Source organism: Tasmannia lanceolata, unplaced genomic scaffold (assembly GCF_043159265.1).
Source record: "Tasmannia lanceolata isolate RefF3 unplaced genomic scaffold, GAP_Taslan_0.1 ptg000037l, whole genome shotgun sequence".
NCBI classification, from domain to species: domain Eukaryota; kingdom Viridiplantae; phylum Streptophyta; class Magnoliopsida; order Canellales; family Winteraceae; genus Tasmannia; species Tasmannia lanceolata.
The window spans coordinates 12,572,346-12,860,703 of record NW_027518714.1 but is presented as its reverse complement, the minus strand read 5'-3'; the positions used below and the strand labels follow the sequence as shown (position 1 = coordinate 12,860,703).

The 288,358-nt window shown below is 39.7% G+C and overlaps 12 protein-coding genes, 1 long non-coding RNA gene, 2 other non-coding genes and 1 pseudogene across 25 annotated transcripts; 7 read left to right on the top strand and 9 right to left on the bottom strand.

Annotated features, from left to right (window-relative positions):
• Positions 1-22,588: 22,588 nt before the first annotated feature.
• On the bottom strand, positions 22,589-26,657 carry LOC143862726 (polyphenol oxidase, chloroplastic-like). The gene is made up of 2 exons (XM_077373808.1): positions 26,049-26,657; positions 22,589-23,994 (listed from the first exon to the last, which is right to left on the bottom strand). Exons 1-2 carry the CDS (start codon positions 26,604-26,606, stop codon positions 22,780-22,782), a joined length of 1,773 nt encoding a protein of 590 aa, XP_077229923.1. The 5' UTR covers positions 26,607-26,657; the 3' UTR covers positions 22,589-22,779.
• A 36,986-nt stretch (positions 26,658-63,643) lies between these two features.
• LOC143862613 (polyphenol oxidase, chloroplastic-like) lies at positions 63,644-67,968 on the bottom strand. The gene is made up of 2 exons (XM_077373675.1): positions 67,381-67,968; positions 63,644-64,997 (listed from the first exon to the last, which is right to left on the bottom strand). The coding sequence occupies exons 1-2, from the start codon at positions 67,924-67,926 to the stop codon at positions 63,804-63,806; spliced, it is 1,740 nt and encodes a 579-aa protein (XP_077229790.1). The 5' UTR covers positions 67,927-67,968; the 3' UTR covers positions 63,644-63,803.
• Positions 67,969-100,844: 32,876 nt separating this feature from the next.
• Positions 100,845-101,472, bottom strand: YCF37 (homolog of Synechocystis YCF37). The gene has a single exon (XM_077371697.1). It carries the CDS (start codon positions 101,420-101,422, stop codon positions 100,949-100,951), a length of 474 nt encoding a protein of 157 aa, XP_077227812.1. The 5' UTR covers positions 101,423-101,472; the 3' UTR covers positions 100,845-100,948.
• Positions 101,473-103,891: 2,419 nt separating this feature from the next.
• LOC143861065 (putative F-box protein At4g22180) lies at positions 103,892-110,553 on the top strand. Of its 2 annotated transcripts, none has more exons than XM_077371952.1 (3): positions 103,892-104,008; positions 108,974-109,032; positions 109,139-110,553. In XM_077371952.1, the coding sequence occupies exon 3, from the start codon at positions 109,205-109,207 to the stop codon at positions 110,231-110,233; it is 1,029 nt and encodes a 342-aa protein (XP_077228067.1). In that variant the 5' UTR covers positions 103,892-104,008; positions 108,974-109,032; positions 109,139-109,204; the 3' UTR covers positions 110,234-110,553. The 2 variants fall into 2 exon arrangements, with proteins under 2 accessions (XP_077228067.1, XP_077228068.1); XM_077371953.1 differs by lacking the exon at positions 103,892-104,008 and adding an exon at positions 104,500-104,519.
• A 4,253-nt stretch (positions 110,554-114,806) lies between these two features.
• On the top strand, positions 114,807-128,508 carry LOC143860817 (F-box protein At2g17036-like). 4 transcript variants are annotated; one of them, XM_077371646.1, is made up of 3 exons: positions 114,807-114,893; positions 127,001-127,059; positions 127,150-128,508. In XM_077371646.1, exon 3 carries the CDS (start codon positions 127,219-127,221, stop codon positions 128,260-128,262), a length of 1,044 nt encoding a protein of 347 aa, XP_077227761.1. In that variant the 5' UTR covers positions 114,807-114,893; positions 127,001-127,059; positions 127,150-127,218; the 3' UTR covers positions 128,263-128,508. The 4 variants fall into 4 exon arrangements, with proteins under 4 accessions (XP_077227761.1, XP_077227759.1, XP_077227760.1 ...); XM_077371644.1 differs by having other exon boundaries at positions 114,844-114,893; positions 127,001-127,093; XM_077371645.1 differs by lacking the exon at positions 114,807-114,893 and adding an exon at positions 120,955-121,193.
• A 3,628-nt stretch (positions 128,509-132,136) lies between these two features.
• On the bottom strand, positions 132,137-137,735 carry LOC143862320 (uncharacterized). Its single transcript, XM_077373343.1, has 10 exons — positions 137,121-137,735; positions 136,967-137,026; positions 136,807-136,854; positions 135,525-135,657; positions 135,305-135,381; positions 133,069-133,164; positions 132,902-132,972; positions 132,719-132,809; positions 132,556-132,618; positions 132,137-132,391 (listed from the first exon to the last, which is right to left on the bottom strand). The coding sequence occupies exons 1-10, from the start codon at positions 137,334-137,336 to the stop codon at positions 132,329-132,331; spliced, it is 918 nt and encodes a 305-aa protein (XP_077229458.1). The 5' UTR covers positions 137,337-137,735; the 3' UTR covers positions 132,137-132,328.
• On the bottom strand, positions 137,563-137,759 carry LOC143862886 (U2 spliceosomal RNA). The gene has a single exon (XR_013240584.1). It is a non-coding gene; the product is annotated as a U2 spliceosomal RNA (small nuclear RNA).
• Positions 137,760-140,600: 2,841 nt separating this feature from the next.
• Positions 140,601-172,590, top strand: LOC143862647 (P-loop containing nucleoside triphosphate hydrolases superfamily protein). Of its 2 annotated transcripts, none has more exons than XM_077373718.1 (16): positions 140,601-141,261; positions 141,436-141,708; positions 142,198-142,418; positions 142,503-142,697; positions 144,317-144,493; positions 146,249-146,637; positions 148,454-148,634; positions 152,470-152,592; positions 152,681-152,797; positions 153,974-154,078; positions 157,013-157,153; positions 157,479-157,544; positions 159,462-159,620; positions 163,741-163,822; positions 163,918-163,983; positions 166,805-167,029. In XM_077373718.1, exons 1-15 carry the CDS (start codon positions 141,108-141,110, stop codon positions 163,971-163,973), a joined length of 2,439 nt encoding a protein of 812 aa, XP_077229833.1. In that variant the 5' UTR covers positions 140,601-141,107; the 3' UTR covers positions 163,974-163,983; positions 166,805-167,029. The 2 variants fall into 2 exon arrangements, with proteins under 2 accessions (XP_077229833.1, XP_077229832.1); XM_077373717.1 differs by lacking the exon at positions 166,805-167,029 and adding an exon at positions 172,158-172,590 and having other exon boundaries at positions 140,602-141,261.
• Positions 172,591-178,393: 5,803 nt separating this feature from the next.
• On the top strand, positions 178,394-186,985 carry HOT5 (GroES-like zinc-binding dehydrogenase family protein). Its single transcript, XM_077371135.1, has 10 exons — positions 178,394-178,509; positions 178,690-178,754; positions 178,838-178,974; positions 179,084-179,130; positions 179,897-180,222; positions 184,404-184,486; positions 184,605-184,680; positions 186,002-186,159; positions 186,244-186,405; positions 186,683-186,985. The coding sequence occupies exons 2-10, from the start codon at positions 178,721-178,723 to the stop codon at positions 186,797-186,799; spliced, it is 1,140 nt and encodes a 379-aa protein (XP_077227250.1). The 5' UTR covers positions 178,394-178,509; positions 178,690-178,720; the 3' UTR covers positions 186,800-186,985.
• A 4,983-nt stretch (positions 186,986-191,968) lies between these two features.
• On the bottom strand, positions 191,969-195,081 carry LOC143861922 (ammonium transporter 1 member 1-like). Of its 4 annotated transcripts, none has more exons than XR_013240073.1 (3): positions 193,222-195,081; positions 192,848-192,923; positions 191,969-192,093 (listed from the first exon to the last, which is right to left on the bottom strand). XR_013240073.1 is itself a non-coding variant. In XM_077372893.1 (2 exons), the coding sequence occupies exons 1-2, from the start codon at positions 194,749-194,751 to the stop codon at positions 192,906-192,908; spliced, it is 1,548 nt and encodes a 515-aa protein (XP_077229008.1). In that variant the 5' UTR covers positions 194,752-195,080; the 3' UTR covers positions 192,588-192,905. The 4 variants fall into 4 exon arrangements, 1 of the variants encoding a protein (XP_077229008.1); XR_013240074.1 differs by having other exon boundaries at positions 192,848-192,917; XR_013240072.1 differs by having other exon boundaries at positions 192,806-192,923; positions 193,222-195,080.
• A 9,072-nt stretch (positions 195,082-204,153) lies between these two features.
• On the bottom strand, positions 204,154-209,246 carry LOC143862468 (uncharacterized). The gene is made up of 3 exons (XR_013240323.1): positions 209,127-209,246; positions 204,575-204,669; positions 204,154-204,447 (listed from the first exon to the last, which is right to left on the bottom strand). It is a non-coding gene; the product is annotated as an uncharacterized LOC143862468 (long non-coding RNA).
• LOC143862467 (2-(3-amino-3-carboxypropyl)histidine synthase subunit 1 pseudogene) lies at positions 205,474-207,584 on the bottom strand (annotated as a pseudogene).
• A 102-nt stretch (positions 209,247-209,348) lies between the features above and the next one.
• TRNAF-GAA (transfer RNA phenylalanine (anticodon GAA)) lies at positions 209,349-209,421 on the top strand. Its single transcript has one exon. It is a non-coding gene; the product is annotated as a tRNA-Phe (tRNA).
• A 4,235-nt stretch (positions 209,422-213,656) lies between these two features.
• Positions 213,657-226,222, top strand: LOC143860597 (phosphate transporter PHO1-like). The gene is made up of 15 exons (XM_077371319.1): positions 213,657-213,962; positions 214,609-214,671; positions 214,758-214,959; positions 219,548-219,854; positions 220,037-220,085; positions 220,514-220,585; positions 220,903-221,029; positions 221,294-221,414; positions 222,106-222,355; positions 223,512-223,616; positions 223,743-223,787; positions 223,978-224,130; positions 224,733-225,011; positions 225,098-225,234; positions 225,934-226,222. The coding sequence occupies exons 1-15, from the start codon at positions 213,756-213,758 to the stop codon at positions 226,019-226,021; spliced, it is 2,205 nt and encodes a 734-aa protein (XP_077227434.1). The 5' UTR covers positions 213,657-213,755; the 3' UTR covers positions 226,022-226,222.
• Positions 226,223-229,260: 3,038 nt separating this feature from the next.
• LOC143862725 (uncharacterized) lies at positions 229,261-261,370 on the top strand. 3 transcript variants are annotated; one of them, XM_077373806.1, is made up of 17 exons: positions 229,261-229,612; positions 233,018-233,062; positions 233,854-233,983; positions 234,917-235,072; positions 236,177-236,293; positions 236,389-236,473; positions 238,179-238,287; positions 238,402-238,469; positions 238,601-238,726; positions 239,007-240,106; positions 244,997-245,200; positions 245,316-245,376; positions 250,744-250,857; positions 253,585-253,698; positions 253,775-253,864; positions 257,757-257,831; positions 261,147-261,370. In XM_077373806.1, exons 3-16 carry the CDS (start codon positions 233,868-233,870, stop codon positions 257,781-257,783), a joined length of 2,487 nt encoding a protein of 828 aa, XP_077229921.1. In that variant the 5' UTR covers positions 229,261-229,612; positions 233,018-233,062; positions 233,854-233,867; the 3' UTR covers positions 257,784-257,831; positions 261,147-261,370. The 3 variants fall into 3 exon arrangements, with proteins under 3 accessions (XP_077229921.1, XP_077229922.1, XP_077229920.1); XM_077373807.1 differs by having other exon boundaries at positions 233,018-233,072; XM_077373805.1 differs by lacking the exon at positions 233,018-233,062.
• A 3,751-nt stretch (positions 261,371-265,121) lies between these two features.
• On the bottom strand, positions 265,122-266,092 carry LOC143861186 (uncharacterized). The gene is made up of 2 exons (XM_077372120.1): positions 265,739-266,092; positions 265,122-265,647 (listed from the first exon to the last, which is right to left on the bottom strand). The coding sequence occupies exons 1-2, from the start codon at positions 265,861-265,863 to the stop codon at positions 265,425-265,427; spliced, it is 348 nt and encodes a 115-aa protein (XP_077228235.1). The 5' UTR covers positions 265,864-266,092; the 3' UTR covers positions 265,122-265,424.
• Positions 266,093-288,358: the final 22,266 nt, after the last annotated feature.

Below are 288,358 nucleotides of genomic sequence, written 5' to 3'. Positions count from 1 at the left end.
GTGAATCAGCTCGTCTGGGACGGAGCTGATTCGCGCGCTCGTCAAAAATCCGCGCGCCTCATCAAGTGAGGGTGCGGATATCAACCTGTTTGTTTTGATATATATTAAAAAAAAACCAAAAAAATAGAGTGAGATATATTCATTTTTTTTTCGTTTTAAAACAGAGGAAAGAGAGAGAGAGAGAGAGAGAGAGAGAGAGAGAGAGAAGAATTTGGGTTTTTCATTCTCCGTTCGTCTTCTCCGATCTAGCTCCGGCGAGCCTTCGGCCGAGCTCCGATCCCCTTCATCTCTTTCTCGTCGATCAATCGAGCCATCAACCTCGCTCCCCGGAGCTTCGGCCAGCAAAGAAATTTCAGATCTGAGATCTGAGATCTCGGATTTGAGAGAGAGAAGGAGAGTAGACTCATTTTTCTCACGGAAACTTAGAGAGAGAGAGAGAGAGAGCTCGCCGGCTTTCGCTTTCTCCGGCAATCTATGCCGGAATCCGGCAATTAGGTTTTTCTTTGATCGATTTCTTTGTTCTTTTTTTTTTCTATTCTTACTTTTAATCTCAAAATTTGATTTCAAAAGCTTTTTAAACCATAAAACCCTAATCCTCTGGATTTCTTTCTCCGATCAAAATCCGATCAATTTTCCGACGGGATCTTGTTTTCATTCTTTCAGTTTTTTTCTTCCCTTTGCTCTTATCCCTAGCCTTGAACCCTAGCTCCTTCTCAAACCCTTAGATCTGTGGCTTATAGCTGAGATTTGTTTGTGAGAGAGAGAGAGAAGGAAATTTCCAGATCTATTCCTCCGATCATCCTCTCCGGTCGAATAATCGGAGCTCCGGTCACTTTACTATGAATACCAGATTTCGCCAGATCTGGTGATCTTGAATCTGATTAGACAGATCTCCGGTGTATTTCTCCTCTTGCGATCATCTCCGACAAATCTTTTCGTCTGCAATTTTGGTGACAAATTCCAGCAGGTATGCAATTAATTTTTTTTATTTTTCATTGATCAACTTTTTAAGTTTCATTGATTGATGTCCTAAGTTGTGTTTATCTCCGAATGAATGAAATTAAGTAAGGAAGGAGATTAAAGGAGTAATTTCTTTTATTTGATCCGGAAATTTAGAAGGTTATTATAATCCGTGCATTTTCTGTGTATGACAAAATTTATGTGAAATTGTTTTAGCGGATATTGTTTATTCTTGTCTTATATTTAACTTGTTTTAAAATCTGAGGAAAAGAACAGGTATTAGAAATGATGAAAGACTTGAATGATAATTTCAGCTGTATAAGATGAGAAAGGAGGAATAGTCTAGGATTTTACTTGATTATCACTTGAGTTTCTTCTTGATTAGCTGTGTGAATAGATTCAAAGATTATTAGCCTAAAGCCTGACTAGAGATGTGAGGTTCTCAATTTTGGCAGTTAATTATTTTTCTTGAACCTATGTTTCAAATTATTCAAATTCTTCATGGTTGGGCAAGATCTGTGATATTCGTGATTGTCAATATCTTATCTCTGTGTGGTCCAAATGTAACTGGTTAATGCATGTTTGGCTCTTACTGTCATATGGCATAAAGGTTTTTTTTTAAATGCATGATTAGGTATTTTATCTTTTGAGAATCAAGGCATTACCACAGGTAAGAATCAGCTGTCTATTTTTAAAAGTTTGGTTTTCAATAGAGTTAAGGTTATATGCTTTGTAATTGTGATTTTTGTGGGGTAAAAGGTACATAACTGCTGTCTATCATTGCATGGATGCTGCCCTGCAATGAGTAGTTGCTGTCTCACAGGTTATATACTTTGCAATAGTCATTTTAGCTTGTTTAAATAATTTATAGTTGCTGCCCTGCAATGATTAGTTGTTGTCTCACAGGCTATATACCCTGTGGTAGTCATTCTAGCTTGTTGAAATATTATATGGCTGCTGCCCTGTAATGAATAGTTGTTGCCTCGCAGGTTATATATTCTGTAGTAGTCATTTTGGCTTGGCGAAATAATATATGGTTGCTGTCCATCAATGCATAATTACTGTCCTACAAGTTATAGGCTTTGAAATTGTAATTTAGTTAAGTTTGCATGATATGAAATATTGTCTTTGGGTAGAACTCATTCTTTTGAGTGCTCTGAATATATGAAGCAATTGCCGAGTCTTTTGGATGCCTTCAAGTGTTGGTTCTTTATTCATCCGGGCGATGAAGGCGATAGCCCAAGCCCATCTTTAGAGGACTCGCTCAATCCAAGTAGCGCTCCCCTCTTTTGTTTAGTAGTCCTACCCAACCTTTTGGATTTCTTTAAACCATTTTTTTTTTAAAAAAAAAGAACCCTTCTCTGGGCAATGATGGCGATAGTCGGAGCTTCCCCTTTAGAGAGACAATTTAGGTCTCTATAGAGCTAACCCAGCTTCTTAGGACTTGCTTAGTCCAAGTAGTGTTCCCCTTTCTATTTAGTAGACTTTCCGAGTCTTTTGGACACCTTTAGATAGATCTTTTCCTTCATTTAGAAGACCATTGTGGTCTCATTAGTGAGGTCCTTCACTTAAGGGCAATGATAAGGTTACTTGGAGCCTGTCTTTGTGTTTTGTGGCTCACAGTGTTTTCGCACTTGAATCTACATAAGTTGATACTCTTGTTAAGCACTAAAATTTTTACAAATTGGGAATATTATTGAATATATTGAAGATTTAGCACTTCTCTTATATTAAGCATTTGAGTTAGGTTTTGAAGACGGTAATAAATGGATTATTCAGGTGAGACTATCTTGAGGCTTATGATATTTATTTCTCTTTTATTTAAATAAATTGTTTTAAGAAAGAAGGAGATCAGATGACTACTCTATTCGATATTATCGACATGAGTACTGTCTGATTTCAAGGCGGGATTAGAAATATTATCATGTGTATTATGATATCAGATGATTACTTTAGCATCATCTGATTTCATCCCCATATTAGGGTGGTGTTTGTGTTTGGGCATAGAAGTGTTTGATATTGTTTTTGCTTTATTAGGCTATCCAGCGGCTGGTCTGGACTAATTAATGTTTATCATTTTATGATTGCTACAGGTTGTGCACTCTTTCGTTATAGATCATATTTTGCTGATATTTGATTTGTTTTTATAATAATTGATTGAAAATTTGAGATTATCTGGTATCCTTTTTCCTCTCTCTTTGGATAGACTAGCGCAGTCTTCTAGACTTCTTTAGATACTAGAACCTGTACTAGGAGGCATATTCTGTCTCATTAGGAAGTCCTCCTTTGGAGGCAAGCCTCATTTTTAGCTTAACCTCAAGGAGGTTGCTTTGATTTTGATAAATGGTGTACCTATAGGAGGCATGCCTTGCCTCATTTAGAGAGCCTTTGAATCATTCGTTTGTGTGGTGATGTTATCGGGAGAGTCTTTGACTCATTTGATCTTTATTGATGTTATTAGGGAGTCATCTGTCTTGGCTTTGTAAGTAATTAGCCTTTAGAAGGCCTGCTTGGCCTCATTTGTAGAATCCTCTCTGAGGTTGCACTCGATTTGTTCCTCTGTTAATTAGAGACCAATTTGGTCAATTAGTTGTCTTAGCCTTGCTTACCCCTTGCAAGGGCAATGATAAGGTTACTTGGAGCCCATCTTTGTGTGTGTTTAGGAGACCCGCCCGGTCTCATTCTCTCGCTAGTTCTCCTCTTTGTGCTTCGTTTGGTTTTAGAAGAACACCCTACTCGGCTTGGCTTCATACCCCTACCCTTATGGGTATTGGGTTGCACATTTGTTGCACCCTAGGGCTAGGTAGCTGTCCGGCCCGGCTGGGTGTTTTACCTCTGCCTAATGTGCAAATTCTTGTTCCTTTTCTTTTAGAGAGTCTTTGACTCATCTATCCTTTAGTTGGTGTTAGTGGAGTCTTTGACTCGTGTTTCCTTTTCTTTTAGAGAGTCTTTGACTCATCTATCCTTTAGTTGGTATTAGTGGAGTCTTTGACTCGTGTTTCCATTTCTTTTAGAGAGTCCTTGACTCATTTATCCTTTTAGTAGGTATTGTTAGAGTCTTTGACTCATATTCCTTTTCTTTCAGAGAGTCTTTGACTCACTCGTCCTTTAGATAGCAGTATTAGAGAGTCTTTGACTCATTTCCCCTTTTTTCTATAGTTGTTTTTAGGAGCTTCTCCTTAGTGTTGTCGTTACTCTTGTTTGTTGGAGACTTGCCCAGTCTCATTGGAGCTTTACCTTCTGGGTTTTAGATCCTTTTGTCATCTTTGATAGTTAGCTTGCTTGGTTTAGGGGTTTCCCCTGTTTGCCTTAGGGTTTAGCCCTAGGGTTTTGCTTTGTGTGTTCCCTTAGGTCTTTGACCAAAAGGGTGAAATCATAAATTAAAAATCTAAAAACATCAGAAATTTGAAATCCAAAAACATTTGAAAAACTTTAAAACCCAAAAACATTAGAAATTTGAAACTCAAAAATATTGGAAAAACTTTAAAAACATCAAAAACATTAAAAAATATCAAAAATCTAAAGTGTTGAATGTTTTAGAGGTAGCAATTAGGAGAGTTCGTTTCGAACTACGTTGGCTTGATCCTCTTCCGAGGTACGTAGTGCAGCTTGGGATTTACATCCCAAGTCCAGCCAAACTTTTTTGTAAATAAATGTTTTAAACCTTCTTCAAAAACCTTTAAAATCTTGTTTTCAAAAGATCTTCCTCTAGAGTTAGGAGTTTCTCCTAGATAGAGAGTTTTAGAGTTAGGGTTTTTCTTTTGATAGGTTGTTTGATTGTTTGTTTGCTGTGTGCTTGTTTTAGAGTTAGGGGTCTGTCCTAGAGTTATAGGAGCGCCTCCATCCGGTCAGTCGGCGATCCACATCGCCGAGTGATGACTAGAGTAGGATACGCTAGTCCACCTTTGGTTTTCCTTAGGAAATACAGCCTAGTTACACATAGGTTGTAGGAATCACCTGCATTAGCCTAGGGCTAATCTGCATTTAGTTATGGCATATAGGGTGTCCTAAAATCCATAATTCACTGGAATTTAAATAATCGTATAATAAACTTTAATAATTGGTCCGGTCTTTTAGATCGAGTCTAGGATAGAGGGCTAGGTGTCTTAGGCATCCTAGCTTAGAATAGGCGCGAAGAACTACGTTGCCTTGATTCTCGTGGAGGCGGAGATACGTAGGCTTCTTTGGATGAATACCAGATCATCCGAGGACTCGGGCTAATGTTTTAGAGTCTTAGGATTTATTGTGTTGTTATTACATATTTTGATGTGTTTTCTTACTTTCTCGTACTGATCCTATACTTTTAGCTATAGCTTGCATGTGTTTGCACATCAGAACTTAGACACCCATTAGGCATGTCACTCATAACCTAGCTATGCTTAGGTGACACATTCTTTCATTTTATTTTATATGTGTTTATTATTTTTATCCTCAGGAAATGCATGCTTAGGTAGACGACTCCTGAGGATTGTTCCCATTTCACTTGATTTTTACCCAAACTTCTTTGGAGTTAATAATAAATGGCATAAGAGACCAAATGCTTGCACTCGGACGAATTGGGGGTGCTCTCAGACCTTCCCCATTCGTAACCAGGCACGAACCCATATATATTTCTGGTTATCCATTGCACAGAGGATTTGATTTTAGGGTTCCATGGTATATCCATGGATGGCGACTCTGAGTTTATTTTAGGTATGTCTCGGTTTCGAACCTCGGTTCCGGATCAAGACATATCTCTTTGTTTTTACATCGCCACTCGTGCTATGCTATGAGGGTGGCATCCGTTTCGAGAGTTCCCTGGTAGAGCTCTCCACACACGTGGATGATCCAGAGGGTGCTAGGGACCCGTTCCCTCGCCGCCTATCTCATATCGGGGTCCACAGGCCCACTGCAAAGCCAACACCTGTCCCTGCTAGGTATGACACATGGACCAATCAGGGACTTCCACCTGCCCCTCCTAGGTATGAGACCTGGTCCATACAGGGGCCACCACCTGTCCTGGACAGGTGGCTCAGAACCACTATAAATAGCCTTCACTTGTGCTAAGGTGAGGGATCTGAAAATCAAAACCCTAAGCTTTTGCTCTGACATTGCTCTGCACTCCTGCTCATACTGACTTGAGTGTCGAAGCGCCCGTTCGGAGCACCACTCCGGGTTGGTCCTCTGACCCTTTGTCTTCTTGTCTGTGCCCTTGTGCAGCGCAGGACTACACTAGCCCTTCGGCCGTGGCGTGTCAGATCAGCCCTTCCGGCCCTACCATAACCTGTTACCAATTTTAGACCTAACATCTCCCAACCCTCGAAAGCACGAAATTCACAAGAGCAAAGCCTCACACAAAGCTTTATCTAAATTAATTCGTGTGTCTATGACTTGTTTCATTTTTTGAAATCAAATATTATTTTAGGGTAACATTCTGTCAAGGCTTGCCAGATTTTACCTCCAATAGACTTACATATAAATTAGCTATTCAGTTCTATGTTGCTCGAGATTTTATTCATTGCAAAACCCATATTTCATATCAGTTCAGCACTAATAAAGTGTAGACTGTTTTGGTGCCAAGTGCAGATTATCCACTTGCTTTCTTGACTATAATCATCAGATTTAAACCTTCACTTGTAATAAGTCTTTATATCCAAATTACCTCATTTGGCTTATATCTTTAACAGTTTAACCATAGACTTGTCTGAAGTTTATCACTGATCTCATACTTCACAAATTCTAGAGCATTTACTTTGCATCACTAGAATCATACACTATTAAGACCTCATAATTGTTACATAAGTAGTCTCTACTCTCTGTTGTTTCACTATTACTTTAGATTGCTTCAATATTTAGTCACCTGTTGAACTTAGGACACTAAGGTCTTTGAAAATATCTTACATAACTAATGTCCAACATATGCGAATTCTGCTAAAATTTGTACTGATTCTCTATCCCCAAGTTGGATATTCAGATCTCATAAAGAACAATTTTACGGTCTATAGTCATACTTGCCAAAGCCTTGTGACAGTTTACAGTACAAGCATTGATATATAAAAAACAAAAATAAAAATCCTCGCTGCCGGTCACTAATCTCACCACTGCTCATTTTAACTGCAAAACGCCGCAACTAAACTTGATAATTGCTAGGACAGCCCAAAGGGATCCCTCCATTGCCGCACGTCGACCTTGCATCTCGCCATTCAAACGAAGCTTGCCAGAACAGGTTGGTACGCCTTTATCTTGTAATCTTCATTAAGTGACCCAAACTTTAAAGCCCCAACTCCTAAGAGATTAAATTTAATCTAAATCCAACCATTAGCTCCAATCCAAACCGTTAGAACCCTCTTTGACTGGACTCCAATTTAAACTTTAAACTTTCAAAACTGTAAGTTTTCATATACAAAAGCAACATCTTAAAAAGTGTGCTGCTGTTGGATCAAATATCAAGGGTGGTACCGTTTTGACGGTACTTGACGGTCAGGCACCATATAAAAACTCTTTGAATTCCTGCGATAACTCCAGATTCGTCCCCGATTTTACCAAAACTACTAGGGACCATAACTCTCTCGTTTTAGCTCTGATTCACTCGTGTTAGGATCCGTTTGATTCGTATAGACGAGATGAATCCATCTAATCTAATTTCACACTCGAATCGACATATAATTATTGTAAAAATAATCTAAACTTTTAGGTTTAACCTTTCAAGATAAACTTTTCTAAAAACCAAAACGATCCGATCTTGGGCTCGTTAGGGATTCCATAACAAAACGAATCCTAAGGAACCCTAGATCAGTCCTAAGGCCATCTTAAACGAAATCAAACATTCACTCTCATCTTTTTAAGGTTACAGAATTCTTGTTTTAGGGTTTCTAATAACATAAATCTATAAATAGCTTCACTCTCTAATTCTAAAACTTTGTTATCTTCTTTTTCCAAACGAAAATCTTCTCTTAGGGCTGTAGAAAACGTGTTTAGGGTTTTAATTAACTCCCAAGAGATGTATTTACAGGCTTTCTTGGAGAAGCCCTAATTAAATAAAACACAAGAGGGACAAAAACGCCCCTCCCCCAAAGGGAAAAATGAATTTTAGTTTTTTTTTTTTTTTGTTATTTTTTTTTTGGAGGGTGGGGGTGGGTATTTACAGATATATTCTTTGTGCCATTAAAAATGCACTTCGGTGAAATGGTCCAATGAGTGCACCAGTATACAGTTAGAGCTCTTATATTTTATATCCCCACTGCCAACATTTTATATAAATTATAAGATAATACTAAATGTTAGAAAATAAGTCTATCTCCTCCATCGCCCTTTTTTTGGTCTGGAAAACACTTATTTCCTTTTTTATTACACATGCACGGATATTCCTTTTGATTGTTTCTAACAAAGACATTTTATCTGTGTTTCGAGTAATCTGGGCCAAGAAATGGATGTATTTAACCGAAGTTTTCTTGACTGTAATAGTTATGAAAATTTCCATAATTGCCCATTAAAAAAATAAATTTTTTCCATAATATGAAATTCTCTGCAAGGAAGCTAAAAAGTTACAATTCATTCGCCTCAATGCTTGTCTATGTGACAATGAATGAGGGCTTTACTCCGAAAGGAGATGATATGTACTAAACCGGACTTGGATATAAGTTTTAACCACAGCATTTGTATACATGATGATATAGAGATTATCATCAATAATTTTAGCATTAGTCACATCTCTATTGTTTTCGCCGTCTTAGAAAAATCGAATATCGAAGGTGGCTGGTAGGGGTGGACATGGTTCGGTTCGGTTCTGGGGTAGACCTAGAACAGAACCATAATCAATCGGTTCCCAGAATTTGGAACCAGAACCGAACCACTTATTTTTGGAACCGAACCCGAACCGAACCTGAACGGTTCAGTTCGGTTCGGTTCACGCAACCTTTATTTTATAAAAAAAAATTTCCATTTATTGGATGAATGAATGGAATGCACGTAGGGGTGAAGCCAGGAATTTACACTTGGGGGGGGGGGGGGGGTGGGGTGGGGGGGCAGACTAATTTAGACTGCATTTTGGGGGGCCGCTTATCATTACTGGCGTTCATGAATGCCGGTATATCACTTTCTGCTTTTAGCGGCGTCCAGGAATGCAGGTAAAAACCTTTTTTATTTTGTTCTACTTATAAAAGGAACTTTGCAAGTCATTGGGGGGGGGGGGGCATGGGCCCCTCACGCTATATGTGGCTCCGCCCTTGAATGCATGGGCTCATTTATCATACTGTGGAGATAATTTCTTTCCCATTTATTTGAGGAAGCATGTTTCTATTTCTATGAAGGTGCTTAAGGGTTTGACATATCTTCATCAAGCATAAGTAAACCATTCTCACGGAACCGTTATGGGGAGGAGGGTGATTTTATCCGTTAGGGGTGTCATCACTCTCGGTTCTAGGTTCCAAGAACCCAAACCCAGAACCGAACCAACTGCAATCGGTTCCCAAACATCTGAACCGGAACCGAACCATTTAAATTTGGAACCGAACCAAATAGATCGGTTCGGTTCTTCGGGTTGAACCGGAACCATGTCCACCCCTAGTGGCTGGTGCTTGTCATTGCGATATTTGTCATAGATTTCCAGTCGGTTAACGTACATGATAGGAATGCTCATTCCGGCCCGCGTATCCCAATCCCAAAAAGCGAGAGCGAAAGTTTCATCTTTCATTAATTTTCCAAGGATCCGTTCATAGAAGTACAAGTACGAGCGATGCCAGAGAAAGAAGAGCCATGAGAAGTGGACCTGAATCTCGTCCGAGGATCGAACCTGCGATTTGGAAAAAAAAAAGAAGGTACACCAACTTAGAAAATGTTAATAAAAATAGGGAAATGATATCAGCACAACCATGCTTTAATAATTTCCCTAACTCAGCTCGTCTTTTCCTTTCAATCTTTGACCGCTCTTTAAATAATAAAAGACGAGATATTAAATGATGCCCGACCATCAAAATGTAAAGGGCCGAAGGAGACAAAACCTGCTGCCTTGGTTTTTTAACCAAGGAAAAGTAAAAAACGGTGCTTTCCTTTGGATTAAAAATCAAGGGAGAGGGGGGTTCGTCTCTCTCCGCCCTTTATTTTGTCGGGCATCATATAATTTCTCATAAAAGACAAGATGGGTTTTTGGAATTGTTAAAGAATGGTTCTGCTGATATCATTTCCCTAGAAATATGAAATAATCCAAATTAATTAGTTGAATGTTGATAGATCAATTTTATTTAATGGTAAAAACTAGGCTACAGATATTGTCAGTTGTCACTACCATGTTTTGATAGCGGGGGGGGGGGGGGGGGGGGGGGGGGGCAGACTAATTTAGACTGCATTTTGGGGGGCCGCTTATCATTACTGGCGTTCATGAATGCCGGTATATCACTTTCTGCTTTTAGCGGCGTCCAGGAATGCAGGTAAAAACCTTTTTTATTTTGTTCTACTTATAAAAGGAACTTTGCAAGTCATTGGGGGGGGGGGGGGGGGGGCATGGGCCCCTCACGCTATATGTGGCTCCGCCCTTGAATGCATGGGCTCATTTATCATACTGTGGAGATAATTTCTTTCCCATTTATTTGAGGAAGCATGTTTCTATTTCTATGAAGGTGCTTAAGGGTTTGACATATCTTCATCAAGCATAAGTAAACCATTCTCACGGAACCGTTATGGGGAGGAGGGTGATTTTATCCGTTAGGGGTGTCATCACTCTCGGTTCTAGGTTCCAAGAACCCAAACCCAGAACCGAACCAACTGCAATCGGTTCCCAAACATCTGAACCGGAACCGAACCATTTAAATTTGGAACCGAACCAAATAGATCGGTTCGGTTCTTCGGGTTGAACCGGAACCATGTCCACCCCTAGTGGCTGGTGCTTGTCATTGCGATATTTGTCATAGATTTCCAGTCGGTTAACGTACATGATAGGAATGCTCATTCCGGCCCGCGTATCCCAATCCCAAAAAGCGAGAGCGAAAGTTTCATCTTTCATTAATTTTCCAAGGATCCGTTCATAGAAGTACAAGTACGAGCGATGCCAGAAAAAGAAGAGCCATGAGAAGTGGACCTGAATCTCGTCCGAGGATCGAACCTGCGATTTGGAAAAAAAAGAAGAAGGTACACCAACTTAGAAAATGTTAATAAAAATAGGGAAATGATATCAGCACAACCATGCTTTAATAATTTCCCTAACTCAGCTCGTCTTTTCCTTTCAATCTTTGACCGCTCTTTAAATAATAAAAGACGAGATATTAAATGATGCCCGACCATCAAAATGTAAAGGGCCGAAGGAGACAAAACCTGCTGCCTTGGTTTTTTAACCAAGCAAAAGTAAAAAACGGTGCTTTCCTTTGGATTAAAAATCAAGGGAGAGGGGGGTTCGTCTCTCTCCGCCCTTTATTTTGTCGGGCATCATATAATTTCTCATAAAAGACAAGATGGGTTTTTGGAATTGTTAAAGAATGGTTCTGCTGATATCATTTCCCTAGAAATATGAAATAATCCAAATTAATTAGTTGAATGTTGATAGATCAATTTTATTTAATGGTAAAAACTAGGCTACAGATATTGTCAGTTGTCACTACCATGTTTTGATAGCGGGCCAAACTATCACCTTGTATTTTATTTATTTTTAATCTGCTGCTGGGAGCTTTTTGGGAACTGTAATAGCTTTTGACAGCTCGTTAAACAATAAAAAAAAGTGAGTGAGTTTGGCCCATTATCGAAACATGGTAGTGCCAATATCAGTAGCCAAAAATTATTATCTTAGAACATAAGTAAATTAGAATATATTTGTAATTGAAAAGTGAGGGATGGGCCTATATTGAAAAATGTGATGCCAGATCCTGATCTAATGATGACAAATGGCAAGTGGTAAAATTGTATAAACACAGGGGCAGTAGGCGCAATGAATTATGCGGGTCTGAGGGTCGAGCATCTTCGTGCAGCCACGGCCGAGCCAAGGGTCGCACCATATAGACCACCCAGCAACCCTAGGAGCACATCTCTTCTGTCTAGATTAATAAGTGATTTCTCTGGCTTTAAAGACTTAGTGAGGGGTTAGTTCAAGGGCTCGCCATCTCTTCTACTGCGAATGCAAGAGGGATGATAGGTGGTGGAGGGTGGAGGGCTCTTTGAATGGGCGAGAAGATAGATGGGTTGGTGGTGGTGGTGGAGATTAGAGTAGAGAGAGGCACTGTGGCGTTGAGAGGCATCTTGGGAAAGTTTGGGGATATGTGTAGCCGAATATATAGAGAGGGAATGGGAAGGAGGAGGGGTTGATTTTGAACGTTAGTGGTCATATTGAATGAATGATAGATGTGCTTTTATTGCATAATTTATCATGGGACGTAGAAATTATAATATTTTAACATGGTTTTAAATTAGTATTATTTGTCGGCCTCCCCTTTCATATCTACTAGTAAAATGAAAAAAACTAATGATTCATCATGGACACTGTGAAGGACAGGGAAAGACTTCACATCTTAAACACAATGTCAAGAGTTTAAATACTTTTTATGAGAAACAGATCTGATCATTGAAGAAGAGAGTTTAGATATCATTATCCTTCAGTTTATTACAAAATAGAATTACATTGAAATAGAATATTATATCCTAAACTGATGAAGTTTTACTGGTTTATTTGGACACTAGTGGGACCAACCGTGCGATGCACGGGTTGGAAAATTATTTTCATTTGAAAAGAAATGCCAAGAAATTAAGTTGATAGAGTTAAAGATGATAGCAAATGCATGTTCCTCTATCCCCCTATCTAGCTGATTTTCTTTCTTTCCTAGTGCACCTGAGCGACAATCTGATGCTGCGGCTAGCTATGGCTTGGGCTGGGGTACAAGACGATTTGCATGGAAAAAAGATCTGTAGTTAGAAACAGAGGAAAAGATACGAGAGGAGGAGAGGGAGAGGGAGGGGGGAGAGAAAGAGCGGGAGTCATATTATGACCGGAGGTGTGATTGAAAGAGATAGTGAGAGAGCCTTGGAATTAGGGGTGCACCTCGGGTCAGGTTGGATCGGGTTGAGGCCAACCCTAACCCAACCCGCCTCTAAATCTCTCAACCCTAACCCAACCAATCTAACCCGAAATTGGGTTCTGGTTCACCTTGGGCCAAACGGAAAAAATACAATAACCTAAAGAAAATCAAATAAAAATAGAGGACGGAGGTCCGGTTCGGGCCGGGTTGCCAAGTCCTCAACCCTAACCCAACCCAAAATTAAATCAGGTTGGCTCTTCCCAACACTAAGCCAACCCAACCCGAGGAAATGGCAACTCAACCAGAGCAAAACTCGGGTTGAACCTGTCATGTTCGGGTTGAGCCCGACCCAAGTTACACCCCTACTTAGAATAAATGGGAAAGCCCTTATGGGAGTTTACGATTAAATGGGGAGATAAAAGCATCCCAAAATCTTGTAATTCATAGGGTCCACCGTAGTGGCTGGAAGTGTTCATCAAGTGGGCCCCTAAAATTTAGCATGGTGTGAATAAATGGGAAAGTCTTATGGGAGTTTACTAAATCTTGAAAAAACATATAGCCCACACTTAGTTACGTTCGAGAGAGGGAATGGGAAGGAGGAGTGTAGACACCCCATTTTGACCGGACCCTAATTCCCCAAAATTGAACCAAAATCCCCAAAATCGAATAAAGCTCCTGAAATATGAGTCCTGAAAAATCCGAAAAATTCCCTGTTATGAAGCTTATTGAGCATTGTTGTAGTTCAAGAAACTCCAGAATCCTGTTTGTACTCTGGAAGAAGAAGCCCCGGTTTTCGTACTCATTTTCTTTTAAATTGCAAAAATTCAAAGTACCCTGAGCTGTGATGGTAGCATCCTACTACTCGAATCCTCGAGTACAGTGAGAATTAGGCAAGTAATGGCAGATGAGTTGGTGTCAATATCAAAGCTTGGGTGTGTTATGGTTATTTTCTAAGACGAAAAGAAAAGGATGATAAACTGTGGAAATTGAAAGGTGGTGCATTATCGGAGCAAGAGAGTGTCGGCATGAAATATTCAAGAGGGGGGGGGGTGAATTGATTTTAACACTAAATTAGCCCTTTTGAAAATTACCTATAAACCCTAATTGGAATTTTTCTTCACTTAATTAAATATTTGGTTAGTGCAAATATAATTGAAAGCAAAATGAAATGCCAAACCAAAAACAATAATGAAAGTGCAAGACAAGAAAGAACACACCGATGTATAGTGGTTCGGGCAAAGCCCTACTCCACTCTTCTTAAGATCGTCCTTAAGGATTTCCACTATTGGAGACCTCCACGATGCCCGGCTCCGAGGCGGTTACACTTCCAAGGGACATTAAATGAGGATGCCCTTATACCTTTACAAAGACTCTCCTTCTCCGCCGAGTTCTAAGCGGTTGCTCTCTAGGGAATTAAAAAAGGAATGCCCTAGCCACCTATACAAGAAGTGAAGATTGAATAGCTTGGCTTCTTCTTGAAAGCTTGATGCTCTTTGTAGATCCTTGATTGCTCTTCAATGATGGTAGTTGCAAGTGAAAGCTCTAAGTATCCCAACTCAAGAAATTTGCAAGTGCAAGGCAAGTTTGGGAAGAAAACAAAATATCAAGCACAAATAGATTGCAAGTTTTCTTTGATGCTCAAGTATGTTTTCAAAATGATCAAGAGGGAGGAAAAAATCCTCTAGATGTTGTATTTATAATCTCTCAAGAGAATATGACCGTTTGGGGGTGGAAATATCAAATTTCACAAATTAATTCAAATCCCAACGGCTATATTCTTACTTGTCGCGAGGTTCTCGGAGTTCCGAGAACCATTCTCGGAATTCCGAGAAAACGGCCAGAAGAACAAAATATTCTACTGGACCATTTCTCGGAGTTCCGAGAAAATGGCCAGAAGCTACTGGACCATTTCTCGGAGTTCCAAGAGAACTCTTGGAGTTCCGAGAAGCCTAAAAATCTGTATATTTTGAGATTTTATTTCTTGTTTGATTTTTGGCTTTTGGAACTCAACTCCTATGATAATTATGGAATGTTTATGAGGGTCCCAATATGTTGGTCCACCACATAATCATTCACTAAACCGTTGAAGTTCTTTAAGTGTTGTGTGAAAACAATTTTGAAAAACATTTTGAAAACGTTTTGCCTTGACTTGAAAATCTAAAGATAAGGGATGTACAATGATACCTATGCAACCTTCAATTCCTCTTTAGCTTTGGTCTTCAATTGATCTTCCATTTTTGTATGCTTGCTTGAGTGATGATGTGAGCTCCACTTAGCTCCTTTGACTCTTGTTGGGTACATCTTCAAGCATGACCATGTTGTGTGTTGATTTCTTTAATGATCAATCATATCTTAAACACAACACTTCAAAGCAAATTGATTAGTATTAAAAAACACAATCAATTATGTTTAGAATCATCAAAACAAGATTGGAGAGTAGACCCTTGGGCTTACACGGCATCAATCTATAAATCAATTAGAGAAGAAAAGATAGTTAGGTTAGTGCCTTCATTAAATAGCGGTGTGCGGATATCAGCCTTTATTTTGCATCAAGAGTGAGAAAAAGGCAAAATGAGTGTGTCAATATCAAAGCATGGTGGATACCCCTTTTGAAAAGAGATGGAAAGGGATCGGTTGCAAGTAGAAAAAGGGGTAGTACATGTTGCAGAGACATGTTTTCAGGTTGCAGACGATGGTGGGAAGGTGACAGTACCTGCGTTGGGGAGGATGGATCGAGATCTCTCTTCAAGGTTGACTAGGTGAGTCAACGGGTTAGCAGCTACACATGTGCATTGGCCGTGTTGATCGAATCGGGAGGAGTCAGAACCAAGGTGATTCGAGGGTGTGTGTAGCTGGTACTTTAGAAGGCCAGTGGTGGTTTGTGGCGATAGCGGACCGGTGGCGACATTAACGAAAAATCTTCAGATGGCTGGGAAATAAGCTGAAGGTGGAGATTGTTGGGAAAGTTGCCTTATTTCCCATCATGGTCGGTGGGAAGGCAAAAGTCAAAAATGGCAAGTGGATGTAGTTGAATGCAAAGGCCAAAAATAGAAATAAGCCAAAGTAATGATTCGTCATGGACACTGTGAAGGACGGAAAGACAGCACATTTTAATTACTTTTTATGTGAAACAGATCCTGATCATTGAATAAGAGAGTTAAGATATCATTATCCTTCAGTTTATTACAAAATAGAATTGCATTGAAATAGAATATAATATGCTAAATTGATGAAGTTTTACTGGTTTATTTGGAATGGCTTATTTTTCCATATACATCGTTTAAACACTATGAATATTGTGGAAATGATTTTGGGGGCTCAACCTATTTACATTGTGGCCCATCAGATGGATGGTTTGGATCATCCTATGGTGTAGTTCGTACAGTTCATTTTGAAAAATACCTTGATTGGCCGAGTAAAAAAGACCTTTTCCAAAATCATCTCTATATCGGAATATATATGGAAGTGCACGTATTCTTTTAAAAACAAATTGGGGTCCACCTTGTTCCAATTTGAACAAATATATAAACCATTCAATTGGTAAGTTCCAACGTAAATACGCCGTACGATGAAAATCATCTCCATTTGATGATCTTAACTCTTCAATCCATAGAGATTTCTATATGAAGTAGTTTATCTATAGATCAAAGGGTTAGGATCATCAGAGCTGATTTTGGGGCCTAGTAACATTAAGCCCAATTGTAGGCCCCACCCATATTTTTCAAAATGAAGTGTACGGCCCACACCATAGGATGATCCAAGCTGTCCATTGATGGGCCACTATGTGAATAAGTTGTGCCTCCGAAATCATTTCCAAGGATGATCGCAACCCTCCGATCTATAGAGGTTTCCATAATATGCAGTTTCTCTTTAGATCGGAGGGCAAGGATCACCTTATGGAAATGATTTTTTAGGACATAACCTATTTATGATCGAGCCCATCAAATGGACAGTTTAGATCATCCTATGGTGTGGGCCGTATAGTTCATTTTGAAAAACATGGGTGGGCCCTACAAGGATTTATTATGAATATTTGGAGAAGTAAAGTGTACTGCCCTTTACAAACAGAAGTTTTTATTATGTGATTAGAGAGTATTTGGAGAAGTTATTTCATTTATGGGTGATATTATTTTTTTCCCTCTCTGGATTGAGAGACATCGTCTTCTCTTGAATATGCCATGGTTGACTTTGGTTCTTCTAATCTCTGTGTTGTTTGGGCTTCCACGATGACACAGCAGCTGAACGGCCTAGATCTTGCACTTATAAAAATGATATTTTCCTAGAAAAATGCTTCATAGAAAATAAGATTCTAGGGTCCCAACATGCCCTAGGCAGTAGTACCAGCCAAGTAAACAAAAAAATGTACTACCTTGTACGACATTGTACTAATAAGAAGATGTTCGTAACCTTACCTTATTTATATATTTCTCACCCATTAGTGACTTCTTCATGAGCCGAAAATTGCCCTCCAAGTCCATCTTGCCTATCTCTTCCAAAGGTATTGTACTGGGAAACAAACTCATCGCTACATTTTCCCCAACCTAAGACAATGTTGCCTGACTGAGAGTGCATCCACAAAGCTTCCAAAATTTTCATTATCACATTGATATAAACATCAAACTTCACAAATACATACCTCCTACAAACTCTTCCACTTTTTCCTCTTTACACACTTTCTATTTCACTTCCATACACCTAGAATTCGTACCCTCCCTAATATTAGCTCTAATGATGGAGATTAGTGTTCACACTCGGACTAACCTGTCTGCCTTTTTAAAGCTCCCGAGCCATGGAAGACCGACGGCATCTGTGTAAGTATACCATAACTGGAGGAGGAATAGGTAACCTTCAATTTATCTAGCCATGACTAACCTGTCTGCCCAACTATAGCCGGTTTATTAATGGCACCCTTCACCATACCACTCCTCTTATAAATATCAATGAGAATGAGGCTCAAAATAGATTTGTTTGAAAAACTTAATTTTGTACAAGTATCTTGCTATATTTTAGAGTTGAATGTTACGTCGTATGAGTTGATTGATTTCTCTATTGTGACATTGGGTAATTTTGCTATAAACCGGATGAGTTAGATTTTCAATAATATCCTTCCACAAAAGGTACAGTTAGAGTGATTCCATTACAAATGGGTTGGGGCGATTCCCTATTACATCTCTCCTATTATCGTGGTCTTGGAAAGAAAATGTAGCAAAAGAAGCAAGGAGCTATAGAAAGAGAGAAGACGTGGACTTCAAAAAGATGAGCTGGTCTTTTTAATCTGTAGGGAAATACACCATACCTCTATGGGTGTTAATTTCTCGGTCGGGATATAGTTTTTACCTACAGATTGTACTCTGTAGAGAAAGCCTGGCATCATACAATAAAATAGAAAAGACATCCACTTAAAACCTAGGAAACAAATGATTAGCCATCGAGGATTCCACACCTATACACTCCGTTCTACTCGTTTAAAAAGTATTGAATGGAATATTAAATCATAGAATAAATAACAACAGAAAGGGAGTTCTCGGGTGCAATCGGGATAGCCGACTCCAACGAGGCAAAAATGAGAGCGGCGCATCGAGGAGTTAGGTCGTTGATGGATCACAACATTCGCAATAAGGTGATTGTGGAAGGTGATTCCTTAAACGTGGTTAGATAGTTGAAGGGATGCAGCCCACTGTTTAAAAACTCTTGACTCGACAAGGAACTCGCTCGAGTCAACTCCTTTTTGCCATAATAAAAAAATTCGGGTTCAGGTCGTGATTAATCATTTGATATTTAAGTACGTCTATGTACTTAAATAAGGTCATCCATTCTGGAGTTTTGATAGAATGATTCCTCTACCAATGTAGTCAACCCCATTTGTTAGAACAACTTCCATTGAGTCTCTGCACCTATCCTTCTTTGGATTCTCGCTTTCTAAACCGTTGTTTTCAGAAAACGAGATTTGGCTGCCGTGTTCTGAGTTGCACCACATCCGCATTTCACATTTTGCCCTAAAAAGTCAATAAACTCCTTTGACTTTCCTGAGTTATGACTGCATCAACCGCATCCGCGCCGAGTCGCCGAGAATTTTTCTTAGCCGCCTTCCGCTTCACATCCGCATTTTTAAACAGTGGGATGCGTGCCTCATCCTTGGAGATTTGCAAGATGGGTTGACGAGATCTCGGATTGGGTTGAGGAATCGTCAATCTCATCTCATGATGTGAGAAGATCATCCAATATCGAGGCCGATCGGCTAGCAAGGGAGGGTGCATCTAGGGTGGAGTTGGAATTTTTTGACTTCCTTCCGTTTAATGTGCTTGGGATTTTGTTGTTTCTTGTCTATTATTCTCTTATTCCAGTTTTTGTATTGATCTTTTGGATAATTTGGGTATTCTCGGTCTTTCTCTCTTCGTTAATTTGATTCATTGCTATTCAGAAGAAAAAAAAAAAGATAGAAAATCTGGGAATTAGTAATTTCTTTGCTTATTGTTCATAGGTTTTCACAAAGTCAGTGGGGAGATGATCTTGCAGTAAGCACCCCGCCCCCCCCCCCCCCCCCTCTCTCATAACGCGAACAGTTGGCAACTTTAATGCTTTTTGACGTCAAATCACGTTAAAATGGGGGGGGGGGCGAATGCGTACGGCAAGGGGGTGAAAAAATTTTAGGACCCAAAAACAAAAGATAATCATTAAAAGGCCACCTACTAAAATAGAAGAAAAAAGCTTTCTTGTCCACATCTCTAATTTCTATTGATCCATTATGATTTCTCTTTTCACATTTCACTTAGCATTTTATTATTACTTGTCCCCTCTGCTTTTGCTTCAACTTTTCAAGATATTTCTCTCCTTTGTTATCACAAGTAGTGAAAATTGTTGTTGTTCCTTGGGTTCTTGACAGTACCATTTGCATCATCATTTTCATTCGGATCTTGCTCATATCATCATGACCGAAGTAATTGCGGACATCTCTTTGAGTGATTTGTAGAAAGTGTGCTTTCTTTTCATTCCTGTTAGGCCTAAAATCGGTAACAGATATGGCAGTGACGTAAGAACTGAGCTGGAGGACCCGAGGAGCAGAAGTGAAGGAGATAAGGAGTTGAGTCCTGCACAAGGAGCAAACGAGGTCAGAAGACCAACCCGGAGTGTTACTCCGGACAGGCCCTTCGACACTCAAGTCAGTATGAGCAGGAGTGCAGAGCTAGTTTTTAAGAGTGGTGGGTGAGAGGTTATTACCCTTGTTTATGAGCTTTAGAAGCCCTTTTATAGAGGGAAACATGGGGTAGTTGGGGAGTTATTGCCCCAGGACAGGTGTCGGCCAGCTATAGGTTCGAATTCACCTACTCTGCGGTAATTACCAAACTACCCCTGCTGACGCGGGGTCTGCGGTGGGCCATCCTCGGACCACGTGTCGACAGCTAATAGGCTGCTGTTTTTATACCCCATCAATTGCCCCCAGTTCTCCAAGTCATTGTGGTGATTTGGGGAAGTGTGGTGAGTTACATCTCTGTTCGGTGGGAGTCTGTCCGGGCTGGGAATCAGTCCGGAAATTCTATTTGTTCGGGCTGGGAATCAGTCCGGAAATTTCGTCTGTCCGGCCTGGGAATCAGTCCGGAAATTTGTCAGTCCGGCCTAGGAATCAGTCCGGAAGCTTCGTTAGTCCGGCCTGTGAGTCAGTCCGGAATTTTGTCTGTCCGGCTTGGGCCAGACTGGTTTTTGTCGCGTAGCGAGAGGCGTCATATCCAGTCCGGCTTGGGTCGTACTGGGTTTTGTCGTGTAGCGAGACGCGTCATATCCAGTCCGGCTTGGGCCGGACTGGTTTTTGTCGTATAGCGAGACGCGTCATATCCAGTCTGGCTTGGGCCGAACTGGTTTTTGTCGTGTAGCGAGACGTGTCATATCCAGTCCAGCTTGAGCCGGACTGGGTTTTGTTGTGTAGCGAGACACGTCATATCCAGTCCGGCTTGGGCCGGACTGGTTTTTGTCGTGTAGCGAGACGCGTCATATCCAGTCCGGCCCAAGCCGGACTGGTTTTTGTCGTATAGTGAGACACGTCATATCCAGTCCGGCTTGGGCCGGACTGGGTTTTGTCGGGCACAATCGCTTTAAGAGCTATCCCTCACCCGTGCTCTTCCTGGGCTCGATGCTTTCGTGCAGAGCGGGACCGCGATCTCCGGCGGCGGTGAGGTTCTGTGTGGGCGTGTCGGGCTCTGGAGTGTTGAACTTGTCTCGTGGAGTGGTGAGTCCGGTCTTCATGGTGGCGTGCTGACTCTCCTCTGCGAGCGCGCGACCTTTCCTGTACAGGTCGTGGAGCTTCTGAAGGGTGTTGGGGAGGCGCTTGGAGTAGTTGTTGGTACTGACCGACGAGAGCCGTCATCTGCTGAAAAAGAGCTTGCACTTGACCCAGAGTGGGTGCGAGATCGAGGTGTCCTGAATGAGCTGGGCTCAACTCGGCTGTGGCAGAAGGAGCAACCACCTGTGAGGTGATTCGCTCACTCCGGGTCCTACAGGGTGGCACGGCTCGAGTAGTCCATGCGGTTGGTATCCGAGCGTTCGTACGTCCTGCCATTTTGTTTATATGGGATCTGAACAGCTTTTAGTTCATGGTCCCACGGATGACGCCAATCTGTTAGGCCTAAAATCGGTAACAGATATGGCAGTGACGTAAAAACTGAGCTGAAGGACCCGAGGAGCAGAAGTGAAGGAGATAAGGAGTTGAGTCCTGCATAAGGAGCAAACGAGGTCAGAAGACCAACCCGGAGTGTTACTCCGGACAGGCCCTTCGACACTCAAGTCAGTATGAGCAGGAGTGCAAAGCTAGTTTTTAAGAGTGGTGGGTGAGAGGTTATTACCCATGTTTATGAGCTTTGGAAGCCCTTTTATAGAGGGAAACTCGTGGTAGTTGGGGAGTTATTGCCCCAGGACAGGTGTCGGCCAACTATAGGTTCGAATTCACCTACTCTGCGGTAATTACCAAACTACCCTGCTGACGCAGGGTCTGCGGTGGGCCATCCTCGGGCCACGTGTCGACAGCTAATAGGCTGTTGTTTTTATACCCCATCAATTTCTAACCAATGTATATATACAAGAAATTAGTCCCATATTTCATGGAATTTTTAGTTACAATGGATACGAGTAAACTGTTGGGCAAACTTTGAGTCCTTATCAAGATACGCATCCTCATCCCCTCCCCACAGGGAATATCTAATCCCCGTCCCGCCCCGCAGCCTACGGGGACAAAATCCCCGCCATATCCCCGGTTCGGGATTCCCTCGTTTTAGACTTTTAATTTACTCTTAGAGCCCAATCGATTAGAAATTAGAATCACGAGGGAAGATTTAGAATTTAAATTTTAAATTAGTTGTTTTTTATAATGCAAGGACAGCAATGTACAAGTATTGAACCGGGGCGGGGCGGGCAGGGAGGAGGTAAAATCATCCCCGTCCCGGCCGGCCCCTTCCCTGCTACGGGGAATTTTTTTTGTCCCCGTTCCCCCTAAATCAGGGAATCCCCGCCCCGTGCGGAGCGGGGTGGAGCTGATCCCTGTTTTTCCGGGTTAAATTGCCAGCCCTAAATGCATCTCATGGGTAATTGAGAGAGAGAGAGAGACGCATTGCGTAATCTATTACAAATTTAAGAGATAAAGAAAGACGCATTGCATATTCCATTACAAATGTAGGCATAAACCAACCTAACAGGTGGTTTCTCTTATTCATAGGGAAACAGAAAACAGCAACTATTCAAATACAGACTGTTAACTAAAGACACATCACACACACGTCTTTCCCTTATTCATCAGGGGGGTGCAAAGGCAATATCTCCCACCTAATATTAGCCTACTCATACTCTCTAACACGTGGTTTCTTCATACACCAATCTCGATCTTAATCCCTTTAATAGTTATCTTTTCCCCCTTTCCCGCTTTGGGAACTATAATCACCTCTACATCATCATCTCCCTCGGCTCCAAGATCTTCCAAAGCTTCATTCAATGGCAATCTAAGCAGTGTGTTCACTTTCATGTTTTTCATAACATTAGAATGGGGAAGATGCACCGAGCTCCCAATAAAGTTACTAGATGCTGGCCCACCAAATTTCTCACCCTCAACATTGATGTAAACATCAAATTTCACAAACTCATCCCTACTAAGCTCAAGATTCACAACCAAAATCTCTTCCTCATTCTCTTTTTCCACCTTACTCCTAGACTTCTTAGGCCTCTTAACAGTGGCCCTAATGATGGAGCCCAGTTGGCGTGGGTTGCTCCCAAACTCGCCCGCCTTCTTCTTCGAGGTTTCCGCTAACGCTTTCTTGGTTGGGAGCATACTAGTAGTAGTAGCAGTAGTAGTGGTGGTAGGCTTAGTCTTCCATAGGATTTCAACCTCTTGGTAACCATACCTCAATTTCGAAGGATCGAGTGCATCAGAGACCTTCACTTGAACCAATTCAGCATTCTCATCATAGAACAAAAATGATGCATCTAAGTAATCAGTATCGGTGAAATCTTTTCGATTCTTCCCTGGTAAGGTCTTCCATATTGTCCAAAGCCGATCCACGTTACCGTGATGAGCGAAGAAAACCGGGTCACGGGCAGCAGAGTAGAGGATCCCCATGTCTTGTCCATTAGGTGAATTTGGATCTCCAGTCCATTTGTGTACTATATTATGCGGAACATTTTCAACTGAACCAGCTCCCGGTTCCGCTGTACTCCCGGCACTATATGCTGCACCAAAAAAGAGGGAAGGTGTTGCCTTTTGTACAACTTGTTTATACATGGTAGCGTAATTACTATGAATAAGTTCTTGATCAGTTGAATAACTCGTGGTGCTTGAACCAAGATCGATTATCGTAGGTGGCTGGTGACTGGCATCACGAAGACTGTTGTAGAGTGCAGACGTCTTGTCAACGAACATGTGAGGAATGGTCATTCCTTGGGCTGAATCCCAATTCCAGAAAGGGAGAGCGAAAGTTTCATCGTCGATTAATTTTGCAAGGATCCGTTCATAGAAGTACAAGTACCAGCGATGCCAAGGAAAGAAGAGCCATGAGGCGTGGACCTGGAGCTCGACTGTGTATCCGTCCTGTGATTCCAAAAACAAGATGGTTACACCAACTTAGAAAATGTTAATGGAAATGGGGAAATGTTACCAGTACAACCATATTTTGATATTTACACAAACCTAGCTGTCTTTACTTCTTTAATTGGCTCGTGAGAGCTTTTTTGGAAACATAATAACCTTTTGATAGCTCTTTAATTACAAAAACACAAACTGGGTTAGCAAAAATATCAGACTATGGTTGTACTGATATCATTTCGAAATAATGTAATAATCCAAGTTAGTTGAATCTTCATGAGGGATGCTGGCTGCACTATTGGATCCACGCCATCCTAAGTGCATTTATAATGGCACCGTAACCGTATAAGCAAATGACGTGGACCCAATAGTGCAGCCCTTGTGGAAGGTTTCTACAAGGGCTCTTGTGAGTTTAGCATCCCTCAATCTTCATAGATCGATTTTATTTTATTTTTAGTAAAAATTAGAACATGGATATTGTCACTACAGTGTTTTGATAACGGGAATTGTAATAGCTTTTGACAGCTGGTTAAACAATAAAATACAAGGTGAGTTCGGCCCATTATCAAAACATGGTAGTGCCAACATCAGTCGCCAAGAATTGTTGTTTTAGAAAAAAGTTAGAAATTATAATATAGCAGTGATTGAAAACTGAATCATCGGCCTACTGAAAAATCTGGTACTAGATATTGATATACTGATGACAAATGGCAAGTCTTATTATTGTCATATCTATTCCTCAAATCTACTTTAAGATTTTCAATATCGTAAAGAAAACTGATATACGCAGTACTATATTTTGATAATGGCACTACTAATTTTGTCTTACACTTATTTAAGGGAAATGATATATTCGCCCCCTTTTCTTCGAGGCCCACCTCATTGTAGTGTAAAATGAGTGACATAAACATGGTTTCAAACCAAAAAAAAAAAAAAACGTGGTTTCAAATTTCTAACAAAATCAAATAAAATAATATTTTATCTCGTACAAATTTTCGAACGAAATTGCCGAAATTTGGGTAATTTTGGCTGAAACTTTGGGAAAATATTAAATAAAAAATAAAGTCCATATTTTTTGGAGATTTTCCTTAAATTTCGAACTGAAATTTCAAGGAAAACAAAATTTCGACCGAAATTTCAAAGTTTCGGTCTAAATTTTGTAACGTTTCGAGTTTACCCAATTTCGGTTTTGGGGTATGGTTGACCGAAACCGAAAATCTCAACTTAACGAAATCAAATAAAATAATATTTTAACTCGTACAAAATTTCGAACGAAATTACCGAAATTTCGGTAAAGTATTAAATAAAGAATAAAATGCAATTTTTTTTGGAGATTTTCTCGGTCGAAATTTTGTAACATTTCGAGTTTACCCAATTTCGGTTCAGGGTTGACCGAAATCCGAAATTTTGGTCGAAATTTAAAAACCTTGGTCATAAATACACTAGAGGGGTGGCCCAAGGAAGAAAAGGGTGAAGTATAGACTTCCTTTTGTTAATTACTTTGTTTTTTTTACAGCTATTAGTTATTTTTTTGTTAATTAGTCATTTCTCCTCCTAATGACTATACGAGGCCTTGAATTTGACTAGTCGCGTATAAATAATTTCGGATTTGCTAGCGTCCACCACATGAGGCATTTCACGGATGGGCTGTTGCATGTGAGAGCAGCCACCTTGTGAATGAAGACAAAGTATGCTGAAAAGTGAGCCTAGTGTGGCTGCTCTCACAGTCTTGGAAATGCCTTCTGCCCTAGCAAATCCCACATAATTTTATGGATTTGCTAGGGAATTTCGCAGAGATGCCTTTCAATGGCTGACTTTTGCATGAGAGAGCAGAATAAGATAAAAAAATATGCTGAAAAGTGGAAAAATCAGCCCGAAATTGCCTAGCAAACAAATCCCATAATTTTAACATGGTCGACCAAAGAAAGCAGGCATTATTGGCTTTTGGGATGAGATGTGATTAGATGGTTAGCATAAATTATGGGCAATAAGAGAGTCAAAGCAAGGCTTTGAGATGAATCAAAAGTAGGACACACTAAAATTCCTTTTTTTAATAAAACCTGAGTATAAGCACCATCGCAGTAGGCACAATGAACGTTGGCTTGTTGCGTGAAATTTCGTGGGTCTGAATCTGGGAGCTGCTTCATGAGGCTCACGGCCTTGTTATATTTCTCCACATACTCCATATCCTTAGTAACAAGGTGTGCCGCCTTTCGTTGACGCATCGTGGAAGACGAAGATGGGAACACGAATTGCTTGATTTTGTCAGTGTTGGGAGGGCAACAGTAGGTGGGAGGGCCATCATCAGTTGCAGTCTTGCAGGTGGTGAAGTCCGGCGGTGTGATCGGTGCAGCCTCGGCTCGGCCGAGGGTCGCACCATACAGACCTCCCAACCCTAAGAGAACATCTCTTCTGTCTAGATTATTAAGAGATTTGTCTGGCTTTGAAGACTTTGTAATGGGTTTGTTGACTTTGTTTGAGGGTTCGTCTCTCCCACTACGAATGCAAGAGGGAAGGTAGGTGGTGGATTGTGGAGGGTTTTTTGAGAGGGAGAGGGGGTTTATCTTTGTGGAGAAGACAGAGGGATATGTGGAGGAGATTATAGTAGAGAGAGGCATTGTGGCGTTTCTTTTTATCTTTTGAATGTTTAGGGTATTTGAAGCCGTATAAATAGAGGAAGAGTGTTGTAAATATCAAGCCTGTTTGTAAAAAATGTGGTGGGTATAACTCGAAAGGAGGCGGGAGACAGAGCAACTGGGGTGGGGGTGTTGCACGTGTTTAATGCAAGTCTGTAGTGGGAGAAAAACAGGGGATTTAGGGCTCATTTGGATGCGGAGAAGATTTTGATTTGGATTTCTCACATTTGTAGTCCGTTTCTGTGTTGTAATTTGGATCGGGATCAAATCCTTTGATTTCCAAATTAGCTAGTGACAGTGAAAAAAATCATACTTTAAATCAGATTTCCAAATATGCTGTGGAAATAAATAATTAGAAATCCACATATCTGGCAGTTTCCTTCACCCTCTTTGCTCCTCAACCTTTATCCTCCGGTAAGAAGTAGCCCCTTTCCCTCTCTGTCTCTCTCAACATAAGCTGCCGGATCTATTCATTTTGTATTCAAAACTCAATTTCAAATCCAAATACAAAATATGACGTATCCAAACGGGCCCTTAGGGTTTTTAGCAATTAGTTGTTAACCGTACAAAAGATTAAATAACACCAACTCTAACAGCTAAAGCTTTTGGAGTAAATTTGTTGCTTCACATTGCATCAGAGCAAAGGTCACAGGTTTAAAACTCCTTGATATTAAAAATTCACAACTAATGGGCAACCCAAAAGTGGGTCACATGTGCCTTGTCTAGTAGACCAACCCTAAAAAAAGGGGGCCACACATGAGGGGGCGTGTTATAGTAGATCAGATTAAATATCACATGTGCCACGTGTAGGCCAACCATAAAAAGGGGGGCCACACGTGAGGGGGCGTGTTAAAGTATAACAAATTAAATAACACCAACTCTAACATCTTAAGCTTTTGGAGTAATTGGTTGTTTTCACATTAGTGGTGGTGGTTTTAATGTGGAAAAGGGATTTGTAATGGGCATGAATTCCCAATCAACAAATGCAATTGCATGTGGAGGTCGGTTTCCCTCGAGGAAAACCGAAGAACAATAAGGGGATTTGTAAGCTAAGCTACTTGGCTCAAGATCATATCCTTGATAGGCTAGATTCATCTACACATCACACACAATCACTAGATCGAGTATGCCCTAGTGGACGTTAAGCTAATCTGAGGACATTAAGCTAATTTTCCTATATTTAATTGTTTGGCGATAGAAATCCTTGGATAAGCTGTTCCTAGAATTGGTTATGCTGCTTGGGTAAGTTTATAAATCTTGAATCAACTCCGGGCACTCTACTCGGCTACTCATGTGGTATGCCCTAGTGGACATTAAGTTAATCTGAGGATAAATTAAGGGCGATGATATTTTCACCCCCACTGCGGTACGCATTCGCCCCAATTTTAATGTGAATTGACGTCAAAAAGGGTTAAAGTTGCCCACTGTTCACGTTAAGAGGGCGAATGCCTACGTACTGCAGAGGGGTGAAAATATCATCTCCCTAAATTAAACCTGGTCTTGTTTTACACATAAAGCACAACCTCAGTGTGCACGTTCTTTTCACCCTGTCATAACCAATTCAGTGCGGGTTGCACTCGGGCTGTACTCCGGAATACTGATGGGCCAGTAATTTTGTCTGTAACTCTTGACACATCTGTTGAAGTATCTTCCCGTATTACAAGTTAAAAACAGCTCTCCTTAATAATAAACGTCACTATGAGCACATTTTCCCATTATCTCTAGTCCTTTCCCTGTCATTCTTAATTGGCAAATGATACGAACAAAAGAGAATTGAACCACACATCCAAAAGTCCTGGTCCATCCATCACCGGGGTAGCTCGGATCGGAATATCGGATCCAGCTACACCTTAGTTAAAATCCGTCCAAATCCCCAATCGGTGACCAACGAAGTTAGGACAAAGGGTTATGTTAGGCCTAAAATCGGTAACAGGTTATGGTAGGGCTGGGTGGTCCGAACTAACGAGCCACGACTGAGGGGCTGGTTGAGTCCTGCGCTGCACAAGAGTACAGACAAGAAAGAAAAGGGTCAGAGGACCAACCCGGAGTGATACTCCGGACGGGCGCTTCGACACTCAAGTCAGTATGAGCAGGAGTGCAGAGCAAATGTCAGAGCAAAAAGCTTAGAGTTTTGGTTCTCAGTTTTTCAGGACCCTCACCTTAGCACAAGTGAAGGCTATTTAAAGTGATTCTGAGCCACCTGTCTAGGACAGGTGGTAGTTCTGAGCCAGGTGGTGGCCTCTGTATGGACCAGGTTTCATACCTAAGGAGGGCAGGTGGAGGTCCCTGATTGGTCCAGGTGCCACACCTAGGGGAGACAGGTGTTGGCCTTCCAACGGTCCTTGTGAGGGCCACGTGCCAGAAGCTAATTGGATGCTGAGTTCGGACCCCTCAGTGCTGAGTCCGGATTCCCTCAGTGGTGAGTCTGGATTCCCTCAGTGCTGAATCCGGACCCTATCAGTTGCCCCCTGGTTCTTCAAGCCATGAAAGTGGCTAGAAGAAGCAAAGAGAAGGTAAAGACAGCGTCGGGCCGGCCTTAAGACCTCCAGGCAGCTTAGGCCGGGCTCAGACTCAGCTAGGAGAAATAGTGGCCGGACAGGAGACTCCGGGCGCCCTGGCCTGGCCTTGGCGTTTGGCCTGAAGGAGTACGGCCGGGCAGAAGGCATTCGGCTATCCAGCACGGCTAAATTTTTGACCAGAGGTCTGGGCGGCCAGGCTTCCTGGACGTCCTTGGTTCAGGAGGTTATGTGGTCCTGTTCGGCTAAGGCAGTGGACGGCCAGCCGGGCAGGTTTTTGCTGGTAAAGCTTTTTGTCGCCTAGCGCTTTTGTCGTCTAGCGAACGCGCCATATCCTGTCCGGACAGCCGGACAGGTCTTTTGTCGTCTAGCGCTTTTGTCGTCTAGCGAACGCGCCATATCCTGTCCGGACAGCCGGACAGGTCTTTTGTCGTCTAGCGCTTTTGTCGTCTAGCGAACGCGCCATATCCTGTCCGGACAGCCGGACAGGTCTTTTGTCGTCTGAATTATCCTGTCCGGACAGCCGGACAGGTCTTTTGTCGTCTAGCGCTTTTGTCGTCTAGCGAACGCGCCATATCCTGTCCGGACAGCCGGACAGGTCTTTTGTCGTCTAGCGCTTTTGTCGTCTAGCGAACGCGCCATATCCTGTCCGGACAGCCGGACAGGTCTTTTGTCGTCTAGCGCTTTTGTCGTCTAGCGAACGCGCCATATCCTGTCCGGACAGCCGGACAGGTCTTTTGTCGTCTGAATTATCCTGTCCGGACAGCCGGACAGGTCTTTTGTCGTCTAGCGCTTTTGTCGTCTAGCGAACGCGCCATATCCTGTCCGGACAGCCGGACAGGTCTTTTGTCGTCTAGCGTTTTTGTCGTCTAGCGAACGCGCCTGTCCGGACAGGTCTTTTGTCGTCTAGCGTTTTTGTCGTCTAGCGAACGCGCCATATCCTGTCCGGACAGCCGGACAGGTCTTTTGTCGTCTAGCGCTTTTGTCGTCTAGCGAACGCGCCATATCCTGTCCGGACAGCCGGACAGGTCTTTTGTCGTCTAGCGCTTTTGTCGTCTAGCGAACGCGCCATATCCTGTCCGGACAGCCGGACAGGTCTTTTGTCATCTGAATGCACCATATCCTGTCCGGACAGCCGGACAGGTCTTTTGTCCTCTGAATGCACCATATCCTGTCCGGACAGCCGGACAGGTCTTTTGTCCTCTAGCGCTTTGGGACCTGTGCCTTGTATTTAATGCAGGCGGCGCATTTAATGCGGACGGCGCATTTAATGCGAACGGCGCATTTAATGCGGAAGGCGACGTGGCGCACTCCGGCTGGCGGAAATGGGCGGGATTTTTCCCGCTCTTCCCAGCCTCTCTATAAATACTGAAGTTTACTCTTCATTTCTTACTTTTCATCTTTTACTCTCCTCCTCTTCTGTTCGGCTACTCAAGTTTTCTGCCCGCTTCGGATCAGTGAGCCCGGAGGTCCTCGTCCAACACTTCAGTTCGGTAATCTTTTTTAGCTTTTAGCTTTTCTTTTCTTCCTTTTTTATGTCTAGCACTAGTTCGGAGACGGACTCCAGTTCAAAGGAGTCCGGTTCGACCAGCACCACCACGGGGTCCGGGGCGTCGGAGAGGGCGGTTCCGGCCTCACCTATAGTGGAGGCCGGTGTTGAGGGCGAAGAGCTAGTGATCATAATAGACGAGGAGAGCGGTGAGGAAATGAGTGTGGACTTAGACACAATCCCGGCCTGTGGGGACGGATCGGACCGGGTAGAAACCAGCGACGATGATTAGGACGTCGAAGCGGCAGTTCCTCAATCGTCGCGTATGCCAGTCGAGGTGATAGCGGAGGCACAGATGGAAGCCAACCCTCAGTATAACATCGGGGCCCTATACGAGGTGAACCATCTGTGGCCGAACAGGCTTCAGATCGTCAGGGACAAATACTGTATTCCTAGCCGGTACATTCTGAGGGCGGCTGTCGAAGGGGATCGGGCCAGCAACGATAGCGCAGACCTCTGCGTATATGAAGAGGCCTTACGGGCCGGGCTTAGGCTCCCCTTCCACCCCTTTTTTGCGGACGCACTGAATTATTACGGGCTGGCAGTTACTCAGGTCGTCCCAAACTCTTGGAGAACGCTGATCGGCTTCTTGTACCTTCTTGAAGTCCGGCTCCGTAGGAACCCCACCGTGCCCGTCTTCAGGATGTGTGCGCACCTGAAGAGGCATAAGGACGGCGGCTGGATCTACATTAGCCAGAGGCCTGAAATGAAAATGATCACTGGGATACCTTCTTCCATTCACACATGGAAGAACATGTTCTTCTATGTAAAGGACACTGTGCCGGGCTCGCACTGGCCGTTCTCATTACAATGGAGAACGCCGGACACTCGCCGCCTTAGTAAGAAACCAGCCCTCGAGGACTATGACCATATGACCTTCGCTCTGATCAAAGAAGAACTCAAGCGAGGTCCAATACACTGCTCAGAGTTCGAAGAAGAGGCCGAGCTGGTCGCACTCGGGGTCAGTCGTGCGACGCCGGCACGTACGTAGATCTTTTAGGATAACATTTTGTTTTTCTGAAGTGTTCTTCAATTTTCATATTTCTGACTGCGCTCCGTTCTCTTTTGCAGAAATGGTGAAGCAGATGTCCCTTTTGGACAGAATCAAGCAGACCTCGAGCGCGTCCCCGGCGCAGGAGCAGCCCCAAACAAAGGGCAAGAAGAGGAAGGTGCCGGAGTCGACTCCGCCGATGGTCGCACTGGCTAAGCCTCTGAAAAGCAGCCGGGCGACGCATAAGCTTGCCCTCTCGAGCCGGGCAGATACCACGGGTCAGAGCTCCAAGTCCGGAGCGGCGACAGGGCCAAAACACGGCGGGGCAGTACTGGGTATTCCGGCCGCCGCATCAGTTGGAGGCGACAACGTCTTCCGCCCGAACTGGGCCGTGCAGAAAACGGACACCGGCCTGGGGGATACCCGGGTGGCCACAGAGTTGATGTACAAGGGCGTCCTCCCACGCGACCGGTTAGAAGTCGAAAAAGAGGTGCCGGAGACCTGCGAAGCGGCAATCAGCTCCGCCCTCTATCAACTCCAGGTCTACTCAAGGGATATGGCCAAGAAGCGATATCTCTTCTCTGAGACGATCACAAGGATCGAGTCCGAAAAGGCCCAGCTCCAGAAGGAGAACGGCGAGCTCAATGAAGCCGTCCAGATCAAAGAGGCCGAACTTAACAGCTTACAGGACGAACTGTAGAGGGTCAAAAACCAGGCCGTGCAGGATCTCCTAAGTTCGGCAGAGAGGGCCGGAAGGAAGGAGAAGGCGGCCGTGGGGAAGGCCGTGAAGGAAACTGAGGAGAGGAAGGAGGCCCAGCACTTCGACTTAGGCCTCCAGGCTTACAGGGCGGGTTTCCTTCTCTGCTCCGAGCAGGTGAAGAGACTTCACCCCGGCATCTCCCTGGACGGGCTAACCGTCCCGTATGCACCTCCGGAGGAGGAAGATGAGGAGGAAGACGAACCGGACTCCTCCCGGCCTGTTGAGGTAGATGCGGAGGTGACTGTGGCCGCCGTCTCCTCTGCGGAGGGCGGCGAACTTACAGCCCTCACTCCCACAGAGATCGTCACCGAGGTGGTGGCAGACGAGGAGGCCTGAGCAGCAGCCTTCTTTCTTTTTGGTGATACGTTTTTTTGCACAGTTTGTAATGCCCATTCTTTGTAAGCCAGCTCGGCGAAGAGAGCAATTTTGTAATACGAATACTGAATACAAATACATTTTTGTTCAACTGTCTGTACAGCATTCTTATTTTTTGTACGCATTACTCAAACACTTAGGAAATATTTGAGGGTGGTTTCCACTGCGGGCGTCCTGACTGGAACTGATCTCCAAGCCACTAGGATGAGCCAGAGTGCACCACTGCTGCTCGTCCTAAGTCTGCGAGAACCGAGCTGGAAGCTTGGTACTCAAACACTTAGGAAATATTTGAGGGTGGTTTCCACTGCGGGCGTCCTGGCTGGAACTGATCTCCAAGCCACTAGGATGAGCCGGAGTGCACCACTGCTGTTATATGCTGATGTCTACATAAGTTACTCAAAGAGGGACACTTGTTCGGGAAACTTATTTTATTCATTCCAGAACTTGGATGATTACAGCAGTTCTTTACAAGCCTATGAAGGCAAACAAAATTACTGATAGTAGATCCGAAGATTTCTAGAATTCCAGGCGTGTGGTAGCATCTGTTCGTCGAGGGACTCTAACCGATAGCTTCCTGGGCGGATGGCTTCTTTGATTCGGTATGGTCCTTCCCAAGTCGGAGAGAGCTTGCCCACGCTTCTTGGCTGGGAAACGGAGGCTTTCCTCAGGACTAGGTGGCCGGCACGGAATTCTCTTGGTCGGATCTTGACGTCGTGATATCTGGATACTTTCTGCTTATAGGCCGCCGACCTGATCTGAGATTCCTCACGGACTTCTTCAAGCAAGTCAAGGTTGGCACGGAGTCCGTCCCCGTTAAGCTGCTCACTGAAATGGACGATCCTTGGGGAGGGGACGCCGATGTCAACCGGGATCACTGCTTCTGTTCCAAAGGAGAGATTGAAAGGTGACTCGCCTGTGGCCGTACGCGGAGTAGTCCGATACGCCCAGAGCACATGATACAGTTCGTCTGCCCAACGCCCGGCCTTGCCATCCAGTCTCTTCTTTATCCCCTGCAAGAGGGTCCTGTTCGTCACCTCTGTTTGCCCATTCGTCTGAGGATGTGCCACAGATGTGAATCTCTGCTCTATGTGCAGGTCAGAACAAAACTTTCGGAAGTTTCTCGAGTCGAACTGCTTGCCATTGTCCGTTATGAGGACCCGGGGGATTCCGAACCTGCACACCACCGATTTCCAGAAGAAGTTCTGTACATTCTGCTCTGTGATCTTGGCCAGAGGCTCTGCTTCTACCCATTTGGTGAAATAATCAATAGCGACAACGACGAACTCCCGGCCTCCCGAGGCCGGCGGAAAGGGGCCCAGAATATCCATTCCCCATACTGCGAAGGGAAGAGGACTGATGATCGGGGCCATCGGAACGGGTGGCTGGTGGACAGTCGGAGAGAACTTCTGGCACTTCTCACACTTTTTCACAAGGCTCAGCGCGTCCTTCCTCAATGTAGGCCAGTACAGACCTCTCAGGAGGATTTTAATGGCGAGGGCCTTGCCCCCGAGGTGCTCTCCGCAGATTCCTTCATGGGTTTCCTGCAGGGCTAACAAGGCATCACTGGGGAGAAGACACTTCAAATACGGGAGGGTATACGACCTCTTATATAAAGTCTCGCCATCCAGTGAAAACCTTGCTGCCCTCTGCGTGACCTTACGGGCCTCCTTTCTCTCTCCAGGGAGCTCTCCGCTGCGTAGATACCTGATTATCTCATCCATCCAGCACGGCTCATCGTCAATCTGCATCACCACGACGGACTGGGCATCGATACTGGACCTCTTCAGAAACTCCATGCGAATTTCTCTGAGGGCGGTGTAACCTGAGGCTGCAAGCTTTGATAGCACATCTGCCTTTACATTCTCTGCTCGGGGGATTCTGACGACCTCAAAGCTCTTGAAATGAACGGCCAGACTGCGAACCCTTCCCAAGTACTTGATCATCCGCTCTTCACGGGCTTCATATACTCCCTGGATCTGACAGACGACCAGCTGTGAATCGCAGTACGCCTTTAGCCTCTGAGCGCGGGTCTGCACAGCGAGATTCATCCCGGCTATGAGCGCTTCATATTCTGCTTCATTGTTGGACGCACGGAAACCGAACCTCAGGGCATAGTTCAGGACGAAGTCCTCTGGTCCAGTGAGAACTAGTCCTGCACCACACCCTGTCTTGTTCGATGACCCGTCCACATAAACTTCCCAGAGCGGCTCTTCATCAAAAACTGGGTGCGCGATGACGGACTCAGTCCCGGGGGGCGGTGATGCTCTGGAAACGACTCGAGACTCCGGTACAGCCAGCTCTGCTTCTGGAGATGGAACTGCTACCAGCCCGGGGTCTGGATCCGGAACTGTGCACTCGGCTATGAAGTCAGCGAGAATCTGAGCTTTGATCGCCGGCCTGGGTAGATACTTGATATCAAACTCACTGAGCTCCACGGCCCACTTGACAAGTCGGCCCGAAGTGTCTGGCCGGTGGAGGATCTGTCTGAGAGGCTGCCCTGTCAAGACCTTGATTGTGTGCGCCTGAAAGTACGGCCTTAGCTTCCGGGCCGCCATAATGAGGGCGCACACGAGCTTCTCTACTCGCTGATATCTGGTCTCTGCATCGTGGAGGACCTTGCTAACATAGTAGATCGGCTTTTGCTGGTTAGACTCTTCTTTGATCAGTACTGCTGCAACTGCCAAGGGTCCCGCTGAGAGGTACAGAATCAGCTCTTCTCCTGGCTCCGGCATGGACAACAAGGGAGGGGAGGATAAGTACTGCTTCAACTCATCGAACGCTGCTTGACATTCCGGAGTCCAGGGCGCGGTTTTTATACCTTTGATCGCATTGAAGAACGGGAGGCATCTCTCGGCGGATTTTGAAATAAACCGCCCCAGGGCTGCCACCAGCCCGGTCAGCCGCTGTACTTCTCTGATAGTGTTGGGAGGAGTCAGCTCCATTACTGCCTTGATCTTCTCCGGATTCGCCTCTATTCCTCTCTGGCTTACCATGAAGCCCAGGAATTTGCCTGCTCCGACGCCAAACGTACATTTGGTCGGATTAAGCTTCATGTTGTGTTCCCTCAAGACTTGGAAGGCCTCTTCGAGGTCGGAGACGTGGTTGGAAGCACTTCTGCTCTTCACTAGCATATCATCAACGTAGACCTCCATGTTCCGACCGATCTGATTTCTGAACAGCTTGTTGACGAGACGCTGGTAAGTGGCTCCTGCATTCTTCAGTCCGAAAGGCATCACCCGATAGCAATAAGTCCTCTGGTCGGTAACGAATGATGTCTTCGGGATGTCTGACTCGTACATTCTGATTTGATTGTATCCTGAGAAAGCATCCATGAAACTGAGCAGCTCGTGACCTGCTGTGGCGTCAATGAGCTGGTCTATTTTTGGGAGTGGGTAGCTGTCCTTTGGGCAGGCCTTGTTCAGGTCTGTGAAGTCTATACAGGTCCTCCACTTCCCGTTGGACTTTTTCACCATTACCACATTCGCGAGCCAGTCCGGATACTGGATCTCACGGATGAAATCGGCCTTCAAAAGCCTCTCCACCTCTTCTCTGATGGCTCTCCGCCTTTCTGGTGCAAAGTGTCTCCGCTTCTGCTTCACGGGCTTGCATGTCTGATCGACACCGAGTTCGTGGGTGCTAATCGACGGGTCAATGCCGGGCATGTCTGAAGGAGTCCAGGCAAAGACATCTGCATTGGCTCTGAGGAACTGAGCGAGATTCTGCTGCGCGGCCTCTGGCAGGGCAGAGCCGATCTGGACAACCCTCTGTTCGTCATCGATGTTCAATTGAATAGAGATGAGGTCCTCTGCGGGCTCGTTGATTGTGACCTGTGCTTCGTCTCTGAGATCGTACAGCTCGATTGGAAGAGACTCAGACGCATTCTTCCCTCTCAGTGCTGCCGCATAGCATTGTCTTGATTGGGGTTGATCCCCTCTGACTTCACCTACGCCTCCTGGCGTAATGAACTTCATCTTCTGATGATAAGCGGAGGGAATAGCTCGGAGGAGGTTCTGGCCGGGGCGTCCTAGAATGGCATTATAGGCCGACTTGGCCTTAACCACCAGGAAGGTCACCATTGCGAAGGACTGGCGGGGCGGCTCCCCGATAAGAACTGGAAGCTCAATCTGCCCTTCGACCTTGACAACTTCTCCCGAGAACCCGAACAGATCTGAGTTGGCCGGCTTCAGACGGTCAGCTCCGATCATCATCTGTTCGAAGGCGTGATAGTAGAGGATGTCGGCGGAGCTCCCGTTGTCAACCAGGATCTTCTTCATTTCCCAGTTCGCCACTAGCATTGTGACGACCAGGGCATCATCGTGCGGGAGGATCAGACCGTCAAGATCTGCCTCCGAAAAGGATATCTCATTTTCTGGCTCGGCCCTCTTGCTGCAGGCATGGACGGCGTTGATCTGCCGGGCATAGGTCCTGCGGGCCGATGAAGAGGTCCCTCCCGCGGTCGGCCCTCCTGAAATGGTACCAATAACACCATGAGGTTGAAGTTGAGGTTGAGGTACCTGAGGAGGGAGAACGGCCGGGGCAGGAGCCTGGATGCGGTCGCCCAGGGGTTGGGCGTCTCGAGGACTTCTGTCTCTGGGCCTCGGGTTGTCCTGGCGCTCCCTTCTGTTGTCATTATTTTTTAAGTACCTCCCAAGGTACCCTCTGCTTATCAGCTGCTCGATCTCCTCCTTGAGATGAATGCAGGCGTTGGTGTCGTGGCCGTGGCTCTTATGGAACCGGCAATACCTGGACATATCTTGCGTGCCCGCCTCTGGTGTCTGCTTCTTCGGCCATCGGATGAAGTCTTCTTTCCGAATGGCTGCCAAAATTTGAGCCCTGGAAGCGGTGAGCGGCGTGTAGCGCTCCCTCGTCGGGGGGCTCCTCTCCTTCCGAGGCCGGGGGGAGCTCCTTTCCTTCCGGGACGGACTGCTCTCCTTCCTCTGGGGCCTGTCATCCCTACGCTGCTTGGCGGGGTTCTTCTCCTCTGGTCTTCTCTTGCTGACGGAATACAGGGCAGCGAGAGTTTCCTCGACGGAAATGTACTCTTCCGCCCCGGTCATCAGATCTGCCAAGGACTGCGGATTGCGTCGAGCGACTGCCCTTCTGAAGTCGGTGGACTGGGCTCCGGCCAGAAGAGCATTCGTTGCCACGGAGGGGTCCAGGTTGGGTACCTGCAGGGCCTCCCTGTTGAACCGGCCAACGAACGCCTTTAAGGCCTCACCGTCTTCCTGCCTCAGGGCCATCAGTGAAGCCGTTGTCTTTCGAGGCCTTCTGCTGCTCATGAAATGTCGGGCCAGGTCGTCCCCGAAGTCGTCGAAATTGTCCACAGACTTGGGCTTCAGCCGTGAGTACCAGTCTCTCGCGGCTCCAGTTAATGTGGTGGGGAGTGCCCTGCAAAGGAACCCGTCCGACGCCCCGTGGAGAAGCATCGTGGTCCTGAAGGTCTGCAGATGATCCACGGGATCGGTGGTCCCATCATACTGCGGGATCTGCGGCATCTTGAAGCCCAAGGGGACTGCCGCACCGAGTACCCTGTCTGTGAAAGGGGGATTGCTACTGAAGATCCTTGAAGCAGGGCGGCCATGATCTCTAGCCAGCTCCTCGATTCTATTATCGATCTTCTGGATTCTCAGTAACATCGGATCATCCCTCTTTTCGGCCAGACGGGCAGGTCTACTCCTTACGGGTGATGGGCTCCTTGCGGATCCGGACTGGCTGAGGGGACTCCTTCGCCGGTGCCGCGATCCCTCTCCGTGCGTAGGGTCTCTCTTGCTACCACGTTTCTGCACGGAGGGGGATCGTGACCGGTGATGCTGACGAGGCTCAGGGCGCATGTTCCTGTCCCGCGAGCGGTGGTCTATTCTTGTGGAGTGACGAGTTTGGTCCCGGGGTGGAGACGCGCGTTCTCTGCGGGAGCTTTCTCCCCTCTGAACGGGTCGAGAAACCTCGACAGGGTATTGCTGGAGTGCGGGGGCCGCGTTCCTGAACTGCGCAACTACAGCAGTCATTTCCTGAAAAAGGGCCCGCATCTCCCTTGGGGTCGGGGTAGGGTCTGAACGGTCCGAGTGGGGCGAAGTTCGCTCCACGGCCGCCCCGACCTCCACCTGTGAGGCCAGCCGCTCACTTCGTCCTTCACGGGGGGCCGTAGCCCGGGTAGCCCGAGAAGTCGGAGGTGCTCGCTTGCCGGTCTGTCCTACCATTTTTATCTGGGTGAGATTTCGAACAGCTTTTTGTTGCGTAGTCCCACGGATGGCGCCAAATCTGTTAGGCCTAAAATCGGTAACAGGTTATGGTAGGGCTGGGTGGTCCGAACTAACGAGCCACGACTGAGGGGCTGGTTGAGTCCTGCGCTGCACAAGAGTACAGACAAGAAAGAAAAGGGTCAGAGGACCAACCCGGAGTGATACTCCGGACGGGCGCTTCGACACTCAAGTCAGTATGAGCAGGAGTGCAGAGCAAATGTCAGAGCAAAAAGCTTAGAGTTTTGGTTCTCAGTTTTTCAGGACCCTCACCTTAGCACAAGTGAAGGCTATTTATAGTGATTCTGAGCCACCTGTCTAGGACAGGTGGTAGTTCTGAGCCAGGTGGTGGCCTCTGTATGGACCAGGTTTCATACCTAAGGAGGGCAGGTGGAGGTCCCTGATTGGTCCAGGTGCCACACCTAGGGGAGACAGGTGTTGGCCTTCCAACGGTCCTTGTGAGGGCCACGTGCCAGAAGCTAATTGGATGCTGAGTTCGGACCCCTCAGTGCTGAGTCCGGATTCCCTCAGTGCTAAGTCCGGACCCTATCAGGTTAGATCAACTGGCCAAGGGTTATTCCCGGCTATCTTCATAGCACATGGTCGTATTTTTTAACATTAAAAGAGAGAGAGAGAGAGAGAGAGAGAGTGCAGTTTTTATACGGTGGCCGACCGTCCAAACATAAAGGGCAGACCGACCGTCCAAACATAAAGGGCAGACAGAGAAAAACTCTCCCCCTTGATTTTTGATCCAAGTCAAACTCCATTTTTTACTTTTAACTTAATAAAAAATCTCTCTCCGCCCTTTATATGTAATGGGCGTCCACCGTATAATTTCTTGAGTCTTAGAGGAAAAGCTGAAAATGAAATTGTATTTCTCTTTTGAATTTGTAGGAATTATAATAGTTACGAAAAAAATATTCCTCATCAATAGACCTAAATGAACAAAATACAAAATGTATTGTTATGCATTAGCACACCCAATACGGGTTTTTGAATGTTAAGAAAATATTCCTCAATGCATTTTGTGGCAATATTTGGTTCATGATCCGAAATATTTTATGACCTTAGGGTATGAATCCTACGTTTACTAGGAAGAACACGATCTTCCAGTATGACGAAAAATAATGTACAAGGATTACAATTGATTAAACCTAAACCCCACAAAACCCGCAACCCTTTCCTTGCCCTCTCAACCAAGATCGTACAGAAGAGAAATTCGAGGAAGAACCCAAAGAGAAAAAAACCCAAGAAAAAGAAAACCAAGAGAAAACCCCAAGAAAAACCTTTCTTCTTCTTCTCTCTTTCTATTTCTTTTAATCCCAAAAGCCCTATAGCTGCACCAATTTGCTGAGTCTAAGCATGCCTAAAGAACGGAAAGCTAAACAATGAATAATAAGAGCTAAAATCAAAATGTGAGACAACAGACTTAAATATTCTAAAGTTAGAATCTTAGGTTTACCACAGAGAAGCACAAACGGAGTATAATACAATTAAACTTGGAGGCAATTAAGTTTCTAAACCCATGATGAAAGGTTAGATTTTAACACAGTCACAATCTAGTAGAAGTCAAGGAAATCACACACTAGTCATATGCCAAATAAAAACACTTCGAGGTCATAGGCTTAATTCACATTCACAGGATACCACAGAACCCCGTGGTTCAAAAAGACGCGCTAGCGGTCAGCACCGTCACAATCTCTTGTCAACAGGGCCAACGTATTAACCACCATGGCAGAATCCACAATAATGACCAAAGCATCCACAAGAAGTGTCCACAATACACAGTGAATAAAATATTCGAAACCATGCTAAATCCAAATCAAATCACAAGATGGGCTAATCATAAGATTTCACATGAATCAGATTCTAACACAAGGTCATAAGTCTAAATGCTGAGGAAAACATTTGAGGTCAAACCAATACGATATTACTTACCACAATCAGAGAAACAATACTTTTTAAACTCCGAATCTTCAATTATCTATTATCCAATCCCCAAAGTTAGAATTTCATCTTAGTGGATATAATTGCTAATCTTAGAAGCAAAAAAGGCGTACCGTTCAAGGTATTCAAAACGGCCTAAGAATCACAGCGGGGTAAAATTAGGTTTGGTCGTTAGACCCCCCATTCGATTGACTAAATCCAAAAATAAAAATCCAGTATCGTGAGGTCGATCGACCGAATAGGGCTTTGGTAGACCGAAGCCCTATTCGGTCGACCGAACACAGAAACGAGAGTTTTTCTCCCATGGGTGATTTCTCATCCGATTTTTCTACAACTTCAAGTGCTTCTAGAATCTTTGTTTCTCGTACGGAATCAAGTGAGGTTGGGCTCGTTGGAAAGCTAGTGGTAAAAAGATTCCGAAGGACTCAACGAACTTGCCGGAATATAATGAAACAAAGGAAAAATATCTTCTTTAACAACCCTAATCTTTGTGAAATCAAAATAATTAGTTAGTTTACAACAGAGGCCAAAATCTGAATATACTTCTTACCTTAAATCATTGTCTCCGATGTTTTGGACGATCTCCGACGGCTCTGGGGTTTTGCCTGCAGTTTCTCCTCTTGAGTATAGGTTTTTCTTTGGAGAAAATTAATCAATATTATTATTTATAATTAGAGTTAAGATCCCTAATCCATATTTCTAATTCATTGACAAAAATACCCTTTCTAAAATAAATTATACAATTGGGTAATTTCATAAACCAAATCCCAGATTGACACCCTCCTACCCTTCTCCTTACATTCTGCACCCATGCAAGATATAATGAACCCTTGGGAGATGATAAATTCGCACCCATGTAGGGATTATTCGTAGAATGTAAGGGGGAGTGAAAATATCATCGCCCATGGGTACCGTCTACTCTATATGACTCGCAGCGTCATTTATGACTCCTTTCCTAAGTCAGTGATTGTTATTAAGGAGTAGTTCCTTCATTCTATTTTATCCTATTCAATTAGAATATTTCATGTTATTCATTGAACCATTGGCTCGCTCCCTCTTTTTTCAAGAATTCATGAGTGCACCCAAGCCCCCAAAAAATTATAAATAAATAAAATAAAGAATACTACATCTACACGTGCGCAAGAAGGCAATGAAGAGGTGTCAATCGTCAGGAGACTCAGGACTAGGGGTGTAAATGGATGTTTGAAAATTTGATTACTGCCCGCATCCGAATCCGTTTAAAATGAATATTATCTGTATCCGTTTCAAGTGGATATTATCCGAATCCGTTTATGAGATATCCGGCTCTTAGTGGATGCCCATAAAAAAAAAGATATCCGGCTCTTAGCGGATGCAAATCTGGTAAATGATATATCCGATCCATTTGACATCCGAATCCGAGAACTACATCATTTTTATTTATTATTAATAATATTTATTTTTAGTAATGACACACTATCTTTTGTTTCTGAAAGAAAAGTGAATTTTCTTTTTAGAAAAAACAAAACAAAACAAAAAGTGTTTTGGGTGGGGAATGGAGTAATCTCTAGTTTTAAGGGCATTCTTAGAGTTTGACATAGCTTCTTTATAAAGCAACAAATGTGGGTTATAGGAAGAAAGCGACAAATTGATGATAGTTATTGAAAGAACATAGCGTAGCTTCTAGAGAATTCTAAAGTAAAAATGTCATCTAGGTCATTGATGGTAAATTGACGGCTCGGATCAATTTTTCAACTTAGGGTTATATAAAAACCCAAAATGCAACTAAAAGAGGGAACTTATTGCCAGGAGAAGCAAGAGAGAGAGAGAGAGAGAGGAGAAAGGAGGAGGCCGAGACACCATCTCCGGCATTCCTTGGTGCCCCCAACCCCCACCAAAATCCACCGCCGCCCTTCTCCACCTTCTCATGGCCACCTCCACCACCGCCAGTCACCTCAATCTCTAACCCAATCCCCATCTCAATCCCCATTTCTCTTCATCTTCCACCATCAGCACTCCCACTTCCCCTGATCAAAATAGCCCAAACCCATTCCATCATATATACACAAAAAAAAAATTCCAAAGACCACTACCAACACCATCCATCCGCACCGTCTCTCTCTCTCTCTCTCTCTCTCTCTCTCTCTCTCTCTCTCTCTCTCTCTGCCTTTGTTTTAAAAGGAAGAAAATGATCTCAAATATTTTAGGGTTTAAGAGTTAATTTTGAAAAGAGAAGGCAGAGGTCTGGTTTTAGGGTTTGAAAATCCATTCGATGAGTAAGAAGGAGAAGAAAGATAAAGTGCTGCAGTAAAATGTTCACATTTACCGGATAAACGGATACGGATAATATCCGAATTCGAATTCGGTAATAGATATTAAATATATGTCGAATTCGGATAGTGTATGTTGTAATCGAATTCGGATTTAGCCATATCCGCTTCTCATTCGATCCGTTTAAACCCCTACTCAGGACTAATTATTTTTTCAATAAAATGACCAAAACGCCCCCATTCAAGGGCTAAAATTTCAAAAACTATCATAGATGGCCGGATGAAGTCAAGGCAGAGATCAGAGTCTCTCCATCAATGCAGCGAAAAGTTGTCCACCAACTACCAGACATGGATCCACTTTCACTTCATCAGGAAATTGACAAACAAGAGAGGGTGGAACACCTGAGCCAGGGGTGGAAATATCATATCTCTGGGACGATCTTGATACAGAGTGGTTGGTTTTATTCAAAGGATAAATTTTCCTGCCTGTCACTCATTACATTAATGCATAAAAGTCCAGTTATACGAAAACAGCCTCTTGCGAGGAACAGATAAAAGGAATGGCCAATCCACTGTGGAGTCTATTCAAGAAAAGGAAAGGCCAAACAATGGATAGTACACGCGATAGATCCGGGGACTTTGATGCCTACCTTATTCAAGTAATGGACAAAGACTTGAAAGCTACAACTACCCATTGCACGAGTAGTTAATAGTCAGCAAAAACATGATTCCGCGAAAAGAAGGGACGGTAAAAATTCGAGTTTAATAGGGTACTGGTTAAAAAAAAGGTTAGTAAAAAAAACTGAAATACAGAAAACTGAGTAGTTAATAGTCATTGCACGAGTAATTAATAGTTAGCAAACCACTCTATTTCGTTGTCCCTTTTCTGGATGGGCCATGGATCAAAATCCATTCCTAATGGACGAATCTGACCGTCCAACTTGGCGCCAATTGGAATTGATTTTGCTTAATGGCCCATTTGGTTTGTATCATTAAGCTAATGGCCGCTACTTTTTCTTTACCTGCTCATATATTTCCACGTAAAATTTTTTACCCAGAATTTATTTAGGAAGAACGAGTTATAAGAGGATGGCATAGAAGCTTGTCTCTAACCCAAGATGCAAGAAGAGGAAAAATAAAATCCATTTACCCATTTTACAAAGAAACAAACAACGTTTATTTCTTTGAAAAAAAATATGCGCATAAGAAATTTTAAGGATGAGATTTATCCCATAAGTGTTCTTACATGAAGATTGCACGTATTTTCTTACGAGCAGGGAAAAGTACAATAGGGGATTGAGATGGGGATTGGGTACAATATTTTCAACCCTCACGTTTTCCCTGGGGTGGGGCTATCATTTCCCTAATTTTATATTGAGAATTGCTAGCGTCCATCGCGAAAAGGGTTTTCGCGGCCGGTCTATCGCACATCAGACCAGCCACCTCATTAATGAAGACAACAGCTTTTGTCTCCATTCACGAGCTCGCTGGTCTGAGGTGCAACAGACCAGCCGCGAAAAGCCTTTTGCAATGGACGTTAATAAATTCTTTGCTCTTATAAAGCCAATCAATTCCTTTTAGTGTTGCTATTACATCGTTAATGAACTATTTGGTGAGTATAATAGGAATGAAATTGAAATTGAAATTTTTTGGCTGATAACAAATCTACTTTATATCTCTGGTATCTTCCCTCCCCTAACCCTTGCCCTAACTTTGTATAGCATAAATAGGACTTGGAGGAACACTCTGATAGACGGTCCAATTCAAAGTTATCGTAACCCATACTTAGGAAGTAGAATCCTATTGTACAAGAATACCTTTCATACTTTTCTTCATTTATGCTATTCATAAGGAATATTTTGGTAACATTTAACTAAGAATCCTACACAAAAAGACAAATAAAATTTCATTTTCAGCTTCTGTCTCGGTGATTATTCTCGTCCAATTAAAAATAGATCATCACACAGATTTATGAAGTAGAATCCAAAAGTAATGTTAAAAGGATCAAGAGGGATCTGAATGGATTTTAACCAAGATATAGGTGGAACCAATCCGAAATGTCCTTATCATCTATGTATGTACCATCTGCCATTAAGGAGTGATGGAGAAGGAAAGCACATGAAAAATTTGCTCAGAAATGTCATGTTTATCCTTGTGGACAACTGTTATTATACGGAAAGAAACATCACCACATGTATACTGATCAACTCTTTAAATAATGTCGGCCACATATGGTGTTGCCAGGTGCAAGTACCATGGTTTTAAATTTCGACGAAATTTCGGATTTCGGTGGGGGGACTGAAACCGAAATTTTCCGAAATTTCATTTTTCGCCGTTTACCAAATTTCGGACCGAAATTTCGATTAAATGAAAGTATTTATTTTAAAAAAAAAGTCTTACAAAATTTCGGATGTCGCCAAAATTTATGTTTTCGGTGGGGTCCGAAACGGTTACCGAAACTGAAATTTTAAACCATGGGTGCAACCCACTCCGAATTGATTAAGAGTGACGATAAAACGTGTTCACTGGGGCTGTGCTTGTGGGGATAGCAAACCCTTGTTTATTCTATCCTCAGATAAGCTTTATGTCCCCTAGGATTAGGGTTGGGTCAAGGTTGACCCTCCTTGTCTTGAGGTTGAGATTAACTAGGGTTAGGGTTAGGAGTGGGATTGAGGTTATATTACATCGGGTTAAGGCCAACCCGACCTGACACCGCCCTAGTTGCACCCGTCGATGTCCCCCACCAACGGAAGTCCACATGACCTCTTTATTGATTAAGATCCCCAAAAATTGCAAAAACCAAATGATCCTTAACCATCTGATTATTCTTTTTCAAGTTAACGGTAGTTCGAGCCCAAGCCGAGCTTTTGAGCTTAACGAGGAGCAAATCACATATCACATGGCATAGTGAGAGGTAGTTTTGTTATTTTAAGAAAAGAAAAAAGAAACTAAGATAAAGGCAAGTAGTTATCGGGTATATTGCATTATCATCGCACTTCAGATCAGTTATTCAACCCTCACGTTTTCCGTTGGGGGCTATCATTTCCCTAATTTTATATTGAGAATTGCTAGCGTCCATTGCGAAAAGGGTTTTCGCGGAGGGTTTTCCTTAGGGGGCTGTCATTTTCCTAATTTTATATTGAGAATTGCTAGCGTCCATCACGAAAAGGGTTTTCACGGTTGGTCTATCGCACATCAGACCAGCCACCTCATTAATGAAGACAACAGCTTTTGTCTCCATTCACGAGCTGGCTGGTCGCCGCTAAAAGCCTTTTGCAATGGACCTTAGCAGATCCCTTTTATTTTTGTTAATGAACATATTTATTTTTAAAATCCACTACCAATAAATTATTTGCTCTTATAAAGCCAATCAATTCCTTTTAGTGTTGCTATTACTTCGTTAATGAACTATTTGGCAATAGGAATGGATTTTAACCAAGATATAGGTGGATCCGATCCGAAATGCCCTTATCATGATATCATCTATGTGTGGACCAAAACTTTTGGCTGTGTAGTCTAAATTTCTTGCGTTTGTACCATCTGCCATTAAGGAGTGATAGAGAAAGGAAAGCAAATGAAAATTTTGCTCAGAAATGTCACGTTTATCAAGGACAACTGTTATTATACGGAAAGACACTTCACCTCATGCATACTGATCAACTCTTTAAATAATTTCGGCCACATATGGTGTTGCCAGGGGCAAGTACCATGGTTTTAAATTTCCACGAAATTTCGGATTTCAGGGGCAAGTACCATGGTTTTAAATTTCCACGAAATTTCGGATTTCAGGGGCAAGTACCATGGTTTTAAATTTCCACGAAATTTCGGATTTCGATGGGGACCGAAACCGAAATTTTCCGAAATTTCATTTTTCGCCATTTACCAAATTTCGGAACCAAAATTTCAGTAATTTCGGTCAGAAATTTCAATTAAATGGCATCATTTTTTTTTTTTAAAGTGTTACAAAATTTCGGCTAAAATTTTGGAATTTCGGTCTTAAATTTCGAACCAAATTACCAAATTTCGGACCAAAATTTCAGATTTCGCCGAAATTTCGGTTTTCGGTGGGGTCCGAAATGGTTACCGAAGCTGAAATTTTAAACCATGGGTGCAACCCACTCCAAATTTATTAAGAGTGACGATAAAACGTGTTGACTGGGCTGTGCTTGTGGGGATAGCAAACCCTTGTTTATTCTATCCTCATATAAGCTTTATGTCCCCTACGGTATACTATGAGTAGAGTACCAACTAGGGCTGCAACTTGGGTCGGGCGGGTCAGGTTTTGAAGAACCCAACCTTACCCGAGAAATATCTTGGGTTATCTCAGGTCGGGTCGGGTTTTTTTCCGGAAAACCCACGATTCCCAAACCTGGCCTTACCCATGATAAATCTCGGGTCGGGTCCGGTTTTTTTACATTGACACAATTTATTAAGGAAAAATCGTGTTTCAGAAGGCAACTCAACTAATAGAAGTAGAAAAACTCAAGCATGGAAAACTCTTTAGTGCATTAACTAATGAATAGTCCAAAGAGAATAAATTGATGCATTACCAGATGAAAATGATTATACTCATATGAGATAAACAACAAACTATTTAGCGCATTAACTATTTAGTTGAAACTTGAAACCCTAAAGCTAAAGGGGGGAAACAAACAAAAGATGGAAAGAGCCCCTTGTGATTACGTGCGTGCGTGAGTTTTACTTTTAAGTTTTCACTTTTAAAGTAACAAAGTTTTAGAGAGAAAAAATGCATACTATAACTTAAGTAACTCAGGTCGGATCGGGTCGGGCCCCTTCAAACCCGGCTCGACCCGAGATTTATGCGGGCTTTTGGATCGTAGACCCTGCTCGACCCGAAACTTGAGAAACAAGAACCCAACCCAAGCTATTTTCGGGTCGGGTTGATGCGGGTCAGGTAAAACCCAACCCAAGTTGCAGCCCTAGTACCAACTACCAAGGGTTGATTCAAGATAAAATTACCGATGATGAATAGATAATTCCATCAACAACTTATCCAAGGTTTTCTATCCCTATGAAGCCATGAAGTCATTGAATCTTTGCATCAGCTACTTATGTTGTGTATCTCTGTTAATCGGTTATACACGTGACAGGAACCTAACGTTCTACAATAGATGACCTATCAAATCAATAGTCCGATCAAACAGCTAAAAAATAGCAAACATAGGAAAATTATTTCCTTTTGATGACTTTTTTCAAAAAAAAAAATATATATATATATATGGAGCTGATATTTCCGCTCCCCTTTTAGACTGATCCGCTCCAAGTTACTTTTTCACCCTAGCAAATGACAAGAACACCCTTGTGACATGTTCTGTTATCTTCACATGCAAAATTTGCCCCTCATTGCCAAAGCAACGCTTTTATACCCGAGATTATACATAATAAGCACTTCCCTCAATAGGTATTTGGTTAATCTAAGCCGTTCATTTGTTGGTCCCACCGAAGGTTAGGATCATCATATGGAAACGATTTTTGGAGCATAACCTATTTAGGCTATGGCCCATCTAATTGACGGTTTGGATCATCCTATGGTGTGGGCCATACCATTCTTTTAATAAAGTGAGAGTGCCCTCGTAAGAAAACAGTAGTGTTGATAACATTTCCTTCTTTTTTCTTATATGAATTTGCTAGCAAACTTCTCCTATGCCACTTCTCGGAATGTGAACATCCTTGGTGCAAAGATGCGCACATGACTAGCAAAAGCAAAAAAAAGAAAAAAAAGTAATCATTACACAAAAAAAGTTAAATATCTGTAGTTATAAAGTTTTAAATGAAAAATTACCAACAAAAGGTAGAAAGTTATGACAATTACGAAAAAAATAAAAACAAAAGGTAGAAAGTTATGACAATTACGGAAAAAATTAATTTCTCACAAGAATTACAATCCCTATTTTTCTCAAAAAAATTAATTTCGCACTGCCCTCAATACGTTTCTGTGGCTTTTGACGTTGACCATCTGCTTAAAGCAATCAGGAGCAAATTTGGCATGTGAAGATAACAGAACATGCCACAAGGGTGTTCTTGTCATTTGCTAGGATGAAAAAGAAACTTGGAGCGGATTAGTCTAAAAGGGGAGCGGAAATATCAGCTCCCTATATATATCTTATAATCCAAATGCCATGTTTGTTTTTAAGGTAAATGACATCAGCAATGCAATGTTTTAAACATTAAAAGACAAGAAGCTTCCGCGGAACTATCAAAACATTGAAGTGCTAATAATATTGGGCGAGTGATATTCCCCCCCCCCCCCCCGCCCCTATCGATAACTTTTATGCTTTTGGAGTTAACCGTTGCTTCTCCACCCCTTCATAAAAGTTAACAAAAACTGTTAGGGGGGGGGGGAATATCACTGCCCATATTATTTCCCTTTTTTGAATTTTGAGAACCGATTGTGAGTCCAAAACTAATCATTGAGCCCAAAAGTAAATGGAAAGGAAAAATTGCCGATGGGGACACAAAAAAGCTGGAATTGCCAATGTGGAACACAATTTTGAAAATTTGTTAAAGAGGGTTTATAACCCCCTTTTGAGAGTTTGACAACCCCATATAGAGGGTTGATAACCCCTTTCAGAGACTTGGTAACCCCCATTTCGTCCCTCTCTGAAAAATATTCAAAATTATGTCACTCTTTGGCAATTCTCGTATTTTGGTGTCCCCCATTAGCAATTTTTCCATTAGGGCCCGTTTCGATGTCAAGAAGATTTTGATTTGGATTTCTCACATTTGCAGCCCTTTTGTGTTGTGATTTGGATCCATATCAAATTCTTTGATTTCCAAATCGGCGACTGACAATTAAAAATATCAGATTTTCAAATATGCTATTGAAATAAGTAATTGGAAATCCATAGATCTGGCAGTTTCCTCCACCCTCCTTTTTCCTCAACCTCTCGCCTCCACTAGGAAGTAACCCCTTCCCTCTTTGACTCCATCAACATGAGTTGGCGGATCTATTCATTTTGTATTCCAAATTCAAATACAATATATGAAGCATCCAAACAGGCCCTTATGCACCGTTTGGTTGCTCGAGATGGCTCGGAAAGTAGTGGAATGTGAAGTCAAACGTGAGGAGACAAGCATTTTAATTTGTCTGGAATTACCACGGAGAATAGTGAAGTAGTGTTTGGCCACACAGCATATCCTCATAAAGTAGGAGGAAAAGTAGGGGTGTCATTACTGTCAGAATATGTGTTATCCAATGGTTGGATTGGGATAAGATCTCACGGTTGGATCATCTTGGAGGTAGATTGGGTAAGTTAGCTAAATGAGGCACGTGGATAAATTAGGCATGTAGATTAGAAGAGGCAACCAAAATAGATTAGGAAAGTAGATTTGATTAGGATTATTTTCTTCTATACTTATCTTGATCTCCCTTCTATGTTTATCATTTGAGTGTTCTATAAAAACACTCCTTGTGCTTAATGTTAATCATCCATGATTAGTGAAAATCTCCAAAATTCTTCATGGTATCAGAGCGGGTCAATCCAACCTCGGCCTGATAAAACACTCGTCTTTTCCGCCGGGCCTCAAACAATCTGCACTCCCGCTGCAATTTTAACTCTGTCTCTATGCCTACCTTTCTCTCAGACCCACCCACAAACAGTTTGTGTGCGTCTCACACCCATCTACTCTATTTCCTCCGGCACTAGACTTGTCCTCTTCCGTCTCCTCCTTTCCCACCTTTTATGATGGATGTAAAAAGGGTGTGTGGAATCTGAGAGACACCACCAAAAAAAAAAAAAAAAACTAGCAGGTTGTATGTCATTAAAGTCTGCAATTAAAGAGAGGATAAGTCTACCAACAGTTGGCTCAAGTCTCCACCTTCACAACAATTATCATCAACATTACTTGCAGCTTCTTTCTTTTTCTGTTCAAGAGCCTCTTTCACCTTTATATGCTCCTTAGGTGTCTGCGAATAACCCAAAGTGAAATTCCGATCTGATATCTTGTTTGATTCTTGCTTCATGGAGGAGAAATTTGATGGGTTTGGAGATTAATAACCCATATGTTCGATCCAACCATTTTCTTTGTTTCTGGAAAGTACCCAATATTTAGTATTGGTCATGACACCCCTTGCTTCTACTTTTTTTTGTCAACGTGTCTTCCCATGCCTTTTTTTTTAACCCCATTGTTTTCTTGAAAGCCCGTCTCATCTCACAACCCCATATTTGATATATGCACTGTTTTTTCACGTATTGTCCCAATATTTGCCATCAATGTTTTTGTCGCGCCTCTCAATTTCTTAATTTCTCTCTTCTTTTCTAAATCTTAAGATCTCATTTAATGTATTTCAGTTTAGGTACTTTATTTAGGTGCGTGCATGGAATATTATCTCCTTTTAGTTGAGGTGCTACATTTCTTTTGAAGTGCGTGCCTGAAAGAGAGTTTTTCATACCGTGAGAATCGGTAAAACCGACCCATGTTGTCTTGCCCATCAAGGCCTTTTCTTGCCTATTCCGGCATTGGTCCATAGTGACCCAATTCTTGCCCATTCCGGCTTTGGTCCTTAGTGACCCATTTCTACTCGTCCATCAAGGCTTGAGTATCATCTAGTCCCATCGAGGCTATGATCTATTGGCTTTTAAGCCCTCTTCGTGACACATCAACAAGCGGCATCTTCTTCGGCAACCATCATTAATGATCATTGGCAGCAACATCAGTCTTCATTAAAGGATCTTCGTCATCGACTTTTGAAAGTGTATATCAAATCGGTTGATTTTGATTACATTTGTATTTTGGGGAATTCTATTGTATTGGGAATTTTTTTTTTTATTGTTGTCAAACGTATATCGATTTTCAATCCATATACGTTTGAGGGGGCATGTTAGAATATGTGTTATCCAATGGTTGGATTGGGATAAGATCTCACCGTTGGATCATCTTGGAGGTAGATTGGGTAAGTTAGCTAAATGAGGCACGTGGATAAATTAGGCATGTAGATTAGAAGAGGCAACCAAGATAGATTAGGAAAGTAGATTTGATTAGGATTATTTTCTTCTACACTTATCTTGATCTCCCTTCTATGTTTATCATTTGAGTATTCTATAAAAATACTCCTTGTGCTTAATGTAAATCATCCAAGATTAGTGAAAATCTTCAAAATTCTTCAATTACAAATATAAGGATAGAGGAAAGAGACAGAAAGATAGAGAGCAACATTCCCTAGAAAATTTGACCAAAATATTTTAGTCTTCGAAGGATTTGCTTTTAGAGGAGATAAGGAATTCACATCATCACACAAGTCATTATTACATGGGAGAAATCCAAGTGAGTCCAGTTCTATTTTGGCAACCAAACATGGAATGGCATGTCAAATCCAAAGCAAATTCTGACCGCTGCTGAGCTTTTGTGCAACCAAACGAAGGAATTTAAAAAACCTGGGTAGGGGCGCGTAGAGCTGTTTTTTTCTTTCCTTCTTTCCTTAGCTTTTCTGAAACTCGAAGATTAATCCATAGTCCGCACAGCCAAAGATCCCGCGATCTCGCAGGCCAAGGATGAAACTGCAAACTGTGTTTCTCTTGTCACTGTGAGAGAGAGAGAGAGAGAGAGAGAGAGAGAGAGAGGTTTCCGGTCCTCTCTCCTTATCTGAATCAAAATTATCAATGAGTTTGTTTCAGTAGCAGAGGCTTTTAGCCAATCAAAAACGAAAAAAAAAAAAAAAATGATTGATTAGGTAGAGAGACTTTGAAGTCTAAGCAGTGTTACATACCTATATTATCTTTTCATGTTTTGATATTGATGATCCTACATTCCCAGTTCATCCTTTACCCCAAATTCAGTATCAGAAGAGCATTTGAAGCGTAGTGTTGTTATCTTCAATAATTACTAGCTTTCGCGTACTGATAATGGTGCATGCATTGATGCACACAAGGTGATAGACAAAATGGCTGGACCCAAATTCAAAATCATGGAATGCCATGAGAGTGTTGTCTGAATCACCATTACAGAGAAGCTCTTTCGCTATATCGGTAGGGCCTTCGACCCGACGACTATGGACTCTCTGCTCAACTCAAATCCTGTGCTTTTGGATCGGTCATTGAATTGGAGAGAGAGCTTTACATGGTCTGTGGTTGAGGAAGGCTTTGGATCGGACTGAGGTGTTAGCAAAGTGCTGATGAACATATATGCCAAAGGTCCATCTCTTGTAGCCACCCGAACTTGGGGTCGGTTTTGATAGCCGTTCTGATCTGTTTGATGATTTAGAGTGATTGGCTCGTGGATACTATGATCCGGCAATATCTTTGATCGGTCACATCTGACGCTCAATCCGATGGTCTGACAGTTAATCTGAGGGTCCAAATTGATTTCATCATGAATTTGAAGCTATCGAATTGGCTATTGATCTGCACGATCCGATCAATCCTATCATGGATCTAACTCTAAAGCCATGTACTGTCATTTGTAGCCCCTAATAAAATATGGTGGGTTAGGCCATAGAACAAACATTACACGGTCACTTTCTCATCTAGAACTTTGAATGTTGAGTATGTTGGGCTTCGATTTTAGATGAATATTGTACACTCCCGTTTGTCACTGCCATTTTTTTGGAGTCAAAGTTGCATTTTGTTTATCAAATGGGCCTACCTGTCTTGGCCAGATTAGGATTTCGAAGAGTTGGGAGCAATTTAATGCCTAATTGTAAATTGTGCCGGGTTTGAATGGGGCTGCTGTTGGATCAAATATCAAGGTTGCTACTTCTGTTGTACCTCCTACATTGGACCTTAAACTCGGGACCGAATAGTCTCTCCTAAGCTTCATTTATTTAGTTGCGCCATCATAAGTACTCTTTTCACACCGTGCAGGCTTCAAATCGTTTGATTTCTCACATTTAATTGAGATGATTTTCAATAAGGAGATGATAAATTCGAACCCCCTGTAAGGTGAATTGACGTCAAAAAGCGTCACACTTTAACGCTTTTTTGACGTCAATTCAAGCTGCAATGGTGTGAATCATCTCACAGGGGGTGGGAATTTATCATCTCCCACAACAGGTAAAACACAAACCTCGTTTTTTTTTGCGATTAGGGTCAGATTTTATCTCCAAGAAAAAAACACACAAACCTCGTGTTGTAATGCAACAGTTGTCCGATTTAATTTCTATGCAAATGTTACTCAAGTTTCGTTCTTTCATACCACTTATTGCTATTAGGGTTCGGGTTTTAATTATTTTTGCAGATTTTCTCTCCTTATGCTCTCTCTCTCTCTCAATCTTTCACACCATTTGTTTCAATTAGGGCAGATTTTATTTCCGTTTTCCTTCAATTGAAACTCTATCCACCATATTGTTTTTAAACAAATTTTACTGATATCTGAAATCTGCATTTTCTTCCGTCTACAACAGAGTAATTTGTTTTGATCCACGACCAGATGAAGAAGAATAAATAGCTGGTACGCATTTTTTTCTTTTTAAATTTCACCCCAATTCCACCCAACCCACACCATAAGCCCATCCACATCGTTACACTTTTCTAATATTGGACTATTTTGCTTCCACATGGAACCCTCCAACAATCTCCCCCTCCACGTGACAATCTCGCCCCTCCACGCAGCAGGAACGTGGGAACTACAAGATCTTCACCGAGGGATTTTTCCGTCCTCGGAGTCATACCGGAGTTACCGAGATCGCTTTTGAGGGTGAGTTCTACACAGGTCCCAACAAGTGGTATCAAATCCGGGCACGTTGCAACCCCGGTTTAGCCTCTGATGATGGAAATATCGCTTGGGGAAGATCTCGGTAACCCCAGTATGCTTCCGAGGACGGAAAAATCGGGGTTGCCACGTGCCCGGCTTTGATACCACTTGTTGGGACCCCTTACAGCTAGCTTTTGAGGGCGAGTTCTACCCGCGTCCGAACACCACGCTGTCATGTTCCTTAATACCAAAAGCTCCTTGGATCAAATGGAATCAGTAAACACCTAAAAACAGAGCATATCCACTATCCCAGTTAGTAATGCAAATCTAACTCTGATACCACTTTGGTGCAAGTCCAACTCTGATACTAATTTAACTCAGACTATGTAGATAAAGCCCCTGGACCCGATGGTTTTTGTTTGGCTTTCTTTCAAACTTGTTGGGAAACAGTAAAATCGGACATTCTTCGATTCTTCATAGAATTTTTTGAGGGAGCCATCCTTGACAAAGGGACAGGTGCAACTTTTCTCGTCCTCATTCCAAAAATTGAAGGAGCAACAAAAAGCTCGGATTTTCGCCCGATTAGCTTGGTGGGCAGCCTTTACAAAGTCCTCGCAAAGGTTCTGGCGGATCGTATCAAAGTGGTTCTTCCTTCAATTATATCGGTCTGTCAAAGTGCCTTTATAAGCAACCGGCAAATTCTTGATTGTTCTTTAACAGCCAATGAAGCCATTGACTATTATCGGAGGAAGGGGGAAGGCGGCATTCTATGCAAGCTTGACATGGAGAAGGCATATGACCGAGTGGATTGGGCAGCATTAGATTTTCTCATGGGTCGTATGGGCTTTGGGGGTAGGTGGAGAGGGTGGATCCGGAACTGCTTATCGTCCGCCTGGTTTTCTGTCCTCATCAACGGATCAGCAAAAGGATTCTTCAAATCTTCTAGAGGATTGCGGCAGGGCGATCCTCTCTCTCCTTTTCTTTTCCTGATTGTGGCCGAATCACTGTGCAGACTGCTGAAAAAAGGAAGTGAGTTGGGGCTATATCAAGGGTTCCTTATTGGAGAGAGTAAGGTGGAAGTATCGCTTCTTCAGTTTGCGGATGACACTCTTCTGTTCTGTTCTCCGGTCATATCCCAGATTCTTAACCTTAAAGCTATGCTTCGTTGTTATGAGATGGTTTCGGGTCAAAGATCTAATTTCGCAAAATCTCGGTTGTTCGCGATCAACGTTTCTGAGAGCGATGCATCCTTTTTCGCCGGAATTATGGGGTGTGGTTTAGATGTCTTTCCAGCAACCTATCTGGGTCTTCCTCTTGGTGTGGGTCGACCGAAACACAACCTATGGGCTCCTATTATTCAAAGGATTGAGCGACGTTTGGCCACCTGGAAGCGCCGGTTGGTTTCCAAAGGAGGTAGATTGGTGCTTATAAAGGCCGTTCTATCCAATATGCCGATATATTTTCTATCTCTTTTTCAATGTCCCGCCTCGGTTGCTAAACGCATCGAACAAATTCAGAGACGCTTCCTGTGGGGCGGATCAGGGTCTTCCAAGGGGGTCTCCCTGATTAAATGGAGTATGGTCTGCTTGCCTACTAAAAATGGAGGTTTGGGTATCAGGAGGGTTCAGAGTTTTAACCAGGCCCTTATGGGCAAGTGGCTGTGGAGATTTGGCGAAGAACAATCCTCTTTGTGGGTCCGGGTCATTGGAAGTAAGTATGGTTCAGATCATGGGCATTGGGACTCTGTTGATAATTTTAAACTCAAAGGTCTCACGGCTTGGAGGGACATCTTGAAGTTGAAGTCGTTATTTGCTCCTGGCGTCCGATTCAGAGTATATAGGGGGGATCGGATTCGGTTCTGGCAGGATCCTTGGTGTTCGGACGATCCTCTTCAAGTGATGTTTCCTGACTTATTCATCGTTTCATCTCAGAAAGAGGCCTGGGTATCGGAATGTTTTGTAAGGGAACATGGGAAGGTGGCTTGGTCTCCTAAGTTTCGCAGAGACTTCTTTGTTAGGGAGTTAAACTCTTACAGCGCCCTCCTCTCCTTATTGGATTCTTGCTTCATCAAGTCTTCGGGCGTAGATCGTCGGATTTGGATTTGGAATCCTTCGGGGATATTTTCAGTCAAATCTTTTTATAACCATCTGATCCCTTCTTCAGTGGAGCATGTGTCCTCCTCGGTTTGGAGACAATCTTGCCCTCCGAGAGTTGCTTTCTTTGGGTGGTCGGTTAGCTGGGGCCGCATTCAAACTATGGATTTTTTGAGGAAACGAGGAATGTGGTTGGTAGATCACTGTCCTCTATGTTTATCCGCTGGGGAATCCATTGACCACCTTTTCATACACTGTAAGGTTGCTCGCCATATTTGGGGTCTTATTTTTTCTCGTTTTGGAATCAGTTGGGTCCCCTCCAACTCTATGGCTGAATTCATTCAGAGTTGGGCCTGGACTCCTTGGAAAAGGAAAGGCAGAACGCTGTGGAAGATGTGTCTCCTGGCCTCATGGTGGTTCTTGTGGAAAGAGAGGAATGCTCGTATCTTTGAAGGGAAGGCTAGATCTCCCTATTGGATTTATATTCAATTGATAGCTGCGGTCATATCCTGGGCTCGAAGCCTTCCTCTGTTTCGTTTTGTTTCAGCTTTCGACCTCTGGGAAGGATGGTCAATCATATGCTTGGAATCGGCTACCAAAGTGAAAATCCTCCCCTCCTGGATTCCTCCTCCTCCGGGGTCCCTGAAACTTAACTTTGACGGATCGTCTATCGGCAATCCAGGAATGGCAGGAGTAGGGGGGTTATGTAGAAACCACAAAGGGGAAGTCCTCTGGGCCTACTCGGGGCCTATCGGAGTGGCAGACTCAAACGAGGCAGAGGTCCGAGCCGTTCATAGCGGGCTTCTCTCGATGCCTCGTCTAGAGTGCGACAAAATTATCGTCGAAGGGGATTCCTTAAATGTTATTCGCTGGCTTTCGGGTAACGCTTCTCCCCCTTGGCGATTTTTGCCTCTCTTAGAGGAAATAGAGGACAGGGCTAAGGGCTCCTCAATAGTTTTTTGCCATGTCAGGAGATCAGCCAATGCGGAAGCAGACACCCTTGCCAAGAAAGGAGTCTTTCGGGCCGCGTTTGAGTGCTTTGACTATCTACCTCCTTGAATTATTGTACTGCTATCTTTGTATTATCTTTGTTCCTTCAGGACCACCTCGGTTCTGTTTTTACATATATATATATATATATATATTCTGTTGCCCTTTTCAAAAAAAAATTATCTTAAAAGAATAAACAGTGAGTAGAAATCAAAAGACAGTTAGTTTTTCACACATATTCAAAGCCTTTGAATTCTTCCATCAATAGAAATCAAATCAACTAAGTAAGTTTAATAAAATAGATTGTAAATCAAGAAAATCAGCTCACTAGTTAATAGTAATCATATGGTTAATCGGGTCTGTCAACAAATCAGATCTATAAATAAATTCCCTAACCTTGGCCGAAAGAAATCTAGGAGGAGTAATAGAATAAGGTAGGGATATGTTTAGCAACCTGCTCCAGTTTCTCAGGCTTAATTACTATGGCAGCTACTATTGAGCTTGGCAAATGTTACTTGTGCTGATTTTGCCACCTGTAAACTAGCTCTTATTTTCTTCTCATCATTTTTTTTTTTTTGGCTTTTTATCACTTGGAAATGAGCTGCTGTTAGGCATGAAAGGAGTGAAAGGAGAGTGATCTGTTTTTATGGAAATGTTTGAGAGGGGCAGAGATAGAAATCACACCTATATGTGACTGACCCTATGTGTTTTTTCCTAATGAAATTGTATATTAGGAGTACTTTATGTTCTCTATTTTCACGTACAAATTCTACAATGGATATGACCTGATTTTCGCATTGCATTGCTTGAATTTAGGAGCCATGTATCATATATAACCAAAGTATAAATTGCTTGCATTTCATAAGCCCAGAAGAAACAGAAAACGTGGCGTTTGTTTTTTTGTTCTCTCTCTCTCTCTCTCTCTCTCTGTGCGCGTGTGTGTGTGGAGTGAGACTTCTTCCTCTTTTCTGTTTATGTGAAGTCATTCATTTCATTTCATGGGTAATTTCACTTTTTTACGTCCATCTATGTGGAGTGATAGACATCCTCTTCTCATGAATTTGCCGTTGTTGACTTCGGTTCTTCTAAGGGAAATGCTATCAGCATTACTGTATTTTGATTTATTAAAAGTACGGTATGGCCTGGCCTGCACCATACGTTGATCCTAACCCTCCGATCTGAATGTTAGAGGGTTGATCCTAACCTTTTACAGATCGGAGGGTTAGGATCAACCTATGGAAACGATTTTTGAGGCACAACCTATTTAGACCGTGGCCCATCTAATGGACGGTTTGGATCCTCCTATGGCGTGGGTCATACCGTACTTTTAATAAAGTGAGGAGTGCCCTCATCAAAATACAGTAGTTCTGATAATATTTCCCTCTCCTAATTTCTCTGTTGTTTGGGCATCCACTAGGACACAGAAGATGAATGGCCTAGATCCTGCATATGTATGAAATAAGCGTTGGATCATTGAGCAAATGTCCCCTCTTCTACTTTTGCCAGCTCATATGTTTTCTAGGAAAAATATGCCCATCCATCATATAAGACCCTCTCTTCTATTCACATACTTCATGTGGCCGGGAAGTGACTTCTTTCTCTTAAATGATATTAGCATTGGTTTCAAGACAAGCTCTATTTGGGATTGCTTGGGTGCAGGGAAAAGAAAATTATGAAATGATATTTTCCAAGAAAAAAGATCCATAGAAAATAAAATTCTAGGGGCCAGTAGGTTTTGGTTTTCCTGGAAAAACAAGAGAGGTTTTTTATTCTGGAAAAAATTCTATGGAAAATAAGTTTACCAAAAACTAAAAAAATTATTTTCCATGGGAAAAAATCCGATAAATAATTTCCCTAATCTAAACATACCCCAGGTTGTAGTACTATATTACCTGACCAAATCACAAGGAAAATGTACTACCTTGTACTAATAAGAAAATGTACTACCAAGTCACAAGGAAAATGTACTGGAAAATGTACTACCTTGTACATTTTCTTATTAGTACTGCCTTTCTTGTACTAATAAGAAAATGTTCTTAACCTTGCCTTATTTATATCTTTCTACTAATAAGAAAATGTTCTTAACCTTGCCTTATTTATATCTTTCTCATTCATTAGTGACTCCCTCCAAGTCCATGTTTGTTTATCTCTTCTTACAGCCCTCCAAGTCCATGCACTTGGAAACAAACTCACCCCTATATTCTCCCAACCTGAGACAAATCTCTCAATTTTGTTGCCTGACTTTGAAGGTGAATCCCCAAGCTTCCAAAACTTTCAACATCGTATTGATGTAAACATCAAACTTCCGCATCATGGAAATAGACGCTAGCAAATTCCACCAAGTCCATGTTGTCTATCTCTTCCGAAGGTATTCCAGTTGGAAACAAACTCACCTCTAAAGAGGAAAAGGTTTAAAAGTTTGTAGGAGGTATATATTTGTGAAGTTTGATGTTTATATCAATGTGATGTTGAAAAAGGGATTTGCTAGTGTCCATACACCTAGAATTCTTATCCTCCCTAATATTAGCTCTAATGATGGACATAAGTGCAGTGTTTAAAAACTCCTTGACTCGACAAGGAACTCCCCCAAGTCGACTCATTTTTGCCTTATCCGCGTTTCGCGTTGCACCACATCCGCATTCCACATTTTGCCCTACAGAGTCAATGAATGCCTTTGACTCTCTCAAGTTATGACCGCGTCAACCGTGTCCGCGCCGAGTCGACAAGTACTTTTCTTGGCCGCATTTCTCGTCAAATTCACGTTTTTAAACACTGGATTAGTGTTCACACTCCGGCACAAATCGCGTCCGCCTTTTTCAAGCTCCCGAGCCTTGGAAGACCGATGACATCTTTGCAATTATACCATAACTCGGTGAGCAATAGGTAACCTTCAATTTCACTAGCCATGAGTATGTCTTTCTTTTTTGGCATCTTTTCTTTTCACTTTAAATGCTTGTTTGGTAGCCATGATTTTTATATTTGTCTAACCGAAGTGAGAGAGGGCCGGGGAGGGAGCAATTTGAGAGAGCTATATTCCCTGTTTTCAGCCCCATCCCATGCTCTCTTCACTCATCACACCCCTCATAGCTCACTTTCTCTACCGCCTCTCTACACCCCTCTTACACTTGATGAACAAATATTCCCTGAATTTTTTTCTCACGGTTGCCCAACATGCCCTTAAGAAGGTGACCCAGCCAAATGGACCCTAAAGCTCTGTTTGGATTGCAGGATTATTATCATTGCTCTTATTTTATTATTATTATTATTATTATTATTATTATTATTATTATTATTATTTTGTTGTTTTTGAAAAAAAAAATGAAAAGGAAAAGTAGTTCTAAATTTTTTTTACTTTTACCACACACGAAACAAGATGACTTGAACAGATCCTATTCAATTTTCACTCAGAGGACATTTAATTTATGATAATACCCCTCTAAATTAACTGGGATTTGCTAGCATCCATTGCAAAAGGCATTTCGCGGATGGGCTGTTGCATGTGAGAGCAGCCACATCATGAATGAGGGAAAAATCTACTGAAAAGTCACATGCAACAGCCCATCCGCGAAATGCCTTCTGCAATGGATGCTAGCAAATCCCAAATTAACTACAATCATATCATTTCCTTCTAAACTGTAGAAAGAACAAAATTTCCAATGAAAATTTTTTTACCATCAGAAATATTTTTCTTGGAATCAAAATAGGGCAAAGGGAAAATGGTATAGGGACACAAAAATGTGTCGCAATCTTGATGGTATGTCTAGTTGGTTTATTTAATGAGCTATGTTCATATGTATGTCTCAATTATAAAAAAATCAAATTGTGAGAACTGGTAAATTAGATTACACAATATAGATAGGTAGCCAATGGATCAATATTCGTAAGCAGAAGGCACTATTCCTTCTGCTTCCATACGAAATCCCACGGAATACAAAAAAAAATCCTCTGGAATTGACCAATTCGTCCGTCAATTCTACTTCCGTCTTTATTTTCCGAACGAAATCCCATTTTCAAAGTGTTTTCCTTCACCTTGTGTTTCCCACTTTGATCATCTGCAGCTCCACAATTTGATCATTTGTCATACCAGTTTGTTCCAACATACGATTCCATGATCTATCCATTTGTCATAAATGTGGTGCATCCATATAGGTTTGGCTTAGTCTATGGGTTTAAGTATGTCCCGGTTATTTGAGTCATTTCCTAAGGTCTTCTTGGTATGATACTTTGACTGTATGGGAATATTATTTGCTAGGGAACACCACAGAAGGCATTTCGCGGACAGGCTGTTGCATGAGAGAGCAGCTACCTCATGAATAAGACAAAATCTGTTGAAAAGGGGGCCTATGTGGCTGCTCACACATGCAACAGCCTGTCCACAAATGCCTTCTGCGATGGTCCCTAGGAAATCCCTATTTAGATTGCATAGAAAACATTTTGGTCTTTCAAGTGTTTATGGTCAATCGACTGGATAACTTATCATCTGTAGACAAGAAATACAGTAGGGGCCCACATTGTTTGGGGTGATGCAAACCATTCATTTGATGGGCCCTGACATAGATATTGTGTGCTCGAAAGATCTTCTCCATAGGATCATCCAAACCCTCGATTTGGGGAGGTGCAAAATGGATGGCTATGAAATCTATCCATTTTGCACCTCCTCAAATCTAGGATTTAGGATGATCCTATGGAGATGAGTTTTTGGAGACACCCTGATTATGTCAGGACCCATAAATGAATGGTTGGATCACCCACACAATGTGGGCCCCCACAGTATTTCTGGTCGACGGACCGGATAAGTTATCTCGCCGATCGACCAGATAAATACAGCCCTTAGTCTTTATTGGAAGTGTTATATGCTAATCCTCAAGTCCAAACATACTTCTTTCAAATAGAGGAATCGGCGCCCATCCAAGAAACTGAGCTACAAAGGCGCCCACATTGGACCATCTCTCCAAAGTGCATTTATTATTCCTTTAATTGTATATTTTTCAGTGCCATTATAAATTCACTTTGGTGAAATGGTCCAATGGGGGCACCCTTGTAGCTGGTTTTTGCAATGGCGCCCTTAAGTTTAGCACTCCTCTTATAAATATCAATGAGAATCAAAATAGGTTTGGTTGAAACTTAATTTTCTGTAGAAGTATCTTGCTAATACAAATGGGTAAAGGGCAATTCCATATTACATCTTCTCACCTGTTATGGTGGTCCTGGATAGAATATGCAGCAAAAGTCAAAAGAAGCAAGAGGAGCAATAGAAAGAGAGAATATGTGCACGTTAAAAAGAAGAGCTAAAGAAAAGGCTTTTGCTGTCATGGGCTCATGGCAACAAAAATCTGTCAATACGTATAAAGGCTTTTGCTGCCTTCCAAAGAGAAAAGAGATGACAACAGATGAACAAAAGGCTGCCACGATAAACTGGAAAGAGAAGAAGAAGAAAAGTAATTCCTTGTGTTTTTAGTGGGAGAAAAGATAAAAAAGAGGGGAAAGATGTTGAAATATAAATGATTAACTCACACCAACTCTCACAACTTAAGAGTTAAGATTTTGGCGCATTTGGTTAGTCCACATAATTAGTTATTTTAAAAGGGAGATAACTGTAAAATTCTCATACAGTAAAATAGAAGAGACATCCACTTAAAACTTAGAGAGAGAGAGAGAGAGAGAGAGATTAATCTTTTACAAATTTATTTCTACTTAGGCATAGGCAACAAACAGAAAATTACCAATATTTTAATACTAACTGACCGCTGAAGACACATCGCATGTCTATATTATTCATCAAAGAGATGCAAATACAATATCTCCCTGCAAAAAGGTGGTTTCTTCATAAACCAATCTCGATCGTAATCGATTTAATAGTTATCTCCTCCACCTTTCCCACTTTAGGAACTAAAATCACCTCTACATCATCATCATCTTCGGCTTCAAGATCCTCCAAAGCTTCACCTAATGGCAATCTAAGAAGTGTGCTCACTTTCCTGGGCTTTGCACTAGTGCCTTCCATTCCATGAGCATGGGGAACATTCACCAAGCTCCCAACAAAGTCACTAGATGCCGGCCCACCAAAATTCTCATCCTCAGTATTGATGTAGACATCAAATTTCAAAAACATATCCCTAGTAAGCTCAATAGCCACAACCAAAATCTCTTCCTCATTCTCTTTATCCTCCTTGCTCCTAGACTTAGTAGGCCTCTTAACAGTTGCCCTAATAGTGGAGCTGAGTGGGCGTGGGTCGCTCCCAAACTCGGCCGCCTTCTTCTCGCGTGTGGCTTTCTTGGCTGGGGGCGTAGGCCTAGATTTAAGCCATGGGATATCAACTTCTTGGTAACCATACTTCAATTTCTTCGGATCCAGGACATCGGCGACTTTAATTTTAACCAATTCAGCATTCTCATCATAGAATAAAAATGATGCATTTAACCAATCGGTATCGGTGAACTCTAATCGATTCTTCCCCTCTAATTTCTTCCATATTGTCCAAAGTCGATCGATGTTACTATGATGAGCAAAGAAAATTGGGTCACGTGCCGCAGTGTAGAAGGCCCCCATGTCTTCTAGGTTAGTTTGAGTTCGATCTCCAGTCCAATTGTGCACTATATTATGTGGCACTTGCTCAATTGTACCGGATCCGGGGTTTGGTTCAGACCCAGCCCGATATGCTCCACCAAAAAAGAGGGATGATGTTTTGGACCCTGCAATTTGTCTATACATGATAGCGAGATTATTAGAAATAAGTTCTTCATTAGTCACATCTCTGTCGACTAAATTGTAGTCTAAATCGATGATAGAAGGTGGCTGGTGCTTGGCATCACGAAGTTTGTCGTAGAGTTCGGTTCGTTTAACGAACATCTCAGGAATGCTCATTCCGGGCGCTGAATCATAATTCCAGAATGGGAGGGCGAAAGTTTCATCTTTTATTAATTTTCCGAGGATTCGTTCATAAAAGTACAAGTAGCAGCGATGCCAGGGTAAGAATAGCCATGAGAAGTGGACTTGGAGCTCGACCGAGAATCCAACCTGTGATTCGAAAAACATGGCTACAACAACTTAGAAAATGTAAATAGAAATAATGAAATAATCCAAGTCAGTTAAATGTTCACAGATCGATTTTGTTTTATACTAGAAGTTTGGATACAGATATTGCCACTACCATGTTCTGATAAGTGGCCTAACTCTCTTGCTTGGTTAGAGTTTCATTATCAAGGGTATCATGCCCTTGGTAGTTCCGCCCCTTCTTTAGACATTGTTCTAAGGATTGGGGAACTGAATTGTTTCTTCTGTTGTATCATCTTTCTTTAATTAATATACTGGCAGGGGTCCGCCTAATCTAGCTTACCGATAAAAATTAGCTCCTGAGAGCTTTGTGGGAATTGTAATAGCTTTTGAGTTTTGACTACTGGTTAAACAATAAAAGACAAAGTGAGTTTGCCCATTGTCAAAACATGGTGGTGCCAATATAAGTAGCCAGAAATTATTATTTTATAAAATAATTAAGTAAATTAGAAGAGGGATTCTGAACTCGTAGGAGCCCTTGCGAAAAAAGAGACTAAAGGGCTCTCCCATCGGTCAAAATCCAATGACAGTCTATCATTGGATTTTGAAAAATCTGGTGCTAGATCTTGACCTAATGATGACAAAAAGCAAGCCGTACTATTGTTATATCTGCACCTCAGATCTACTTAAGGTTGTGAATATTGAAAATGAAACTGATATCAAGACAACCATATTTTGATAACAGCACTATTAATTTTGTTTTACTCCCTTTTCTTCCGGCCACTCCATCGTAGAAAGAGTTGTCATAAATAAAGCAGAGGAGCGGCCTCCTGAAGAAAAGAGTTACCATTTGTTAATTAGTTTTTTACAGCTGTCAAAATACTTTGCTTTGCCATCAATCTCCAATCAGACAAGTGAAAAACAAAGTGAATAGTTCCATTACCAAAAATTCAAAATATGGTATAGTACTATATTATTAAGATATGGTAGTGCAAATATCAATCACCTATAGAAAAAACATGTCTGCAAAGATATTTGAAAGTATCATGATTTATAGAGCAATATCTGCAGCATCACAATATTTTAAGGGCAGTGATAAATGGACCCCCATATATCTTAAATCGAGCTTACGCACAGGGGGTCGATTTAAGATATACAGGGGTTGATTTAGCACTCCCTTATTTTAAAGGAAAGGATGTTTTAAAACTACGATAGACGGTCCTACTGACATCATGATCCAGAGTCTGTATACTCTAGGCCAGATCAATAGATCTTTTTGTTTGACTTTTCCTGAAAATAAAGATTAAATGGGTAAAACTACTAGAGATGGGAGTGGAAATATCATTTCCCATCCTTTTCCAACATCTTCTACACTTTTGTGTGACTTTGCTTGAAATTAAGGCCATGTTATTAGGTCACCAAGTGTTGAGCGAGGGGCAGGGAGAGTGGGTTGGGGAGAGAATTGAGAGGGCACAAGTGAGCATATTGTGCTAAGTGGCTGAAAAATACGGGAAACAAAAACTCCATTTTGAATACAACTTTTCTTTTACCTCTTTTTCAACTACTCCCACCATCCCCCTTGCCTTTCCCCACCACTTTATAAAGTAAGATTCGATGGGAAAATATTTTCATGGCGGCCAAACAAGAAAACAAGGAGTTGTTGTAAATATTTATTACTGACTATTTTATTGGATAAGAAACATATGGCTATGATATTTTAGCCATAAAGTCCTTGAATTTGACTAGTTGCCTTTATATAAATTAACGTTAAATGACAGAAAGGAAGGCATTATTTACTGTTTTTATTAGATTATTAGCGTGATTTTTGGGCAATAAAGATATTTAAATCAATGCCTAACAATTCAACTGTTCATATGACTTTAAGGTGGGACCCACTATAATACCATTCACCATTATCCCCTGTATAATAAATCATCAAACGTCCCTTCCCCAAAAGATCTGAAGATCTGCCCTGTGATGATATCTCAAGTTCATCAGTCGATGGGCTGAGGAGTGAGGATGATCGATCATAAATGGAATAAGGAGGTGTATAATAATGTTTAAAGATGCCGATATGAGTTAAATTATGGCCCAAAAAATCCTTGTCGACTCGGGGAAGCTGAGAATGCGGTTGAATCACTCGGCTGAGTACTCAGTTGAAGCGATTATAACTTCGGAGAGTCAAAGAAATTTTTGTTGACTCTACAGGGTAAAATGCTGAATGCGATAACAAAATGTGGAACGCGGCCAAAGGAAAAGGGAGTCGACTCAGGAGAGTCCACGATGATGGACTCGGGGGAGTCAACGATTATGCGGGAGAGTTTTAAAACTATGGTGCATAGATTTAAATTAATCTTGATTAACTAATCTTATAGCATGTAAAATTATCAAAATATTTCATTAAAACCTGAGTATAAGCACCGTCGCAGTAAGCGCAATGGATGTTGGCTTGTTGCATGAAGCTTCGTGGGTCTGAAGCGTCGAGCTTCTTCATGAGGCCAATGGCCTCCGCATATTTATCCACATACTCCTTACTAGCAAGGTGGGCCGCGGGCCGTTGACGCATAGGAGAAAAGACAGAAGGGAACTTGAAATCCTTGATTTTGTCAGTGTAGGGAGGGCAACAGTTGATCTCAGTTGCACCCGTCGGGAGGTCCGGGGGCCCGCACGTTTTGAAGTCCGGCGGTGCCACCGGTGCAGCCACGGCCGAGCCGAGGCTCGCACCATACAGACCTCCCAACCCTAGGAGAACATCTCTTCTGTCTAGATTAAGAGATTTGTCTGGCTTTGAAGATTTGGTAATGGGTTTGTTGTTGGGTTCCTCACTTTTACTTCGAATGCGAGAGGGATGATAGGTGATGGAGGGTGGAGGGTTCTTTGAAAGGGAGAGAGGGTTTTTTTTTGTTGAGAAGATAGAGGGATTGGTGGTGAAGATTAGAGTGGAGAGAGGCATCGTGGCGTTTTCTCTTGATCTTTTGAAAGTATGAGGTATTTGCAGCCATATAAATAGAGTGTGAGGGTAGGATGAGGGGTTTAATCTTTCATTTTATCTACGTATATGATTATGTCTGTCTTATCGACGGCATCCGTATCATCTTTATATTTTATATTGAGAAATAAAACACAAAACAAAAAGAGAGACAGAGAAACTTTTCTTTTATTATAAGAGGAATGCTAGACTCACAGGAGCCCTGCAAAAAAATCAGGGAAAGGGCACCCTCATTGCAGTTTTGACCGCGATTTTGTGCCCATCTTAAATTGGTTTTGACCAATGAGGGCACCCTTTTCCTCTTTTTTTTTTGCAAGGGCTCCTATGAGTCTAGCATTTCTCTTATTATGTAATATTATAAAAAATCCCACTCTACAATTCACGTTTTTGCACTTCCCTATTTGTAAAAAGGAAAAATTGCAAATGAGGGACACATTTTTGAAAAATTGTTAGAGGGACGAAATGGGGTTATCAAGTCTCTAAAAGGGGGTTATCAACCCTCTAGATGGGGGTTATCAAACTCTCAAAAAAGGAGTTATCAACCCTCTTTAATAATTTTTCAAAAGTGTGTCCCCAGTTGGCAATTCTTGTATTTTGATGTCCCCAATTGGCAATTTCCCCTTGTAAAAAAATTAAAACCGAAACCAAAAAAGAGTAAATGTACACTACAACTAAAACTAGTATCCAAATCCTACCAAAATAACCACATGTTTCCTTCTTTCCTTTTTAGCTTTATCTACACACGAAAACTAGAAGTAAAATTCAACTACGACTCTAATTCAAGTGTTAGTAGAGCTAGAATTTTAAAGTTTCTAACAACTACGTAACTTCGACTCATTCACATGTGACAAAGTGGTTGAGTTAGCAATGACTCTGAAACTACACTCAGTAGCACTGGCTCTCTATTGGTCACTTAAAGTAACAAAGTATCTTTCTAAAATTTGCAAACCTTTTGCAACACAACCCCTTGGTAAATATGTCCACAATTTGCTCACTAAGACACTAACGAACTGACATGTGAGAAATTTCACTTTTTACAGACCAAAAATCTACCATCGGTTATTTTGGTCGCAAAATTATTGCTTGACCGTACTTGTAAATTGACAAACTAGAAGACACTTTTTGCAAATAATGCAAAATAGACGACTTCTTTTGCAAAAACCCAGTTTTTTTTCTTTTTAGAAATTGAGCTTCTCTCTCTCTCATCCAAAAAAATCATACACAATCCAAGGAGATGAATCTTTCTCATTAATTGTGAGACTCCTCAAATGTTCTTCTTGATAAATTTAGGAGATTTTCACTAAACTTGGATTTCTTAGATTCTTTACAAAGAGCTCTAATGTGTGTTTATATAAAATACCCATAGAGATAAACATAGAAAGAGATCATGATAAGAAGGGAAAGAGATAAACCTAATCTAATTCACTAGCGTAATCTAACCCAACTACTCAATATAGCCCAATTAAATCAAATTTGAGGAGATTTGATCTTAATCTGATTTTATTCTCTAACAACTCTTCTTCCCTCTCCTCTCATCTCCTCTCACTCTCTTATTATATAGTTCTTTTGAGGCCCACCTCTCTTCTCCATCTATTTGTGATTGTTCTATCAATGATATCATTGATGAATCACAACGATTAGGAAATTTTCATGTTTACTAGTTTTTATTCATTGGATCTATACTTGAACTTTGTCTAGATATCACATGAATAATTATTAGAATATATTCATTTAAATAACTATTTTTTTATCATTGCCTAATATATTATTTATTAATCGATTCAATTACAATATTTGCACTCAAATTATTAACTTATTAATATAATTACCCATCTAAACATTCATATATAATATTTATGCTTAAAATTAATCAATTAATTAATAAATTAATTCAACTTCTACTTCTTCTTTAAATATAATTTTCATCACCATATAATTCTAAAAATATTCAACTGATCCAATCGCAATCGTTGGACACAAAGTAACATATTATTCTAATGTTCACATCTATACACTAAAAATATTAAAGTATCATATTTTTGTTATTTTTAGTTACATCCAATAAAAATTAGTTTTAAAAGCTTTTCTAAGAAAAATGTGAGTACATAGCTGGTTGCCACTCCAAACTTGATTAGTGGTCTCAAATTTATGTTTAATTTTGAGCTCAATAATTAGTTTGGGACTCACAATCGGTTCTTAATTCAAAACAATCATGGCATTTGGATTGAAAATTAGTTTTAAAAGCTTTTCTAAGAAAAATGTGAGTACATAGCTGGATGCCACTCCAAACTTGATTAGTGGTCTCAAATTTATGTTTAATTTTGAGTTCAATAATTAGTTTGGGACTTACAATCGGTTCTTAATTCAAAACAATCATGGCATTTGGATTATAAGAATTTTTTTTTTTTTTCTATTTTTTTTTTTTCTAAAAAAAAGAGTCGATAGACATAAATGAAGAAAAGTATGAAAGGTATTCTTGTACATTAGTATTCTACTTACTGGGTATGCGTTATCGATGTACTTTGAATTGGGCAGCCTCCCACAGTAGGGGTGGCAACGGGGCGGGTCGGGGCCGGATGTTGGGGTCCCCTTCCCCTTCCCCTCTGCGGGGAATTTCCCCCCTCCCCTTCCCCTTCCCCTCTGTGGGGATGGTGGGGAATCCCCCTCCCCTCCCCCGCGGGGAATATCTAATCCCCTTCCCCTTCCCCTTCCCCTCCCCACATCCTTCGGGGACAAAATCCCCTCCCCCTCTTTGGAACCCAACCAAACCAGCAAACAGAGCTTCTTTCTTCTACGTCCATTACAGACAATATTGTGATGAATGCTATGATTCTATTCATGTGATCAACAAACAGATGGACAAAATCAGAAATGCATGGATGAGACAACAAACATAAATAACAACAGGACCTCATCTTTCAGCTATTTTCTGCATAAATTATGGAATGATAAACAGGAAATGAGCACCAGGATTACCTTCATTAACAGGCAGCCAATGTGCAAAAAGTAACTATTTCAGTAGTCACAATGAACTTTAAAAGTCCATAAGTGGGCGCTCACACACGCAAAATAATGTTCATTAGTTCATTCTGTATAGCATGTTAACCCCCAGATGAGCATGAGAAATGAGAATGGAGAAGAGAACAAAATCAACAAATGACTTATTTCTTTAACTGCAATTCAGTCTAGTGCTGACATGAAACAAATTTCTAGTAGCTAAATTTTTCTTGTTGAAAATCAAAACCTGCAATCCAACCTTGAAATTCTGTTGGCACTACGATTTTTTGATAATTGCATACACTCAGCGTCTCAGGCTCTCAGCTTGTCTTTATTATTTCAACATATGTGAAAAGGTTATTATAGTTCCCAAAATGCTCTCAGAAGCTAATTAAAAGGAAAAGACAAGCTAAGTTTATGTTTGGGGGAATCTTATAGCCGATCCACAGAGTTTCTAGTAATTTTCCTTTAAAAAAAAACACTTAAAAATTTACAAAAAAAATGGCATTGATTAGCGGGGCGGGGCGGGGACAACTCCATCCCCATCCCCTTCCCCTTCCCCTCTCAAATCGGGGAATCCCCTCCCCAAACGGGGCGGGGCGGGGCGGGGCGGATCCCCGCTTTTTCGGGTGAAATTGCCAGCCCTATCCCACAGTGTTCTAAGTCCTATTCTACTTTGCCTAAGTCTGCTATTTTTTAATTGTTTTGTTGGAGCAAGTTAGATTCCTGTCACATGCATAACAGAGATACTATATCCAAGGTACAGACTCAATTATATCCAAGGTACAGACTCAATTACTTCATGGGGACAGAGATCCTTGGATAAGTTGTTGCTGGAATTGTTTATCCTGCATTGTAACTCTATCTTGATTCAAGTATTCAACCCTTGGTAGTTGGTACCCCACTTGTAATATTCTCTAGTGGACATAAAGCTTATCCGAGGATAAAATAAACCAGGGCTTGCTATCCCCGTAAAGCACAACCCTAGTGACACGTTTTTTTGTCAGTCTTAATCAATTCTGTGTTGATTGCACTAGGAGACATTATTGATAGAGCTGATCAGTATACATGTGGTGAAGCTTCTTGCCGTATAGTAACAGTCTTCCTTTATGATAAATGTGACATTTCAGAGCAAATTTTTTATTTGCTTACTTTTCTACATCATTCCTTAATGGCATGTGGTACAAATTCATTATATTTATACTGCAAAGCCAAAAGTCGTGGTCTGTCGATGCTAGGGACACTTCGGATCGGATCCAACTATATCTTGGTAACATTGCTTTTGGATTCTACTTCATAAGTCTGTCCCAAGTCCTATTTACCCTATATAAGTTAGGACCATGGTTTAAAATTTCGGTTTCGGTAACCGTTTCGAACCCAACCGAAAACTGAAATTCCGGAAATTCAGAAATTTTGGCCGAATTTTTGTACTACTTTTTTATTTAAATAAATAATGGCATTTAATCGAAATTTTGGAATTGCAAAAATTGGAATTTCGGAAAATTTCGGTTTCGGTCAAAATTTAAAACCATGGTTAGGACCAAGGGTTAGGAGAGGCAACAAAATCAACAGATTGGGGAGAATAATCATTGAGACAAAAGCTGAAAATGAAATGCTATTTGTCTATTTGTGTAGGATTTTTAATTAAATGCTACAAAAATATTCCTTATGAATAGACATAAATGAAGAAAAGTATGAAACGTATTCTTGTACATTAGTATTCAACTTCTTGGGTATGCGTTATCCATAAACATATTGAATTAGACAGCTTATCACAGTAAGGGCATGGGTTAGGCTGGGGAAGAAACTCGAGATATAAGAGGAGAAGCTGAAAATGAAATGTTTTTTGTCGTATTGGGTAGGATTTTTAAGTGTCACTAACTTGGCCACATCTCCCGGCTACAAGGGATAAAGGTTTGGAAAATCTCAATTGTCCAGCAGTCACGTTTCGGTTTATTTAAAAAAAAATTGTTTACCAGTCAGAGTCCTCTATTTTTTTTTATTTTTTTTTTCTATGGATAAGCTGGGGTTAGGCGGACCCCTACTTGTCAGAGTCCTACTACATAGAGACAGTTTCTTTATTTAGTTTATTTGTTTCCTTCTTATGTTATTGTAGGAGTTAGAGTTCCTTTTTTTATTCTAGCTATAATTCAGCTTAAGACGTATATCCCGAAATGACGAAAAAGAAGCAGCGAAACAGGACACTTTGACGGAAATTAAGGCGGGACAAATAAGACAATAGCAAGAAACAACGTGCCGAAAAATACAGGATTCTCGCTTTTAGAATAGTAAAGATTATTTAGGGAAATGATAGCAATATCCCCCCCCCCCCCCACCTAACATTATTCGTTATGTTTTAAAGGCAAAGAAAAACGGTGTTTTGGGCGTGAGAGGGGGGGCGGGGAGGCGGAGGAGTTTGTGTAAGCGAGATACAAGAGAAGGGTGGGTGCGCTACCACCGCACAAATTCAACCATTTCCCCACCTTGAATCTCGTTCAATCCATAAACATGTGAATACAAAGAACGAGAATATAATTTCCCTAGATAAAACGAGAGACACGATTTTCCTGTTGCTTCTAAGAGAAAGTATTGGATTGACTTGCTCTTTGTGGATTCGAAGGATTTTGTGATGACGCTGATCATATGTCGTGCAATGGGTAGTTGTAACTTGTAAGTCTTTGATGTTGCTAGGAAAAGACAAGCACCAAAATCACAGGATGTCGTGTACAGTGTACTGGACTTTTATGCATTAATGTAATAAGTGACAGGCAGGAAAATTCTCCCTTGAAGAAAACCAACCTCTCTGTATCAAAATCGTCCCAGGGAAATGATATTTCCACCCCTGGCTCAGTTTTTCCACCCTCTCCTGTCTCTTGGTTGTCTTTTTCTTGATGTCGGGAAAAGTTTTTCCAATTTAGGGTGCTGCCCTCGTTGACAAAAATTCTGCTAGCCGTGTTGGGCAGAGCGTGGAGGAAAGCCCGTGCAATATTCTTACCATGTATTGGTGGTTTCACTCACCAAGAATGCCTTTAGACACGGATCTCCGACTTTCCAAGGGGCGCGAAACCGTGTGTTTTTCTCCCTTGTATCTCTCTCTCTCTCTCACCCAAAATGTGAAAACGTTTCCTTCCCTTGATTTTGCGTGAGATCAATAGAGTCCTTTTTCATAGGTTTTGAAAAAATCTAAAAAAAGAAGTTTCCCACACATTACAAGACACATAGGTAGGCGGCGTGGAAACAAGGCAACTTTTCAAAAATCCCAACAGTTTGAATGTTTATCTGAGAGTCTAAATTGATCCAACCATGGATTTGAAGCTCTCAACCATTGATTTACACGATCCGATCAATCCGGCCATGGATGTAGATCATCCGGCCTTCGACCAGTCGGGGTGCACCTGCATCAACTCTAAAGTCATGCATAATGCCAATTAGGACAACATTTGTTGCCCCTAAAAGATGGTGAGTTGGACATTAGAACATAAAATGGTCACATTCTCATGTTGAGCTTCCAATTTTGTTCTAGTAGAATCTGTACACTCCACCTCGTCCCTGCCATGTTTTGGTGTCATTCCAATGGGCCTAACTGCTGCTTTGTTGGGATATCGAAGAGTTAGGGTTTTATGGATTGTTTCCATAGGAAAATTATATATATAGAGATATGACTGCATCAATGTCTTGGAACCAACACAAAATATGCCTTAATTTACTTTATTTATCTTTACTTTTCCACACATTTTACTTTTCTCAGTAGTAGTTTTTATCCAAGAATACGAAGTCTAGAAGAAATAAAATCCTCCGTGCTTGGGAGCATTTCCTTTTAGTTTCCTGTCTATATCCACTCATTGGTGCTTGTTAATGCTTTTTTGTTGTTAATTGAGAATTGTCTCTGTATTTCAACGTTGTTGTTTGCATTCCTGCATGCCTATGCATGTAGATCTGTATGTTGGCAATTAAATTGAAGTCCTTTGTTTCTAAAGGGATTAAGAGCCTAAGGAAGAGGTTGTTAGTAATTTTGGATTTTCAAAATCATGTATTTTGCATGTTTTAGTGTTTTGGAAAATATTTTATCAAAAGCGTCTGGGAAAAAGAAAATGCTTTCTTGAAAAGATTTGCTTTTACAAAAGGATATAGAAGTGTAGTTGAAAAGATAGTCCCGCACCGGATGAGAGAAAGGAAAGAGAAGGGCTTATAAAGCACTACACTTCTCTAATACTTGTTGATTGCACATTAGGTTGAACCCATGGTTGGACCCGCGAGACGGTGCGTTGCACCGTTCGCACACCCACGCCCGGCGTGGGCAATGGGCTATAGGGCGCATAGTGGCTTTTTTTTAGGCGCACTTTACACTTCGTGTCCCTTCCCCCAAAGGTCAAGTGCCAAGGGGGTGCGATCCACACCATAGATGGTTGATCTAACGATGACTGGGTTGGAGAGAGGTTTTACTCAAACCAACAGTCACCTCTAGGATCGATCATGACCGTTCAATATCAATGGGTGCGATCTAACGGTCAGATTTCAAACATTCTGGAAAAGCACCCTGTAGAGGTGTTTTTCACACTGAAAAGACACCAGGTGGTCTACAAAATGTGCAGAATTCAGTCATTTCATAACAGAAAAACGAATTGGCAATTCTGACAGACTTTACACTCTCCTCATATATATATATATGAGAGAGAGAGAGAGAGCATCATTCTCTAGAAAATTCAATCAAAATTCTTTGATTTTGGAAGAATTTGGTTTTAAAGTCATAAGGAGGGAACAAGAAATCCATGTCAGCAGACAAGCAATTATTATATGAGAGACATCGAAAAGAGTCAAAAGAAAGTCCAATGCTATTTTGGCAACCCAACATGAAATGACATGCCAAATTCCGACGGCTGCTGAGCTTTTGTGCAACCAAACACTATTGCTATCATGGGCCACTTATTTTGGCTTTTCCTTTCAAATGAGTCTCTTCCTCTTTCTTTGGTGTCAAACTAGTTGGCAAATGATTCGTCCAAGTACTGAAACTTAGTTTGTTGAAATAGTAAATCCTATGGTTTCCATCATCACTAAAGGGGTCCGAGCAAATTCATTGACGCCACAACATCACAAGTGACTCCAGCCAAACTTTAAATTTAGGGAAATCATCAAATAGTAATTTTTTTAACACATGGCATATTCTCATTGGAGGTCCCCTCTCTTAGGTCCGACTCTCGGTCTCCGTATCATTTTGCATAGCGAAGCCCAAAAACCCCAATTTCGTATAAAATAAAAGTTTCTCCACATGACAACACGTGCAGAATCGCATGCGGGTTTTTGTATAACCTTCTGTTTTACAGGAAATAATAATAACAATAAACATTCTGTTTTACACGAAACACAATTGGGAACCGATAGTGTAAGCTAACAAAATAGCCTCTTAACAGTGTAGAAATCTTTCCCTTGATTTTTGGCATTTTTCTCCATGAAAATGGCAAAACTACCCTTCACATGACACATGGCATGTGGAGGTTTGTTAGGTTATATTCTTGGTTCCACTCTCGGTCTCCATAGCAGCACTTAAGCATTCCCCCATTTGACGTCAAAAAGCGTTAAAGTTGCCCACTGTTCAGGTTATAAGGGGGGCGAATGCGTACTGCAAGGGTGTGAAAATATCATCTTCCTTAGGCTCTGTTCACCTACGTTCCAGGGAAAGCAAATCCTTGAAAAACATCCTCTTTTTTCCTTGACAAAACAAAATTCTGGTGTTCAATTGCTTTCCTGAAAAAGAAACAAGCCTAGGTGGAAAATGTAAAATAATGACATGGAAATTCCCAAAAATGATGTGGAAATGTCTCTTTTCTCGCAAGTGTGGGAAACCAAATCCCACTATTTTGGTCGGATTTGCTTTCCCGGGAAAACTAGTGAAAAAAGGTGGGCAAGCAGTTTCTCGGGAAACCTTTTGTTAGGGGTGGACATGGTTCCGGTTCGAACCGAGGAACCGAACCGAACCGAACCAGCACATATGGTTCGGTTCCATATTTATATGGTTCGGTTCCGGTTCTGATATCCTGGAACCGATGAAAATTCGGTTCGGTTCTGCGTTTGGGATCCCGGAACCAAAAACCGAACCGAGAACCGACCCTCACCTTAAAACCCAATGCCTCATCGCTTTGCCTTTAAAATTTTAATTCATCCCCCAAATTTGTGCTTGATTATTCCAAATTTGTGCATGTTTGTAGGTCATATATAATTTTTGCATTGCTCAAATTTGTGCAAATTTGTGCACGATTATTCCAAATTCGTGCATGTTAGTGTTTGTAGTTCATATATAAACAGGACCGAACCGATTATCAATACGATTAGGCAAAATATCTACATTTGGTGAAGATTGGGTAAACCCAAAACCGAACCGAACCGATTATATATAGTTCTGGTTCGGTTCGGTTCCAAACATATATGGTTCGGTTCTGGTTCCAATTTCAGGGAACCGATTATATATGGTTCGGTTTTGGGTATACCCCAAAATCGAACCGAACCGAACCATGTCCACCCCTACCTTTTGTTGCACAGTTCCTGCGCACGTGAACAGGCGCGGAAAACCTTTTCCTACACAGTTTTCCTGGATTTCTTTTCCTAATGCCACGTCAGGTTCCCAGGAAACCTTTTCTTTTCCTTTCCCGGGAAAACAAGTGCGGGAAAACAAGTGCACAGAGCCTTAGGATCTCGAAAATCATCAAAAAAGTGAATTTTTTTAACACATGACAAAACGTGCAGAATCGCATGTGCCACTCAATTTTATTTTCACCTGGCCGGGTGCGTTTAAGCATGGAAATAAGAAAGTGTTTTCGAAATAAGAAAATGTTTTAATTTTTCGGGATTTGAAATTGCATAGCCCAAAATACCCAATTTTGTGGAAAACAGAAAGCTTCTCCACGTGGCAGCACGTGCAGTGGCTTTTGGTTATTGCTTTTAATAATGGCCTAATGGGTACTCGTAACAGATTAAGTGATTAACTATTCTTACTTGAATAGTATTTAAATAGGGTAAGTACTGATGAGATTTTGGTAAGTGTGGTTGATATTATAATCTTTAAAGTATAGATAAAAGAGCCCGTTTGGCTGCCAGGAATTGTTTTTCACGAGACACTGGTCGTCTCGGAGTGGAAATGAGGGTGAAGTCCACTAAAAATCCAGAATCGTGTAGGCACTACTTCTGGGATTTTGTTTATGGATTTCTAGCCGTCTTCACCCTCATCTCGACGTCGAGACTCCCAATTTATCATGAAAAACAATTTCTGGCAACCAAACGTGACCGAAAGGATTTACTTTTGTTCACATGTGTAGCTTGTTTGGACACTGGTCGGGGGTCATAAATGAAATGCAATTTTAAAAACACTTAAAAAGTTTTTTTTAAATATGATTTGTGTGGATTTTTCGGGATTTTATGAGATTTTATTTTTTCTGTTAAATGTTAACACACTCGGGGGAGGTGTTGAAGTTTTCTATGCAGGTGCGTGCATGTGTACTCCATGTAAGCTTTGGTTTGGTTGGTGTGAAAAGTCACGATGACCCTCTTTTACTGAAATGACATCGTGTATATCAACACGTTCCACTCTTGGTTTGGGCAACCAGCTACAAATGAAAAATTGCTTTTAAGATTAGGGATTTGCTAGAGTCCATAGCCGCAGAAGGCATTTTGCGGAACGTCTGTTGCATGAGAGAGCATCTAGATATCCCAAAATAAGCCCCCATTGTGCAATCCTCCCCGGCTCCTCTAGTGAGCTGGGTTTAGGATTCTTGGGTTTCTTAAAAAATAAATCGACCTGAGATTTCTTAGAGGTTAGGGAAGGGTTATGGGAAACACAACCCACCCGACCCGAGTTGCAACCCTATCAATCAGTACTATTTGTGCTTTTAATTGATTTTTGGAATAGTTTCTTATCAGTTTATGCATGAATTAGTTGAAGAGTTTTAAGGAGCTACTTGCTCTCATGTGTCTAAATTATTAGCATGGCTAACTTGCTATGGAAAATGACTTGCAGCCAGCTCTACAATTAGGCCGTGTTCTTGTTATAAGCTCCAACTGAGATTGTATTGATTATAGGCACCAAGAAGACTTAGATCAATTGGTGTTCATGGAGGGTTTATCGTGAATTCATTGAGAATGTGAAAAAAACCCAACCCGACCCGAGTTGCAACCCGACTAAAATCCAAGCTGAAAACCAAGGCCCAATCACACAAGACTTTATAAAAGGCAACTATCCTTTAATGCCTTGGACTCTAGTCTATGTGGGGTCCAAACTTTGAACATTCAACTCACAATTAACTCTTCCTCGCTCAATTAAGGACATGTTTTCTATGAGCTCATGTCATCCATCCACAACCAGCTCAACACGGGGCCACTTGGGAGAGCCAGTCCTGATTACAATAGCAAAAGGCATATTAAAAAAAGGAAAATAATTTAAGGGAGCTGATAAATTCCCACCCCTTTAAGATAATTCGCACCCCTTTAACGTGAATTGACGTTAAAAAGCATTAAAAAGGCTGCCACATAACCTCCTTTAAAGGGGTGCGAATTATCCTACAGGGGTGTGAATTTATCATCGCCCATAATTTAAACACAAGAGGGCATGGCCGTACTGCTGGGCTTCTGCGAAGAGCTACGGAAGGCAGGGCCTACCTCGGGTTTACCGAATCATCATTCCCTTTTGCTCTGTTTGGTTGCTGAAAGTTGGGTGGGGGAATAGGAGAAGAAGAAGTCAAATGGGAGAAGACAAGAAGATTAGATTGGGAGAAGAATAGTGAAAATTTTGTTAGTGATTTTGGATTTTCAAAATCATGTATTTTGCATGTTTTAGTGTTTTGGAAAATATTTTATCAAAAGCGTTTGGGAAAAAAAAATGTTTTCTTAGAAAGATTTGCTTTTACAAAAGGATGTAGAAGTGTAGTTGGAAAGATAATCCCGTACCGGATGAGAGAAAGGAAAGAGAAGGGCTTATAAAGCACTACACTTCTCTAATACTTGTTGATTGCACATTGGGTTGAACCCGCAGGACGGTGCAATGCACCGTTCGCACACGCGCGGGCGCGGCGTGGGCAATGGGCTATAGGGCGCTTTTTTAGACGCACTTTGCACTTCGCACGTATGGAGCCTTTAATTTTTTCAGATTTGATCTGCACCGATTTCAAACATTCTGGAAAGGTGCCCTGTAGAGGTATTTTTCACACTGAAAAGACACCAGGTGGTCTAACAAATGTGCAGAATTCAGTCATTTCAGAACAAAAAAACGAATTGGCAATTCTGACAGACTTTACACTCTCTTCTACACTCCTACAAAATCCCCAAGTATTTCTACATACTGTTTTTCTTTTGTTTACTGTTTTAGATACTGTTTTTCTGCAGAAACAGTATCTAGAAATTTCTCTAAGGCTTGAAATTTCGGAAGGGCATTTCAGGTTTGATTCCGCTAGTGCTACACGTCATCAAACATTAGTAGAGCTTCCCTACTAGGCTTCATTGCATCTTGGAGGCAATTCACGGATCCCCTTTGCACACTACTAGTGGGGGTGAATCTTGTCTTAAGGAAAGTGATATCACGCCTTGAAGCAACAAGTTTCTGTTTTTTATCAACAACAGTACCCTCAATTTTTTTCCAACAGAGGTGAGGGATGAAAAGGTAAAATGGACCGACGGGAAAATTCACTATCTAAGAAGAGCAATCCGGAGCAACTGGAGTCTGATGTAGAAGTTTCACAGAGACAACCCCTCAAAAGTCAAGGAAATAGATTCTCACCTTTAGATACCCAGGAGGAAGGGACTCCACATTGAAGAAGTTGGAATCCAATCCCACTGAAGGAGACTCATGGCAAAATGTCCAAAGGAGAAAAGGAAAACAGAAAGCTGGCGAAGAAGAGCACCCCCAAAGAAAAACAGAAAGCTGAGGACCCCAACAGAAGAAAACAGAACTCCTCCATCAAAGAAAATAGGACCCCCAAAGGTTCAGGAGTTGAGGAAGCCAGAGAATAAGTATAGCAAGAAGATGATAGACCACCTAGATGACGATAAACATGGCTTCATCTGAGGACGGGATCTTGCTCTAGTGATCATGTGTGTCCCAAGCCACACCAATTGCTCAAATTCATCTCGTGTATTTCTTTTTCTCTTGCTTGTTTTGAATTTGCCTTCCAGGGTGTCATAACCCTAGTTGTTTTGCCCTTTTCCTTACATTTGTTCTAAGTACTAGGCAATGGTCTTGTTCCTACTATTATATCATCTTTCTTTATTTAATATACTGGTAGGGGTCAGCCTAACCCCAGCTCACCCATAAAAAAAAAACGGAAGAAGTGATACTCCCCTAGCGTGTGTCCACCAAATTCTTCGGATCTCAAATATTATATATATATATATATATATATATATATATATATATATAGAGAGAGAGAGAGAGAGAGAGAGAGAGAGAGAGAGGAAACTGTTGATGAGCTTAAGCTCACCAAACTTATGGTGAGCTAGCTTGCCCAATCACATGGGGGCCCACTTTGTTAGGATGATCCAAACCATTCATTTGAAAGTCCCTTACATAGATGGTCTGCCCATTTTTGTCCTCCACAAATGGAGGGGTTAGGATGATCCTATGGAGCTGATTTTTGGTACACCCCCTATCTATGATAAGGCCTTGCAAATGAATGGTTTGGATCACTCCCCAAAATGTGGGACCCATGTGATTGGGCAAGCTAGCTCACCATAAGTTTGGTGAGCTTAAGCTCACCAACAGTTTCCTCGTATATTATATATATATATATATATATATATATATATATATATATATATAGAGAGAGAGAGAGAGAGAGAGAGAGAAAACGGTTTCTACACACATGTGTAGATAAGTTATCTACACACTAGCTTAAACTACAGTGGAGGGCATATTGTTTGGGTGATCCAAACCATTCATTTGATTGGCCCTCACATAGATAGGGTGTTCAAAAAAATTCAGCTCCATAGGATCATCCCAACCCTATGATTTGTGGAGGTAAAATGGACGTGTATAAACCTTCACAAATCTGTCCATTTTTTGCCTCCACGGTTCGAAGGGTTAGGATGATCCTATGGAGCTGATTTTTTTGGCACACCCTATCTATGTGAGGGCCAATCAAATGAATGGTTGAGATCACCCAAACAATGTGGGCCTCCACTGTATTTTAATCTAGTGTGTAGATAACTTATCCACACGTGTGTAGAAACCGTTTTCTGATATATATATATATATATATATATATATATATATATAGAGAGAGAGAGAGAGAGAGAGAGAGAGAGAGGAGAACGGTGCGAACTCCAATATCACATCTATGTTAACTTACCAACTTCTCCAAAAGCTTAAGCTGATAGAGAAAGGCATTATTTATCTTTTATACTTTAACACTCCCTCGCACTTGTGGCCCACTTGGCAAACACGTGGCACATGTGGTCCCACTTTAGGCCAACCATCGCATGTGGATTTTTGCTATCCAGGAGATTTGAGAACTCGAGACCTTTGGCTCTGATACCATGTTAACTTACCAACTTCTCTAAAAGCTTAAGCTGTCGGAGAAAGGCGTTATTTTTCTTTTATACTTTAACAATCGCTTGATTCTAAACCCAAGGAACATTTTGATTACGCCCTCGAATTTAAGTATATGAAAACTACATTACTTTTTTCAAGGCCCACGCACTCCACACCGTTCCAATTAAGTATTTGGGTAGTCATATCACATAATCTCCATCTTAATTACACTTATTGGTATATTTTTTAAGAGTAATCTCAAGGCCGATTGTGATATGAGGTTATTCATCTATCACCATTTAACAGACCTTAATTTCAAAGAATCCAGACATTCTTCTGCTTTGCTTGATTAGCCATGGGTAATGTTCCAAAAATAAAATAAATCAAACAATCATGATTACCTTATTAATGGACTTAAACATGGTTAAAAATAAAAGGGTTTTAAAATTCACACTCCTTATTTTGATAATGACAAGCCTCACTTTATTTAAACACATTTTAAATTAGTTGTTGATGGTTCTTTTGGGAATTATAAAAGCTTTTCAACAAGTAGTTAGACGTGTGTAAAATGAAGTGTAAAATGAAGAGACGAGTGTCATTATAAGAAGAAATGGATGCAGTATCATTCTCTAAATAAACTAGTCAATGATTTAAATTAAGGGGACAACAATTAATTAAAATGATTCGGGGGTGATTACCAAAAAGTTAAATATCAGTAGAGACCCCTTTCTTGTAAGCAATGTAAATTATTTAACAATTCGAATAACAATTGCCCAAAATTTCGCACAGAATAAGTAAAAAACAGACAACAGAATAGAGACCTATTAAGCAGAAAGTAGCTAAGGAGCCCTCCTAGGTGAAATGCCCAACATCAGATGACAAATGGAACGACAACATGTACTACAGTAACAAATGATACGAAGCCAAGGAGTCCTAAACAAAAGAAAGCAAGAGGAAATTGCCCATCAAAAGCACTAGTAATTTATAATCCCTACGATGTGTTGGCTGATGAGGAATCAATGGAACAGCAATTACTGGATCCTCAAGAAAGCCCAGGACCCATGTCTAAAGATGAGAGTCATCCAGTGAGAAGTATCACTGAGATAAAGCCAATTCTAGCTAGCAGCAAAAGTGGGAGGAAACCTACTAGAAGCCAAGCCGTTAATCATGATGCTGAACTTAGCCAAATGAAAGAACCAAGTCAACAGGAAGTTGGTGAAGAAGAGCACCCCCAACAAAAGAAAATAGAATCCCCAAAGATCCAAGAGTTAAGGAAAAGCTAAAGAATAAGGAGGTATAGCGAGAAGATGATATACCTCCTAGATCACAACAAACATGGCTCCACCTGAGTATGAGGTCCCGCTCTAGGGATCATGTATATTTTTCTTTTCTATTGCTTTCTTTTGAGTTTGTCTTCAAGGGTATCATGTTCCTAGTTGTTCTTCTCTGTTCCTAGTTGTTCTTCCCATTATTTTTTCATCTGTCGTTCTTTAATATATTGGTAGGGGTACGCCTAACCCCAGCTTACGCATCAAAAAAAAATTTAACATAATTTGGGTAGTTTAATCAACGTAATTGTTGTATTATTGCCCATCGTGTTACAATGTAGTGCCCCACTATAGCAAAGTGGGTCCCACCTTTGATTGATCTGAACCATTCGTTTAGTAGATCTCGTTTGACCCAAAAGTTGCGCTGATTACATAGCTATAAATACAATATTATTTCCCTCGTTGCTTGTATGTAGTTTCTGTCTATGGAATATATTTTTCCAGAAAACTTTTTTTCCTAGGCCCAAACTGAAAAGATTTTTTTTTCGTGAAATCTTTTCATAATTTTCTGTTCCCCAGATCCAACACCCCACCCGGTGGCCCCACTTCTATCCTGTTTAGGCAATGAGATGCATTGATCCTAACATGCAACTGTGACACCGGCCAATTGCCATATGTGCAATCAAGACCGTTGATCTTCTAGAACTTCATGACACTGCTGATATGGTCCTTGGTCTCATGCCGAAGAAACGCCCCATGCATAAGATAAAAACTTCAAAAATTAACAATTTAACTCTTGATGGCGGAACCTGAAAGATGCTTGAAGGATCAAGGACTGGGATCATCTGATCAAGATGTTCACAAGTCTCAACATTCTCGAACGAACGGATCGGATGAAATATAATTAGCTTAAATGAGGCCCTGTTAGGAATGAGGCTAACAGCCACTATCTGCCGACGACCACGTCCAACACGACTACGGCGGAAACCACGACCCCGTGTAACAAAGAAGGCTTGATCATTAGGGGGTGAAGAGATGGTATGTTGATTCAAACGATGTTCTTGAGCAAGTAGAATATGTCGACTTTGATCAAATTTTGGAAGAGGTGGATGTGCAGTGACAGCGGAAACAAAACTGTTGCATTCATATGGGAGACCTCCTAAGACTTGCATCACCAAATCTTCCATCTTCTAAGAGATGACCTATAACACTGAGTGAGTCAGAAATGTTTTTTTTATTCTTGGAGGAAAAAATCCATTGTTTTGTTTGTTTTCTTGAGATCATGGAATTCAATTTTTAATTCAAGGTAATACGCATTGGCTTGATCGTGGAAAAGTTATTCTAGGGCAGTCAATGTTTCACGAGCGGTTAGAGATTGATAAGGTTTGAGAATGTGTTTAGGACATCTAGAGAAATAGTAGCATAAGCCATGAAACAACTATAACATCAATTCTTTTCCAACTTTGATAATCAGGATTGACAATAGACAAACCAGAATCGTTGAGGATTGTTGGAGGAGGAGGAGGTGCTGTAGTCACATCTACGTGATCTAAAACATTATGATTGTTAAGAATAGGGATAAAAATAATTTGCCTCAAGATAAAATTTTCTTGATCCAGATTAATAGTTATAAATGATTTTATGTTAGAAATTTTGAAAACAAGATGAGACTTTTGTTGAGAAGAATTTAAAGAAAGAGTTGGAGAGGGAGTAAAAGTTGCTTCAATGGTGTGAGGAAGATTTTCGGATGTTGAAGTTTGAGAAGCCATTATAAAAAAAAATAGTTGAAAGATGTAGAGAAAATAGACGTTAGATATAGACAAAATTATGACGTTGAAAAGTAGTTAAATTAGACTTAGAGAGAGAGAGGGAGGGAAAATAGGCGTTAGAGAGAGAGAGAGAGAGAGAAATGATGTGGAAAAGAGAGAAAATAGGCGTCGAAAGATTTTTGCAGATTTGGAGAATTTGGAATTAGAAAGATGGGGAAAAATAGGCCTTGAAGGATCGGTTCTACTTTGATACCATGATAAATTTCAAGATTGAGATAATCTGCAACCCACACACCAGTAATTCTTTATATACAAAATACAATATTACATGACTTAAATGCCCCTATACTAGGACAATATTACAATGATAACATAAACAATATTATACATGCTATTAGGGAGTGGACATGGTTCGGTTCTGAGGAAAACCCAAAAACGAACCACTCCCTGCCGGTTCCCAAAATCGGGACCCAGAACCGAACCAATGAAACCTGGAACCAAACCGAACCAAAACAGAATTTAATCGGTTCGGTTCGGTTCGGTTCGGTTCTGGGCTTGCAAGAAGTAAAAAATATGTTTTTAAAAATGAATTAATTTTTCAAGTAAATTTTTTTGCGGAAGTACCAAACCGTAAACAAAACCCTGCAAAGAAAACCAATTGATTCTCGGACTAAACGGTAAACAAAACTCTTTCCTTTCATCTCAAAAGGCATTTGGTGGATGGGATGTTGCATGTGAGAGCAGCCACGTTGTGAATGAAGACAAACTCTGCTGAAAAGTGAGCCTCTATGGCTACTCTCACATGCAACAGCCCATCCGTGAAATGCCTTTTGCGATGGACGCTAGCAAATCCCTTCCAAAGGAGGTTGAAATCAAAAGAGAATCCAAAATCCTTCCAAAAGCTTCTTTAAGAAGAAAGAGAAAACCAGAAATTGAAAGAGAGATTAACACATACCTTCTTCTTCTTCTTCTTCTTCTTCTTCACGGCGGAAATCAAGGCCGGAGTTGCCGGACGAACAGTGGAGGCGGAAAGGGAGAAAATAGAAAGGGTTTGCACTTTTCAAAGCAGGTCTAGGGTTTCTTAGATTTTACTTTCTTGTCTTTAAAAAAGGGTGATGATATTTTCACCCACCCCCCCCCCCCCCCCCCATTACATGCACGCTCCCCTTTTAACCTGATTTGACATAAAGTTGCCCACTTTTCACATCAAATCAGGTTAAAAGGGGAGCGTGCATGTAATGCAAGAGGAGTGGAAATATCATCTCCCTAAAAAAATTAGAGACTCAAGTATGATATCAGCAGCCCCTTGCTTTGTTATAGAATTAACAAATTCTTGGCTTCAACAATGATATCAACCCCCCCCCCCCCCCCAACACCTTTGTTAATACTTAATAGAACAGCCGGTTCGGTTTGGTTCTCGGTTCCAGGTCCCCAAAACCGAACCGAAAGCCAATGGTTCCCAGATTTGGGAACCAGAACCAACCAGAAAATTGCAGTCGTTCGGTTCGGTTCTTCGGTTTTAATCGGAACCATGTCCACCCCTCCATGTTGAAAGATGTAGAGAAAATAGATGTTAGATATAGAGAAAATTATGGTGTTGAAAAGGAGTTAAATTAGACTAAGAGAGAGAGGGAAAATAGGCATTAAAAAGAGAGAGAGAAATGATGTGGAAAAGAGAGAAAATAGGCGTTGAAAGATTTTTGCAGATTTGGAGAATTTGGAATTAGAAAGATGAGGAAAAATAGGCCTCAAAGGATCAGTTCTGCTCTGATACCATGATAAATTTCAAGATTGAGATAATCTGCAACCCACACACCAGTAATTCCTTATATACAAAATACAATATTACATGACTTAAATGCCCCTATACTAGGACAATATTACAATGATAACATAAACAATATTATACATGTTATTAGGGGGTGGACATGGTTCGGTTCGGTTCTGAGGAAAACCCAAAAACGAACCACTCCCTATCGGTTCCCAAAATCTAGAACCAGAACCGAACCAATGAAACCTGGAACCAAACCGAACCAGAACCGAATTTAATCAGTTCGGCTCTGGGTCTGTTGAAGTAAAAAATATGTTTTTAAAAATGAAATAATTTTCCAAGTAAATTTTTTTGCACGAAGTACCGAACCGTAAACAAAACCCTGCAAAGAAAACCAATTGATTTTCGGACTAAACGGTAAACAAAACTCTTTCCTTTCATCTCAAAAGGCATTTGGTGGATGGGCTGTTGCATGTGAGAGCAGCCACGTTGTGAATGAAGACAAAATCTGCTGAAAAGTGAGCCTCTGTGGCTACTCTCACATGCAACAACCCATCCATGAAATGCCTTTTGCGATGGACGCTAGCAAATCCTTTCCAAAGGAGGTTGAAATTGAAAGAGAATCCAAAACCCTTCCAAAAGCTTCTCTAAGAAGAAAGAGAAAACCAGAAATTGAAAGAGAGATTAACACATACCTACTTCTTCTTCTTCTTCACGGCAGAAATCGAAGCCGGAGTTGCCGGACGAACAGTGGAGGCGGAAAGGGAGAAAATAGAAAGGGTTTGCACTTTTCAAAGCAGGTCTAGGGTTTCTTAGATTTTACTTTTTTGTCTTATAAAAAGGGTGATGATATCCCCCCCCCCCTCCCCACCCACCCACCCCCCATTACATGCACGCTCCCCTTTTAACCTGATTTGACATAAAGTTGCCCACTTTTCACATCAAATCAGGTTAAAAGGGGAGCGTGCATGTAATGCAAGAGGAGTGGAAATATCATCTCCCTAAAAAAATTAGAGACTCAAGTATGATATCAGCAGCCCCTTGCTTTGTTATAGAATTAACAAATTCTTGGCTTCAACAATGATATCAACCCCCCCCCCCCCCCCCCAACACCTTTGTTAATACTTAATAGAACAGCCGGTTCGGTTTGGTTCTCGGTTCCAGGTCCCCAAAACCGAACCGAAAGCCAATGGTTCCCAGATTTGGGAACCAGAACCAACCAGAAAATTGCAGTCGTTCGGTTCGGTTCTTCGGTTTTAATCGGAACCATGTCCACCCCTCCATGTTGAAAGATGTAGAGAAAATAGATGTTAGATATAGAGAAAATTATGGTGTTGAAAAGGAGTTAAATTAGACTAAGAGAGAGAGGGAAAATAGGCATTAAAAAGAGAGAGAGAAATGATGTGGAAAAGAGAGAAAATAGGCGTTGAAAGATTTTTGCAGATTTGGAGAATTTGGAATTAGAAAGATGAGGAAAAATAGGCCTCAAAGGATCAGTTCTGCTCTGATACCATGATAAATTTCAAGATTGAGATAATCTGCAACCCACACACCAGTAATTCCTTATATACAAAATACAATATTACATGACTTAAATGCCCCTATACTAGGACAATATTACAATGATAACATAAACAATATTATACATGTTATTAGGGGGTGGACATGGTTCGGTTCGGTTCTGAGGAAAACCCAAAAACGAACCACTCCCTATCGGTTCCCAAAATCTAGAACCAGAACCGAACCAATGAAACCTGGAACCAAACCGAACCAGAACCGAATTTAATCAGTTCGGCTCTGGGTCTGTTGAAGTAAAAAATATGTTTTTAAAAATGAAATAATTTTCCAAGTAAATTTTTTTGCACGAAGTACCGAACCGTAAACAAAACCCTGCAAAGAAAACCAATTGATTTTCGGACTAAACGGTAAACAAAACTCTTTCCTTTCATCTCAAAAGGCATTTGGTGGATGGGCTGTTGCATGTGAGAGCAGCCACGTTGTGAATGAAGACAAAATCTGCTGAAAAGTGAGCCTCTGTGGCTACTCTCACATGCAACAACCCATCCATGAAATGCCTTTTGCGATGGACGCTAGCAAATCCTTTCCAAAGGAGGTTGAAATTGAAAGAGAATCCAAAACCCTTCCAAAAGCTTCTCTAAGAAGAAAGAGAAAACCAGAAATTGAAAGAGAGATTAACACATACCTACTTCTTCTTCTTCTTCACGGCAGAAATCGAAGCCGGAGTTGCCGGACGAACAGTGGAGGCGGAAAGGGAGAAAATAGAAAGGGTTTGCACTTTTCAAAGCAGGTCTAGGGTTTCTTAGATTTTACTTTTTTGTCTTATAAAAAGGGTGATGATATCCCCCCCCCCCCCCCCCTCCCCACCCACCCACCCCCCATTACATGCACGCTCCCCTTTTAACCTGATTTGACATAAAGTTGCCCACTTTTCACATCAAATCAGGTTAAAAGGGGAGCGTGCATGTAATGCAAGAGGAGTGGAAATATCATCTCCCTAAAAAAATTAGAGACTCAAGTATGATATCAGCAGCCCCTTGCTTTGTTATAGAATTAACAAATTCTTGGCTTCAACAATGATATCAACCCCCCCCCCCCCCCCAACACCTTTGTTAATACTTAATAGAACAGCCGGTTCGGTTTGGTTCTCGGTTCCAGGTCCCCAAAACCGAACCGAAAGCCAATGGTTCCCAGATTTGGGAACCAGAACCAACCAGAAAATTGCAGTCGTTCGGTTCGGTTCTTCGGTTTTAATCGGAACCATGTCCACCCCTCCATGTTGAAAGATGTAGAGAAAATAGATGTTAGATATAGAGAAAATTATGGTGTTGAAAAGGAGTTAAATTAGACTAAGAGAGAGAGGGAAAATAGGCATTAAAAAGAGAGAGAGAAATGATGTGGAAAAGAGAGAAAATAGGCGTTGAAAGATTTTTGCAGATTTGGAGAATTTGGAATTAGAAAGATGAGGAAAAATAGGCCTCAAAGGATCAGTTCTGCTCTGATACCATGATAAATTTCAAGATTGAGATAATCTGCAACCCACACACCAGTAATTCCTTATATACAAAATACAATATTACATGACTTAAATGCCCCTATACTAGGACAATATTACAATGATAACATAAACAATATTATACATGTTATTAGGGGGTGGACATGGTTCGGTTCGGTTCTGAGGAAAACCCAAAAACGAACCACTCCCTATCGGTTCCCAAAATCTAGAACCAGAACCGAACCAATGAAACCTGGAACCAAACCGAACCAGAACCGAATTTAATCAGTTCGGCTCTGGGTCTGTTGAAGTAAAAAATATGTTTTTAAAAATGAAATAATTTTCCAAGTAAATTTTTTTGCACGAAGTACCGAACCGTAAACAAAACCCTGCAAAGAAAACCAATTGATTTTCGGACTAAACGGTAAACAAAACTCTTTCCTTTCATCTCAAAAGGCATTTGGTGGATGGGCTGTTGCATGTGAGAGCAGCCACGTTGTGAATGAAGACAAAATCTGCTGAAAAGTGAGCCTCTGTGGCTACTCTCACATGCAACAACCCATCCATGAAATGCCTTTTGCGATGGACGCTAGCAAATCCTTTCCAAAGGAGGTTGAAATTGAAAGAGAATCCAAAACCCTTCCAAAAGCTTCTCTAAGAAGAAAGAGAAAACCAGAAATTGAAAGAGAGATTAACACATACCTACTTCTTCTTCTTCTTCACGGCAGAAATCGAAGCCGGAGTTGCCGGACGAACAGTGGAGGCGGAAAGGGAGAAAATAGAAAGGGTTTGCACTTTTCAAAGCAGGTCTAGGGTTTCTTAGATTTTACTTTTTTGTCTTATAAAAAGGGTGATGATATCCCCCCCCCCTCCCCACCCACCCACCCCCCCTTACATGCACGCTCCCCTTTTAACCTGATTTGACATAAAGTTGCCCACTTTTCACATCAAATCAGGTTAAAAGGGGAGCGTGCATGTAATGCAAGAGGAGTGGAAATATCATCTCCCTAAAAAAATTAGAGACTCAAGTATGATATCAGCAGCCCCTTGCTTTGTTATAGAATTAACAAATTCTTGGCTTCAACAATGATATCAACCCCCCCCCCCCAACACCTTTGTTAATACTTAATAGAACAGCCGGTTCGGTTTGGTTCTCGGTTCCAGGTCCCCAAAACCGAACCGAAAGCCAATGGTTCCCAGATTTGGGAACCAGAACCAACCAGAAAATTGCAGTCGTTCGGTTCGGTTCTTCGGTTTTAATCGGAACCATGTCCACCCCTCCATGTTGAAAGATGTAGAGAAAATAGATGTTAGATATAGAGAAAATTATGGTGTTGAAAAGGAGTTAAATTAGACTAAGAGAGAGAGGGAAAATAGGCATTAAAAAGAGAGAGAGAAATGATGTGGAAAAGAGAGAAAATAGGCGTTGAAAGATTTTTGCAGATTTGGAGAATTTGGAATTAGAAAGATGAGGAAAAATAGGCCTCAAAGGATCAGTTCTGCTCTGATACCATGATAAATTTCAAGATTGAGATAATCTGCAACCCACACACCAGTAATTCCTTATATACAAAATACAATATTACATGACTTAAATGCCCCTATACTAGGACAATATTACAATGATAACATAAACAATATTATACATGTTATTAGGGGGTGGACATGGTTCGGTTCGGTTCTGAGGAAAACCCAAAAACGAACCACTCCCTATCGGTTCCCAAAATCTAGAACCAGAACCGAACCAATGAAACCTGGAACCAAACCGAACCAGAACCGAATTTAATCAGTTCGGCTCTGGGTCTGTTGAAGTAAAAAATATGTTTTTAAAAATGAAATAATTTTCCAAGTAAATTTTTTTGCACGAAGTACCGAACCGTAAACAAAACCCTGCAAAGAAAACCAATTGATTTTCGGACTAAACGGTAAACAAAACTCTTTCCTTTCATCTCAAAAGGCATTTGGTGGATGGGCTGTTGCATGTGAGAGCAGCCACGTTGTGAATGAAGACAAAATCTGCTGAAAAGTGAGCCTCTGTGGCTACTCTCACATGCAACAACCCATCCATGAAATGCCTTTTGCGATGGACGCTAGCAAATCCTTTCCAAAGGAGGTTGAAATTGAAAGAGAATCCAAAACCCTTCCAAAAGCTTCTCTAAGAAGAAAGAGAAAACCAGAAATTGAAAGAGAGATTAACACATACCTACTTCTTCTTCTTCTTCACGGCAGAAATCGAAGCCGGAGTTGCCGGACGAACAGTGGAGGCGGAAAGGGAGAAAATAGAAAGGGTTTGCACTTTTCAAAGCAGGTCTAGGGTTTCTTAGATTTTACTTTCTTGTCTTTAAAAAAGGGTGATGATATTTTCACCCACCCCCCCCCCCCCCCCATTACATGCACGCTCCCCTTTTAACCTGATTTGACATAAAGTTGCCCACTTTTCACATCAAATCAGGTTAAAAGGGGAGCGTGCATGTAATGCAAGAGGAGTGGAAATATCATCTCCCTAAAAAAATTAGAGACTCAAGTATGATATCAGCAGCCCCTTGCTTTGTTATAGAATTAACAAATTCTTGGCTTCAACAATGATATCAACCCCCCCCCCCCCCCCAACACCTTTGTTAATACTTAATAGAACAGCCGGTTCGGTTTGGTTCTCGGTTCCAGGTCCCCAAAACCGAACCGAAAGCCAATGGTTCCCAGATTTGGGAACCAGAACCAACCAGAAAATTGCAGTCGTTCGGTTCGGTTCTTCGGTTTTAATCGGAACCATGTCCACCCCTCCATGTTGAAAGATGTAGAGAAAATAGATGTTAGATATAGAGAAAATTATGGTGTTGAAAAGGAGTTAAATTAGACTAAGAGAGAGAGGGAAAATAGGCATTAAAAAGAGAGAGAGAAATGATGTGGAAAAGAGAGAAAATAGGCGTTGAAAGATTTTTGCAGATTTGGAGAATTTGGAATTAGAAAGATGAGGAAAAATAGGCCTCAAAGGATCAGTTCTGCTCTGATACCATGATAAATTTCAAGATTGAGATAATCTGCAACCCACACACCAGTAATTCCTTATATACAAAATACAATATTACATGACTTAAATGCCCCTATACTAGGACAATATTACAATGATAACATAAACAATATTATACATGTTATTAGGGGGTGGACATGGTTCGGTTCGGTTCTGAGGAAAACCCAAAAACGAACCACTCCCTATCGGTTCCCAAAATCTAGAACCAGAACCGAACCAATGAAACCTGGAACCAAACCGAACCAGAACCGAATTTAATCAGTTCGGCTCTGGGTCTGTTGAAGTAAAAAATATGTTTTTAAAAATGAAATAATTTTCCAAGTAAATTTTTTTGCACGAAGTACCGAACCGTAAACAAAACCCTGCAAAGAAAACCAATTGATTTTCGGACTAAACGGTAAACAAAACTCTTTCCTTTCATCTCAAAAGGCATTTGGTGGATGGGCTGTTGCATGTGAGAGCAGCCACGTTGTGAATGAAGACAAAATCTGCTGAAAAGTGAGCCTCTGTGGCTACTCTCACATGCAACAACCCATCCATGAAATGCCTTTTGCGATGGACGCTAGCAAATCCTTTCCAAAGGAGGTTGAAATTGAAAGAGAATCCAAAACCCTTCCAAAAGCTTCTCTAAGAAGAAAGAGAAAACCAGAAATTGAAAGAGAGATTAACACATACCTACTTCTTCTTCTTCTTCACGGCAGAAATCGAAGCCGGAGTTGCCGGACGAACAGTGGAGGCGGAAAGGGAGAAAATAGAAAGGGTTTGCACTTTTCAAAGCAGGTCTAGGGTTTCTTAGATTTTACTTTTTTGTCTTATAAAAAGGGTGATGATATCCCCCCCCCCCTCCCCACCCACCCACCCCCCATTACATGCACGCTCCCCTTTTAACCTGATTTGACATAAAGTTGCCCACTTTTCACATCAAATCAGGTTAAAAGGGGAGCGTGCATGTAATGCAAGAGGAGTGGAAATATCATCTCCCTAAAAAAATTAGAGACTCAAGTATGATATCAGCAGCCCCTTGCTTTGTTATAGAATTAACAAATTCTTGGCTTCAACAATGATATCAACCCCCCCCCCCCCCAACACCTTTGTTAATACTTAATAGAACAGCCGGTTCGGTTTGGTTCTCGGTTCCAGGTCCCCAAAACCGAACCGAAAGCCAATGGTTCCCAGATTTGGGAACCAGAACCAACCAGAAAATTGCAGTCGTTCGGTTCGGTTCTTCGGTTTTAATCGGAACCATGTCCACCCCTCCATGTTGAAAGATGTAGAGAAAATAGATGTTAGATATAGAGAAAATTATGGTGTTGAAAAGGAGTTAAATTAGACTAAGAGAGAGAGGGAAAATAGGCATTAAAAAGAGAGAGAGAAATGATGTGGAAAAGAGAGAAAATAGGCGTTGAAAGATTTTTGCAGATTTGGAGAATTTGGAATTAGAAAGATGAGGAAAAATAGGCCTCAAAGGATCAGTTCTGCTCTGATACCATGATAAATTTCAAGATTGAGATAATCTGCAACCCACACACCAGTAATTCCTTATATACAAAATACAATATTACATGACTTAAATGCCCCTATACTAGGACAATATTACAATGATAACATAAACAATATTATACATGTTATTAGGGGGTGGACATGGTTCGGTTCGGTTCTGAGGAAAACCCAAAAACGAACCACTCCCTATCGGTTCCCAAAATCTAGAACCAGAACCGAACCAATGAAACCTGGAACCAAACCGAACCAGAACCGAATTTAATCAGTTCGGCTCTGGGTCTGTTGAAGTAAAAAATATGTTTTTAAAAATGAAATAATTTTCCAAGTAAATTTTTTTGCACGAAGTACCGAACCGTAAACAAAACCCTGCAAAGAAAACCAATTGATTTTCGGACTAAACGGTAAACAAAACTCTTTCCTTTCATCTCAAAAGGCATTTGGTGGATGGGCTGTTGCATGTGAGAGCAGCCACGTTGTGAATGAAGACAAAATCTGCTGAAAAGTGAGCCTCTGTGGCTACTCTCACATGCAACAACCCATCCATGAAATGCCTTTTGCGATGGACGCTAGCAAATCCTTTCCAAAGGAGGTTGAAATTGAAAGAGAATCCAAAACCCTTCCAAAAGCTTCTCTAAGAAGAAAGAGAAAACCAGAAATTGAAAGAGAGATTAACACATACCTACTTCTTCTTCTTCTTCACGGCAGAAATCGAAGCCGGAGTTGCCGGACGAACAGTGGAGGCGGAAAGGGAGAAAATAGAAAGGGTTTGCACTTTTCAAAGCAGGTCTAGGGTTTCTTAGATTTTACTTTTTTGTCTTATAAAAAGGGTGATGATATCCCCCCCCCCCCCCTCCCCACCCACCCACCCCCCATTACATGCACGCTCCCCTTTTAACCTGATTTGACATAAAGTTGCCCACTTTTCACATCAAATCAGGTTAAAAGGGGAGCGTGCATGTAATGCAAGAGGAGTGGAAATATCATCTCCCTAAAAAAATTAGAGACTCAAGTATGATATCAGCAGCCCCTTGCTTTGTTATAGAATTAACAAATTCTTGGCTTCAACAATGATATCAACCCCCCCCCCCCCAACACCTTTGTTAATACTTAATAGAACAGCCGGTTCGGTTTGGTTCTCGGTTCCAGGTCCCCAAAACCGAACCGAAAGCCAATGGTTCCCAGATTTGGGAACCAGAACCAACCAGAAAATTGCAGTCGTTCGGTTCGGTTCTTCGGTTTTAATCGGAACCATGTCCACCCCTCCATGTTGAAAGATGTAGAGAAAATAGATGTTAGATATAGAGAAAATTATGGTGTTGAAAAGGAGTTAAATTAGACTAAGAGAGAGAGGGAAAATAGGCATTAAAAAGAGAGAGAGAAATGATGTGGAAAAGAGAGAAAATAGGCGTTGAAAGATTTTTGCAGATTTGGAGAATTTGGAATTAGAAAGATGAGGAAAAATAGGCCTCAAAGGATCAGTTCTGCTCTGATACCATGATAAATTTCAAGATTGAGATAATCTGCAACCCACACACCAGTAATTCCTTATATACAAAATACAATATTACATGACTTAAATGCCCCTATACTAGGACAATATTACAATGATAACATAAACAATATTATACATGTTATTAGGGGGTGGACATGGTTCGGTTCGGTTCTGAGGAAAACCCAAAAACGAACCACTCCCTATCGGTTCCCAAAATCTAGAACCAGAACCGAACCAATGAAACCTGGAACCAAACCGAACCAGAACCGAATTTAATCAGTTCGGCTCTGGGTCTGTTGAAGTAAAAAATATGTTTTTAAAAATGAAATAATTTTCCAAGTAAATTTTTTTGCACGAAGTACCGAACCGTAAACAAAACCCTGCAAAGAAAACCAATTGATTTTCGGACTAAACGGTAAACAAAACTCTTTCCTTTCATCTCAAAAGGCATTTGGTGGATGGGCTGTTGCATGTGAGAGCAGCCACGTTGTGAATGAAGACAAAATCTGCTGAAAAGTGAGCCTCTGTGGCTACTCTCACATGCAACAACCCATCCATGAAATGCCTTTTGCGATGGACGCTAGCAAATCCTTTCCAAAGGAGGTTGAAATTGAAAGAGAATCCAAAACCCTTCCAAAAGCTTCTCTAAGAAGAAAGAGAAAACCAGAAATTGAAAGAGAGATTAACACATACCTACTTCTTCTTCTTCTTCACGGCAGAAATCGAAGCCGGAGTTGCCGGACGAACAGTGGAGGCGGAAAGGGAGAAAATAGAAAGGGTTTGCACTTTTCAAAGCAGGTCTAGGGTTTCTTAGATTTTACTTTTTTGTCTTATAAAAAGGGTGATGATATCCCCCCCCCCCTCCCCACCCACCCACCCCCCCTTACATGCACGCTCCCCTTTTAACCTGATTTGACATAAAGTTGCCCACTTTTCACATCAAATCAGGTTAAAAGGGGAGCGTGCATGTAATGCAAGAGGAGTGGAAATATCATCTCCCTAAAAAAATTAGAGACTCAAGTATGATATCAGCAGCCCCTTGCTTTGTTATAGAATTAACAAATTCTTGGCTTCAACAATGATATCAACCCCCCCCCCCCAACACCTTTGTTAATACTTAATAGAACAGCCGGTTCGGTTTGGTTCTCGGTTCCAGGTCCCCAAAACCGAACCGAAAGCCAATGGTTCCCAGATTTGGGAACCAGAACCAACCAGAAAATTGCAGTCGTTCGGTTCGGTTCTTCGGTTTTAATCGGAACCATGTCCACCCCTCCATGTTGAAAGATGTAGAGAAAATAGATGTTAGATATAGAGAAAATTATGGTGTTGAAAAGGAGTTAAATTAGACTAAGAGAGAGAGGGAAAATAGGCATTAAAAAGAGAGAGAGAAATGATGTGGAAAAGAGAGAAAATAGGCGTTGAAAGATTTTTGCAGATTTGGAGAATTTGGAATTAGAAAGATGAGGAAAAATAGGCCTCAAAGGATCAGTTCTGCTCTGATACCATGATAAATTTCAAGATTGAGATAATCTGCAACCCACACACCAGTAATTCCTTATATACAAAATACAATATTACATGACTTAAATGCCCCTATACTAGGACAATATTACAATGATAACATAAACAATATTATACATGTTATTAGGGGGTGGACATGGTTCGGTTCGGTTCTGAGGAAAACCCAAAAACGAACCACTCCCTATCGGTTCCCAAAATCTAGAACCAGAACCGAACCAATGAAACCTGGAACCAAACCGAACCAGAACCGAATTTAATCAGTTCGGCTCTGGGTCTGTTGAAGTAAAAAATATGTTTTTAAAAATGAAATAATTTTCCAAGTAAATTTTTTTGCACGAAGTACCGAACCGTAAACAAAACCCTGCAAAGAAAACCAATTGATTTTCGGACTAAACGGTAAACAAAACTCTTTCCTTTCATCTCAAAAGGCATTTGGTGGATGGGCTGTTGCATGTGAGAGCAGCCACGTTGTGAATGAAGACAAAATCTGCTGAAAAGTGAGCCTCTGTGGCTACTCTCACATGCAACAACCCATCCATGAAATGCCTTTTGCGATGGACGCTAGCAAATCCTTTCCAAAGGAGGTTGAAATTGAAAGAGAATCCAAAACCCTTCCAAAAGCTTCTCTAAGAAGAAAGAGAAAACCAGAAATTGAAAGAGAGATTAACACATACCTACTTCTTCTTCTTCTTCACGGCAGAAATCGAAGCCGGAGTTGCCGGACGAACAGTGGAGGCGGAAAGGGAGAAAATAGAAAGGGTTTGCACTTTTCAAAGCAGGTCTAGGGTTTCTTAGATTTTACTTTTTTGTCTTATAAAAAGGGTGATGATATCCCCCCCCCCTCCCCACCCACCCACCCCCCCTTACATGCACGCTCCCCTTTTAACCTGATTTGACATAAAGTTGCCCACTTTTCACATCAAATCAGGTTAAAAGGGGAGCGTGCATGTAATGCAAGAGGAGTGGAAATATCATCTCCCTAAAAAAATTAGAGACTCAAGTATGATATCAGCAGCCCCTTGCTTTGTTATAGAATTAACAAATTCTTGGCTTCAACAATGATATCAACCCCCCCCCCCCCCAACACCTTTGTTAATACTTAATAGAACAGCCGGTTCGGTTTGGTTCTCGGTTCCAGGTCCCCAAAACCGAACCGAAAGCCAATGGTTCCCAGATTTGGGAACCAGAACCAACCAGAAAATTGCAGTCGTTCGGTTCGGTTCTTCGGTTTTAATCGGAACCATGTCCACCCCTCCATGTTGAAAGATGTAGAGAAAATAGATGTTAGATATAGAGAAAATTATGGTGTTGAAAAGGAGTTAAATTAGACTAAGAGAGAGAGGGAAAATAGGCATTAAAAAGAAAGAGAGAAATGATGTGGAAAAGAGAGAAAATAGGCGTTGAAAGATTTTTGCAGATTTGGAGAATTTGGAATTAGAAAGATGAGGAAAAATAGGCCTCAAAGGATCAGTTCTGCTCTGATACCATGATAAATTTCAAGATTGAGATAATCTGCAACCCACACACCAGTAATTCCTTATATACAAAATACAATATTACATGACTTAAATGCCCCTATACTAGGACAATATTACAATGATAACATAAACAATATTATACATGTTATTAGGGGGTGGACATGGTTCGGTTCGGTTCTGAGGAAAACCCAAAAACGAACCACTCCCTATCGGTTCCCAAAATCTAGAACCAGAACCGAACCAATGAAACCTGGAACCAAACCGAACCAGAACCGAATTTAATCAGTTCGGCTCTGGGTCTGTTGAAGTAAAAAATATGTTTTTAAAAATGAAATAATTTTCCAAGTAAATTTTTTTGCACGAAGTACCGAACCGTAAACAAAACCCTGCAAAGAAAACCAATTGATTTTCGGACTAAACGGTAAACAAAACTCTTTCCTTTCATCTCAAAAGGCATTTGGTGGATGGGCTGTTGCATGTGAGAGCAGCCACGTTGTGAATGAAGACAAAATCTGCTGAAAAGTGAGCCTCTGTGGCTACTCTCACATGCAACAACCCATCCATGAAATGCCTTTTGCGATGGACGCTAGCAAATCCTTTCCAAAGGAGGTTGAAATTGAAAGAGAATCCAAAACCCTTCCAAAAGCTTCTCTAAGAAGAAAGAGAAAACCAGAAATTGAAAGAGAGATTAACACATACCTACTTCTTCTTCTTCTTCACGGCAGAAATCGAAGCCGGAGTTGCCGGACGAACAGTGGAGGCGGAAAGGGAGAAAATAGAAAGGGTTTGCACTTTTCAAAGCAGGTCTAGGGTTTCTTAGATTTTACTTTTTTGTCTTATAAAAAGGGTGATGATATCCCCCCCCCCCCCCGGCGCATTACATGCACGCTCCCCTTTTAACCTGATTTGACATAAAGTTGCCCACTTTTCACATCAAATTGGGTTGAGCGTGCATGTAATGCAAGGGGAGTGAAAATATCATCTCCCTAAAAAAATTAGAGACTCAAGTATGATATCAGCAGCCCTGTGCTTTGTTATAGAATTAACAAATTCTTGGCTTCAACAATGATATCACCAACGCCCCCGCTTTGTTAATACTTAATAGAACAGCCGGGTTCGGCTCGGCTCTTGGTTCCAGGTCCCCAAACCTAGAACCGAACCGAAAGCCAATGGTTCCCAGATCTGGGAACCAGAACCGAATAGAAAATTGCAGCCGGTTCGGTTCGGTTCGGTTCGGTTCTTCGGTTTTAATCGGAACCATGTCCACCCCTCCATGTTATTACAATATTGGTACTGCCATGTTTTGATAATTGGACAAGGTCATTTTGGTTTGTCTTTTGTTATTTAAATAGCTGTCAAAAGGTTTTACAGTTCCCAAAAAGCTGTCTGAAGCAAGTTAAAAATAGAAGACAAGCTGAGTTTGTGCAATTATTAAAACATGGTAGTGCTACTATCAGCAGCCCAAAAAAAAAAGTATAAATTCCCACATAGCAGCAGCACTGTAAATGAAATCTTGGAGCGGATAAAACAGCAAAAAAATGAAAAAGATTTCACCGTGCCTTTGATAAACAAGATCGTGCCTTTGATAAACAAGATACAGAAAAAAAAAAAAAAAAAAAGACGAAAGAAAACCACTAGGGTTTCTAACCTTCGGACCCAAGAATCCCATTCACGACAGAAGAAGCAGCAACAACCCCCACAATCTCGGCGGCAGCTACGACCCCAGCCTGCGTCAAATCCCCAGCAAATGCAAAGCTCGCAGCCGTTTCGATCTCCTTCTCGGCCGTTTCGATCTCTCTCTCAGCAGTTATGATCCCTCTCTCGGCTGTTTCGATCCCTTTCTCCACCGCCTCCTCTCCTTCTCTCAAAATCTCCTCCGCCTCTTTCTCCGCATTCCTCAGTTTCTTTCTCAACCCAAATAGTGGAATATCTTCCGCCAATGCCGGAAAATTTCTCACCGTTGATGCTGTTAGAAGAAACAAACACAAGCGCCGGCCGGGGAGCCGGAGTTGTGGCGCACGTTTGCTAGCGTGCACCATGGACGAGGTTCTTTGTTGTGCATAGTGCGCACTTGGGAGACGGAGATTGTGAAGCACGGGCGAGCTCGTGGATGCCATGGCTTTGTTTGGACAAGAGGCTCATCCGAAAAGGAGGCTTTTCAAAGAGTTTTAGTGATAAGATACTGAATTAGAACCATTCGATATGGTGGACCCTAGACATTGTATTTACCCTGTTACAAAATTGAAAAATGTGAACTTAATTGGGATTTGCTAGAGACCAGCGCAGAAGGCATTTTGAGGATGGACTGTTGCATGTGAGAACAGCCACATAGGCTCTGATTTTGTCTTATTGATTTAATTCATCTGAGGTGACTGCTCTTTCATGCAACAGCTTATCCGCAATGGTCCCTAGCAAATCCCTTTTATTCTTTGGGATTTAATAGCAACTTCGAGGAAAACCATATTGCGGCTGACTTTTGCATGTGGGAGCAGCCACCTCAGATGAATTAAATGAATAAGACAATATCTCCCATGCTATTCTCTCCTGCAAAAATCAGCCAATGGCTTTCCACGAAATTGCCTGGCAATTCCCTTCTTCTTTTGTTCATCCCTTCACTTTGTCTTCTTTTATTCATCCCTTCTTCTTCTTTTGTTCACCCATCAAAAAAAAATCCCTTCACTTTGTCTGCTTAGGGGTGTCAATGGATCCAGATGATCTGATTGATCGAAAGGATAAGATTTGTGGTTGTTTAGGGATTTCAATGGACCCATCCAAAGGATAAGATCTGTGGTTCATCAGCTTCTATAACTATCAAGTTGTGTTACCATAATCTTAACACGAGCGTGCCTTGTAATGTTGTTGTTTATAAACTTACCTCGCTATAAAGTAAGTTTTGAAACATTTCTTGGGACTTTTGGAGTAATTGGTTGTTTCACATGGTATACAGAGCAACTTTACTCGGTTCAAAACTCTTTGATATATTAAAAAAAAAAATCACCTGTAATGGGCAACCCAAAAGAGGGGCCACATTTAGGGCCCACCCTAAAAGGAGGGGCTACACCTGAGGGCAAGTGTCAAAGTATAAAAGATTAAATAACGCCATCTCCAGCTTATCAAATAATACTAAGCCGTTATCCATCAAGCCTTGTTTAGGGTTCTGCCTAGAAAAGCTGAACTTTTTCTTTTTTTTGTAGTAATGGTATCTTATTTTAGACATGGGATGCCAGTTCAGAATGGGACCAAGACCATGTGGGTCGTCCCATGATGTTCTAAAAGATCAACAGTCTTGGTCTCCCATGCATGCCCCTTCACCTACCTAAACTAAACTCAGATGTTTACTCTCTTCCTAAAAGACACTTAGATGCCATTGAGAACACATTGATCAATGATCTAGGCCCTTGGTCCATCAAGCCTAAATTAAGCCTTGTTTAGGGTTGTGCCAAGAAAAGCTAAGACCCTATTTGTTTTGGATTTTGAGAACCGATAGCCGGTCCAAAACTAATTATTGGACTCAAATTTACATTTAATTTTGAGTCTCGTAATCACTTTTGGCAATCCGTTGTCAAAATCCAAAACAAACATGGCTTAAATGGTTGATTTTTGTAATCCTTTATCTTAGGCATGAAACATCCTTTCTTGATGGAACCTCGGCTATGTGGTTCACTGTTGGGAGAAATTGGTATGATGAATGATCACATGGTAGTTGATGCAAATAGTCAACGTAATAAACACAACACAACGAGAAAATCGAATGAGTTATAGGAATGGGAGAAAGGCAAGGCAATCCAATTAAGTTTCTCTCTTGAAGACTTTTCTTTCCCCCACTTATGCAGTTGGCTATCAAGAAATAAAGTCCTTGAGGATACAATGCATATGCTATGATCAAGGGCTACACCTGAAGTTCAATAGCAACTATTATACATGTACTTAGAGAAAGATGGAATGAATTAAGAGAACCGAATAGAAAAAAACCATATTCACGAAAGATTACCAGAGCCTACTTTTATGAAAGATAAAGACATGAAGTAACATTTTCACAATAAGTGTCTTCAGAATAAACTAGATATAGGCGATGGGTTTAAAAAGGACTTGGGCACCCTCCCCTTAACTGATAGCTCTAAAGGGTGAGTTCTACAGGTCCCAACACTAGAAACCTTTCTATGCGAGGGCCAATCAAATAAATGCTTTGGATCACCCAAACAATGTGGGCCCCACTGTATTTGAAGGACTCATTTCTTGTTTTCAAAGTGGCCCCACCAATCGGAATCCCGTTTTCAAAGTGTTTGCCTTAAAAAGAAGGGCGGTGGTATTTCACCCCACTACCGTACGCATGCGCCCCATTTTTAACATGCTTCTGACGTCAAAAAGCGTTAAGGTTGCCCACAGTTCCCGTCAAATCACTTCAAAGGGGGCGCATGGCGTACTGCTAGGGGTGAAAATATCATCTCCCAAAAAGAATTAGAGGGTAATTTCATAAGAGAGTATAATCCTTTTGGGCATTTGTTGGTTCTCTGGATCCGATCGGTAATAACCTTGGTTCCACCCGGTAAATAATCTGTCTAGATCCTATCCGTTTAATTTCGGATTCGGAAGGTCCATTGGAGTCTCATCGACACCCTTATTAGTTTGAAACGCCACGCCTTCCTTTTCCTCTCTGAGGGGTTTTATCTTCTCCTAGTTTCCCATTTCCTTTTTCACCTCAGGTTCGTTTTTCCAATTTCCTAATCTATATCCCCTCTATTTCCTTTTATGCGATGCTGAATGTTCTTATTCATCTCTGAAATTTTTCTTGTTTTTTCTTATTCTCTCTGTTCTGTTTTCATTTCCGCCATTATTTCTTCTTTTTTTTAATGGTATTTCCCCCATTATTATCTAGTTAGGGTTTCTTTTCTTCTTCTTTTTTGGTTTCTTGAGCTCTCTCAGCTTAATGTTTGTGATCTGGTGATTCTTTCTTGAAAAAAATATATCTTAATTGGTAGTTATTGCCCGTATTTATGATGCATAGATGGCTGATACTCCACTTGAGCCTATTGTTAAGTTCATTTAATAGATGGAGAGCTTCTTTCATTTTCGATGAATTATCAACAACTTCTTATGATCACTGCGTGATACAAACATATTCCTAACAATCATCTACAAAGAAAACCAAGAAGCAGAATAATAGGATGAAGGCCAAAGGATGATTGTGGTGATGCCAGCAGGTGGCCTCATTAGGTGGGGTTTTGAGCTGGCTTGTTTGGATATATAATCTAGGTGATTTTCGTTTGGGAGGGTAATGTTTTGTCCTTGTTTATATCTATTTAGTGATTAGAGAGGTCCTAATGGAATGTGGGTCATTGCTAGAATAGATACCTGAACTATGCATGCTATTTACATTGGATATTTTGAGTTCTCTGCTGTGTTCTTAACATCTCCACCTCTCAGTTAGCATAGGTTTCGTGACAAAAGAGAACCTATCCACTTGATGCCCCTCATAACATGTAGGTTGTTTTGGATATTCATGGATTTCTCTTTATTTAGTTTTATTTGTTTTGATATCCTAAAAATGTGAAGTTTTCTTCACCTCTCCTTTTGTTTTTTCTTGCCACAGACAGTTGTTGTTTCTGTATATTTTCATGTCAATTCCCTTGATTTTGTCAGTCATGTAAATGGGTCATGTTGGTTCCTTTGTTTCTAGCTGAAAGTGTAATTTGGGTGATCCATGTAGTGTGCTAAGTGTTGTGCTTAGCTTGTTCACCAGCCTATAGAATAATATTTTCTTTTCTTTAACCTCTAAGGTTTTCATTTAGTAGTTCCATATGAGGTTATGCTCTTTCTTTGATATTTAAGGCATGCTTTGCCCCTTTTATGTGAGAATCGATTTTCGTGTCATCAATATACAAAGACTATTACATAAGACAAATAAAATCTTTTAGATGATCTTCAGAAGAAATCCTTTCCATATTTTGATGAATCTTCAGGCTGCGCCCCCCTTCATAGCACCATTTTTGTCATTTTCATCTCTGCTTTACCCCTGCATATCTGTCCATATAAAACCCAATTCAGTTTCAGGGTCTTCTGCTTTCTAAAATGGTAGAAGACCAGTATTCTTAATATTTTTTCTGCTGTTTATTTTTCGTACTATTCATTTTGGTGGATCCGTACTGATTATTGAAGATGTTGTGAATATGCTTGGTTTTTCTTTTGGGTGTTGAAACTATCTTGTTCATTGCTCTCTGTGAGTCTAAAACCTATTTCTCGTAGCTTATTTCTTGAATTTATTTAACTTCGTAACTTGTGTACCATTTTTTAGAGTTATGATAAACTGAAGGGTGCCCTTGCAAAAAACCAACTACCAGGGCGCCCCTATTGGTCCTTTTGAAAGAAGTGCATTTATTGTTCTATTTGTAGAGGGCGAGCCTTGGCGCAATGGTAAGGTTGCTCCATTGTGACCTGGTGGTCACGGGTTCGTGTCACGGAAACAGCCTCTCTACAAAGCCCGTAAAGGCTGCGTACATCTAGCCCTCCCCAGACCCCGCAATGACAAGAGTCTCGTGCACTGGCCACTCCTATTGTTCTATTTGTTTGCACTATTTTTCATACATTTCTATGCCCGTTATTAATGCACTTTGTTGTGTTTGACCAATGTGAGCGACCTTGTATCTGGTTTTTGCAGGGGCGCCCTTCATTTTATCATTCCTCCATTTTTTTATCATTTTGTAAAAATAAAGTGTTAGCCCCTATTTTCTCTTCTTCTGTAGCATTAATCACCCCTCTTGAGTCGGAGCAAGAAGCATTCTCTTCTTGCTCCAGAATTTTGCTCATGCTCCTGCTTCTAAACCTGATCGTCCCTGTCACCATGGTTTTCTAACTCTAATTGATTTCATATTTATGCCTTGATTTTGCGACATTGCCTTAGTTGAGGTAGAGCTTCCAAAGGAGACATTTACTGAGGGTTGGGAGCCAACGAATAGCTCATATTTAAGTATGACTTTGATCATTGAGTGTCTTAATCTATATTTTTCTCATATTTCCATTAGTAACATGGTGTAACACTTAAGTATTCGACTATTCATTTTAAATGACAGTTGCAGTTCTAACATTGAAGAGATTATTGTCGTGTATTCTTTTTGAAGCATAAGTACAGAATTTCTAAAATAATATTTTCTTTTCCTTTTGAAATTGCATCGAAGGATTACTCCAGAATTTCCCAAATAATATTTTCTTTTCTTTAAGAATTGAATTCAAAGTGGTTTCTAATTTTCTACAAGTCAATGCATCCACCCTCAACAGAATGTGTTTTCGCTATTCAAGATTAACATTGATTGGATAGGAATTGTCCAAATGAATTGAAGATTGATCTCTAAATCATTATGCTTTGTAGACGTCCTATATTTCGTGGATATTTTAATGGATATTTGCTACTATATGTATGGGAGATTGAACAAGGAATGCCATTTTCAAACATAGAATGAAATTTTTTCTAAACATATGTATGGGAGATTGAACAAGGAATGCCATTTTCAAACTTAGATTGAAATTCTTTCTAAACATCAAATGTGTGTGTGTGTGTGTGTGTGTGTGTGTGTCTATATATATATATTCATTGTGCTTTGTAGACGTCCTATATTTCGTGGATATTTTAATGGATATTTGCTACAATATGTAAGTGAGATTGAACAAGGATTGCCATTTTCAAACTTAGAATGGATATTCTTTTTAAACATCAGATGTATATCTTTGAATATTTTCAAAACTACCTTGTTTGACTTTGTAAATTCTGACAACCTATTCCACCTTAAGACAAGACAGCCTATTCCACCTTAAGACAAGACCGGGCTTGATTGCCAATGGGTAGAACATCAGATGTCGAAGATCTTACCTGATGTCAAAGTCCCTTTAGCCATTTGTCGTCTCAAGCATAGTTTCTTCAATAAACCCATGTAATTTTGGATGGAAGCAGATTGAATTGCCTGTCTTGAAGACAGCTTTGTTAATAGTAAACATCTGAGTTTATGGTGTGCCAGTTATCATAAACACTACATGACTTTCAAATACCTTGGATATATAAGAAAATATCTTGTAGTCAGATGATTTGTATATTGGTAGTAGTTTGAATTGTAGCTGTTGTTTAGGATGTGAGTGGTGGCACATGTGAAAAGATAGGAATCCTTTATACATTTATTTAACATTTTTGGAATACTTTTAACAGATTCCTATATTTTGTTCTCTATATAAATTATAATCTGTACATGCTGTTGTTAAAACTGTTGTCTTGTGTCTGCATGTTTCCGCATCTCATTAGTCCTGATATTGATATACTGCTAGTTTGTTACTAATTGATATTTGTTTTTTGACTTCTAGAACACAATGTAGTATATTATATAAGTCTACCTCTACGGCACACTACTACTGAAAGATGGATATGCAAAGAAAAATCATGAAAAGAGACAAACATGGAAAAAATAATAAAAGAACGAATTAAATCAAATGAAAATGTTGATCCATATTCAAGCCCCAACAACATGTAAAAATGACACATTGAAAAACAACTCACATGTATGAAAATGTAAGTTATTTATATATAACTTTTACCATTTATATCCAGGAACATGAATATGCTGTCCTAAAAGCAACACTAAAATGAACAATAATTATCATGATTCTCTCTCTTTTGTTGAAAGCTTCAAAAGAAAGTGTTACTGTGTTAGGTGGAATTCGCTTTTCAAATTATTTCTATTCAAAGAGCTCTATGCCAAAATCTGTACACTGGAGTCCAGTTTCTTTACGTCTCCCTCAATGTCTTTCTAGCTAAATAGATTTTTGGAATCTGGCTCACAGTAGCTCTAGATTATTAAATTTTCAGATACTATATTAATTTTTTCATACTGTTATATGGCTATACCAATGTTAAAAAAATCAGCTGTTGACTTTAAATTCGTGGATGTCGATAGTGGCTCAGCCGATTTTGAGTTTTTTTTTTTTTTAATTTCCTTTCAGCTGAAAGATTGATTTTGAATCGGTTTTGAATTTTTTAACATCCAGTATGAATTTCGATGATAGAAAAAATTGATAAAGTTCCTATTTACTAATAGGCATTTGTGAACAGGTCCTCTTTTTGGGAAATAAAACCTTAGTATTCATTAATGTAATAACCATAATAGGGCACTGGAACTCCAGCCAAGAGGAATTAAAAAATGTGGCAATCTACTAAAGGAGACTATAGTGAAGAGGTTAAGATTTTTTTGTTAATGTATTGTAAGATGCAGTATCAAATTTCATTAGCTCTGTAATTGTATATATTACATTGATCTTTTAAGAACTATTTATTAGTCTATGAAAACCTTGCTGTACTGTTTAATTTTTTTTAGTTTACGCTACATTGTGATTCTGCGCTTATGGTGCCAAAAGAAGTGTTAATATTTTATTGATAGTGAGGCCTATGGATTATGCTTCTGATAGTGCATGTGCTGCCCAAATTTGGCCTATTCATCCCCTTTATCCCGATGAGAATCATTTTCCATTTTATGAAACTTCACCGTAAATTAAACTTTTACTACATAATATGAAATCTTTTCAACCGTGTATGTGGGAATCAGGATCATTCACATTAATCCTATCTATTTTTTGGATAGTTTTTCCTTTGACATCAATTCCATGTGCTTGCTGATGTTGAGTTTTCCTTGCAGAGCTGAACGATGTGTTGACCAGAAAGCTTGGAGAGGCTGGAGGATACTCTAGCATTGAGGTGTTACCCTCATCCTTTTCGACATTCTCTAGAGTCATGCCATTCTGCCCCATTCTTTTATTTTATTTTATTTTATCTATGCTGATTTGGTTCTTTTGGATTTCAGGCGCCGAATCACTGAATAGAGTTCTTAGTGGTTTTTTCAAGAGTCAAGTGGTAACCAGGAGAAAGAATGGATAGCTGTGATGTGAGGAGTTGGTGTGATCTTCCCGAGGACTTGTTGGAGTTGATTATAAAGGGGTTCGATCTAAAGGATATTGTCCTTCTCGGTGCGGTTTGTGTCTCATGGAGTTCTTTTGTAAGAAAGATACCCAAAGTCCCTCTTCTACTGTTCACAGAACGAGGAAATTGGGGAGATAGTTTGGAGTGGTTCTACAGTCTTTCTGATGGCAAGTGTTTCAGGTTACCTAATCAGGGTGCTCCCAGGGGAAGGTGTTGTGGTTCTTTTGAACGATGGTTGATAATAGATATGGATCATCAATACTCTCTATTGGATCCATTCTCAAACACTCAAATACTACTTCCGCCACTTTGTGAAGAAGTGGAAGGCCTTCGCATGGCTATTTTATCATCAGCCCCTATTTTAGACAGTAACAATAACATCGTCAACTACAATGAATGCATGATTGTGGGGTATTCTGAATTTGAAAAGCTTGGTTTCTATAGATTAGGAGATAAAACATGGAGTCTCTTAGAAGTAGAAGAATATTGTGAAGATTTCATATTTTCTGAGGGTCGGTTGTATATCCTAACTAGCGAAGCGGGGCTCATAGTTTGGGTGTTAAGTCCCAACCCAAGATGCAGAATGAAGTGCCCAGTAAACTTTCGCTATGCCAAGATGCACTTGAAGAAGTTAGTGGAGTCTGGTGGAGAATTATTGTTGATCGGAGAAACTGAAGAGGAGGATTTTAGGGTGTTTAAGCTAGATCGGAGCAGTGCTGAATGGAATTGGGTCGCGGTAGAAAGTTTGGGCGATCAAATGCTCTTTGTTAGTCGCATTGACTCTAAATCTCTCTCTGCTATCGACTTCAAGTTTTGGGGCTTGAGAGGAAATCACATTTATTTTACAATCTACAATTGGGATGATCATTATCATGATTTGTGTGCTTTCAATTTAGAGGACCGGGAAATAGATTTTTGTTTTCAGATTGATTCAGGAAGTGCGGAAGACGTCATTTTGGTTGCACAAAATTCACAGTAAGGTGAATTATAATGGGATTGTAGGCCTGGGGTGGCTTTGTTGGATGTTCTTGAAACCTGGAAGCTTGGAAAAAGAAAGGAAGGTCTCTCTCTGTTCAACCCAGGAAAAGTGAGGAGCCCGATAATGGCCGTAAGTATACATTTCTTTTTCTCTTTTGAATGACTAAAGATCCATGTGATCGTATTCTATAAGTAGAAGAATAACAGTTGGTATCAAAACTTCCTGTTGAAGCCTTTCGAATCTAGTGAAAATTGATATGTTATAGAAAACCTGCTACTCTGGGCAGTCACCCAAAAATGCACTGCTGCTGTTGACCTGTTTCTGGCGAGTAGCCGGTCCCATTATATTCTCCACTAACCCATGGATCATCCCATAAAATTTGAGATTTGGGATTGATCCGATGGTTGTTCTTTCAAATTTTCTCTCAAAAAACTGATGTTTATCACCTTAAAACTGGAAATTCCAGTTTCTGGAATTGTAGCCCAGAGAAAAGTAGGAGGAAAAAGTTTTACAACTGATGAGAATGGACATAGTTTAATAACTAACTATGGTTTTCGTATTAACGTGTTATGAACTGAGGTTCCAATCGGTTGTAGTGAACGAGTCAGATGGGGATATGCTCAGTAATATTATTTAGCAAACTGAAGGTATTAATGTGTCATAAGTATGTTTGTACTGATCAGTATATTGTAGCCCCCTCCGAAACATCTGAAAGGGACTATGGTTAATGAATGCATAAAGTTCTGTTTGTTGTCAACCTCGTAGATAAGTGGAAGGGTGTCATTACCAATATAGAGAGAGTGAGAGGGAAGAGAGAGAGAGAGATCCATAAGCCGGCCCTGCTTTTGTGAACTAAACACATGAAAATTATGGAAACTATAGGATACCTAGATAACTTGAAAATGGGGCTCTCCTAACTTATCACAGGCTAACATTTAATCTTTAGGGACACGTCTATCTGATCAGATCCGTCCATTCGCGACCATAAGTTTGGCTGGCATGGGACTAAGACCATGTGGGTCCCCTCATGACTTTTTGACTCATTCATCAGTCTTGATTGCACAATTCTCATAGTAGATGGTCACCATTGATGATCTAAACCGTTCATGTGTTGGACCATACAACTAAGCCACCCCTCAAAAAACTCATCTCATGAGGTTAAAGATTCCAACCCTATTGAAACGTTTTGGGTCGTTCAATTAATGCAGAACTCCATACAAAAACAGATCTTACTGGTGGGGCTGTCACATGATCGGAACCGTTCATCTGGTACGCCACCCCTCTACATGTCACTTAGGAGATGTTGTGGGTCCACCAAGATTTCAAGTAATCCAAAATTATCATTGATTGGACGGTTGGAGCCGTCCATTTTGAGATGATCATCGCATACAAGGTAAGGTGCAACTTCATTGGAATTCAACAATGGCGCACAGACTAGCACAGTGGTTCCCATCTTGAATGATTCATTCTTTAGGCCTTGCTTTGTGGGTCTGTTTGGATGCCATAAAACCGGGCATCAATCGGTATGGTTGATGAGCAAAAACTGTTCAGAACAGAGAGAGAGAGAGAGAGGGGCCGAAGCTTTCTAAAGACTTTAGTTTCCCCACTTATGCAAGGGGCTAATATGGAAATAAGTTCCAACAATGCCTGCACTAGGAATAAGAGCTGCACCCCAAATTCAAAGCAACTAATATGCCCTTGAAAAAAAAAGAGAAATAGAGTACGAGGAGAAAAGACTTAATAAAATGAGACCCCAACCCTTTCTTTTACAAAAAGTGAAAGGATATGAAGGCACTCCTTCAAAAGAAAAGTACCCATACGTTTTAAAAATAACACCTTTTGACAACACAAGTGTCATTTGATTGGAAATACTATTTCACACAAAAGTAAGTGTCTATTTGAAAAAAACACAATTTTCTATTTTAGAAAATAAAATATTTTAAAAATATCCAACAGTAGGAGTGCCAACGGATCCACCTATGTCCGAGTCATTATGTATTAAAATTTCTTATCGGTCGGATCGGATTCGGAGTGTTCTTCGGGTCCTACTTCCTACATCTCGGTCACGACCCATTTAAAACCGGAGTGTCCTCCTACTTACATTTTACACCTTTAAAATTCTCTAAAAGGGCGAATGCAAATGTGACCGGTAGCTGTGAGGGTGGGTCGTAGAGGGAGCAAGACGATGGGCTATGGACTTAAAGCCAATGGTTAGATAGTTAGGGAATGACGAGAGGAGGGTGATTGAGACTTGAGAGAGATGAATGAAAAGGGAAATTATATTTGCGCCAAGTGTTTTGATAAACATGCGCTCCACTTGTTTGTCGTGTAGTATTTAAAGGGATGATGTCAGAGGATATTACGGTTCTCAAAAAGCGCTTAAAACCCTTTAAGTGCTAGACCACAAACAAGTGGAGCGCATGTTTATCAACACACCTAGCGCATATATCATTTCCCGAATGAAAAATACAAAAAATAGGAATGGTTCAAAAAGATGTATATGACTTAGGTATGGTTAAAAAAAATGTATATGACTTATTTTACTAAAATACCCCTAAATTAAGAGAAATTATATGATGAGGGGCACATAAACATGTAACTGTGGTATGATAGAAGTACCACCCTTGATATTTGATCCAATAGCAGCTCCTCAAAAAGTGAGCTGTTGTTGGATCAAATATCTAGGATGGGATGATGAGTACTCGTTTATAAGGGAGGTTAAAGTATAAAAGAATAAATAACGCCTTCTCCAACAGCTTAAGCTTTCATATGATATCAAAGCAAAGGTTGTGATTTCAAACCTCCTCCTTGATGTCAAAAATTCATATGCAATTGTCAACCCAAAAGTGGGCCCACATGTGCCACGTGTAGGCCAACCCAAAGAAAGAGGGGCCACACGTGAGGGGAAGTATTAAAGTATAAAAGAATAAATAAGGCATTATTTTCTGGAATGGTAAGAATAAATAAGGCCTTCTCCAATAGCTTAGGCTGCGTTCGGCAACAGTTTTGACCAGATTAAACCCCTGATTCATTCCCCAGCAATCCAGCATATGCAGATGGAGAGAGAGAGAGAGAGAGAGAGAGAGAGTTTTGGGTGATTTGGGGGTTTTAGGAGGGAGATTTTGAAGTTAGAAGTATAACGTAAGCCATAAAGCATGGCTCCCCCCTCTCTCTATCTCTCTGCATGAACAGTTGGTGGGCCCAAATATTAATTTGCTTAAATAGCAAGGTAGGCCCACCTATGTTTTTCAAAATGAACCGTACGGCCCACACCATAGGATGACCCAAACCGTCCATTTGATGGGTCACAACATAAATAGGTTGTATCCAAAAAAATCATTTACACAGGATAATCGCAACCCTCTTATCTAAAGAGAAGCTGCATATTATGTAAACCTTATAGATCGGAGGGTTGTTATCATCATGTGGAAATGATTTTGGGGGCACAACCTATTTACGTTGTGGCCCAGCAAATGGACGGCTCGGATCATCCTATTGTGTAGACCGTACACTGCATTTTGAAAAGTACAAGTGGGGCCTACAATTGGGCCTTAATGTAGTGTGTGGGCGTGGGGGGTGGGGGGAATAGCCTCCCGGGGGGATATCAGTACCCTACTTATTTTTAAAACAAACATCATTCTTAATCTTCTCATTCTCCAACCGAACAAAACACGGAAATGAGCTTTTATGAATGTTTGCCAAACTCACCCTTGTAATTGGGTGTTTCACAAGGCCCTTTATCATTTAATTTCTTCCTAAAAATAATACCTATATTCATAAAAAGTTAGAGGGTAATTTCATAAAATAGTAAATAATAAAATGGGATTTGGGACTGTCCCGGGGCTTTTTTAGGTTGCCTGGATCCTACTCGTAATAATTTCGGATCCTATGATAAGAGTCCGGAAATGTGTTGATGTATCCTGGTATATAATCTGTCTGGATTAGGGGTGCAACTTGGGTCGGGTTTTACCCGACCCACATCGGCCCAACCCGAAAATAACATGGGTCGGGTTTAGAAATCATGGGTCTTGGGTAGGATCGGGTTTTAAATTGGAAAACCCAAATCATGGGTCTTGGGCAGGGCCGGGTTTAAAGAAAAAAAAAACTCGAAAATCGAAACCCGACCCGACTCATATCGGTGTGAATTTCTTAAATATCTCTTGCATAACATAGAAATTTATTTTCCAACATATTGATACAATTGTTTTAATTGAGGTGATCATGTTTGTTATGTGAAAATATAGTGTCCATTTTATATTTATATACACAATGATTAATTTAGAGATTTTTGGTGTGAAGATTTGTTTTTTTTTTTGCTACAAGCTTTAAAATTAGTGAAGCTATCCTTGCTAAAATATGAAAACCCCGACCCAATTCGTGAAGCTATCTTGGGTAGGTCGGGTTTAAGAATCTCAGGTTTCTGGTAGAAAATTATACCCGACCCGACCCGAGATAATTCTCGGGCAGCGTAGCGTTTTGAAAAACCCGACCCGCCCGACCCGAGTTGCCCCTGGTCTGGATCCGCTCTGTTTAAGTTCGGATTTGGAAAGTCCATCGGACTGTCCTGCTCCATCGACACCCTTATTTGTTTGCATCATCGACGTTTTCATCTCCGCGTCATCTCCTTTTCCCATTTTACCTCCTTTTACCTTTCTCCATGGTAAGCAATTCAACCCAAAACCTAATCTATTTCCCCTCTATTTCCTTTTATGCCATTATCATTTACTTAGGGTTTGTTGATGTATTCCAATTCTCACTACTGGTTATTCTTTGTACTGTGAAACATTGCCTTGCAATATTGTGCATGTCTCTATGGTTTAGGTTTTTACTTGTTTAACTGCACAATACTGATTAATGATCGATACAAATTGTGAGAAGTCTGATTTTGAGTACATTTTCAAATATCTAAAGATTAAACCACTGTTGTTTTCATATTTAGTTTACTTTACCTGAAATCCCCAATTTCATCAAAGGAGAAAGATGTATTAATGATGACCATTTCAAGGAGAAACAATGTGGTTTAAATTCTTAGGAGATTTATGTCATCAAGGACATGTTTCTATTAGCAGAGTATGTATTTATTAGGCACTCTTGACACTGGAAATGTATTCAGCCTCTTCATGTAGTAGTTCATTTGTGTTCTTTGGATTTGTCTTGTTATTTAAGCTAATATTCCATGTTCAAAAAAAAAAAAATTGATGGTTTCCAAACGTGGCCTTTATATCATAAAATAAACATGTTTTTTGGAGGTTTATATCATAAAACGATGAGGTCATACCCTATACCAAAAATGAAAAACGACTTTTGGTAGTTGTTGGATTTGATTTTGATTGGCTACGCTCTGTCTGTGGTTTGGATTTTTTCTGTCTTGAATTCTGTTTGGCCATGATGTTTTATTGAATGTTTATCGCCGCTTATGTTGCTGCTTGAAGACTATAAAAAATCATCATTTCTCATGCCCACTTGAAGAGGACAAAAAATGGGAGAGGCAAAGAGAGAGTCTAGCTGCCTTCACTTTAATATGGTTTTCTGTTGTGCTTGCAGCAGGAGCTGTCTCTCCATCCCTTTCATAATTTTCTTTTTCTTTTTCTTTTTGGTGTTTTATACTCTTGTTTTTTCAAGTGATTATTTTGGCAATTCGACATCATGCCATCAAATCTAAGCTTAAGCGAAACTGCGTAAGGATTGAGGCCAGAAAACTTCTGTTGGGTCTCGTCTCCAACAAAAAGAGAAATGTATACTGGTTCAAAGGGACTGCAACATAAACAATAAAATGTAAAGAGTAAGAAGATGAGGAAGAAGACTTTTTTTCTCTTAAGTAGTTGTTTTTCATGTTGTTAACGAGTGGAGTCGATTACGAGTATGTTCAGAGGTACAGAGGTGCTCGGTGGTTGAAGAGTTCTGTCATTGTGAGAGTTGGCCCATTGGTGTATGCAGGAAAGCCATGATGCTTCCCACCATTACTACTTTCTCCATCAGTCTTGGTTGCGGGGCGTAGAAGGAATCCGATTGTTAAGATGTCTTAATCTTGAATTTTCTTTTTTACTCTGGTTTACGATAAATAAACAAATTTCAATAAGCATAAATAGGTGAAAATAAAAACTATGATGTTGATCTTTGCTGGTCATTAATATCTTGCAATGTTTACAAAATGATGAATCGACACACGAGATAATTTGATGAAGAATTTATGTTTTCTTTTGTAAAAGAGTCCATGTTTGTTAATTGTCATTGTTTCTTACTATCAAGCTTCAAAACATATTTATATTTAGTTTTCAACAGACTGATATTTGAGAAGAGTCTGTTTTTATTCTGCTTATATTTTGATTCTTTTAAGCTTTAATTCGTAATCAGTTTTCTGCAGTTCAATTTCATATTGTTCATTTTGGTGGGATTCGTACTAATTATTGAAGATGTTTTTTGTCATTTGTTTTGAATATGCTTGTTTTTTCTTTTGGTTGTTGAAACTATCTTGTTCATTTCTCTTGGCTAGTCTAAAACCCATTTCCTGTAGATTTTTTCTTGAATCTATTTAATTTTGTGACTTGTGTATCCTATTTTATCATTTTGTAAAATAAAGTGTTAGCCCCTGTTTTCTCTTCTTCGATAGCATTAATCACCCCTTAACTTGGAGCAAGAAGCATTCAGAATTTTGTTCATGCTCCTGCTTCTAAACCTGCTCTTGTTCCTATCACCATGACTTGGAGCATTAATCACCCTGCTCTTCTTCGGTAGCATTAATCACCCCTTGACTTGGAGCAAGGAGCATTCAGAATTTTGTTCATGCTCCTGCTTCTAAACCTGCTCTTGTTCCTATCACCATGGTTCCATCAATACTACCTTAAATCAATTGATTTCATATTTATGCCTTGGGTTTGCCATTATCTAGACATTGCCTTAGTTGAGGTAGAGCTTCCAAAGGAGGCATTAACTGAGGGTTGGGAGCCACGAATAGCTCATATTTAAGTATGACCTTGATCGTTGAGTGTCTTAATCTATATTTTTCTCATATTTTCATTAGTAACATGGTGTAACACTTAAGTATTCGACTTTTCATTTTAAATGACAGTTGCAGCTCTAACACTGAAGAGATTATTGTCATGTATTCTTTTTGAAGCATAACTACAGAATTTCTCAAATAATATTTTCTTTTCCTTTTGACATGGCATCAAAGGATAACTCCAGAAATTCCCAAATAATATTTTCTTTTCTTTAAGAATTGCATCCCGGTAAATAATCTGTCTAGATCCTATCCGTTTAATTTAGGATCTGGAAGGTCCATTGGAGTCTCTTGGTCCATCGACACCCTTATTAGTTTGCAACGCCACGCCTTCCTTTTCCTCTCTAAGGTTTTCATCATCTCCTTCTCCCATTTTACCTCGTTTCCCATTTCCTTTTTCACCCCAGGTTCGTTTTCCTATTTTTTCTTTCTTCTTATACTTGTATTTTGAAACTCAGAATATATGTTTCCCCCCTTTCTCCATGGTAAGCAATCCAACCCTTTCGGAAATCAAAATCCTACACAAACCCTAATCTAGATCCCTCTATTTCCTTTATGCGATGCTGAATGTTCTTGTTCATCTCTGAAATTTTTCTTGTTTTTTCTTATTCCATTACATATGTATTGTCTCTCTGTTCTGTTTTCATTTCCGCCGTTATTAATTTTTTTTTAATGGCATTTGCGCCATTATTATCTACTTTTGGTTTTCTTTTTCTTTTTTTGGTTTCTTGAGCTCTCTCAGCTTAATGTTTGTGATCTGGTAATTCTTTCTTGAAAAAAATATATTAATTTGTAGTTCTTGCCCGTATTTATGATGCATAGATGGCTGATACTCCACTTGAGCCTATTGTTAAGTTTTTTTTTATCGGCAAGATGGGGTTAGGCGGACCCCGACCAGATTCAATAAAGAAAGGGAAAGAGATTACAAAAATAAGGGGGGCCTGAAACAGTCCAGAAAAGGAAATACAAGTCGAGTAGGATCAATACAAACACAACCAGGTAGAGGAAAGCATTGGGGTGGATCACATCATTTTTGAACCAGTAGCAGCTGCTATCCATACTCGAGGGAAAATTAAGCTTCCAGGAGTTTGCGGATTTATGAAACAGGTGATCACAAGGTTGCATTAACCTCCAGTAAGAAAGGATCCAAAGCATCCTCCAGGCCAGAGGTCATTCATGAAGAGAATTCCAAAATTTCGATGTAGAATTCTTGAAGAAGTCAGGAGCGATTGTATATTTTTCCTTCCGCATCATCTTTAATGATATCTTGAAGCAGAGTGGGGACATACTCTCCAGTTATGAGATGCCCTTTAGTTGGGCAATCGTGTTTAGATAGGAAGTTAGCCGCGCGGTTTGCCTTCCTCCAAGTATGGGAAATGCTCCATTCTCTGAAGGTCAGAAGGGTCTGAAAGATCCTAGCCAGGGAGGGCCTCCTTCTCCAGGGGCAGGGGATTTTCCTTTTGACTATATTTACGGCAAGAAGAGAATCCGATTCAATCCAAATATTTTCAAGATTCATCTCAGAAGCAATTGAGAAGCCGTGTTTTATGGACTCAAGTTCGAGATCCTGGAAAGTCATAATATCTTTCGGGAGAGAAAACAGGGCGAAAGCTTCCCCATTTGAAATTCTATTGTTAAGTTCATTTAATAGATGGAGAGCTTCTTTCATTTTTGATGAATGATCGACAACTTCTTATGAGTTCGATCTATCAAATGATTTCTTGGGCTGTCATCACACAATTCAATTAGTTAGCCAGTTTTTGCGTCAGTCAGATCACTGCGTGATACAAAACATATTCCTAACAATCATCTACAAAGAAAACCAAGAAGCAGAATAATAGGATGAAGGCCAAAGGATGATTGTGGTGATGTCAGCAGGTGGCCCCATTAGGTGGGGTTTTGCGCTGGCTTGTTTGGATATATAATCTAGGTGATTTTCGTTTGGGAGGGTAGTGTTTTGTCCTTATTTATATCTATTTAGTGATTAGAGAGGTCCTAATGGATTGTGGGTCATTGCTAGAATAGATACCTGAACTATGCACGCTATTTACATTGGATATTTTGAGTTCTCTGCTATGGTCCTAACCATCTCCACCTCTCAGTTAGCATAGGTTTGATGACAAAAGAGAACCTATCCACTTGATGCCCCTCATAACATGTAGGTTGTTTTGCATATTCTGGGATTTCTCTTTATTCAGTTTTATTTGTTTTGATATCCTAAGAGGGTGAGCCTTGGCGCAACGGTAAGGTTGCTTCATTGTGACCTGGTGGCCATGGGTTGAAGTCACGGAAACTGCCTCTCTGCAAAGCAGGGGTAAGGCTGCGTACATCTAGCCCTCCCAAGACCCCACAATGGCGGGAGCCTTGTGCACTGGACCACCCTTTTTTTTGTTTTGATATCCTAAAAATGAGAAGTTTTGTTCACCTCTCCTTTTGTTTTCTTGCCACAGACAGTTGATGTTTCTGTATATTTTCATGTGAATTCCCTTGATTTTATCAGTCTTGTAAATGGGTCCTGTTTGGTTCCTTTGTTTCTAGCTGAAAGTGTAATTTGGGTGATCCATGTAGTGCTTAGCTTGTTCACCAGCCTATAGTATAATTTCTTTCTTTCTTTAACCTCTAAGGTTTTCATTCCGTAGTTCCATGGTGAGGTTATGCTCTTTCTTTGATATTTAAGGCATGTTTTGCACCTTTTATGTGAGAATCGATTTTTGAGTCATCAATATACAAAGACTACTACATAAGACAAATAAAATCTTTTAGATGATCTTCCTTTCCATCTTATGATGAATCTTCAGGCTGCGCCCCGTACACTGCATTTTGAAAAGTATAAGTGGGGCCTACAATTGGGCCTTAATGTAGTGTGTGGGCGTGGGGGGTGGGGGGAATAGCCTCCCGGGGGGATATCAGTGCCCTACTTATTTTTAAAACAAACATCATTCTTAATCTTCTCATTCTCCGACCTAACAAAACACGGAAATGAGCTTTTATGAATGGTTGTCAAACTCACCCTTGTAATTGGGTGTTTCACAAGGCCCTTTATCATTTAATTTCTTCCTAAAAATAATACCTATATTCATAAAAAGTTAGAGGGTAATTTCATAAAATAGTAAATAATAAAATGGGATTTGGGACTGTCCCGGGGCTTTTGTAGGTTGCCTGGATCCTACTCGTAATAATTTCGGATCCTATGATAAGAGTCCGGAAATGTGTTGATGTATCCTGGTATATAATCTGTCTGGATTAGGGGTGCAACTTGGGTCGGGTTTTACCCGACCCACATCGACCCGACCCGAAAATAACATGGGTCGGGTTTAGAAATCATGGGTCTTGGGTAGGGTCGGGTTTTAAATTGGAAAACCCGACTCAATCTTGGGCAGGGCCGGGTTTAAAGAAAAAAAAAACTCGAAAATCGAAACCCGACCCGACTCATATCGGTGTGAATTTCTTAAATATCTCTTGGATAACATAGAAAATTATTTTCCAACATATTGATACAATTGTTTTAATTGAGGTGATCATGTTTGTTATGTGAAAATATAGTGTCCATTTTATATTTATATACACAATGATTAATTTAGAGATTTTTGGTATGAAGATTTGTTTTTTTTTTTTGCTACAAGCTTTAAAATTAGTGAAGCCATCCTTGCTAAAATATGAAAACCCCGACCCAATTCGTGAAGCTATCTTGGGTAGGTCGGGTTTAAGAATCTCAGGTTTCTGGTAGAAAATTATACCCGACCCGACCCGAGATAATTCTCGGGCAGCGTAGCGTTTTGAAAAACCCGACCCGCCCGACCCGAGTTGCCCCTGGTCTGGATCCGCTCTGTTTAAGTTCGGATTTGGAAAGTCCATCGGACTGTCCTGCTCCATCGACACCCTTATTTGTTTGCATCATCGACGTTTTCATCTCCGTGTCATCTCCTTTTCCCATTTTACCTCCTTTTACCTCTCTCCATGGTAAGCAATTCAACCCAAAACCTAATCTATTTCCCCTCTATTTCCTTTTATGCCATTATCATTTACTTAGGGTTTGTTGATGTATTCCAATTCTCACTACTGGTTATTCTTTGTACTGTGAAACATTGCCTTGCAATATTGTGCATGTCTCTATGGTTTAGGTTTTTACTTGTTTAACTGCACAATACTGATTAATGATCGATACAAATTGTGAGAAGTCTGATTTTGAGTACATTTTCAAATATCTAAAGATTAAACCACTGATGTTTTCATATTTAGTTTACTTTACCTGAAATCCCCAATTTCATCAAAGGAGAAAGATATATTAATGATGACCATTTCAAGGAGAAACAATGTGGTTTGAATTCTTAGGAGATTTATGTCATCAAGGTCATGTTTCTATTAGCAGAGTATGTATTTATTAGGCACTCTTGACACTGGAAATGTATTCAGCCTCTTCATGTAGTAGTTCATTTGTGTTCTTTGGATTTGTCTTGTTATTTAAGCTAATATTCCATGTTCAAAAAAAAAAATTTGATGGTTTCCAAACATGGCCTTTATATCATAAAATAAACATGTTTTTTGGAGGTTTATATCATAAAACGATGAGGTCATACCCTATACCAAAAATGAAAAACGACTTTTGGTAGTTGTTGGATTTGATTTTGATTGGCTACGCTCTGTCTGTGGTTTGGATTTTTTCTGTCTTGAATTCTGTTTGGCCATGATGTTTTATTGAATGTTTATCGCCGCTTATGTTGCTGCTTGAAGACTATAAAAAATCATCATTTCTCATGCCCACTTGAAGAGGACAAAAAATGGGAGAGGCAAAGAGAGAGTCTAGCTGCCTTCACTTTAATATGGTTTCTGTTGTGCTTGCAGCAGGAGCTGTCTCTCCATCCCTTTCATAATTTCTTTTTCTTTTTCTTTTTGGTGTTTTATACTCTTGTTTTTTCAAGTGATTATTTTGGCAATTCGACATCATGCCATCAAATCTAAGCTTAAGCGTAACTGCGTAAGGATTGAGGCCAGAAAACTTCTGTTGGGTCTCGTCTCCAACAAAAAGAGAAATGTATACTGGTTCAAAGGGACTGCAACATAAACAATAAAATGTAAAGAGTAAGAAGATGAGGAAGAAGACTTTTTTTCTCTTAAGTAGTTGTTTTTCATGTTGTTAACGAGTGGAGTCGATTACGAGTATGTTCAGAGGTACAGAGGTGCTCGGTGGTTGAAGAGTTCTGTCATTGTGAGAGTTGGCCCATTGGTCTATGCAGGAAAGCCATGATTCTTCCCACCATTACTACTTTCTCCATCAGTCTTGGTTGCGGCGTAGAAGGAATCCGATTGTTAAGATGTCTTAATCTTGAATTTTCTTTTTTACTCTGGTTTACGATAAATAAACAAATTTCAATAAGCATAAATAGGTGAAAATAAAAACTATGATGTTGATCTTTGCGGGTCATTAATATCTTGCAATGTTTACAAAATGATGAATCGACACACGAGATAATTTGATGAAGAATTTATGTTTTCTTTTGTAAAAGAGTCCATGTTTGTTAATTGTCATTGTTTCTTACTATCAAGCTTCAAAAAATATTTATATTTAGTTTTCAACAGACTGATATTTGAGAAGAGTCTGTTTTTGTTTTGCTTATATTTTGAATTCTCTTAAACTTTAATTCGTAATCAGTTTTCTGCAGTTCAATTTCATATTGTTCATTTTGGTGGGATTCGTACTAATTATTGAAGATGTTTTTTGTCATTTGTTTTGAATATGCTTGGTTTTTCTTTTGGTTGTTGAAACTATCTTGTTCATTTCTCTTGGCTAGTCTAAAACCCATTTCCTGTAGCTTTTTTCTTGAATCTATTTAACTTTGTGACTTGTGTATCCTATTTTATCATTTTGTAAAATAAAGTGTTAGCCCCTGTTTTCTCTTCTTCGATAGCATTAATCACCCCTTAACTTGGAGCAAGAAGCATTCAGAATTTTGTTCATGCTTCTGCTTCTAAACCTGCTCTTGTTCCTATCACCATGACTTGGAGCATTAATCACCCTGCTCTTCTTCGGTAGCATTAATCACCCCTTGACTTGGAGCAAGGAGCATTCAGAATTTTGTTCATGCTCCTGCTTCTAAACCTGTTCTTGTTCCTATCACCATGGTTCCATCAATACTACCTTAAATCAATTGATTTCATATTTATGCCTTGGGTTTGCCATTATCTAGACATTGCCTTAGTTGAGGTAGAGCTTCCAAAGGAGGCATTAACTGAGGGTTGGGAGCCACGAATAGCTCATATTTAAGTATGACCTTGATCGTTGAGTGTCTTAATCTATATTTTTCTCATATTTTCATTAGTAACATGGTGTAACACTTAAGTATTCGACTTTTCATTTTAAATGACAGTTGCAGCTCTAACACTGAAGAGATTATTGTCGTGTATTCTTTTTGAAGCATAACTACGGAATTTCTCAAATAATATTTCTTTTCCTTTTGACATGGCATCGAAGGATAACTCCAGAAATTCCCAAAATAATATTTTCTTTTCTTTAAGAATTGCATCCCGGTAAATAATCTGTCTAGATCCTATCCGTTTAATTTAGGATCTGGAAGGTCCATTGGAGTCTCTTGGTCCATCGACACCCTTGTTAGTTTGCAACGCCACGCCTTCCTTTTCCTCTCTGAGGTTTTCATCATCTCCTTATCCCATTTTACCTCGTTTCCCATTTCCTTTTTCACCACAGGTTCGTTTTTCCTATTTTTTCTTTCTTCTTATACTTGTATTTTGAAACTCAGAATATATGTTTCCCCCCTTTCTCCATGGTAAGCAATCCAACCCATTCGAAACTCAAAATCCTACACAAACCCTAATCTAGATCCCCTCTATTTCCTTTTATGCGATGCTGAATGTTCTTGTTCATCTCTGAAATTTTTCTTGTTTTTTCTTATTCCATTACATATGTATTGTCTCTCTGTTCTGTTTTCATTTCTGCCGTTATTTTATTTTATTTTTAATGGCATTTGCGTCATTATTATCTACTTTTGGTTTCTTTTTCTTTTTTTGGTTTCTTGAGCTCTCTCATCTTAATGTTTGTGATCTGGTAATTCTTTCTTGAAAAAAATATATTAATTTGTAGTTCTTGCCCGTATTTATGATGCATATATGGCTGATACTCCACTTGAGCCTATTGTTAAGTTTTTTTTTATCGGCAAGATGGGGTTAGGCGGACCCCGACCAGATTCAATAAAGAAAGGGAAAGAGATTACAAAAATAAGGTGGGCCTGAAAGAGTCCAGAAAAGGAAATACAAGTCGAGTAGGATCAATACAAACACAACCAGGTAGAGGAAAGCATTGGGTTGGATCACATCATTTCTGAACCAGCAGCAGCTGCTATCCATACTCGAGCGAAAATTAAGCTTCCAGGAGTTTGCGGATCTATGAAACAGGTGCTCACAAGGTTGCATTAACCTCTAGTAAGAAAGGATCCAAAGCATCCTCCAGGCCAGAGGCCATTCATGAAGAGAATGCCAAAATTTCGATGTAGAATTCTTGAAGAAGTCAGGAGCGATTGTATATTTTTCCTTCCGCATCATCTTTAATGATATCTTGAAGCAGAGTGGGGACATGCTCTCCAGTTATGAGACGCCCTTTAGTTGGGCAATCATGTTTAGATAGGAAGTTAGCCGCGCTGTTTGCCTCCCTCCAAGTATGGGAAATGCTCCATTCTCTGAAGGTCAGAAGGGTCTGAAAGATCTTAGCCAGGGAGGGCCTCCTTCTCCAGGGGCAGGGGATTTTCCTTTTGACTATATTTACGGCAAGAAGAGAATCCGATTCAATCCAAATATTTTCAAGATTCATCTCAGAAGCAATTGAGAAGCCGTGTTTTATGGACTCAAGTTCGAGATCCTGGAAAGTCATAATATCTTTCGGGAGAGAAAACAGGGCGAAAGCTTCCCCATTTGAAATTCTATTGTTAAGTTCATTTAATAGATGGAGAGCTTCTTTCATTTTTGATGAATGATCGACAACTTCTTATGAGTTCGATCTATCAAATGATTTCTTGGGCTGTCATCACACAATTCAATTAGTTAGCCAGTTTTTGCGTCAGTCAGATCACTGCGTGATACAAAACATATTCCTAACAATCATCTACAAAGAAAACCAAGAAGCAGAATAATAGGATGAAGGCCAAAGGATGATTGTGGTGATGTCAGCAGGTGGCCCCATTAGGTGGGGTTTTGCGCTGGCTTGTTTGGATATATAATCTAGGTGATTTTCGTTTGGGAAGGTAGTGTTTTGTCCTTATTTATATCTATTTAGTGATTAGAGAGGTCCTAATGGATTGTGGGTCATTGCTAGAATAGATACCTGAACTATGCACGCTATTTACATTGGATATTTTGAGTTCTCTGCTATGGTCCTAACCATCTCCACCTCTCAGTTAGCATAGGTTTGATGACAAAAGAGAACCTATCCACTTGATGCCCCTCATAACATGTAGGTTGTTTTGCATATTCTGGGATTTCTCTTTATTCAGTTTTATTTGTTTTGATATCCTAAGAGGGCGAGCCTTGGAGCAACGGTAAGGTTGCTTCATTGTGACCTGGTGGTCACGGGTTCAAGTCACGGAAACTGCCTCTCTGCGAAGCAGGGGTAAGGCTGCGTACATCTAGCCCTCCCAAGACCCCACAATGGCGGGAGCCTCGTGCACTGGACCACCCTTTTTTTTGTTTTGATATCCTAAAAATGAGAAGTTTTGTTCACCTCTCCTTTTGTTTTCTTGCCACAGACAGTTGTTGTTTCTGTATATTTTCATGTGAATTCCCTTGATTTTATCAGTCTTGTAAATGGGTCCTGTTTGGTTCCTTCATTTCTAGCTGAAAGTGTAATTTGGCTGATCCATGTAGTGCTTAGCTTGTTCACCAGCCTATAGTATAATTTATTTCTTTCTCTAACCTCTAAGGTTTTCATTCCGTAGTTCCATGGTGAGGTTATGCTCTTTCTTTGATATTTAAGGCATGTTTTGCACCTTTTATGTGAGAATCGATTTTTGAGCCATCAATATACAAAGCCTACTACATAAGACAAATAAAATCTTTTAGATGATCTTCCTTTCCATCTTATGTTGAATCTTCAGGCTGTGTCCCCCTTCAGAGCACTATTTTCGTCATTTCCATCTCTGCTATTCCCCTGCATATCTGTCCATATAAAACCCGATTCAGTTTCAGGGTCTTCTGCTTTCTAAAATGGTAGAAGACCAGTATTCTTAATCAGTATGGAAGCTGATTGAATTGCCTCTGTCTTGAAAACAACTTTGTTAATAGTAAATACCTTGGATATATAAGAAAATATCTAGTAGTCAGATGATTTAAATTGGTTGCATTTTCTTCTTCCAACTTTTTGGTATTTTTTCATTGTGGCCCTTGCTCAGGCTCTCCATTGAAGATAATCCCATCATTTCGAATTCCTTGTTGGCCGCCACTTCTCTAGCTTGCAAAACCCTCTAGACACGATCCAATCTCTCTCCCTGTTACCCATTCCTTCTACTTCATTCCCATCCTCCTTAGGGTTTATTCACAAGTACCAGTTCTAGTAATTTTTAGGTCCATTTTTACCTCTTCTCCATTCGATTGTGGAAACATGGTGAGTTAGATGAGTAAAAATAGAAAGGTAGATTATGTTCTGCACTTTTGATTTTCCTACATTCCTGCTAAATTTCTGGTGTTTCGTTATATCTCTATTTATTTTAGTTTTTAATGGTTTTTTCCTCATTCAGTTCCTTGCTGATGTTGAGTTTTCTTTGCAGAGCTGAACGAGGTGTTGACCAGAAAGCTTGGAGAGGCTGGAGGATACTCTAGCATTGAGGTGTTACCCCCATCCTTTTCGACATTCTCTAGAGGCATGCCATTCTCCCCCATTCTTTTATTTTATTTTATTTTTTCTTTTGGATTTCAGGCGCCGAACCACTGAATAGAGTTCTTAGTGGTCTCTTCAAGAGGCACGTGTTAATCACTTAGAGAAAGAATGGATAGCTATGCTGTGAGGAGTTGGTGTGATCTTCCCAAGGACTTGATGGAGTTGATCATAGAGGGGTTCGATCTAAAGGATATTGTCCTTCTCGGTGCGGTTTGTGTCTCATGGAGTTCTTTTGTAGGAGAGATACCCAAACTCCCTCTTCTACTATTCACAGAACGAGGAAATTGGAGACATAGTTTGGAGTGGTTCTACAGTCTTTCTGATGGCAAGTGTTTCAGGTTACCTAATCAGGGTGCTCCCAGGGGAAGGTGTTGTGGATCTTTTGAAGAATGGTTGATAATAGATTTGGATCATAAATACTCTCTCTTGAATCCATTCTCAAGCACTCAGATACCACTTCCGCCACTTTGGGAAGAAATGTATGACGATGAAAGGAAGCCAGCAGTCCTTAGCATGGCTATTTTATCATCTGCCCCTACGTTAGACAGTAACAATGAAATCGTCAACTACAATGAATGCATGGTTGTGGGCTATTCTGAAAATGCAAAGATTGGTTTTTATAGACTAGGAGATAAAACATGGAGTCTCTTAGAAGGAGAAGGAGAAGAACTTATTGAAGATCTCGTATTTTATGAGGGTCGGTTGTATTCCCTAACTAGCAAAGCGGGGCTCATAGTTTGGGTGTTAAGTCCCAACCCAAGATGCCGAATGAAGTGCCCTGTGAACTTTCGCTATGCCAAAATGTACTTGAAGAAGTTAGTAGAGTCTGGTGGAGAATTATTGACGGTCGGAGAAACTAAAGAGGAGGAGTACAAAGTGTTTAAGCTAGTTCGGAGCGGTGATGAATGGAATTGGGTTGCGGTAGAGAGTTTGGGCGATCGTATGCTCTTTGTCAGTCGCATTGACTCTAAATCTCTCTCTGCTATCGACTTCAAGTTTTGGGGCCTGAGAGGGAATCATATTTATTTTACAAAGTACAATTGGAAAAAATATTATCATGATTTGTGTGCTTTCAACATGGAGGATGGAAAAATAGATGTTTGTTTTCAAATTGCTCCAGGATATGCAGAAGACGTCGTTTTGGTTACATAAAATTCATGGTAAGGTGGTGAGTTTTACTTTTACATGCATTCAAGCAAATGTTATTTTGGCTCTGAAAATTGAAACCTTGTCATTTTCTTTAGTGATATGCCACTTTGATCCAAAAACACAAATGCACATATCTGATATCTAGTCATTCTGGTAGAATGTTTCCATTCCAGTGACCTGGGTGTGAGCCTTTGGCCAAGAAAAAGTTTGGCTACTGTGGAGAATGAACACTCTTTTTGTTTGAAATGACATTTTGGGAAGTGCTAAACTGACAAATATTCCATGGAATATTTTTTAATGGTGGCCAAACACCGGATGGGATATCCTTTCAACATGTATCCATTCATGACATTCCACTAGATCAATGATCCACACTACACGTGTCCCCTTAGTGGGTCAAATATTGATTTCATGATGCGTGTTGATCTAATGTTGTTTAAGTTCTAAATATTGTTCTTGTTCTTAAAAATATTGACTATTGTCTGTTTTCTTATGTGAGGGATTTGATTTTTAAATGGGGGTTTTGAGGTATATGCGTTCTCTTGGTCCTCTTGTTTAGTCCCACATCGAATAGGAATGAAACTAGGAGGAGAGTGCTTGCGTATAAAACCCTGGCCCAACCCGAGATAGAATTCCCTCAATCCTAACCCGACCCAGCTTGAACCTCAGGTCGAGGATGTTCAACCCTAACCCAACGGCCACTAAATCTCTCAATCCTAACCCAACCCATTTGCTTTTTCCAAATCAGGTCGGGTTAAGTCCTAATGATACAATGCCTACACTTGAGTTCGATGCAACCAGTATGAGAAATAGACGAGGAAGAGGAGAAAACTTAATAAAATGAGACCCCAACCCTTTCTTTTACAGAGGGTGAAAGGATATGAAGGCACTCCTTTAAATGAACGTACCCATACATTTTAAAACTAACACCTTTTACAACACAAGTGTCATTTGATTGGAAATGCCATACCACACAAAAGTAAGTGTCTTTGAAAAAACACAAATTTCTAATTTAGAAAAGAAAATATTTTAAAAATATCCAACAGTAGGGGTGTCAACGGATCCACCCATGTCTTTGTCATTATCCATTCAAATCTCTTATCGGTCGGATCAGATTCGGAGTGTTCTTGGTCATACTTCTTACATCTCGGTCACAATCCATTTTCAAATTGGAGTGTCCTACTAGGTCCCACTTACATTTTACACCCTTTAAATTCTCAAAAAGGGAGAATGCAAATGATACCCGTAGCTGTGAGGGTGAGTCGTAGGGCAGCAACACGGTGGGCTAGGGCCTTAGAGCCAATAGTTAGATAATTAGAGAAGGACGATAGGATGGTGAATTGAGACCAAGGTTTTAAATTTCGGTTTCGGTACCTATTTCGGACCCCACCGAAATCCGAAATTTGGTAAAAATTAAAAAAGAATATTTAATTCATTTTGAAATTCCGAAATTTGGTAACATTTCTTCTTCTTTTTTAAATTACATTTTCTCGAAATGTAAAGTCCTAAATTCCGGATTTCGCCAAATTTCGGTTCCAGTCTCCACCGAAATCCGAAATTTCAGATTTCGGCCGAAATTTAAAACCATGATTGAGACTTGAGTGAGATGAATGAAAAATAGTAAAAATAGGAATGGCTCAAAAATATGTAAATGACCTAGGAATGGTTTAAAAAGATGCATATGACTTATTTTTACTAAAATACCCCTGTAGTTAGAGAAATTATATTACCATGGGCATATAAACATGTAAAGGTGGTACGATAGAAGTACCACCCATGATATTTGATCCAATAGCAGCTCCTCAAAAAGTGAGCTGATGTTTATCAAATAACAAGGATGGGATGATGAGTACTTGTTTATAAGGCCTGTTAAATTATAATAAAAAATAAAGGGAAAACTACTACAAACTCCCTAGATAAAAACGTATCTACAAGAATTCCCTCAAAATTTTCTTAATTACCGATAGTACATCACTTCAGGCAAGCCTAAAAATCTCTCTCTTACAAAGTCAACATCTCTCTTGTAAGATTTTATATGGAGTAAGCCGGTATAGTCCATTATTTTTCAATAAGTATTGTACGTGACACATTGTGGGATGATGCAAACCATCCATTTGATGGGCACACCGTTGTATGATTCCAACCATCCATTTGATGGGCCACAATGAAAATAGGATGTGGCCCAAAAATCATTTCCATAAGATAATCCCAACCCTCTCATCTATAGAGGAACTCCATATTATGGAAACTGCTATAGATCTGAGGGTTGGGATCATCATATGGAAGTGATTTTTGGGCACAATCTATTTAAGTTGTGGCTCATCAAATGGATTGATGGGATCATACAACGGGGTGCCCATCAAATGGACAGATGGATCTTACTATGGTGTGCCTATCAAATGGACGGTTTGGATCATCCTACGGTATGGTCCCTGCAGTACTTTTTGAATAATAATGGTCTGTTCGTTTACACCATCTGAAATCTCTATAGAGAACTTGCCTTTATTTAAGAGTGAGAGATTTTCAAAGGATTTAATGTTGCGTCAGTGATGGAGAGATTTTAGGGATTTCTAATGGTAATATAATGAAGGGTATAATGGGTAAAAGAAAAAAGAAAAAACTATTTTAGGCACAAAACTATATCATTGCTAATTATGAAAATTTGGAGGGGATTCTTGTAGATATGTTTTAATCTAGGGGGTTTCCAGTAGTTTTCCCGAGAATAAATAACGCCTTCTCCAACAACTTAAGCTTTTAGAGCAATTGGTTGTTTTACATGGTATCAGAGCAAATGCCCTGAGTTATAATCTCCTTGACGTCAAAAATTCACATACAATGGTCAACCCAAAAGTGGGCCATGTGTAGGCCAACACAAAGAAAGAGGGGCCACACGTGAGGGGGGGAGTGTTAAAGTATAAAAGAATAAATAACGCCTTTTTTTAAATGGTAAGAATAGATAAGGCCTTCTCCAACAGCTTAAGCTTTTGGAGTAATTGGGTGTTTCACAAGGTCCTTCATCACTTAATTTCTCCTTAAAACTAATACCTATAGTCATAAAAAGTTAGAGGGTAATTTCATAAAATAGTATAATAAAATGGGAATTATGGCTGTTCCAGAACTTCCGTAGGTTGCCTGGATCCTATTCGTAATAATTTCGAATCCTATGATAAGAGTCCGGAAATGTGTTCATGGATCCTGGCATATAATCTGTCTAGAGATCCTCCCTGTTTAAGTTGGGATTTGGAAAGTCTATCGGACTGTCTTGGTCCATCAACACCCTTATTAGTTTGCATTGCCACGGCTCCTTTTCCTCTCCGCAGGTTTCATCTCTTTCTCTTTCTTCTTACATTTCTATTTTGAAACTCAGATTATCTGTTTCCCCCTTTCTCCATGCTCAACCCTTTTGAAACTCAAATTCCTACACAAACCCTAATCTGTTTCCCCTCAATTTCCTTTTATGCCATGTTGAATGTTCTTGTTCATCTCTGAAATTTCTCTCGTTTTTTGTTATTCCTTCCCACCTTTGGCAACCAAACAGAGCATTATAAGATTGTTGTGGGAGAATCTCTGGTGCTTCTCCCTGTTTGTGTTCCCATACACTCTTCATGGTGTAGTCTCAATTCGAGCTACCAAAGAAAGTTGCTTCATTGATGAGCTTGCGAATGGTGCCCATAGAAAGTTCGGAGAAGTAGACCTTGAGTTGGATCAACGACGAGGGCCATATACTATGTATGTGCGGTGGATGGTGGGGAAGAGCTGGTTTAGGTACCATTCAAAAAAAAAAAAAAAGCTGGTTTAGGTTGTGGGGAGGTTCGGCAATTCGGAAACTGAAATGCTTCCACTGATTAGAATGCACATTTTGCAATTAGACTACAGATTTTGAAACCATGTTTAACCATTTCTATCAGGTTAACATGCATTTTGACATATATGGCACAATACATACAACTTTATCTCCACAAAGTTTTAGGCCTAAACCCGTACGGGTGTGGCTCTTTGGCTTAAAGTCATGGGTATGCTCCCCAGTGACGCGAGTTCGAATCCCTTGGGCTTACCAGATGCACGTGGTTTACGGGTGATTGCGCGCATCCGTAGGGAATAGTCCCGCCCTAAAAATTGGGGGGGGCATACCCTATGTGATAAAAAAAAATAAAAAAAATCAGGCCTACATCCTCAACCACTAGGTTCAAGTTCAAGACCCTGATTAGCTACTACACAAAAGAATAAGCTGTAAAAAGTTCACTGCTTGGATTTCCCCTCAGAACTCAGTTGCCTCCCTAGTAAGACAAGTCCTACCGTAGCAAATGCAGACAAGATCGTAGAGAAGTAGGAACTCGCAAGCAGCGCTCCCCTTAAAGACTGTATTAATAAGCAAGCATTGGTGTCAATGAATTAGATAAAAGCAGCAAGACAGGGGATTTTAATATTTCAAATTAAGCAAACATTACATAATAGTCACCTTGGCTAATATCAATGCATTGTCATTTGCATACTGCAATGAGCTCTCTGGGATGCTTTGGATGCCTTGACTTAGTTCCCACGAAAGAATTCTTGAATTTGAGTTTCCCAGATAATTAGAAATCTTAATATTATACTCCCAGAAACAAATACAAAGTCATAGTCTTAAAGGGGTGAAATTTACCCAAATATAAAAGCAATTGCAGCTCCAATGTTTGCTTTCTCAGGTGTCAACGCAACCTGCAATTCTCCAAACTGCATTTGGGGACACTAGGCCTTTAAAAATTTTAATAACTAAATGGATGATACACTAATATTAGTTTTGATGAGCAATGTGATAGCACTGGTTACCTTGAACATTCTACTTTCAATTTTGGGTGTCTCATCGATGGTAGTTACTGGACTTGCAGATAGCAGCTTTCCAGTCTTAACCATTGCTTTGGCAATCTATAATACAAATCATCGACAAATTGTCAATTTAGGGTCCAGTTAAACTTCATCAACTGTAATATTGCATTAAGGGCTAAACAAATGCTACATAAATTGCTAAAACCCAGTAACATGTTAAGGCATCATCCTTGAGGTCGCAGGCATCATTGGGGTTGGGAGCCTGTAGCTCGATGGTTGAGGCTTTGTATCTCAACCTTGAGGTCACATCTTCAATCCCAGCTTTCCTACCAAAAAATTGTTCAAGGCATCATCTACTTGAAGGTAGAAGATATAAACCACACTTGTAGGGCATCACCAAAAAATTGTTGTCACCTCAGCTAATTCATCTACTTTGAATTCATCAAAGGTACAATGATTTTCGATGATATCAGACTCAAGATTGGAGCAAGCAGAAAGGATCAATGGTGAGAGCAGAAAGGATCAATGGAGAGAGCAGAAAGGATCAATACCTCTCTCTCTCTCTCTCTCTCTCTCTCTCTCTCTCTCTCTCTCTCTCTCTCTCTCAAGCTTCTTTTTTCTTGAATGGTCTAGAATTGCATTAACAAAAGACCAAGATGGTCCAATAGAAATACAACCAATAGAAAGAATATAAAATACAACAGATAAGCATAAGAAGAATTAAAGCGAAGACAATAAGAAGCTCAAGGAGGCAAAAAATCATAATGCTCCAAGGCGCCAACTGAATTCCTCTCCTCGCAAGATTATCCGCCACCCCATTTGCTGTTCTTCTCACGTGATGAAAACAAATCGACAAGGATCCTACAATATCCCGAATCTCATCGAAAAGCATAGAAAAACACCAAGGACAAACTTGAGAACTGCACAAACCCTCCCTCTAGTTTCAAGCTTCTTCCCTTTGAATGTTTTCAATCTCAAAATCCTATTTTTTGTCTACATTCTGTTCATACGATTGTTTCCTTCATAACATATTTTTCTCTCTAGTCCATACAACCTTTTCCCATTTAAATCCCATCCCTCATTCTGCATAACTTTTGAGTTGAATCCCTTCTCTATTCCTTTAATCAAAATTCTCCCTACAAGTATTTTCTTCCCTCCTTCAAATCATATGACCAATCTTCTTCAAGGCCACTCCATTCATTCAAATCCTACTTTACTCTCACAAATGTTTCTTTCCAATTCTTCTGGTTATGTCTTCAAACATCATGGCACCTTAATCCTGTTACTCTCTTTTAGTTCCTTCCTCCTTTGATACACCTCCTTCCTATTGCTTGTGGTCATTACAAGAATGCCCAACAATCCAAAGCCAGGATTATACTATTCAATTTGAGTTGTTAATTTGCAGCAAAAGAATTACGTGGTGCTTATTTTTCTCTACGAGAAGGAGCTTTTTGATCAATTCGCTGCTATTCAATAATCTCCAGATGATAGGTCAGCTCCGATATTTACTGATAGATATGAAGTCTTACAGGCACGGGGATCCTTATTATTGATACATCACATAAAGGGCAGCAGTTGTGGCAAACGTTACACCAATACTCAGATCTACGATCAGAATAACTTTCAGAAACTTTCACAGATTCATGCCTTAGAGCTGTGGGGTTTTGCCCCATCCAACACGTCAAGAAATTACTTCACTTTATCCTTGCACACTTGGATCACCACCTTATTATCTCCACACTTCCTACTTGGAAAATCAACTGCCAATTTTTTTTTAAAAAAGGAATAATACTGCCATGGAGCGATATCATCACTTCAATGATAATTATCAACAGAGTTAACTGGCTGATCCGAATCATATTGCCATGGAGTCTGGTCAGCACTATTGTGGTGAAGTTCTTCAAGAAATATCATTCCTCCTATAGGTCTTCAAGAATATATCATTCCTCCTAAAGGTTTCCATGCAGTATATTGAAAAATCTCGAATCAAGGCTCAATAAGTTGAAATATTGTAAGCATTGTTGTATCATGCCTTTTCTATATTTATTCCAACAAATTGCTTAAGAAAATCCCACTTGATGCATAATTATTTTTCCTAAATAATAACTTATTAGATACATAAAGGAAAGCAATTTCATGAAGCGAGTCCCACGAAAGGACATGTGCATAATCTCTGTATAAAGTTGATAAATTTAAGGAAAGATAAAAAATTATAAATTTAAGTGCTACTAGATGGTACCTTTTGTAGCTCGCCTTGACCAAACTGTCCCATGGATTCAAACCTCCTTCCAGCAGATATCAACCGTTTACCAAATGCTGCATCAAGTCAACAAAATAAGAATGGGAGAAAGAAGAAAAAACACCATTGATTCATGTAACAGAACAAGGATATAGAAAATATACTATCATTTTTTTGTTTCAACGGTAGAAAATATACTGTCATACGACTTGATTCTTGCCTGATTTAGCATTGCCTGTCAAGGAACCCAACAACAAAGGGAACTTGCTTGTTATACTGAGGGAAGTCGACGTGTCTGCTTGCTCCCATGCTCGAGATAGATTTAAGAGCATCTCACCCAGCTCTTGCCCACACTGGAAACAATAATTCATAGCAATTTACTTTGGAATCTGGAGTGTTAAGCTTCTATAATCCATTATTGTTTCTTCCAATGCATCATGAGAAGAAAAAATTGCACAATAACATCCAAATTCAGAAGTTATTCCAGTGGAGGTTAAACACCTGTTCGTTTTAGATTATGACAACTGATTGTGAGTCCAAAACCTATTATTGCACTCAAAATTACATTTAAATTTGAGTCCAATAATAGGTTTAGGGCTAACAATCGGTTGTCATGATCTGAAACGCACAGGGCATAAGGGCGATACACTTCATCCGATTGCACGGTTACTGATAAATTGATAATAAATAAAGTCATCTTTTTCTAAAACATGGGCGATAGAATTCAGTTATCCCTCTCCTCTTCTCTTTTTTTGTTTTATTTTTTATTTATTTTAATGTAATGTTCAATGGAGGATCCTTTTTGTATTGGTTGGAAAGCTGGGATCAGAGGTCATATCAATGCCCATATGTACCATGTCCCAACTACAAGTACAAGAGGCTGAGGCTCAACCCCCATATATAACGTAGTGTTTACTAAGCAACACATGTCAAATGTAATAGGGGGTTCTCGTCAATCTTCCACCAATGTTCAAGGATGGTCTTTGTTTCAATCACCCAGAAAAACACTATATGGCATGGAAGTATAAAATTAGTGACAATTTAACAACTTAGAGACATGCTCGCTTTTGAATGGCCTGACAAAAAACATCACTGTAAAAGACCATAAATCCCATAATTCATCCTAAGACCAACAAAGTGAACAAACGCTCAAAGTCCAGAAAATTAGTAGTCTTTGGATTATCAAAGCTAGATGTTATCCCCAACAGTCTACAGTTCTACACCATACAATGTGGCACATAAATGGTTATTGGAATATTGGAATCGATCATCTCGTGGGCTACAGTAAAAGGTGCAAAATTTTCACAAATGGGATGAATTTCGCAATTTTATCAGTAGAGCCTGTAAACAGATGACTTTGAATTCCTCCCCCCCCTCCCCCTTTTTTTTTTGGTCTCTTTAAGCATCTAATATTTGCACATTTAGAAACATAAAGAGTTTTTTTTTTACCAAACACAAACCCTAATTATAATTTTTAGAAACGATGTGAGGAAGAAACTAACCTCATCAATGACAGGACCGTTTGCAAGATCAAAAGCCGCATCGTTAAGCTTCGCCAGTTCCAGATACAATGGCATAAAATCCTCTCAATCAAAACTGCAATTTTTTGATCGAACCAAATCGATTACCGAGACAGGATAGGAAAAAAAAATTAGCTCTTACGTCAATACGAAGGTCGCGAGGAAGCTGGGCAAAGTAATCGGGAGGGAGAACAAAGCTATCCTGCAAATCAAAATATAAGCATTGAAACAATAAATAAGAAAAACCCTAACCCTAACCCTAACTTCAGAGAGCGATTTGAGAGACACACACTGACCGCGAGTTCTCGGAGAAAGGTTAGGGCTTCGTCTTGCTCGAGAGATTTGGGAGAATCGGATTCAGCAAGCGCGAAAGAGATTGCGCGAAATCTCTTATTTTGGGGGAATTTTCTCTTCAGAGAGAGAAAAGAAGGGATGTGGCAGGGATTTTGGTGAAAGACGAGGGCGGGAGAAGAAATGTAAGAGAAACGAGAGGATAGAAGAAGAGAAGCCATCCCCAATTCAGCTGTGTCTGAGTGAGATTCAGTCCTCGCACCTTTTTTTTATTTCCAAATGAAGGTCCAAAGGACGTTAAAGCGGTGCGAATTATCCTTCAAGGGGAGCGAATTTATTATCACTGCTCAAAGTCCAAAACATCACACATCACAGACTTTTATCGCTTCGAGTGGGAATTTTTTATTGACTGGCTATTGGTGAACTATGTTTTGGATTTAGATTTGGTTGGGGTGCGCCACGGCCCATGCAGTAGTACAACGCATGGGCGACGCTTAGAGACCCCAATAGCAAGCTATTGTGGTGGACCCCACCCCACGAAAAATTAGATTAATATCATGTGGTCCGATGGACCACGTATCAGATATTAAACTGATAAGAACAGATACTACACTTGATCTTAGCCAAAAGGCCGAGAAAGGTATGCTTTCTCTCAATGCTTCTTACCCATTTTATACACAAGGACTCTTCTCCTAATGTCGTTATTATTCGATGTGGGACTAAAAAACATAGGGCAGCCTACATGATTGTAGTTCCATGAGGAATAGACATCCCATCTATGAGATTAACGCCTACAAAAATCAATGCTTTAGCCTCACTTGGTGGAGCCCTGATGTAGCCTAACAGATCAAAGGGCTAGGATTATCCAATTATAGTGGGACCAACATCATTAAACTGTACTAGTGCTCCCCTATTATATCGGGGTCGATACACTTTGAAACCCGAAAAATGTTAATGATGAGCTTTCTCCAACCCTACGGTGCATTCCGGGTTCGACTAGGAGCTGTAGAAGTTCAAGGTCAAGCCATGAAGGAACCGTCACTTTTCATGACATGATTGCCAGTCCATCATTTGAAAGCCCAAACCTTCAATCAAAGCTTTTGATCGTTGATAAAGAAATACAGCCATTGATTGATGACAATCACAAAATAGCAACTCTAATTCTTAATTTTAGCATTCTTATTTAAGTATTTACTTCTTTTCTTATATGTTTTCTTAGGAATCTAGGAGTCTGATCTCATGCCTGTCATTATAAAAACAAGCACACATAAGATTCTGGGGAGTTTTTTATTATGTTATTTTTTATTCAGTCTCTGCCTGCAATGTTTTACCCTATTTTGAATGACTTGAGTTAATCGAGTATGATCTTCTTGATTTTGCGTATTCTTCTTATACAATTTGCAAGCTGGAAGCCTGGAACCTAATCCTTAAATTCATGTGATCTGCTTTAGGGGATTGGTGTTTTTTTACTTCACTTGTCACAATCCTAACACTCTTAAGAAAAATAATTAAAAATCATGGTAGTGTGATTATTAATAGCCAAAATTTAAGAGAGGGAGAAGAATCTTATGTTACAAACCCGAATCGGTTCTTAGCATATTTGATCTTTTTAGAGGGAAGATCAGCCTCTTGACCTACTTCGAGGGAAGAATCAACCTCCTTTGTCCACAAAACACAATTTCTGCGACAAATTCTGCCTATTTCCTTTATTTTTTCCATGCCATTAAATAGAGATTACATGTAATTGTTCAACCCATGAAACTAGGAGCAAACTCTTATCCAATATCACCCTAGGCAACTAAGACTCCCCTGACTAATGAAATAAAAGACCATGGTAAAGATTAGAGTAGATAACTCTAATCCACTAATCCACTAATCTCAACAACCTGATAGAATAAAAGACATGTAACGTTCCAACCCCTCTTGGAATCAACCTTGTCCTCAATGATGGAAATTAAGTGCGGGCCTGATGGTGGAAGATATGAACAGAACCTTTCAAAACTCTTCCCTCTTCTCTTTGTCATTTTCCTTCTCGCTCCCTTTCTTCTCTTCGTCTTGCGATTAGTCACAAAGTGTTGAGAAAGCATCATTTTCAAATCAAACTGATCGTGTTTTTCATCAAAGCTCTATTGTCGTGCTTTGTTTGGAACAATTGGGATTTTGACGCATAAATGTTCATGGATGAGGATCTTCTTGATGGCGCTCTCTTTTGCATTTTCTTTTCTTTTATTTGCTTTCTTTTTTCTCTTCTCCCTTTTTTCCTCTTTTTCTATTTCGCCGTCTTTTTTTCATCTTGTGAGGCTTTTTCATTGTGCAAGGCTTCTCAATCGTCATGCTGATTTTTTTCAAGCCTTCTTTGAATCATTGTTGTCCTTCTGTCATTTTCAAAACCGGTGCTTTAATCTCCTACAGATTTTCACGTATGGATTCCCAAAACTCCAAAGACACAACCATGGTGCTAGATCAACAGCTCTAATACGACTTGATACTAACCAGAATCAGTTCGCAACGTATTTGATTCTCTTGTAGGGAAGATCAGCCTCTTGATCCACTTCGAGGGAAGGATCAATCATCATTTGTGCACCAAACACAATTCCTAGGATAAATTCTGCTTACTTTATTTGTTTCTTCAATGCTGTTAAATAAAGATACATGTAACCGTTCAACCCATGAAACTAGGAACGTACTCTTATCCAATATAACCCTAAGCAATTAAGACTCACCTGACCAATGAAATAAAATACCATGATAAAGACTAGCATATCTCTATTCTACTAATCTCAACAACCTAATAGAATAAAAGACACGTAACATCTTACTTGTTAAGATGAAAGTATCATCTCGAGAGCCACACAAGTCGAAATGAAAGATAGCGTAGTGATGTATTAGAGGAGAAGAAACACGAAAGAAGGGTTTCTTCTCTGCAACCAATTTGCTTGAAGAAATGCCTCCATGGGATTTTCTTAGATGTAAAGGAACCTTTTTATTTAGGGAAAAATACACTAAGACCCCCTGTGGTTTCTGACATATTCAACGTAACCCCTAATGTTTAAAAAGTTACAAGTAGACCCCCTATGTTCTCAATTTGTGTAAGGTAGACCCCCTCAGTTGACGGTTCATCCACAGATTGAAGGGTAAGGATGATCCTATGGAGCTGATCTTTTGGGCACACCTATCTATGTCAGGGTCGATCAAATGAACGCTTTGGACCATGCAAACAATGTGGGCCCACTGTGTGTTTTGGTAGTGTCTGGATTCGGGTATGGGGTTTGGACTTTGGAGGGGTGTATGGGTCTTCATTAGCACTGATAGTGTTTCAAAAGAGGGGGACCTACCTTACACCAATTGAAACCACAGGGGGTCTACTTGTAACTTTTTAAACATTGAAATGTGTCAGAAACCACAGGGGTCTAAGTGTATTTTTCCCTTTTATTTAAAGAGTACTGGGAAATATATAAAGGACATCATGCCCTAATACAATTTTGGGGACTGATAAATTGGCCCCATTTCTTTCCATTTTGGCTCTTATTAACTGGTTGTGTTTAAAACCAGTCAACAAAAGCTCCACAAACCGGTAAACAAAGGCTCCACAAACCCTAATCCTCCTATTTGTGTAGCACGAATTTTCGTCTTCATTGAACGCATAGATCTCAGCTTTTGGAGGAAACCCTAAAAATCAAGAGAATTGGGGTTTTCTCCTTTCCCCTTTATTTCTTTGTTTTCTCTTTATAAATTATCAAGATTCAGCTCTAGGGTTTTAGTAGAGAGAGGGAAAATACGACCATGGCGTCCGAATAGAGACACTTTAGTCACCGGTCGTTGAAGACAACCAGTAAAAGGGGGCGAAGATAGAAAAGAAAGGGGGCGAATTGATCATTTCCCTACATTATCCACTTAATTACCGTAAGGCCACGCCCTGCTGAAGCATTCCACACTATATTATTTACAGTGGGCAGAGAAAACTCGACCTCTCCTGCTTTCGTTTCTAAACAATGGCGAACGAAGCACCTCCTCCTTCTTCCAAGAAGAAATCGAAGAAAAGACTTCGAGAAAAATCAGAGTCCAACCATTTAAACGTATTGCCATGGAACGAGTCTCTCTCTAACGATGACCCACTCGCTCTTCTCGTTGGTACCAACGAAGGAGGTCTCTTTCTCACACTCCTCAATCTCTTTCCTTGCTCTCTTCCTTTACAGAATTAGGGTTTCTCTACTCTATTTTTTGAGTTCTCTTTCCCACTCCTCTCTCTCTTTTTCTCTCACTGAATTAGGGTTTTGGACACTATTATTATTATTTTTTTCATATTTGGATTACCTGCAGGTTTTCTTTCACTGGAAGAGATTGATGAATCGGAGTATGGTTTTCTCCCCGATTTTTCTTCGAAAACGGGAGAAGAAAATCCCTCCTTTTCGTCCAAATCGGAGAAACGAAAGCGTCTGAGCGCTGATGGATCTTCCGGTGATGATTCTTCAATCGTTCAAGCTGGTAGTGAAGAGGAGGTGGATGATGAGAAGAAGGTGAAGAGAAAGAAAAAGAAGAAGAAGAAGACGAAGGACAAATTGAAGAAGAAAAAGAGTGACAAAAAAGTCGCTGGTTAGTCTTGTTAGATTTGAGTTATATTAGAACTTGTCTGTATGGTGAATTTGATTATCTGAACTTGTAATCTTATCTGTTTTATTGAACATTAGTTTGGTTTACGTAGGTGTACTGGTTTAGGGTTTAGTTGGGGGAAAGAAATACTGGTGAATAATGTCTTCTTTTTTTCCCCAAACATGGTAAGAAACTAAGAATACTAGTTGATTTGAACATCAGCCGAAGTGTTTTTTTTCCCCCCCAATTGCATGTATTGGAAATAATCAAAATAGCCAGTGTAACAGATTTCATGGGGGAAAAGAAAAACTAACATCAACAATTTTTGGCCATGTGATATGAAATCAGTCATGAAAAATGAGTTATATAAAAAGAACTATCTTTTTTTATGTTTTTGTGCTGAATTCTTTTTTACTCCTTTTAACCAAGTTGCTTAGACTTCACATGAACTCCCCAAGTTATCTAATTTGTAGCTGATGTTGCGATTTTCAGAGTTGGACCTCGTAGATTTGCCCTTCGTTTCGCATGATGAACCTAAAGATAAGGCTGACAATGATTTTGATGGGGAGTCGGTTATTGATGAGGAAGGATTTTATGCTTGGAAGGAGTTGAGGCTCCATCCATTGCTCATGAAATCGATACATATGCTTGGATTCAAGGAACCCACACCCATACAGAAAGCTTGCATTCCAGTTGCTGCCCATCAAGGAAAGGTTGATTTCATACTAAATTAAGTTGGTATATTAATTAATAAAGGCCTTTGATGCAAGAACTTTTAAAGCAACTTTCTATCGCAGGATGTCATTGGTGCTGCGGAGACGGGATCTGGGAAAACGCTTGCCTTTGGACTGCCCATTTTGCAGCGTCTCCTTCAAGAAAGGGAAAAGGATGCAAGCTTGCTCAGAAACAAAGGAAAGTTGGTGGATAACGGTGTTCAGGAAAGCCCTCTACGAGCCCTTGTTATAACTCCTACTAGGGAGCTTGCTATTCAGGTATACTTGATTAGCTTTCACACTCAAATTAGTTAACTAAACTTAATATTTCAAAAGCCGAAAACATATACCTGTTACACATCAACTCAAAAGATAGAATTACCTTCAGTGTTTGTGGTCCAACAAAAACCTTAGATACAATGATGGAACTTATCTGAAGCCATAAGCGAGGGCAACAAGCCCAAGCTCTTGTTTTAAAAGTAATAATGAATTAGGGCCCACTAGAAACTACACTTAGGTCTTGCTTATGCAGCATAATCTACAGACCATTGACAAAGAATAAAGAGTCCAATTCGCATGGGGCATTGGGCCCTGATGAAGGTGCATCCCACCAGATTGTCCAGATCAACCGCCAAGAGTGGTTGATCCTTGATCGGGCTGTCCGGGACCCTTGGATCAACAATCAGGCTATTGAGTTCGTCTATCAATTCCAAACTATGGCAGAGGAATGTCATTCGAAGGCTGATCGTCAGAGATCATCCAAAGATCAGAAGGCTGACAAAATCGACGGGTCGTGATAAATCCATCAACATAAAAAATATTTTCGCACTTAGACGATTTCCATGGAAAGTTATTTCGTAGAAGAGATTTAGTTATTTAGGAAGTTTATTTTGTCAAGAATGTGTAGTTGTTTGAGTCAGTCAACTAATTTACTGGAGTTAAAGTCCTTTGTTATTTATCTCTTTTGCTTGTTATTAATCACTTTTATTTAAGATAAGGAGACTAGAGAGAATAGGAGGAGAGGAGTTGATTGCTCTGTAGATGGATTCCAGTAACTGGCCGATTTCCAGAAGGATCCCAGAATTGGGTAAATGGAAAGATGAGTGGGTAGAGAATGTCACTCGAAAATTGACATGGAAGGTAATATCCATCAAATTATGAGAACAGTTCTCTTCATTTCTACATAGTAGCAAATCAAGGACCCATCAGCTATGAACAGATTATGTAGGTTGGAGTGGTGTATCAAGAATCAGTCTTTATTCAAGCATACCCAGGGCTACGGATAGCAGCCAGGAATAAGTGAAACACTAAGAATTCAAAACGATGCTTGTTTGACTAAAAATCTAGATGTTATTCCGTCGCACAGACATTGCATGATCCTTTTCATCAAGTCCAAGTGAAATAGCTCTAAACCGCAGAAAATCATAATTGAAGAGAACTTAAGTCCCAAGACCCTTAATTGGGTTAAATGGGGTTTATAAAGAAATTGATGATAATTAAAACACCCCTAGCCGCATAATAACCAATGCACTGTGCATTTGTGCATACAAATGCATGTATCTTTTAATAGAATGGATTAATGGTAGCTTTGTGGCACACATGCGAATCACATGCAATTGAATTACTATGTCGATTGAAATTGCTTGCGAAAAGTTCAATTTAGCTCTGAAAAATCATTTTCAGGAAAGCAGCTTCCTATTTGCCAACCAGATGCCATTCATAAGGGCTGCTATTATTTGGGCCTAAGAAAAAAAACGGCAATTTCTATTCACATTTAAGCATTTTTTTCAGTTTTATGTTTGCATTGCATCTACTTTTCAGATGTCACACTTGTTGAGCTTGTCATTGATATTTGATACTACACCCTAAACTTTTTTGTTTTGTGGTCCTATTCGTAGGTGTCTGATCATCTCAAGGAAGTAGCAAAATTCGCTAATGTCAATATAGTTCCCATTGTTGGTGGAATGTCTACAGAGAAGCAGGAAAGGTTATTGAAAAGAAAGCCTGAGATTATTGTTGGAACTCCAGGGAGGTTGTGGGAGCTTATGTCAGGGAGAGACCAGCACCTAGTTGAGGTTAGTAGCATGTGCATTTGTGCAGATTGGGAATTTAGAGGCTATTACTAGGTTAAGGCTCGTGGAAAATGCTTCTTTTACTTTTTTGCTCGAAGGCTATGATTTAGCCGACACTTTGAATTTATTGCTGACACACGTACCGTGCCGTGTTGGACGCGACACGCGTGTCCACACGTGTTGACATTCTTTTCGACACTTTTTAAATGTACTTCTATAGTGTTTAGACTTAATGTAGGTGTGTGGGCATGTTTTTGTGCCCTGTCAAGTGTGACAGTCTATTTTATTATAATATATCGTGTTTACCTCTTTTATCATTAACTCTTATTTTCCCTGTTCAAAATAAAAATAAAAATAAAAATCATGAACTCTTATTTTATAATAAACTCTTCTTTTGGCTTTTCTTTAATTAATATTTGCTGTTATATCCCCTCGCCTAAAGCTAAAACCCTAAACAAACTCTTATTCCAATACTATATTCACTGTATCATATTGGTCTCCCTTTCTCACTGGATATTGGAGATGGAATGGGACAAGATTAAATTGATGAATGCATTGTCATTTGATTATCTCATGTTTGTTTAAATTTTTTTATTTATTGAATTGTATGTTTGTTTTAGATTATAATCGATTAATTCTAAGATTTATTAGTTTGTTAAATGAATTCCATATTTATATTGTGACACATTATGATAATAATCAGTAATTTAATGTGTATGTACATGTCACCATTTATAGATTTTTAGATGTTGCCATGTCAGATAACTTGTTTCCGTGTCGAAATTCGACACACCAATCCATATCCACAAATTATGTTTATTCATACTTTCTATTTCAGATTTTAGTGGTGTCTCCGTTTCTAAATTTTGGGGGTTTGTCGTGTCCGTCACTCCGTGTCCGTGTCCACAAATCATAGCTCGAAGGGAATCTTTTTGAGTGGCAATTCAAGGTGTGTATCGCTTATGATGACTGATAACTAGAGCAAGTACCGCCAGTGGTTTGAGACGTTCTGCCAGTGCTATAAAACTTGTTCACTCAGAGCTTGATTCAGCTGGTTTTCTACCTACTGTGTTATTGGGATTCATAATCTTGCAAGTCAAAGCCTTCATCAGTAAAACAGTGACCTGTGTGTGGGAGAGCTCTCTCAAGTTTTGAGCATTACTTTTTTGACACTTGAACTTTTTTATAATATAAAGGAGTAACAGATGGTTAGAGGTTTCTTAAGCTGTCCAAAGGAACTTTTACAACTGAATTTTTTATAACACGGGAAGTTTCAGCTACTCATGGATGTTTCTTTTAAAAACAGTTCTTTTTGAGCCATAGAGCAGCTGGTTAAATTGTCCCTAACTTGCTTTAAATATAAACTTCCCTTGACGTTCAGCATTAGACATGGACCCGCTAGATCTTTTTTTTTTTTTTTTTTTTGAATGGTAACTGAATATATTAATAAGGGAGAGACCAAAGTAGTCCCCCCACTAAACCCACTGAGCCAGAATCCGACCCGATTTTAAGGTAAAAGCTCAACCTGAATTCCCAAAAATCGACTCGCATTGCACCCCTACTAGATCTCCTTCTGATGGCCCATCAGATCAATGGTCCCGATCACCAGTCGAACTCATTTAAATATTTGCATTATATGCAAGTCTTTTTGAAGATATGTGAATGCCTTTTTGTGTATGAAGTTGTATATTCTCTTGGGTGCTTGATTTTACTATATTCATAGAGTTGCCTACTGACCCTTGTTTGGCTTGCTGGCAGTTACACTCTTTGTCCTTCTTTGTGCTGGATGAAGCTGATCGAATGATTGAGAATGGTCATTTTCATGAGTTGCAGTCTATTATTGACATGCTCCCTACTACTAGCAGCTCTGTTGAAGAACATTCACAAGTTATGCGTGGCTGTGAAACAATTTCAAGTTTACAGAGGAAGAAAAGACAAACATTTGTGTTTTCTGCAACTATAGCACTATCTGCTAGTTTCCGTAAAAAGCTCAAGCGTGGATCACATAAATCAAAGCCATCCCTGAATGATGGAATGAGTTCTATAGAAACTCTTTCTGAGCGAGCTGGAATGAGAGCTGATGCTGCAGTTGTTGATTTAACAAATGCTTCAATCATGGCCGATAAGATTGAGGAGTCATTCATTGAGTATGCACTGTCCTTTGTATCTAGCCATGATCTAAAACTATTCCTCACGGAATGCTCATTTGCTTTAGCAGTTCTCTGCATTTCAGTCTCTATGCTGATATTTTGCTTGTACATTTTGGATTTTGCTTTGATTGCTCTCTGATAAGCATATATTGAATTTGTCTTTTACATTCCAGTTTCTCATTTGCTGAATTTATTATAACCTATTGAAGTTTATCATATGCTATTATTTATGCTGCAACATTCAAGAGTTGTTTCTTCTTTTGACCTTTTCAATAGTGGATCATTCGTTTTTTTGGCATAACCATTTTGTAAGGCAATAATAATAAAATTAGAACTATTATTTTTGCATAAAAATCAATCTTTAAACTTGGCAATACTTAAATATATTGATGCCCGGTCGGTTAATGTAGTCAGTGCTCTTTACATCATTTTTTAGATTTAGGATTGAAATATTCAAACCATTCAAAAAAAAAAGGATTGAAATATTCAAATAATAGAAAAAATTAGATTTAATTGAGAAGGGGGTTGGGATTAGATTTTGGGAAGATGTGTGGTTAGGTAATGTCCCTTTGTGTGATGCCTATTCAAGTCTTTATAGGTTTGTGAGAAATAAGGGGGTTTATATTATGGACTCTTTTGAGAGGTGTTAGGGGGACACGGATTGTTTGGGGATGGGAATTTAGTCGCAACTTAAGTGGAACAGATAGATGTTCTTGCATCTCTTCCTTGAATCCTTGATGGGGTTTTCTAGTCCTTGTGAAATAGAAGGTTTGGGCGCCAGATCCCAGAGGTCTATTTCTCAGTTAGGTCTTTTTTTCATTGTTTGGTTAGGGGAGTCCAACCTTTCTTAGTTGGATGAAAATTTGGAGATCACCTGCTCCGCCTTTAAGGCTTTTGTTGGACAGTGGCTCATAAAATAAATCAACTCATTTAGTATTCTCAAGCGGCAAAACTTCCATTTGGCAAATGGGTGTGTGATGTGCTGAAAGGATGAGGAGACTTCTACCCATATCTTCACTACTTGTCTTACCACAAGAAAGGTTTGGAGCTATTCCTCACATAATACATTATCTATGTGACTGAATCATGTCTTCATGAGCCGACCCTCAAACATTCGACTCCATTAAATGAAAGAATTTATTGTATCTCCATTTGGTCTTGATATATTTGATTTTGTACTATCACCTAAAAATCTCAGTACCTGTTAACTTCACCATGGGACACCCTTCTCGCTTTCATTGAGCCTGATGGTTGCATACCTTGTCTACTAACTTTATTTACCATGGTTGCATAAATCCTAGAGAAGAAGGGGGAAGTCAGTTTTTAACTGTCAGTTCTTGTTGAGTAGAGTCTGTACTTTTTTTAACACCAAGGAAAAAATATGAATTGATTTATAAACCTTAGACAAGCACTTATTGCGCATGAACAAATCTAAAGTTCAAGCAATTGAAGTAGGAAAAATCAAGCAAATCATTTCTTCCAGAATGAAACAATTGCTTTCTTTTTATTATTATTATTATTATTATTATGAAGCATAATTTATCCGACTTTTTTCAATGCTCATGTATTTTGTATTTTTAATTCCTACATGATCCTTCTAAACATAATTCTCAGATTAGTTATGCTTGCAGGTGCAGGGGGGCGATCATCATTTCTTCCAGAATGAAACATTGACTTTCATTTTGGTTATGAAGCATAATTTATGCGATTTTTTCTATGCTCATCTATTTTGTATTTATAATTCTTATATGTTCATTTTTTAAAATTCCTATATGGTCCCTTTAAATATACTTCTAAGATAAGTTGCTTGCAGGTGCAGGGAAGAAGATAAAGAGGCCTATTTATACTATCTTTTGAGCATTCATGGCCATGGGCGCACAATTGTTTTCTGCACATCAATTGCAGCTTTACGTCGTATTTCTTCCCTTTTGAAAATCCTTGGCATCAATGTTTGGACCCTTCACGCTCAAATGCAACAAAGAGCTCGCTTGAAGGTGATTTCTTTATATGTAATCATTTTGAACAAATTTCTACTTTTTTTACTAATCTTCTTGATATAATTTAAAACCCTAATAGAGGTGTACACACATATCAGTGTTTGTGTTTCTGTCTGCAGTTAACAATGCCACAAATGTTTTTTGTGTAAGGTACATTGAATGAGAGATATAGCTGACCATTTATATTGTGCAATTTATTTGCTGTATATAACATATTCTGTTGAAATTAACTAGTTTCAACTTAGTGGCTTCTCAGCTGCATAGGAATAGGAAATTCAAACATCTGGACAATAAGCAGTATTTTTGAGATGTGAAGGACGTAGCTCCAAACACGACGGGTTTATATGTGAATTCTCTCTTTGCTGAGAAAGAGGTTATGCTCAATTATAGATAATATTAAAATGGGGTTAAAGATAAGAGGAGCCTTGATTAGAAAGGTGAATAATAATAAAATTGCTCTCATGTGGACTATGGATAGATCATAAAATTATTATGAAGACCAACTAGGTTTTAGAAGGCAAAGATAAAATACGAGACAGTTGAACTCTGTAAGGTGAGTCATTGAAGGCTTAATATGAACATAGGTGTTAGTCTTGGGAACATTAATTAGGAATTTGTTAAAAGTATAATGAAGCAGTAGAAAAGGTAATAAATGTAACTATATAAGGCATTTCCCTCGTAAAGGCTATGCTTGATAACCTCCCATTTATTGTATGTCGGTTTTTCAATGTCCCGTGTCAGTGATTAAGAGAGTTGATCAGCTTCAAAGGAGTTTCTTGTGAAAATACGATAAGGTAAAAAGGAAGTATCATTTGGTTCGTTGGGAAGACGTGTGCAAGGCAAGAAAAGAAGAGGCCCTTCACTTTAGAAGACTAAAATTGATGAATAAGGACCTTGGCTTTAGAAGATTATAATTGATGAATAAGGCTCCTATCGAAACTTGGCTATTGAAATTGTGAGGAGAGAGAGAGAGAGAGAGAGAGAGAGAGAGAGAGAGAGAGAGAGAGAGAGAGAGAGCCTCTGTAGATTGGTGATTGAGTCCTGATATGGGTCCATATTTGAGTCTTGAATTCGATGGATGACTTCAAAGTGCAAGTTTCCTCAGTCTTGCTAGATATTAGAAAGTATAGGTTCATGTTTCAGTAGGGGAATCTATTTAGAATTGACAACGGGGAGAAGATAAGATTTTGTATGGCTGAATGATGTGGCTGTAGACCTTTGAATTTTGATTTTCCTTGACTATTTAGCATTGTTTCTGTAAAGGAATTTAGTGTGGTTGACTCCTTTCGTAGAAGAAATGAGAAAGTGGATTGGAACATTAGATGTCATAAAGGAAAATTTTAAATTTGGAGGCGGATATGGACCATATGGCTCCTTCTTTCCTTAGAATTAATACAGTCAACATTAGGAGACGGTATGGATAAGAGAATTTGGAGATGGGCTTCAACCAAAAGTTTCTCGGGTCTCTCATTTTATAACCACTTGATTGGCTAGGTGCACCTGTCTCCCGCTAGGAATGCTTGGAACTCTAAAGCCCCGAAGAAAGTTAATGCCTTCAACTGGGATGAATGGTTTAACTAGATTCTCATTGTTGATTGACAAAAAATCACAGTCAATCATTGTGCTTTATGTATTTTTTGATGCCAAGTTTGTCGTCTATCTTTTAATTCTCTGTAGATTCATGCACAATATTTGGATCTTCGTCTTTGATCTTTTTAGATTTTGTTGGATTCTTTCTGGTCATCTTGCACATCATTTTGAGGCTTGGGAATTCGCCCCTTGGTTGGTTTGGGAAGAAAGGAATTTGGGAGTCTTGACTTTAAAGGTGTTTCAAGCACTGCGCACAACCTTCAATGGTAAATTTTTTCTGTCGCGATCCTGTGGGCAACATACCTTCCTATGTTCTGAGTCTATCTGGTGATCACTTTTAAAGGTCATGGGAAGAGATTCTGTTGAGGTGTTGAAAGAGCGCAGCATCCCCAGGTGAGCTCCTCCAGCATATATGAAGTTAAACTTCAACAGCTTGAGCATCGGGAACCTGGGTCTGACCGGCAGTGAGGGTCTTGTCAGGATTTTTGAGAGAGAGAGAGAGAGAGAGAGAGAGAGAGAGAGAGAGAGAGAGAGAGAGAGAGAGAGAGAGAGAGACCCTTCGCTATGATACCTGCCTTGTAGATCATACCTTGTTCGACCTTCTTATCATTGAAGGTGACTCCTTCAACGTTGTTAGATGGGCTAGAGACTGTTTCAGTTCCCCATGAAGATTTTCTGGATGCAATATCGGAGATTCGCGATTTGATCGGAGATCACGACATTGACATTCAACACGTCTAGCGATCAGCCAGTTTCGATTCTGAATGGCTTGCTCATTCTGGAGTGTTGATAGAGATGAAATTTCAGTTTTTGATTTTCTTCCTCCTTGAGGATCTTAGTTACTGACATTTATAACTAATTAATAATACATCATGAATTACTAATTAATAATACATCATTAATTATTATATCTACTTAACATTAAGTTACAGACTGCTGAGAAGAAGGGAAAGAACTGATTAGCAAGGTTTTAAATTTCAATTTTGGTTTCAGTTTCGGTCGCCACAGGATTTAAAACGGTTTGGTTGGAAATATTGGTGGAAAACCTATATGTGACTTGATTCTTAAAATGGTTTCCAGAAAGGATTTTTTTGGTCAAGCATAAATTGAATAGTATGATCCTACAGCAAAAAGCAGTGTTTCAAAATGCGGATGTGGGTCAAAACGTGGCCAAAGCGAATCCTAGTTGACTCGGTGCAATGCGGCCGAGTGCTCAGTTGACGCGGCTGAGTAATCAATTAATTCGGCCAAGTACTTGGCTGACGCTGTCGAGCACTCGGGAGAGTAAAATGAGTTTTGTTTGATTGTGTAAGGAAAAATGAGGACTCGGACAAGAACACGGCCGAGGTAAAATGGAGTCGACTCGGACGAGTCAACGATTATGCGGGGTGTTTTGAAACTATGGAAAAGAGCAATGTCTCCAAGCAATTTTCAGGTATCAAGGCTGGTAAAATGATGTTAGCATATCAGGATTTGATATAGAAATTCAGATTCAAAACAAGCCAATAGCCATAAAAACCTGTTTTAGGAAGAAACAGAAATTGGGAGATGAAAATCTGGATCCCACCATTCGGCCGACATTAGCGTGATGCCAGCCATCATCACCTGTTGATGTCAACAGTAGGGCAGTAGGGCCTATCTGGTCAGGATGTTGTCAAAACTTCCATAACCCACTATTTTCTTATGCTATATGTACTTTGTTTTTTCTAGAATTTTAATAGAAGCATTTGAACTGCTTTTAAAGAGTACTTATTGGAGGAGTGTATTGCCCGCACAGCCAATAATTGAAAGATTCAAGTGCAGACATGTTTCTACAGCATATAGTGTTTAGGTTGGGTTTGTGCATCCAATCAAGGAGATCACGTGGAATTAGATTAAAAACATTTTCGTTGGTGCCACTTTCTTTGAATTTGGAAACATATATTCTTTATGTGTGTGTGTGTGTGTATGTATGTATGTTTTAATGGTGGTACCCTTGTTATGTTAAACTCATCTCTTAGGCCCTCGTGCAATATTAGCGACTATGGCATATTATGTGGTATCTCTCTTTTCATTCAGCGGCAATATCTTTTTATTTGAATGGCTATTTTATTTTTCTTTTCTGCTACATTTATTTTTAAATTTTTAGCGACAATGGCATATTACATGGTGTCTCTCTTTTCATTCAATGACCATATTTTATTTTTCTTTTCAGCTACTTTTATTTGAAGCATTACCATGCATTTTGTTTACTTTTATTCAGGCAATTGATCGGTTTCGTGGAAGTGAACATGGAATACTTGTTGCTACTGATGTTGCGGCAAGAGGCCTTGACATTCCTGGTGTTAGAACTGTTATTCACTATCAACTACCACATTCGGCAGAAGTAGGTGGATTTAATGGGGACAATTGTGTTTCCTTTAGTGTTTTGTTTTTAACATTTTTTGTTGGGACTTATTTATTTGTCATTACAGGTGTACGTTCACAGAAGTGGAAGAACAGCTCGAGCTTCTGCTGATGGGTGTTGCATTGCACTAATTTCTCCTAGTGATCGATCAAAGTTTGCCGCTCTATGCAAATCATTTTCGAAGGTGATTTCTCTTAGGAAGTTTCTTGTGCTTTTTTTTGCCTTGCCTTTAGTGTGTTTTTCAACGAAGTATATGATGCAACTGTTAATAGAAATAAAATCAAAGAATCGATGGGTAGCTCATGCTTTCGGATATCAACAAGATACTTCAACCCTGGAATCAAGTAAGAAGTATTTTATTGTAAAAAATTAGAACAATTAAGCTTTTTAATAGATAACAAAATTCAAAAGATGAAATTGCAGCAGTAAGTGGATCAAATGTACCCATTTCAAAAAATGTGGATCTAGTATAGGTTAATTAGAACCATGGATTAAAACCACGAATATCTTGTAGAAATTGCTGCAGAAATCTTTTCAATCTTGGAGTTTCTTCCCCTAGAAAATCCCATGAATAGGAAATTGGCAGCGAAATCCCAAATCCTTTTGTATTCCAAAAGATGCAATACTTGTCTGTAATTAGGCTTTCCTCAACCCATCCTCACAATGGGAGAGGAACGGCCTACAATTACAAAAGCAACTGATTTTATGAATGGAAATTGTGTTGCTTCAACCCAATCTCACACAGAGAGGGAGGAACCAAGCTAGAAATATTCAAGGATGTCACGAAATTTAGATCTAGGCTCCTAGGTTTAGATCATAGTCGCACATTTCCAGTTAAATGAAACTTCCTTTACGGAAAGATTGGCGGAGCTTCCTTTCTCATGATTGAAGGTACTTCTCTTCGCCAAATGTTCTAAAATAAACCAAGTTACATAAGTCGCCCATAGTGTATGAAAAACTACTGGGTGTAATGGTATCTTACTAAGTGACTTGTATACATCTTATAATGGTATATCTAAGTCATATACAAGCTACTCTCAACAATTGGATGGTTTAGTAGTTTATCTGTAAACCTTGGTAACAGGTCCTTTTTTATCCCTTCTTGAAGCTTGATAGATAGAAAGCTTGGGACTCACTTCGACTTTTTCAAGTGATTTTTTTTATATGTCAGTCAGTGTTTGAAATTTGAATAGCTATAAAACATTGAAACGATAGATATTTTGAGCATGCAGTGTTCTTAGACTTAGAAGCTATAAATTCTTGTTGTTGTGTTCTCTTCCTAGATTTTTACTTTAGCTGTCTCTGTGCAGTTTTTACCTTCCAATTAATAAATCAAATGCTTGCCTCTGTTCTTTTGCAGGAAAGTCTTCAGCGGTTTCCTTTAGATAATGCATACATGCCGGAGGTTGAAAAACGAGTCTCTCTTGCACGTCAAATAGACAAGATCCTGCGGACAAACTCGCAGGTAAGCCGGCCTTAGCTAGCCAGGGGCATTAAAACAAGATTCATATTAAAGGAGTTTTGGAAAAACGAGTATCTCTTGATCGTCAAATAGACTAGATCCTGCGGACAAACTCACATGTAAGCAGGCCTTGGCTACCTAGGGGTATTAAAACAAGATTCATATTAAAGGAGGTCTTGAATTCTCAGTCAAATACTGTAATACTCATGCACTATTATGAATCAAATTTTGAAATTGAACAACTAACTCTAGTAATAGAACGCGAGTGGGAGGATTCAATCCAATCAGAGAGAGAGAGAGAGAGAGAGAGAGAGAGAGAGAGAGAGAGAGAGAGAGAGAGAGAGAGAGAGTTCCTACTTCCTTTATTGACTTCCCTTGAGAATGCTGTTTCTCAACTACTTTTTGTGATCGAGAACTGGCTTGGTTGTTGTAGTTTGAGACAAATAAGCCACAAGAATAAGCCACAACCCTTTGACCCTAAAAAAAATCTAGTTACAAGCCCTGCAGGGATGACTTTTCTGTGTCACTCTTCATGAGCTGATCCAACAACTAGGGTTTAGAAAAGAGAATGTGGGAAGTGAAAAGCTCTAAAGAAGTAAAGAGGAAATGTGTGAGAAGTGTAACTGGAAATCAACATGAAGCATGTACTGACCTCATTAGAAGCAACCAAGAAGTGTATAGAAAGAGTAGGATTATAGTAGGTTAGGGAGGAATGGTTAATGTAGGCAGGATTACAAGGAGTAATAAAAACTTCACGACTGGTTAGACTTACAAGTTTTAGGGATTTATAGCTTCACATGTTATATTATTGTAGATTTAATATTAAGTTTTTGGAAAGGATCTTCATAGGTTTCATTTGAAACTTCAGATGAGTTTTTAACTTTTAAATACACTTTTTTTATAAATTAGAAGCGTACTCCCTTAGTTTAGAGGAAACGTGTAAAAAGCGTGTGGGAAGTGTGCTTCCCCTAAATCTTGGAAGTGTGGAGAACTTTACTTCCAAAGCGAGCTTTCCATCCAGTTTCCGTTAACTATGGATGCAACAACATCATTAGGTGATATCTTTTAACAAAAAAAAAAAATCATTAGGTGATCAACTATGGAATTTTCTTGGTTTTTCCCTTTCTTGTGGTAGCTTTCTGAGATATGGATACGACGACATCATTAGGATATCAGCTATAGAAATTTATTTGTTTTTGCTTTTCTCGTGGTAACATCTGAGAAACAATTAAATAAGTTTAAAGTGTTCAAAAATAAATGTTGTCTATGGGTTTTTATACATGAGTAATGGTTACCTGATTTATGATACAAATTGGTCTCTCAACAATTATGTACACCATGATCAAGAGTAATTGTAGGAAAGACTACCTTCCCTGTCAATGTATGTAATGTCTGCATTAAGCCTATAGAGACTTGTGCATTTATTTTGAACTAGCAGTTTTAGCACTAGTATTGACACAGAGACACAAGTTGTGCAACATATACACATATGTACTAGGGGTGGACATGGTTCGGTTCGGCATAACTGAACCGATTCCAATCGGTTCCCAGAATTTGGAACCATAACTGAACCACTTATCTTTGGAACCGAATCGAACCAGAACCGAACTTGATCGGTTCGGTTTTGGGTTTACCCAACCTTTATTTTATAAAATTTTCCCCATTTATTGGCAACCAAAGACGTTAAGTTTAAAACTAGCGTTAAGTTTAAAAGGCAACCAAAAACGTTAAGTTTAAAACTTAAAAGGCAAAGAAAAACGTTAAAGAGGGGGGGGGGGGTGAATTTATTCTCAAGCAATAGTAAACCATTCTCACGGAACCGTTATGGGGAGGGGGGTGATTTTATCCGTTGGGGGGGATGTCATCACTCTCGGTTCTCGGTTCCAAGATCCCAAACCCAAAACCGAACCAATTGCAATCGGTTCCCAAACAACTGAACTGGAACCGAACCACTTAAATTTGGAACCGAACCAAAGTGGCCGGTTCGGTTCGCTTCCTCTGGTTGGACCCAAACCATGTCCACCCCTAATATGTACATGGATATATGTATTTTGTCTGTGTATACTACAATAATGTGCAACATGCACACACATATACATGGATACATGTGTTTTGTATGTGCATACTACAATAATGGATGCATACAGACACAAAGACTATGCCTGTGTGCAAATTCATCTATGTGTGTCAACTCTAAACTGTACTTTTAAAACTCTACTGCGTCATCGTGGACTCCCCCTAGTCGACTCCCTTTTACCTTGGTCACGTTCCGTGTTTTGCCCTACATAGTCAATAAAAACTCATTTTGATTCTCCCGAATTACGACCGCATCAACCGAGTGCTTAGCCCTATCAACCATGGTTTTAAATTTCAGTTTCGGCTAAATTTCGGACTTATCCGAAACCGAAATTTCGGCCTCGGTACAAGCGCACGAAATGGCGGATTTTTAAATCGAAATTTCGACCGAAATTACCGAAACTTTAATGATTTTGATCGAATTTTGTAAAGGAGTAAAAAATTAATATTTTATAACAGATTTTGCCGAAATTTACGAAATTTCAAAATTGCGGCTATTTCGGTTTCGGAACGTTTCGGTTTCGGTCTTGACCTAAATCCGAAAATTTTGATTTCGGTCGAAATTTAAAACCATGCTATCAACCGAGTACTTGACCGCGCTGTCCTGAGTCGACTAGGATTTTCTTCTACCACGTTCTGCGCCCCATCCGCATTTTGAAACATTACTCTAAACTCGAAATGAAACAATAATTTCGCCAAAAGAAGTTTCTATCTATAGATCAGGAGATCTGATCACGTGAAGGACTAAAACACTGATGGTTGTGATCGTTGGTGCAAGGCATCATACTGTCAGTTGGTCACTAAAATTACATTTACAACTGTTCTCATTTTCTACTGCACTTGCTTTTGTTTTTTATCCAGGAAAAGGCAAAGAAGAGCTGGTTTGAACGGAATGCTGAGTCTCTGGACTTAGTTGTGGAAGACAGTGGCAGTGAGGAAGAAAGAGTGAACAGTTCGAAGCAAAAGAAAATCAGCTCTTTTCATTTAAGGAAGCTGCAACAGGTCTCCCTAATTATGGATGCTGTCTCTTGATAATATCATATTCTTTGGCTGCAATTGGCAAATAATCACAATTGCAGTTGGCAGCCTCATAATAGGACCTCAGAAATTGTGGTGCCTGCTTTCATTGGTGAAAACAATGGGACCCAGATTATTCTGTTGGGGTCCCTTGTTATTTTACAGGGATCCCATGTCATTCACCATGGTCGAAGCAGTTTGCACAGTTTCCAAATAAGAAAATTGCCATTTTTGCTTCTGAGTTGTTGTTAAGGTTGTCTCCTGATTTAAAATATTTTATCATTTTAAACGGCACCATTTCAAATTGCAGGACCTGAGTATGCGCCTAGCACGCCCGTTTCAATCAAAATCATTTTCACGTCGCTTTTTGGCAGGGGTAACGTCTACTTCAACCTATTTTCCCCTCTTGCACGCATATTTTTTTCCATGTGACTGTTAGACAAGGCATATACATTCCCAACCGGTTCATGTACTGTCCTCATTGATTGTTATGCAAGACATGTACTATCCTTTTCCCGCGGTCCTTTTTTTACTGTATTCTTCTACTCAGTTGAATAGGTATCATTTCTTCTTAACATTTAGTTTATAAAATGGTAAATTAAGTAATTGACTTTTCGGATTTAGAAGGATCTAAGTTTCGCTTCACCGACAAATTAAATGTTGGCACTGGATTTTCAAATGCTAGCTATTATAGGATGTGTGTTGCTCTTCATATACCATCAAGGCATCAAATTATGCAGCCAGTCATGGTTTTTCATGCTACTACTACTGCTGACGAAGAGCTGGATCTTTCAAATGGACCTTACCATCATATCTGTGTTCTCTTTCTTCCATTTGACTTGCACTAATGTTATTGTAGATGAATCTCTTGTATGCATCATCAGCATGGCTACCCATCATGAACGTAATCATTGTTGACCTTTTAAGCTTAATCTTGAACTTCTGCTCTTTCGTGGGTTATCAACTTGTAGTCATTTATATTTCTGTGTACGAGTACCTTTTCTCTCTATTCGATTTACTCCTATAGTGAAGTCCAACCGAAACACCAAGGCTCAAGTGAAAAATGTGCTCGCAGTGTAAGCCGGGGCTGTACCTTATTAGACAATAGTATTTGGATTTCCGAACATCTTGTATTACACTATTCCCAATATTATTCATCTCTCCAATTGCAGTGTTCTCAATTTGGTAGGATATGGGCCAGAAGGGTGTCCTTGTATGTTATGTTAAAGGGAGTTAAGGTGATGACATGGTGAGGGAGAATAAGGCTTTTTGTTTTTTATTTGTTGTGTGTTTGTTTGTAGGTAAGCTGATATTGAACCTCCAACCTCAAGGTTAAAGAGAATAGGGCAAAATTTATGGCAATATAGAAGCAATTTTTTGTGCGTAGTGATTCTAAGCTTTCTTCTCATGCTAATCACAAATCTATTGCACCATTATGGGTGTTATTACCCCTGTTTGTACTTTAACTTGTAAAAGTAATTTTGTTTATTGATTTTAAGAGAAACACGGTGGCTGAGAAATATGAGAGTTAGTTGCTTCAGACAGGTTATCTAGAATACCATTGTAGAAACCAAATATTGAAGGGTGTACAGGCCATGTTCTTCTTTGCAACTTGAATGGATTTTTATGCACATCTCTTGGGAATCAGATTTCAATTGTAGATATCGGAGAGTCCTTTCCTCTAGCTGTCTATATGGCACTGGCTAATGCAAACTTTTCAGTTTGGTCTTATATTGTACAGTGATGGGACTGTCTAACCTTTTTTTGTCTATAATTCTGAATCGGATGTGGCTGTGTAGACCACTGCTACTAGGTTTGGGAGGCAAGTATGGGTAGTGATATAGGTAGGGAAAGTCTACAAAAGTTTTCAGTAACCCCTGACAATTTTTAGTTACTCTCTTACAAGATAAAAGCAAATTACTCCTAGTATCTAGAAACAAAAAAATTATAAAAAGCATCATAATTTTTTTTATATTGTCAGTCCTAATGGTATATGTACTGTTGTTCAGTACCGAATGTTATTTGTTGGTGAAAAAGTAACGTTGTCATCATACAGTAGCTATGGAGAACTACAAAATATGGGATTAAAAACTTGAATGAAACAAAATGAGTTTAATGTGGAAGTTATTCTGTACCGGCATTTGCATTGTAAGTGCACACTGGATTAGAAATTCAACGTGGAGTTTATGTTCTCATCAATGCAATTATGTTTGCTCTCTTCACATTTTCAAAAAAATTAACCCCAAATTTGATCTTATGATATTGGATTTATGTATGTTTGGTGTGTTTTCAGGCTGGGGTTTCACCCATCCTTCAGCGACAATTGGAAGAGTTAGCCAGACAGAAAGTGGGTGATGACAAGAGTTCCAAAGAAAGCAAAAGAACGAAACTCGCAGTTATTGGCCAGGACTGCATTGAGCCACTTCAAGTACTACGCAGTAATGGACATGAGGTATGATTACCAACAATGTATGCTCTTTCAACAAAATAGCTCATTTCCTTTATTGATGCTTCTTCTGCTAGGAGGGCCCAATGAACTACTCGCGACTAGGGTTGCAACTCGGGTCCGGCGGGTCGGGTTTTCCAATACCTTACCTTACCCGAGAAACTATCTCGGGTCAGGTCGGGTTTTTTTTTTTGGGAAACCCACGATTCATAAACCCGGCCCTACCCGAGATAGTTTGTCGGTTCGGGTCGGATTGGATTTTTTCAGATTTTCGATGAGTTTTCTTGTGTGGGAGAGCATCGAACAAGGGAAAGTAAAGTCAATAGAGAAGAAACATCCATTAATTGATCTTTTATCCGCAACAACTCCTGTTCAAAGCAAGAAGTAACGAGAATAAGGCCTTTGGAAAACCCTAAAACTAAGACACTTTGGCTCAAAGATATAAAATAGCTAATAATAGAGGTTTTCCAGATAGAAGAAAGATAATATTAGCATTTGAGAAACCCCTAAACAGCAAAAAACACAGCCTTTGGAAAACCCTCAAACCAATGTGAACCTCCATCAAATACAAATATGAGGACAACATGGAGGGATGTAGATTTTTATTTCAAGAACCAAAAACGGGGAAGTGTTTCTTCTCTTTTATTTCAAAAGAGAAACGTCCATTTAAATGTTATCAAGTACCCCTAGTTTCCTATGCCACATCTTCTCCCCTTTCCACCCAGAAAGCCGGCCTTGGTTCTTGAAAAGAACAAATGAGTTTTTTGTAATAGGTGTCTTGAAGAGGAGGATGGGCGTTTTATCTTTTATGCTATGGTTATCATGAAATACCTGCACCAGTAAGAGGAAAATGATCTTAAGAACCTTGTTCCTTTTTGACAAAAATGGCTCCAAAAGAGATATCTTCAGTTGGTTGAGAGAGAGAGAGAGAGAGAGAGAGAGAGAGAGAGAGAGAGAGAGAGAGAGGGAGGGAGGAAAGGCGACAAAAGGCGAAAACCTCGGCTAGATCCCTCCCTAAATTTAGATTTGTCCCGGCTTTCGATCTTTGGCATGATTGGAGGGTGGTATGCTCAAGTGCTGATCCTACGAAGTTGGGGGGCCCTCAATGGTGCTCTCCTCCCCCTGGTTGTCTCAAATTAAATTTTGATGGATCTAGTATTGGCAATCCAAGTCCTTCAAGGATTGGTGGCCTTCTGAGAGACGACTTGGGAGCTATCATTTGGGCTTTTTCTGGACGGATTGGTGTAGCGGATTCTAAATAAGCAGAGATAAGAGTGGCTCTTCAGGGTATCAGATTAGCCCAGTCTCTGGATTTGGCTAAGGTGATAGGGGAGGGCGACTCCCTGAATGTCGTAGGGTGGTTAAAGGGAAATAGTTCCGCCCCTTGGAGATTTGCTGGGTGGATGAATGGGATTAGAGACCGGATTGGTGGCGCTGAGATGGCATTTCTGCCTGTTAAGAGGTCTGCCAATGCTGAGACGGACAGTCTTGCTAGAGGAGGTGGGGGGAGGCAGGAATTAGAGCTGTTTGACTTTCTTCCCCCTTGATGGCCCCGCTTGTATAGCTTTTGTTTTTTCCTATGTTTGTTTTGTCTCTTTGTTGACCTTCTCAGTCGGCTTCACTCTATTTGTTTGTTTGTTCCATTATTAATGCTATCTTACCATTCAAAAAAGAAAGAAAGAAAGAATTTAGTTGACATAACATATAAAAAAAAAACGATAAATGAAATCTCGGGTTTTTCGGGTTTTCAGGTTTTTCACCGTAAAACCCGAACCGAACCGAGAAAATAACAGGTTTTCAAATCCAACCCCCCCCAGCCCGAAACCCGCCCTCTTTAAACCCGACTCAAGTTGATGCGGGTTGGCTAAAACACGACCCAAGTTGCAACCCTACTCGCGACTGCTTCAAATATGACAGTGCGAAATGCTTGTTGCATTTTGTAACAACCTGATGCTGATGGAGCTTGACTCCTGGATCCAAAGCAACCTATACACATGTTTTTGGATGCTGTTATTCTTAGTTTTGTAACAAGCTTATGCAGATGGAGCTTGACCCCGGGATCCAAAGCAACCTGATACACATGTTTTTGGATGCTGTTATTCTTAGTTTTAACTTAAAATTTTAATAAGTACAAATATTCATATCTAAAAGGATGCATTTGAAACCATTAAAAAATGCACTTAAACAATAATAACATCTTAAGAACAATGAGCATCACAATTATGTTGTGTTAGCACCTGTACGCCAACAAAACGGGCAACTACTATTCACTCAAAAAAAACTATTCACTCTAATTCCCCATCACTTTTTTTTTTTTTATAAAGACAGGTTTTGTTTGTGACCAACATTTTCTGCATCTCGAACAGAAAGCGGGGATAATTCCATCAAAATATGGCCCCATTTGAAATATGACTGATATGCAATTGTCACATGTCAGTTTTTCTTTTCTTTTGAGGCTTGGGGGAAGTAGGCTGGTGAGCCATCTGTTGTTAAGTTAAAATTATTCCTTGTTTGATTCAAGTGGACAAGTTTGATTTACTCACTTCAGCTTTTAAGAAAATACTTAAATGATCATCTTGCCCTTACTAGCTGTTAGAATTCAAATCCCTGTACTTTTCATTTTTAAGGTTGATGACTCTAGGTTGTCTCTGTAAAAGTATATCATGGTGAATTAAAGTAACAATGAGTAAATGGTAAATAGTATATGGAGAATAACATAATTCATGTTAAAGATAAGTTAAGGTTTACTCCTGATTAAATGTCAAGTTGCTTGTCCCATGTGGTAATCTTTTGGAAGCTGAAGCCGCTGGTTATACAGTTGATGTGTATTAAATTAATGAGCAATATCTCAGCCATTATTGCAAAAAACGTTGATGTTGGAATTTGTAACTGATTATGTCTTTCTCAACTCAACTCAACTCAACTAAGCCTTTGTCCCAAACTAGTTGGGGGTGTCCCAAACTAGTTGGGGTAATTATGTCTTTCTAACAACATAAATAACTCATTCCATCACAGCTTCATGCTTGATACAGAATCTTCTTCAAGGAGAATATTCCAAGATTCCATCTTAGTACCGACTATGTAACATAGGCATTCCATTTATAAAATACTACCCACGTTGCACGTATGCTAAAACTTGTAACAATTATTAGGACAAACCATAATAGTGCCCATGTTGCACATATATTAAAACACATGGTGACTATTAAGATAAACCATAACATTGTATGTGTGTGTGAACCCTTGGACGTGTGAGTGTATAAAAAAATGATACAGTGGGCGGGCTATGGCATAGATAGGTTGTGCCCCAAAAATCTTCTCCACAAGATGATCCTAACTCACCGATCTGTGGAGGTTCCTATAACTTGACATCCATTTTAAACCTCCACAAATCAGAGGTTTGGGATCATCCTATGGTGAATATTTTTGGGAGCATGGCCAAACTATGTCGGGTTGCTAAAAGCCTACAACTGAACGGTTTAGATCACCCAAATATGTGGTCCCCACTGTATTTTCTTTGCTACACGAATGTCCGCATGTTTGCTATATAAAAGTGTGTCCAATTTATATGGTTTTAATGTATTTCTAGACATTCTTTTCTCTGTCCTATGATTTTATGAAAAAATATTAATATAAAGTATAGATAAATTGAAACAATTAATTTAGGGCGATGATATTTTCACTCCCCCTGCTGAATGCATTACCACCCCTTACAACGTGAACAATGGGCAACTTTAACGCTTTTTGACGTCAAATCACGTCAAAAGGGGAGCGAATGCTTACCACAGGGGGAGTGAAAATATCATTGCCCTTAATTTATACAATAAGATCTTTTTCATTGTAATCATATAAATGTATGGGCATTTTAGCTTAATTGGATGTCAATGCTTCTAAATTGTAATAGTTTCATTTTCTACCTGAAGCTTTCTGAAAATTCATGGATTTTTGTAAGATAAACTATACCTAATAAAAGAGAAACTTTCATCCTACCTATTACCCGATTTTTTTGTTTCTCCACTTCATATTCTCCATGCACTCTTTGCCTTTGTTTTTTCTTTTCATTTGAATGTATTTCAAAGGTTCTTCTTGCCTGGGTTTCTCTCATTCTTTCTCCCATATTTGACAGTTTTGTGTGGGCATTGAAGACGTGTCAGAAAAACGAAAGAAATTAGAGAACCGAAAAATCAAAAAAAGAGAAGAGAAAAGACGTATGTTTATTTTCCAAGTCTTTTGTTTTGAGCTTTTCTCCATTTTCTTGTCTTTTACTGTGATTATTTTCATATTTGGGTTTTTTCTTTTCAAGGTGTGCACGACCAACGTAGAAAACAGAGGAGAAATATGAAAGAGGGTAATGAATAGAGCATAAAAGGTATGCTTTTGGAACTATTTGGTTTCTTCTAATTATTTAGTCTCTATCTATTGGAATCTTTCTTTAGGATTTTATTTTGTGTTCCTATTTTTTGCTCTCTATATGTTGTCTAAGGGTCTCGAGATAATCGAGAAGAAAACTCAAGGTAACTTCTAACCAGGAGTTCCTCAGAGCACACAATAAAGAGTGCCGTTGGCGACTCTGGTTTCGAGTTAATCTCAATAGTCTGATAGCGTATGTCAGGTAGTTACAAGTGAGATAGATGTGTCCAAAACTATTTGGTTTCTTCTAATTGTTTAGTCTCTATCTATTGGAATCTTTCTTTAGGATTTTATTTTGTGTTCCTATTTTTTGCTCTGTATATGATGTCTAAGGGTCTCGAGATATTCGAGAAGAAAACTAATTACATAGTGAAATGATCGTTGAATATTTAGTTGTACGTATCTATTGCATTTCATAGCTTCTATTCTTTAATGGATGAGCAATTTAGTTGTGAAAATTATAGGTTAAAAAAAACCTATGCTTGAACTTTTGAAGATTACTTCTTCTTGTTGATGTTTTTAAACAAATTGAGCCTAGGTAATCCTCGGTCAATTCTTTAGTTTAACCCTTGGAGGCTTTGGCAACAATCATTTTCTTATTGACATTTTGAAGGTAAAAAAGGATCTTCCCATCTATCCCCACCCAACTCTGTCCTAGACGTAAATAGCTAACAATAGTGGGTTCACATGGCCTTACTTTTTTCTGGGTCATTTTACATTCGGTGGACATAAAAAGGTCCTATATATATGTTCACCAGGGTGGGGAATAAGTTTCTTGTGGGTTTAACGGTGATCCCAGCCTTGATTTTTTTTTTTAAAGAGGTAACCATTTGTTGAAGAGTGTAGTCTTTGTACTATGTTGTCCTATTTTGGGCTCTATATATACATCATTACACGGGAGAGCTCCCTAGTGGAGAATCTCACCGTCTTCTCCCTCATTCTTTTTCTTCTCCGTCTCTTCCTTATCCCCATTTCTAACATGGTATCAAAGCAAAGATCCTAAGGGAAAGAAAGAGGAAAGAAGAGTCTTTTCCACTCCATCTCTTCATCTCATTTTCATCATCATAGTATCCTGAAGACGCGACGAGACGAGACTCCCTTCTCATTTTTTTTGGCTTTCTCCTCTCTAAATCCTAACCCCATAACCCTCACACCCTAACCTCCATCTTGTGAACCCCTAAACCCAAATCCCTTTACCATTTGTAACTCCATCATTTTTCCGAACAAAAAAATACAAAAGTCCCCTCTTTTATATTCTGTTGCTCCCTTCTCCATCCATAAATCCCTTTCTTGTTCTTTCTTTTGTTCTAAATCCATCAATCTTTTCTTTTCTACATATTAATCCACTGTCGGTTTCTTTCTAGTTTTCTAACCCTTTCTTTATGGTTTAAATCTTTTCTATCTCTCATTCTTTCGTTATTTTGAGTCTCATCCCCCCTTCTACTCCATCCCAATTCTTGTTCTATCCCTCTATATTTGTTGTTTCTTATGGCGTTTGGGTTGATATCAAAGGTGCACACCAAGTGTTTGTTAAAATCTCCAAGAGGGATAATGTGTGTTGAAGGTTGACTTTTCGTTGCAAGTTGAAGGCCTTCGGGCTCAACTTGAGGGGGAGTGTTGAAGCCCTCATGTAGTTCCATGGATAGAGTGTGTTGTATCCTTGTTTTATTGTTGTCTTGTTCTTTCCATAGTCTTCTATGTCTTTTGTATTTATGTCAAAGGCGCACACCAAGTGTTTGGCAAGATGTCTAAGAGAGGTGTCGTGCCTTGAAAGTCATTTTTTTTCTCGTTGCAAGTTGAATGCATTCGGCCTTCAACTTGAGGGGAGTGTTATCATATAGTTGTGTTAGTATGTAGTTGTTGGTGCTATCTTGTCTTAGTGATGTCTTGCTATTGTCTTGTGGTTTTTGTGTTGTCTTTGTTGGTAGTCTTTTAGTTGGTTGTTTGGTTGTTGGTGGACAAGGGTTGGTTGGTTGTGGTTAGTTGTTCGGTTGGTTGTTGGTGTGTGTTGAATGTTGGTTGGTTGTGTTTGTGGTTGGTTTGTCGGATGGATTGATCGTGGTTGAGATCATAGTTGTTGTTGTTTAGTTGTGGGTTTGTTGGTTGGTTGGTTGTGGTCGGTTTGTGATCATCGTTGGTTGAGTTGGTTGGCTTGTTGTTGGTGATTGGTTAGTGTTTGGTTGGTGTTTGTTGGTTGTAGTTGGTTGTTGGTTCTCGGTTGGTTCATTGGTTGGGTTGGTTGGTTTGTTGTTGGTTGTTGGTGGACTCACTTTGCGAGTCATGTTGTTGATGCTTCTACATAGTGAGTGTAGTTGCTCGGCATAATTTTACACCTTTATTGTTGTTGTTTTTGCTGTAGTGGTTTGCATTGCAATCCACGTTGTTGGTGCTTCTACATAGGGAGTGTAGTTGCTAGGCATAGTTTCACGCCTTTGTTGTGGTTGTAGTGGTTTGTGTTGCAAACCACTTTATTGGGGCTATATGCCCGGTCGTTAGCGTTGCTTTCGGCGTTGTCGTTGTTGGGGCTATATGCCCGGTCGTTAGTGTTGCTTTCGGCCTTGTTGTTTCTTCCAGGCGACGTGCTGTGTGGCCGTCGTTGGTTGGTTGTTGTGGTTCTTCTCATGGCGATGTGTTGTTCAGCTGATATCTACTCGTGGTGCTTTCCCGTTGTTCATGTGCGCGCCTTTGGCATGCTTATTTTGTTCGATGATCGTTGTTTCCTGCCGAGACGCTTCCATTGCTCATTGTTATGCAGATTTGTTTGTCGTGCTTTGATTCAGGGGGAGGCCCTGTTGTGATCGCTCTCGCCGTCGTGCTGATTCTGGGGGAGCTGTTATCTTTGGTGGTCATGGAGCGTGCCATTCTATTCAATGTAGCCGTTGCTATCCTTTTTTTGTTATGTATTTCATTATGTATTCACCACACTAGCTTGAAGGGGAGTGTTACAGCAACCTGGCTGTGTGTATGAGCTTATTGTACCTTTTTTGTTGTATGGTCTTTGTAGCAAGCTGGAGTTCCATAGTATATACACTCCAGCTTGAGGGGGAGTGTTGAAGAGTGTAGTCTTTGTACTATGTTGTCCTATTGACCGACGAACTACGTGGGAAAATGGACCTTCTTTCTTTGATTTTCAGCAAGCATTTTTTTGAAGTCACAATTCAGATTCTCATTATGGTTTTCATGGGTTTGATCTTCTTGTATCATTTTCGCTGTCGGAAGCGACTCCTCGTCTGCGCTGCAAGTCCTTCTGGACTCGTTTCGGGCTCTATATATACATCATTACATGGGAGAGCTCCTTAGTGGAGAATCTCACCATCTTCTCCCTCGCTCTTCTTCTCCGTCTCTTCCTTATCCCCATTTCTAACACATTTATTAAATGAATAGGATTACAAGTGCACTTCATGGGGGATAAGAATGCCCCATAAAGAAAGGTTAGCTAGAAGCTAATTCCACAAGGAAATAATCAGTGCACAAACTAATCTAAGGAAAGGTTTATTTTATACCACAGTCGTCATAAGTTAGAAAATTATGCCCGAGGGAATCCCATCAAAAGAAATTGTGACAAGAAAATTGACATCGATGTTGGAGTGGATCGATCGACAGACATATGGTCGATTGACGGAAGAGAATGTTGATCGATTCGAAACCATCAAATTTTGGAGGAGCTTATTTATATTTTTCCGATGATATACCACCAGAGTATTATCCCTCCGAGTATCTTGTTTATAAATGAGTCTTAGGTCCTTACGTTCATTGATCGTTGCCATGATGTTTTCGTTGACAAGCAAATATCTTTAGAAGAGGATGACGTGAACTCGAAGTCTATTTCTTTTCAAGAGAGTTCGGTTGATGTTGTACAACTCGTAGCCAATAAGCATTCATTTTTTATTAGGACTCCATCTAGGATCTGGCTGCCTTCCACAAAAGCACCTTGAAAGGAGGAGATAATGGGGGCCATAATAGACTTGAGCCAGTCTTTTTGTTCAAATTTACGGCTACCTTTCCATCTCACCTTGTGGAAGATATCTCCAATGCCAACTTCAGAAGCGTATTGGTCCTGAAGCAAGGACCTCAAAAAGGTGGCAGACACTTTACTAGAAGATCAAATCTAGATCCTTCTAAGAACTGGGTTGTGTGCAGTCCTCTGCATGCCGTTCGACAATCTCCGTGAGGAGAACAACCCCTTCTGTACGTCCAATTTTCTCTGGCTTCAATGGCAATTGTCTCCTTCTCCACCGAAATCTAGAGCAACACGTAAGCTCCCTCCATTTACAGCGCACTGGCCTGGTTTCCTCGGTACTCTCTTTACCTATTTAAAGTTCTGTTTGTCTTATTGAAGAGCTCCAAGTGCCTCTACCTTCTCTTAACACCTTAGCGTGCAGAAATGGAAGTAAAAGATCCTAATTACCCCTTTGCAAGCAAGCAACCAAACAGGGTCCAAATGGCCTTCAATGAGTACCAGTTACAAATATTCAGTCTTCACCTATCCTTCTATTGAAGGGATCAATCTTCTTACTCTACTGACCCCTCTTCAAACTCCTAAATTTTGGGCCAAGCACGAAAAAACCAAACTTACTCCTCCATTGGAGGACGATTTGGGGCTCCCATTCCCATTAGTAGGAACTATGATAATACAAAGGGAGTCCTCATACCATGACAGTAAGTTCCCATCACTCCCATTAACCAAAATGGCAGAAAAGAAGCTCCTGCCGCATACCTCCCATTCTCCCAAAAATAATTTGGCATTCATTCTCAAATAGCTAGAGGTGCTGGAAAACTTAAGGAGTCAAGTTGCTTATTTGAGTTCACAGAAGAAACACTCAGTTGTTTGGTAGAAGAAACCCCACCTGAAAGGCTTTTCCTTTCAAATATAAAGTATTTAGTTTTCTCAGTCATGTTATCTATCTTTCTACCATAGTTAGAAAAATAGTCTTCTCCTTCTTTTTATGAGACTGCAAAGTAATTTTCAAAAAAAAAGAAAAGAAAAGGAGACTGCAAAGTAAATGATTGCATTGAGAAAAAGGGATGAGCGGTATTAGTTGAGTCCGAAAATGCAGCCGCTTATGATTTCCTCATACGGCGATGCTTTACTCAAAAGCAACCAGAACAACCATGTTGATGCAGCACCGTGAAGAAAAATTGAGGAAAGGGAAGAGAAATAGACGAAAGGGGATAGAATTAGAAGAATAAGGGAAGAAGAGACGAAAATAACCAAAAGAATAGACGAAAATAACCAGAAGAATAGACGAATTTAGGGAGAGAAGAGAAGAAATCAGAAGAGAGAAGAAGAAAACCAGAATTAGAGGGAGAAGAATCTTTATTCAATATCAATAATCATCAAAAGTTACAAAATAAGCTGTAAATAGGCCTATATATAGGCAACTAACAGCCTAAAAGATAGAAACCTACTAAAATTAGAATTCCTAAAAGACTAAACTTCCTAATTCTAAATAACATGGAAAATAAAAGCCTAAAAACTAAATAACATAGAAAATAAATGCCTAGAAATCCTAATGGGCAAATATGCCACTTATTGGCCTATTATCTGCATCATTCTCCCCCGGTTGAAAAAGAACTCGCCCTCGAGTTCTAGTCCACCTGGGTCAAAGATGTAAACAATCCACTAGGTAGTAGAACGCGTAATTCGGCGGAAGCAATCATAATGTCTAACGCTCGAGACAATCGGGAGAAGCATCTGCAAGTAGGGGTGGACATGGTTCGGTTCGGTTCTGAGGTAAACCTAGAACCGAACCACTGCCTGTCGGTTCTCAAAATCTAGAACCAGAACCGAACTGATGTAACCTGGAACCAAACCGAATTTAATCGGTTCGGTTCGGTTCCGGTTTACAAGAAGTAAAAAAATAGTTGGTTTATATGCAAAAGGCTTCGTACTAAACACTAATACATGCCTCAATGTCTCGTACTAAACACTAACAGGCTGTTATATATCCACCCTTTGGGGTTCTTCTTCTTCTTCTTCTTCTTCACGGCCCGGAGTTGCCGGACGAACAGTGGAAATAGAACTACTTTTGCAACTGCACTAGAATGAGTCAGAGGCAAAAATCAGAAAGAATACATGATTTCTTAACAAATTTGCAGAAGAAACGCAAAATCTAGAAACTAAAAATCTGTCTTTGAATGAAGAAAAACATCAAGAAATACTAAATCCTCTTACACTAAGCCCTTCAAAAGCTCAATCTCCAGAAAATTCCGGCACCGATTGGAGAAGAAATCAGAAAACCTTATGAGAGATCACAAATCCCTCAAAAAAGATGAGAAATTTTGAATCGTGAAAGTCAAGTGCGATTTGCAGCGAAAAGGATGTTCGGAGCGCCTCAGAGAGTGAGGCGAATTTTGAATCGTGCTAGAAGCCGAATCTCAAGCGTCGAGAAACCCTAGCGGAGAGCATGAGAGAGTGAGGCGTTTCAGAGGAGAGAATGAAAAAAAAAACTAATGTTTCTTAGTTTTTCCTTTCTTTTGTCTAAAAAAGTTAGAATTAAGAGTTAGAAAATGATAGCTGCAACCCCTTGTTTTGTTTCTTTTAGAATTAACAAATTGTTAGCCTTAAGAATGATATAAACACCCCCCAATTTTTTTGGCATTTCACGAATTTTAAATGGCATATTGTTTTTTTTTTTTCTCGGTTAAGTGGGCCCCTATTTAATGCACCAGCTGTTGTAGGGATTAAAAAAGGGAAAGTCAGTCACGTGTCCACAACTTACTCAAATAGACCCTGTTTGGATTGCAATAAAGGTACCGGCCAATTCTTTCACGAATTTTAAATGGCATATTGTTTTTTTCTTGGTTCGGTTCTCGGTTCCACGTCCCAAAACCCAGAACCAGAACTGAAAGCCACCGGTTCCCAGATCTCTGAACCAGAACCGAACCGAACCGAACCAGAACCAGCCGGTTTGGTTCGGTTCTTCGGTTTTAACGGAAACCATGTCCACCCCTATCTCCAAGGTCGGCGGAAGAAGAGGGAAGAAAGTGCCCATGTAGACTCATGCGAACAGAATCTGCGCTGGAGAAGTAAACTGGCTGGGAATATCGCAACGTACTCCTGGATCGACAAAACAGCTATGGGCAGTATCAATCTGTGTTCAGCATCAAGATGGTCATCTTGTGTACTGAAATCGGCGGGCTCGACCTCCATAATCATCTCGATCGGGGCATCTACTGGAGAAGCAATGCTATCAGTGTGCTCATGGAATGTTATGGAATCAGCATCTTCAATGATCAGCTCGTGCTGTGTATGCTCTGGTAATGCCTCAATGATCTGGTCACTCGGCTCAGACTCAGGCAATGGATCAGCTTCACGTGGATCTGCCACAATATCTGCCTCAGAAGAGTGAAGCTCATGCTCTAGATGATCGGCAATCGATGCGGCAGAAATCTCAGAATCATCATGCGCAACGATGTCGATATCGGCAATCAAACGAGTCTCTAACTCTGGAGCGTCCATCTCAGAGTCTGAATTTGATGGAATCAAAGGCTAAAAGTTGTCACGAACAACTTACGTGTTGAGGGCGAAACTCAATTTTGAGTGGAAATGGCTCAGGTGAGGAGAGAGAAAATGAGATGAGAGAAGAGAGAGAAAGGGTAGAGAGAGAAAGTGCTATTTTTTCCCCTTTCTTTCTGATTTTGTATTTCTTTTTCAGTTGTTGTTCTTCTACTCGGCAGAAGCTGCACGTGAGAATAACACTAATAGAGGGGGGTGCCTAAGGAGAAAAATAAGGTGAAAAATAAACCTAAGTAGAAAACCCAAGTAGGCCAATAATGGGCAAATATGCCACTTATTGGCCTATTATCTGCATCACATGTCATGGATTGCTTCATTATACAACGCCAACTAGAGGCACCCGCAATTTGTAACTGTGTAGTTCCTCTTTCAAAGTGGAAAGGGCTTTCTACTCCATTCATGTTCCTGAGATGTGATTTCATAAATTAGCATAATTGATTTGAGACTAAGTAGAAATTTGTGGGAGAAGCAGCCTTTCCATGGTCCATCGGCCACATGCTCAAGTACTGTTTTTTTTTAGAACCTCGACTTTCTATTTTTAATGTTTATGTTGATGCCTATCCCATGTTATGCCAAATGTTTAATGGCCTTTTTTATTTGACATTTTCTTACAGGCTTGGGTTTTTTCCCGCCGCGGGGGGAATTGTTCTGGGCTTTTACTTCACAAAATCACAGAAGATTTTGGCAGAACTTTCCGACTTTTCCTTTTTACATCTCCCTTCCTAACATATTTGTATTCGATGAGAGGGAAAGAACAAAAAGCAAATCAATCATTGCTATAGTCAAAAAATGTGTGGGTCCTACGTGACCCCACTACAAGAAAATATTTGGCTCTGTCCATCTTGTGGGCCCCAATAGCAAATCTTAGAGGGTTCAGATCAATTTCTGACCTTAATATGTGTGTTCTCTTGTTTTGGGTGAGCAAGTATTAGAATAGAAAACACTTGCAAAATGGGTATCCTTTTGGAAAATAAAGGTGAGAGTATAGATTCTATTAGAATATTGATTCTATTGCACAAAATAAAGTATTAGAGTATAGATTCTCTCCATTGAAAAGGCCTCATCACGCGGCCTTTATGAAGATTTATGTTGCTCGTCTTTGGTCTCCGTGTAGTTTGATTATTTGATCAATGGCTTTGGTTCTCCAAAGGCGGTTGACCCAAATGCAAAGGTTAGCCTAGTGATGGCCCACTAGATCAACAAACCCTAATCCGACAGTTAAAAATTGCACATCTAAGATGGGTTAGACCATCTTACAAAGGCCCAATTTCTTTCTATTGAAAATGGGCGTAAAACAATTATTTTTATGTAAAATGGTTGAAACAAATTTTACGCCAATTTTTCATTTTGCGCCTGCTTTTTAGTGGAAAATTGGTGTAAAATTTGATTTACGTGCAAAAAAATGAGCCCACGGGAGCAATAACATTGTCAATGTTATCAAAGGCTATTCTATTGTTTAATATTAATTTGTTTTATATTTGGGCTTTTAAATCTCTAGAGGTTATTGAGAACAGGTAAAATAGGTATAATAATTTTTCGGAAAAATACAGATACACCCCCTCTAGTTTCTGACACATTAAACTCTAACCCTGACTTTCAAAACGTAACAAGTACGCCCCCTAAAGCTTTTTTAACGTGACGGAGTAGATGGCAAGGCGGAAATGATCAAAATGCCGTCATCTTCCCTAATTGAAAATTAGGGTTTTCAGACATGAAAACTGAAAATTAGGGTTTGATTCAGACCCTTGTCTATTTATCAATATAAACCCTCAATTTAGGAGTTTTATTTGTCTTCGTTCACACCCTTATCATGATTTGCACATAAACCCTAATATTGTAGGGCTTTTTTGTTTTGTTTTTATTAATGTTTTTTTCTTGAAATGTGGGTTTGATGTAGCCATGGGGTGAGGTTTCATTGTTTGTGGTGGAGGTGACGGCGGTGGCTGGAGGTGCGGCAATAATCCTTCTACAAATGAGGGTATTTCTATCCTCAAAATATTAACCACGGTTAGTTTCAATCTTTCCGTCAGGTTAAACTGAGGGACCGTTGACGGAGGGCGTGTACTTGTCATGTTATGAAACCTCTGGGGGTGTACTTGTCACGTTTTGAAAGTCAGGGTTAGAATTGAATGTGTCAGAAACTAGAGGGGGGTGTAAACGGAATTTTCCCATAATTTTTTAAAGCAATTGTAATTTAGACAGTTTCTTGTTGATAAACGTTAGTAAATGGTTTTTGGCCAGATTATTGATCAAATGAATGACTCCCACCCTTTCAAAGAACAAAAAAACCATTGGCCACATGGGGTGCTGGAAAAAGCCAAAACAGCCCAAGTGCGTCACGACGACAATAACAATATCGGGATGCTATTGTGTGTGATATTTTTCACATACTTACCAGTTTTGTTTGGATGGTTGGGACCCACTGAAATAAGATAGGGCGAAATTTTTTAGCCGCCCTACCTTGACCAAATGGTGGTAGGGCCCACAAATATCTTATAGCGTGGGCCACCCCTCCCCTTCTTCATGTGAATGCTGGGCAGAATACCTCAAAAGTTACTAGATTTCTGGCCTTTGCTTCTTTACCAATCCATTTATAATAATGGCTATTGATTGGAGAGTGGAGATTTTTTTTAATGGTAGGGTCCACTCAAATTCAGTCTTCAAAGAGGGCTACAAAACTTCGCTCGTGTAAGATTAAACAGATCGTCACAATCTGCGTTGGTGGGGGTCCATCAGGGTCAAACCCATTCATCTATCGCCCATTTTGTGGGGGGTAAGGCAGCAATTTTTTTTACTTGAACTGGGAATTTTACAGGCAATAAGTTGAAGGGCTAGGATCATCCAATGAGAGGTTTTAGTGCACATGGGCTGATGTCCAGGTAGGCAAACGAGAGTGGTGAAGTGGTGCTATTTAAAAAATTCTCAGTCCTTTTTAATACTTCCTCTTTTAAATCTTTGGGTTTAGAAAAGGAAATCAATCAGCCGGATGATAATAGTGAAGTGATAAAGAGAAGATTCAAGATAAACACAAAATGAAGTGCAAGTAGAAAGGAGAGAGATGGAGATGTGCACCGATTTATAGTGGTTCGGCCTATACCTCTAGGGCTACTCCTAGGGGTGCAACTCGAGTCATGTTCAACTAGAAAAAAGTCTGGTCGGGTAGGGAATCGTTCGGGTCGGGTTCGGGTTGAGGGCGTGGGCAACCCGAACTGAGTGAAACCAGACATTTTTAAAATTTTTTTATCATATTTTAATCAATTAAACCTTAAAAAAAAGCTGGTTTGGTCAGGTAGGACTAGGGTTGGGTTTGGTTGGAAAAAAGAGTTACTCGGGTTGGGTCTGGTTCGAACTCGGGTCAGGTCGAGGTCTGGGTTCAGGTTGAGTAAATGGTTCCCTGGGTCGGGTTCGCGTTGGCCTCAACCCGACCCAACCTGACCCGAGTTGCACCCCTACCTAAGCCACTGTCACAAGCAGCCACTTGTGGTTCAACTTAGTATCTTCTTGAAAGGTGAAAAGTGCCTTTTTACAACACTTAAAATGCTCTCCAAACTCCAGAGCTTTACAGTCCACGGGTTCAATCGGATCCGTTTTCCTTTTTTAACAAATAGATTTGTGAATCCTTCGAGTAGGGCTGATGCACCACTTCGCCACACTTCTTCTCTCCAAATAAATGTGTACAAGTATGCCTAGGGAGATCTCCTTCAAGTAGATTGCATGTTTAAAGCTTGGAAAGAAGAAAGAATAATGAAAACTTGAATATGCAAAGTTGACCTTGGTTTTTCATTCATCTCTCTCAAGTTTCGGGTCACCCTCCTCTCATCCTTCTCTACGCATTGACTGCAAGCCCTAGCCCACCCCTATTACTCACGCTCACAGCTAATGGTCACATTTGCATTCGCCCTCTTTTGAGAATTTTAACGGTGTAAAGTGTAAGTAGGACTTGCTAGGACACTCCGATGGACGGTCTAATTTGAAACGGATCGTGACCGAGACGTAGGAAGTAGGTTCCGAAGAACACTCCTAATTCGATCCGACCAATAAAAAAATTGAATGGATCATGACTAAGACATACGTGGATAAGATCCGAAGTGGATCCGTTGACACCCCTACAAACTAAGGGAAAGGCAAGGGTGAAAATGACGATAATTCCATGTAGAAAGTAGGATACAAATGGAATTACAGAAGGGTAAAAGCCAGGACACAGTTGTAATTACAAGAGGGCAAAGCACCTGACGAAGTCCCAAAAGGCTTTAAGAGTTGTATAGATATTGATTTTTGCCCTCCATTTTTGCCTCTTGAATTTATACCTTCCATATATTTAGAGAGCACCTGTTTCTCGTGTAGAATTTTATCAACAATTGACGGATCAAGGGATGGTTATACCGTATTATCGAATCTCTGAGTTGAATCTGATCCATTGAATATGCAGATGCTCTATGTACTATACGGTACAAAATCTATAATGCATTTTGGAGAATAAATGCACTAAGGCCCTGTTTGAATGCACTATGCCCTGTTTGGATTGCAGGTAAAAGATGTGTCATGGAAAAAAATTTCTTAGGAAACTTTTTTGTATCCACGATTAAGATTAAGAGAGGAATGATATGCTCAAGAGATCTTGAATATTATTAAACTCACCCTCATAAAATATGAGATCCTCACTTCTCCTCCTCCTCCTCCTCATAGACTCCATGTTTCATCTCCTAATGTATAGAAACCAATCTTTGCACTTTCATAACAGCCTACAATCATGCATCCATTGTAGTTGGGATGTTACTGATGATAAATAGCCACGCTAAGGACTGTTGGAATGCTTTCATCGCACCAAATTTCTTCCCAAAGTGGTGAAAGTGGGATTTGAGTACTTCAAATGGATTAAAGAGAAAGTCCAAATCTATTATCAACCATTTTTTCAAAACATCCACAACACCTTCCCGGGAGCACCCGGATTAGGTAACCTGAAACCCTTCCCGTCAGACTGTAGAACCATTCTAAACTATGTCTCAATGATAATCGTTGACCAGTAGAAGAGGAACTTTGTGTATCTCTGCTACAAACAATTTCCACGAGACACAAACCGCACCGAGAAGGGCATGATCCTCTACATCTAGCTTCTTTAGGATCAACTCCGTCATCCTCACAGCTTTGCTATCCATTCTTTCTGCTAGCGGTTACTGCTTCACTGGTAAAGTAATTCGAACTCTTTGCTGCTTGAACCACCAAGGGTGAAACCCAAAAGAAAAATCTCTGTAGGAAAGAACCCAAATCAACATAGATGTTTCTGTCTCTCTCTTTCAAATCAAAAATAAAATAAAATAAAATAAAAGTATGGGGTGAATGGCATGCCTGTAGAGAATGTAAAAAGGATAAGCATAACGCCAACAGTACTAGAGAATCCAACCTCTAGCCTTTGCAAGCTTCTTGTTATATACCTCGTATTAGTGATTTTGGATTTTCAAAATCATGTATTCTGCATGTTTTAGTGTTTTGGAAAATATTTTATCAAAAGCGTTTGGTAAAAAGAAAATGTTTTCTTGGAAAGATTTACTTTTACAAAAAGATGTAGAAGTGTAGTTGAAAAGATAGTTCTGATGAGAAAAAGGAAAGATAAGGGCTTATAAAGCACTATACTTTTCTAATACTTGTTGATTGCACATTGGGTTGAACCCATAGTTGGACCCGCGGGACGGTGCAACGCACCGTTCGCACAAGCGCACGCGCGCGCGGCGTGGGCAATGGGCTATAGGGCGCATAGTGACACTTTTTTAGGCGCACTTTGCACTTCAGATTTGATTTGCACCATTGGATCAAGATGAAGGTGGATCCGGCCCAACGGGCCCATAACTCTAACGGTCAAAGAGTGTGATCAAATGGGTGGTGTCCCTTCCCCCAAAGGTTAAGTGCCAAGGGGGTGCGATCCACACCATAGATGGTTGATCTAACGATGACTGGGTTGGAGAGAGGTTTTACTCAAACCAACAGTCACCTCTAGGATCGATCAGGACCGTTCAATATCAATGGGTGCGATCTAACGGTCAGATTTCAAACATTCTAGAAAGGTGCCCTGTAGAGGTGTTTTCACACTGAAAATACACCAGGTGGTCTACAAAATATGCAGAATTCAGTCATTTCATATAGGAAGACGAATTGGCAATTCTGACAGACTTTACACTCTCTTCTACACTTCTACAAAATCCCTACATACTGTTTTTCTTTTGTTTTCTGTTCTAGATATTGTTTTTCTGCAGAAACATTATCTAGAAAATTCTTTAAGGCTTGAAATTTCGGAAGGGCATTTCGGATTTGATTCCGCTAGTGTTACGCGTCATCAAACATTAGTAGGGCTTCCCTACTAGGCTTCATTGTATCTTGGAAGCAATTCGCGAATCCCCTTTGCACACTACTAGTGGAGGCGAATCTTGTCTTAAGGAAAGTGATATCACGCCTTGAAGCAACAAGTTTCTGTTTTCTATCAACGACTACACCTCGTTCACCTCTGTAAAGAAAACACAACCTCAGCTAGGAACTTAATGACGAAAAACCATTAGAAACTAAAATAAATAGAGATCCGATAAAACACCAGAAATTTATGAGGAATAGAGAAAAATCAAAAGAGAAGAAGGTAATTTAAGGTCGGGAAAGAAAAATTAGAAGAAGAAGTCGAAAAAAAGATGTGAAAGATAGGAAGAAAGTTGAAAAAAAATCACACGTAAGGATAAGAAGCAAGGTAGGGTTTGTTTGTATTCTACACATTCGACATGAGTGTTGCTCATTTTCTTTTCTTCGTTTATTCTTTCCAACTTCCCTTCCTCCATGTTCAGTTGGCCAATTCCCATAGAAATTTCCATTTTTTGTTGGAATTATTTTGCCATTAGACCCACGATGCAAGCACTACTAATATAAAACTTCATAGCATAGTATATCATTGATCCCAAATCAAAGAGCGAGTTAATTTTTCTTTTCCAGGTAATAAGATTAGAGTAATGATATATTCACCCCTTCTTCTTACTTGGGACAGCCCCTCGACCGTGAGTACTACTGAGTAGTCGCAAAAAAAAACTCGAGGGGGCTGTCTGAAGTAAGAAAAGGGGACACATATACCTTATCTATCATTTTGTTTACCCTCTCTCTCTTCTATATCCTCAGTCATAGAAACAGATCGAGAAAAGAAAAAGCCATGGCCACCCAAGGTGAAGTCATCACCTGCAAAGGTACTCTCTCATTCATTTTACTTTCTTACTCATTCATCTCAGTTTCTTACTCTGCTATTATCATTTTTTTGTTGATGAAAAAGCTGCTGTTGCTTGGGAGGCGAATAAGCCTCTAGTGATCGAAGATGTTCAGGTGGCCCCACCACAAGCGGGCGAGGTTCGAATCAAGATCCTCTACACCGCTCTCTGCCACACCGATGCGTACACTTGGAGTGGCAAGGTCGTCCATCTATCCCTCCATTTCTCGATCAGATTCAATGTTCTCTAAAACAAAGTTAATCAAGATCCATAAATTCTAACTAATCTATTCTTAAATTTTTTTTTTCCAGGATCCAGAGGGTCTCTTCCCTTGCATTCTCGGCCATGAGGCAGCGGGGTAATTTTATTTTCTTTATTTTTTCCTATCAATCTGCTTCAAGTAATTTTTAGATTTCTTATTATTTTGATCTGAGAGTAGTGATTTAGGGTTGAGATTTGATCCTATAGAGTTGTTCAGAGTGTGTAATTTTCAGATTCCTGATTATTTTGATCTGAGAGTAGCTATTTCGAGTTGAAATTCGACCCTACAGGGTTGTTATGTCTCATTTTTAGATTTCCGATTATTTTGATCTTACAGTAGCTATTTCGGGTTTAGATTCGATCCTGCAGTGTTGTTGAGAGTGTGTAACTTTCAGATTTCTGGTTATTTTGATCTGAGAGTAGAGATTTAGGGTTGAGATTTGATCCTACGGTGTTGTTGAGAGTGTGTAATTTTCAGATTTCTGGTTATTCTGATCTGAGAGTAGAGATTTAGGGTTGATGCTTGATCCTACGGTGTTGTTGAGAGAGAGTGTAATTTTCATATTTCTGGTTATTTTGGTCCGAGAGTAGAGATTTAGGGTTGACGCTTGATCCTACGATGTTGTTGAGGGTGTGCAATCTTCAGATTTCTGGTTATTTTAATCTGAGAGTGTAGAGATTTAGGGTTGAGATTTGATCCTATGGTGTTGCTGAGAGAGTTTAATTTTCAGATTTCTGATAATTTTGATCTGAGAGTAGCGATTTAGGGTTGACGACCCTAATGGGCTGTTGAGAGTGTGTAATTTTCAGATTATTTTGATCTGAGAGTAACGATTTACGGTTGATATTTGATGATCCTACAGGATTGTTGAGAGTGTGGGCGAAGGAGTAACTGATGTTCAGCCAGGAGATCATGTTATACCTTGTTACCAAGCTGAATGCAAAGAATGTAAGTTTTGTAAATCGGGAAAGACGAATCTCTGTGGAAAAGTGCGAATGGCCACCGGAGTCGGTGTCATGATGAACGATCGCAAGAGTCGTTTCTCTGTAAATGGGACTCCTATCTATCATTTCATGGGAACGTCGACGTTTAGCCAGTATACGGTGGTACATGATGTTAGTGTTGCTAAGATTGATCCGAAAGCCCCTCTGGACAAAGTTTGTCTGCTGGGTTGTGGTGTTCCAACAGGTGATTAATTCTCTCTCTCTCTCTCTCTCTCTCTTCATGTTTTGAAGGTCATATTAAGATTTTTCAACTTTTGTAGATGCTTGATTATTTTGCTATTTGTTTTCTATTCTCTGGTTTTTTGACAGCTTTCTAATTTATGCTCTATTTGATGATGCCATTGAATCCTGTAATTCAAGTCATGGTTCTTTTCGCATTTAGTTTAAAGCGTAAGGAAGATTTTTGAGTAATTGGTGACATTGCTGTGATTTAAGCATATTGACATCTTCTTGGTTATTTTTGAGTGTGAATGCACTTTGCATTATTGGGGTCTTGGGGATGCTGTTTGTCATAAAATTGTCTCCCTACATACAAGTCAATTATAGACCTTGCATTGTTGGGGCATTTTATCTGATGGACATTTTTTTATTGCAGTTCTCCATTGGAGTCTTTATTGTTTTCAACATGGAGTTTTGTATACATACACTCACACATATCATACATGCCTAATTTGCTCAATATAGAATGCAGCTTTGGACTCGATACACACTTAGTAAGAGCCTTTACTAATTGATTTCCTGTCTTCACAAATGGTAGACAAACTTCTTTGGAGGCGACTCTCTTTCAAAAAAAGTGTCTGTCCACCTTAATTTGCTTGGTTTGATCCTGTTGAACAAGAATGTGAGCAATGTTTGTTGATGACACCTTATTATCACAACAAAAGCGCGTTGGTCTTTCAGTTTCTATCTCAAATTTAAACATAATATTATGCAATCCAAACAACTCTGTGATTCTCTGAGACATTGCTCTATATTCGACTTTTCACTGGACTTTGCTACCACTAATTGCTTCTTGCTCTGCGAAGTCAAAAGGTTGTCTCCCACTCATGTACGATAGCCAGAAGTAGACTAATGATCGTCAACTGATCCAACCCAGTCAGCGTCAGTGTAGGCTTCCACTCGTAGGTAATCTGGTTACTAAACATAAGCCATTTCCAAGAGTTGCTAAGTACCTCAGAATCTTCTTAACAACTGCAAGACATGATGTCCTTGTAGCATGCATGTTTTGATTGCACATTGATAGCATATGTGATGTCAGGATGAGTTAAGGACAAGTACACAGCGATCATCTTTCCCAAAGTCAGATCTTGAAAAACACAGCGATCAGGAAAGAATATCACCACAATTAAGATTTCAGATAAAGCTGCTAACAGACAAGAGATTAGTCCCAAGCTGATGAACGTGAAGAGTAATGGACATAGATAGGCAAATTACTTAGGGTGATGTCTCATATCCTAGATATAGGAGATAAGGAGCCATCATGGACTTTGTCTCATCCTGCAGGTACAAGGAAAAGAAGGAAAACACATCTGTCATATGATCAAAAGCTCCAGAGTCACTAACCCAAGAGGGAGAGTCAGTGTGATGTGCAAAGGCTGGATACCTTACTGAACATACACAGATGAGGCAAAGACTGCTGCACTCTCCAGCTGAGATAGTAGAAGGCGGCTTTGATGCACAATATCTGCTGGACCGAAGCCAACATGTTTGGAAGATGAGGTGGCACATGCGGTACTTGGTTGAGGTGACTGAGTGGTGGAGAGGTGGCTGTCCTTTTTTTTTTGAATGATGCAGTTTAGGTTGTTGTCCTTATCCTTGTGTTCTTATTGCCATCTCTTACCACTTCTTGTCACTTCGGGGTTATTGCATGAAGATCCTTTTGCTTTCTTCACTTTGTTCTAGGCAATAAACCTCTCTTAAACCCGAAAGATCCCTATTGAGTATCTAATTCCTATTTGTCTCAAATTCAGGATTTAAACCAGGAAGGAACTGGTTTAAATCCTGAACTGGTTTAAACCAGGATGGAACTCACTTTTCAAAAACAAAAAAAAACCAGGAAGGAATTCATTTACTCAGTTCTACTCAATCAATAGTCTGATAGTGATCCAACTCTTCCTACACCCCTTTGAGGAACCACGAAGTATTGAACAACACTCTTCTCCCCCAACAAAGAGGTGCAAATCTTGCCAGACTTGATAAACTCTGGCAAGGTTCTTTCTCTGCTATATACCAACTTGGCCGCACGATCCCTGATCTTTTTGGTAATGGAAAGAAACATCTTAGTCTGGTGAGTCTGAGGTCACGCAGACCTAACTAGCCATGACATGATCATCAGATTCTCATGTTCCCACTTGGCATGGGAAGAATCCTCAATAGATGGCTTCTGGACTTGCCCAGTCAAGTATCCTAGCCTTTCTCACTCGTCGATGTACATTTTGGGCGACTATGATCACTCCAATTAGTTTAGTTCCTTCCAATTTGACTATCGTGATCTTGATATTAGGGTGTCATTCATCCCTATGATACGAGATCCAAATTCCGGGATCTCGGTAACAATACTGACAACCTTCAAACTCACACTAGCCAACATCTTGGTCTTTTGAAAACTCAACCAACCCTAGTTGGGCATGAGATAACCTTCGGCCACACCCCGAACAGGTGTACCAACTGCAACATTTTTCCCTACTACAACCAACAAACACAAATTTTGTAGGGGCGGTAGGGTGTATATAGCGAAATCGTCACAACCCGCTCCATACTTCTCCAAATCACACTAGATCAGTATTTTTTCCTTTCAAGATTTTTATTTCTGACGAAACATTCACAATCTCCACTTTTGCAAACCCTAGATTGAGCAGATCATTCCAATATTTCAAATTTTCTTTTTTGGATTTTTCGAGATAACAGCTCATTGGACATCCAAACATCCTAAAAAATTCCCAAAAAACTTGTGAAATCACCCTTCATCAAACTGTACCTGCTTCAAACTTCAAGGCATGGTCGTACGGTTGCTGTCGTCGCTCGGATGATACTATGACATCACCCTTTGGTGTGCAAAGGACAAAAAGGAGAAATTGATGCGGATCGATTCAAAAAAAACTTCTGCTTTAATACCAAGTTATGATGAATAATAAGAAGAGATTGATTCCCTCTCTAAACAAACTTTTATATTAATAAAAAAATAAATACAAAAATGGTCTTATTACTCGTATAGACCTATTTCAACATGATCCAACAGAGTCGATTGATTTTATTTTCACTTAATGGCATCAAAATATGGATAATACAGTCCCAAATCTCTGTTGCAACTAGGTAGTGGATCAGGGGATTTACGGATTCCTCAGCACTAGAGCACTTGCTGCACAAATTCTGCAACCTCCGATTTCTGTTGATTAAATGATTGATGGTCAAAACTTTGTCCCGCCTTGCTGTCAAACAAAATGCAATTACTCTAGAAGGGGCTGGCAGCGCTTTCTGCTCTTCTTTTCCAAGTAGTTGATTACATGGATTTTACTCTAAATTCCCCATTTGTTGTTAAAGTCCATATCAGTGTTTCAAAATGTGGATGTGGTTCAGAATGTAGCCAAAGCAAATCCTAGTCGACTTCGCACAACACGGTCAAGTACTCGGTTGATGGTGCCAAGCACTCGATTGATGCAGTCATAACTTGGGAGAGTCGGAGGAGTTTTGATTGACTTTGTAGGGCAAAATGCAGACTTGGACAAGAAGGCATCCAAGGTAAAAAGAGAGTTGACGCGGGGGAGTCAATGATGCAGGGGAGTTTTGAAATTGTGGTCCATATCCTGCGATCCTTGTAGTGCTATCATTCATAGGGTTGTATGTGCTACATCCATGTTCTAGCTTTCTATATGTAAGACAAAGGATGTCTTTGTTCACTTGCAAGGTAAAACAAAGGATGTCTCTGTTCTATGCAGTTTAAGCCACGAGTTCAACTTAATTATAACAACTGTTTTTTTCATCCATTGCTTGTCAGACTGCCTTATGTTTGAAGTATTTTGGCTACATTTTTTATTTCATTTATATGGCTTTTTTTATCTGGGAAAAATAATAATATAATTCAAAAGGGTCCATTTTCCATGGTTTTCTTCATATTCTGGTGCATGTATGTTTTTGTGGGGAGATGATAAATTCGCACCCCCTGTAGAATGATTCGCACCCCTTATAACGTGAATTGTGCCAAACTTTAACGTTTTTTCACGTCAAATCACATTAAAAGGGGTGCGAATTCTCCTACAGGGGGTGCGAATTTATCATCACCTTTTTTGTGGCTGCATTACTCTAGTTTGAATATTGGTTTTGGTTGGGTGTTTTTCTCCATTTTCTGATGTATAGTGCTATCTTTAGGTCTTGGAGCAGTTTGGAACACGGCAAAGGTAGAACCAGGTTCCATTGTTGCTGTTTTTGGCCTTGGAACTGTTGGCCTTGCGGTAGGTTGTCAAACAAGCACCTCTTAGCTGTGATATACTGGTGCTATGTTTTTTTTTCGAATGGCTATACTGGTGCTATGTTGACTTTTGAAAAGTTATCTGCTTCTCACTTTGACAGGTTGCAGAGGGTGCAAGATCAGCTGGTGCTTCTCGCATAATTGGGGTTGATCTAGACAGCAAAAAATTTGATGTTGGTATATCTTTTACTATTCTCAGGCATCTTGATATCTTTTACCCAAAAGTAATTTTAATTCATGAGTCGCAGCATGATTAAGCCATTTCACATTTCAAATAGGTCCTGAAGTAATCAATTTTGATTGTATGGTTGATCACTTCCTTTGGGAAGGTTCTTACTTGTAACGAGTTTTTAAAATAGCTTATTTTTTCATTTTTCAGATCTCCACTTGACATTTATTCCAATTCTCTATAATCTATATACTACTTTTCCCTTGGAAATTGTTCTTAAGAGTAAATGATGTGAGCTACCTATATTAAGTTTGGACCTTGGCTTGTATGACAACTTGAATTTAACAACCTTGCTTTATCCTTGATAAAAGAGTTTTTTGAAGTGAAATCACCCTGCTGTTATCGACGTGTCATTTCTAGCAAAACCTATGCATTTCCAGCATGGATTTCTATAATCCATATATCTCTTTGGTATGCATTTTATTTTTTTGGTAGGGACGATAAAAGAGATGAGCTGGTTCCAGGAGGAAAGGATCCTTCTTCTTCCAGTCCATCTATACTTTTGGGTATGCCTATGTGAGAGACAATTGCATTTTTAGCAAGTTTTGGAATTGGGAACAGTTCTCTATTCAATTCCATGTTTGGATGTAGTGCTACTGTCAGTCTCGTAGAATGAGAAAATGTCCCATCAAGAGCTTGATAGCTCACAGGGCGGCCATAGTGGGGGTGTAGGGTTCCTATAGTTTAGCTATCAGTAGGCGGCCGTAGCCTTCTTATAGTTTTGGCGCTAACTTTGTGCTTCATCTCTCTGTCCTTGTCTCATTTGATTTGAGTTTATGTTGTAATGGAGTAGAGTTTTAGAGCATCTTGCACCTCATTACAAGAACCCATGACTAGAACTGGATTCTACCTTGAGCCTTTTATACTATGTAAGGACCCAAAAACAATGGCATTTGAAGGTTGCCAGAAAGAAAGAGGTCCTTCTGCAATATATGGTTCATTTATGCCCTAGTTTTAATCCATAGAGCAGAAAACTAGAGGTATGGTTCATTTATGCCCTAGTTTTAATCCATAGAGCAGAAAAGTTGAGGTACACTATTCTAAATAACTCTGCTTAGGTTCTTTTGTTAAGCATTTTAAAGTTATTGGGTAGATTGGATTCCTTTCCACATTGATGAATGAGATTTTTTTATTGGAGGAGCTAAGATTCTCAATTCAAAGATCTGTCCTAATTTTATATTATTAAATTACCTTTTTTTCAAATGGTATTTATGGTTGGAGTTTTTAAACTTCTCTCAAATTTTATGTGAATATTACTGTCGCATGCAGCAAAGAAGTTTGGTGTCACAGAATTTGTGAACCCAAAAGAGCATGAGAAACCAATACAGCAGGTTCTTGTCGACCTCACTGATGGTGGCGTTGACTACAGTTTCGAGTGCATAGGAAATGTTTCTGTGATGAGGGCTGCTCTAGAATGTTGTCATAAGGTAAGATTATGTATTTTATGAGTGTGTGAAAGTTCTCTTTGTGGATAAACAGCTGTCACCTACAATAATACCCATTTGCTTCAGGGTTGGGGAACATCGGTTATTGTGGGTGTCGCAGCATCTGGTCAGGAGATCTCTACAAGGCCTTTTCAGCTGGTCACAGGACGTGTTTGGAAAGGAACAGCCTTTGGTGGATTCAAGAGCCGCTCTCAAGTGCCTTGGCTCGTAGAGAAGTATCTTAAGAAGGTATTCTAGTGACTCCATTGTATTTTCATTACTGTCTATTGCTAGTCAGAACATGTAGTTGTTTCTCCTGCACTCACACACTTCAGCTTCTTGCCCACCAGTCACGCACGCATTTGCCCTGCCCCATTTGATCAGGACTCTCCTTTCTGAAAGGCTTTTCTAGTTGGTTTCTCCTTTTTCACTTGGTTGCCAAGCCTAAAATCTCCACTGCTTTTACAGTTTATTGGTAGTAAAAAATGATATATGTAGCGTCTCTTCCTTTATTTTCCTTTTTCAGGAAATTAAAGTGGACGAGTACATCACCCACAATATGACCCTCGGGGAGATAAATGAGGCCTTCCACCTGATGCATGAAGGTGGCTGTCTGCGATGTGTGCTTGACGTGCATACTTAAGGTGATCTCTTTCAATTTTACTGCATATTCTGCCTTAGGGCTTAAACTGCACCTAAATATCTGACGGATATTCCATTGCCTTGTGAATTGTATCTGCTGAATCTCGTTGGATTAATGTCAACGACATGGAAATTTATGGATATTTTTGGTAGGGCTAAGAACCCTACTATAGATATGGTTGAACCAGATGGAGCTCATTTTTTAGCCTTTAAACTATGCCTGGAATACAAGGATCAAGTGAGCTGAAGTTACTACGTATAGTGACTCAGCTCAAACAAGATCCAAATCTCTAGGTCCGTTCCAGATCCGAGTTGGATCGAAATGCTACTGATTGGATTCTAACCGATTCGGACTCGGCTTATCCAATGTCCATTGCATTTTGCATTCTCCTGGTTCAACCAAAGAAAAGTGTAATGCTTTAGTAGGGTGCGAGCTCGTTGTAATACCAATGAGGTGCGACCACTACGGCATATTGGAGCTGGAGCTCGCCTTTGAATGATCTAGACCATCCACTTAATAGACTTTTTTTTTTTATATCCCATGTCCTACGAATCAGGCCAATAATCCAATCCTGACATCTGATAATAAGTACCTGTCTGTAGTTGAATATGAATTGTCAAAAGATACATGTAGAAAATTCTTCACATTCACAAACACAGTATTGGATGTTAGGATTGCACCACGGGGGTGCTTTTTTGGGCCATACGAGATTCAAACCAAGGCTTATCGAACGAGGGGGTGGGTGTGAAATTAAGACTGTTGACCTTTTAGAACTTCACAAAGCGGCATGGTCTTGGACTCATCCCGAGTAGACATCCCATGCATAATATATGAGAAATGACTCAAAAAAAGTATAAATTGCGTATAAAGAGGGTCAGATTGCCGATCATGGTTTACCTTTTGTTTGTGGAACCCTAAATAAGGTTTCAAGTATAAAGAGACTAGGATCATCTGATTAATTAATTCTCAATGGCATTAATCTCTACTTACTTACCTTTTTAGCATTTCCATACTATTATTTAGACCTGGCAAAAAGTGACCCAGACCTGCGGGTACACCCGGCCTACCCGTAAATTCCGGGTCTGGGTCACCAATCTGTGACCCGTTTAAAATTGATCCACGGATCCACCCGGCCCGTCAAAACTGGGCCGGACCGGGTGGACCCGCGGGTGCCCGTAGAGAATTACAAAAGTTTTATTTTGGCCTTTTTTTCCCGTAATTGTCATATGTTAATTTTCTTTGTAGTTTTTTTTGGTAATTGTCATATATTAACACCTTTTCGTATTTTTTTTGAAATTTTTCTTCCGTAATTTTTCATTTAAAAGTTAGTAACCGTATGACTATTATAAGTTGCTATTATTTTATTGCTAGCCACCTGTGCGCAACTCGTACTTCTGTGGGATCTTTGCAGCAAAGGATGTGGACAAGCCGAAAAGTAGACTCAGAGAAGGTGGCTAGGGAATCCCTATTTTAAAAAATTAATCTTAAAAAATAATATGTCAGAAATCTGGCCGGCCGGCGGGTCGGCCCTGGTCCAAGCATAGTGACCCATAAAATTTTCCGGGTCATTTTGACCCGGCCCGTTTGACCCGGACCCGTACGGGCCAGGTCAAAACCGGCCCGGCCCGCCTGTTTGCCAGGTCTACTATTATTGGGAAAATCGTTATAAGAAATTAGCTTTTACACGCCTTGCTAAAATATGTTAATTGGCACTGCTTTTGCCTTGTTTACTTGATCAAATCTTGATTCGATACCATTGATCAAGGATGAAAAATATGTCCCAAATATGTATTTTAGACTTCGATCTTAGCACTCTTGTGATTGAGATCCTTGTTTGGCACCATACATTGACCCACTAGGTTGTCCCTCTGATGATCCATCTAAGGAACGGTCCTGATTACCCAGCACATACGCCAAGTGTGCAGTGTTGGAGTCATTTTCATTCATCAGGACTAGAAAACAGATTTTGTCTTGTTCATCTAATTCATCCTATTTGGCTGCTCATACATGCAACAGCTAGCCCGTGATATGCCTTCTGCTAGGGTCCCTATCAAATCCCTTCTAAATTTTTATTGAGTTGAAGTTTACCAAAGAACTAAAGAAGGTTGGGCTCTTTGGAGGCTATTCAACGGCAACTCACTGAGTCTGTTCCGTTTCTAACCGACCTACCTCATTCCCAGCTGAATTTGCTCTTTGAAAAATCCTCCCACAAGTAAACAAAGGGTGGATAGTCTCTCGAGTTTGAAAGTCATAGCCACTTCATTCAGTGCGTGGAATTAACAAAAAAAAAAAAAAAAAACAGTCTGAACTCTATTCCATCTCAACTACAATTGTTCAAATTCTCTGGTGGTTCGATCGGACTACCACTCAACCGATTAGTTAGGGAAAAGTTGGCGGGTTTAATAGTCAGATGGGAGTATGAATAAGTTGGGACGATCAACCAAATATTGTGATGATTGATTAGATTTAGATTTAGATTTAGATTTCTGTATTTTCCAAATTTCGAGTGGGTTTTGTTTGTTTTCTCTCTCAATCGATTGCCTTACCAATTCACCACCCTCCATTTAGATTTCAATAACACAAACATTAATACTGGTTTTTGGTTATTTGTCAATTCAAGCCTAGATATCCAATCTGACAAGAATCCATTTAGATTTCAGTAAGACACTAACAAAATTATTATTGGGATTGGTTATTCGTCAATTCAAGCCCAGATATTTCTGGATTAGGTTGGTTCTAAGATTATATACATATAAAGTAGAATCAAAATGAATTGATTGCTCATTCCATATAATTGAATCAAGATATTATATAATTGAAAGCTGTAATATTTCTTTGTGTGAGTGGTTTATACTTTACATGGAGCGTTTTTCCCAATTATGAAAGCGATTCTACTCACATTGGACCTTAACCCAACACCTTATGACACGGCTTATGATGAGCTGCTAAATCAAGTTCTCATTTAGGTGAAGTGTGATATTAGAAGTATATTGACTGTCCCCTAATAGTTGAATACCTTTTTTTTTGTAAAGATAATGGTATGAATATGAGAAAAGTGTTTCTAGTCTGCCGACTAGAGATCATTCTCTAGTTCGGCGACCAAAAAACATGGGTCCCACCTTATTTGAGTGATGCAAAGCATTCATTTGATGGGCCCTGACATAGAGAGGGTGTCCACAAAAAATCAGCTACATAGGATCATCCCAACCCTGTGATTTGTGGAGCTTAAAATGGACGGCTATAAATCGGTACAAATCTGTCCATTTTTTAGCTCCACAAATGAAAGGGTTAAAATGATCATATGAAGCTGATTTTTTGTGGACACCCTATCTATGATGGGGCCTATCAAATGAATGCTTTAGATCACCACAAAAAATGTGGGACCCAAGTGTTTTTGGTCGCCGGACTAGAGAATGATCTCTAGTCGGCAGACTAGAAACACCTCTCTCTATAAATATATGGCATACCAATTCCTTACTTATTGATGATGAGATTATTGATGTAGAGACAATTCCAATAAGATTGAATTTACCTGTTCAAACGCATCCAATTGGAATTAAATTCTAGATGCATTTCATCGCTCCACTGAAAATTCCCTCTGTCCTTCCCCTTACGCTTACTGTACTCCAGCTTTGTAGTTTCTGCTGTTTTATAAACATCCTTCGATTGATCCACTCAACTAGGAAACTAAAGGACAGAGGTCGTACCTATCGAAAAAGGAGGAATGTAAATATCATCAATGGTGTATCCCTAAGATTCTGCATTACTTTATCAGCCCTTATTTTTAATTAAATACTGCTATCGTGACTCAAGATATCCAGTCCAAGGTGGAATATTTGTCAGACCCCGCTTCTCCAAAAATTCCAGAAACCAATCCCTTTCCCTTTCAATCGATCCACACCAACGATTTCTATAGGGTATATGTTTTACCCAAAAAATTAGAGGGAAGATTCAAAATAATCTCCCTCTTGCTTTTTAAATCTCTTGTCTTTTAGCAGTGCCTTGAGACTTGAACCCAAAACCATGTGTGTCATGTGAGTTGGCTTGGAATCCAATGCAAGTTTTCTAGTTGCACATTGAAAAGTTGAAGAAACTTTCACCTCCATATAAGAGGTAGTGCGGAGACAAAAGCTTAGGCCTTTCAGGAGGCATTGGAATTTGTTGGGAGACCTAATTTTACAACAATACCAAAGTATCATTGTGAGTGTTGGTAGCATATAAGTTCTAAACTATGGATACCCAATTGAAATAATAAACAATCCACATGCACAAAGATGCGCACGACTCAACAAAATTACGTACATCGAAGGGAGACACGCAGGGAGAGCCAATTTCTTCTCCTCTCACTTTTGCATAAGGTACGACGCTACCTTAAATAGTCTGTCTCTTTCCCCATTTGTTTCTCTCTCTTGGTCGAAGTAGGAAGTATCATATCGAGAAATTATCTGGTGCAAGGCCTTACAACAATAAGGCCTTTGTACGGTGGAAGTACCACCCTTAACATTTGATCCAACAACAGCTCCTCAAAAAGCTGAAAAAGTGAGCTGCTGTTGGATCAAATATCAAGGGCAGTACCCCTACCGTATTGTTGTAAGGCCTTACACCATATAAAATCTCGCATCAAGAGATCCCATACTTTACCAAGCCCGGTAATACCTTCCTCTCTTTATTTTCTTTTCAAACAAGGAAAAACTCCAAAGAGAAGGACAAACCTATCCAAACTAGGATGAACCCCACCCCACTCATCTCACATGGGAAATGAGACAGAATCCCAATAGACTAGGATGAACCCCACTCGTCTCTCATGGGAAATGAGACAATCCCAGTAGAGCTCTCTTAATTATATGGGTAATTATAAATATAGGCACTGTTTAAACGATGTAAAAGAGAAAAACAATAAGGGGAAAGTCCTTGTTCTTCCACTCCGTTGTGTCTTGCTTATCTTATTCACCTGTCACTACAAAAAAAACATGTTTCTAAAAGGGAAATGATATCAGCACTGCAATGTTTCAATAGAAGTGCGGTCCTAGATTGTCTTTTCTTATTATGAGAACTGTAATATCCTTTTTGACATGTCATTAAAAACCAAAACGACAATATGCTTCTGCGCATCTATTATAACATTGGAGTGCTGATATCATTTCCCTTCTAAAATAAGCAAATAACTCATTTTTATTAAGGATCAAACTCCAAACCTTCATATTATTAAAAATGACAAATGTTTTTCTCTCGAGGATCCTTTTCCACATGGGATGCACCTTTGTGTACAGACTCATCCACAATAGTCCATGCACCTGCAAAATGAACGGTTCTGATCTTATCACGATCTAAATAGGAATTATGATTGCCACTTTTCAAAACAAGGTTTTAAATTTCAGTCTTGGGAATAATTTCGGTCCTCACCAAAATTGAAATTTCTGCCGAAATCCTAAAATTTAGTAGAAGCGCTCAAAATGTTGGTTTTTTGGGCAAAATTCTGTAAGGTCACGTTTGGATACCAACAAGAGTTAGATTTGGATTCAGTTGATATTTTGAACTGGATCAGATCCTTAGATTTCCCAAATCAGCCACGACAGTGCAAAAAATTATGATTTTCAAATTTGTTCTGCGAGACATTATTTGGAAATAAATATTTGTGGCAACTTCCTTTACTATCACTGCTCCTCAACGTTGCTTGCAGCAGCGAGACATCCCTCCCTTCTCTCTCTCTTAAAACAAGATATGAAGATGATTGATGCGTTTTGTATCCAAAACTCAAATCCAAATCAAAATACAAATGCATGAGGTATCCAAACGGCCCTAAATAAATAAAAATTAATATTTTATCGAAATTTTGGCCTAAATTTCGAATTTGGAACGTTTGTCCTGACCGAAAGCCTCCGGCTGAAATTTAAAAACATGGTTTTGGTAGGAAAGAGCGTAAAAGTGACTTTCTTATCAGCATCAATCCATTCAATCCCAACAAGGAGTCACGTCTAAAATGGAGTGCTGTACGACTACTCCAACCTTTCTCTCTTAATTTTAAGCTTCTCATCAAGGCGCTCTAACCTTCTTTCATTTGACTAAAACATCTCATCGGTAACTGTCACAAGCACTGAAGCTAACCTCAAACAGTGGGCTGTACCTATCAAAACAAGAAGGCATGTCATTACTTTATTAATTAAATACTCCCCTCAAGAGTCAAGACACAAAGACGAAGGAAGAATAAATTCCAGACCCCACTTCCCCAAAAATTCCAAAACCCAATCCCATCCCCTTCCAATCAACCAACCAAACAATTTCTATGGGCACATAAAAAAAACCCCTGGAAACATAAAACCCATACAATCTCAAGCCATAACAAAACAAGAAAGATAAGATGATAACGATAACGCTACAAAACAACAAAATACAATATCTGTACAAAAAAATGGCATCTAAACCTGATTGGTGGGAACAGAAGTTGTGGGACCCACATGCATGGGTGAGGTCTTGACCATGAATCCGTTCCTAACCGACTCATCCTCATCGTGATAAACGTAAGCAAACCCACCGTGCCGAGTTAAATCCATCCCGGCCATCTCGTCCTCCGCAGAAATACGCAAAAGCCTCAATCGATGAAGCACGTAAAAAAGAGTTCCCATAAGTGCGCTCACCCACCCAATTATAACCGATATTTGGATAACGTGCGCCGCTAGTAACCTTCCACCCCCTCCCATAAAAAGTCCGTATGGCCTTCCGGGCCGACCAGGATAGACCTCGTTCACGTACTTCTCCCGCGCGAACAAACCCGTAAATATAATCCCCCAAGCCCCACACCCTCCGTGTAGCTGAGCCGCTTCTAAAGGATCATCATACTTCAGCTTCTCGGCTAACCGATTGCAGCCGATCAAAACGGCTGCAGCCACGAAGCCGCATATAATCGCGGCCCATGGGTCCACCACCGAGCAACCGGAAGTTATAGCCGCGAAACCACCTAACAGCCCGTTACAAACGTCGGTGACGTTCCAGTGACCGGAGATAAGCCGTTTCCCAAACAGAGTCGTTAGAGCTGCCGTACAACCGGCTAATGTTGTCGTGACAGCTGTCCGTCCCACCGCGCTCCACTGCCCGTAGTAGGACCCACTTGCACCGTAGCTTCTTAAGATGGTTAGGAACGAGCCGGGGTTGAACCCGTACCATCCGAACCAGAGGAGGAAAGTTCCGAGCACTACTAAAGACGCGCTATGGCCGCGTAACGTAACGGATCGGCCGGTATGGTCGAATCGGCCGATACGGGGACCTTCGATTAAAGCACCCCATAAACCAGCTATCCCTCCGACCATGTGAACGACACCAGAGCCCGCAAAGTCGATGACTCCGGATCCGAAAAGTAAATTATCGGATCGGGATGGGCTGGCCCACCCGTCGGCCGACCAGAACCAGTGGGAAACAACAGGGTAGACGAAGCCTGTTAAAAAGGAGGAGTAGATGAGATACGCGACAAATTGAGTTCGCTCCGCGATGGAGCCGCTTGTTATACCGGCTGCGGCTATTGCGAAGGCCCATTGATAGAGGAAGTGGCTGTAGTCGAAGGACGGGGAGGGGGAGGGGAGGTTTTTGAGGGCGAAGAAGTGGTGGCCGATGAAGGGGTTGGAGGGAGAGCCGAAGGCGAAGGCGAAGCCGAAGAGGAAGTAGAAGAGGGCGCCGGCAGCGGCATCTAGGACGTTGGTGAGCATGATGTTCATGGTGTTTTTGGCGCGGACGGAGCCGGCGCAGAGCATGGCGAAGCCGAGTTGCATTGAGAAGACGAGGTAGGCGGAGAAGAGGAGGTAGGTTGTGTCGATGGCGTAGGTGGCGTCGGAGAGATGGGCTGAGACGGTGGTGAAGCGGGAGCAGATGTAGGTGGCGGCGGTGGTGGCGGTGGTGAGATTGGCGGTGGTGGTGGAGAGGAGAGGGGCTAAGAATTCAGCCGAGCAGGTTAGGTCCGCCATGGCTCGGCTTGAGAGAGGACCGACTTTTATGGTGGACTTTGTTGGAACTTGGGAAAAAGGGAGAGGGGTGCCTTTTATAAGGATCAAGGTACGCTTAGTCTCTCTCTCATCTTTTATTTTGAGAAATTATATGATGTAAGGGCTTAGCTTTTGTACGGTGGAAGTAGAACCTTGACATTTGATCCACAGCAGCTCTTCGAGAAGTTCAAAAGGTGAGCTGCACTTAGATCAAATATGAAGGCAGTGCCCCTACCGTATTGTTGTAAGCCCTTACAACATATAAAATCTCTCCTCTTTCTTATCCAAGATCCACAGTCTCTCCTACCCATAAAAAAAAAGAAAAAGATTCACACTCTCTCGTTTCTTATTTGGAATGAGGGTCGGCATTCTAACACACGTGAGTTACGTGTGCACAATCTTAACAGTTCATCTGGTGTAAGAATTCTGATGGGTTTTCTATAGATTGGCTATGACCCATAAATCATAGCCATTAATATGGTAACCATAATACTAGTTGTGGCTTATCCATAAAGGGCCCGCCAAATCAATGGTCCAGATAAAGTAGCATGTATCGCCCACGATGCAGATAAGACGAGCTGATGGCCTAAATAGTAGCCTTTTTATTAAGGCTTCTGCTATGCACAACATGGAAGATGGGGCATTTTGTGATGCAGGGGCATCTACGGCGTTCGTAGGCCCAGCATATCAAATAAATGATCAAGCTATTTCAGACCGTCGGATCATGAAATTGATGACACGTATCGACGTTCGAGATTGGAATTATGCAAGATCATATTTTTCGGGGGCCAAACAAGGCAAGTTCGTAAGAGTTCTAGACGGGGCGCAGATCAACGGCTCACGTTGATCCCATGGAATAATGAGTTTCACTTTCATTAGAATTTATTTTGAATTTAGTTGGAAGAATTCCATACTGCCTTGAACGTCCAAAAGTAGAGATTATTTAGGAGTTTGATAGGTTTTAGGATAGTTTAGACTGGATAAATATTGGGTGAGATATTTTAGAAGTTTTCTTTTGTTTTGTTTACTTATTTTAGTAGATTTAGGACATCCAACCAAGAGCTGGTCACGTGTAAAACGTTTTTGATTTGATCAGCCTAAAAGCAGCCCTTTACCTGCTTATTGTTATCACCAGATTTGCATAGCTCTCACCCTCTATAATTTTAGAACAGCCAAATCCTCTCTCTTTACCTACCTTGTAAACCCCAGGCCTCAATCCTTAGTATAGCCAATTGAAAGTCCCTCTCTTGTACCCAATTTTCACCCCACCAATTAACAGCCCTTGCTTGAGTCAACAGAACCACCTTTGCACTCCCCCTTTAATTCCTTTACATTATTTATGTAATCAGACCATCCAAGATCTCATATTGATATAACCGATTACCCTTTCCGTTCAACACAAAGAGCCCTTTACTCTTAGCAGCCATTAGTTCCACATTAGAGTCCTTGCACAACCAACCATCAATAAAGATTTTCACTCGTTTCACCTAATTTTAGGCCCTTTTCAATAGCTCCTTTCATCCTGTTCCTTTAGTTTTCCTTCCCTTTTCCTTACATTTACCTATCCTAAGACTACCCCTTAAACTTAAGTTTTTCCACTGTAACATTCGTTCCTTTGGTATTAAAGCTTCTGCTATTCGCCGCTCCCTGCGTCAGACGGTCATTGCCGTAGTTCTAATTTACTTTCATTAGCTTCTCCAAAATACACCCATGTATTTAGGGAGAGACGGAGATCTTCTGCCAAGCAATGGGTCATGCATCCATCACCAACATACAAGTGGTATGTTTGGCTTGCCCAAAATTGTGGTTTTTGAATTCTAATAGAAGTTGTAATATTTTCAATTTGAAAAACACTAAAATGTTTTAAGGAAAAAAATCACGATATAAGAATTGATTGAAGAGCCACTTTCATTGACAAAAGTCTGGCCTAATATTTAGAGATCTTTCCAGAGAAATTTAGTAAAAGTTGATTTTTTGGCCATGTTATAATTTTCAATGATTAACTGAGAAATATTTTGCAAATTAGGAATTTATAAATAATAGAGCCTTTTGACATACCCAATAGGGGGGATGGAAGATCATACGAGAAACCGACTTATTTCTCTTGAATGAAGATCTGCTTGGTTCCCCACTGGAACAGAAGATCATACGAGGGACCGACTTCTCTCATGGTCATCTAGCGAACGAATACATGTTCAGTTTCACGGCAACTTGTTAGTTACCTAAACCTCTCCCATATGGTCCCACCTTGTTTACACCCCCCACTTAGGACCATAACATTTCATCATGCTCTGTGCATCCCTCGGCCTACTCTATAATAACTTCACTCACTTCCGTGACTTGAACACATGACGTGGTGTGCTCTGAAACCAAATGTTTAAAGTACTAAACAATATGCCAAAAGCCCAAAAACTTATGGAACACGTTAGGCTAGGCCCTTTAAATCTATCGCATCTAGGCTAGGTCCTACCTAGTCCAGCACCTAGGCAGGCCCCCACTTAGGACCCTAACACAACTCTTTTAAATTTGAATTGCATTGTGATGATGATGGTAATGCAAGTTAAATAATGGAGATGATCCCCGCCCCCTGGGGGGCAGTACGCATGCGCCCCCTATTATGGTAAAATCGGTCTTGGCCTTCACGACCCGGACACGTGTCAAGAAATAATCCGACGGTTAGAAATAGATCACCTTTCGCTCTCCATAAGGTTTTTCCTATGTACAATATATACGAAGGGGCATTTTAGTAATTTTAGCTGAAAAGGTCATACCTATAATTCTAATTTACTTTCATAAGCAGCTCCAAAATACACCCATTTATTCAGGGGGAGAGAGAGAGAGAGAGATCTTCTACCGAGCGCAACTTTTCGGAGATGGGTCATGCATCCATCACCACCAGACAAGTGGCCATATGCCTCTATGGAACACATCAAAAAGGCAGTATTTAATTTTTTATACTTTAACACTCCTCCTCACGTGTGGCCCACTTGGCAGAATGTGAATTTTTGATAACAAGGAGGTTTGAACTCGAGACCTTTGGCTCTGATACCATATTAGCTTACCAACTTCTCCAAAAGCTTAAACTGTTGGAGAAAGGCAGTATTTAATCTTTTATACTTTAACATGTCTCACCTAGTCATGCACCTACGCAGGCACCCACTTAGAACCGTAACACAAGTCTTTTAAATTTGGATTGCATTGTGATGATGATGGTAATAGAAGTTGAATAATTTTAATGTAAAAAAATAGAAGTCCTCTGTGGCCTAAATTGTCCTAATTAACAATGAGATGTGGCGTAGATTAGGAAAATTAGGGTCTGACTTTCGTAGTTCCTACCAATACATGACTTTGAAGATAGGGAAAGGACCGTGGATGGTACGGATACTACGGACCAAACAAACATTTCTTATTTCCTACGGATGGGAGACTATGGTTGATTTCAGAGTGTTCTCCCATTTCACAATTCAGCCAATTAAAGAAGATTCAATCTGCATTTTCAATAAGCCATACAAGTCTTGGCTAGTTGCGTAAGGCTTTTCATTATCCCTCTTTTTCATTCCTACAAAAGCAAAGGGGAGAATAGTCGCGGATCATGGTTAGACCACCAAATTAGAATAAAAAATCTTCGGATGAGGTTGGGGTTAGGGGAAGTGGTATATTCGTCCCCCTTTGTTCGCATAATAAATCATAAATAAACTAGGAGGTGGCCAAGGGAAGAAAAGGGGGCGAATATACATCACTTCCCTAATAAATATTATATGGCATGCAGGTGGCCACACCTTTGGTTCGTCCAGACCGTCCACCTGATTGCCTTACAATCCAGTTTGGACAATCTTAATATCTAATTAAATGTAGTTTGGCTATTGAATCTGGACCGTTGCTTGCCTGTCCATTTATAGGCGTGATCAGATAGTTAAAATCATCCAATGAATTAGCAAGCTTTTGGACCTGTTTGAGATGTTAGATGGGCCCATTGCATCAAAAGTCTGGATCTGTGATCTCTGATTCAAATACTTCTTGGGTGGTTTATTTACTTGAAGAAATAGGGTTGATTTACTTGTAATACTGGAATCCAACTGGATAATGAAATAAGTAGACAAAAATAATCTTACCAACAAAAATGGGAAATGTTATCATCACTACTGTATTTTGATGAGGGCACTCCTCACTTTATTCAAATTACGGTATGGCCCGCACCATGGGATGATCCAAACCGTCCATTAGATGGGCCACAGTCTAAATAGGTTGTGCCCCAAAAATTATTTCCATATGTTGACCCTAACCCTCCGATCTATACAGGGTTAGGATCAACCCTCTAACATTCATATCAGAGGCTTAGGTTCAACCTATGGAAATGATTTTTGGGGCACAACCTATTTAGCTGTGGCCAATCTAAGGGACGGTTTGGATCATCCTATGGTGCTGGCCATACCGTACTTTTAATAAAGTGAGGAGTGCCCTCATCAAAATACAGTAGTGCTGATAACATTTCCCACGAAAATAAATAGATGAATTTTCCATTTCTCATTATGGTATTTAAAATTTACATTCCTAATTACTACTAATTACTTTTCAAAAAGTCTCAAATTATTTACCCAAGAGTTTTATTATTATTTTAAATGATTATCCATAGTGGTTTATTGTTACTTCCCTCAACCCATTTTACTATTTTCTCTTTTAAATTAGATTATAAATATTCTGATGAAGCATATTCTATGTCCTGGGTTGCAAAGGTTGGGCCCATCTTGTGGGCCATCAGAACCAACCCAAGCCCAACCAATCTTGGGGTGTCTCTTTGCAGCCAATCAAGCTTATAAAATCCAGGTTCTAGCTTGTAAAATCTACTACTGTAAATCCTGGATTATAAAATCCATTATCCGAACGGCCTCCTAGTGTTTAACTATTCCCAACATGGCTTCCATCTACCTGCAGAATGCAGAAGCCAGTAAAGCTTTTTTTTCCCCTCCAACCTGGTGATGGCATTATAGGACTGAAATTATGTTACTTCTGAGTCGAATAATCTGTGTTGGGCTCGCAATCGGTTCTCAGAATCCAAAGCAAACAGGGCCCAAGTGGTCTGAGGGGTGACATTCAATAGAGTAACAGAAAGCCTAACCATAGAAGGAAAGTAGATCTCCCTTCATGATTCCAAGTCCAACAACAGATTCTGTAAGTTTTCGTAACAAAGCTCCATGACAAGATGTGAACAATAAATAGACACAATAACTGGAAATGGCGAAACATATGCTGTATCCATGTAGCATGTTCTCCCAACTGGTTGATGAAGTCCGTGATGTATATCTGAAGTAGCGTTATAGTTCAAAAGATGATCACCGGTCAGAGTCTCAATATCCTAATCCGTGTTAGAGGAATTAGGTCAAGCAAGAGGTTGCTTGAAGCATTACACCAAAGGTATCTAATTTGCCTCCAGCCCCTATATATATTAGATACACTAGGGTTTTAATAGGTTAGTGGGCTCTAGCCCAAATAGGCCCACTACACCGGTCCATTATCTTATTGGGCTTATATTAGAACATACATGGGTTATATTATATACCCAACAATCTCCTCCTATGTTCTACATATAGCACAATCCAATAGATAGATAGTGTAATGTTCAAAACAAAATATAGAAACATCCACATCACCATATGTTTTATATCATAAAAGATCTGTAATCCAAATGAAAACATGAATCCTTTTATGACAAACCAAGAGTTTTAGATATACAACAAGCTAAACTCAACCAAAAGGTAGTTTCACATATAAGTGAACCCCACTGATCTTAGATGAATTCATTCATGAGGTATGATTCTCATCGAGATCCAAAATAAAGTTCCACAAAAAAGTGAACTCTATGCATACTGAAATGTAAGCATAGTCTTTATGACTTTAGAAGATTTACTCATCAAGTAAGTCATCTTCATCAAAGTCCAAATGAAGACAAGCTCCTCCTTTTTGCCAATCCCTGTGAATTACCAAATATGGATTTCATGAAAATGAATCCAATCATTTGTGTAAAACACTAAAGTATCTAGTTCTACCTGAAGAAGAACTTAGTACAATTCCATAATTCACGAAAGTATCTAGTTCTACCTGAAGAAGAACTTAGTACAATTCAAATGGCTGAAAAAGTATCAGTATCACTCTCACCATAAGCATCATTGTCAAGTTTCAATAAAGAACAAGACCTAAACAGCTTCTTTTGCAAATAATCATTTCTAATTGTCAAGTTTCATTAAAGAACAAGACCAAATAGTTTCTTTTGCAAAGAACCATTTCATGTTTCTTTTTGGAATGTTATAGTCATCTTATCCATATTTGAGTTAAGCTGTATCATCAAGTTTGGAATGTACAACCTTTCCCAAAAAGGACATCATCAAATGTGGAATGACACACAACAACTGTAAACATCGTCGAAACATATCAAGTGCTTATCTTGGCCAAAAGAGAGATTCGAAGATTCAAAATAACATGAATGTAGGTTAAGTCATGTCTATAAAGACTTTAACCCCATCTCCCCCACAGTTTTGAATATTCGATCTTTGTTCAGTCCCTTTGCGAGAGCATCGGCCATATTATCCTTCGATCTCACATCAATCAAAGTGATAATCCCGTGTTCAATGAGATAATTCAGCATGGCATGTTTCAGCCTAAGATGTCTCCTCTTACCATTAAAGAGTGAGTTCTTCACAATCGTAATTGTAGCTTGATTATCACAAAATATACTTAAGGAACTAAACCTTAACTGTGTTAGTGGAATGTCCATAACCATAATCAGAATCTTTATCTCCTCTGCTTTCATTTGCAACCGAAGCTAGAGCATAAAGTTCCAATTCGACTTCCACACATCAGCAGTAGATTTGCTTTCCCCTAATTCTGATTCTGATCCCCATGACGCATCAGAATATTCTTCCACAACAAGTGGATGGCCATCATAATTTAGAGCATACTCTTGAGTACACGAAAGGTATCTCATCAGCCTCATAAGGCTATTTCTATGCTCATGGCCATGATTGCTAGCAAAACAACTCAGCATGCCAACTATAAAGGCTATGTCTGGCCTAGTGCAACATAAAACATACATGAGACTACCAATCAGTTTAAAATAATCGAACTGACTCACACTGTCTCTTCTTTAGAGATCAGCTTCTTGGTATAATCAAAATAGTGTCTCAATCGGTTTGCACCCACTTCATCCTAAAAAAGAAAAGTAGTATTTCATATAATGGGCTAGGCCAAGGGTGATTCCTTGCCTTTCAAAAAACTTACTTTCATACCAAGAATGGTGTTTACAACACCCAGGTCTTTTCATGTCGAATTCTTTACCCAAGGTTAGTTTCACATGACTCACCACAGAGAGATTGGAAACAAGAATCAACAGCTACATACAAGCAAATAAGCATAACCTTATTCGACACAAAACGATAGTAAAGGCATTTATCCGAGTAATTGATCAGAACACCCAAAGCTCTTTACTACTTTGTCAAATTTCTGATGTCACAATTTAAGTGTTTGATGAAGACCAATACAAGGATTGTTAGATCTTAACATCCATACGAGCTGTGTAGAATAACATACAAACAGATATCTACTTACAACCCATAGTCTTAGCCTCATTGCAAATGGGCTAGCTGTCAAGTTAGATTTTCTAACAGAGAGCTCATTTCATCATGAATGGCTTCTGCCCACAACATAGAGTCCCTAGATCTCATCACTTCCTGATAGGATGATGGATCATTCTCTAATTGGTATGTCACAAAGTCCTCACCAAATTCTTAGGTACTCTATCACATGGAGGAGCATATAGAGATTTATAATGTGATGGGCAGTCAAAGCTGCCTCTCCCCAAATGCAACTAGGCATGCCAGCTGTCATTAACATGGAATTTAACATTAAGTTAACGTTATGTTCTTACACTCAGCTATGCCATTTGATTGAGGCGAGTGAGGAGCAGTAGTTTCAAGGATTATGCCCTGAGAGGCACATAATTCCTTGAACCCTGTCAATGTGTATCTTCTCCTTCTCTATCACTCCTACCTCTCACACTTGTCAAATTTAATTGACATATATAATGGTATCGTATGAGTCATAGTAAGGTGGACCATTTTCTGATAGTGCACATGTCCCAATCGGTTGTGTAACAACTTAGGATCAATGAGCGGTGAACTATCATAACTAACAGTCTCATTTCTTAAACTCAAACCATACATACCATCTATCAAGTATGCACAATCAAAATAGTATGAGTTAATAATAAAAAATTACTCTACCACACATAAATGAAGTGCATATGCCAGCATAGTCAAACAGACTAATGGAAAACACTTTAACATCTTATAAACTAAGCAGTTTACCTGAAAAAAGGGCCAAGTTCGCAGTACCAGTGTGAGTGACTTCCATGTCTGCTCCACTAGCCACTATACCAGTCTCCTTTACTTCGATCACACTTAGTGAAAAACGTTCTTTGAGTTGCAAGCATGACAAATGGCATCTGTTTTCAACCACCAGTCTGAGGAAGCACTGGCCATACCATTGCCTAACATGGCAACAAAACTCTTAGGCTCAGCACTGCCCACCATCATATGAGCTTCCTTTTATGGTGTGTCAGATTTACCGTCTTAGGTTGTGTACACTCTGCAGCAAAGTGACCCTATTGCCCACAGTTGTGGTACTTGCCCTTCTTTTTCTGAAAGATAGTCTTTTTGGCCTCCAACTTAGGATGTTCACTTTTAGGTGACTTGGATTTCCGAGGAAATTTCTTGGGATATATTACCGCGGTAGTAGCAGACTGTTGCTGTCTAACCATCTCCAAGTTATTCCTAGCTCGATTCTCATCTTCGATTCGAATGAATCGTTTGAGATCATCCAGTCCCACTTGCACCTTTTCCGATACATCTCGGTTTTGAAGGAGTGCCATGCAGATGGTAACTTATATATAATTGCACCAACAAGAAATGAATCACAGACAACTATTTTTTTTTTTTATTATACAACTTAAATCTCAAATTCTCTAGATCAGTAACTTGATGAGTGATTTTCATGTCCTCCTGGAACTTGAAATCCATAAATTTATCCACAAGATGAGTCTTGGACAATTCCTCCTCCTTCTTGAATTGAGCATCTAAGTTGTCCCATAGTGCTTTAGCAGTGTTATATTTACTATAGGTTTCTGCAAGACGATCTGAAAGATAATTCAACAAGTAGTCTTTGCAGAAATCCTCAGCTCTAAGCCATTGAGATTCATCAACTTCTTCATCTGTCTCAGCAAAGGTACTCAAAACGGTGTAAAAATAATTCATATATTTTAGACCGAATTGAGTATTTCACTTCCATGAGTTAAACTCAGATCTACCAAAGGATTGAAGTTTGACCATCTCAAAAGGCATACAATTCTTTTCCATTGTATTAAACTATTGACGAAAATAAAGTGGAAAGAGTGCACCTGGTTGGTGAATCACAAGAACCCAATCATTGTTGGATCAAAGTCGTCATAGAAAATATGAACGATTATAATAATCCAACACTAGGAAGGTCAGCTACAATCAGACCTTAGTTTTGAAGCCATTGGAACCCAATTGATCTCTAAGCTGGTGCAGAGATGATCTCATGGTGGAGCCCACTTCTCAGCTTTGAACTCCTTGTAGAAAGTGGACGGGTTTGAAACCACATAGAACACTGCAGATATGAAAGGAGGTAACATAAAGAGAAGAAAAACATGCCAATCCTAAACACCATGTACAGATTTTTGTGCTTACTGCTTAGTAATAAGATGAATAAAGTAGCTTTTCAGAAAGAAATGAACCTGCGATTTCCAGGGATAACACGGTCCAGCTGCGGCAAAACATCATGGGAGTGTTTTCTTTTCATTCACCTTGACCCATTTACCAGACTCATTGCCTGAGGAATATTAAATAAAAGCTTATACAACACCATCACTGGTCACTTAAGCGACAATAAGTGCAATAATGGTACAATGTAGTAGCAGACTAGCAGCAGGGAGATGAGCATCAAGATGAAAGTCGCAAGAAATTGAACACGGTCTGGAAATCATTATAACCAGAGCAGCACCAGATTGTACTTTTTACTCCTTCATGTTTGCAGGCAAGCTGGGGTTAGGCAGGACCCCTACTGGTGTATTAAGATAAAAAAAGATATTACAATTGAGAAAACAAAACACCAATCCTATCCATAGATACAATATCTAAAACATAGGGGGAATACAAAGGATCCCAGATCATCCAAAGTCTTCCAATTATGGCACACACTCTTGAAATATGTGTACCTAACATGTACAGGGTAATCATCGGCACCATGAGGTTTTGTAGAAATCATTGCTTGGCACTCTACATGAACTCCAAAAATGCTTTCTTCTCTTTCGTTATGATTGTGTGTGTGTGTGTGTGTGTGTGGTGGGGTGGGGTGGGGATGATCTAGATACTCCCATCAAAATATGTTACAGAGGCAAAGAAACTTCATCCAAACACGAAAAAGTGACAGCAACCCTTCACAAAATGTATGGAAAAGCAACCGATAGAAACCAATAAGCACTGCATTATGAGCATTAATTGAATCTGTGATGTTGAGGAGAGGTTGAGCAGTCACATTTCAGTCCTTCATGCCTTCTCATGCAATAACTCCTAGTTCCCAATCATCAAACAAGCCATAAGCTTCCTTCCCATGTGGAAATAGCAATTCAGTTGAAGCAAGTTTAGTTTATATTCCAATTTGTAGACCAAGTCACCCGCCTCCAAAAGTTTCTTCTTGTTGGTGTTGTGCAAACTGCAAACAACCCACAACTATCTACAATGGGAAAAAAACACGCATAGAAAAAAAAAAACAGGATTTACATGGTTTGTTGCAGTGTGTACTCTACATCCACAGATGAAGAAGCGATCAGCAACTTCCAATGTGTGCAAAGAGTACAAGAGAGTCCTTCATTAGGTATTCTGGAGGTTCCTTCATTCTTTTGTCTCATGTCATGTACACTACAATAGATTTCGTGAGCCATATAAAACTATTCTTGAGTTTTTCCTTAGGTTTTCTAGAGGTTCTTTCGTTAGGAATTCTGGAGGTTCCTTCATTCTTTTCTTCTTTATTTTCTGCAATCAAGAGTGATTTGGAATGGTATTAGAGCTGTCGAAGCTCTAGGGATCTGTTTACAAAGACTTATATGAACAGATCCGCCATAGGCCATAGCATAAGGTAATCTGTGGTGGAATCTGTCGTAAGGTCACCATCATTTCTTCCCTCAATATGATTAAAATTACAACAAGAATCATTCCTACACTGCAAACCATCCATCTTTCCCATATCCCCACATTTTGAATTTATTGGGATCTCCTGGCTCTAACCCTGAAGGAAGCCAAGAAGAAACTCAGCCTCAAACGACATTAGAATTGGCTTCCCAAAAGCCTCCCTCAATCAATTGGAAGTCACGGGCAAGCAATCTGTATCCAAGCATCGACAATCTTCAAAGAGAGAGATCCATGTAACGGAAAGCTCCAACATCAAAACAACCGTCAAGGCAAGAACTCTCTCACATCGGCTTCTACAAAGGGTTCCTTTCCGCCCCAGCATCACAACAACAATCCCCAACAAGCCGCATCCTTTGCTTTCAAAATCACATTTTTCCAAGCCTCTTTGTGCCCTTATGATCATAATCATACAACAAAAACCATAAGAAGTGGATCACACCAAAAAGCCCTAATTCCCAGATTCGCAATCATAGACACGTCAAGATGAAACGTTCCCTCGCCAACTAAAACAACTGTATCGATTCCACCCTTGGTGATCTTTGGCGTTGTGAAGCCAAGAATTTCGCCCGCGGACAACAGTTTTGACTGTGTAATTACAACTTCCAATCCCACATTGGCGAGCATGGGCTTTGCTGCTCAGATCATCGTCGAGAATTGGATGGTATCGGCCAATGCGATCTTCTGTGAACTGAAATTCGATCAAGTTGTGTTGATGAGATGGTCAACAATGATTCAAATTTCGACAATAACATAGAGAGAATTTGGGTGCAGTCGATCTGAATCAAACAATTGAGGTCGTAACGGATGAGGAGATCGAAGTTGAGGGCCGAGGCAGAGAAGTAATCGACACAACAAACATCGTAGTTGACATTGTCGACAATAAAGCATTCATCGATGGAAGCGAAGGTTTTGAAGATGATACAAAGAACGAGTGAGTACATGAGAAGGCCTTGGGGGAATCGAAGAGCAACGCATTTGGAACTGGATGATAAGATTCGCTAGATGGATTTGTGAAGCTTTAAGCTGTGGTTGGCAGTGACGACAAATATGGCGGAGTTGAGAGCAGAGTCCTTGGTGATTGAATAGGAGATTGGGCTCTTGAAGAAGCACTTCGGGCAGGGTTTGAATTTAAATGTTGTTTTCATGAGCAATTTGGAGCTTCACCATGCTTGACCAGCAAACTTAGTGGTAAATCTATGACTAAATGAAAAGCTAGGTGATGGGAGGATACTTGCATATATTCAATGGACTCCTATATTATTATTCTATCATGCAGAAGGTGATCCTTCATTTGATCTGGTATGGATTTCTCTTTCAATACCCCATTGGGCTTTTCTCCAAGAAAACATGATCATTTCTATTGCTTGGACTGCCACAAAGTTTCTCACATTTGATGGGTCAACAAATGTAGCCAGAATCTGAGTTGGGATTTTACCTTGATTTGAAATGGGAAACATGAGCTTCAGGAGAGACATAACCAGTAAGACTCCGCCCTCATAATGTTGATATCAATAAAGATGCCATTCCACATTGAATTTGATTGATTTCAAGGACAATGCCAACCTTAAAAAACCTTTGACCATCAATTCAGTACATCTGAACTCGAAGGAGATCAACAGAAAGCTCCTCTTTCGGTATCGGATATTCCATGCAGATACATTTCTGTCCAATATAACCCTTTAAATTCAGATTTCAGTAAAAGAAAACTATCTTGAAAGAGCCTCAAGTGGTACATAATGTTTCATAGAGTCTGTTGACCTAATTTAGATGCTTAAAAAACACACCTGGGATGGGAAGTATCTGCTGTTACTGCATTTCTCATGGAAACAACCTCAACCTCAATTCCGATAACTCTTTAGATGAACTTGATTGTAACAATTGTCCCAATGTTAGCATAAAAGAAGATCGTATTTTGATGCTGCATGCTGATAACAAAAAGCTGTTTCTTCTCCACGTGCTGTTCCAAGTCCAGCTTGATTTGAGTCAAAATTCTGGTTCTAAAATTACCGATACTGAAGATTTAAGTAAAGGAACTCAAAAGCACCAACTTCATAGCTCTGTCCATCAACAACAAAACCCCTTGTTTGGTTGCCAATATAGCATTGACATCCCAGAAGACTCCCGGGGATGTCTCATGGCTAATAATTCCATGTCTGGTGATGTGCCACCCTTGTCCCCTCCCTATGATATCCAAACCAAAATCCGCAAAAAAGGTAGAATTTTGATTGAATTTCTTTTGAATGATGCTTTTCTCTCGCTTACCTCTCTCTCTCTCTCTCTCTCTCTCTCTCTCTCTCTCTTTCTCTCTCTTACCTCTCTCTGTAATAACACCCCTGCTACTCTACTCCGTTGACAACCTAACAGTCTAACACTGCTTGCCACTATTCTCCGATGTAAGCTCCAAGCAAATCCAATTCTTGTCTCCTCGCTGTTGACTACTTATTCCACTACTCTCTACTCTCTGAGTCTATATCGCGCAACCAAATAGTAAAGATTCTATATTGAAGAACCCAAAATTTCATTTGTTTCTTAGCAAGGCAATGGCGGGAGCCTCGTGCACTGGGCCGCCCATTCAAGGCAATAGTTGAAATCCCTTTACAAGGCAGCTTTGGGACTTTAATCACAAAAGAATGTTGGGGTACTGTCACTAGCTGAATGAAGAGTCGCTCGTATGGACATAACCCAACATAAAAATTAAGCAGATATCTGGATTTCAGATAAAACCCATCTTGCGTCTAATCTTCTTCTTTCACTTGTTCAAAAAAATCCCAATGATCATGCATCTAAGAGAAAATGCAAAAGGTTTCAGAGTATGAGAGTAATGGGACCAAATATTTAGAAAATGAGATACTGCCAGGAAAATTAAAACCATCTGTCTTTTCTCCATCTATTTGTTACATCAATCACATACAAAATTCCCAGCATTCTGGGATGAGTTTAATCGGTTAGCATTTACAGTTACATCTTCTAACAATGAGAAGAAACTAAATCTGTAGTGACAGATTATATAAACGGTAAGGGAGAATATTTAAATGAGACAAATTACAATCTAGACATGTAGAAAGAATGGAATAATCAATTAAGAAATGGTGCCATTACCTAACTTCACCACCATTTCTACCCTCAATATGATTGCAATTACAACAAAAACCTTTCCTACAATCCAAACCATCCATCTTTCCCATATCCCCTGCATTTCGAATCCCCCTGCCGTCCCAGCGACCCAAGAACAATTCCCCAACACTTGATTCTTTTGCTTTCAAAATACGAGGAGACGATTGTAAAGAGTATGATATTTGATATCTGCAACTTAAACATTAAGCGGGGATAGCTCAGTTGGGAGAGCGTCAGACTGAAGATCTGAAGGTCGCGTGTTCGATCCACGCTCACCGCATTTTTATTTTTTTTTCTCCTTACAGGAAATTATCTTACTGTGGTTATTTTGGAAGGATATTATCATACCGGTTGTTAAAGTTGAATAGTGATGGCTCAATTTTATCCCTTTTCATGTGCTAAAAATAAGTAGGAAAATTTTAAAATATTTTCCTTTCCAGACTTTTCCAATAAAAAATTCCTCGGATGGAATCAAACAAGGCCGAGCGTTTTTCATATTTTAGGATTATTTTTGGGTTGTGCCCCAAAAATCATTTCCATAGGTTGATCCTAACCCTCCGATCTATAGAGTGTTAGGATCAACCTTCTAACATTCAGATCAGAGGGTTAGGATCAACCTATGGAAATGATTTTTGGGGCACAACCTATTTAGGCTGTGGCCCATCTAATGGACGGTTTGGATCATCCTATGGTGTGGGCTATATCGTACTTTTAATAAAGTGAATAGTGCCCTCATCAAAATACAGTAGTGCTGATAACATTTCCCTTTTTTTTTTCTTTTTTTCACATTTGCTTGGTGGAAGTGAAAACTAAGTCCTCGTTTGAATTGCAAAATTCTTGTAAAAGAAATTGTGGAATAATGTTTTTCATCTCAAGAGCCTTGTTTAGGTGTTGAATGGGTGATTCTCCATAAAAAAAAACAAAAATCAGTTCATCATTTTTCCTTTGTTAATTCACCGAGAGAAACCAGATTATAAAAGATGGATCCTTAAATTAGGAGTATGTTTTGTAACCCTAAAATTTATTTTTCGGAAAAACATTTCCTTGAAAAATTTTCTCATGATTTTTTCTCTTTAGGTTTAGTTTGCCTCTTCTTAACTTTCTTGAAATTTAAATCACGTTGCTTGGTTGCATGCTTGACAACCATGAAAAAAGCTTCATTGAGGGCATGTCTGCCAATTAGGATTTTTTTTTCATGATAAATTAGTTTCTCCTAGTGGTGAGAGAGGCGTAGGGTGGGTGGTAGAAGGAGAGATCTGAGAGGGTACGATTTTGTGAAGGGTGAAAGAGGTTAAAAAATCAGGAAAAGGTCAATCAGATTTTAAGTATAGTTAGCTTGTTACATGTTTTTTAAGCTTTTCTTACCATCGCATCACTCGGTCCCTCTCATATCTATCCCTCTCCCACCCTCCTCCACCTTTGGATAAGCTAATATTCCAGGAAAAATATTCAGCGTAGCCAAACATTCCCTAATCCTTATCAAAAAATAAATTGTCAGACCAAATTTTCAAACACCCACATGGAATTCTTTGAGTTCGCTTATTATGAATACCTGCCTGTCCAAAAATAATTCTTTCTATTCATATAATCAAACACCCTCATTACGATAACATAATTTCAAGTACAATAATCAGTTTGGAATCACAGATCTGGAGAAATTATATGATGAGTGGGCATACGAATACATAGAGGTGGTACGATGGAAGTACCACCCTTGATATTTGATCCAACAGCAGCTTCTCAAAATGTGAGCCGCGGTTGGATCACATATCAAGGATGGGATGATGAGTATGTGTTTGTATGCCCTTTCTCCACAAATCAGTTCTCATAATCGAAAACAAAGAGGACACCCTGTTTGTTTTAGATTTTGACAACCGATTGTGAGCCCCAAACTGATTATTGGTCTCAAAATTAAATAATCTGAAATCAACAGGGCCTTAGTAGATTGTCAATGTTTTAATATCCGATGATTCCCGCCGAGTCTAGCTGCTTGGTGGGGGTCTCTTTCAAATCTATGCAATTCCCGGCAAACAATTACAAGACCCGTTACTACATAATCTCAAACGAACAGGGCCTTGGTAGATTGTCAACGTTTTAACACCCGGTGATTTTAATCGTTCTACCTATAGACTTTGGCCCTGTCATTTAATTTTTGAGATCAATAATCAGTTTGGGGCTCACAATCTGTTGCCAAAATCTCAAAGGAACAGGGACTAACCTTTTGCTTTAAATATATTAATTAGACTGTAGTAACGTCCCATTTGTGTGAATTTTATACCATGTCCTATGCCCGTTATGACCGCTCTATCAGATTGTCCAACAAGTGCCACCGTTATGGCATTCTAAATCCTCCAACCATACAACCAAATATAGGACACAGAGTAGATGAATTCATCTCAATTCGTGGCACTCTCTCTCTCTCTCTCTCTCTCTCTCTCTCTCTCTCTCTCCTCTGAATTCATGATCGTTTTCTAAGATCAAAATGGGATTAATATGAGTAAACGGTTAGTAGATGGTCAATGTTTAAGAAGAATTTCATACACAAAGTGCACATACATAGCTTACATGATTACGTGTAAAAGCCTATGTCCAAGGTAAGTCAGATAACCTCACCTGACTGTTTGGTTGCAAGTATTAACCTCGTAGATTAGTGGTGCAAGTAGGTCAACATTGAGGAGACAAGGAACTTACCTCGTAGAATAGTGGTATATAGTGTTTGGCTGTCAACCTAACAGAGTAGTGAAGTATGATTACCAATATAGAGATGGGAGAGAGAGGAAAAAAAGAAGAGAAAAATCACATTCCCCAAGAAATCCAAGCAAAATTCCAATTTATTTATTTTTTTTTGTGTTTTTTTGGCTTGGAATTCGTAAGAGGAGATAAGGATGACACACCATAGCTTTATTAATACCCAACAAGCCTTGTCATCGGATGAAAGTGCTCCTATGGCGTGGAATGCATTGGGAGGAGTTTTGGCGGCACGCGATTGCCACTCAAACCAACTCATCTGTTTCAAGTCCCATTCATGCTCAGAAGTCCAACCCAACAAAAACATCGTTTGTTTTAAGCTTCTGAGCAGTTAAACTCCACATCACAGATGAACCTTGTACTCTTCGTTTTTATTAATTTACAGCCTAACAAAATTTTAGTTATGCGAGATAAGGCTCTAATCATCTCACTCGGTGCACTTTTCATGTAATCTATTCATTTTCTTCATTTACTGCCAGTCCTTGCTATGGATGGGTTATGCACAAAAATTCTCACTCATTGGACGATGCTAAGATCCAATTTGTGGCCTATGAATAGATGTTTAGAAAAAGACAGCGACGGTTCCATTAAAAATGGCATTGGAAATAATTTAGGGAGATGATATTTTCACACCCTACGCATTCGCCCCCCTTATAACGTGAACAGTGGGCAACTTTAACGCTTTTTTGACGTCAAATCACGTTAAAAGGGGGCGAATGCGTACTGAAGGGGGGGTGAAAATATCATCGCCCTTAATTTGTTTGGATCTATTGAATAGATAGACCTCAGCTTGGGTAACTCATTGCTGGAAAAAAAATGTATGCTGTGAGAATTGGAATAAGGTGTCTCTAGAATTGAAGGAGTTGTTTCACAATCAGTTTTCAAGAAGTGACTCCATCTCGTCTTGATGAACAAAAACAGTCATGATTCAGTCCACACATGGCTTATATGCTTGGTGATCGGAATTGTTGATCTCATGTGCTGCAAGAAAAGTGACGAGGTGGGTTCAAGTACAACAACGAAACAAAGATCTCAATCGTACTCGATCAAAGATCTAGAATCATATGATGAGATTAGGACTGAGAGCAATAGGATGGGTTGGTGATGGCCAACAATATCAATGGATCTGATCAAAATAACTCTTGGCAATGAGTCAATGCCCTACTATGTCTTGAAAGATCTTTCCATTTCAAAAAATTCCCTCTAATTTGTGTAATGTTCTTGTATATTCTAAGATTCATCACATCACTAAATATGGTTTCTCTCCATTTCAAATAATTTACTCTAATTTATGTGGTGTATTTGCATGTTATATGATTCATCACGTGACTAAATATGCTCTCTCTCTCTCTCTCTCTCTCACTCTCTCAATTGTATTATGTGCCGTGGCTCCGCAGTTTCTCATGGCAACTGATATTGGCATTACCTTGTTTTGATAATTGCACTTAATTATCTTGTCTTTTACTACTTGAACAGCTGTCAAAGATTAACCAGTTCCCAACTGAATCCGTGCAATTATTGTCTTTTACTACCTAAACAGCTGCCAAAGGTTAACCAGTTCCCAAAAACTCACAGAAGCCAATTAAAAAAACGAAAAGACAAGCTGAGTCCGTGCAATTATTAAAACATATCAGTGCTAATATCAGTAGCCTTTCTCGTATGGGCGGTTTTGGTTATTTGAATGGGAAAAAGGAGAACTCGCATTATCGTAAGAGGATTTCGGTTCTTTCGCTAAGAAAGTCGACTATATATTACGTTATTTTGGGTTTTAAGAGATTCTTTGCTCCTCAAAACCTCCTTTTTCTTCTTCTTCTTCTTCTCCCAATTTCTTATGTTTTGATTCCATGCTTTGAAAAATTAGAGAAAATGGTGAAATTCTCCAAGGAGCTTGAAGCTCAAATGATCCCAGAATGGAAAGAAGCATTCATGAATTACTGGCAATTGAAGCAAATCGTGAAGAAGATAAGGATCTTTCGAAAACCAGATACTGAAGAACATCTTCATTGCAGATTCTTTGTTCTTCATCCCTTCAGATACGTTGCTGGATTTTTCAACGGTGGAGAAAAACATAAGGTGATTCAGATGATGATAAAAATAACACATAGATGGAGAGTAATCTTTATATCGGAACTCTCCATCTATGTCTTTCTCCAGATCGGAACCCTAAAATTATACAGATCGGACATTTTTAGCTGTTCGATCAAAGATCTGCATTCGGATGGTTACGGAGTTCGATGGATCGGACGGTTAGGAAAATTTGATCGGTGCAATTTTATAAATATATGACAGATTATAGATTGAGATCTGATTGATAATGCATTTCATTTTCTTTTGGTCGTTTAATTCATGATCTGATTTTCGGATGGCCTATACCCTAAAATTGCACAGCTCGGACGTTTGTAGCTGTTCGATCAAAGATCTGCATTTGGATGGTTACGGTGTTCAATTGATCGGACGGTTATGAAAATTAGATCGGTGCAATTTTATAAATATATGACAGATTATAGATTAAGATCTGATTGATAAGAATTTCATTTTCTTTTTGTCGATTAGTTCATCGTCTGATTTTCGGATGGCCTATAACCTAAAATTGCACAGATCGGACGTTAAGAAGTTCAATTGATCGGACGGTTAGAAAAATTGGATCGGTGCAATTTTATATATAAGACAGATTATAGATTGAGTTCTTATTGATAATGCATTCTATTTTCCTTTGTAGCTGGAAAAACGGGAAGATTTGAACGGAAGGGATCTTGAGCAGTTATTTTCGGAAGAAGATGAGGTAATTAAGGAATTTAATTTTTTTTTTCTCATTAATTTTTTATTAGTGTTGCAAAAATTGCTTATTTATTTTTGATTTGTTGGAAGGCGAATGAGTTTTTCAGGAGATTAGAGAACGAGCTGAAGAAAGTAAATAATTTCTTTGAAAAGAAAGAGAGTGAATTTTCGGAGAGAGAAGAAATTCTCAAGAAACAGCTTCATATTCTCGTGGAGCTTAAGCAGGTTTTTAACGAACCTCGGCCAAGAGGTTTTCATGAGAGATCGGATATTGAGACCACCGATTTTTCAGGTTTGGGTTAGTTCGCTTTCTTCTTCTTTGAGATTTTTTTTATGGGTTCTTCTTCTTTGAGATGATATTAAATACTATATTACTCTTTAATCGTAGTGCAATAAGTTGCTTTTCATATTAGTTCCTAACTTCCTATGTCTGATTATATTGATCATCTAGTCCTTTCTTTCTTCAAAACTACTTCAATGGAATGAAAAGATATGGTTGGTCTTATGAGTAGATGACTCAGACCATTTATATGGTTGGTCTTTCCTCTTTAAATTGGATTATGATACAGAAGTGATGCCCACAATACTCACTATTTGATTAATAGATTAAAAAAAATGTTAGGGCACATTTGGCTACCGTGGGGTTTTTTTAATGATAAACTGGTGTCTCGAGATGGGTGAGTGGGTGAAGTGGCTAAAAATCAAGAAAGAAATAAACACACACTGAACTCTAAACCGAATCGGTTTCTCGCAACCCTAAAACAAAATATATTGAAAACAATATATAAATACTCCTATGTTACCAAAAATACTCTCAATTGCATAGTAAACCTAGTGGCTGGAGATGCCACTTGCATGTAAAGTGAATAGTAAAGTCTCAAAATCACTCCGGATAGAATACAAGACATTTATCACAACAGTTAAAACTAGAACTATACTGGATTAAAGGTTTCAAGGGTTAATATTTTGGCCAGGCCATCTTGGACCTTGGCCAATACCAAGATATTGGTAGGGTTCCGTTTGATAATATATTTATCAGAGTCTGAGGTATCGAAATATCAGCCAATATTTGTGAATTTTAATAAAATTTTCTAGAAATCGCGTGTGTTTGGCTAAACAAAACGCTTGGCAGCCTTTGAGATTTCGTTTGTGTTTGGGTTGTCATTCCTCCTTTGGTTGCCAATTTTGCATTGAATTCCTTGGAGACTCTCTGAGGTGTCTCTGGGTAATTATTGTGTGTATGTTGAAGTGACATTCTTATATCCTCCTAAGAACTTTCAAACCCAATTCCAAATGGTATAATTTTGCTTGAAGAATCTTGGGAATGATACCCCGTACTTATTCCCTTACTCTCTGCACCACCAAACACTACTTACCCCTGCTATCCGAGTTAATTCGAGGCAAATCCAATGCTTCTTTGTCTTCTCCCAATAGACTACTTATTCCACTACTCTCTTCATCTATGCTATACATCATATTGAAATGTCAACATGTATTTTTTAAATTTTAATAAAATTTAGAGAAAATCCTTATAAAAATAGAAAAGATGTCATCTACTATCTCTTATAACATGGGATTTGGTAGGGAACACAGCATAAAAGGCATTTCGTGGGTGGGCTGTTACATGTGACAATGTGAGAGCAGCTACACAGGCTCACTTTTCAGCAGATTTTGTCGTATTCATTTAATTCATCTTAGGTGCATGCTCTCACATGTAAAAGCCAAGCAGTGAAATGCCTTCTGCGTTTGCCCTAGATAATCCCTTTATAATATTAGGACCAAGACAGGTTGACTACGTGGACAATCTCCCCTTCTATTAAATCCTCCACGCCACACTCTCTCCACCTAAATCCTACATCTCATCCGTCTCCCGTAAATCTCTCCTTCCCCTTTTTCCCCCAAACCCTAATACAACGCAGTGGCCTCCGGCCGAATTGTTTAAGCTCAGAAATTTCTACTACTGGTGTATTCCTGTATTGGGCGTTTTGGACCAGGATGCATCTCTTGATGGCTTTCTTCCACAACGTCAAAATTGCTGGAAGTCCCAAAAAAAGACCTTTCAGATTCCATGACTCACTGATGATACATTCCATGGAGGTCAGTTGCTTCTTTCGTCCATGTTGAATGTCAGTTACCTCTTATTCTGCACTGAAACTTTAAAAAAAAATGACTTGGGGCTTAACGTAATCAGAGGTTATAGAGGATGCTAATTCTGTAATTTCCATTTGATCAATTTATGAATGGCAGATTTCCTGTGTTTCTCAGGTCGGTTTCTCGACAAGGCTTTCTTCCACAGTTCTTTTTGTCTCTGTATCCTGGAATTTTCAAGTGTAAATTCTCATGATCATGGTAGAGACAACTGTGCGAGATGATAGTGGATTTTGTTGCCTTCGAAAATATGGATCATTTTTGGCAAAGGAAGTTCCCCTCATTGCCCAAATGACGATATTAAAGACTATTATTTTACAACATTTCAAGTGGTATACAATGCCTTTAAAAAAAAACCCTATGTTATACAATAATTACAAGTCTACAACCTTACAATCAATTGAAGCATTAGGAATGGTAACTAGAAACACGGGTCGAGTTCTGGAACAAACAAAGGTGCAAATATTATTATGATTCTACCAGCAGCAATCGGTTAAAACTTACCCACAAACCGTGCTAAAGCTGCTATGAACAGAACATATGTGATTATAAGAGCAGTCTTCCTCCAGCTGTTGGTGTAAGCCTGTAGTTATCATATCCATCATGAAACTACAAGAAACCAAATGTGCTATTATCAAACAGAACCTCTTTCTATGAAGAACTTCATGTATCTCAAACACAGACAAGCAATGAACAGATTTAGGCACATAAATAAAAGATAAATAACACAACTTCTTTTATGAGGGGCTTCATATCTCAAACACAGACAAGCAATGAACAAATCTAGGCATATTAGAGTTTAAATAAAAGATAAATACACAAGTACAGTATGTGCCTGGTCAAGAAGGCTCATACAACGTCCTAGGCAAATGGGAGATCATAGCAACAGGGAATCCCAAGTTGATGATGCCTGTGTTGGGTTACAGCCTATTTACGCTGTGGCCCAACAAATGAACGGTTTCGATAATCCTATTAAGTGGGTCTCACTACTGGACTATATTGTGGGGTATATCAAACCAATATAAGGAGACTCATACCATACATCTGCTTTGTCATGATACCCTCCATATTACCATTGTAATATGAGACAAATCAGTTCTTTAGCTTACTGTTTATTTGCCCCTTCCTTGTGAGTTTCCTTTGTACCATTATTTATCTACAATGTTGTGGAATTGATGCTGGCTTCATGATTTATTTGGATTGATTGCTAGGTATTTTGCGATTTGATTCTTCTAACGCGTAGCATATCTATTTGAATGCCTGCTAACAGAAAACTGAGTTCCATGAAAGAAAACCGAAGGGTTTTTCAAGTCCACTTTTCTTGCAGAAGCATCTTCCCTTATGTTCTATCATTCCATTCAGGGTTCTATGTTATACCACTTTACGGGCAACTTAATGTGGGACTTGGGATATTCTCTCTAATATAGATTCCAACACAACACCACGCATTGATAAATATTTTAAAATAAATCATCAGTAGCTCAAGACCACTTTTCTTGCAGAAGCATCCTTCCTCACCCAACCTTCGATCCTTCCTTATGTTCTTGTTAGTCACCCAAAACTGAATGCGAGGGCGTAATCAATTTGCCTCCTTCGATTGGATTCCATGCGATTGAGAAGAAGAGGGGAACCAACTTCATCCTTTGTCTCTTAATGCCTTTTTAGAGAAACAAAATAACCACCATTCAAAAAAAAAAACAGAGAGAAACAAAATAACTTAAAGTTACCAAAATGCAGGCCTAACAGAAAAGGAATGCAGGAATGCAAACGACAACAATCAAGCAATAGACATTTTGTCAAATAACAATGAACAACAACCATTGCGGTTATGGAGAATAAGAAGCTAACCTTTGATACCTAGTTTTGCATAAAAATGCAACAAGAGATTCGACCAAAGGAAAAGAGTGGGCCAAATCCAGAGGAATTTCACTGGAAAACTGCGAAAACGAGAACTCAGAGGCAGAAAAGATCAAAACGGCCAGAGGGGGGGACAGAGATGGCAAATCAACGGCCAGAGGGAGGGAGGGAGATGGCAGTTCTTCTTCCCTTTTTTTTCGTTTCACGTTTCTTCTCCCTCCATCCTGTAACCGATTTGGTGAGATAGTATAGCATTAAAAACTTCTTTGTGCAATGGGTCGAATACGGGACTGGGGGGGGGGGGGGGGGGGGGGATTTAATGTTACGTGCCTAGTTGGGCCTCACTTGGGTGGAATAAATCAGTTTAGATTTGTGTAGCTTGTGAGTTTTCTATCTACTTGTTTGGTATGGTTAGGAGTCTGAGAAATAAGGGTTACGATATCTTGATTGGTTTGGGAAGGAGTAAGTGGTTGCATAGTGGGTTTTCTATTTAACGTGTAAGTATTCCTTTTTCAAATCATTGAAGAAACTTATTCTGGTAAGTGTGTCTTTGCACACAAAGGAAGACTGACCCTTCCCTCAAAGTGGATCAAGAGGTTGATCTTCCCTCTAAGAAGATCAATCGCGTTGCGGACTGATTCGGGTTCGTTACAATCAACGCCCTTTGTTTAAATGTCATGTACTTGGAAAAACCTTAATATCAAATGCCTTTTACATTACACCACTCGGGTAATACCTTAAACTTATCATGTGAAGGCTCCCTTATTAATTTTTTAGTCAAATGTGTTTCTTACCAAATTTTGCTCTTATTTTAGTTTTACCATCTTCCAAACAGTTAATGAAATTACAAACCCCATTTATGATTTTTTCCCTAGAGAACATGGTGGAACCTGGTGTGGTCAAGGCATCAGAGGGAGAAGATGTAGGCTTCATCACGTCCAAGCGATCGAATAAAGATAAAAAGAACCGAATAATGGCGATGCAGATTGACATTCCTGCAACAACACCAATGCAAACCATCACTGCAATCACGAAGATGCTACGTGAAGATTTACAGATTGACTCCAATAGAGAAAAATCTTCCGATTTCGTTAACCGGAAAAAGATCCAAAGTGCTGAGAAAATGATTAGAGCAGCTTTCGTGGAGCTATACAGAGGTCTTGGGTTATTGGAAACTTACAGGTATTTCTTTTTCTTTTCTTGTCTTTTCTTTCATTTTCTTTTGTTACTATAATGCATGTTGAGATTTATAGAGTTTCCCATGAAGTAGTATACTTTTTTTGCTTTTTTCGGGTGAAGGTGTTCTGGTTTGGATAAGTTCAGAGGGTTCTGTTTTTTAGCTGTAAATATATTTAATTTCGCAGGTCTTTGAACATGGTGGGATTCACAAAGATACTTAAGAAATTTGATAAGGTAATTAATTTATGTGTCCTTAGACCAACTTGGCCATCTTGACATTGCTTGTTATGATTAGACCAACTCGACCATCTTGACATTGCTTGTTATGATTTTATCTCATAAAAACTGTGTCTAAATGGCAATTTTATTTGAAACAAGAAAGCCATGGGGAAGATCAGCCAATGATCTAGAGTTCTAGACCGTCCAATTGGTGGGTCATTGTGGATTGCCCATGGCCCAAAACTCGCTGTGATCTAATGGCCTCAACCAATTGAGTGCCATATCCCAAATGATCAATGGAGTTTGAGCAGTTGAATTTGAACCATCTCCTATTTATTATTTGGAGTGTAGAAAACAAAATATATATATTGGACCTCAAGTTATTTGAATTCAAAATGATTCTTCTATATATAAATGGTCATTTTTAGGATTTTTTTTGGCAGGTAGCAAACCAAGAAGCATCTGAAACTTACTCAAAAGTGGTGAAGAGGTCACATTTTATGAGTTCAGACAAGGTATGTATGTAGTAATGTGATCCATGTTTTTTTTTGCTAAATATGAATAATTTCCACTTTGATTTCTTTACGTTCCCTAAAAGGCGCCTAATTTTTCCTTGTATAAAATTGAAGGTAGAGATCTATCTGTTTGAATTTTGTACATTTGATACACTTTTCTTAAAGTTGAAATGATTTGACAACCAGTAATTCTCAAAGTATCATCACAACTAGGTGCAAATTGCACCCAACTTACCTTCCCAAAATACCCTCTCTTATTCATATAGCTAGTTATCATATGATTTTAATCTTTGGCAATGCTTGAGTGGTTTTCGTAGGTGGTTAGGCTCTCAAAAGAAGTGGAATTCATCTTTACAGAGCACTTCGCTAATGATAGAAAAAGAGCAATGCAGTTCTTGAGACCTCAACTTCATAAAGATTCTCACATGATCAGCTTTTTAGTAGGTAATGCATCAAAAGAATCTCTCCATCTCTATCAGTATTCCAATGAAGATCAAACGACAGTGAAAGTGTCTCACACCGTAATTTGTTATAGGTGTTCCATACTGGATCATTCATCTTTTCGCTTTTTTTTTACCCGGAATTTATCTAGGAACCCGGGCGCACCTGAAATTTTATTTATCTTTTCTCTTTCTCTTTATTTCTCCAACTGAGTGGGTAGTTCCTCCCGTCGTTTCAGTTTCCTTATTTTTTATGTTTGTGTTGCAGGTCTGTTCACAGGTTGCTTTGTAACTTTATTCATTGTATACGCAATCTTGGCTCGCTTGTTAGGCATGTTCTCTGCAACAGCAAAACAAGGTGACATGGAAATTGTTTACCGAGTTTTCAGGTACTTAAAGACCCAACCTAAACTATCAGATTCACTTCTTTTTACTATGGAAAAAGACCTATGTTGCCATTTATGAATTGAGCACTTTCATCAGATGGTAATTGGTAAGCCAAAAAAAGTCAATACAAGTAACAATTGATGGCCCCCACCGCCTATCATCATCTGCTCAAGGATCTGATGGTTAGATTGGATGTGATGGAAGACCCCACCTAAACTATCAGATTCACTTCTTTTTACTCTGGAAAAAGACCTATGTTACCATTTATAATTGACCACTTCATCAGATGGTAATTGGTAAGCCAAAAAAAGTCAATACAAGTAACAATTGATGGGCCCCACCGCCCATCATCATCTGATCAAGGATCTGACTGTTAGATTGGATGTGATGGGATTTATGAGTAATTCCTCTTTATTGAAACAAAATTTCTTTCAAGCACATTCAATCTATTAGAGTATTTGGTGCTCTCTACAATTCAAATCCAAACAAAAAAGAGCTTATATAGTAAGTTACCACTGACGCAGTCGATCTTGATCGCCATTCAGACTTGCATTGTAACTCAATGCGGGCGTTTTACACCAGATCATTCCTCAGAAAAGAGACATAATACAAAATCAATTGGGTCTTTACCGTTCAAAAAATAAATAAAAATCAGTTGGGTCTATCTAACACACTTGTGTTGCGTTTGTGCAGCATGTTTGCCCTGTTCAGTTTGCATGTATTTGTGTATGGTTGCGACCTCTTCCTATGGAGAAGCAGTAGAATCAACTACAACTTCATATTTGAGTTCCCTCCAAATAGAGCCCTTAAATACAGAGATGCCTTCTTGATCTGCACATCCCTTATGACTATGATTGTGGGAGCCATGGTAATCCACCTTTTAATTAGATCACAGAGCCTCTCCAAACGTCAAGTTGATGCCACCCCTGGATTTCTCTTCCTGGTAATCCCTACTCTTCTCCATTCCTCTACTTGCTTTGTGTTATTTTTACAGAGATTTCATATGGTGTGTGTACGTGAAGTTCAGTATTTTTTGAAAAGTTTAGTGGGGGCCCACTTCAAATGCAAGGTTTTAAATTTTGGTTTTCGTGTCGCCACCACCGAAACTGAAATATTTCGGTTTTGGCCGAAATCATGTAAAATTATGATAATGATTTTGTTTTTTTTATTAATTTTGACCAAAATGTATAAAATTTCGGCATGAACTTCGATGGAAATTTCATAAATTTCGGTGGAAATTTTGTAAAAATGGCTAAAAATGAAATTTTGCCAAATAAAGAACTTCACGTAAATTTTGTTTCGCTGAAACCAAAGTATTTCGGTCATTTCGTTTCGTTTCGGCCAAAATTTAAAACCATGTTCAAAGGATGATCCAAACCATTCATTTGTTGGGCCACAACATATACATCGTAGATCATTTCCATAGGATGATCTTATCCCTCCGATCTGCTGAGGGACTGCACATTATATAAACTTTTATAGATCAGAGGGTCGGGATCATCCTATGGAGATGATCTACGGACTAACGGGGTACAGCCTATTAATGTTGTGGCCCAACAAATTAACGGTTTGAATTATCCTATGAAGTGGGCCCCACAATACTTTTGGAAAAAAATATTGGACTTCACGTGCACACAGCATGTAGAAACTCTTTTTTCCAAACAAAATTTTCTTTTTGCTACCTATGATAGCATTCATAGTAATTTCTGTCACACATTATTTTTTATGTTCGATGGGGGCCACCTAAAACAAAGTAAGAAATCCGATTCCAAGTGGATAGCCTATAATGTTAAATTTTTAAACTCATATGGAATGCATTTTGTATGTGAAAAAATGTAAATATGAGAAATGATATTTCCATCCCTTTTCTTTCTCTTTTACTGAGAATTACTTTATTTTAATCTGAAGGGTGTGAACATACTGAAAAGGGATTTAAATATCATTTTCCTCTACAATAAAAAGAATACACACACAGATCTACAGCATAAATAAATAAATGGGAAAAAGAATGGTCGTGCGTGCATTACGAAGGAGCCGGTTGTTATTCATGTTCTAAATTTTAAGAGCCTGAAGCTGATCTCCACGCCTTTGAATTCCAGTTGTTCTTTGGATTGCTCATCTGCCCTTTCAACATCTTTTACCGCTCGAGCCGCAACTGCTTCCTGAGGGTAATATGGAAGATAATATGCTCTCCATTCTACAAGGTAAGGATCTCTCTCTCTCTCTCTCTCTCTCTCTCTCTCTCTCTCTCTCATTTTTCATGGCTAGAGGTCTATATAATGCTTGAAAGTAGATCGACTCAATGAAATTCAGATCTGCTTACTTTTCAGGTAATGATGGTAGATTTCTTCATGGCAGACCAGCTAACCAGCCAGGTGAACTTCCTTAAGACTAAAGGACCGTGCTACATTTTTTTTTCAAAACTTTTTTTTTTATCTTAAGTAAGTCTCTTGGAACAAAGATTGTTGGAGAATATGTTCTTTTGTGTGATTTATTCTCCCTTTTTAGAACTTTGCTTGTTTTTTCGATGGAGAAATGTTCCTTATTTTCTCTCTCTCTTTACAGATCCCGCTGCTGAGGCACTTGGAGTTCTCTGCCTGCTATTTTGTTGCAGGCGGTTTCAGAAGAAACTGGTATCAGATATGCACCACTAGCAAGCGATACAAGGAGTTCGCTTATGTTGTCTCGTTTATGCCATACTATTGCCGTGCCATGCAAGTATCACTACCAAACCCCTTCTTCTGTAGGCACATATATTCACACGTGCATTCAATTTTTTTAGGGCCTCTTTGGATGTGACCAAAATTGATCCTTATCTGCGAATAATATTTTTTAATTTAATCTTATTCACAAATAAGACATTCAGTTCTCTTTCGAAGTATACATCCTCAGTTCGTAGAGGAAGTGAGCACCTTCGCCCTTCATGACTACCTGCCTCGGCTGTGGCCTCAGAAGAGGTGGGACCATATACTGAGCTGGTTCCTTCGCACGGCCAGTTAGGCGGGTGCTTTGCCACATGAGGATGTGGCATAATTTAAGGGTTGGAGACCATATTTCCACCCCCTTTCCCAATATTTTCATTACTTTTGTTTGTCTTTTTTTTGCAAAACAACTTTATTTTCAGGAAAATGACAAACAAAAGGGGTGAGAATATCATCTCCATAGTCATGGGTGGTTATACAGTGGCTAGTGATTCTATAGAAAAGAAAAAGTTATGGTTATCTATCGAATAGAAACAAGCATATTTTCTTATTCAACCTTTATGTTTAATTTGTTGAACTTGTCATGCCTGAGACATGGCATTCCACTGTCATTTTAAGTGTGCAAGGAGATGGTTCGACGAGAACGACATAGACCACTTGGCTAACTTTGGAAAGTACATTTCTGCCATGCTGGCTGCTGGCGCCAGGCTTACATACAGGATGCGGCCCACTCCTCTATGGCTTGTATTGGCCATTGTCACTTCCATAGTAGCAACTTTCTACCAATTGTACTGGGATTTTGTTAAGGATTGGGGGCTTCTCAATCGAAAATCAAGGAACCCATGGCTCAGAGATGAGCTCATTCTAAATCACAACAGTGTCTACTTTGCATCCATTGTAAGTTAAACATCACTTCCAAAAAAAATTCTAACATCAATTTATACACATTCTATATTCATCTTTTCTTCTTCTTTGAGTTGCAGGTTTTAAATTTTGTTCTAAGACTTGCTTGGATCGAAACCGTGATGCCCCTCAACATCAATAGAGTCAATGCTCAGTTGCTTGATTTTTTCTTAGCTTCCTTAGAGATTATCCGAAGAGGGCATTGGAATTTTTACAGGTATCTATTTATCTATCTATAATATATACTAAACATGTTTCTTTCCATTGTCATTCCCTTCCTTTCCAGAAAAATTTTTTATTTTATTTTTTTTATTTTTTATTTTTTTATGAATGGTAAGAAAATAAAACCTTTTCTTTAAACCTCATGTTTTGTTTTGATAGGTGAGCCCACTATTTTACACCTCATGCTATAATGGCTGGGCCCAACATTTATAAACCACGCCTAGCATGGGTAGGCCCACCCTTCTATACCTTCATGGTGGGCCCACCATCTCCATCCAAACCAATGCATAGGGTGGGGCCTACCATTTTACATCTCATGTTATTGATGGGATAGGGCCAACTTTTTACACCTCATGTTTTTATAGGATGGGGCCCTGTCATTTTACACCTCAAGTTTTGGTGGGTGGGGCTACCATCTCTACCCATAATGGTATTGATGATGTGGGGTCCACATCTCAAACCTATGCATTGAGATGGCCCCCACCATTTTACACCTCATGTTTGATGGTGTGGGGCCATCATTTTACACCCAGGCATAGCATGAGACCAGAATACTAGTACTTTTATAAGTACCAACTCAGTCTTGCTTCAGAGTTATGGAGTTTATAGTGCACATTGCATGAAACAGGCTTTGATCGTGCACCAAATAAGGAGTGGGTGATTCTTCTGACATTAACTAGTTATTGTTAAACAGGTTAGAGAATGAACACCTAAACAATGTGGGCAAGTTCAGGGCCGTAAAGACAGTGCCATTACCATTCTGTGAGGATGTATTTGGATGATTGAAGGTGGTAGTTTTTGCCACAGGAAGGCTATATGATAAACTGGTTCAAGCCTTGAAGGTTTTGTGAGTTGTGACCTAATGTTCGTCGATTTGTAGATGGGTGTCTATACAGAGACCGGTTGTAAAAGATACAAAATCAACAGATATTCAATGACCCCACATACATAGATTTTAAATACATATTCCTTTTGTAAAATCATATTGCCATTCCCATGTTTTTGTAGCTAATCTGCTCTCATTTGACACTTTCCTAAAGAGCTGTTACAGGAAGTTGTAGTTCCAGCAAAGCTATCGACGGCCAATTAGAGAAGTGTTTAATAAAGTGAGAAGTGTCAATATCAAAACAGGGGGAGTGAGAATATTACTTGTTATTTATTTTTGGGAAATGATATTCCTCCTCCCCCTCCTAACGGTTTCTGTGAGAACTGAGAATGGTTCACTACTTGAGGATAAATTCATTCCCGTTCCTTTGCCCCCCTTTAACGGTTTATGTGAGAATGGTTCACTGCTTGAGGATAAATTCCCGTTCCTTTGACATCTTTCTTTGCCTTTAAAACTCATACGAATAACGTTAAAGGCGGGGATTTTATCCGTCACGAGGGGGGGCGGGGATTTTATCCGTCCCCTTATTTTTTTCGTGGGCTCATTTTATTCAGTTTTTAAAGGCTACCGATATTCCCACTACCATGGGATGAACTCACCTTGCCTTTTCTTTTTTAATTGGCTGCCAAGAGTGCTTTTGGGAATTTGTAATAGGGAAGTGATGTATTCACCCTCTCCTCCCAATTTTTTACTCGGGACAGCCCCCTCCAGTGTATTTATGACTACTCTTTTACACTATAGGGGCTGTCCCAAGTAATAAAATGGGGGCAAATATGTCATTTACCTTTATCCTTTAACAGCTGGTTAAATTATAAAAGACAAGGTGAGTTTGCTCCATTATCAAAACAGGGCAATGCGAATATCAATAGTCCTTTTATATGGTGAACTTCTACTTTGGGGGCCACTAAAACCCCTTTGAAATGACAAATTGAGCAAATTAAACGATGGAGATCCTCGCTAGGCTTGAGTGACTTTTGGTCGTTCGTTTTATGAGGGATTTTTGTATGGATTATCATCTAGTTAAATTGACCGACCGATAAAATATTCTAAAGAACAGGAGTGTATGAAGACCGACCGATAAAATATTCTAAAGAACAGGAGTGTATGAAGCAGGGTAGGTTTTCATCAAGCTTATCAGTAATGATGGGGAGTCCAGTTGCTTTGATAGCTCCGAATTATTCCCATCAGAGGCCTATGAAGTTAAGGAAAAACAGTCTATTAGTTCGACAAAAAAATAGTGGAACGTAGATTATTGGGCGATCTAAAGCGTTCATTTGTTGGGCCCTAACGTAGATATGCATTCCCTCAAAAGTAAAAAATCTTCTTCATAATATTATTCTAATCCTCTGATATGTATAGGTTTCAATATCGTGCCATTCATTTAAAACTAGTTGTAGCAATTAATAAATTAGATTGGTAAGAGATCTCTAAATTCAGATTTTGTTAGATTGGTAAGAGATCTCTGAATTCAGATTTTGTAGGGGCACATTCTATATTCACGTGATAGAGAGATGCTGAGAGAGAGAGAGAGAATAGGAAACAACCCAATGGATTCCATCTTTACAATTCAAGTAATAGAGATGGAGAGAGGGAGGGATAATTCATGCAATAGAGAGAGAGAGAGGGGGAAGAAAATAGGAAACAACCCTTGCAAGGGAATAGAAGCAAACCAAAAAAAGAATAGAGACTCAATGCAATGTCGCAAATTCAAAAGCGACAAAATTGTATTTCCACTATTCCGAAAAATCCACTTCCAGAGGTAAAAATGCGTGAAAAAAAAGTCTTGAATGAAAAGAAAATACAAAAAATAGCATATGATTCATCATCTGTCCCCTAGTTTCTATATTTCTTTCAAGGCACGTTTTTAGCTACCATGAACTTATTTTCATGATAAATTAGCTTTCTTTGGTTGGTGAGGGAGGCTGGGAGGGATTTATTTCCGGGAATACGATAGGGACTCAGTGAGGAAAGGGCTAGAAAAGACTGAAAAATCAGGAAATAAAAAACTACACTCCAAATGTGATCGATTTTTTATGATTTTTTACCTACTTACCCTCAACTCATTCCTGCCCTCTCAAATCTCTCCTCGCACCTGTACTACGCCATATAACACCACTCGGAGACACTGATTTGTCATGAAAAAATAAAATAAAATAAATCCTGGCTGCAAGACATGGCCTTAAGCCTATTTCTTTCTATGTAAAATGGCCATAAAAAAAATATTATGGCCATTTTTACACTTGAGCATGATATTTGTTTTATGTCCATTTTTACATCAAAAGATACGCCCATTTTTACACTTAAAAATGAGCATAATTTTTGTTTACGTCTATCTTTTCACCAATAGAAATGGAGCCTTACGGAAAATTTCAAGTGGACAAAGTAAAAAAATATTATGGTCATTTTTACACTTGAGCATGATATTTGTTTTATGTCCATTTTTACATCAAAAGATACGCCCATTTTTACCCACTTGAAATTTTCCATAAGGCTCCATTTCTATCGGTGAAAAAATAGACGTAAACAAATATTATGTTTATTTTTAACTGTAAAATGGTACATTGGGCCCCTTCGTAACTTGTTACCGTTGAAATTTTGAGGGGAATGATAAACTCGCACCACTTTTTCACACGGCCGCCCTTCATTCTCCTTTCAATGACTACAGCAGGTTAGCTACTTTGCTTCCTCTTCTCTTTATCCTCGGCTGATGTATGTAGCCACATCTTTCTGAAACTTGGTGCCCAAATGCTCGAGAGAAATTAAGAAATCTCCTTATCTTAGTAATTTTGTTTCTTTATTATCCTAAGGTAAACAAAATTAGTAAGATAAGGTTGGGCACCAAGTTTCAAAAAGATGTGGCTACATACATCGACCGAGGATAAAGAGAAGAGGAAGCAAAGTAGCTAACCTGTTGTAGTCATTGAAAGGAGAATGAAGGGCGGCCGTGTAAAAAAGTGGCGCGAGTTTATCATTCCCCTCAAAATTTCAACGGTAAGTAAGTTACTAAGGGGCCCAATGGGCCAGATTTAATATAAGAGGCCCAATGGGCCTCCTGCTTCCCTCAGATCGATTGCCTCTGCAAGACCAGGGGTATTTTAGTCCAATTAAGAAGTTATAAAAGAATTAAAAAAAAAAAACGTTCGATCCACAAAACCAAATCAAAGCCTTAAAAGACTCCCTGTTTGAGCGGACGATCTACATTGTCCAATTAGGTTTTTTAGGTTTTGTTTGTCCATTCAAATCCGATCGAGGACATGGTAGCGACAGACAACAGACTTTCTCCCTCCTTCTCTTCCCAATTCGTCCTCCTCAAACCCTAATCTCTTCTCAACGATCTCTCGATCCTTTTTTTTCTCTCTCCAAAACCCTAGGTTCCGAAATTCTCACGGAAGGATAGAAGAGCTTCTAAATTCCTCTCAATCTTTTCATGAATCATCCCCGTAAGCATCCAATGTCGAGATTGACGCATCAAATCGATTGAATTCAGGTAATCTCTTTAAATTCTTTTCGATTTCTCTCCGGATTTGATGTCTCCGTTTGTAATTCGATGAGATCGAGTTCTTTCTTTATTTCTTATTTAGATCGAAGATTTTTTTTTTTTTTTTTTGAAAAAAGATTGATTTTTTGGAAGAGATTTAGATTATCGAAGATTATGTTTTTTTTTTTTTTGAAAAAAGATTGATTTTTGGAAGAGATTTAGATTACTGCACGTATCCTTTTGCATCTCTATCTATCTAGAGCATTGCTTTGCGTGTGGAAATTGTTTTTTTTTTTCTTTATTTTGTTGGTAATTCTCGCAGAGGGAGGATTTGTGGATGATTCGTATAATGCTTGATGATATTGCTGTTGCGTTTTTTTTTCTTCGATTGGAAGCATTGATTCTTTTATTCCAGTTATTTTTGTGACGGACAAACGGATAAAAACTTTGGAATTTAGAGACAGAGAATCACTTAATTTTGACTATCTCCATCCCTCCCCACCCTCCCCTTGGGTGCGAACTTTCGTTTGGGCTGCCATTTTGGAGAAGGTTAATACTCACGACAGACTCAAGAGAAGGGGATTCAGGCGCTTGCAAACCGATGCTCTTGCTGTCATTGTGAGGAGGAGTTTCTTAACCACCTGTTTATTACTTTATCCATTGTGAGCTATGGATAATAATTTGGAGCATAACTCTGAAATGGTTTGGGGTGTGCTGGGTGTTACAGAGTATCCTCAAATAGTTGTTTGAGGGGTCTCATTTGGAAAGTTTTGTAATTCTAGATAAAAGTCTTATGGGCCATGATCCCCTTTGCACTAGTTTGGACTGTTTGGAATGATAGGAAATGTAGAATTTTTTAGGACTAAAGATCTCAGATGTCCTATCTACCGATGAAGATTGAGCTGCTGACCATAAATTGGGCTTGTAACAAGATTTCTGGGGTATTCAGTCATGTATTTTCAAAGAAATTGGAAGGAATTTGTATGGTGTAAATTACCTAGGACAAGGGTACACAAGGTGGAGTCCTCTCCCTGCTTAATACATCAAATTGAACTTTGATGGCTGCTCAAAAGGAAACCCAAGTCCAATGGGCATTGGAAATACCTCTAAGATTTGTGGGGTATTTCATTGGTGGATCTTTTTTTTTCTAAGAGGATGGATCTTATTTTTTGAATGGTGTTTTTCATTGAATGGGGTATTTCATTGATGGATCTTCTAAGAAATTGGAAGGAATTTGTAGACACGTATCTACACTCCTTTCAACACTTGTAAATGGCAGCTAGAATCGTCAGACTCAATGTGGGCGCATCAATATTCAAGACATTATTGTACAATTTTAAAAGAAATACTATTTATTATCAAATATTGTGTTTACATCCTCTTTTCCTCTTAATTCTTGTATTATTATTGACTCTTTTTTAACTAATATTTGTTGTTATCACCCTCCTCTAAACCTAAAGAACTAAACAAACACTTTTTCAATATTATATTCACTTTATCATATTGATCTCTCTTTCTTGATGCACGTGTGAGACTGAAGATAACTAGATTAGCTTGATAAATGTGCTGTTATTTGATCGTCTTATGTTTCTTTGAGACTTATAGTTGCTTAAACCTAAGATATTAGTTTGTTAAATGAATATCATATTTATTTTGTAGCAAACCATGATTAGTAATCAGTTATTGCATAAGAATGCATGTGGTTGTGCCCCTGTTTCTGGATTTTTAGGAGTTGTTGTGTTGGACACCTCATAATTGTGTTGACACTCATGTCCACAGATCATAGATTAGACCATATAAATGCTTACACAATGTCAAATGGTCATCACAAAAAAACTGATAACTATCAACCGTTACAACTGTTCCATCTAACACGTGTCTCAATGTTGAGACATGTTTCTGCTGAAAATTCAAAGTGCCGCCTAAATCAAAGTTTAATTGAGTGTTAAAAGTAGAACTACATGTGGAATGTGATGTTTGTGACTTTTCCTTGTCTTTGTTCATATTTGATGCAAGAGAATCAATTTTCCATGTGCAAACACAAAATAACATCAAGGGAAAGCAAGAGAGAAGTCACAATGGCCATTTAATTTATTATCATAAGTCATTTAAGTGACTTGTACATGAAGTCCCTGTCAATCGCAGGTGTTTCAATTAGGAAGGAACTTATTTAAGTCACAGTGTTCAATTGGGTTTAAGTTGGTTTTAGATTAGGGGTATACTTAAAGTTGTTTATAGTGGATGTTTGTGTGACATATCAATGTAAATGGGATTAGTGCTTTGGGAGCAAAAACTTGTAATTTAGGTCACATTAAGACTTTTCTTTTTGGGTTTGTCAAGGTCTCTTATAGCTAGAAGATCAAGGCCTAGGATTTGTTTTAGGATTTTATGAGGTTACGAAGTTATATAAGTTTTTGGCTGTAATTTTTTGTAATTTTTGATATTATGAAATTTCTTCTTTGGGTGTGTAGCCTGAGATTCTTCTTGGAGAGTGATTCTAAGAAGGATCTTGTAGTGTGATGCTGCATGATCGGTGATGTATGCTGCATGATCAGTGGCAGTGAGCCCTTGTTATGGATGTTATGCTTTTATAATACTTGTAGATTTGCGCTTGGATTAAAAAAAATTATTGTTGGGCATTTAAGACCATTCTGGTTCCATTGTTATTATTATTGAAGTTGCTGAAAAAAATTTCTTGTACCAATTTGGGTTTTCAAGAAATGTTTATTTTTGTGCTGCCGTTCAAAAAAAGTTATTATTATTTTCGGGCATTTTATGTGGTTTTTCTTCTAAAGTCTAAACATTATCGTGTTCTTTTGAGTAGGAAAAATGGGTGAAGGGGAAAATTAATTTGGAGTTGAAGGGACGCTGCTGAAATATTAATTTCTCCTACATTAATTTATAATAGTGTCTAACAATTCAAAAAAAAAAAAAAAAAAATAAAAAAAAATTCAAACTCTGATGAGAACTGCTCCAAGGTAAAACTGAGTTGACTCAAACATGACAGTGATTGACGCGGACAATTTTTCATTAGCTCGAGCAAGTCAAAGGAGTTTTTAATTGTCTCTTCAAACTCAGGCAAAAACTTTGCTGAGGTTAAACCAACCTGTCTAGGGCAAATCGATGGTTGACTCGAGGAGTATATAAACAGTGTTTAATGATCTTGTTCCTTGCAACCCCCAGTTAAGCTCTAATGAGACGATGGCCATGCTAATCTACATGGTGCATTTGTGTACCTCTTACTTTTTGTCAAAGCGAATGATCATTTACTTTTCCCTTTGCTCTGATTTTTTTATTTGTTAATGTGGCCTGTGATTTTTATTATTGATGCTTTCATGTTAATGTTTTTTTGAAGTTGTATTTTCGTACTCTTGCAGTTTTTTATAGTCAAATTTCATTGTCTACTACTGACAGATATGCTTAATTGTGGATAGTGATGGAAATGCAAACCGCTATATGGTTAGTGTAGGTGGTGCTTCTAACTTTTGGTAATGGTGGTGTTTTTACTTGAATAGAAGGAAAGCTTTTTAACATGTTCATGTTCGTGTTGTTGCTGGTTTGGAGTTGATACACTGGTGACCTTGCTTTTAATTATGCTGTCACCAAATTTCGACCGAAATCCGAAATTTCGGATTTCGGTGGGGACCGAAACCGAAATTTGGCGAAATTTCACCGAAATCCGAAATTTGGCGAAATTAGAAATTTCGCCGAATTTCGGTCCGAAATTTCTAGAAAATGCCTTTTAAAAAAAGAAAAAAAGTGTTACAAAATTTTGGCCGGAATTTCGGAATTTCGGTTCAAAAAAATTTCAAAATTTCTGTCCGGAATTTCGAACTTGAGTACCAAATTTCGACCGAAATTTCGATTTTTCGGAAGTCCGAAACCGGTACCGAAATCGAAATTTTAAACCATGGCTGTCACTAATGATTGAGACACATGTGAGATATGTATTTTAGATTTAGCGTCCATTCTTTTTCCCGCTCATTGGGAAAAACGAGTGCCGAAATAATTAGTTCTCTTTATTGATGCCTTTTCCCCACTTGAGCAGACTGATGATGCATATGATGGGTGGTCTATATACATGTAATAAAGTTTAGGGTTGAGGCACACACTGCAATTGTAGCAGAGCTCTTTGAAAATTTATTTATTTCAATTATGAAGTGGTCTCCGGTTGCTCTGTTTTTCTACACATCCATTTTGAAGGACAGTAATTGAAACTTCTCACTCGGGATTGGTGATTTGATTGGTAGGGGCATGAGGTTTTATGGAAGAAATGACTATATCTTGGTTAGATGATGTGAATGCACCCTCAACATCGACGCCTTCTAGTTCTCGGCCTGTGCTTCCTCAGTATCCACCCCCTTCTACCTCGAGCCATAGGTGAGTGAGTATCCATGTTCTTGCTTTCTTATAATGCTTGCCTAATTTTTTTTGTTTTTTTTTGTTTTTTGTTTTTTTTTAATATTTCTAGAATGGTTTCTTTTCATGTAGTATTGTTTTAGGGTCACCCAGTGCTAATGCGGTGGTTAGGTATCTGGTGGTTTGATTTTGTAACTTAATGCTTGATGTCTCTAACATATCGTAACTTTATCATCATCTATATTTCGGCTGACCCTGCCATTATTAAGTTGCATACGAGGAGCCATGGTACTCTCATCTGCAATGATTGTTACTTTTATGTATAGGTTCTATTATTTTGATAGTTCTGAAATTAATATCTTGCATTGTCTTAAGGGCACACCATGTCATAGAACGGGTCCCGTTTACTTAGGACGGATAACTAGAAAAATGTCTGACCTGGTTCGGTCAGTGGTTGAACCAGTTAGGACATGCAGTCGAATCAGTTGGTACTGGTTAGTACCAACAGTTGAACTAGTTTGGATTCCAGGTTTTCAAAATATCATCAAGTCATGACCAAATCAGCACCTGAACCAGTTTAGGCTGAACGTACCACTTCACTGGGTGGGCCTCTGCTTTAGTTTTTAATCCACTGGCATTTTGAGAACTTACACAAAATGTTCATTACGTTCCTTAGAAACTATATGGCCATCACTTTTGGATTGCAAACCCACCTCTTTCTGTGCTAAATCACGTCTGGTTTGGCTAACATGGGTAGTTGATTTGACCGACTTGCTATGCTTGTTGTTTTTTATCCGTGACATGCTGGTTGTTGTCCGTGTTGTGTTGACTCTCTAGCCCACTGAGTCAAGTTATGGCCAGTGGGATCTGACCCAAGACGCCAATTAAAGAGATTCTGATTTTGTATTTTTAATACCATTTATATATGTTCAGCATTATTTTATATTTTTTCAGTGGCACCAATGTCTTTCGGTTGTTAGCACGGAGGGAGATCTCTCCTCGAGCAAGACACTCATCAAAAAGGCTATGGAGAGAAGCTTCTAAATGTAGTGTTGATTGCACTGGGTCAAAATATGAAGCAACAGATGCAAGACATGGTCTTATTTCTTGGTAAATTATCTTTCTGCATTGCAGCCACTGATCCTGTTTGTTTCTCATGCAATTGTCATGCCCGGCATGAAGTATTGATTTCGAGGAGATTTTCCTGACCAAAAATATTAACCACAAAGAAGCCAGCCTCGTGCTTCACACTGATATGTTGCCTGTAAACTAGAAAATTCTATTGAAGATTTTGATGACACATTTTATGCTTTATATTGGGATTTGGGTGAGAAACTATGTTGTTGGTGCAAGGGCAAAGGGGCCTATCTAGGGGGAAAACTACCCAACAAGTGGGTAAATGGGTGAAAGGTGTGGGGCCTCGTACTTAAAATAGTAAGTCTGTGCTTACTATAAATAGTAAGTGGGAAAACTGTTTCTGATCTCGAGCGCCAAAAACTCATGTGGGCCCACATTTTTGGGGTGATCCAAAGCATTCATTTGAAAGGCCCTTACATAGATAGGGTGTGTACCAAAAATCAGGTCCATAGGATCATCCTAACCCATCCAAAAGTGGAGGGAAAAATGGACAGATACTGTTTCTCCACAAATCTGCCCATTTCCCCTCCACAAATGGAAGGGTTAGGATGATCCTAACCATGGTTTGAAATTTCGGACCTACCGAAATCGAAATTTCAGGATTTCGGCCGAAATTCGGTAAAGGCACACGAAATGTCGATTTTTTGGGCCGAAATTTCTGCAATTTCGGTTGAAATTTGGGAAAGGAATAAAAAATTAATAATTTTTTTTCAAATTTCGGTCCAAAATTTCGGATTGCGGACCATGATCCTAACCACCTGATTCTTTTTTGGACACTTTATCTATGTAAGGGCCTTTCAAATGAATGCTTTGGATCACCCCAAAAATGTGGGCCAACACTGTTTTGGAGCTCGAGCTCAGAAACAATTTTCCCATAGTAAGTTCACACTTCCTATAAATAATAAGTCTGCATGTGGTTCCTATGATGATGTGGACATCCCCCACATCAAGGTCGAAAATAATATCCAAAATAACCAATAATCCTCAAATAAAACATAAATAATGTGCCAAGTCGGAAAATAATGATCCAACGGCCAGATCACATCAGTTGTTCATCTGGAATGTTCATTGATTCAGGTTAGAAGCAGAGTCATTGTGTCATTTATCAGCCAAGTATAGTCCTTTGGTGCCTCCACCGAGGTCGACTATTGCTGCAGCCTTTAGTGCCGATGGAAAAACTCTTGCTTCAACGCAGTAAGTTGACATCTCTTGATTATCTATATTTTATTGATGCTGAGGTGCCATGCTTCTTTTGTTATTGATACTTTATGATGTTTCTGTTTTTACAGTGGCGACCACACCGTTAAGATAATTGATTGCCAAACTGGAAGATGCTTAAAGGTGTTGAGCGGCCATCGACGGACACCTTGGGTGGTACGCCTGCATTTGAAATTATGTGTCAAAGCGTGCTCCTGATTTCTTTACCCATTATTTCACAGTTTATCATACACCAAAGCTTTTTCTGTGATAAAAGTAGAAACTATGTCTTTTTCTGGGATCAAAAGTAGGAACTATATTCTAATTAATCCCTTATGGAAAAGGTGGTCTCATTTCTAGGAGGGGAGACAGGGAGAGTAGCTGCTATTTTGGTGGAAAGTAACTTTACAGTAGATGATGATGGCTCTAAATATCATTTGAGTGAAATCCTGATATGTCGTAAGCCTGAAGGCAGAGTGCACCATGATTTAATGCCCTTCCTTTCCTTCCCAATTTTGTTTACCATGCTTTCGTAGGGTGATATCTACGCATCATCTATACTAGTATATAAAGCAAACCACATCCTACTTTTTACGGGGCAAATTTAAAAAAAGACCACGTTTTAATGTGCGTTAGTGCACCCATCATATTCCTCACACTACTGATTCATCATGCTTCAACTCTCCTTCAAAAAGAAATTCAAAACTTCCAACATCTCAACCTCCACATGTTTCCACTCTCCCATATCTCTTCCCTATTCTTTCTTCACTTCCTCACATGCATGCATCGCCGCATGCATTTTTTTCTACAAATTATTATATAAAGCAAAGCCCCTGTCGTACTTTCAAGGGGGGCAATAAAAACTAGAAACCCTAAGTTTATGAGAGCGATAACATTTATAACTAACTCTCTAGTCTCTATTTACCGTTACACTTCAAAATATCTTTGTTTTTTTTAACTCCCCCAATGTTTACAGGTTACACAAAACTATCATTCTTTCCCGCAACCACCTCTCTTCCTTAGGCAACTGACTCTACCACGCTCTCTTTTCATTTTCTTTTTAATTTTTCTAATATTCCCTCTCTCTCTCAAAACTAACTAGAACGGTCTTCTTTTCCAAGAGGCAATCCCTCTGCAGGTCAAGAAGGTACGTAGTATATATTTTTGTTTTTTGTGTTCCTTTTTTTCCTTTATTCGAACGTAAAAGATCAAGTTTAAACATTTTGAGACACCATTACCTGGGTGTATTCTCTCTCTCTCTCTTTCTCTCTCTCTCGTGTGCACAATGTGGCATGACGTTTTACTAATTGAAAAAAGGTTGAACACAACAATTCTGATCCCAATCTCATTGATTACAAGGAAACTTTTTCACTTGACACCCCATGGGGCTTTTTGGATGCAGAGAAACTTTATATTGGAAAATATTTTCCATGAAAAATGTGTTTCTTAGCATATTGTTAAATCATTTCCATGTTTTTTTTTTTTCCAATATAGAAAAATTTCCCCTGTTTTTGAGGTAAATTGCAGCCGTACTATGGCTGGACTTTTCTTTCCATGTAATATCTTTCCCATAAAAAAAAAGAATTCCATATTTTTTTCTCTTGTTTCAAAGGGCCCCGATAGGGGCTGCATATTACTTTCAACGAAATCAGGTCTCGTGATTTTGTATTATACACACATTGTAAATCCCTGTTTTATTATGTAACTGTTACTGAAATTCAGAGCTTCATTTTTTGCTGATTGAGCTTGTTGAGGTCATTTTTTTTTCAGTTTCTGATTTCAGACACTCTCCCATCATCTGTTATGCATAAACCTACGAATCTATTTGGATGTCAATCTTTTTCTGTGAAATCACCCTTTTCCTTCTTATTGTTTTTTGCAGGTTAGGTTCCACCCATTGCATCCAGAAATTCTTGCGAGTGGAAGCTTGGATCATGAAGTGCGCTTGTGGGACGCAAATACTGCAGAGTGCATAGGATCACGTGATTTCTGTAATATATCTTATACACCTTATATGCTATTTCAAAAGATTCCAACAGCTGTCTCCATCGTCCATCTTTTAAATTTCTTTCTTCGATTGTTTTAACCACAATTTCCCCCAACAGATCGCCCTATTGCTTCTATTGCTTTCCATGCCCAAGGAGAACTTCTTGCTGTAGCTTCAGGTCACAAGGTGAGGTATTCATGCTTGGATTCTCACATAAATTTATTCTGGAGAGACTTCTTTCTGCACTTTGTGTCATTGTTTTTGTGAGAGTTGGTTTTCTACTTTTTCTAACTTTGATTTTGGCAATCCTGTATTAGCTTTACATATGGCACTACAACAGGCGAGGAGAGACATCCTCACCAACCATTGTACTTAAGACACGACGATCACTGAGGGCTGTGCATTTTCACCCACATGCTGCCCCATTTCTTTTAACTGCGGAGGTGAAATGGTTTTTTCAGTTGACATTTTATGATTATTCACTTTTTTCTACTCATAGAGGAATACTAGACTGGAGGGCGCCCTTGCAAAAATAGGATGAAAGGGCACGCCATTGGTGGAAAGTCACCAAAGTGCATTTAATGTTCATTTATTTTTACATGTTATATGCACTTTGGTGACTTTCTACCAATGGGCGCGCCCTTTCATCCTATTTTTGCAAGGGCGCCCCTCAGTTTAGCTTTCCTTCTACTCATAAATCCTAATGTAGTTGGATGGTTGCAGGTCAATGATCTTGACTCCCCAGATTCTCCAATGACACTGGCAACATCTCCGGGTTACTTGCATTATCCTCCTCCTGCTGTACTTTTCGCAAATGCTAATTCTAGTGCGCATGCAAGTCTGGAAGCTAAAGTACCTCTTATGCCGTTCCCTTGCTTGTTTTGGCCTACATACATAAAACATTGTGGAAGAGCATCGTTGCAGAATGATGATAGGGTTATTGGTTCAAGTAATGGCCCACAGATCGCAGAATCGTCTGTTTCCGCTCAGCTTCAAGCAGACTCCCATATAGGAAGCCAGACTGATTATTTGGTGTCCCCTATGGAGATGTCTCCTGTGTTACCCTCTACCTCAAATCTTGTACCAGAAGACGGAATTGCAAATTCTTTGCCGACCGAAATGGAAACTGAAATTTCTGACTCTCGGGGCAGAATTCAGCAAATAAGCTCTCCACAGATACCCATTAGGCAATCAAGGCTAGGCATTGATGGTACATCTTCCATACAACCTTCAAATGTTTCTAACAATATGGACCTTCAAATGCTCCTAAGAAGCGTTGAGGTTGGACAGCTACAACAATTCTTCCCTTTTGGGGATCCAGCATGCTGGGAACTGCCATTTTTGCAGGGGTGGTTAATGGGTCAAACCCATGCTGGTCTACATCCAGCTCTACCTGTTAACGATGCCCCCCAAGAAAATTCGTTTGGAATACGCGGAGCTGGATCTGAGATCTTGTCATCTGATTTACTAGCTATGCGTAATGTGGAGGCTCCATTGGCTTCTGCAGTTATGGCTACTGGTTTTAGCCAATCCAGAGGTACAGGGCGATCTGGTTCTCGACATCGTTCACGTTCCCGTTTGATGGCTTCTGTAGGATCTGGGGAAGGTGCTACATTTATTAATATTGGGAACAGTGATAGTGATCCTCAAACTGATGTTGGTAGAATTGAATCCGAACTTGCCACATCACTGGCAGCTGCAGCAGCAGCTGAATTACCTTGTACAGTCAAGCTAAGAATATGGCCACACGATATACAAGATCCTTGCGCGCCACTTGATGCAGATACATGTCGCTTAACTGTACCACATGCTGTCCTTTGCAGGTATATTCCATTTATTGAAGTATAACTTTATGAACTTATCATTATTTCGAGAACAAAGAAATAAATCATGGTGGTGTTCTTTGTTTCACTTTTTATCCTTGTAGGTATAGCCTTTTTATGGGACTAAAAAAGTCTGATATTCTTATCATCATTTTTTCTTAAAATAATAAATGTAACATGTTGTTCTGTATTTGACTTGCTATTCTAGTTTTTTACTTGTCCTTGTTACACGATGTCGTTGGTTATCATCTTGTATGATACAATCCTGGATGGGAAATGTAAATATTACTCATGTTATAGAATGTCTTTAGGCTTTGATAGCCGATGCAAGCTAAGTTCATGAACAAACCCATACTTCGACGAAGATGATTCAGAAGAAGAGGGTCAGCCGAGATCCAAAAGTAACCTTGAAGGCTAATGAAGAGCGTACTAACTTAAATGGTGGTTCTTACACAGCTCCATTCATCACAAAAAATGGCATTGGGTCAATATGATTTAAGGAGACTTTAAGTGATTTTATTTTGTTTTGGGGCAAAGTTTTAAGTTTTGGTGTGTCATGTGTAAAGAAATCCTGAATATTATTTTCTCCACAGGCCACAAAAGGTTATTGATCTGCATGAAAGGCTTGATCAGTTGGAACTAATTCTCCAAATTGTGTCACAAAGGTTAGGTCGACTCACCTCATTCGTGGATTCTCCACATAGAGGGAAATCGGGAACAAAGCTGATGCTGACAGCTGACGGGAATTGAATGATGGAGGATCCTCCGGCATCAATTCTTTTTTATTAACGTGGGGCTCTTGCATGTGAAGTTCAATGCTGAGTTTGTGATGATCGAGATCAAGGACATAATTATGGTGAGAATCGATTTGTTCGAGCACAAGAATGAAATCAATACTCAAGAATATAGGTAGGAATACCCAAATTCCATGATAAATAAACTCTATATTCTCTACAAAAGGACTGCATACAAAAGATAACATAGAGTGTTTTTTTATTCAAAAGACACTCACCACGTCCAAAGACCATCAATGAAGAGGCTTAACAATGATCTAACATCTTCCGGACATGGTGTACCTAAGGAGGAAAACTGCGTAATCTTAATTCAGATGAAACATCCAATGAGATCATTTCAAAGAGGATGGTGGGTAAATTACAATTGGAAGATGAAATCCATCTTGGACCATACAAGATACAATGGCTAATGAAGAGGAGGTGAGGTAGTTGTTACTATCGTTGCTTAAGTCTTTTTTTAATTGGACCCAGGTACAAAGAGGAAAGTCTGGTGTGATGTCATCTCGATGGATGGATGTTACATACTGCTAGTGCGATCAAAGACATTATTATCGGGATGCAACTCGTACAGGGTAGAAAAATATATTCTTTGCTGAAGGATGGAGAAAAATTGACACTTTGCCAATGAAAGAAGATTTTAAACCTAAATATTGAAAAAATGGGGGGGAAGGGGGCATAGTTTTCTTTATTTGGAAAAGATGGTGGAAGAAAAGTAAAGAATTGGGATTTGAGCATACATTGGATAGTAATGATGCTATTCAATCAGCTTCAATTCTCAATTCTACAGTGCCCTTAAACTATGAAGATTTGGTCCTAGAAAAAAAATGGAAAACAAGAAGATGAGCTTCCTAAAATTGGAGATGGTTGCATATATTTTTTTGGGTTGGTTGATTTTTGCGTATATAATAGTGATGGAGAAGAAAATAGAGAAGATAAAAATGTTGTGAATGAAAGATTGAAGCTAAGCTTAATTGCTATTTTTGAAGATAGTTCTCTGAAATAGAAATTGTTCTTCAACGAAGTATGTTGTTTGATGAAGAGTTTTTTTTTTTTTTTTTTTTGTGTGAATTTTGATTCTTCAAGATAAGAAAATTTTGATCCAATCCTGAAAATATTCTTGGGTAAATCAAAATCGAATATTTGTAGTCTTTGTGACCAATGGTGGGAGACATTTCATATGGTTGAAAATAAGTGAACCGGAGAATTGGTTTTTAATTATAGGGTAGCAAAGTATATCCCGAAGGAAAATTAAAGATATAGAAATTCCTAATTTTCTTGATCGGCGTAACCTTGAGATATTGGTAACATTGTTGGTTAAACTTTTCTATAGATGGTTGATTATCACGAAATAAGGAAGAACAAACCTACAATCAAAGGCTTGGGTTTTCAAACGATGGCTTACGAAAGTTGGACTACAATAAGTTGTCGGCACTTGAAGATGCAAACTTCAGGACAAGTTTTTTTCCAAGCGAGGGGGAACTGATGCAAACAAAGTTTCATGAAAAGCTACTATTTGCCTATCGAATCTTTTACCTTTCGGTTGCTATTGGTAAGCTGTCCAAGTCCTGTTGAGCTAAGGTTGTGGAGCGAGTTGAAGAAAGGCTTGCAATGTGGAAGAAGAAATGCATATCCGTTGGGGTTGGATCACCTTAATCAAAGCAACTTTAGCCAACATCTCGATTAATTTTGATGTCTATCTTCAAGATGCCCATATCGATTGATTGTACAGAGAAGCTCCAAAGGATTTGCTTCGGGATGGGAATGATGTGCCTAAAAGATAGACATTTAATTAATTGGAATGCCATTTCACCCCAAATACCAAGGAGACTTGGGTATTAATTCATTTCAAATAAAGGAAGACCGAAATTGAGTGGTGCACCATTTCCCTCCAAATTGCGGATGGGGCTCCAATTCGTGGAGTGGAATTTGCTCAGCTCTAGAATAATTTGAGGAAGGTATGCAGATCATCATTGGTTAGGTACCAATCACTACATTTTGGGAGGATAAGAGATTGTCAAATGCCCCTATCATAAGTTCCTATCCTGATCTTTTAAGCATTGCTCTCAATAAAGAAGATGCAGTGGAAGATCTGGTGGGCTGGATAAATGGAAATGTAGAACGGAAGTGGAACTTCCGCTGCTATTTCAAAGATGAGGAAGAAGTGAATTACTCGTAGCATGTGGAGAGCCTAAACCAGTTGTATATTTCTTCCCATCAGCATGATAGACGATGCTGGATATGGGAGCCGAATGGCCAATTCTCTGCCAAATCTTTCTTCTGGATTTTTTCCCTTTGTCTTCTCAGAGGTGCGACAAAGTGCGTACTTGGCTTCCTCCTACCCCTCCCCTATGTCGCCGTTTTCAGCTGGACTGCTCTCTCGGATAGTATAAACATTTTCACTATGTTTCATAGAAAGAAGATTAAACTGGCCAGCCAATGCGTGATATGTGAAGCCGATGGGGAATCTGCTTCTCACCTGTTCATCCTCTGCAAGGTAGCCCATGCAATTTGGTCTGCTTTGTTTTAAAGCTTTGGCATTACTTGGGTGCTACCTGATTTACTAGGGAATTTAATTTCTAGTTGAAAGATCTTGAAGTTGGGCTAAATGTGTAAAATTCTTTGGTGTATCACTCCTTTTGTTGTTGAAAATTTTCAATGGGAAGGAGAAAAGTACTGGATCTCTTATTGTCTCCTTAAAAAATTGAATCATCCTTTGGGCCATATGTGGGTACCGATATTTTGATCGAAGTTGATTCCTATAATGTAATCACATGGGCTTCTAAAAAAAAGTTAAGGGCCCTAGAGGTTCACAAACTTTATATTGCATATCAGGGATTTGGAAGCTCTCTTGGACATCGGTTTCTTGTTCATCCCTCGTCTCTTCAATTCTGTGCTGACGAGTCGGCAAAGTCGGGGAGGAGCAGTGGTAGTCTGATTGTGTCGAATTCCTTCCCCATCCCATAGAATCCTAGTTGTTTAATGTTTTCATTGTTTTCTATTTATGTTTATGTTTAGTTTTGGTTTTGTTTAGGGGATTCCTTATGCCTTTGCTGTTATTTTTTCTTTCAACAAAGTTCAACCTTCTTTCAAAAAAGTTCATGAACAAGCCCATACTCAACTCAACTCAACAATGCCTTTGTCCCAAACTAGTTGGGGTCGGCATGAACAAGCCCATAATTCAGCAAAAATGATTAGTAAGAAAAGAGGGTTCATTAAGATCCAAAAGTACAACATTAAAAAAAAAGATCCAAAAGTAAGCCCAAAGGCGGCCAAACATCGTGCCAACACCAATAGCGGGACCTATAGAGCTCCATTCATCTCAGTGAATGATACGCTGGTTCAATATGATTTGTAGAGTTCTTAGTGTTTTTTTTAATATTTGGGTAAAGTTTAAGTTAGTTTTCGTGGTGCACGTGTAAAGAAAATATGAACAATGTTTTTAAGACAATATGTAGACACTTTCTATTTTTGTCAGGCTGATCTAATATAAAAACTAGGGCTTACTAATGTTGATCTAAGGGTTGAGACTTGAAATTGATTCTAATACCAATGGTTAGAGTTTAACTAGGGTTTTTAGGTATTTTTGGCCTTTATATTTATGAACTTATGATTTTTTTTAATGGCATTTATGAAGTTTTGATATACTTTTCAAGAGGTTAATGAATAATTACGAGTTTTTCCTATCGGGTTTTGGGTTTTTACAGTACTTTGATCATGTTATAATCAAATCTATTGTTATTTTATCTCTTGTTGACATTGTTTGTGAAGATCTATTAGATCTTTTGTGTGATTGATCAATTCTCCAGTTTTCTACTTTTGGTTGATTTCTAGTAGTGTACTGTTTTTTGAATAGCAAATTATTTCACTAAAGAGATCGGCGACCGAGAAGATTTCTAGTAGAGTGTACTTCATCTGATATGATCTCATGAACAACAAAATCTACATTGTATTCAATTTTTTTTTATAATCTCGCATCATTTACGTCCTTCAAATGAGGTATTTGATGCACTTGGCAAATAACCAGATATTGCAATTGAGTACAACTTCTAGCTATCTCCTCGTTATTTTGACATATATTCTATTTTATGGCCGGCAGTGAGATGGGGGCCCACTTTTCGCCTTGTGGAAGATTTTTAGCAGCCTGTGTTGCATGTGTGCTTCCTCACATGGAGGCTGATCTTGGATTGCAATCACAGGTGCACAATGATGCCACAGGGGTTGCAACATCCCCAACACGTCACCCAATTTCAGCTCACCAAGTCATGTATGAGCTTCGGATCTATTCTCTTGAAGAGGCAACGTAAAGCTTCAAACTTCACTCTTCTCTGCATTGTATATTTAGTTCATTTCCATTATCCTGTCTAACTACTGCTTTATATCTCCATAATAATTTGACATTCTCTTTGGATATTTAGCTTCGGTTTAGTGCTTGCATCGAGGGCAATCAGAGCTGCTCATTGCCTTACTTCCATTCAGGTGAGTTGCTTTTTGAAGATTGATTTGAACTATTGCTTTATTTCTTCATATTTATTGATTCACTTTATCTATTAAGTATTCTCTTTACTTAAAAATACATACCTAGCAGTTACGAAACTTTCTATATCGCTATCATGTGCGTTACTTTGTTATTGGGAATGTATTTAGTATAACTACACCGTACAAACAATTGCTCTTGTCTATCATGCATATCATGATAGTTACCAGGTTGGGCATAGGGGTGCAACTTGGGTCGAGCTCAACCTGATCCCGACGGGTTCAACCCAATTTTGTTCCGGGTTGGGTTGACCAACTCGTACCTCGGGTTGGGTTAGGGTTGGAAGAAGTGAACCCGAGTTCAATTCTGGTTGGGTTCGGGTTGAGGCATGGACAATCTGGCCCAACCCGGAACCCGACTTTTGCATATGAAAAGCGGGAAAGCGAAATCGCAAGCCGCTGTTTTTTGACTTTCAAAACTCCTTATTTTTTTAAAACTTTCAATAGGTGCTAGATTACTCAATTTGACTACCGCTTTTGACACCTATCACTTTAACTTTGTTGAATAACATGTTGTAGGGTAGTTTAGTCATTACCTCTAGTATAGAGGGTAATGTAGTCTTTGTACTCACTTGCCCTATTTGGGCCTATATATACATTGTATGTGTGTAGAGCTCCCTAGTGGAGTCTTTCCAACCTTCACTCCTGTTCTTCTTCCTCTCTTCTCTAACCCTAGATTACTTCTAACATGGTATCAGAGCCAATGGGCTGATCCTTCAAGAAGGAAATAAGAAGAGTCTATCTCCCTCCACGCCGTTCATCTCTTTCTCTCGTATCTCATTTTCCTCTCTTTATCTTCCTATAGTTTCTCCTCAAATCTTCCCTAAGAACTCTCTTCCTTATTGTCTCTCTCGTATTTCTCTATTTTTTTTTTCAAACCCTTAAAATCTCTCTCGGTATTTTTTTGTGTGTGTGTCATCATTTCTCTCTCGGCAAACCCATTTTCCTCGGTCGTATTTACTCTCTTTCTCTCATTTGGGTTTTTGTATGGAGTATTGTCTTCTTGTCCTTCATTCTCATCTTTGTTTTTCTCCGTCTATATTTGTTGTGTTTCATATCTTTTGTCTTCGGCTCTAAGGTGCCCACCAAGTGTTTGGTGAAATGTCCGAAAGAGATTTGGTGCCTTGGATGTCTTCTTTTCGTTTCAAGTTGAAGGCCCTTGGCTTCAACTTGAGGAGAGTGTTGTCTAGTGTTGTCATCTCTTTCTTTCCATTGTTTTGTATGTGTTTTGTGTTGATGTCATCTCTTTATTTACATTGTCTAGTGTTGTCTTATATGTCTTTTTTATATCTTTTATGCAGTTCTTCAAGGCGCACACCAAGTGTTTGCTCAAATGTCTAAGAGAGGTGTAGTGCCTTGTTTCTCTTCGTTTCTTTGTCTTCTTCAAAGCGCACACCAAGTGTTGGATAAAATGTCCGAGAGAAGTGTATTGCCTTGTTTGGCTTCGTTTTTTTTTTAGTTGCAAGTTGAAGGTATTTGACCTTCAACTTGAGGGGGAGTGTTGTCATATAGTTCTTTGTGTTTTTTCTTTAGAAGGAGTGTTGTCCATTTTGTTGTCTTTTCTTGAGGGAGAGTGTTGTTAGTGTTGTCTTTGTCTTCTTGAGGGAGTGTTGTCTTGTTTTCACGTCTTGTTTTCATGTCTTCTCCTTCATGTCTTCTCTTGGCGTAGTTTTACGCATTCATCTTTCTTTCCGGCTTTATGCCTTATCTTCACCGGGCGATGGTTCCCTATCGTTGTTGGATTATCTTCTTCCTTTTATCTTGTTATCTTGAGGCGGCGGTTTCCCCGTCGACCTCTCATTCGGCGACGATGTTCATACCGTCGACCTTCTTTCTAGACGATAGGTTCCCCATCGTTGGTTGGTTATTTTCTCCCTCCTTTTCCGGGCTATGGCTTCCATATCCATAGTTGGTCGGCTCTCTTACAGGCGACGATCTTTTCCCGTCGACCTATCTTTTCCGGACAATGGTTTCCTCATCGTTGGTCGGCTCTTTCCAGGCGACGATGTTCATGCTGTCGACCTTGTCTCCAGGCGATGGTGTCCCCATCGTTGGTTGGTTATCTTCCTCTTCTTATCTTCAGGCGACGATTTTCATGCCGTCGACCTTGTCACCAGACGGTGGTTTCCCCATCATTGTTTGGTTGTCTTCTCTATCTCTTCTTCTCTCTAAGTGACGGTTTCCCCGTCAACCTTCTATCCGATGGTTTCCACATCGGTTGTCCTCATTTTTCACATGGCGATGTGCTGCTTCGCCGATGTTCGTTGTGCGCACATTTGGTGTGCTCATTTTGTTTGCTGGATCGTAGTTGTTCCTGCCATGGCGCCTCCATTGCTTGTGATATGCAGATGTGATCGCGTGCTCTCATTCAGGGGGAGGCCCTATTTGTTCGCTCTTGTTGTTGTGCTACTTTAGGGGAGCTGCTCTTTTTGATGGCCATTGATCTCGATGCTGTTTATTGTGGCCACTGCTGTCCTTTTTAGTATTATGCTTTCATTATGTATTCACCACACCAACTTGAGGAGTGTTATACCAAGCTGGATGTGTGTATGGGCTTATTGTACCTTTTTGATGTATGGTCCTCTTCTGTTATTTTTAGTTGTTGTAATCTCCTTTGTACCAAGCTGGAGTTCCCTAGTATATACGCTCCAGCTTGAGGGGGAGTGTTGAATAACATGTTGTAGGGTAGTTTAGTCATTACCTCTAGTATAGAGGGTAATGTAGTCTTTGTACTCACTTGCCCTATTTGGGCCTATATATACATTGTATGTGTGTAGAGCTCCCTAGTGGAGTCTTTCCAACCTTCACTCCTCTTCTTCTTCCCCTCTTCTCTAACTCTAGATTACTTCTAACAAACTTCTCCCAGTGCCCTCAAATCAATTCATATCAGACAGCAGACTTACTTTCCCCCCTTTTTAATATTTTTTTTGAATGGCTCTTTTTAATATTGTTTTATCTCTTTGCAACAGTAGCACTTGTTAGTTTCATATTTTATCTAAGGAAATGATATCCCCCCCCCCCCCCTCGACGGATAAATGTTATCCGTTCAGTTTCAAAGGCAAAGAAAAACGTTAAAGGGGGTGAATTTATCCTCATACAGTGAACCATTCTCACAGAAACCATTTGGGGGGGGGGGGTTGGATATCATTTCCCTTGATATGTTCTCTATTTCTCTCTTAGGTTCTTCTCTCTTCCGACTACCAGAAGGCAAAACTCGAACCTCCCTTGTTTTTTTCGGCGACAACGAGGCATTGGTCGCGAGTGAGGGCAAGGCTTGATCACATCGATCTTTCATGCGGACGAAGAAAAGCCTCTTGCTGGATCCTCAAAAGGGGTTGATTTGCAGGATGAGGACGATTTCAAGGTTTTCGTCAATTGTTGAATCATGCTCAGGCAAACCCAACCATACCCATTTGGAAAATCGGCTTGGTCGGGTCGGTTTAGGGTTCCGTGATTTAGTCTCGGGTTGACCCTCCTCGGGTTAAGGCTTGGGTTGGGTCGGGATAGGGCTGAAATAGTTGTCCCTCAGGTTGGGTTCGGGTTGGCCTCAACCCGGTCCAAGTCATGGTTTTAAACCGAAATTTCATTTTTCGCCATTTACCGAATTTCGGACCTAAATTTTGGATTTCGGTCTGAAATTTCGGTAATTTCGGTCCGGAATTTCGATTAAATGCCATTATTTATTTTAAGAAAAAAGTGTTACAAAATTTCGGCCGAAATTTCGAACCAAATTACCAAATTTCAAATTTTGCCGAAATTTTATTTTTCGGTGGGGTCCGAAACGGTTACCGAAACCGAAATTTTAAACCATGGTTCTAGTTGCACCCCTAGTTGGGAAATGAATTCTGGAAGCGAAACGTAAAACGTAAGTGGGAAGCGTGAGGGATGAATAGAGGGGAAATGAGAAACGAGGAAGATAGAAAATCGTATGAGAAACGTCCTAGGAAGCTACTTACAGACGTTTCAGAAATGATAGAGTAACGTTAAGGGAAACCGATATGAAACTAGGAAAACACGAAATGTGTTTCCCTGGATTTGAAATTTTTTAATTTCAAATTTCTACTAGCTTTTTAGTAGCGGTGCAACTTGGGTCAGGCTCAACCCGAACCCGACGGGTTCAACCCGATTTGGAGGCGATCCCAACCCGATTTGGAGGCGGGTTGGCTTAGGGTTGACCATCCTCAACCCGATGATCGGGTTGGGTCGGGTTAGGGTTGAGGGAATGCTATCTCGGGTTGGGTTAGGGTTGGCTTCAACCCGACCCAACCCGACCCGAGTTGCACCCCTACTTTTAAGCATAAATACAAGCATTTCCGACAACTCTCATCATTCTTGGCTAGAAATTTCACTTTTTCATTCATAACGCTTATATATGAGGTATTTCTATAAGCCCATGCACTTGGGGTTCAGTCTGCAGTTGGCCATATCAAAAGTTATCAATATAAAAAGTAAAATCTTAGAGAAAATTGGAACATGTTGGAGAAAATAAGGAAAACATAGTGTGAGGTTTCAAAACTCCCCCGTGTCATCGTGGACTCTCCCAAGTCAATTCTTCAATTCCGTTTTACCTTGGCCGCATTCTTGTCTGCGCTTGCATTTTGTCCTACAAAGTCAATCAAGACTCCTTTGACTCTCTTGAGTTATGACCGCGCCAACTGAGAACTCGACCGCATCGTGCCGAGTTGACTACGATTTCTTTGGCTGCGTTTTGACCCGCATCCGCATTTCAAAACACTGCAAAAAAGTATTGGCAAAGGTTTATGCACGCATTCACTTATTGGAAAATAAATACAACTACTCAAGGGCTCACAAAGTTGACTTGTCAATAATGTGGAACTGGAAGAAATGGAAGAAAAGAATACCTAAACCAGTGTTTCAAAACTCAAACTTAGATAAGACCTCTGTCAGGATAAAAGGAAATGGACTCTAAGGAATGAATGATTGATGTGGTCAATTTTTTTTATCAATGCGTGCAGCCAAATTCCAATTGAGTAAATGTTGGCCCAATTATAGGAATTCTGGGCATAATTTCTTGTATGAATTTTGTATTTCAAATTGCTAGAATGCGACTTCGCACAATTATGGTTCATTTTAATCTTTATCTAATGATGTCATGAACTAAACTGTTATGGAGAATCAGTAAGAAATTAACGATTACGAATTTCAATTGAGTCCATGCCCAATTATAAAAATTCCTTGTATTCGAGCATAATTTCTTTTATGAATTTCGTATTTCTAATTGTTTGATTATAATCTTTACACTTTTTTGGAATATTTTGTTGAATTTATGCTTCAATTTTTTATCTGCAGTTCTCACCCACATCTGAGCACATATTACTGGCATATGGTCGTCGCCATAGTTCTCTTCTTAGAAGCATCGTTGTCGATGGGGATACAACGGTACCTATTTACACAATTTTGGAGGTAGAATCTTACTTTGTTTCTCCCATCTGGCTTTCATGTCTTTTGACTCAAGAAATTTCTGTTTATTTGCATATACACAATTGAAATCTGAAGAAGTGATTATTGGTTCCAGTTCTCTTGGTTATCTGAAGTATGGCTCATCTGCTGGATGTTGATGTGAGCTTTTGCTTAACTTCTTTCCTTGTCAGAGTTATTTGGACCAGCTAACAATTTCATGTTGTTGTATGATATGGGCAAACCATTTTTTTTCTTTTTCATCAATAGTATATAGAAAGTAACAAAGTTTTTGTTTTCTTGTTTGCTCTTATGTATCTAGGGTCCATCTGAGCAACAAAAACCTGTTTCTTGTTTACCTGAATTCTCCTTTTGATATTTATATGGCGAGAGTAAAATGAAAGAAAGGATTAGTAAATTTCTTATATTGTTAATTCATGGATGAAAAGGAAATGAATTTAAACAATAGAACATTTCTATTGTTTTTTTAAAAACAATATAACATTATTATTCTTTTACATTTTTTGAGAGAGAGGATGGTGAATCGTTACCCCAATGATCTAGGCTGATTCAGTCCGCCTTTACTTTTTTTTTTATAACTAGGTTCTTTAATGAAATCTCACCATTCAATTCAAAAAAAAAATGTTTGATAACTAGGTTCGATCAGAGCACTCTACTCATCACTCAAACATAGCCTGTTTGATAACTAGGTTCCATCGCAGAGCTCTACCCATCACACCAAAATAGCCTGTATGGTTGTTAATTGTATCTTTATCGTCTTCAGTTTATTTTATCTCTTCCCCGTCCCCCTATGATGTGGAGGGTTCATCCGTTCTATCATCTATGATCAATCAATGTGCTAGTTTCTTTTATTAGACACAAGGGGAATCTATCCTTGTAACTGAAATAGCTATTGAAAATTCAGTTCGCAAAAGACAACATTTATCTACATAAGATGGGCACTCTGGGTAATCTAAAGATACGGAAAAGGCTGATTTATTCCTGCGTTGGTTTTTTTATTGTATTGCTTTCTGGCCTGTTTTCTTTTTGACTACCTCCGCCATTGGCTTTTGCCTTTCTTAATAAACTTTCCACCATTCAAAAAAAAGAAAAAAAAAGAAGAAGAAGAAGAAAAGGCTGATTTTTATATCACAATAGAAGCCCAAGTTGATGGGCATTGCTGATCATGTAGTGATTGCTGGGATTCTGTGTTAATCTATTATTCCATCTCAACATAATTTGAATGAACCATGATTTATTGTTATCTTCTTAGCTAGGTATGAAATGGTAAATGGGAGTAATTCATAATCACTGAGGTTGTAAACAAACCCATTCTTTATATGCTTAGGTGGGACTAGCCAACTATTGGCGGACTACCTAGAATGTCATGAAATCTGTCACACTTGGCAATCTCCGCCCCTCATGTGACCTTACTGTTTTTGTTTTCCATTTTTAATAAAATCTAATCATCTTTTAAACTTCGAAGATACCGTTGGAATCGAGGAAATGAGAAATATTTGTGAGGGTTTTAAACTGAGTCTGTACTATTTGGAACATGATTCAGCTGGTTAGAATGTGATGAAATCTGCCAGTCCTTGAAGTGTCCACAACAAACTGTGTGTATACCTTTACTCATATTGAACTTTGTGGTTTTGTTGGTGTGAATTCAATTTCCAAAATTTTGAGATGAGAAGCAATTCCTGGTTGGTAGATTGGCTATTCTTTTCTATGGGGAAATCGTAATTTGGAAGCAAAAAAATCTTGCTTCTATTCTTTGAGGGATTGGACTTATGATTAGTAATCCATGCACTTTTCATGACTTAATACCACTACCATTGGGGAAGTCGATGCAAACTGAGGTGGCGAAGCATGAAATTAAGTTGCAATATATCACCTTTGTTGTATGGTCATTCCCTCCTTCCTTTTTGTTGGGCAGTGTTGCCACCTCCACTATCGATTAATCTATGGATCGTTGGTATAATTATATTCTATAATGTAAAAATAGGACAATTTTCCAACTAAAACTTATTCGATGGTTGTAACACCATGTTGATTGAAGGCTTGTAAGCATCTTTAGATTGGGCCAGCCTGTGTCTGATTCCTTTTTCACTTCCAAATTTTGATGATGATGAGATGGACAATGCAATTAAATTGTTTTGGATGTTATCTGTCATCCTTCTTTTTACGTGAATGTTAGCCTTATGGGTTGAATACTTTTAGTGGTGAATGTTCCATCCTATTTTGGTTGAGAAAAGAAAGTAAATGCATCAATGACAAGATTCCATCTTAAGTTCACATCTAGCTGTACAGTTTTTTATCAATGTGAAAGTTCTACGGGAGAATTATGGTTAAGTTGCAGAGGCTAATCATTTTTTAAAAAAAACAAAGGAGTTGCAGAGGTTAATATCAGTGTTTAAAAGTTTGTATATGGATAAGAACTACCCCAAGGTGAAACCAAGACAGGGGACAACTTGGGTGAGTCAATCATTGACTCGTGCGTGTCAATAAAGTTTTTAATTGATTCCGTAGGATTAAAACTGAGTCGACTTGGGTGCCTCAATGATTGACTTAAGGACTTTTAAACAGTGGTTAATACATGCAAGAGTGTAAGACTATGGATATATTGGATCGAACTGCTTGATAATTACTTTCTTGGACTATTCAAGGTGTACCATATTTTGGTATTGCCATTTGCCACATTTTAAAGTTTGTGTCATGTTATGTGAAATCCAGGTTTATAGAGTTTCAGATATGGAGCTTGTGAGTGTTCTTCCTAGTGCGGAAGATGAGGTTAATGTTGCATGCTTCCATCCTTTAGTCGGAGGAGGGCTTGTTTATGGAACCAAGGTAAACATTGAACTGAATGGCATTGTTTAAGTAATTGCACCTGTCTACTATATCAAATTTACCTTTTTTAATGCAGGAAGGAAAGCTTAGAATCCTTCAATATGATGGTTCCCATGGCACGAATTGCACGGGCCCAAATCTCTTTCTTGAGGAAAATATGCTTGAGGTAGTAGAACAAGATTTGAGTTTGGAATTGATTTCTATGATGAAATAATTCTACTTTTTTCTTTTTAAAACTTTCCTGAAATTCTTTATTTCAAAAAAGAAAAGAAAGAGGAGGCTTTCCTTACATGTTCTGTTCATTAAATGCTTCTATTATTTTTTAATGAGCCATTCATAGGTGTTTTTTCACATATTATAGCTCCATGACCCACTTTTCTTGCTGATAGATATTTTGATTCTGTGACCATCTTATGTGTATGATCTTTGCACCATCCTGATTTTATGAACTCTTCAACATGTCGCCTTCAATTGAAAATTTTACTTTTAAAGTGGGGAGAAGGTTTCTTGGCATTGGAAAATTGTTTGTTCATCTCTTTTAGAATCGAACCAAGACCTTTTCCCATTGTTAACATGGTTAATTTTTTATACTTCAAAGACCTTTTATTTTAAAATTCCTTTTGATGTAGGACAAATCACAGCTAAGTAGTGTTGCTTAGAAACCAGAATTAGAACTCGAGAACTCAAAGGGAATGTGTGTTGAATGATGGAAAGAAAGTAACACATTTGGACAGCGATAAGATTCTAGGTTATGACATGAAAATATGATCAGATTTCGAGAACTTAAGACTTTCCATGAGCAAAATTAATTATAACATCAATTCACATAAACCATGCTAGAATCCGAGAATAGAAACAAATCTCACAATTCTAAAATTTCAGCAACTCACAAAAAAGATGATTCAACTCTCCCGTGCAAGATTATGACAAGGTCTCAAATCTTATAAATCCCAAAAATAAGTTTCTCAACTGGGGCGTTTGGTTTTCAGAGAAATTAGGAAATCTGGGCTATTTAGGATTGTGGGAATATAAATTTGGGAATATGGGTGAAGTTTAGGGTTTAAAAGCCTAAAATCTGTAGTTAGATTGAAAAAATATTTCTATGAAGTCTAGAGAAGGTTTGGAGGGGTGTTGACGTATGCCAGGAAGGTGCATATGTGTGTCAAAAAGGTGCAGGCAAGGGTTTTGGGCAAGTTTAAAGGGCACATGTTTTAGGATGAGATCGGATAGGTAAAACACGGAAAAAAAATTAGTGTTCGAGGTCTTAGGAAGGGGGGATGGATATTTCCTATTCCCAAGCTGATTTGTAGAAGAAACTAAGAAAAAAATAGAGTAGGTGGCAAGTAATGAAGGCAGAATATACTTATCTCTAGGCATCCCACTACCAAAGAAGGAGATGAAGCTTTTCAAAAAAAGAAGCAACTTTTCTCTAGAGAAGTTCTCAATATCAATGTCAAAGTGTCTTTAGTCTCTCCCAAACCCAACACAAAGTGTTTATACTTTATATCAAACAAATTAAAACCCTAAGCACTAAACTACCCTCTATCAAAATTTTCGTAATACATTTGTGGGACCAATTTAAAACACTCATAACTCAAAGAACTTAAGCAATTTTGATGGGAAAAGACCCTACTACCCCATATGACTTAAAAGAAAACTCATTTATATAACTAAACAAAAAACCTAATGTTTATTACAGAAATATAAGTTCTAGGGCATTCATGCCATTTGTAATTAATCGCTTAAGTTCTTAAGTGACCACAATGGCCTACATTGCAACAAAAGGGAGTCCTTGTATATGTGGACTTAAAGTGAGTTAGTTTCCATGATGAGTTAGGAGTAATATTGGGTTTGAAGAGTCCTAGTTTACTTGTTGTAGGGAGAGTCTATGTTTTATGAGTTTTACTTCAATGTAGAGTTAGTAGTTAACTTTAATAAGAGTTCTAATCAGACTAGGTGTTGTTTTACGACAAGATTTATGAGTCTCTCTCTTTTTTATTTTCGTATGACTTGCATAGCCTATATAAATATGGAAAATCTGACATTTTCTTTTGTTGATGGGTGTGATGCCTTTTTTAAAATGTGTTGCTTTGTATTAGGTCAGTTTTCTATCCCTAAACTCCTCTTTCACTTTCTTCTCTCTTTCTTCTAGTCCCTTGTTTTCTTTTCCCTTTCCTTCTTCACCCTCCTCGGTTGGGTTCATAAATTGCTTCCTCTTTCTACTCCCATCACCCATTTTTCTTGATCTTTATTTTGATTATCTATTCATTCTCTCTTTCACATGTCTGTCATGGATTCACATCAATTTGGTATCAGATCCTAGATTCACATCATAAATTTAAAATAACTTTCCCAAAACAAGTTTAAATGAGTAAAAAAATGGCATTTAGAAAAAGCATATGAAAATTTTCTTGAAATTATCCTATTTTTCCTAATTACTCATCGTTTTTCTTCCTTCTTATTGTAACGTAATTAATCTAAACATGATTTTCCACAAACTTAGTATGGTTGTCTAAGTTTTTGAGAAGATTGAGTCAAACTTACATGGCAATTAAAATGATTTCTGACTTGCTAACCTATGTCACAAATATCTCCGATAAAAAAAGGGCAACCCGGGGCACGAGGCTCCCGCCATTGCGGGGTCTGGGGATGCAGAGAAGTTGTTTCCGTGATGCGAACCTGTGACCACCAGGTCACAATGGAGCAACCTTACCGTTGCACCATGGCTCGCCCTCTTTCACAAATATCTCCGATATTTTCAAAATATCGCGTTTTTATCGCTACATTTTGATAAAACGACAAAATCTCAAAATAATCATGAGATTTTAAAAATATTGCAGTATTTCATTTTTATCAAAAAATATTGCGATAATATCATGATATTTTCCTAATATTTTTATTTTATATTTCTTCTTAAATTTTATATATTTATATTTTTTTAAATGATTTTATTTTTATCGTTTTTTCCAGATATAAACTCGAAAAAAATAAAAAAATAAATATATCCCAAGTTTTACCCTTGCCGAGAAATTCCTGAGAACGACATTTGTGACATAGTTGCTGACAACTATACCATCGCTAAAGGTGGGCTCTCACCCTTTGTAGACATAGAAGGCCATTCCATGACTTGAAAATTTGGCTCAAGTTCATAAGACATCTATCACACACATATATTGGGAAGGAAACACTACCGCCGATTCATTAGCAAAAAGACATCTATCTCTTTTCTTTTCTTGTATCTGACCATCGCGGTCTTTTTAATGAAATCAACTACCATTCAAAAAAAAAAAAAAAAACTACATTTTCATATTCCGGGGTGTTAAAGTATAAAAGATAAATAACGCCTTTCTCCAACAGCTTACGCTTTTGGAGAAGTTGGTAAGTTAACATGGTATCAGAGCCAAAGGTCTCGAGTTCAAACCTCCCAGATAGCAAAAATCCACATGTGATGGTCGGCCCAAAGTGGGACCACATGTGCCACGTGTTTGCCGAGTGGGCCACACGTGCGGGGGAGTGTAAGTATAAAAGATAAATAACGCCTTTCTCCAACAGCTTAAGCTTTTGGAGAAGTTGGTAAGTTAACACGGGGCTCCATGTCCAAACTGAAATGTGAAACTCCTCAAATAAGAAACCCTGTTGCAGGTGGTTCAAAAAAATTTATTAGGCTTACCCTTGATGGACGTTTAAGATGGTTCAAATTTTTTTATTAGGCTTACCCTTGATGGACGTTTAAGTTCTAAATGCCTCTCTTTTTTAAGAAAAAATGGGACACTACGTTTCTTCAAAAGTTTGAGTATGCATCATAATTCACTTATATTTCTGTTCTTATTTGTACTTTATCCATTCTTGAGCTTTATGTCAAGTTGAGGTTGCGTTCCACTCAAGTAAATTTGCTGTAAGTTGTTTTCCTTAACGGATATAATTATTTCCTTTTGTGCAATTTTATTACATATGAATGTCTTTCCTTCTCTACATCTTTTCATCTGCAAGAACTTGGATTTAGTCTATTACATATGACATGATGATTATTGTATTTGTATTCTTGTTTTGTTTTGTAGGTCCAAACATATGCTTTGGAATGCTAAAACCTTGTGAACATTATACTTTTACGAGATATGTACTCATCTTGAATGGTATTATACGGCTGCCTTCTGATGCCTTTACCTTTTCTCAAAATGTCTATAGTCATCATATATGTTATGTTATTGATCTTCAATATTTTACATGTGTGGTAAAAATGAAATAATTGCAAATTTTGGTAAGTAATTGCGATTACTTCAATAGTATAGTATAACGAATGTTTGAAGAGTGCACTTTTTGCATAAAAGGAAGGTTCAAGGGTATATTCATTTTGAAAAACAAAACAAAGAAGGCTCAAGGATGTTAACACTAACGCAATGCTCTAAAAATGTCATATGAAACAATCTTCACATTATAAATAGGATACTTAAAGAGATGGAGTTTTGTTTTAGTTAAGATAACCCCTGCCTCTAAGCATCCAACTTTGGAGCTATTTTGGATTCTAAATTGTTATCTGACTCCCGATATAGTTATAGGACCTTATTGTTTATAATTTTCAGCTTCATGCTCTTGACCTGGTGTGGAGTCCCATATTCGATGAGTAGTGGAAAATACATTTCGACTTAACCCATTTGCAAGAGATGCCTTTGTGAAGCTTGCATTATAGATGTCCAGAGAAGTCCAACTTATACAAAATCATTTTAAGAAGGTGTCATACTTGATTTCATAGCAGGTGTTGGATGTTTAAAGTATCTTTATCTTTTTCTTTAATTTCTTTTAGTTCTCTGTTTTCAATTCTAGATCAAATCAAACCCATGAAGTAAATAGTGATCAATGAAATAGACACCAATGATCTAGGGTCTTGAGGATCACTTGATCCAAATTTCAAAGAAAAGGTTTTTCTTCATTTATTCATCAAATGTGAAATTGGATAGGATTGGATGGGAGTCCCATCCAATTTCCACATTCTAGAGGGTTTTTCTTCATAGGCCTATAGTACTTTTAAACTTCCACAAATTCTAGAGGGTTCCAATCCTTGGGTGGGAGGTTTCTATCAATAAACCCAACGATTTGACACTTGAAATGGGAAACTAACTTTGGACTTTGACTATATTAAATCTAGAAATATCAAATGTTAGAAATATAAATCCTTTTTTGAATGTTGATGCATAAAAGGAGAAAACTCCCAAGACTAATGTTGTGATCCGGACATCATTTTAGCCGTGATATAGGACTATTGGACATATGCTATTTTTCTTTTACGTAGTATTTTATTTTATTTATTAGAGTTTCATTTAGCCTAGATGTGGGGGATGTTCACATCAGGCAATGACCCACCTTACCCCCTTTTTTTCATTGCCCACTTACCCTTTTAAAACCTATCTTTTATTGTTGTTAGTCATGGATCACTTATTTCTCATTTCCTATTAGCTGAACTCCCAAAAAGCTCACTTAAGGCCCTTTAATGCCTTTTTTTAACATATTGGTTAAATATAGGATCTCACCACTTAAACAACTCTACTCCTTCGTTAAATATCCTAAATACCCACCTGAAAAAGGCATAACTCTAGAAAACACGAAGAAATTCCATCCCATCCCACTCTTCCTTTCTCCTTTCCTGCCCTCCTCTGATACACTTTCCTTCTCTCTTCTCCCGTGACCTTCCGCCATCCATATTACCATCCTCCTCCCTTCTTATATTCATCCCTCTCACTCCGACTCTTGCTTCTTTGTCTCGTCTTTGTATTATCATTTCCTTTCCCTTATTTTCTCCTCCTATCATACTTGATTTTATGAACCACACCCCCTCCCCCAATCTTTTCTACTCTCATTACTCATTGTCTTTATCTTGATCTTTTCTGGATCTTGATCTTTTCTTCATCTTGATCATTTCTGGATTTTGATCTTTTTTTTTTTTAGAATCTTTCTGGATTTTGATCTTAATCTTCGCTTGATCTTAATCTTATGTGATCCAGCTTTTATCTGCATGCCATCCTCAGAGATTTTCCATTTGTTTAGTGTCTAGGACTTTATTTCATTATGTTGATATTTTAAAGCCTAGATGTGGAGGTTGACCACATCAACTAGGGCTCACAACACCTCCCACACATCTCATCACCTACGTTGCCTGTATTACCCTTAAGTGGTTAGTGCTTATTTTATCATTGGATACAGGCATTTAAGTCATTAATCTTCCCAAAGAAGATGCAAATGCACCTTTGAAATCAGGGAAACTGCCATCTTACTGCACTATTAAGGAGAAGATCTAACACTGAATGATATAGCATCTCTTAACTGCACCTTCGAAAACACGATTGCTTCTTTCTTTTCAAGAAAGCCCATAGCAAAGTACCACAGGATCTGTCTCCTCTTTGGCCAAGGGGGGTAGCCCCAACCCTCAAAGAGATCCGCAATTTGTTTGGGAAGACCCACTGAACTTCAAACAAACGAAGCATGAAGGACAATAGCTCTCTGGCCACCCTGTAATGAGTAAATATGTGATTAACCAACTCTTCTGCTTCGATGCACATGGCACAATGGCCTGTGATAATCATCCTTCCGCTGCACAGGTCGTACATCATCAATATTTTGTTGAGGCAAACCATCTAAGCAAACACACAAACTGTAGGCGGACCATCCATCAACAGCATACAGTTCAGAAAGTTTGATCTGAAGCAGAAAACCCAGTGCGGGACTGTTCTTGCATTTTTTCCATTTACCACATACGGATGCATCCGTATAGAATGCATGGAAGGCCACAAGCTTAATCTCTTCTAACCATATAATTTTTTCAAGTTGAAATTCTGCGATTCCCTCTTGAATATGGTTCCATTTCGCCATTAGCATAAGCTCAGATAAACTTATCATGGTTCAATGTTAGCATTCTGTTTCTATATTTTTATTTGATATTGTGATTCCCTCTTTCGAAGAGAGATTACATAGAGGGGACAAGAGGTCCCCCGGAAGCAATGATCAAAAGTGTACAGTATCCAATCCATTGCACAGCCCAAGAAACAACAAGGTTCATGACCAAACTCAAATGTCTAGAGTAGAAGTAATGCATAGGGACGGGCGGTCCACACCCCTTTTCGCCAATTCATCAGCGCTAGTATTTGCCGTACACCTCTGATGCGACAGCTGAGGTTTTATAGATCTAACCGAATCTCGAATCGCATCAAGAGTATTGTACAATCGCCATGGTCCGCAACGACTACTTTGGGCCCAAGCGATGGTATTAGCGGAGTCACCTTCAACTATTGTGATTCCCTCTTGAATATGGCTCCATTAGCTTGAGCTCATAGATGTATCATGTTTCGGTGTTAGCATTTTGTTTCTATTTTTTATTTTATATACTGTGCTCACCTTTTATATGTTTGAGAATATCTGTAAATTTGTATTTTGATGATTGTTGGTGTGCCGCATTACAGGGAAGGGGCGTGCATTGGAGTGGAGAACGTTTGCTTGAACATCTGTAAACAGAGAGAGCTTTCCAGAATCGGGCTGTCTTCACTTCTCATTTCCCAATCACCTGTAAAACCGAAACCCATATTTGTGTTTCGTTATTGAAATATATATCTATGTGAAGTTAGTGTCTCAATACAAGTTATTTTTCCTCAATGGTGTTGAGCAGTATCAAATCAGTTTTCTTATATTTTTATGAGGCAATTGCCCAACAGTGATCTAGTATCTTTGAAGGAGAGAGCAGCCACCTAAGCTCACTCTTTTGCATATTTTGTCTTATTCAACTAATTAATCTGGGTTGTTCTATCCTGCTTAAGTGAGCCGCAAAATTGCCTAGCAAATCCCATAATAAATTGGAAATTATATATTCGTCTCCTTTTCTTCCTTGGGCCAGCCCCTTCTATTGTAAAAAGAGTCATTACTACACTAGATGGGGCTGACATAGGGAAGAAAAGGGACCAAATATAAAGTGACATATTGGCCCAAGTTTTAACGAATTAAGCGTCAATAGCAAAACCGCAAAATATGATAAAAATTACATTCTAGAAGTAGGACTGTCAATCGGGCCGAGCTTGGGCGGGCCTAAGGTGCTCAAGCTCAGCCCATGTCTATACAACGGTTTCGGGCCAAGTTCGGACCTGACTTAATTAGAAATTTGCTTGCCCAAACTCAGCCCAAACCCTACAACGGGCTTCGGGCCGAGTTTGGGCTTGCCCATCACTTCTTATTTTCTGCACGAGAAAAGACTAAGCCAAGCACAGAAAAGCCAATTTCATAGAAAGCTATTAAACTTGTTGGCTTTGGCATGTGAGAAAAGCCACACCGATTGATGTTTTGCCGATTTTATCTTATTTATTTAATAAATCTAAGGTCGAACTATAGTCTATAGGATATGATGATCCAAACCGTTCAAATGGAGTGGGCTGAAGAGGGGCAAAATAAATAAAGAAAAAAAACTTATTTAATGTCGAACTATAGCCTATAGGATATTAATGTTTAAGTAATCTATTTAATTAATATCTACTGATTTTTAAGGACATAAAAAATCTTGAAAAATTATATAGTAAATATATTATCGGGCCCGAGCCTATAACAGGCTGGACGACCCTTGATCAAGTTTAGCCCAAATTAAAGTTCGGGGTTCAACTTTTGACCAAGTTTTGTTCGGCTTGCTCTCATTTTAATTATGGGCGGGCTTTTAGCGGGCCGAACGGACGTGCACAGTCCTATCTAGAAGCTTGAGATGAAACTTACTTTCACATTGTTTTCGCTGATCAGGAACTATCTTGGAAATGATATTCCTTAGTTTTGATAATGATACTCTTCATTTTCTAAAATACTTTTTCTGATTTGATGGCGTTAGCCATTTTGGGGAACTGTAGCATCTTTTAACAGTTGTAATAAGCTCCGAAGAAGATTCAAAGCTGTAACTACTAGGGCTGCAACTCGGGTCGGGCGGGTCGGGTTTTGGAGAATCCAACCCTACCCGAGAAATATCTCGGGTCGGGTTTTTTTTCGGAAATCCCACGATTCCCAAACCCGGCCCTACCCATGATAAATCTCGGGTCGGTTCGGGACGGGTCGGGTTTTTTCACGTTGACGCAAATTTTTAAGGAAAATTCTTGTTTGGCAAGGCAACTCAACTCATAGAAGCAGAAATTACACTCACATTACACTTGAATCAAACAATGATGTAATTACACTCACATCACACTTGAATCAATCAATGCTGTAATAAAACAATGTTGTAATTACAATCAAACAATGCTGAATCAAACACTTGAATCAACTTAACTCATAGAAGCAGAAATTACACTCACATATAGTAACAGTGGGTGCGTGGGTTTTCACTTTTAACTTTGGGATAATTACATTTACACCCCCTCTAGTTTCTAACACATCCACTTCCACCCCTATAGTTTAAAACGTGACAAATACACCCCTGTAGATTCAATTTGTTTAAGGTTTGCCCCCTCAGCTGAAGGTTCGTCCATAGATTGAAGGGTTATGATGATCCGATGGAGCTAATTTTTTGGGCACACCATATCTATGTCAGGACCCATCAAATGAACGCTTTGGATCATCCAAATAATGTGGGCCCCTACCCGAATCCAAACACTACCAAAAAATCATCCAAATAATGTGGGCTCACATTGTTTGGACGATCCAAAGCGTTCATTTGATGGGTCCTGACATAGATAGGGTGTGCCCAAAAAATCAGCTCCATCGGATCATCCTAACCCTTCAATCTATGGACGAACCTTTAGCTGAGGGGGCCTACCTTAAACAAATTGAAACTACAAGAGTGTATTTGTCACGTTTTAAACTATAGGGGTGGAAGTGGATGTGTCAGAAACTAGAGGGGGTGTAAATGTAATTATCCCTTTAACTTTTAACTAACAATAGAAAAAAATGTACATACTATAACTTATGTAACTCGGGTCGGGTCGGGTAGGGCCCCTTCAAACCCGGCTCGACCCGAGATTCATGCGGGCTTTTGAATGCTGAACCCGGCTCGACCCGAAACCCATGAAACCTGAACCCGACCCAGGCTATCTTCGGGTCGGGTCGATGCGGGTCGGGTTTTACCCGGCTCGAGTTGCAGCCCTAGTAACTACTATCTCTACACCAGCACTTCTAACTTAATTTTCATGTACCCTTTCGGATAAGAGTATTGCTACTGTCCATCGCAGAAGGCCTGTTGCACCTGACAGCAGCCACACCAGCTCAGTTTTCAGCAGATTTTGTCTTCATATGTGATGTGGCTGCTGTCAGATTTAACAGGCCATCTGCAATATGCCTTCTGCAATGGACGCTAGCAAATCCCCTAGGGTAAACCGAGAAACCCGGTTAGTTGGTGAAAGGATTGAGTTCAACAAATTTCACTTTATTGTCAGACACATAATACTGTGAAAATAGTAGGAGTTTGCGAGGGACAATCGCAGAAGGCGTTTCACGGATTGTCTATTGCATGAGAGAGCAGCCACCTCATGAATAAAGACGAAATATGATGAAAAGTGAGCCTATGTGACTGCTCTCTCGCGCAACAGACCATCCATGAAATGCCTTCTGCGATAGTCCCTAGCAAATCTCCGATGATTAAGATAAAATCTGAGCAACCCAGATGAATTAAATGATTAAGATAAAATTTGAGCCTATGTGGCTGCTCTCTCATGAAGGAGAGGCTCGGCGAAATGCAATCTCTTCAAGGGGCTGTTTGGATTTATTGAAAGTCTTTCAACTCAACTCAACTCAACTAAGCCTCTGTCCCAAACTAGTTTGGGTGGGCTACTGAATCCTTTAGAAAATTTCATTATTGAAATTTTTATTGGAAAATTTTTCCAAGGAAAATAAATTTTTCCTTCTTTGGTAATCTCCGAAAGGTTTTTTTTGTGTCAATTTTAAGAAATTTCCCTGTTTTCAAGGAAAATTGCAGACATTTTAGGCCATGCCTGGGCAGCCAGGAATAATTAGTGTCTCTGAGTGGTGAGAGAGGGGTAAGGCGGGTGGGAGAAAGAGAGAAATGAGAGAAGTTATTTGCTTCCTAATTTTTAGCCATTTCTCATCTTGTTTTCAGAATTTTGTTTCTAATCACTTCACCCACCCTATCCGTCTCACGACTGAGACACCGTTATGAAAAAAAAATCATAGTGGCCACAAACGTGCCCTTAGTTCAAGGAAACTTGAAAACCATCTGTATCCTGGAATTTTTTCCATGGAAATTTTTTTATCCTTTTTATTATTTTTTTTTTTTTATGGGCAAGCTGGGGTCAGAAAGGGCGCTCTTCCAGCTAAGCAAACACAAAAAGGCAAGGCATGGACAAAAGATCAAGCCAAACCCATTTACCAAAAGTAGAAACTCTTGGGTATATTCCATCTTCTTTCTGCCTATTCTACATTCCACATGGAAACAAACAACATAGATAAGTATACACACGTAATCATTCAATCTGGACCATCCATATTAATCTCAAGGGTGAACAACAAAGTGTGTCATTGCCCATCATCCATTTACAATTTTACAAGTCACAGAAGGAGATAATGATAACAAAAATCAATCCCAACTCGGTCAAAGGAGCATTAAAAGCACACATTTAATGGAATAAATAAGATTACTTTGAATGGGACGTGCATTGACTAGTGGGTTTCTTGCCTTTTTCATGACTTGAACACAAACACTAACAGCAGTCTAATCTGTAACCATTAACAAAATACAGAAAGAAGAAGAATAGAAAGAAGAAAAATTACGAAGAAGAGGAGGGACAATCGAATTTGTAGTGTTTATCGACGGCTACAGATACATCCCAGGTGCACCTCATTCCCTTTGGAACAATAACGAGATCTCCAGCACCAAATTCTACACATTCAGATGAGCCCTTTGTGTAGGCCTTCACCTTTCCTTTGAGAAGATAACAAGTCTGTTCTGCATCAAACTTGAGTGGAAACTTTCCTGGGGGACAAGCCCACCTTAAGAAAAAAGACAGAGAAGCTTCTAATGAGAATTTATGGGTTCATATTAGTAAGAGAAGAAGGAAAAGGAAAGCAAGGAGAAACTTACTTGGGCCATGACTTGATACCCAATTCAGATAAGCGTGAATCGGAAGGATTACTTTCGACTATGATGCTAAGATTCGCCTCCTGGCCGTTGGATTCGTCTGGGTCTGGTTTGGGTTGTGTAGCCATGAAAAAAGAGTGATCTCTCTCTCTCTCTCTCTCTCTCTCTCTCTCTCTCTACTAGGTAGAAGGCAGGAGGAATCTTCACATGGAGGAGTAACAAGACTGCGAAGTAGTTTTATTTATAGAGGAACAAGGTACGCGAGAAATAGGAAGAAATAATTAGGACGGTGCAAAATTGTAGTATCTTTGCTTTATTCTATTTTACATCGGTAACGGGGTAGAAATATATCATTTTTTTCTTTCTTACCCATTTTCTAGTATCTGCACTCCTTCTGTTCCTCTTTTCTTAAAAATGACTTTAATTTTAGGGATTTGTTAGCTAGGGACCATCGCAGAAGGAATTTCGCATGCGTGAATTGCCTTCTGCGATGGTCCCTAACATTACAAATCCCTTATCTTCAAGAAAATTCAAAGAAAAGGGGTTAAAAGTTAAAAAGGGTTGAACTGGGTGGAAACATCATTTTCTTTTCTCGTGAAAATATCTCTCTCCCTGTCTCTCTCTCTCTCTCTCTCTCTCTCCTCCTGGCACCTACTTTTCTTTCTCTATTCTAGAAAAAAGGTTTTATTTGGTGAGAGTAGAGAGGGCCTGTCCCGTTTGGTCAAAGAGTTGACCACAACTTATCTGGGCGACGTTGTCGGTGTGGCATTTATTGATTGGATATTTGAGTTTGACTGTTTGACCGAGATGCTGATCCTATTAGAGATGCCGACTGGACTAGCCTTCGTTTTTGTTGCATCGCTCGTTCAGTCATTGTTTATTATTATTTACTTTAGGGGTAACGATATATTCGCCCCATTTTCTTCCCCAGCCCACCCCTTCTATGGGATCCTCCTCCCACCTTGTCTTAACTCTTAGTCACGACCCATTCAAATCCCTGAGGATCGGATTTATAGTCTTCTTCAGATCTTCATTTCTGTGCCTCGGTCCCAATCCATTTTAGATCGGACCATCCATTGGGGTGTCCTGGTAGGTCCTACTTACATTTTAAACCATTAAAATTCTCTCTGAGGAGAGCGAGCATGAGCATAAGCAGTAATGGCAGTGACCCTAGGGGTGTAACCCTAGCAAGACCCAAGATAGCATTCCCTCAACCATAACCCGACTCAACCTGAGCCTCGGGTTGATGATGGTCAACCCTAACCCTAACCCAACCCACCTCCAAATCTCTCAACCCTTACCCAACCCATCTAACCCAAAATTGGTTCGGCTTGGGTTCGGGTTCACCTAGGGCCAAATAGACAACTACGAGAAAAAAAATATATAACCCAAAGAAAATCAAGGTAAAATTAGAGGACGGAGGCCGGGTTTGGGTCGAGTCAGCTTTCCAAGGTTAGAGCTCGGGTTGAGTCCGACCCACGTTGCACTTCTAAGCCACCCGTGGGCTATGGAATCAGGGTCAATGGTTAGAGAAGGAACAGAAGAGGGTTACTTCATACTTGAGAGAGAGATATATATATAAATGAAAAAAATACTAAAAATAGGAATCGTTCAAAAATGTGTGGCTTATTTATAATTAGATACCCATAAGATAACACTTAAAGTCATAAAAAGAAACAGAGAGGATTTTCATTAAACTGTTATATTAAAATTGGATTTAGGACTGTTCCCACAGTCCATGGATCCTGATAACGTGTCTAGATCATGTCTGTTAAAGACACAATAAATGAGGTGGCCTGAGGTTGAAAAGGAGGCAAATATATCATTTCCCTTATTTTATTTACCCCCTTCTAATGAAAAATAATTCATACACCCTTAATTACTCTGGTCTTAAGATCCATTAGCACCAGTGATCTATCTGAGGGATCATCACGAGGCATGGTCTTCGTCCCATGCCAATCAGACATCCCATACACGAGATTTAGTCCCTGTTTGGCAACCATGACAAATTATTTTATGGAATATTAGTTGGCCCAATTTTGTCAGAAGGCCAGAGGGAGAGGTTTGAATTGGCAGGAGTAGGAGTGGGGGTGGGGAGAGCACTGGAAATACCTGAAAAACAGTGAGAAGAAAATACATACTCAAAATTAGTTTTTTGTTTTCCCTATTTTTAGGAGCTTCTCATGCTCCCTTCACATGCACCTTCTCAACACCTTCCTGCCCATCTTTCACAACATACCCCACAAATATTCCAATTTCCAAGACATGAGCTACTCTTTTTAGAACCTTAAATGAGGCCTAATAGATCAAGGTCCAAGATTATCTGATCAAGGTGGCGCTAACAAAGACTGGACTTCTGTTTACTGGTTGGATCAATGGAGCAGATCACATCCACGTAGCAAAATCCAAAATGAACGGACTAAGAATTAATGCATAAAGGTAGCTAAATTTCTTCTAGTTAAAGGTTGGGGAAGTTGGATTTCTCTGCCCCAACAAACGTTTTTCACAACTAGAACGAGGGTTTAATTTTTCAGACTTTGGTGATGTGGGTCAAACGCTATGCAGTGACATGCTTTATAAGACCTAGCAAATTAAGTATTAGATAATATATGGAAATAGCCCTCGTGATGATATAGCAGAGTCCTGTTTTGGAGTTGGAGGTATAACTGAGAATATGTTTCATGAGTTCAATTGAAATTTTCATAGTCGAATTTTCCCATCTGAATAACCTCTTGTAAAAAAAAAGCCTCCTACTACAAAGCCCTTCCTTTTAACAAAGATAAACAATTTTAAAATGTGGCATATGGTCAAAAGAATAATAAAAACCATATCTACCATTTAATTGTTGCCAATACTAATTGTTCTTGACCTTTCAATCAATATGCCGTATCTTGGATTGGTCATAGCACAAAAAATGTTGTTAAGAATTTATCACAATTGTTCGATTGATGACTATTTTTCAATCCGCTACTTTTCTTGTCTTTCCAAAGGATAGTACTAAAAGTCAAAGAAAATACTCGACTCGATCCGGGTCAAGTATTCAAATTACTCAGACGGGTAATTTACAAAAGAAAATACGTAGAAAAATACACAAAATTTCTGAAATTTGGGTATCCGAAAAGAAAAATTCCATGCATTGTCGAGCAGAGACCTGTCATCAAGGTGGCCAATGGTAATCTTTAGACCATGTTTGGCAATCAATAAATTTTTTTCCATAGAATATTAGTTTATAATGTTAACCATAGAATAAGAGCAGGTTGGTTGAAATGAAAGCATGCTTTAAGATTTCTGTACGACCGTAAAATACCTCCCAAGTTGAAGGAAAAGTTTTATAAGATAGCTGTGAAGCCAGCTATATTGTACGGCTCAGAATGTTGGGCCACCAAGAAGTAGTATGTGCATAAGATGAGTGTATTGGAGATGCGAATGCTTAGATGGATGCGCGGCCATACAAGGTTAGATATAATTAAAAATGAAGACATCCGTTAAAAGGTGGAGGTGGCCCCAATTGAGGAGAAGATGAGAGCACCGCTTAAGATGGTTTGGGCATATCCAACGTAGGCCTTTGGATGTTGCAGTAAGAAGAAGTGACTCGTGCCAAGTTGATGGAGTAAAAAGAGGAAGGGGCAGACCGAAAACAACTTGGGTAGAAACGGTAAGGAAAGACTTGATGACTAGGAACATAACAGAGAACATGACATTGGATAGGAGAGAATGGTAGAAAATAATCCATGTAGACGAACCCAACTAGTGTCAGGATTAGACTTAGTTAATTTGAGCTGGGTTGACTCTTTCACCTTGTTCATGAAAATTTTCTTAAGGATTCATTAGCCAACCCCAACTAGTTTGAGACAAAGGCTTAGTTGAGTTGAGACTATTAGTTTATAATGTGGTGAGAGAGGGGTAACGAGTGTGGGTGAAGGAGAGCCCCTTGAGGCTGCGTGAGTGGGCAGATGGTGAGAAAAGGTTAAAAACAGGGGAAAATAAATCATGAGATTTTATATGGTGTAAGGCCTTACAGCAATACCGTAGGGGTACCGCCCTTGATATTTGATCCAACAGCAGCTAACTTTTTGAGCTTTTTGAGGAGCTGTTGTTGGATCAAATGTCAGGGGTGGTACTTCCACCGTACAAAGGCCTTATTGTTGTAAGCCCTTACACCATATAATTTCTCATAAATCATATTTTGAGTAGATTTTTTTCTTTTCTGGTTTTTCAACATCTCCTCACTCACGCCATCATAGATCTCTCCCTCTCCCATCCTCCTACACCATTGATTTAAGTAAAATTCATGTTTGCCAAACAAGGCCTTGAGGTCATTAGAGGTGTTAGATGATGTAGTTTTACATACATATACATTAAGGGCTTTCTAGTCAACACTGTAATCCATCTTCATTGAGTATGGGTAAATCAGTCCATCCATTTATACTTAATTTCACCAAAGAAAGTTTCAAATGGGGTTGAACTTTTCTATTGAATTGCTACTTTTCGAGTTGCATTTTCATGAGGACTCTCAGATAGCAGTATTTGTATGTTTCTAGACTTGAAAATTTTGCTTGTGGGTCTCTGTGATTTTATTGATATTTTCTTGATTATGACAGCCACATGATAGACATTAGGCTGTCTTTATCGCTTTGTCAAGTTGTGTTCATCCCTCAATTTCTTTAAGATTATTTTCCTCCACTGTTTTGGACTTTTTTTTGTGTCAAGTTTATATTTAATTGCTGTATTCAAAAGGCGTCCATTTCATATGGGCTACTGACATTGGTATGCACTACCATGTTTTTTATAATTGCACCAATTCGTCTTGTCTTTTTATTATTTAAACAGGTCAAAGGTAACTACCAAAAGCTCTCGTAAGCCAATTAAAAATGAAAAGACGAGCCGAGTTTGTGCAATTATCAAAATGTGGTAGTGCCAATATCAGTAACCTTATATACTATAACGAAAGAGATAAAACCATGCAAGTGCACACAAGAGATATGATGATTCAATGAACTTAAAACACATTTGGGTTTAAGTTTTTCATTTTATACTTTCATCTAGAAGTAAATTTGAAATCAAAGACTATATAATAATCTTAAAGTATCACATTGTGAACACTGCTATTGATTGCAATTATCAGTCCATGCATGTGAACACAAAAGAGATGATGATTCAATGAACTTAAAACACATTTGGGTTTAAGTTTTTCATTTTATACTTTCATCTAGAAGTTAATTTGAAATCAAAGACTATTTAATAATCTTAGAGTATCACATTGCGAACAAGCGCATGATATAGATTGCAATTATAAATCAATTTAATCTAGAGGAATTCTAGACTGAAGGGAGCCCTTGCAAAAAAGAGGTGAAAGGGCTCCCCCATGGGCTCCCTCCAGTTTAGACTTCCTCATTAATCTATGAGTACACCATGAAACTTTCTGGTTTTCTATTTTTATTTCTATATATGTGGGGGTGTAGATAATCTGTGAGATTTTAATTGGTGATACGCTACTTGAAAAATAATTTAAATTGTGCCATTAAAAAGGTTGGTCTTATTCCCGTCATATTATTAATTTGCAATTGTAATCCAGAGAGGGAGAGAGAGAGAGAGAGTTAGCAAAGAAGACTAGTTTTTGGTTGCTCGCCAATTAATGTATTTCTTGCAGTGAACTCAGGTTTTGTACTGGGTATGCATGCAAACAAAGTGTTTTATTCTTGTAATGTCAAGTCCTCTTTTGCAGTGACCATATACATGTTCTGATTCTGTGGTCTCAATCATGCTTCTATAAGTCTGATTTATCAATGACCTTCGTTTCTTCAGGGGAAAATGGTAGGTAGATAAGCATACTTCACAAAGAGATGAGGTATTGTTCAATAGACAGAACTATCTCAAAGCAAATTGTATCATCAACCCCTAGCTAGATGCACTTTAGATGTTCCCTAACTACACAGCAGGAGGCCCAATTTAGCATTTCCAAAGTTCTAATTGATAAACTTTTCTTTTTAAATGTAAGATCTTATGAGGGCAATCATTGACTAAGATCGACTTTTTAGATTGAAGAATGAGATTAAGAGTGAAATTAATGGAGTTACCTATTGAATATAATGATCAATAAAGGATATAAAGGGTAATACGTGCATCTCAGGGATGATTAGTCTAGCCCAATTCAACTAAATCATCTAAGTCTGGATAGTGTAGTTGATTAAATAGATTAAGCCAAATAGAATTCTATTGTTCGTTGAACTCTAGGAGGTATTTTCCATAGATAAGGGATTGGTCTCTACTGTCATCTAATCTAACCAAAGGAGATATTCTCCACTAGAGATCAAGCATAGAAGAGAGGTAGTAGGGGATCCAATCCAACCGATCACCGATCGAGATAAGTTCTTAATCCCTCCTTTATGTATTCTAGTTTATTTGTACGGTAAGATCCTTAGAATAATGAGAGCAGCGACCTTGTGAATGAAGACAAAATCTGCTGAAAAGTAGCGGATGGTCTGTTGCATGTAATAGCAGTCACCTCATGAATGAAGACAAAATCTGCTGAAAAGAGCATGCATGGCTGCTCTCACATGCAACAGATCATCCGCGAAATGCCTGTTGCAATGGATGCTAGCAAAGCCCTAGAATAATAGATCTCTAATATTATTTTGGTTATATTTATTGTGTTTGTGATCATGAATAAGGTTTTAAATTTCGACCGAAATCCGAAATTTCTGTTAGAAATTTTGGGTTTCGATCGAGACCTAAACCGAAATAAAAAATACCCAAAATGGTCATTTATTCCAGCCGAAATTTTTGTCAAAATTTAGTTTATACCAAAATTTCCACCGAAATTCAAGGGATTTCACCCAAAAATCTTGAATTTTATTATTATTTATTATTATCCTGAAATTTCAGCCGAAATTAATGTCCATTGAAATTCTATAAGAGAAAAAATAGCTTGTTAAGTTGATTTCGGCGGATTTCGGCCGAAATTTCAGTTTCGGTGAGGACCGAAATTTGAAACCATGATCATGACATACTCTAAGACAATTATTGAATGCCCTGATCCGCTTGCTTTACATTAATAAAGGATGAAAAGCAGAAATGTTGCCAGTTTTAGTAAAAACAAACAAAGAGGAGGTGGAATTGTGGAAATGGTAGAGAAGTGGGTGGATTCTCCTTTGGCATGATGTCACTTTTTGACTGCGTTTCACAGTGCAAAAGATATAATAAAAAACATGGCTTCTCAGTTCTCAAAGCTCTACTTATCGCCATATGTTTGGTAAGAGCTGTACCTTTTATTTGTCCTGCTTTGAGAAGATTTTGTTGGGTGGTTGGGCCTTCATTTTCTCGTTTTACAGCAAAGTTTTTCACGACAGAATTGAGCTGATGCTTTTCTAGACTAATTGACATGAGGCTAAACTGTTAAAATAGGATTCATCTCAACCTTAACTGTTAGGCCTAAAATCGGTAACAGGTTATGGTAGGGCTGGGTGGTCCGAGCTAACAAGCCACGACTGAGGGGCTGGTTGAGTCCTGCGCTGCACAAGAGTACAGACAAGAAAGAAAAGGGTCAGAGGACCAACCCGGAGTGATACTCCGGACGGGCGCTTCGACACTCAAGTCAGTATGAGCAGGAGTGCAGAGCAATGTCAGAGCAAAAGCTTAGAGTTTTGGTTCTCAGATTTTCAGGACCCTCACCTTAGTACAAGTGAAGGCTATTTATAGTGATTCTGAGCCACCTGTCTAGGACAGGTGGTAATTCTGAGCCACCTGTCCAAGACAGGTGGTGGGCTCTGTATGGACCAGGTCTCATACCTAAGAAGGGCAGGTGGAGGTCCCTGATTGGTCCAGGTGCCACACCTAGTGGAGACAGGTGTTGGCCTTCCAATGGTCCTTGTGAGGGCCACGTGCCAGCAGCTAATTGGATGCCGAGTTCGGCCCCTCAGTGCTGAGTCCGGATTCCCTCAGGGCTGAGTCCGGATTCCCTCAGTGCTGAGTCCGGACCCCATCAGTTGCCCCCTGGTTCTTCAAGCCATGAAAGTGGCTAGAAGAAGCAAAGAGAAGGTAAAGACAGCGTCGGGCCGGCCTTAAGGCCTCCAGGCAGCTTAGGCCGGGCTCAGACTCAGCTAGGAGAAATAGTGGCCGGACAGGAGACTCCGGGCGCCCTGGCCTGGCCTTGGAGTTTGGCCTGAAGGAGTAAGGCCGGGCAGAAGGCTTTCGGCTATCCAGTACGGCTAAATTTTTTACCAGAGGTCTGGGCGGCCAGGCTTCCTGGACGTCCTTGGTTCAGGAGGTTATGCGGTCCTGTTCGGCTAAGGCTGTGAACGGCCAGCCGGGCAGGTCTTTGCTTGTAGCGCTTTTTGTCGTCTAGCGCTTTTGTCGTCTAGCGAACGCGCCATATCCTGTCCGGACAGCCGGACAGGTCTTTTGTCTTCTAGCGCTTTTGTCGTCTAGCGAACGCGCCATATCCTGTCCGGACAGCCGGACAGGTCTTTTGTCTTCTTTAGCGAATGCGCCATATCCTGTCCGGACAGCCGGACAGGTCTTTTGTCTTCTAGCGCTTTTGTCGTCTAGCGAACGCGCCATATCCTGTCCGGACAGCCGGACAGGTCTTTTGTCTTCTAGCGCTTTTGTCGTCTAGCGAACGCGCCATATCCTGTCCGGACAGCCGGACAGGTCTTTTGTCTTCTAGCGCTTTTGTCGTCTAGCGAACGCGCCATATCCTGTCTGGACAGCCGGACAAGTCTTTTGTCTTCTAGCGCTTTTGTCGTCTAGCGAACGCGCCATATCCTGTCCGGACAGCCGGACAGGTCTTTTGTCTTCTTTAGCGAATGCGCCATATCCTGTCCGGACAGCCGGACAGGTCTTTTGTCTTCTAGCGCTTTTGTCGTCTAGCGAACGCGCCATATCCTGTCCGGACAGCCGGACAGGTCTTTTGTCTTCTTTAGCGAATGTGCCATATCCTGTCCGGACAGGTCTTTTGTCTTCTTGCGCTTTGGGACCTGTGCCTTGTAATGCAGACGGCGCATTTAATGCGGACGGCGCATTCAATGCGAACGGCGCATTTAATGCGGCAGGCGACGTGGCGCACTCCGGCTGGCGGGAAAGGGGCGGGATTTTTCCCGCTTTTCCCAGCCTCTCTATAAATACTGAAGTTTACTCTTCATTTCTTACTTTTCATCTTTTACTCTCCTCCTCTTCTGTTCGGCTATTCAAGTTTTCTGCCCGCTTCGGATCAGTGAGCCCGGAGATCCTCGTCCAACACTTCAGTTCAGTAATCTCTTTTAGCTTTTCTTTTCTTCCCTTTTTTATGTCTAGCACTAGTTCGGAGACGGACTCCAGCTCAAAGGAGTCCGGTTCGACCAGTACCACCACGGGGTCCGGGGCGTCGGAGAGGGCGGTGCCGGCCTCACCTATAGTGGAGGCCGGTATTGAGGGCGAAGAGCTAGTAATCGTAATAGACGAGGAGAGCGGTGAGGAAATGAGTGTGGACTTAGACACAATCCTGGCCTGTGGGGACGGACCGGACCGGGTAGAAACCAGCGACGATGAAGAGGACGTCGAAGCGGCAGTTCCTCGATCGTCGCGCATGCCAGTCGAGGTGATAGCGGAGGCACAGATGGAAGCCAACCCACAGTATAACATCGGGGCCCTATACGAGGTGAACCATCTGTGGCCGAGCAGGCTTCAGATCGTCAGGGACAAATACTGTATTTCTAGCCGGTACATTCTGAGGGCGGCTGTCGAAGGGGATCGGGCCAGCAACGATAGTGCAGACTCTGCGTATATGAAGAGGCCTTACGGGCCGAGCTTAGGCTCCCCTTCCACCCCTTTTTTGCGGACGTACTGAATTATTACGGGCTGACAGTTACACAGGTCGTCCCAAACTCTTGGAGAACGCTGGTCGGCTTCTTGTACCTTCTTGAAGTCCGGCTCCGTAGGAACCTGTGGACCCCGATCCTGAAGACGATGCCGAGGGACGCGAGATCCCTCCTGCAATCCTCTAAGATCTCCACAAAGTGAAGGAGAGCTCTGCCAAGGAACTCTCGAAACTGATGCCACCCTCATAGCATAGCTCGAGTGGCGATATAAAAAGAAAGAGATATGTCTTGATCCGGAGCCAGGGCTCGAAACCGAGACATACCTAAAATAAACTCAGAGTCGCCATCCATGGACATGCCATGGAACCAAAACAAATGCTCTGTTTGCAATGGATAACCAGAGATACAAAGGGTCCGTGCCTGATGACGAATGGGGAAGGGGTTAGGCGCCCCCAATTCGCCCAAGTGCGAACACTTGGTCTCTTATGCCATTTTTCATTAACTTCGAAGAAGTTTGGGTAAAAATCATGTGAAATGGGAACAAATATCCCCGAGTGAACGTCTACCTAATCATGCATGACTCGGGGATGAAATAATAAACACACATAAAATAAAATGAAAGATGTGTCACCTAAGCATAGCTAGGTTATGAGTGACATGCCTAATGGGTGTCTAAATTCTGATGTGCAAACACATGCAAGCTATAGCTAAAGGTACAGGATCAGTACAAGAAAGTAAGAAAACACATCAAAACATATAATAACCATACAACAAATCCTAAGACTCTAAATTATTAGCCCGAGTCCTCGGATGGTCTGGTATTCATCCAAAGAAGCCTACGTATCCCCGCCTCCACGAGAATCAAGGCAACGTAGTTCTTCGTACCTATTCTAAGCTAGGATGCCTAAGACACCTAGACCTCTATCCTAGACTCGATCTAAAAGACCGGACTAATTATTAAAGTTTATTGTACGATTATTTAAATTCCAGTGAATTGTAGATTTTAGGACTCCCTATATGTCCTAACTAAATGCAGGTTAGCCCTAAGCTAATGCAGGTGGTTCCTACAACCTATGTGTAACTAGGCTGTGTGCCCTAAGGAAAACAATAGGATTGCTAACGTATCCAAGACCTAGTCATCAGTCGGCGATGTGAATCGCCAACTAACCGGACGGAGGCACTCCTAGCTAGGACAAACCCCTAACTCTAAGACAAACACAAACAAGCACACAACAAATCAAAGACGAACGCCTAACTCTAAAACTCTCTATCTAGGACAAACTCCTAACTCTAGAGAAAGATTTTTGTTAAAAACAAGGTCTTAAAGTTGAAGGGTTAAAGCATTTTTATTTACAAAGTTTGGCTGGACTTGGGACATGGATCCCAAGCTGCACTACGTACCTCATGGGAGAGGATCAAGCCAACGTAGTTCGAAACGAACTCTCAAACTACGCTTCTAAAAGAGACACTCATACTTCAGATTTTTTAAGGTTTTTTATATTTTCAAATGTTTTTGATATTTTTAAAGTTTTTAAATGTTTTTGAGTTTCAAATTTCTAATATTTTTGGATTTTAAAGCTTTTCCAATGCTCTAAACCTTTAAATGTTTTCAATCTTCCAGGGAACACACAAGAACAACCACAAACTAGGGCAAAGCCCTAAATCCAAAGGGGAAACCCCGAACAAGAAACTAACGCCTCAAAGAGACGATCCACAACAAGAAACTGGCGTCTCAAAGAGACAAACCACAACAAGAAAGATAGTGCCCCAAGAACAGAGAAAATAATCTAAGATCCTAAGCAGGGAAGGCTCTATATGACTGAGTTAGTCTCTAATGGAAAAACTCCTAACTAATAACACTAGAGAGGAGGAACAAATGAGTCAGAGACTCTCTAATAACACTACCGAGTCAAAGACTCACTCTAAAAGAGGAGGCCACTCTAACATGAGGCTAGGTAAGCCTCCTAAAGGGGAAACTCTCTACATGAGACAAGGCTTGTCTCCGAGACACAAATGACGTAAAAAAGGAATAAAAGACCCTGTGCATATTTGGCAAAGGTAAAACACCCAGCCGGGCCGGACAGCTACCTAGCCATAGGGTGCAACAAATGTGCAACCAGATACCCATATAGGATAGGGGTATGAAGCCAAGCCGAGTAGGGTGTTCTCCCAAAACCAAACGACGCACAAAGAGGAGGGTTAGCAAGAGAATGAGACTGGGCAAGTCTCCTATATACAAAGGAGGGGTATGCAACTTGGACTGAGCAAGTCCCCTAAGGATGGGCTTGGGCTAGCGCCTTCATCGCCCTCGCAATGAGAGGGGATTCTAGTATCTAAAGAAATTTAACAGAAATCTATAAGACTGTGTTAGTCTATCAAAGAGAGAAGAAAAGGCTACTAGATGATCACAAATTCCATTCTATTCTTATAAAAATAAATCAAGTGCTAAGCAAAGAAGAATTTTCAATAGCAAAAATACACAATCTATAGCAATCGTAAAATGATAAACAACATTAGTTAGTCCAGACCAGCCGCTGGATAGCCTAATAAAGCAAAAAAAAAAAAAAACAATATCAAACACTTCTATGCCCAACCACAAACACCACCCCAATATGGGGATGAAATCAGATGATGCTAAAGTAATCATCTGATATCATAATACACATGATAATATTTCTACAAACCGCCTTAAAATCAAACAGTACTCATGTCGATAACATCGAATAGAGTAGTCATCTGATTTCCTTCTTCAATTAAACCATTTATTCAAATAAAAAAATAAGTATGATAAGCTTCAAGATAACCTCACCTGAACAGTCCATTCATTATTGTCTTCAGAACCTAACTCAATGCTTAAGATAAGAAGAGTATTAGAAATATCAAAAGATTATGATAATTCCAATTAGTAAAAATTTCAGTGCATACAGGGGACATCAACTTGTGCAGATTCAAGTGCAAAAAAAATGGTGAGCCACAAAGCACAAAGATGGGCTCCAAGTAACCTTATCATTGCCCTTTTTTTTTTTATAAGGGGAATGATAAATTTGACCCCCCACTGTTTCATGGACAGCCCCTATCGCGATGAAGCACTCCCCTTATACATTCGAACCATGCCTCTTTCCTGGCTCGCCCTATCTGCCATTTCTCGGCAGATTTCGCCGAAACTTTACGGGGACCTCGGTGGGACCCCAAGCTGCCTCACGGTTTAATTTATGATCTCAACTCACTGATTTGACGAGGTTAAGCACAAAACATGGAGGTGCAGGGCACGGTCAAAATAGGGTGTCTACAGATGCCCCTCTTTGGCAGAGCGTGTACAACACGCGAATGGCAAAGCTGAACAGACAACACATTTTGATCGACCCGAAAACAAAATAAAGCAAAACTTTTTATGTTTTATTTTTTTATTTTTTTGGGTTTTGACTTTGAAAACAAAGGTAAACTGGCAAAAAGACTTTTCAAAACTCTAAAAACTGCAAGCAATAGGGAGATAGTCTCTCTCTGACCCTTAACTCTGCAATCATTACATCTCAATGAGATGGTCTCTCTTGAAACTCTTAACTTGACACTACAAACCATATTGGTAAAACTATTTTTCACCTCAAGCACTCAAACAAAAGGGAAAACTACTTTCAAACAAGCATTCTAAATCAAAAGAAACTACTTTTCTCTCGAACAAACAAAACCAAAAGGAAACTACTTTTCCAACAAACAATCATAATCAAAAGGAAACTACTTTTCCGACAAACATCATAAACACGAGAAACTACTTTTCTCCCAAACCTCTATTCATAAGAAACTACTTTTCTCTCCAAAAAACTCTATCTTTGAGAAACTACTTTTCTCTTTCAAAAATCTTCAAATAATTGAGAAACTACTTTTCTCTCCAAAATCCTCAAATAATTGAGAAACTACTTTTCTCTTCAAAACTCTATCATTGAGAAACTACTTTTCTCTTCAAAAAAAATCTTCCAATCAAAGGGGAAACTACTTCTCGCCCAATCTTTCAAATCAAAGGGGAAACTACTTTTCGCCCAAACTTCCAATCAACGGGGAAACTACTTCTCGCCCGATTTTTCCATCAACGGGGAAACTACTTCTCGCCCGATTTTTCAATCAACGGGGAAACTACTTTTCGCCCAAACTTTCAAACATGGGGAAACTACTTTTCGCCCAATCTTCCAATCAACGGGGAAACTACTTTTCGCCCAAACTTTCAAATATGGGGAAACTACTTTTCGCCCAATCTTCCAATCAACGGGGAAACTACTTTTCGCCCAAACTTTCAAACATGGGGAAACTACTTTTCGCCCAATCTTCCAATCAACGGGGAAACTACTTTTCGCCCAAACTTTCAAACATGGGGAAACTACTTTTCGCCCAATCTTCCAAACATGGGGAAACTACTTTTCGCCCAATCTTCCAAACAACGGGGAAACTACTTCTCGCCCGATTTTCCAAACAACGGGGAAACTACTTCTCGCCCGATCTTCCAAACAACGGGGAAACTACTTCTCGCCCGATTTTCAAATCCACGGGGAAACTACTTCTCGCCCGATCTTCCAAACAACAGGGAAACTACTTCTCGCCCGATTTTCAAATCCACGGGAAAACTACTTCTCGCCCGATTTTCAAATACCAAGGCGAAACTACTTTTCGCCAAGCAACAAATAAACAGGCCACTACTTGGCACCAAACAACAATTAAACAGGCCACTACTTGGCACCTCACCAAACAAAAATAAACAGGCCACTACTTGGCACCTCACCAAACATCGAGAGATTTCATTTTTTTTTTTCTGAAAAAAAATGCCCCTTGTTTGGGTTAAACAAAGAAAGAGATTTTTTTTGGGCCCAAAGGGCTTGCAAACATGATTGATGGGTTTATCGATCTTATATCGAGTTCATTGATAGCATAGCTATCTCCTGCCGAGAATAAATGGGAGTGCATGATTGCTGAAGACCAGACTCGAAAAACTTGATGGAATTTTTGGATATTGACTCTTTTAAAGAGAGGAAAAGCATTCTGCTAAGATTTGAAAACTGCAAAAGCAGGAATTCTAGACTCCGTTGGATACTAGATTTTCTGAAACATTGACTCTTTCAAAGAATGAGTTCAATTGATGAATTTCATTCAAGAGAGAGTTCAAGCTTCTCTTGCTTCTATTTGCCGAAAATATTTATCTCAATTATCTTGTATTTGATATCTTTTATGACGAAAGTCATAAAAGATGCCCCTAATATGATGTACTTCCATGACAGGATTCATAAGAGAGTAAAATCAGGACAGGCAAGAAAGCTTGAGCTTGCATGGGTTCTTTCTTTGGTATATAAGCAAAAGGATATCCACAATGGATGAGTCTGAGAATTTTTTTCTTTCATTGCTCACTACTTGAGGCTTTGATGCATCTGGCAAGTTTGAACAAAATGTCTCTTGCCCTTTCCTTGATTTCTAAACCAGGATCTACTCTGAATTTTCTTCACATTTAAAAAGGTATACTCTCGCTCTTCCAGTGCCAAACACTTCGGACATTGAGAGAGAAAAAATGATAAAAATAAGAGAAAGACTTCCAAAGACTCAATCAAGGAAGACTCAAATTTCTCAAGGGACTTGACTCACTTTTGATTCACCCTTAGATAAAATGTGTTATCTTATTATGGTAAGGCTAGCCACTCTTAGAGTACTCTCGAAAACCATGTCAAGAGGCTCTAGTTTCCTCCATCGGGATTTCTGTCATGGTTATTACCCCTTTGGGTTGCTCGGTTTTAATGCCCCTAGTTTAAAAGGATATCAAAGTAAGTCTTGTCGACATGACTCGGATTCCAGGATCCTGCCCTGCGTGGAGGTTGCTTCTCTGTCTCCTTGATTTCTCTTTTCGAAAGAAGTCAAAACTAATGATTTCCAATTTTCGGTCTAAAAGACCACTTGTCTCAACTTTTGCTTGTTTCGCCAGAAAGACTTTCTAGGAATGCTTGGGATCAAAAGGGTGGGATATTTGAAGTTCAAACGATTTGGACCGAATCTGGTCTAGCCAGACTACCTACGTACCCCAAAAATGGAGGATCAGATCCACGTAGTTCGCTTTGGGATTTTTCAAAGAATGGTTTAGCATTTAGCTTCAAAATTTTGAAAGGGATTTTATCCCAAGGTTTGACCGAACCTGAATTAATCAAGTTGCCTACGTACCCCTGAAGAGTTGGGGATCAGGTCCGACGTAGTTCGGGTGCATAAATGCCCCGGATTTATAATGTGTTTGAAAAGAAATGGTTTGATTTGACTTTTTGACCCAAAGGGTTTACAAATGGATTTTGAAACGTTAGGATTTTGGCTATAAAAGTTCAGACGTCCAAGGATGGCCTTCTGATGTATTTGATGTACAAGCTCTTTTGCTTAAGGCTGAAAGACTTAAAAAAAATTCTAGGAGTTTGACGGCATGTCAGGCAAAGCTTCAACCACTGTGCTCCACTCCCATTTCGAAGATCTTAAATTTATGCTCAAGGTTTCACAACTCCTTGTCTCTTTCTTCTTCTTTTTTCTCTCTTTTTTTTTTTTTTTAAGGCTCAAATTTATCATACAACTTCCTTACCAGAAAGTCATCTCTCAATATCTCATCAGCTCCAAAGGATGTCTGATGTTCATCTCTTTAAAATCTTCACTGTTCAACTGGATGTCTAAAGACAATGAAGTCTTGCTTTGCTCAACGACAGGGCATTCCCCTGGTTTATCCTTATAGGATCAAGCAAGACAACCTTAAACCCCTCTAAACAGGTTTATCAATTCCTTGCGCTCCTCGGGAGATAAAGTTTTGCCATTCCATCTTTCTCGAGTTTTGAATTTCAATACCACTATCAATGGCTTCGATTTCTTCTTCAAGTGGCTATGCTCGACGCTCTTCCTCTCGTTTGACCATCTTTCAGATCTCAAGGTGAATTTCGTCTGCATTCTCATTCGAGAAGGGGGGCTTTAGTTGTTTTAAACATTAAATCCAAGAGTGAATCATAAAAATTTGAAGATACAAAACCAAATGCTTAATTGGATTGAAAACTTTAAAGTACAAGATGACTCACAGACACGCCTCTATGGGCTTTACATTTGATTTGCCAGAAAAATAAAACATTGACTCTGAATACTAAAGACTTAACAAACACGACACTTTTTTTTTCTTTTTTTTTTTTGACATTGACACTAACAAGACTCACCAACTTTCAACCTAAGAGTTGGCATAAACTTGACAAAATAGATCTTGAAACAAGATACTTGACATAACAATTGAACAGATGCAAGGAATTGGCACTGAAGTTCACAAGTAGCACGCCTTCTTCCATGGTAATGCTGGCTAAGGAGTTCGACCCTGGTTCAGAAACCTTGGAAAGGGTGGTCCTCTGAAGTCCTGTTGACTTGGCCCAAATTGTCTTTGAAAACTGGCTGGTGACAGCACCTTCTCTGCCTGGACATTCTCAAGATATTCAAACTCTGACATTTTTTCTTTTCCCTTCAACTTATTCTCTGGCTCTGGAGTGACATAAGTGACGGGATCTCTGCGAGGTTGAATGGTTCTTTCAAGTGTCTGGTTCGCAAAAGCATAGATTTCAGCGAGAGCAGAAGAGTCTTTCTCTATCCGGTTCTGGATTGCATGCTTCAAAGCTAAACAATTCTCCGTCAGGTGACCCGGGCCTCTATGATACTCACAGTATTGATCCATCCTCCAATTGTTGGGGAATGGTTCAGGCACAGGTTTAATATCTGGAAGTCTCAAACAACCTTCACTGACCCATTTCTTCATGATGGCTATAAGAGAACAAGGCATTTGAGTGAATTCTCTTTCCCATTTCTGACCCATCTTTTCTTCCTCTACCACTGGCTTCTTAAGAGGTTGGCGAGAAGGTCCAACATTCTTAACCTCTCTCGGAGCAATGAGAGGCTTCTTAAGATGTTGGCGAGAAGGTCCAACACTTTTAACTTCCCTTGGAGCAATGCATGGCTTTTTCCCATTATGCAAATCAACATATCTATCGAGGATTAAACTCTGAACAGAGGCCTCTTCTGTCATAGTACCCATATCAACAAGCTGCTTTGGAATAGAGTCACATTTAATGGACAAGTGCTGCATCTGAATTTTCATCTCTCTTACTTCCTCAGTTAGCATAGCCATCTGACCAAAGAGTTTGACCATCCAATTTTCCATTCTGACAAGTGTAGTCTTCTCAACAGATTCTTCTACAGATCGAGTGCTGGATGGGACAAGTGGCATCTCAGAAATAGGGCGAATGAGGGATGCAGGATCCAAGATTGGTCCTTCAGTAGAAATGACATTTATCGAAGCTGGTGGAGGGACAGCATGAGCATCGAAAGGCTCTTCGATAGTGAGCTCGTCTTCATCGATCATATCTTGCACTTTATGCTTCAGAGTATAACATTTATCAGTCGTATGACCCGAGCCACGATGATATGCACAAAATAAATCCTTTCTCCAATTCTTAGGCAGAGGATTAGGGAGGACTCTTTGTTCAGGCAATTCAATCTTGTTGTCCTTGATCAATCTCCTGAGAAGATAGGATAACGAGCAAGGAAGCGGAGTAAACTTTCTTGTTTTCTTTTCTGTTGTCTCTTCCCCTTCCAATACTGTTTTGACTGGAGTCCTAACAGAATTGACATTATGTACCTCCTTTGGCTCGACCATAGGTCTCTTCCCTTCTTTGATATCAGATAAAGTCTTGGACCTCAGGCCTTTTACCAAAGCATCTTCAGTTTGAGTTCCTGTCTTTATCAGATGGTCAAAACTTGGGTAGTGCTGAGGTGCCATGAAATGAAAATATTCGGAGGATAGGCTCTTTACTACCAGCTTGATTTGATCTGCCTCTGAGAGTGTCTGACTCAATTGCGCTAACATTCTTTTCCATCGCCGAATAAAAGAGGTAAAGGTCTCCTGCGGCCCTTGTTTCAACTGCTTCAAATCCCTCTTCGTAACCTCTATTCCGTCCTCCATTGAAAATTGCTCGACAAGTTTGTTTGCAATAGCCTCCATAGTTCTGACTTCTTCAGGTTTCAAGCGCAAGAACCACTGTTTTGCAATTCCCACAAGGGACACGGGGAATAATTGTGCCATCTGCTCGGGGTTGAGTCCATGTTGTTGGGAAAGCTTTATGAACCATCCTACATGACCCCGAGGACACCCAGTCCCATCATATTTATCATAGTCAGGGGTTCTGAATTTGGGTGGCAGAATAGCCTCAGGAGGGATCATAAACTCAGAAATATCGAACTTCTTTGGTCCCTGAAATTTCATATTCTCTACATCTTGAGCCAACTTTCTTAACTTGTCGTACATCTCTTTCTCTCTACTGACCATAGGTACGCAATACTCTTCAGCATATTGATCATCCTTTAAATTGACTTTGTCAGTATTCTGAACCTTCAAATGGGTCATCTCTTCCTTCATACTCGCCATGTCACGAGTAAGATTTTTCAGCATCTCTTGAATGGCTATCATAGGATCAACTGGGTCAGCCATTGGATGAACCTCTAGTAATTCAAACAGCTCAGACAAAGAGAGTAAAGGTATTCTCGATGTAATGAGAGGATCAACTGAGTCTAGATATCGAAGATGATCTAGACCAAGCAGGTTAGGCTAGGATTGTCTTTTGAGGGTGATAGTGACAATTGCTCACCTTAAGAATCCTGAAATTGAGGTTAAAACACTAGGTTAAATGAAAGATAATGGAGATAAAATATCCTCTACAAATAGAGACAAGAATAATCCTAAACATGTTTGGATTACAAAACCGATAAGTCAATCTACGAAGGTCAAAGACAGGTAGGCATTGATAACATGACCTACACCAACAGGATCTCAAGGAATCTTCAATTTATCCCTTTAAGTCTTTTTGGAATATGACTGCTCTCTTTTGGGGTATGAAAAAGTTAGGAATAATAACACCCCTAATCTAAATGAGTTTAGACCTCAGCAATAATCAAGCGCTTGCGACAGATAGGCAAGATTTAGCTAATCCATCAACGATCATAGTATAAGAAGGGTAAATCCATGACGGAAAATATGAATAAATTATATGTACAAAAGATCAAAAAATAGATTATGACAAAAGTCAAGAATCTGATAATAATCCACAAATGAATAAATAGGAATAAACAAAAAGATCACGATACAACAAACATATGGTCTATCCCTGACTTTGAAGGATAGCGGTTATGCTCAAAATATTCCAGGTAAAATCCGGCAGCATAACGGCTATACAAGAAGATCGAGGTAAGGCAAACTCATGGTTTAGCTAACTCTAAAGGATAGCCGTCATGCTCAAAATATTCTGCGAAAAATTCGGCAGCATAACGACTAGACAAGAAAGCCAAGGTAAGGTAAATTCAGGGTTTAACTAACTCTAAAGAATAGCGGTCATGCTTAAAATATTCTGGACAAAATCCGGCAGCATGACGACGCTAGAAATGATTCCCACAACTCAACCGAAGGTATATGAACAACGGTGGTAAAATCGACTCATAATCGGTAAATGAAATAGGTTACCAAAGAAAGGTAAGCAAATGAAGGACTGACCATAGATGAGAACATATACCAGCGGGTCAGATCCTATAACCAACAGATCGAAGGACATACATGGCGATCAAAAACCACCGACTAGATCTAGATCTGAATAACAAAATGAATATAACTGATTGAAAAGAATAGGGAACTCTAACTAAGAGGAGAACCCTAATATATATAATCAGTACATATATATACACATATACATACACATATATCCTAACCAGGGGCACCAGCCCTAAGTCTAATCTAGCGGAGTCAAGGAAGTCTCGACTCAAGACAGACTGATGAGTGTGCTAGGACCGTGCTGTAGCTACGCAAGGTGAGCTACCCTAGTCTACAAATGGGACAAAGCTCCTAACTCTAGGCTCCACATGTGTGAGCAACACATGTTCGACCTTATATGAATGTAATATACTTATATAAACACGGGTACTTCCTAGTTAGGTTTCACTAAGTCAGTAAGCATATACATAATATATCAAACAAAATAGGGCTCCGGACTCAATCTAATGGGTACTATGCGTATGAAACATACTTAATATGTATAACAAAAGTACGCCCAATGTTATACATAGTATGCTTCATTGCTCATCGGCTGCTGTAAACACAAGTACGCCCAGTGTTTACGGCTGCAGCACCGGCGCATAGCTTGGAAATAGATTCAACAGTACCATCAGGGTGTAATGACATCCCAGTCGGGCACGCATTCAATCTATCCCGTGGAGCCAATAATAATGAAAAACAATGAAATAAGTAAAGAATAAACAATATGATAACATATGATGTGCAGTGTGTGAATCCCTTGTTTTAATTACGCACCTATCTGGTGCCCCTGGATTCTAACGATAGAATTCCCATTTAAAATGATTTTAGCTCAAATTTCTCCGAAGTTTGTAAAAATGGCATTTTTATAGAGTTAGGCAATGTTTCAAAAACTCCCCAGCAGAGTCGCCAATCTGTGGACCCCGATCCTGAAGACGATGCCGAGGGACGCGAGATCCCTCCTGCAATCCTCTAAGATCTCCACAAAGTGAAGGAGAGCTCTGCCAAGGAACTCTCGAAACTGATGCCACCCTCATAGCATAGCTCGAGTGGCGATATAAAAAGAAAGAGATATGTCTTGATCCGGAGCCAGGGCTCGAAACCGAGACATACCTAAAATAAACTCAGAGTCGCCATCCATGGACATGCCATGGAACCAAAACAAATGCTCTGTTTGCAATGGATAACCAGAGATACAAAGGGTCCGTGCCTGATGACGAATGGGGAAGGGGTTAGGCGCCCCCAATTCGCCCAAGTGCGAACACTTGGTCTCTTATGCCATTTTTCATTAACTTCGAAGAAGTTTGGGTAAAAATCATGTGAAATGGGAACAAATATCCCCGAGTGAACGTCTACCTAATCATGCATGACTCGGGGATGAAATAATAAACACACATAAAATAAAATGAAAGATGTGTCACCTAAGCATAGCTAGGTTATGAGTGACATGCCTAATGGGTGTCTAAATTCTGATGTGCAAACACATGCAAGCTATAGCTAAAGGTACAGGATCAGTACAAGAAAGTAAGAAAACACATCAAAACATATAATAACCATACAACAAATCCTAAGACTCTAAATTATTAGCCCGAGTCCTCGGATGGTCTGGTATTCATCCAAAGAAGCCTACGTATCCCCGCCTCCACGAGAATCAAGGCAACGTAGTTCTTCGTACCTATTCTAAGCTAGGATGCCTAAGACACCTAGACCTCTATCCTAGACTCGATCTAAAAGACCGGACTAATTATTAAAGTTTATTGTACGATTATTTAAATTCCAGTGAATTGTAGATTTTAGGACTCCCTATATGTCCTAACTAAATGCAGGTTAGCCCTAAGCTAATGCAGGTGGTTCCTACAACCTATGTGTAACTAGGCTGTGTGCCCTAAGGAAAACAATAGGATTGCTAACGTATCCAAGACCTAGTCATCAGTCGGCGATGTGAATCGCCAACTAACCGGACGGAGGCACTCCTAGCTAGGACAAACCCCTAACTCTAAGACAAACACAAACAAGCACACAACAAATCAAAGACGAACGCCTAACTCTAAAACTCTCTATCTAGGACAAACTCCTAACTCTAGAGAAAGATTTTTGTTAAAAACAAGGTCTTAAAGTTGAAGGGTTAAAGCATTTTTATTTACAAAGTTTGGCTGGACTTGGGACATGGATCCCAAGCTGCACTACGTACCTCATGGGAGAGGATCAAGCCAACGTAGTTCGAAACGA

Bases quoted from the DNA above. Each gene is read 5' to 3' on its own strand.
- LOC143862613 (XM_077373675.1), bottom strand. From the start codon at position 67,926: ATGCCTCTCTCCACTCTAATCTTCACCACCAATCCCTCTATCTTCTCA. The intron at 64,998-67,380 runs GTTTTAATGAAA...TTCGAATCACAG, and splicing joins GCGACGGTGCTTATACTCAG to GTTGGATTCTCGGTCGAGCT.
- LOC143862726 (XM_077373808.1), bottom strand. From the start codon at position 26,606: ATGCCTCTCTCTACTATAATCTCCTCCACATATCCCTCTGTCTTCTCC. The intron at 23,995-26,048 runs GTTTTATTAAAA...TTGGAATCACAG, and splicing joins GCGATGGTGCTTATACTCAG to GACGGATACACAGTCGAGCT.
- LOC143861065 (XM_077371952.1), top strand. From the start codon at position 109,205: ATGGATAGCTGTGATGTGAGGAGTTGGTGTGATCTTCCCGAGGACTTG.
- LOC143861186 (XM_077372120.1), bottom strand. From the start codon at position 265,863: ATGGCTACACAACCCAAACCAGACCCAGACGAATCCAACGGCCAGGAG. The intron at 265,648-265,738 runs GTAAGTTTCTCC...TTTTTTCTTAAG, and splicing joins GGTATCAAGTCATGGCCCAA to GTGGGCTTGTCCCCCAGGAA.
- LOC143860597 (XM_077371319.1), top strand. From the start codon at position 213,756: ATGGTGAAATTCTCCAAGGAGCTTGAAGCTCAAATGATCCCAGAATGG. The intron at 213,963-214,608 runs GTGATTCAGATG...TTTCCTTTGTAG, and splicing joins ACGGTGGAGAAAAACATAAG to CTGGAAAAACGGGAAGATTT. The intron at 223,617-223,742 runs GTAAGGATCTCT...CTTACTTTTCAG, and splicing joins TATGCTCTCCATTCTACAAG to GTAATGATGGTAGATTTCTT.
- LOC143860817 (XM_077371646.1), top strand. From the start codon at position 127,219: ATGGATAGCTATGCTGTGAGGAGTTGGTGTGATCTTCCCAAGGACTTG.
- HOT5 (XM_077371135.1), top strand. From the start codon at position 178,721: ATGGCCACCCAAGGTGAAGTCATCACCTGCAAAG. The intron at 180,223-184,403 runs GTGATTAATTCT...TGCTATCTTTAG, and splicing joins GGGTTGTGGTGTTCCAACAG to GTCTTGGAGCAGTTTGGAAC. The intron at 186,160-186,243 runs GTAAGATTATGT...CATTTGCTTCAG, and splicing joins CTCTAGAATGTTGTCATAAG to GGTTGGGGAACATCGGTTAT.
- LOC143862725 (XM_077373805.1), top strand. From the start codon at position 233,868: ATGGAAGAAATGACTATATCTTGGTTAGATGATGTGAATGCACCCTCA. The intron at 238,288-238,401 runs GTAATATATCTT...TTCCCCCAACAG, and splicing joins CATAGGATCACGTGATTTCT to ATCGCCCTATTGCTTCTATT. The intron at 245,201-245,315 runs GTAAAGCTTCAA...TTGGATATTTAG, and splicing joins TATTCTCTTGAAGAGGCAAC to CTTCGGTTTAGTGCTTGCAT.
- YCF37 (XM_077371697.1), bottom strand. From the start codon at position 101,422: ATGGCATCCACGAGCTCGCCCGTGCTTCACAATCTCCGTCTCCCAAGT.
- LOC143862647 (XM_077373717.1), top strand. From the start codon at position 141,108: ATGGCGAACGAAGCACCTCCTCCTTCTTCCAAGAAGAAATCGAAGAAA. The intron at 146,638-148,453 runs GTATGCACTGTC...AGTTGCTTGCAG, and splicing joins ATTGAGGAGTCATTCATTGA to GTGCAGGGAAGAAGATAAAG. The intron at 152,798-153,973 runs GTGATTTCTCTT...GTTCTTTTGCAG, and splicing joins TATGCAAATCATTTTCGAAG to GAAAGTCTTCAGCGGTTTCC.
- LOC143862320 (XM_077373343.1), bottom strand. From the start codon at position 137,336: ATGGCTTCTCTTCTTCTATCCTCTCGTTTCTCTTACATTTCTTCTCCC. The intron at 135,382-135,524 runs GCAAGAATCAAG...GACTTGATGCAG, and splicing joins GACAGGCAATGCTAAATCAG to CATTTGGTAAACGGTTGATA. The intron at 132,392-132,555 runs GTAGGACTTGTC...TTTATCACATAG, and splicing joins TCTTGTCTGCATTTGCTACG to GGTATGCCCCCCCCAATTTT.
- LOC143861922 (XM_077372893.1), bottom strand. From the start codon at position 194,751: ATGGCGGACCTAACCTGCTCGGCTGAATTCTTAGCCCCTCTCCTCTCC.